The sequence below is a fragment of the Eublepharis macularius genome, chromosome 4 (assembly GCF_028583425.1).
Source record: "Eublepharis macularius isolate TG4126 chromosome 4, MPM_Emac_v1.0, whole genome shotgun sequence".
Taxonomy (NCBI): Eukaryota; Metazoa; Chordata; class Lepidosauria; order Squamata; family Eublepharidae; genus Eublepharis; species Eublepharis macularius.
Window position 1 is genome coordinate 88,313,931 of NC_072793.1, and position 229,271 is coordinate 88,543,201.

General features: G+C 41.8%; 4 protein-coding genes across 5 annotated transcripts; 3 read left to right on the top strand and 1 right to left on the bottom strand.

The window, feature by feature from the left end:
* Positions 1 to 2,376: 2,376 nt before the first annotated feature.
* On the bottom strand, positions 2,377 to 8,786 carry MED7 (mediator complex subunit 7). Its single transcript, XM_054977286.1, has 2 exons — positions 8,667 to 8,786; positions 2,377 to 4,267 (listed from the first exon to the last, which is right to left on the bottom strand). The coding sequence occupies exon 2, from the start codon at positions 4,244 to 4,246 to the stop codon at positions 3,551 to 3,553; it is 696 nt and encodes a 231-aa protein (XP_054833261.1). The 5' UTR covers positions 4,247 to 4,267; positions 8,667 to 8,786; the 3' UTR covers positions 2,377 to 3,550.
* A 2,145-nt stretch (positions 8,787 to 10,931) lies between these two features.
* ITK (IL2 inducible T cell kinase) lies at positions 10,932 to 67,228 on the top strand. 2 transcript variants are annotated; one of them, XR_008596913.1, is made up of 18 exons: positions 10,932 to 11,140; positions 27,834 to 27,938; positions 30,212 to 30,293; positions 31,893 to 32,018; positions 34,020 to 34,060; positions 38,861 to 39,012; positions 45,016 to 45,081; positions 45,995 to 46,049; positions 48,410 to 48,489; positions 52,502 to 52,638; positions 55,065 to 55,139; positions 56,447 to 56,618; positions 57,941 to 58,157; positions 58,821 to 58,885; positions 60,123 to 60,241; positions 61,476 to 61,633; positions 63,838 to 64,469; positions 65,384 to 67,228. XR_008596913.1 is itself a non-coding variant. In XM_054978411.1 (17 exons), exons 1-17 carry the CDS (start codon positions 11,003 to 11,005, stop codon positions 63,919 to 63,921), a joined length of 1,872 nt encoding a protein of 623 aa, XP_054834386.1. In that variant the 5' UTR covers positions 10,932 to 11,002; the 3' UTR covers positions 63,922 to 67,228. The 2 variants fall into 2 exon arrangements, 1 of the variants encoding a protein (XP_054834386.1); XM_054978411.1 differs by having other exon boundaries at positions 63,838 to 67,228.
* Positions 67,229 to 76,821: 9,593 nt separating this feature from the next.
* Positions 76,822 to 175,023, top strand: CYFIP2 (cytoplasmic FMR1 interacting protein 2). Its single transcript, XM_054978237.1, has 31 exons — positions 76,822 to 76,846; positions 108,343 to 108,483; positions 110,010 to 110,099; positions 110,242 to 110,319; positions 113,061 to 113,162; positions 113,883 to 114,064; positions 114,321 to 114,417; positions 115,257 to 115,385; positions 115,918 to 116,022; positions 123,616 to 123,707; positions 127,543 to 127,660; positions 128,799 to 128,918; positions 129,449 to 129,574; positions 137,324 to 137,490; positions 141,259 to 141,406; positions 142,956 to 143,109; positions 143,205 to 143,361; positions 143,774 to 143,870; positions 143,978 to 144,054; positions 145,210 to 145,318; positions 147,019 to 147,138; positions 148,280 to 148,479; positions 149,141 to 149,228; positions 154,536 to 154,679; positions 156,280 to 156,370; positions 158,221 to 158,351; positions 163,977 to 164,049; positions 164,448 to 164,542; positions 172,416 to 172,654; positions 173,107 to 173,254; positions 174,313 to 175,023. The coding sequence occupies exons 2-31, from the start codon at positions 108,367 to 108,369 to the stop codon at positions 174,478 to 174,480; spliced, it is 3,762 nt and encodes a 1,253-aa protein (XP_054834212.1). The 5' UTR covers positions 76,822 to 76,846; positions 108,343 to 108,366; the 3' UTR covers positions 174,481 to 175,023.
* Positions 175,024 to 187,956: 12,933 nt separating this feature from the next.
* Positions 187,957 to 225,631, top strand: NIPAL4 (NIPA like domain containing 4). The gene is made up of 6 exons (XM_054979029.1): positions 187,957 to 188,151; positions 208,804 to 209,052; positions 218,277 to 218,333; positions 219,547 to 219,637; positions 220,778 to 220,938; positions 221,525 to 225,631. Exons 1-6 carry the CDS (start codon positions 188,106 to 188,108, stop codon positions 222,127 to 222,129), a joined length of 1,209 nt encoding a protein of 402 aa, XP_054835004.1. The 5' UTR covers positions 187,957 to 188,105; the 3' UTR covers positions 222,130 to 225,631.
* Positions 225,632 to 229,271: the final 3,640 nt, after the last annotated feature.

Below are 229,271 nucleotides of genomic sequence, written 5' to 3' on the forward strand. Positions count from 1 at the left end.
AAATTTGAATACATACTCAGAGTTTGTTGATGGTTTAGTATGGTTGGCTTGTCAGTCAGTAATTTTTTCTAATATTTAGTTAGACTTTGCTTCACTTTGCATTTCCCTATTTTGCTGACAGTATTTTAAAAATGTGTCAAACTTGTGGCAAGGTATACTGGAGGATTTTTCAAGTAATTGCTGGAATTACATTTTCAGAAAGCACTAGTTACCTGGTAACAAAAAACTAATATGGGTAAAATTATCTCTGAATATGAAGCTGAATTTTTTAAAATTCCAAAGCTTTATTATGAGTACTAAAAACTTCTTTTGGGGCAATCATACATAAAATTTACACCCAATATAGATAATGTTGAGAAGATATTTAAAGATGATCAGATTTTTAAGCGCTAGCAAGAAAAAATATTTATTAGTGGGCAGATAACCTCTTAAGACTGAATACCATAAAATGTTCTAAGGACAAAGAAAAGAGAGGTTTCCCTCTTGACCACTGGCAAGGCAATACTAGTGATATTGGGAATCACATGGAAAAAATGTCTTGGGGGACAAGGACCTCAACAAGGAAGGGAATTGAGAGACATTAAGCAGAAAAGCTGGTAACACCTTTGATGATTTTGTTTCAAGTTAACACATATAATTCACACCAATGCCATTGGCAATGGCTCTCATTTTCACTAATTTTATTAATACCCTATTTTCATAAATGATGAATTAATAGTGCTAAATACTCTGTTGGTAATTGAGATTTGTTAACCAAGAGAAACTAAATTGGCAAACCTTTTTTTGTAACTTGGTAAAACAAGGAAGTGATAATCCATCCCATTAGTCTCAGTAAATAATAGGAAAAAAGCTAGCCAGCATTTGTTCACATGATAGTCTTACCACGCTCAGTGGACAGCACCACCCAAGCCTCTTCCTGCAGCAGAGCCCTGACACATTTTTATTAGTTTCACAGCTGCTTTTCAGACCTTGCTGCAGTCACATCCTCATAAAAACGGGAAACTGTGCATTGTTGATTTCAAGAAGAGAATGACATTTATATATTTGCTGACCCAACCATTTTTACCAGACAGAGGCAGATAAACATGCTACATAGGATATGTGCTGGAAAGTGACAAAAGCATGAGCAATGTTCCCCAATGTATTAAGAAAAGATGTCAGCAACATGTGAGGTGCCCCTCTTAACCCTTGCTTCTTGGTGAATGGCCAGCCAGGAAAGACACCTCAGCCTTATCAGCTGAGTGATGAAAATGTCATTATAGAGAGATGTGTATTTGAGATCTTGAAGGAACCAGCCATCTGGTACCTCCTGAAGAAGAACTGGACACTATTAACCTGGGCAATCAGGACAATATCTAATCTGCCTTTTTTGGACAATACCTATTTATTTATTTTTTTGGAATAGTGGTTGGACAGCTTCAGATGCTCTTGAATGAAGCACATATGAGCAGTCCACCGCTCTCCATGTGCGTTGAAGCTAGGCAGAAGAACTCAGGACACACAGAAGATTGGGGACTTGTAATTGTGGTGTGATGCATACCGTCCCGATGAAGTGGATTTTCCGCGAAACAAGATCTGAATCCGGAGCCTTGTAAGGCGGCGGAGAACCCGGTTTGTGGAACTCTGTTTCTGCATTTCACCCACCGCCTTTCCATCAGGCATCTTCCTTTGTGGATTGTAACACTGCCTCCCAACACGGATTGTTCTTTGGCACCTCACCATTTGGACCGGTTTGGTCCATTGCCTCAGTGAACTGAATCATTTAGCCTTTGAACATTTTGGAATCGACATATTGGACACTGAACTGGTGAGGGACGCGGTTTCCCTTTTGGATGAGTGTTTATTGTAATTATGTATATTGTACACCTTCAATACTGGATCTTTAGTGATTAAGAGGACTGTTGATTTATTAAATGTGACTGTATATTTGTTATACATACACAGCTCCTTGCTGATTTCTAGCCCTATACCCGCAGCTCTTTCTTACAAACATATGTATGCATGTACATGCTGGACATACACACATTCATTGTTACATGAGTGGAAAAGGTTATTTAGAAACATACTTTTTTTGTATAGCTTGATTAAATTATAGAAAAAAAATTAAAATTGTATTTTTAGCTATAAGATATCCTTATGGATATTTGCAAGATGTACAGAAACAAGAGTTATGCTTCATCTGGGATCTGTCTCACCTATTAAAGTTTCTAAGTGTAGCCAACACACTGTAAGAAAACTTACTATCAAATTTGAGTGAAAATACTTGGATTCTCTGTCATGAGTTGGCATCAAAAGAAAATGTACATCAACCTTAATGTTAAGTCAATAAAATGTATGAAAGAATCCCTAACTGCACAAGAATGGCAAGTTAGCAACTGAAGTTTGTAGAAATTTAATGCACTTATATTAACACAAAGCCTTTCCAATCAAACCCAGTTTTAAGCCTTTCATGTAAAAAACACATACATCATAGGTATAGCTGTCAAAAAGTGTTATGATCTTAAAGGATTTTTTTTAAAAAAATCTGCCTGGGCACAGGAAAATTAACAGTAGCAACTTCAGTAAAGCAACATTTCCATTAGATCACTGCTGACTCAAAAGCAAAACTATAACATTCCACTCACTTTTGTCTGGTTTTACTGCCAAATTCTGCCGTTAACAGTGCAACCCTATGTCATTTGCTAGTAAGCATAATGAAAGCAGTGGGCCTGGTCTGGAGTAACACTCCATAGGGTTGCATCATAAATGTATTAAGTCAATTTTCTTGTTCCCAAGGTAAGCAGTACAGCAGATGCTTCTTCACACAACAGGAGTGGGTTGATTATATGTAGATGGTCATCTTGTAAGAGGCCAAGCTAGATTGGTGTGAAAACACACTAAGCACTCAAGACAGATTTGCATCAAAATAGAATTAATTTTTAAATACCCTCCTGTCAACAACCAACCAATATTTAATTTATAAATAAACAGTTCAACATAAACACCAAAATCTTCATATGTGACTGAAGCACTGTTGCTGCCAGCTCATGTACCCAAATCCATAGAACACATACTTGGCTGCTCTATAACTGAAATTACAGATCCATTGCTGCAATTATGCATAAGTATATATATACAGATATAACTTCTGCAATATTGCAAGTCTGTTTTGACCTTGCTTAAAACAAAGAAACATCAGCTAAGTTCCAAATTCATTAAAGCACTTCCCACATGCATGAGTAAAATGAGCAACAATGAAAGCAGAGGAATGACCAGTGATGCTTCAGAACCACTGAACAATGGACACACCGCAATTTTTCCCCAGTAGAACAATAAGCAATTACACTTTTTCTTTTCTTTAAAGCCAAATTTTAAAAAAACAAAGCACATATTGAAAAGCTACAAAAACATCATTTGGGTTTATTGTCTCTTACAGACTGTGTTCCATGATTGCTTATTGCTATAAAAAGGCAGCATAGAAGGAAAAAAAATCAAAATCATTAGCATCAGTTTCAGTCTTACTCTCAAAGTCTTACTACAGTGACATAAAAGGAACATCAATCCCTACTTTTCATGTCATTTCATCAATAATCATGCACATGGAAGCATCTTTATCCAGAACCTGATCCTTCTTGATGCTGGAGCTTGCTCTCTGCTGCTCTTTCTGCCCAGTGCAACTGCTGTTGTTGTCCTCTGTGTCCATGGGTTCAGTTTTTATTCTCATCCCTCCATCTGAATGGGGCAGATCATCAGGTAAAGAGGCCAGGCAGTTCTGGATCATTTCACCAACACGCTCTAAATGTTTTTGGAATCTCTCTGCTGTCTCCAGACGCTGACGTTTTTGCACTTCCATCATGACTCTCAGTGTTTCTCTGGCTTGGTGAGGCCGATATTCATTTATCAGATGATGCACGTGAACAAACAGCAGTTTTAAGTCTTCCAGCTTCTCCTCCCGTTTTATATTGCCAGGGCTCCTTATCAATATATCCAAGAGGTCCAAGAAATTGACCAAGATAGACATGTTGAGTTTCCTCAGTTCCTTCTTATGGTCAAACTGCATGGGATGCAAACGGTCAATGCCTTGGCTTTCCAAGGGTCGAATAATGAGGTCATCACACTGGAACTGGTTCCCAAACATCATGTAGCTATCTTTAATAGGTGGAGGAGGCTTAGGGGCCACACCTTTCCGAATATTTTCATCTGTATATTCTTTAATATACTGCATTGGAGGAGGAGGAAGGGCACTCACTTGCTGAGGTTCACCCATTGTGGCAGATTGAAGTAGCAGCTGAACAAATAAACAGAATTTTAGTTTACAGCCCACATTAGCTAACATTATGACTTATTTGTTTAAAACACTCATTAAAACACTCATTTGAGAGGCTTTCCTCTCAAACAGGGCCCATATATTAAGACAGGTGCTATGCAGGGAAGATGTGGAAAACAGAACAAAATGTCTTTTTCTTTTAGATCTATGTGGCACAATGACTAATGCAAGCTCTGCACATCTTGGTCACCACAGTGCTCAGAAACCTCACCGTAGCTCCTGTAGTGTGTTTGAAAATTATTTTATTGCAGCATGTCTCAGTGATTTTTGCAAGAAGTACCAAACTAATTTTATCATTTGGAATCAGAGTATTATATTCACTTGTATGTCATAAAATAAATGTGCATGAAGTTCTTTCTATTGCTTGTTTATCCATCTTGTGTATATGTAAATTTTACACTATTCAGTAGATGAATTTATTTCCTAACCAACTGCTTTCTATGTTAGCTCCAATATTTAGTTAAAGAGGGTTTTTTAAAGAAGAAATGAACTTAAGAAAAGAAGATGATATTATTTTAAGGGTTAGCAAGGGGTTTTTTTTTGGTATGAGAACCAGCATTAACTCCATATTTATTTACATACTCCAATATTTGTCATAAAGTTAACAGATTTTTAAGCTGTGAAAAGTGGCTGCAAGAATTAAAAAATTTGATCATTCAGTTACAAAATCCTGAAGGCTGAAAAAGTAGCCTGATCCTAAAACCTCCTAGATCCAAAGAAAATTTGTCAGGGCCAGGATTTACACACACTTTTATCATCAATATTAGAAAGTTCATCTGAAGAACATTTTAATAGGAATAATGAGAGGCTATTCTCAGAAATTACTATTTGTGCCACCTAGTGTTAAAAGCCAAAAGCAATACTTACCTGAAAATGTTTAGATAAATGAAGTTATTGTCAGAAACTGTATATGAAAACCAAATTTGGTTAGGCATCATTGATTTCAAAATATCATATAGTTATATTTAACAGGTGGCAGAGTCTTCAACAGTATGTTTTCAAATGTTTACAGCAAAATTAAGAATTTCTCAGTAAAAACCCTGGGTTATTTTTCCAACAACACAGCTTCACCTCAATACATGATGCCATTCCAAACAATCTTCATCCTATTGCAGCACATATTGCTCCAAGCTGTAAGTACAAGAGCCTGTCTTCCACTGCTACACAGGAGAGAGTTTAAAAGCAAACACAGCACGTGTGCTCTCACTGTTCTGCGCTGACAGTTTAAAGAGAAAAATGTTGAGATGGTCATAAACAACAGGTGAATTGTAGAAATGAGCCTTTCCAGCCTTGGTAAGATTTTTATTCTCACCATGTGGCAAGATGAACCTTGTCTTTGCAAGTAAGCATTTGGCAGGAGGACAGGCAAGGATTTCCAAAGGCTCATGGGAACTGAGATTAACTCTGAATGGGATGGTATTGCCATATTTGTAAATTTAGGATTACTTGATTCTGTAGATCTCAGAATGACAGTGATTCATCCATCAGTCTAGCATGTATAATGCATATAACAGTAAGAACTGGAAGAAGGCAATATACAAAATTAAACCACCTTCGATTACCCAACCAAAAACCTAGTTTGGCAAGAACACAGCTTGGTCATTTGGACATTTCCTTTTATCTCAACAACAACAACAGTGAATATTTTTGTACAGTTGGTATTGCTTACACAGGAAGCTACTACATTCTGAAAAACAGGTATATCAACAATTTCCATATTCACAAAAATCACCAGTTTGGTTGTAGCATTATTGCCACAGAAAGCTATCTGATGACAGATTTGGACATCCTATTACATGCACAGCTTTTCCTTTGGCTAGGAAACAATTTTTTAACAGGGATGGGCAAAGGCACATTCAGTCAATATCATGCCTGAAACTTGGAATTGTTTTGTCTCCTGGGAATTCTTATGCCTGTTTGAACACAGTATGATGCCATGGCACTTTATATGTGAGGGTCAGACAAACCTGGGAGAAATTTCACAGCCTATTTCAATATAGACCTGCTTGACATCTGCAGTTGGCCCATCAGCTGATTTTGGAAGTGCTGTTTATAGGTGATCTATTTGCCTTTGAAATGGTGACACCTGCCCCAGGAAACAGCAAATCAGCACCAAACTAAATGTTACAGTGGTCACAGGTCCTACCCCTGGCCACAGATGCCATTTTATAGACAAATTTGGCCATTTAAAATGCCACAAGGGCCTGCTGTGGGCCCATGACCATGATATCATCCAATTTTGACCTTCAGAGAAGGTTCTTTAAACTACACAAAGCTGTTTTATTTCTTTGAGCTCTTTCTGACTAAATTATGTCTCCTTGGAAATTAACTTTGAATTTTGGAAAGAGTTATTTGCTGCTGGACTAGAGCTATGTGTGTTTTAGATGTGATTTTATGTTTCATTATTGTGTTTTACGGATTTTACACTGAAACCTGTTTTGAGCATAGTTGGAAGTAGAGAATATAGCTAAAAAAAAAAATGCCAGAGTCTGGGGTTGGGGTGGGAATCAGAATGTTACACAGGTTCCCCAGTAGCTGAATCCTTCAGTTCCAGTAAACACTGAAATTAAGGATGTCTTGACATCAACAGGCACTATGGATATGAATAGGTTACTAGATTAACAGTTTTAAGGAGAAAAAGAGAAAGCCAAAGACATGCCTAAGAAGAAGCCAGACAGAGAAAAGAATTGGAATGAGAACAGAAGAGATAAGAGTTGGTTCCATACTTTACTTTCCAAGAACTATTCCTGCTTTTACTCGTCTGTGTTTCTGGTAAACTGTGTATCTAACTCAGAATTCCAGTGTTTTGCAGATTATGGGTATGTGCTAACCTGCACTCAGTTCACATAGACCACTGGCCATGTATACTAGATCTTATCATTGCAAGGTATGACCTTTCACTGCACTCAAAAACATGCTCAATATCCCCACCACCACCACCCCATGGGGAGCCTCGTGGCGCAGAGTGGTAAGCTGCAGTACTGCAGCCCAAGCTCTGCTCACAACCTGAGTTCGATCCTGGCAGAAGCCAGGTTCAGACAGACAGCTCAAAACTGACTCAGCCTTCCATCCTTCCGAGGTCGGTAAAGTGAGTATCCAGTTTCCTGGGGGTAAAGTGTAGATTACTGGGGAAGGCAATGGCAAACCACCCCATGGCAAAAAGTCTGCCAAGAAAACGTTGTGATGTGACATCCCCCCATGGGTCAGTAATGACTTGGTGCTTGCACAGAGGACTACCTTTACCTTTTATGCCCCCCCGCCCGAACTCTAGCTGTGCCTGTTGCAGGAAAGAAACTACTAGCAGTGTGCTTCCAAAAAACGTTGTATGACTTTTCTGAACTTGTTATTGAAGATTCCTGGAAAGAAATAATTGAACTTTAAGAATATTGTTGGAAGAAATAACAGTGGAGAATTGACAAAATAGAAGAGAAGATCTGTACATATGCTGTTTGATCTCTAGTGGGATTGTTCTCCTCTGTTTTATTTTAACAACAACAACACAGTGAGGTGGATTAGGCAAAGAAAACACGACTAATTTAAGGTAAACCAGCAAGTTTCCAAGGAAGATTGGGGGTTCAAACCTGGGTAGCCAAGATCCTAGTCCAACACTGTAACCATTACACCAATCTGGTGTTAATCTCATTTTAAAGGCAACTAAGTAAATTGGCTCCACTACATTATTTAACTAATCCCTCTAACAGAAGAAATACTTCCATCTTGTGTGTCCAAAATATACTGAACCTTGACTCATGGAATGATTTGAGTTTGCTTCCCTCTCTGTTTTCCTTTGGAGCAGGGTCATTGGAAATACAAAAATGAGACATTATAAAATTATTGGAAGAAATACAAACAACCCTTCAATTCACAACTGGTTATCTAACCATTCCTGTGGAATTTAAAACCTGTGCCGTGTAAAATACAGGTGTTAATTATCTTAACAAAACCTGGGATTCCCCATTCATTATACGTGTTGACTATCTTAATATCGCTAGCGTTTGGGAGGGGGGGGGCCGGATTCAAAGTTCACATAACTGCGTGTCACCCTGCACGCTCTGCGTTTCATGGCTTTCCGACTATGCTATATATAAAATGCCTGCACAGCGAGAATCCACTTTTTGCATACGAAGAAGCAGGCTGTTAACTATGAAAGCTTATGCTGGAATAAGCTTTTTATTATTGTTTAAGGGACCATAAAACTCCTTAGAACTATAACAGCTTAACACAGCTACTGTTCTAGAATTACCGTTATAAGGTTTTAAAACCAAAAATATGAAAGGGAAGGAGAGGCTTCTTCTGCTTTTCGCTGAAGACCCGCACAAAGAACAGCAGACCCAAAAAACGAAACGGAAAACGCCCTCACCTGAACCCACGCACGGCTAACGCGACAGCGGCTTCCGCTCAGCGTCCAGCTCCTCTCCCCTGCTCGCTAGCCACCGGCACAGAGACACTTCCGGCGCCCCTCTCTAATCTCTCACCTCCCTATTGGCTTTGGGATCATAGAAAGCAAGCCGGAAGGAGAAGGAACAATCGACAGAGGAAACTCTGGCCCATGTCAGTTGCCTCTGATTGGTTGCTCTTGCTGCCAATCAGAGCCTCCGTAATATTCACTCACCTATCCTTTCTCTGGTCTCGTCTTTTCGCATCGCCTGCGCAAGAGAAAGAACACGCATGCGTATGTTTCTAAAGCTCAAGCTCACCCAACAACCTTCCAGGGCAGAGTGGATGTTCGAACCTGGGTTTTTCCAGGCCCTAGTCTGATATTAACCACTAACCACACTGGGACCTATAAATATTATTAGAGCAGAGCTTCTTCCAATTGTCCTACTCTCAGAAGTGCGCACATGCGCACACGCCTTCACATATGGTTATAACATCTGAAAGGTCTGTGTTTGAATATGTCTTCTGCTAACCGCCGAGTATATGTACTCCAACATGTAGATGCTTCTAATGTTGCAAAAGTGCGTGCATCAGATGGTTTTTTTGCAATTCTCTATTTGAAGAGAAATGGTTTTTTAGATGCAAATAAGGAAAAACAACCTTTGATGCAACCTTAAGGCAAGGAGACGGTGATTTACCCAAGGCCTCCCAAGTGAAGCCATGAATTTGATTTGAGATAGCTGTGGGATAAATCTAGATGCCATCTACAGGACAATATCATCTGTTATTAATATAAATAGTTGCTATAAGAAATTCAGACAGATACTACTGTCTTAGATTAAAAGTCCAGTAACAAAGTATAATTTATGTTATGCCTCCCTTACACTGTAGAGAGCAGCACTGATCCTGGTTTGAGAAGGATACTTCTGTTCTCTTTAGTTTATGAAATTGGTTTATGGAAGTAATTCGTATATGTTATGTATGCCTTATAGTTGTCATAAGATTCTGTACATTGGTGAAGATTAACACTGTAGGGAAGTGGTCCCAAAGATAGGCATAAGTAAAGGGATAGGAACTATAGACTTTACTTCTATGTACGTTCTGTTGCTGTAAGTATGATCGTATAGGATAGTTTTTGTTTAATATGCTTAAGCTCTGTTGCATTTCTTCAACTCTGTATTTGATTCCTGCCAGTTTTAAAGCTTTGCAAATTTGCACTTATATTGCCAATTACATTGTTTATTGAAATGTCTTTGAAAGTGACTGTACTGACTCCAACTGTGTAATCTGCCTTGTCTCAGTGAAAAATGTGGACAATAATAACATAAATAATTTTTAAAAATAAAGAGTCAAAGCAAAAGTTACTGAAATACTCAATTTTGGGGTTGATGATTTCCACATTTCAGCTAAACCATTTAAACTATTTAAAAATAAAGGAAAAAATAAATTTTTCAAATATAATTTGCAAAAGAAACAGTGACGTAATGAAAATGAATGACTTAACCTTTCTTAACCATATGCAGGAAGATGTATGATGTGTTGCCTAATTCCACACATGCTCACCCCCTCCCCCTAAATGTACATAGATAACAGTTATAAATCATGCCCATTGTTCTCTTTTGGATAATATCTTTTTTACAATGTACAATGGCCATCAGTTTCCTCAACCATCTGATTAGGGAATATTATTTGTCAATAAAACAAGATGTTCTTCACCAACATATGCTTACAATGATCAAAAAGAGGAAAATTGTTAAACAGATGTTAATATCTTAAAAACGAACTATATAGAGTGAGTGAAATTTTGAGTGCTTGAACACAAGACTTCTATCCCTACTGTCTTTGTAGTCATACCAGAGGTGTCTTATAAATGAAACAACAGGCTTTTTGTATTTATCTGTAAACAATGTGGAAACAGGATGTGGAAACACTTGTGTTTCTTTTTTCTGTATTTGTTAGGTAATGAATAACCAGATTCAATTGCTCCGCAGTTTTTTATTTCAAGAATGTCTCAAGACTATACATTAAGGATGCTTTTCCTTTTTTTCTTAGTTCATTTGCCATATATCATAATGTAGCATGCACTATTTAGATGTCAGTGTTTGAAAGGATGTGGTTACCGTTTTTGACATCAGAAAGGAAGCTGAACAACTCTGTCTGGATGACAGATGGAAAGATAAAGCACCTACGCTGCTTTTGAATCCATTTTTGTAAGATTCAACAGTCTTTTTGTTTTCACTTTCCTGAATACATATGTGATGGTCAGGTACCGGGGCAGGGGCCTTTCTGTCCTGGAATACTGTCATTACCTGCTGAACAATGAATAACTGCATTCTTCTTGAAGAAGAGCTGATCAAAAGGTCCCAGCAAAAGAGAAGGACCTCTCCTTCCAACTTTAAAGTACGATACTTTGTTTTAACCAAGTCAAGGCTGGCTTATTTTGAACATCGTCCTGGGGTATGTGTGCTGTGTCTTCCATATCTTTTGTATTTATACAACTCCTTACCAAAGAATTAAAATAGAAACCGAATGAACTTGACAAATCCTTTGAGATCAAGCTGAGTCCTGCTATTGGTTTTGGCAAAGGCAGGGATCAAACCTATTTACGTTTTTTAAGGAATGAATATGTTTCATTGATTTATCATCACAACAATCTTGTGTCATGGATTAGGCAAATGAGAGATAATTTCCTAATGCTACATTACTGTGTCAAAACTAGTAGAGGTATGCAAAATAATGTTTGTTTCTTTACAGGAAAACTGGTTCAAATCAGTCACATCTGAATCTTGCATATATTGCCCTCAGTTGTCTTTGGTTTATCAATGCCAAGAAAATAAGGCAATGTGAGATATTATGAGAATGGATGCTATACTTTGTTTGATGCATTTGTGTTTTTATGGATACTGACTAGATCATGTTTCCTTGCTTTTTGACCCCACTATCTACATTTTTCCTTCCTTGCCCAAGATTATATACCTACCGCCTGATGAAGTGGGAGCTAATCTATGAAGTAAATGTATTATCTTTAAGGTTTTCAGTAGTTTGGTAATCATGAGGATGATCTTTTAGAGAATGAGGACAAACAGAGAGCCTTATCAAAGCCTTTTGTATTTTGTGGCTTTGAACAAAAGAAAATTGAGCCAAGCCACACCGCAGATCACCTACTGCAGATAGACAATCACCCCATCCTTTGAGCACTGAAATAATCTGTTCCTTGAATCTCAGTCCGACAAAAATCTAATTTTCAAAAAGCCCTGTTGTTTTCAGGATTAGGATATCTTCCAAAATGAAGGATTCATCATGGTTTCTTGTCTTTTGCCAAATACCATAGTAGTGAAATGAGCTCATCCTTAGCAGGTGGGTCACAGCCGTGTGAGCTAATACTGGCTAGCATCTCTTTCCCTAAAGCAAAGTGCTGATCCCAGCTTTTCTCTGCCTTCTTATTTCTGGAGGTGCTTCTGAAGAGGCCCGGGGATAGCAGCTTTGTGTCTGCTGGGAGCACCCATTTAGAAGTAGTTGCCTCTGTTGTCAGAGGACATTTGGCTTGGAATAACACAACATTTTGTGATGGCAACCATGACACTTTTTTGCAGAATTCCAGAAGTACTCAGAGGCTCAACAAGGTTGGAGATCCGGCCATAAAGGGAATGGGTAAAAATCCCACACTTCTCTTTCTCATGTTTGAACTGGAGATTTAAAAGTGAATGAATGAATGAATGAATTTATTTGCAGTCAGATTTAAAAGTCTTTGACCATTTCCACATAGGTTGTCCAGCCCAAATTCAGTGTTGTTAAGCATGTGTTTTTTTCCCTGCTTTCCCACAGCATTGTAGTGCAGTCGTGCAACTCCAGGGGTTTCTCCAACTTATCACTGATCTTTCTCCAACCTGTTTTGCTCCAAAGTGTTGGGAAAGATCACAGCAAAGCCTGAGTGGCTGCTGTGTGGATAGGAAAATTCCTATGGTAACCATTTCCTCCCTTCCACTAAGGAATTATTTATTCATCTATTTATTTTAAAACACTAGAATGCATGAAACAGTTTTGCTGAATTCCCAGCTACCATTTTAAAAAAGTGAATTTCTAGCCCCTTCTTGTCTGGAGATATAAGAGGAAAGGCATATCTTCACAATGGAAGAGGCTAGAGACTTTTTTTAAAAAAAAATGAAAGCTGGGTGTTCAAAGAACCTGTTACATCTATTGTTAGAATATTATAATAATATTCTAATGCCAGTTTTCTAAAAACATTGCAAAAGCCCCACTGTTCCTTGGGGGTGAGAGTGGTACCTGCTGGGAACTGGGGCAGGGAAACTGCAGGGAAATCTGCCATGTGGAAGCCCCATTGCCACTGTGCTGTATCAGCAGTCATGACAGCAATGAGGAAACAACACATATAATGATGATGATGATGATGATGATGATGATGATTGTGACAACATTTGATTTATATACTGCCTTTAGGGCAACTTAACACTTTGTAAATGCGGTTTACAAAGTGTGTTATCATCTCACTTCAATCACCCTGTGAGGTGGGTGGGGCTGAAAGAGCTCTGAGAAGCTGTGACTGACCCAAGGTCACCCAGCTGACTTCAAGTGGAGGAGTGGGGAATCAAACCCAGTTCTCCAGATTAGAGTCCTGCCGCTTTTTGCCACTACAAACTACACCATACCCATGTGGAAACTCCCTGTCTTTCTGTTTTTTTCCCATGGACAATATAGCTAATTCAGCATATTATGCCAGCTTTTAATTTCTCAGTAACCATTTAACTCTTTTATTAATATTGGTTTTATTGAAGAATTTAAGGCATTAGAATAAAAGTGGATGACTGAGTAAAATTAATAAAATTAATGCATTCTTTTAAGATTGGTTGTATGTGGAGGGATCTGCGGGGGCGGGGGGGGTCATTTTCTGGCAGCCTCTACTAGCTTTCAGAGGCCCTCCTCCATTTACTCTTCACAACAATTTTGTAAACTAGGTTAAGCTAAAAAAGAATGGTTGGCCCAAAAATTACCCAGTGGGCTTCATGGCTGAGCAGGAGTTTGAACCCAAACCTCCTCAATCCTAATCTTCAACTCTAATGTGAGGTTAGATCTGTAAGTATCCTTAAATGGGATTTTTTTTCTGAAAGTGCAGGGGACAGTTCTAGCTATAAATCCTAATTAGGCTGAAAAAGCAGATATGGGTACATTTTCTTTTTACCAACACTGAATGCCCAGATTTTACTGAGGGGGTAATCTGATTGATTTTAAAAAGGCTTGAACTATGGAGGCATTTGTCCTTGCAGGAGAGCGTTCACTTATGAACAGGCTCTTGTTAAATTTGGTTAGACCACTGGCATATGAATCATTAGTGCACATATGTCAGTATCTGACATATATCAGATCAGTCTATTAGAAAAAATAGTTTTGTCTTTAGCAGTAATTTGCATGTTATAATAAGAAAACCTATTATAAGACACTGGTAGAATTATGTGAGGAGGCAAGCCTGAAAACACATATCTATTATGAACACTTAACTTCATGGTCAGACAGCTCCTAATTGTGCACTGTATAATGAATTTCAAAAGACACAGATCCTTATTGTTGTTAGATTTTCTGGGGTTCATTCTTCCCCTGATATATACACAAACCTTTCATTAACGTTAATGGCAGTTACGTACTGAAACTATAAGAGAATGAGCTTTCTGTGGCAGGGACAAAACTTACAGTTTTAAAAGCCACTGGGGGTGGGGAGCTTGCCTTTTAAAAGATTGTAGGCCTGCTAATACTGAACTTTGACAATACAATTCTCCTAAGACAACCTATTTTATTAGTATTTTTTCCTTTTAAAAAGAAGCTATATAAAGATAATACAATAATACAATTATATACAATAATATAAAGATAATACAATGCTTCAGTGGTGTGTTTTTAGGTGTCACAGTATTCCAAAGTTGTTCAGCCCTGAGTGGTGAGTGCTGTCTCTCCTATCCAGACTGGCATGGACGCACATTCAAATTATGGTCCACTGCAGCCACTGTACTTGAGAACAAAGATATTTCTGAGCTTCAGCCGCACCCAAAGCTTTTCTATAAGTCAGGCTTTTCCTTCGTTGTTAGAATCTTATTAGTGATTCCTTTGGTCCACCTAATGTTTCTATTGGTACTACTCTTTGAAGTGGCAACCACTGCCATAAAAATAGTATGTAAAAAGCATAAACAATAAAGACCATAACAAACAGTGCCGGTATTTAGAAACTTCACACAATTGTATCTTTGTAATTTGTAATTTGTTACTGCTGAAAGGAAAAACTATTAAAAGACCTTGTCTTGAGTAGAAAATAGATATTGGAAATGGGTAATCAAATAGCAGTGTCTTGTTTCAAGACACAGTAAAAATAAACCTACTAATTATAATTCGATTTCTGACAATTCTGCTGTCCTTAGCTTTTCATTTGCTTTAAACAGTTGTTGAAAAGGACTATATATGGGAAGAATGATGTGTATAACAGTCATTTTTGTGAAAAAATGCAAGGACAACATTGGAATGACAGACAAATATACCTGGGACAGAAAATAAAATTGGAGCAAATAGTCTGTTTGCTTTGGTTATGTTGAGAAATGATGAGTTTTTGCAAAGATAGCAAATTGGTATATGTTGATTTTATAGAATCCTGTAAATGTTGACTTATATTAAGAATTCATTGTGGACTACATTAAAAAACCTATTTAGCAAAGGTTTTCATTACTCAGACATGGTAAATGATCAGTCAGCTTGGATACAGGAATAAGACACAGAAATAATTTATATTTCTTTGATTATGTAATTTGATGGAATTCTCATAATGCTTGCCAAGATTCTAAGATCAGAAATAAAGTTTGTTTATGTAACTGTTGCCTTCTCTGCATATGCCCTCAATGCATTTCACAGCATTAAAATCATATCAAAATGTCATTTACAGTCACTAAAATAACGTCAAGAAGAAACTAAACCTGCAACAGTCAACTCAACCATGTTGTCTCTCTCTCCCTCTTTCTCTCACACACCCCATGCTACTTGCAGGGAATCCTTTTTTGGGATCACTATAAATGGGGAAATTTGCAAATCGTTACTGGGTTCTGCTGCATCTCAGTGGCAAAGCAATCAAATTTCTCTCAAAATGTAATGATGAATACAATTCCTGTCTTTCTTTCTGTCTATTTATCATCTATCCCTATTTTATTTTCGATGTAATATGTATGTAATAATATTTAATACTTAATATGTGTGTGTATAACTTAAGTATTCAGAGTGCTTTACATATATTAGGCTGCAGTAAACTGCTAAGGATATTTTCCTGGGAGTAAGCCCAACTGAATAGCATGCTTCTGAGTAGACCTGTTTAGGATTGGTCCCATGGTCTTACAACATCCTGTATGGTAATTCAGTATCATTATCGACATATTATATCAGAAACATGGAGAGACAGTAGCTTGCCTAAGGTCAACTTGTGAGTTCATGTCTGAGGTAATGTTTAGCTTCATGGACTTCCTGATTCATAATGCAGAGAGCAATCCTAAGCAATATGTCTACTCAGAATCCTAGTAAATTCTATTATGGAGCTTATTCTCAGTAGATTGTTCTTAGTATTGCACTGGTATTCCTTAGGAAGCAACCCTGAGCAAGTCTATAGAAAGTAAGTGTTCCATGTTATTCAAAGGGGGTTAATCCCAAGAAAGTGTATTTAGGATTGCAGCCTCAGCCACTAATCATTAGTCAGTAATTCAAATGATTATATATTCTAATGTAATTGTGTAATGTAATATAATGCAATTAGGTGACCAGGCCATGCCTGGCAACTAGCAGGAGAACAGGAACTGGGGGCATTGGGGGGCAGCTGCTGGCAACACCATGATGTCACTTCCAGGAAAACCCAGAAGTGATATCACACCTCTTTCAGAATCAGTGGAAACTCTGTGGTATCAGAATTGCCAGAAACTTTATGGCAATTCTGTCAATGACTGTCAGGCCAATGGACAATTTTAAAAATTATTTTTCACCTGTTGCTCAGAGCAGTGGTAGGAAATGGGAGTTGGAGGGTAAGACATCACCTGCCCTTAGGAGTGTCCTGGCAACCCTAACTGAAATAACTGTAATTGTGTATTTTTACAATGAGGATGTAAAAATATTTTGAAGCAAAACTAGAAATGCTCATAAGCGTGACTATAATAACAAAGGAAACAAAATATCACACATTTCTCTGTCCTTTACACCAAGTTCCTTCCATTAGCAGTGCTCAATTTTTAACTGTTTTTCACCTATCCTGTCTACCAATAAGATACTGTCTTTCCTTCACTGGGATCTGTATAGTCTGAGGAACACACATAGTTGTTGTGAACTTTGGTGCGCATAGATCAAGAAACATTTAGTGTGATTGTACTTGGACTATATAAAATGTCCAATGGTCTGTTCCCTGTGTGTAAATTTTGACTCATATTGCCCTCTGTAACAATAATAATTATTTTCTCCAGTTAATTCAGTTACCTAATTCAGTTTAATTGTATTTTAATATGTTGTTATCTGCCCTGAGCCCGCTTGCGGGGAGGGCGGAATACAAATGGGAAATAAATAAATAAATAAAAATACCTCTGGAGAGGCAAGAAAGGTAAGGGTGAGAGTGACGAGTTTTCTTCATTTGCATTTAGAAGTCTATAATCACTTAGGATCAGGCTTCCCAAAGTGTGAGGTAGGCTTCCCTGATGAAATTGTGAGGGACAATAGGTAATTCTCATTGGATTCTGAACACTAGTCTTTTTCAAGGGAAAATGTTTCACAAATAAATTAGGCAATTAGGTTTGCTCATCCATTTGAATGAATAATCCTTGAGAGAGATTAAGGTTTGAAAAGTATCAGGAATTAAATTTTTCTTCTACACAGTTGTAACTGTTACGTTTTCCCCTGCATTTTGTTTCATCTGTTGGATTCCTTTTGTTATTTTCAAGATGTGTCTTTCCCTCATACACATGCTCATGTACTCTTCCACCCAGTTTGTATATGTGAAGCTATCTTAGACCAAATGTTTCGCTTATCATCTTCCTGATTGGTGACGTGATCTGTGGTGTATTTGTCACATGCTGATGGTTGCCGATAATATGCATTGTGTGGTGAAAGGGTTTTTAAAAACTTTTCCATTATGATATGTTTGCCCCCCCCCATACCATGTCTCAAAGAGCAGACATTTCATATCCCAAGTGTCACTGTTAACTTTTTAAGGGAAATTGTTGAAGCTGTACCCAAAGCTGGCACTTTGAATAAGAACTATAGAGTACACCCCCAGAAAACTAAACATCCTCCATTCTTTCAGACAGTTTGGAATCAGAACACAATGCCCAAACAGGTACCTGAAGTCACTAAATACCTTGTTCAAAACGCCATGGGTCAAAAAGATAATGGCTGCTTCCACACATGTTGGATAATCCACTTTCAGTACTCTTTAGTGAACTTTTAGAACTGCTTTTCCATGTGTGGAACAAAAAATCCACTTCCAAAGGATTGCTAAAGTGAATTGAAAGTGCATTATTCAATGTGTGTGGAAATGGCCAATGTCAAATCATCACCGAATTCTTGAGATAGATTTTTGAGGTAGCTAGCTAGCAACACACCAAATGGTAACAGAAAATTTATTAACAAACAATTGTGCCATGTTAAAACAGAAATCTCCACTTGGTAAGTGTATAATGTTCAGACCAAGCCTTTAGCTTAGCCCTTCTCACATAAAGCTCCATAAAGTTCCCAGTTGCTCAGATTGGTTCCACTGAATTGTGTTTCCTTTCCAACTGTTTTCTATTAATCGTTTTTTACATTGCTTAATTTGTCAAAAACCCGAGTGGCAACCAGCTTGGGTTGGAGGCAGCTACTGCTGAGAGCAGGGGAACAAGCATCCTTCCACCACCCTTTTCTTTATAGCATATTTCCTCTTCAATGAGTTGACTAACATACCAGGGACCCTCTGTCACTTGTTTAGCATTCAGTTAGTATTGATTGCCAACCAACTAAAGTGCCATTTAGATGGCAGGAAGGGTGGATCACTGCATGGGTGGAATGTGACACAGCCAAGCCAGGTTATAATAGGGGGAAAGTTCATAAAAAAGCAGAGGAAAACAGATTGTGGAAATGCAGGTGCTCAGGAGAAGAGGCAGAAACGGGGGTAGGCTGTGAAGTTGATGTTAGTTCTGCGATGAAAAATAATTCCTGAACATGGAGCCCAGGCATAAAGTAACCCTTCAACCAGTGCTCCTACTTGTTCATGCTCAGTCTGAGTCCAGTGTTAATATGAATGTATGGTTCTAAAAAAGGTCATAAACACTTAGGGGTCACTGATTGAAATGTTGATCAGTAGTCTATTTCTGGCCATTGTTTCCCCCCTGTCCTTGTGTTCATTCATTGCCTTACATCAGAATATCAAATTAGGAAGAAAGAAGCTTAGGTTCAAATTAAATATTAGTCACACAGTTTATTAAGTAGCCTTGTGCTCATCATTTTTCTCAGACCAACCTGCTTTATAGGATTGTGAAAATAAAATGAGGAAGGAGGTGCCATGGGTGCTGCTTTGAGCTCTTTGTAGGATGGGTAAGATAAGCAGGAAGGGTTGTCAACAGGCCTGAAAAAGAAATTCTCTCTTTAATACTGGCTTAAAGTGTGGAAATGGACAGAAGAAGCTATTCGTTGCATATACCAATCGATCGGTACTCTGGATCTTTTCTTACAGGAGGATTAAAGCAGTTTTTGGGTAACTCAAATATGAAGCAAAATACACATTTGAATTATATGACTGCTTTTTCACTTTCTAGTGGAATATTAATTTAGCATTAATGTTATTTACCGCCATGCCTAAGGTTGCCAACAGCCTGAAGAAAATGTTTCCCTTTAATAGAAGCTTAATGTGATGTTATTTACCAGATGATATTATTTACCTTTGAACCATGAAAAGCTTCATCTGCCTATTTCCACACTAAGATTCTATTAAAGGCACAGGAATTTTTTTCACCAGGTTGCTGGCAACCCTACATGTTCACGGAGGTTAATAAGAGATGCACATGCTAAGGAAGAGAATGAAATTTAGAGTACACAGTGTATAGCACAATATAATAACAATAAATGTGTCATCATGATTACAGTTTTATACATAAAAAGGGTGAAGTATCAGCCAAGTTACTCATGCTTAGATGTGCTTTCATTGCAGTTGCAGTTGCTGTGTATATAATTCAGTTCTCATTGCAGGCTATGTATGCTTGCAACTTGCAGATGTGGTATGTTTTGTTTGGAGTTGGTTTATTGTTTTCACCAAGCTGTATTTCACAGAGCATGTGCACTGTGTGGGTGAAACCACTATGTGAGGGAGACCAAAAGCCCCTCCTGTGCTGTTGTAACTCCTCTTCTGCTCTGCACTGTTTGAAGTACAGCAGATGGTGGGGGAAAGGAGGGGTCAAGTTGTGAATGCAATTGCTGCCACTCTGTTTAGGTGCAAAGCTTACTGGATTCTGCCCAAGTTAGGTTTCCAAAACAAAGTTTAGGAGTAAGCACTATTGGTCAAGTGGGATTTACTTTTAAGCCCACACTAGGGCTGCAAATCTGGTGTTTTGCAGCCTGATCCCAATAATTGTGGCTTTAGTAAATTAATGTTTATCCTAATAGTGCATGTTGAGCCCTGAACAATGTAGTAAACCATAAACCAATCAACTGTTCCCGTTGGCATTGGGATGCCTCATTGCAACTCACAACCCCTTTATCTCAGATTATCAGTATAATGGCAAAAGCCACGGTAACTTGCATATTGTGCTTTTTGGATTGTCAAAACAGCATCTGTAAAGAGCATCTCAATCACTCATGTTTCCCACTGCTAAGATGGCTGCAGTTCAAAATATTTGGTAACATTCATGAGAAGGCAAAGCAATCCACAAAAATGATCAAAGCTGAACACTGAGTATAAAGGTTGTAATTGGTCTCAAGAAACACAGAGCGATTTCCTCTGTGTGTCCTAAAGTAACAGCAATTAAATTATTCAGTCCATATGAATCTCACCCTTCTTTTGAGGAGCTTTCCGTGGCATACATAGTTCTGTGCCCAGCACCAAAACAACCCTATGCAGTCTTGCTGTTTTTCTCAGTGAAATGCAGCAAGTCCTTAGCAGTGACAAATGGACAGCTGACCATATGCGCCTACAGAAATGCCATGAAAGTTATTGATGAGAATAATCGGAAATCTCATCAATGTGTGTAGATAACAGTCTTCAGTAGTCTCCCTCCCTCGTGCTGCTTGCCTGCATTTAAATTACCCAGCATTATTATCATTATTTACATTATTTATACCCCATATTTCTCCCCAATGAGGACTCAAAGCAGCTTACATCTTACACTGAACAAATTGAAAAACATATCTATATATATACTATATATATTCTTTTGTTATGTAACACGTTTATCCATCCTCCATCTCAAAAAAATCTTAAGCTTAAAACAACATCTCAGTGGCCTCTAATAATCAGAACTCATAATCATAATCAAATTTACAGGGCTACTTTGTCTTATTCATTTATTTATTTCCAGTTTTTATCTATTACAAGCGATGTAATTTTTCCATTTATCTTCAAATTCTTTAATCGCTCTTTTGTTTATATAATGCATCAGTTTTGCCATTACCACATATTCTGACATTTTATCTTTCCAGTTTTCCCTGGTTGGGCATTCTTCTTTCCATTTACTTGCCATTACTACTCTAGCTGCCATCAGCAGATATCTGAGTAATTCGTGTAGTAGGGGTGTGCACGGTGGCGGGGGGAATTGGGTTTCCCACTTTGGGTACACCCAAAGCGGGGAAAATGATCTATAATACCCCAAAAGCCAAAGCGGCAAGCTTTTTCGGCTTCTGGTATTTAAATCACTGTGGTATGCTCTGTAAAGATTCGGAGCATATTGAAGTGAGGCCCCCCACCCCTCACTTAGTTCCTCCATCCTTCCCCCCACTTAGTCTCCCTGTCCTCTCCACCCCCACCCCGTCCCACTTACCTGGCCGTGGAGCCAGGAAGAAGACCAGCTGGGTGGTGGGGAAGGCCGGGATCGGCACTTCTGCTGCTCGCGCTGCCTCCTCCGCCGCCACAGCGGCCAGCTGGGTGGCAGGGAAGGCCAGAGTTGGCACCTCCACGGCCCATGCTGCCACCTCCGCCGCTGCAGCGGCCAGCTGGGCAGTGGGGAAGGCCGGAACTGGCACCTCCGCAGCCCACACTGCCTCCTCTGCCACTACAGCAGCCAGCTGGGCAGTGGGGAAGGCACTTCCGCTGCCTGTGCCACCTCCTCTGCTGCCACAGTGGCCAGCTGGGCAGCGTGGAAGGCCACAACTGCCACCTCCCCTGCCCGCACCACCTCCTCCATCACCACCGGGAAGGCACAGGTAAGTGAGGTGGTAGAAAGGAGCCCTTTAAACTTCAACTGGCGGGGGAACTTCAACCGCGGGGGAATCCCCCCCACGGGCCAGTTGAAACCCAGGAAAGGCCCTGAAGCTTTCCAAAGTGACCCAAATCACTTTGGGAACCTTTGGTTCAGGGTTTCCAAATGTTTACAGATCTGGTCCAATTCGGGCATTTTTCCTGAATCAGATGCCTGAAGTGCACACTCCTATCATGTAGTATTCTGTCATCATTATCTGGTATTATTCCCAGCAGCATGGTCTCATGTTTCATAGCAAAATCAGTTTTTAAAATCTTCTGGATCTCAGCATGTATATCTTTCCAAAAAAAATTGAGTTTTTTTGCATGTCCACCACATATGGAAAAAAGTGTTTTCTGCTTCTTTACGTTTCCAGCATGTCCCTACATACTTCTTTCTCCATTTTTTCAATATCTTTTGGGAGGATATACCATCAAAAAAACATCTTATACCAATTTTCTCTCAATGTTTGATTTGACTTAATTTCAAACAACATCCCGTACTATAAATATCATTAAAATTTGTGCATGATCAAGTTCTAACCTTTCTCTATATAAGGAAAGAGATGTTCAGAGAAGGGCAGGCTATAAGGGAAGTAAACAGATAGCATATCCTAGCATATCTGTGTATGGACAGAGTGCATTGTGTCTCAAATGAGTGATTATATTCACTCCTAATACATCAGGGCTTTTAGAAGGAGAATCAAAACACAGTCAGAGGAGAGGGGATGAGCTTTTTTAAAGGGATGGTGTGAAGTGGTTTTCTATCTGATTCTCTTGAGGGTGTTACAATTCTATAGAATTGTTACATTCAGTCAGTTGACTTTTTGTTATTATGATGTTAGCTTTAGTATGGTGATTAGTGGTTATGTTATGAGTTGTGAGCATGAGTTCCAGAACAAATTTAATTTAAAATTATACTCTGCTTCACAATAAGTAAATTTGAAAGCACAGGAAGGGAAGAAAAAATAAATAAACAGGTCACAAGTTTAATTATAATGTATATAGACAGACACTACCAAACAGAGCTGGGTGTGTTTTGCTTCTGTTTGTCTGACCATTTTTTTTGGCTGGGAGAAAAATTCTTGAGGTTTACAACAAACCAATTTTTTACAAAATGACCCAGTTTAGAGTACAGGGAGAACTATCTTTAGCTTCCCAACTACTTTAAGGATAATATATGATTGGCAATGGCAAGTCCCTCCTCCCCGTCTTAAGGCTGTTTTTTAAACAAAAAAACTAGCACTGCCTTTTATAGTGTTCTTTCCAAATTAAAAAAAATAAGAATGAAAAATGAAGATAAACTTCATTTGGCTCAATTCTGAGCATTGTTATGTTTCCTAAAAGATGCATCAGGTGGGGTGATAATCTTCTCTACTGGCACTGTTTGGACCAGGAGCTGATATTTCTGTGCTAACATGCACATCTCAACAGCATCTTAACATGAATAGGTTGCAGAACAGCAGAGGGAAGGAAGACAAACCTCCTCATTGGAGGACTTTTAGAAGAGTTTTTATACCGTTTATCCCACCTTCAGGTTAAAATCCCATATCCTAGATTTCTTACTCAGGTCTTTTAAAAGTGGCACACAGAAATCAAGTTTAAGAAGCCATCAGGCACAAGAGTCTCACTACATGTATGCCTGAGGTCTATTTATCATAGGCATATATAATAAATATACTTATATAAGGTTGTTGTGTTTAGGGACCTTATATGTCCAAATTTACTTGTGGCTTGAGGCTTGATGATAATCTTGCATAATTTCTAAACAGTGGTGGATTAAAAGTTAAGAACCATTGTTCTCTTTCTCCCTAGGCAGTGAAACCTGTGTTTGAGTTGTACCACTTAGAGTGCAGATGGTGCTGATATAATTGAATAGTCCTAGGCCGTTTCCACACGGCTTACCTTCTTTCGGAAAACAGCGTCTTCATGCGTGAAGTCACGCGACAAGACGCTGTTATCGCGCGAGAAGATGCTGTTATCGCAGAAGACAGCGTCTTCTCGCGCGATTTCACGCAATAGCAGCGTCTTCTCGCGTGATTTCACTTGTGAAGATGCTGTTTTCCGAAAGAAGGTAAGCCATGTGGAAACGGCCCTAATTAAAATGAGAACTTGGCCTAAAGTAGATGTGTCACAGAGTTTTCATTTAGCAAGTAAGAGCCATTGAGGATATCATGTTTTAGCAATACAGAATGGGACCGTCGTGTGGGAGGAGGAGGGATGAAACAAAGTTCAAGCCAACACTTTGTTGATCTGCACAGCTTTCACAACTTGATTTGTTCTATTGACTGACCCTTGAAGGTGTCTTTCTGAACTGTTCCAACAGCCTGATGAGACCACCTGATAAGAAACAAGTAACAGGAACACAGTACAATGATCTATGGACTGTAATGAGTTTACATACATGTAATCATCAGATTGAGGCTGTGAAACTGGAATATATTTAACCAGGAAACAGAGTAGTGAAAGATATGTTTTGTACTGTGTTGTTTTTATATTGAAAATGGATAGAATGACATGTTTATTTCTATTATAACCATTAGTATACTGTGAATTTTGCACCTAGCACTTTCAGTAAGCACTTATAAACTAAGTTACATTTTTATTTGACGTTAGTCTTATTGCAGTGGGGTTTCCTTTTGAGATGAGGGTAAGGGGAGGAATGGGGGGAGAGACTAGTTCACAGGGGCTAAAATACCCGCTAAAGTGATTTTGGGAACTGTTGCACTGATTTTAAAGCAGTGAAATCTCCCTCACTACCATCACCACAATCCCACCATCTGGTCTGAGAGGAATGTCATCATGGTTGGGCTGACTGCACAATGGGAATTTAAGTTCATCATGCCCACTCCCAGCACATTTGGGCTTTGGAAGGGGTAGGTGAAACACGGCAGGTAAAGCAGATCCCCAAGTGAGAAGGAGAAAGGAGAAGAAACGTACAACAATAATGAGCAAAAGTTTACTGCTCACCTTGCAGCATAGGGAAGAACCACATCCATGCCTTGCAGCACAAGGGACAGCCTCAGCACATGGACAATAAAACTGTACCTGCCCCATTCAGGGGAGCACTCTATTGCTTGTGGAGGGGAGCTTCATCTTCTTGTCCTCTCAGGTGGGGAACAATGGAAATGGTAGCTCCAGCTACAGTCTGCCTGACCAGCCTATTCTCCACAGCCAAGCCTGAAAGTTTGGTTTCTTTATTTGCTCTTTTATTTTCTTACTTCCTTTCTATTTTAACCTTTGAGCTCCCCCCCTCCCCAATTCTGTCCCTTCGGATCTGCCTGTTTCTTGGAACTCTTAATTAGAAAATACCTTATGTCTATTTTTCTCTCAATTTATTTTCCCAACAGCAAACACAAATATCCAGTTCAAAACTGGACACAATCCAGTGGGGAACCTAGCTCTGACTCATTTAAAAAATGTCATGTCTAATTTGGCCTTTAGATTGTTTTGATTTTCTTAAAACACTAAAACCTCATGATGTTCCAAAGACATTGGATTGTGTATGTGGAGCTACAGTTAAGATTCTCTTCCAAAGCCCTGCTCTCTGCTCTTGCCTGCAGAGGTGTGACAGGTGGCAGCCAGAGTTTTTTCACTGGCACGTCTCCTAGGGAATGCCCTCCCCATTGAGGTTCACCTGGCACCTATCTTACTTTATTTTAGGCACCAGGACAAAATATCTTGGTTATCCAGGCTTTTAACTGAGAAGATCCATATTTTTTACTTGTTTTATGAGCTGCTTGTAGAACGGGATATTTTATGAATATCATTTTAAGCTGCTAAATGTTTGTCAAATGTTTGTCTTATGCTGTTTTTATGCCCTAGTTTGTTTTTAGTGGCTTGTTTGGTTTTGTTGTATTATTTTATTTTGTGAGCTTCTCCAAGCAGGCCTCTGGGGAAGCAACATGAACATTTTCCAAATAAATAAATACAAATATATTGGGGGAAATTCATGAAGGGTTAGTGTGGAGAAGTTTAGTGTGTTGGACTAAGACTTGGGAAGCTACAGTTCAAGTTTCCTGAAGCTCACAAGGTGACCTTGGGCCAATTACTCTCTCTCCATTTATTCTACTTGAACATGATAGTTGTGAAGAAAAAAATAAAAAGGGACTTCTGTGTATGTTTACAGCTGCCAACAAAAGGCTGGCAACCCCTGGGAGGTTTTGGAAATGCCGCATTTGGCATCACTTTTGGAAATGTAAACAGAAGTGATGTAATGCATTGCCAAGACACTCTAGGAATCCCTCAAACTCTATGGTAAAGCTATAAAGCAGGGCCCCCCAATGACCACATGTGCCAAAGCAGAAGTGCAGGTGGCTGAGGGGCATTGGGGTACTTACCTCCCCTGTGTGTGTTTCCCCACTTCCCCATCACACCAGAAAATGACGTCATTTTCTGGTGCAATGGAGGAGCCACAGGGTAAGCTGAAGCAGAACTCAGTAAAAACAACCCTTTGGAGGTGGTTTTCACAATCTTGGCTTCAGCGTGCCCTGTGGCTCTTCTGTTGTGTCAGAAAATAAGCTTGACAGAGAAGTCGCAGTATACTCTGATCCTAAAAAACACCTCTAAAGGGGCAGTTTTCACTGAGCTTGGCTTCAGCATACCCTGCAGCTCCTGCATGACAGGGGAGTGCAGGAGTGTGTGCATGAGGTGAGGTAAAGTGAGTAGAGTTGGGGGTCAGCAGGTGGGGACAGGGGTGGTGTCTAGTGGAGATTTGAGAGGGGGGACCTCAGCTAGAATATGGTGCCATAGAATTCACTTGCTGAAGCTGCCATTTCCTCCAGGGGAACAGATCTCTGTAGTCTAGGTATGAGTTATTTCTGAAGAACTCCAAGCCCCAGCTGGAGGCTGGTAATCTTAATCAGGTTGCAGGTGGTTACTATTATGATTGGAGTGCTCCTCTGTACATGACTCTGCTCATAGAAAATTGGATGTAGAAGGGATCTAGCCCATCCTTCCCTGACATGGTAGTTCTTAACATGCTAGAATTCAATCAAATGATCTCCTTCTGCTATCTGATGAGATACAGCCCATTTAGCTCCTCTTCTTCTGTTCGTGAACTATGCGTACTTAAGATATAAGATTTGTGTGGGTTAAGTGATGAGAAGCATCTCATTTCATCTTTAGAAGAACCAAAACAGGAAATGATTTTACCCCCAAGGAACAAAAACCATGTGCTGAGAAGCCTTGAAATGGAAGCACCAGACTAGAGAGCAGGCATTTATTCCTCTTGTCTTTCATTTCAATTCAAATACCTTTAATGGCATACAAAGATCTAAGACAGCAAACAAGTCACTATAAAATTACATAAAATATTTCAGAAGTCAATATATTTATACAAAACGTATATGAATCTTAATTGTCTTTCATACACATACATTTTTCTAATGGGCCCTACTTTTGTAATGGCGTTCAGGCTGATCCATTGATGCCTCATAAAGATCTACTGGAAGAAATGAGACTGTGGTACAGCTCAAGAAATAAACCCATTGCTTGTTTCCTTGGGAATTTCTTTCTCTTTATGCTGAAAAATCATACTCCATGTGTCATTTTCTAATAGCCAGTCTTGTAGTTTTGTATTATCGATGTGCGTTTCAGACAGCTAGGCATGACCAAGGACTGTTAATGTAATATCAACTGTAAAACAAGCACTGTCTATATAATTCTTTAACAAAACTGAATTTACTAACTAGGTACTTTTAAAAAATCTTCTAGAAAAAACGAACTCTAAAGGGCTCGGTTGAACTGTCCAAGATTAAATGTGTAGAAATTGTGAAAAGCGACATCATAATTCCATGTCACTATAAATATCCTTTCCAGGTAAGTAAAAGTGTGATAATAACAGCAAACTCCCTAAAGCATGGTAAAATATTATCTTTCCCCCCTAAAGCTATACTAATATGTTAAGCATTGAGAATCTACCATTTTTATCTCAAAACCAACATATTGTTTAGAACAACCGAAAGTAGATTTAGCCCTTTTGAGGTACACTATCAGCTCTTTCTAGACATAGTGGTCAAATTTGCATTTGAAGAATGCAACTTCGTAGAATTAAATGACAATACAGCCCGGGCAATTATTGTGCCATTTTATAGGAAATGTATGTAAAATGTCAGTGTTTTCTAAAAACAGAGACTAATCAATGTATCAGATTTTTAAAATCTTCCTCTTTGTATTTTTTTAGTCAAAATACAGTATTCCTTAATTGGGTTTTGAATGCCAGCAGTTTAAAGGGAAGTGTGATACTAGTGGGGTATGTGTGTTGGGGGTGGGGGTTAGGGTATGGTTATAAAAACAACCTTCTGGTTGGTTGTTGTGGGTTTTCCGGGCTGTATTGCCGTGGTCTTGGCATTGTAGTTCCTGACGTTTCGCCAGCAGCTGTGGCTGGCATCTTCAGAGGTGTAGCACCAAAAGACAGAGATCTCTCAGTGTCACAGGCACAGTGTCACTGTGACACTGAGAGATCTCTGTCTCTGTCTTGCCACCAACAACTAAATCAGCAGAAGGGAGGGGATTTAGAGGTTACTCTTAACTTCTTCCCACCCACTCTTTTTCTCTGCTACATTTCTCCCTCCACGATACTTTTTTACCAGCTTGGGTTCTGAATGATTGATGGCTAAGCATGGAAAGGTTGCCACTTCTGTTCACAATGACAGCAAACACAAGGTTGGAAATCCTGTGTTTGCTAACGAACATGAAATTCCTCTCCGAACTGATGCTGCTAACAGTATTACAGACCTGTAGGGTCAAACCACATGGAACAAAATACATTTGAATTGCACTCAAATTACATTCAGATACACTCGAATTACAAAATACACTTGAATTACCTGTGTAATTCGAGTGTATTTTGTCTCATGTGAGACCCATAGTCCTGCTTGTGATTAACTTCTTAATTTCATTTTAAAAATATCCTCCTTACCCTACCCTCACATTTGACAATATTATGAGGACTCATAATTTGTAGTAGATCTTGTGATGTCAAGTTCAATGGTTAATTGCATTGAACCACAACTGAATACATACCACACTTCCTGAGTCTTATAGCACAAAATTTTAGCACTCTGAGAATCTCAGTTGGCTTTCATTTTTAGGAATGCAAGTATCTAGATTTTTTTTTTGCGGGAGACTTTTTTGCAGAAATGAACTTGAAAATGTGTGGGTTATGCCAAAACAGCTACTGTGTATTGACACCAATCAATTGACTCCATCAAGAGGCCACTTATTCTGCTTAATAAAAGGAAGAAGACAGAAGCCCTGTTCACATGTTACAGTGATTCCCCTACATCTTGTGTGTGCGTACATCTGTTCATAAGAAAGAGCCAACATGCATTCACTTTACAAACAAAATCAGGGACCAGTGTATGGATAAATGTGTGGTTTCAGTCACATGTGCTGCTGTTCATGTATTGAATGTAACATGAGAATTACTTGAAGCACATATGAAGAAAAACACGTGTACAGTGTAACTTGTGAACAGGGCTACAGTGTGGTCATTTCTATTAGTATACCTGGCCCAACTGTTGCTTCATCAGCATCTATGCACTCTGGAGAAAAGGGAATGAGAAGCACCATCAATTGGCCCTCCCCACAAGCAAGCTCAGAGTGGGTTATAATAACATCAAATAATACACAATAAATACAATGTAAAATTACTACAAAAATATTACTCTAAAAAGATAAAACCCAGTAATTAGTGCCAAACATTCAATGGCTTCTATTAACAATTTAATTGTTAAATTGTTAAACAATTTGACAATATTCACTTGGTGTGTTTATTGCAAGCCACCATGTGCATTTTTTGAATAGAGACAGTTCCTAAATGCATAAATGAGCAGGATCCCCCACACCCTTGACAGTCAACGCTAGAGACTCTCGTCTCAGTCAGAACTCTAGTCTTTTCTCAAAGTCAGAAGGAACATTTCACTCATTTAAAACAAAAACTATACTCTATTTGCAAGATTTATTCTAGAAATGGAATTTAGGAGACTTTGGCAATTAATTGAACTACCATACATCAGAAAATCTAATTAGGTAATGATTATCTTTTATTTGGCTTGGGGTTTATTCTTAAACATGTTTCTCTCCCATAGATTTTTCATGACAACTATCTCTTGTATGTGTTTACGCCCAACCAAGAAAGTCGGGAGAGATGGGTGCTTACTTTGAAAGAAGGTAACTGATCATAGTGTAGTCCATTCACATCAATATGTTCCAAGATCAGTGGGGAAAAAAAACAAAGAGTCTTTTTGCACCTTAAAGGCTAATTAATCTATAAGCATAAGCTCTTATGAACCAAAGCCCTGATTTCAATCATACGATGGTGTTTAAAGCACTTCTGCCACTGTCTCGTATTCTTGGTGTGTGTATGAGGAAGTGCAGTTTGAAATGCATTTGTGTCTAGTTTTATAACTGATTGATAGCTGTGCTTGATGTAGATTTACAGTGCAATCTTAAATAGTTATATCTTTCTGAGCTTGTTGATCTCAATTTACAAAAAAGGCAGTAACACTAAACATACATTTTAAACTAATACCAACAATTTTCTATTAGAACTCTACAAATTTAGGTGTGGCTTTTAAAAACTTCTCTTACATATAATGAAAGATTCTCTTTCTTTTTGGTCACAGTTAATAAGCATAATATTTTCAAAGATAGGAAATTGTGCCACCACATCTGTGCTTCAGTTTTGTGAACCAGCTCAGGCAGTTTTTAAGCAAACACTATTGTATATAAATGTTTAGATCATGCCTTAGAATGCATTCAGTGATTTCCAAAACAAGTATGTAATTTCTGATTAGGGACAGTGGGTTGGATCCACAATATTTTCACTTGCAATTAGAGGCACAAGAAAAGGCTACAGTAGCTGCTTGCATAAAGTCATTGTATCCCCACTTGTCTTTCTATTTGTACAAGATCGTGTACAATCATTTTTGGCACTATAATAGGTGTTGCGCAAGATTTTGCATAAGCAAAACTGCACTAAGTCCATTCATGTTTCTACTTGCAACATTGTTAGATCCAACTTATTCTGTCTATTAGATATTTACTCTTGTTTTATGATTTCCAAGGACAGAGCAGTAGTTGGATCCTAACATAGAACAAATCATGCTGTAGAACCACAATACATAATATAGTTTCAGGTGGGTAGCTGTGTTGATCTGCAGCAGAACAAGATTCAAGTCCATTTGCACCTGAGAGACCAACTAGATTTGGTCTCTACGGTGCAACTGGACTCAAATGCATAATGAAATGTTAGATAGTGATGGTAAAATTCTGGACTGTGGATGAGAGATCATATATTTTAATGCTTTCCCTATATAAAGAACTTCATATACAAACAGGTGCGTTAGCAAGATAGAATTACTATAACCACCTTTTCATGCAGGGGGCTTTTGAAATGCTACCCTTTGAGTCTGTGATTGCACTCTAAGTAAAGTGCAGAATAGCTCTTCTATGTTAACTTTTTCAGTTAATATTTCTCTGAGGGACTGGGTTTAGCCATAGCTCAGCTCCAGAAGCCTCTAGAAACAACCCTATCTCTGTCTTGATGGGATAGACCAGGTACATCGTGCTTGGGGCAGATAAAGCTAAATTGAATTCATCCTGCTACTACGCTTTGCAGTTACAAATCATTAGCCATCAGTCAGTTTATACTGTTACTGTAATAATTTCTTTATTCATGACATGATCTTTAAAGATTGCTGGCTGGCACCATAAAGAAGATGCTGATGGTATTTGACTTAGTCTTAACTGTCTATCCTTCTGTTTCAGAAACTAAAAACAACAATTTGGTGACAAAATATCACCCAGATTTCTGGATAGATGGGAGATGGAGATGTTGTACTCAGAGTGACAAGTTGGCAACAGGCTGTATGGTATATGCTGCAGCCAGGAATGGTATGAAACTCATTCAAGAGTTTTCAACTCTTCTGAATCTGTACTAATTGGTGATTTAGCCCGTTGTGAGATGCTGTTAGGTTTTTGTCTTGAAAAATTTTATATGAGAATAAATAAATATTTTGACTGAAACTTGAGTTAAATTCTCAACATCAAAAATCAAAGCTTGTTTCAAAATCATTTGGCATATTTTTCCCCACACCCTCTTCTATATTTTCAAAATATTTTCCCCTGCATATACAGCTTGATATCTGTTTGTCTTTTTAAAAACGGAGATCACGTGGACCAAAACCAATATGTAATACCTTGCAGTTAGTGAGATGAAGCTGTATAATGACCCGTGTCATGCTGCATGTTCCAAAGTGAGGAGGGGGAGCAAACAAAGTAAAGGATCTTCCAGTATATATGAGGGTTGCTAACCAACTAGAAAACTACTGTCCAAAACTACAGGTAGTTTTGGAGTGTGTGGCACTAACTTTTTCTGGCTAAAATGCAAGCAGGACTGGTTTTCCTACCTTCAGGCTGTTTTTCATCCAGGTGTTTTGTTTAAATTTTGTTTTGTACATGTGTACTGTGAGCATACGTATGTATTGGATCTACACTACAGTAGAAGGATGCATGTCTGTGCATGGCATTGGTTCACACTCACAAAATCTGAGATGTTCACCGACAGCACCAGCAGTAGCTATTGAGAACAGTGGTGCAGTCCCCAAAGGAATGGCTGGCTCACTTCTTGGAGCACTAATGTTTGCACTGTACTCCACAGCTGGGTAAATGGCACCAGCATTGCACTAATATCAGGGTGTCAAGTGGGTTTGGTGGTAAAGAGGACAGAGCCATACTCACTGGATGACTGGAGTTCTCAGTGGAAAAGAGCATGAGATGAAGAAATAGAGCTGGGTATACAGACAGAGATAGCATGTAGCCAACAGAAGGCAGATCAGTGAGAGGCAGGCCTTGATCCATCCATTTTCTTTGCACATGATGAGCGAGAAAGTGAAAGACTATTTTTCTTTATAAGTGGAAGAATGAAAGGGAATGTTAGTGTATGGGTGATTATGTAATTTGAGCTGTATTCTCTGGATTTGGCTCACTTCCTTGAATGATCTGTTCTTCTGCATAGGTTTTGAAATCTCTCTCAAAGACTAACTGATTATTCTTGGAACCTGAGACTGTCAGTCTAAGTGCTGACTGTTATAAAATGAGTTTTCTAGATTGAATTCTAAAAAGTTAACTCCTTCATGATTTGTTGTACATCTGTATATTAAATATGTGATTCAAATGTGTAGTCTACTCATATACTTTAGTTAACCTGCCATGCATGCATTTTAGCTCTGTGTTTTAGACACTCTTGTAGACTGGATTATGATAGAGTGGATTACATCCTCCAATTGTCACAAGCCCTGTGTAGGAACTAGTTTGTCTTTCAGGTGTTAGTAGCTGTACTATGTGCCCTTCTACATAGAAGGAACATATCCTATATATTATCTTCCCAAGAACACTGTAGCAATAGTATTATCATTCCTATTTTAAAGAAAAGAAAATAGGTCCATAAAGGATGGAGGACCAGTTCCATATAATGGAAAAATGATTGAAATATTTGGAAATTGGAATGGTTGAATATGAGTTTCATAAAAAGAACATGCAAACTTATTTGGAATGGATCTAAATGAGCATTTGCTGTACAGGAGAGCTGATCACATGAAAAGCAGTTGTCTTTTTTCTCTGATTACGATCTTTCTCTCTTGTCTGCCTTTATCATGCTTTCATCCTATTTCCTCCAATATCTGGCCTGATGCAGAAGTATGATAACAGTTGGTTCACTGCATGACCAGAATCTACAGCAACCAGCTTTCACTGAGAACAGAGCCACCATGTGGTTACTTGGACCCACCTATATTTCCAGCCAAGTAATAACTGAAGCTGTAGAGCTCATTTCCCCCAAAGTTCTTTCTGCTTTGGCCCGGTCATGTGACCTTTTCTGCCTCTCATTTCTTTCAGTTGCCAAGAAACCTCTTCCTCCGACTCCAGAGGATAACCAGGTAAGCACAGGGAAATAGACATGTACAGAAATTAAAAATGAGAGGATTAAAGCTTGCCTGAAACTTCATGTCAGAATTTGCACGCAATATTGAAATGAACGCTTTCAAAGAGTTTGTGATTTAGTTTTCATTTTTATAATATTTTTGTTCAAATATTTGTGTAGATCCAAGGAACAAAAATATACTGTGACCTATTAGTTTCTTCATCTTTTTATGTGGTGATATCTTTTGACTGTTCAGAACACACTATGGGAAAATGTGGGAATAATCCTAGACTGAGGGCCAAGCTACACATGACAAATGACACTTGAACGGCAAGTGGATTGAGTGGAGGGCAAGTGAACAGGGAGAAATACACTTGCCATTCAAGTGTCATTCGTCATGTGTAGCTTGGCCCTCAGTCTTAATGCGTTACGCATTCTTTTCCCCCAAAGTTTTTAGTGCAGTTGTCCATAGAACATAAATGAATCAAATTATGCATTGACTTAAAGTATCTGTGGGTCTAGTTCATGGGCAGGACAATCCTGAGGTCTTCCACAGCAGAGGTGTCTGGCCATCAGCATTACTGTGGTGCTGCTAATCTGTTCCCTATGGATATTCTACATGGCTAAACAACAATGCATGGCTCCCCACCAGGCACAGACGGAATAGCAAGCTTGCTGGAGTCCATAGCAACCCTGGCAGCATCCACCAATCAGGCATTGGCAACCGATGATGGTCCTGTGAGTGGCATACACAGGCAGAGCCAATCACTGGCTGCTGATCTGGTCACCACTCCCATCCTCTGCCATCGGACAGAGATGAAAGGCCCCTCAACATCCCAACAGAGGCACATGGCCAAAGAGTCCCCCTTCCTAGCCCAGCCCAGAGGGGGACATCCAGTACTATGGCAGACAGGACACCTGCCCCTTCTTCCCTGACAAGGGCCCAAAGGACAGCTAAAGTACTGCCCAAGTGCAAAAATCCCCAGTTCAAGCCCCACACACACCCTACCCCCAGAAAAGTAAAGCTAGACAAAGATGCCTGCTTCAGACCCACAGCCCCTGACACCCAATACCAGTCCTGCAACCCCAGTGCCAGGAGGGGAGGTTCCAAAGAGACATGCCAGCACGTACCTCACAGCAGCCCTGGCAGCACCAGTAGCCACATGGAGTAAGGCGAGGAACATTGCATAGATAAGCCTGGCTCAGTGGAACTGGGATAATATGGCTGAGACTCCTGGTTTGGACTCCAGGCTGAGACTCCTGGTTTGAAAGGTGGGCAAAACCCCTGGGGCTGACCTTTTGCCCCTGCAAATGACAAAAGGGGGAACTGGACACCTAGGCCATTTCCACACTACTCACCTTCAATCAGAACGCTGCGGAACATTGTGAAATAAACACGGAAGATAGTGTTTTCTCGCTTGAGTTTTGTGCAACATCGTGCAAAACTTGCGCGAGAAAACGCTCTATCTTCCGGGTTTTGTTTGCAACGTTCTGCGGTGTTCCGATTGAAGGTGAGTAGTGTGGAAACAGCCATAGTCAATGGGCCACCCCATAGACCTATCATTTTGGCTCGGATGCCACTCCACAACTCCCCCTCAGCGATTCCCAAGGCAGTGGATCTCTTGCATTCTCTGTGGCTTCCCTGCCCATGCACTAACAGTTTGCGTGGCTTATCAGACACCAGCAGTGCTGTGGGAGAGTGTGGGACCCAGAGACATCCCCCCAAAGCTGCCATGCACTATTTCTGACCACCCAACAGCCCGTTCCCCATGTGAGCTGCACACAGCAGCCAGCAGAGTGCATACAGGGGAAGGGAGTAGGGACTTAAGTGTTGGGTCAGCCTCCAAGGTGCCACAGGACCTCTGCTGTGTTTTGCAGCAGAACAACACAGAAGTCCAGCAGCACCTCAAAAACCAACCACAGCCACTCCAGCATGGTCAACTCTGAGACAGAGCCCACTGTCTTGGAAATGGGAAGGGGCTCTGTAATGATTTTAAGTGTCTGTGTGTGTTTTTAAATTCTTGGTGTGGTACAGATGAAGTGTAGGGGTGAAAGAGAGGGATGAATGAGTGATATGATTGGTTGATGACTGAGAGTGTGGGCGAAGTGAATGCAGCTTTTAGTTACTGAGGGAGAGAAAAGATTCAGGGCAAGAGAGGTGAGCTGTGTGAAGCCTGAGAGCATCCATGTATTTTTGAGAGAAAGGCAACCTGTGTGGAAGCCTGAACTGTGTGTGTCTGTGAGACTATATATTCATTCTTTTTGAAGCAGGCAAACTGTGTGTGCGCCTGAGAGAGAAAGTCTATGTGTATTTGAGTTAGAGGTTGATATCTGAAGCAGGAAAACTGTGTGTGAAGCCTAAAAGAAGATCTGTATGACTGTATCTATGAAAAGAAACTTTGAGAACCAATAACACTCTTTAAAACAATCAAGCTTAAGAAATAATATGAAACCAATATGCTTCTTATAAAAAGAAAAGTTTACTTTGTTTTTTTTGTATCCCAGAGTATCTGTCATTCCTATATCTCATTCCTGTCCTCAGGGCCACATAGTACCATGAAGGAGTCTGACGTTTGGGCATGTTACTAAAGGGGAAATTTAAATAAAATATCTTGGAATATAATTCCTGGTGGCAGCAATCTATCCAGAGGGTGTAAGAGAAAGATTAAAGGCAAAATCTATCCAAGAGAAAAAAGGGTCGTAACAGGCCCTCTTAAGGGGAAGTTACAGATGGGAGGGAGGAGGTGGGGTATGGAATAGTGTGGTCTCACTCACTCATAAACAGAAACAGTTGTGGAAAACCCCAGACTTTATTAAACTACAAATCATGAAAGGGACTGATGAGTCAAGTTGCCAACCCCCTCTGTTCAGTATGGCACTTTCGCTTTGGATAGCTGCTGCCAGGCAATATGGGAAAGAGGTTGTGCCTTCCCCAGCACAGCATGCTTCTAAGTGAGGCAGATTCCCAGGTCCAACAGCTACCTGAGGCATGATGCTTTAGGAGACAGGCCGGAACCAGAGACTGAGCAGAGGGGCAGAAATAGTAATGGTGACGCTCCATGGTTTCCCTGTTGAATCACCACCTGCATGAAAGCAAAGTGCACAATGATGGCAAATGACACAGTTGCTATGCCAGCCACAGCCATGTCTGCAGTGCTCTGACGGGGTCCACAGTGCCCTCCAAATGACACTTAGCCATCCTGTGTGGAAGTGCTCAGCAACTGCAAATGAGTGATGTACTGTTCCTGGTGCTGCAGAGGATGAGTCCTAGGGTTGAGTGGCCACTTGATCCACTCAGTGCAGTGGAGCATCTCCCAGGCATCCCCACCCACCGATGCTCCATTCATCACCCAAGGAGGGAGTATATGTCAAGTGAGAGTGCTAACAGCTCAGTATGGGGCTGTAAGCATCACTATCCATCCATCAGAGGCAGCTCTCCAGGGTACACTTTCCCTCAAACCTGCCCCATTGTATGACATGGGCCGTAGTGGCTGGAGGGCCTGGGTCAAGAAGACGCCTCCCCCAACACACCAATGGGCTTGACTGTGGATGGCAGCATTGTGGGGGCAGCACCCAGCTTCATGCAAGGGAAACGGGGTGGGGGATGTGGATAGCAGGGTCAGGGCAGCTGAATTCCTGGCTCTTGCTTACCCCTTGCCTCCAGAGAAGAGGTATCTGTTAGAGGTCTGCAGTGAGACATGTTAGCCACACATTATAGACTTCACTGTTCCTCTGGGGTGTTCATGTGAAGTTCCTGCCCAGTATTTCTAAGTGCCCATTCTGTGCTGTTACTGCCACTGAAGTGCCATGCTCTCATTGTCTGCACGGCAGGGAGCTCTCAGACAAAGTGCTGTGCCATGCACCCTACTTTATGACTTATGTGGTATCCTGCTCAGGGTTTATGTTGAGTCCTGACTGTGTCCAAGGGAGGAGATTTGGCTGCTGCAGGGGTGGGAGCCAGTTGGATGCAGCTGTAGTCGGCATCCTGGGCTCTTGTGGGTCTTTGACGTGGGATCATGTGGGGGGGGGAGCAATTGGAATTTTGGTTTGCATGGGTACCTATGGTCTATGCTGCCTTTTTTGATGGCATAACTTTCCACCACAGTCTGGGGTGTTCCCAGGCTGGAGCAGTTTAAGGAACCAACTAACTCCAGTCACATCCCTGGGCCTTCCATTCCCACAGCAGCATGGGGACATGTGCTGGTGTCTTGCTGGTGGGCAGCCGTAGCTGGGCTGCACCAGCAAATGGGACCAGCATGGTATGTCAAGGTGCAACTCCAGCTTATACTGGTGTAAGTGCAAGATACACCAGAGTAATGGCTTGTTGGCTCCCTAAGCGCTCCCCCTACCATAGGATTGTACTGTTAAACTATATTATATGTACATGGGCAGGGACTGCCCTGTATTGTCCTACCATGTTTGTAATATGACATGTGGTGCAGGAAGTTGTATATTCAACTGTATGTGGGTATATCTAATCCCTACATACTTTCCAACTTAAGAAGGGGGGCAGTAGAAATCTGGAATTTTGTGCATGCAGGTGTACTAACTGCAGTTTATTTTGTTTAAATTATCATCATCACCGTCACCATCCAGTTTATTATTAGAACATACATAATTCTCCCCACTCCCATTTTATCTTAACACCACATCTAGGCTAGGCTGAAAGAGAGTGGCCTCAGGTCCCAGAGCAAGCATTATGATACAGTCAGGATATGCACTTAGGTCTCCCAGATCTTCCTCCAACACTCATGCTATTATATCTCACTGGCTCTGTTTAATGTGTCTGATTCAGTTTTTTTTAACTTTTATACAGAGATTACTTCTAAATACCAAGGAATCTTTAGTTATTGCTATTTATGACTACAGAGCTCAGAATCCCCAGGAACTGACATTACAATGTAATGAAGAATATTATATTATTGACAATTCTGAGGATCACTGGTGGTTGGTTCAGGATAAAAATGGGTAAGTAACTTTTAAAAAAAAATTACCCAATGTCTATGAATATCCACTCTGTTTTTAATTATGAACTCCATTAAAGTTAATAGATATATCAAAAGCCAGATGCTGGTATTTTCCCTCCAACTTAGTACTTATTTTGTTTTGCTGTACCTCTTTCAGAACCATATCTGGACTATGGTGCAATTTTTTTATTGAAGATAGTGCAGTATGGCCCATAATCCACTAGTTCAAATTATTTTACAGACAAATCTCAGCAATGAAGCTACATTTGAATGTAGAGATTGGAGTTTAAGCAAAATGAGAACCTCCTCGATAGCATGATGGAAAGATTTACATTTTCTGTATTAGCATTCATAGACCTGATTCATTTCTGCAGCTGAGACTACCAGAAGGAATTGTAAAATTATCAGTTAGCATGATCAGATATTATACTTACATCCACTTTATTGAGAATCAAGGTATACAGATGTAGAGCAAATGAAATTAAATTTTTAGAAGAAAAATGCAGAGGTTAGCCTGTTTTGACTGTAGCAACACAATGTCACAAAAATATTCTGATGCCTTAGAGATTTCAGTCAAGCTGAGGATCTTATTTGTCCCCCCCCCCCCCCCCCAGTCAGAATGAAGAGGCAGACAGAAGTGTTGGGATTAAAGGGCCGCTTTATTAATTTATAACAACATATTTGTCAACACGGCAAGGGCCTAACTAGTGGTACAGATCAGGCCCTGGGGTCACTCCTGGACCTCCGCCCTGACCTGTATGGGCAACCCCCAACAGCCCTGGGTGCGAGCCATCCATGGTATGGCTGGGGCCCAGCAGGCCTGGCTAAGTGGTTCACCCCCTTAAAGCTCCCCCACCTGGCTGTACAGCTGCAGGGGGGACGGAGTTGTCCAGGGGTTCCCAACCAGGGCATCTGACCTTGCGACTGGGCCGTACAGCAGCCAGCCGCTCCTGACAGACCCCACTCCCCACCAATAGGGATATGCCAAGGATGGTCACCAGCCCGCTCAATTTCCCAAACTCCTAACCTGCCAACGCTAAGGCCAAGCCTCTGCTTAGGCCATAGTGCCCCACAGGTGGCTTAAAGCCGCCAATCCCTTGCCACATCTCCTCCAAATGTTGTTACTTCCATCCCCTCAGCAGAGGTCAGCAATGCAGCCCAACTTTGCAGATGGTGGGAGAGGCACTCCCCATTTCACAAAACTATAAGCGGAGTCTAGGGCCTTCGCTTGGCCCATCAACCAATTCCAATCTCCTCGCACAACATGTGTGGGAGCCTAGGAAAAAAGCAAACTGGGGCCCAAGCTTCATGCACTTACCCAGCGGGGAAAGCTTGGGCCCAGCAACTACCACGTCCCGCCCAACAGGCAGGTAACATGTGCACCCAGGCAAACCGGCCATGGGCCCAAAACAAAACAAGTCCAAGCTTCTTGTACACACCCAGAGGGGAGGCTTTGGATCTCAGAGCACACACAGCACAAAATCTGATGCCTTAGATATTTCAGTCAAGCTGAGGATCTTTTGGGTATATAAGTGTCTCCATGTATGCACTGAACTTCCCACTTTTTCTCTCCAACTGTGTTCTGCATTGAAAAACATTCCTGCAGTTCCCATGAGTTTCCATGAGTTTCACAAGCAGGGCCGGCGCGCCCATGGAGGCCAGGTAGGCGGTGGCCTCGGGCGCGCGGCCACTGGAGGGGCGCTGGAGGGGGTGTTGGGGGCGGAGGCACGCGCAGCAAAGCTGGCATGACTGGGCTGCAGCTACTGCTGCAGCCAGCCCGTTGCTGCCGCCGCCGCCGCCACTCACCTCAGCTGGGCGCAGCCTCCGTGCACCGCTCGAGCAGCGGCTCGCGGCTTCTGCGCCCAGCTGGGGCGCACGGCGGCGGTGGTGGCATGGAGCTGGCTGGATGGCTGCAGCAGCAGCTGCAGCCAGCCACGGCAGCTCTGCAGCGCGCTCCTCTGCCCCCACACGCCCCAGCCAGTCGCAGAAGCCGCGAGCCGCTGCTGGGGCATCGTGCCAAGCAGCCTCCGTGCGGCACCCGCCCCAGCAGCAGCTCGGGGCTTCTGCACAGGGCCGGCGCGCTGCCGCCGCCACACGCCCCAGCCGGGCGCAGCCTCTGCGCACCGCCCCAGCAGCGGCTCGCAGCTTGTGCACCCAGCTGGGGTGCGCGGTGGCGGCGGAAGGACGGGGCTGGCTGGCTGCAGAAGCAGCTGCAGCCAGCCACGCCAGCTCCGCTGCGCGCTCCTCCGCCCCAGCCGAGCGCAGAAGCCGTGAGCTGCTGCTGGGGCGGCGCACAGAGCAACCTCCGCGCGCTGCTCCAGCAGCAGCTCGCAGCTTCTGCACTCGGCAGTCCTCCGTGCGCCGCCCAGCCCCGCTGCGGCACGTGATGACGTCTGCAATGACGTCATCACGCAGGCCGTGGCGGGCGCGCACATGCACGCCGCCGCGGGCGCCAAAACCTCTGGCACCGGCCCTGTTCACAAGTAATTTGTCAGGCAGAAGGCGATCACTCAAATCTAACTTGTGTGCTGAAGCAACTTACAGTCACTTGGATCAAAGCCAAAGATCATATCTTCATGGCCTCCTTCCCTTTGATATCCTCAAACTTCATAAGGACATTTCTTCACTCTAGCAAGGACCTTATTGAAAGATACTTTTTATGATATGCTTGAAAATATGCATCCTCACCAGAGCTGTCTGTTGTTATATGTAACTAGTTGCCTTGGAATACCCCAGGTTGATGGTGCCGGGGGATTTCAACGTCCACGTAAATGATGCCACCTCTATACAGGCTGTGGACCTGGTGTCAGCCATGGCAACACTGGGACTCTCCCAGTTTGTATTGGCACGCACACATGGAGCGGGCCACATGCTGGATTTGATCTTCGGGATGGGATTGGATATGGTTCTGGATAGGGTAGAGCTAGTGCCATGGTCGGACCACGCAGTTCTGAAGGCCCGGCTGGGCATGCCACTCCCCCCCTGCAAGGGCAGTGAGCAAACTTATGCTCGCCCGCGGAGACTTATGGACCCAATTGGTTTCCAGAATGCTCTGCAGGAACCGACCCTCCATGGTGGTTCATTAAATGAGCTAGTGGAGAGCTGGCAAGTCCAGCTCTCTGAGGCCATTGATGAAATCGCTCCCCGTTGTCCTCTTCGTTGCCGGGACCACCAGGCTCCTTGGTATATGGAGGAGCTACGGCGACAGAAGCGGGAACTAAGACAACTTGAGCGCATGTGGCGGCAATCTTGTGATGAGGAAGCAAGAACATCTTATAGGCTGTTTATGAGGTCTTATGAGATGGCAGTGAAAGCTGTGAAGAAGGAATATTATGCAGCTTCCATTGCATCAGCTAGCTCACGCCCAGCTAAATTATTTAATGTGGTTCGCTCATTGGTCTCCCAATTAGGTGGAGACCACCAAAACTCGAATTTGGAGATAAGCTGTGAGGCCTTTGTGAGCTATTTTGCTGACAAGATCTTGCTTCTCCTCCTCGATATACCAGCCACAGTTGATACGGTAAGTGAACTAGAGGCCCCTTGGCCATCCTCGGGACCCATATTAGATCATTTCAGCCCTCTTTTCGGGGAAGAGGTGGACAGGATCCTGCAGGTGGTACGGCCTACCACATGCCCCCCCTGGACCCGTGCCCATCATGGCTGGTAAAAGCCAGTGTTGACAGACTACGGGATTCCTTGGAGGCAATTATAAATCTATCCTTAAGCTCTGGTGTTTTTCCTAAGGCACTAAAGGAAGTTGTGGTACGGATCGCCGATTCCGCCGATCTGCTCAGTTACCGACTGGTTTCTAACCTCCCATTTTTGGGTAAGAGATTGAGCCGGCGGCGGAGAAGCAACTGCAGAGTTTCCTGAAGGAGACCTCGGCCCTAGACCCCTTCCAGTCCAGTTTCCGCCCAGGATATGGGGTCGAGACATTGCTGGTCGCCCGCACAGACAATCTTTGCAGACATCTGGATCAGGGTGGATCAGCACTGCTGATTTTATTGGATCTGTCAGCAGCGTTTGATACGGTCGATTACGAGCTTTTGACCCACTGCCTTGCCGATGTGAGGATACAGGGGACAGCACTGCAGTGGCTGGTCTCCTTTCTCCATGATCGGGACAGAGGGTGGTGCTTGAGAGAGAATATCGTCTCATAGGCCACTGGTATGTGGTGTGCCGCAGGGAGCGATACTCTCCCCACTACTATTTAATATCTATATGCACCCCTCACCCGGCTGGTGCGGAGTTTCAGGATTGGGTGTCACCAATATGCGGATGACATCCAGCTTTATCTGTTGTTGGACGGATGGCCTGGATCAACTCCAGATGTCCTGGAGCGTGTTTTCGAGGCTGTGGCTGGTTGGTTGAGACAAAGTCGGCTGAAATTGAATCCTACAAAGACGAAGATCCTGTACTTGAGTCGTGGGGGCATGGCTTTGGGACCCCAGCTTCCTACACTCGATGGGGCATTGCTTACACTGGCCCCGAGAGTTAGGATCCTGGGGGTAATTCTCAATTCCTCCTTGAAGATGGAGGATCAGATCACTGTGGTTGCCAGGTCTTCCTTTCATTATCTTCGGCAGGCCAGGCAACTCGCCCCCTATTTATCGCCCCGTGACTTGACTACAGTGGTCCAAGCAATGGTCACCTCTAGGTTGGACTACTGTAACGCACTCTACGCTGGGCTTCCCATGGACCTGATCCGGCGGTTACAGCTGGTACAGAATGCAGCGGCGCGTGTCATTGTTGGAGCACCGGTGTGGGAGCATATTATGCCGGTGCTACACCAGCTGCATTGGTTACCAGTGGAGCACTGAATCAGGTTCAAGGTTTTGGTGTTAACCTATAAACCTATGCGGACTGGGACCGACGTATCTACAGGACTGTCTCTCCCCATATGAGCCCCGGAGGACTCTTTGATCGGGTGGGAAACATCTTTTAAAGGTCCCTGGCCCTAGGGAGGCCCACCTGGCGTCAACCAGGGCCAGGACCTTTTCAGTCCTGGCCCCAGCTTGGTGGAATGCTCTGTCTCATGAGACAAGATTTGCTAGCATTTCTCTGGGCCTGTAAGACAGAGCTATTCCACCAGGCATATGGTTGATGCCATGCGGTGCCTGCCCCCCCCCCCCCCGTTGAGGGGGAGGGGGTTAAATCATATGCCCTCCTATGCAGATGCTGTTGTCCATACTTTATACTTCATATATTTGCTTTGGGAAGAACTGCTGTACGGAACACCGAATTTAAACTATGTGTTGCCTCTTTATTTATATGTATATATATGAAAATTTTTATATCTGCATAGTTGTCATTTTAATGATTAGATGTAGAGTTTTTAAAGTTTTTAGTGATATTTAATATGTTGAATTGTTGTTATCTGCCCTGAGCCCGCTGATGCTGGGAGGGCGGAATATAAATGTAATAAATTAAATTAAATTAAATTAAATTTGGTTAGTTCCTACCAGCCATTTATTTTGTGCAGTTAGGGGGCAGTCTTTACTGCCATACTTTTGTATCAATTTGCTCTACAAACAGGTGAAGGACCAGTGAAAAGTACACTCACTTATGGGAATGAAAGATGTTTTCATGCATTACATTCAAATGCGGGACAAAATATGTATTACATTAACTGAAATGGTACCAGGTAAAGCATCCATATGAGTTATATATAACCCAAGTTTTCAAAATGAGCATTAAAGATATATTTGGATACTATCCTAACTAGTATGTTTAGTATTTTAAGGTATGTTCAAGAGTAAATGGGTGTTTTTTATGCTGCAGAGCGGGATGGAGGAATAGTTCATCACCATCATTATTTTTTGCCAGTGCATCTCTTGATCTTCGGCTTTAAGTTAAAAGAATAGGCTATATCTGTAATCAATGTGAGGCACATATAGTGTGGCTACTTGTAGAGAAAGTATATTATAGATAATTTTTCCTGTGTCTTCTTTTGCTAGAAAATTATTGAGTTTTTAATAAACTAATATTAAAACATTTTATTTAGGCATGAAGGATATGTACCAAGCAGCTATGTAGTGGACAAATCACCAGAAAATCTACAAATATATGAGTAAGATTATTTTGTTTCTTTAATTGCTATACTACACCATGCAAGACTTAGTGCTTGATGTGGTATCACTGAAGAAAGTAGCTTTTTTCCAAGATCACCAAATGGAGGAGTAATTAGATTAAAGTTTTTAAGGAGAGGGGGGACAAATGAATAATTATGAATCTCATCAGGCCTATAGCCATACATTTTAGGGTTAGAGGGAATGAGAATACATTGGGGGTTTGGATTGCCAGGTCTGCTACCACCAAACGACAAGTCACAGGAGGTAGGACCTGATGATGTTATAGGTGGATCTCAGTATTGTCACAGCTGAGGCCTAGAGATGCCACACTGAAGTGTTAATGGCAGTATTTCCATACATCACTAGATAATATACAACTTGTTTCCTATGAATGCATGTGGTCACAGTCTTACAGTTTCCTTATAATGAATACCAGTTCTTTCACTTATGGTGCATCTTTTCTTGAAAATGAGCTCAATTTTTAAAATACATTTTTAAAATTGTTCCTTGAAATAAGAAATGGGTGACAAGCTTAGAATAAAAATTGGTGTGGTAACTCTTCAGGGATCAGATGGGAGAATGGGCTTTTTTAGTAGTTTTAGCCCTGTTTGTGGAATATCCTCCCCAGACAGATTCATGAAGCACCTGTGTTACTCTCATTTTGGCTTCAGGTTGTGTGTGTGCTAACTTTCTGATAATGTTTTTGTGACTGGCTTGTTTGAATAACGCTTAATCCTTGAGTCTGTTTTCATTTACTGTTTTATACTTGTTTGATTTCATTGTATGCTGCCTTGGAGACTTTTAAAAAGTACAAAAACAGGTAATTCGTTATTTGAAATAATAAATAAACCCCCAGTAAGCATAAAATTGAAACTAAAGCATCAAGCTCCAAGACTTTCCATATCATTGCAGGTGGTACAACAAGAATATCAGCCGAACCAGGGCTGAAGCACTACTCAGAGAGGAGGTAAGATGGCAGCCATCTTCTGGAATATTTGTGACTTTGGTTATTCTAAACATGAAGTTTAATGACACACCGTGCAATCCTAAGAAGACTTTCCTGGAAGTAAACCCCATTGAATTGATTGGAGGAAGATTTTGAGTAGGCTTGCTTAGATTTGCACTGGTACTGTAGGAATGGACTGATAATTGAAAAAGCTGCTATCAAAATTCAAGTTACCTGAATCTCCTGCTTGTTTCACTGATTTGTTATTTACCTCATTATAGTCCACCACAACACAAGTCATCAGAATTCCCATTCATCTTAACTGCATCTCTTTGTTCACTGGGATCTTGTTTGTGGCAGGAGAAGTATTTATTTATTTATTTATTTATTTATTTATTTATTAGAACACTGGTACCCTGACTTTCTATTTAAAAATAAATACTGAAAGCATCTTACAATATTGAAATCCAAATGAAGCAAATAACAATGGTTAAAACCTTTTAAAATATTCTGGATTTTTTAAAAAAAAGCTTCAGTTGCTATTGGAAAGCCTCTAAGGAGGAAAATGTCTATAATGCAAGGGAAACAAAGAGCAGTGGTGGTGGCTGCCAGGGTTTAATTTTTCCCCTGTGCTATTTCCTGGACAGAAATCTCTATCACCCTCCCAGATTCCAAATGACTATTAGCCCTGTTAGGAATTGTATTTTATCAATAATAATAGGTGCTTGGCTCATAATCACTTGGTGGGCTATTGTCTATACGGGAAACTATGTGATATGGAGCTAAATCTGGGCTGTGCTGCTTTCTGAGATCCAATTACATGGCTGCTTTCTCAGATTCAATTGCAGGTGCCTCTCCTGTACTTGAGCCCCATCCCTCCAGCTATTCTGGTAACTATCTGGTAGGATCATCTTGTATTAAGTTCTTAAAGCTTAGCTCCATGGTCACTCACAATGTCAATAAATTTGCCATTGCTTAGCCCCAGAATACAAGTCGTAGTTTAACTTTAATCAAAGTCCACACTGATTTTTCTTCACATTTTTTTTTTTGGAGTGCATGTGGTAACACTTTGTGGCAATTGCAAGTTATAATTAGTCAGCAGCAGTTATTATAGCATCAATGCCAAAGCATGATCAATCCTGTTCCAAGGTTTACCATGGCTTGCTCACTTGAGATACATATGCTAGTAAACATATTCATATGTTACGAAGTCCACATGGCAAATGCAAGAACTGTTGACTAGATATGCATTGAGAACTTAATTCCAGGTATGAGTAGCCATGATTTATATTGTGCACAGTGCACAAGAGCTGTGGTGTATAGGGGGAAAGCTCAAGCTCCCACCACATGTGCCAGAGTTCCAAATCCAGCTAATATGTGCCTAGGAATTAAATTCCTGGCATAAAACTCCCTGAATATGGTTGTCAAGAGAGATAATGAATGCTATCAACTGCAGTTGTAAATGCACAAAAACTTGAAATGCACCTTAAATTTCAAACATATTGGCAATATAATAATATAGGGGATCAACCTAAGGGGGAAAACTGACATTACAAGAGGGACAGGTTTGATTTTGAGTCTGGTATTTGAAAATATTTATACTTTTATAAATATATAAATAGTCAAATTGCTATTTCCAAATATTTAAAATATAGATATAATTTTGAGCCATCTATACAGAAGGTTATATTTGGTTCATACCTTTTCTGCTGTTTTTTGAACCCAGAGCCAGAGGCAGACTTCTGGGTAATTTCATTAATGTTTACCGTTGCTCTGGGCTGCATCATCTCCTACCGAAAACAAAGCTCAGCATTCTCCTGGCCAAAGGAAATCATACTTGCTTTGTTTAGTTATAACTTGATATTACAATTAAGTTTGAAATCAGTGGAAGCAAAATGAATTAAGGAATTAGAGTCATGGTAGATTTCAAATCTTCAAGGCCAGTGAGGTGTAAAGTGCTGGACTTGCACAACCTAAGTTTCAGTCCCCTGCTCTGTCATGGAGTTCACTGGGCCAGGAACTAACGCTTAACCTCAACTACCTCACAAGGTTGTTGAGAGGATTAAAACTGGGGGGGGGGGTGCGCCACATGAATTCTCTCCTCAGTTCCTGAGAGAAAAGTTGGGGTCCAGATGTGGGATCTACATGTAAGAATTCTCTACTTGACAAGGTCAGAGAAAAACGGAGTGTTTAATGCTTCTTTTTGAGATGAGCACCTCCTGACTTTCTTCATCTTTTTTTTAAAAAAAATGATATCTCATGGCTTCCTCTACAACATTCACCTAGTGGATATAAAGTGATTTAACTTTTTCATCTAAAAATGTTATTTGTAGAGAGAAAGCTATGCTATCCTTACAGATTCCTTTTCCTTTTGTTTTCAGGCTAAGGAAGGAGCATTCATGGTGAGAGACTCAAGGCACCCAGGCACATATACAGTCTCTGTCTTCACAAAAGCTCTGAGGTAACTGAGTCAGTTATTTGAAAATGTACATCCTAACAGGTTAATACAAAGTTTAAAAACATGACAAAACAACAAAAGTAACATACTGAGCAATGAAATACATGTATCTTAGACTGAATAAAATAAATGGATGAGCCTATACAATTTCTCATTTAATCAGCAAAATGAAACTCATTTTAACAACATTTTAAAAGACCACTATAGCCAAATATTTTGCAACAGATCGAGTTATTTCTAGATCAAAATCTGCTAATAATATACTACCCAGGACTGGAGATGGGCACGAACAGCAATATGAACAAAAAAAGCCACAAACAACCCAATCAGCTGTTCATGAACAAGCTGTTCGTGAGGCCCCATTCTAAACAAACAGGTGGTCGTTGCAAGCCTCATTCGTTGCTGTTCATTGCTGTTGGTCAAGCCAGACAGTCTGGCACCTGCTAGCAATTTCCTTGACAACTTAGGCAGGGATTGTCTGAACTCTGTCTGAACTTCTGCTATTGCCCTGGAAACCCCAATCTAAGCTCAATTTAGCTTGATAGGCAGGTCTTCCTTTCAAGTGTGGTGCTCCAAATTTGTTACAACAAGGAAGCAAAGACCAGGGGGGAGGAGGGCTCCCAGCTCTGGCTTTGCAGACAGTGGAGAGGGAGAGAGACAGCTGCTGTTGGCATTTTGATAGAGTGCATTGGAGCTTGAATTTTCTTTGTATGTGGTGGGATAGGGATCTACCCCTTCAAGTTCCAGGGCTGCTGCCAGGCTCTGGGCAAAGCTATTATTTATTATTGGTACCTTTCCTGCTGCCTGCTCAGGTAAGGTTTCTGGGAGTGGTGCAGTAGGGATCTTGACTTGGATGATGGCTGGAGGAGAGCCTGCTGGCTCCCACGAACAGCCAACCACAAATATGTTCATGAACAGGGCCATGTTCGTGGTTGTTTGTGAGTCCCTGTTCGTGGATGGCAACGAACAATGAACATCATGTTCTGGTTTTTTTTTCTGTTTGTGCCCATCTCTACCCAGGACTCAGCAGGAAGCTGATATTTAGACAGAATTGGGACAATCCAAAGAGCCCTGGAGATAGTCCATTTATTACAGTATAACAAAAGGTTATACCGTATTGTACTAGATTCACAGTCACAAAAGTGGTCTGAAAATGGGATTTTAGTGAATCGTCCTCTCAGTTCTGCTTTTGGCAGAACATTTAATCTGGCAAACATGAAAGCATGCCTATGACTAGGGCTTGTAAGGAATTTAAAATATGAGGGGAGGGTCATACGGGGAGGGATCTCTAATGCAAAAGTGGAGCATACATGCCTGGCCCGGATTAGTGTGCTGACACGGTCAAGGTCAATCACCCTCATTCTGATTAAGCTTCAGTGCTTCTTGATTGTCCATGTTCTCAAGAGTTATGGGGAAAGGCCCAGGAGCTCAAGCCACTATCTACACATCTCTCCCAAGCACTTCTAAAATTGTCTTCCTTCATAAAGTGTAGAAGCCCCCTTTGGGCATTGCGTACAGAAAAAAGTACCTTCAATTTCAGGTAAAATGCAGTAATCCAGGGTCTAGATTTGAATTAACACTGTACAAACTCTACTCTGAGTGCAGTTTCTGTGACAGAGCTAGGCACTCCTGCCATCCATCGCAGGAACTGAAGAACTGTATAATCCAGAGACTCAGAAACTCCTTTTATCCAAATGGCTACCCCAAACAAAACCTGAGGAACTGTTTTAGCATTAAAAGCTTTAATAGCTGCAGGTACAAACTGAACTCCTTTTAAATAAAACAGAATATTAAAAGAGCATTTGTATTGGTCCTCGCAATTTCAGTTGCTGAGCAAACATGGGCTTTCTAGGTGAGATTATGATTAAATGTTACTCCCAGATCTTTGAAATGAACCACTTGTTCTATTTTCCCTCCCTTAACAAGCCAAGTCCTCTGTCTGGAACAAGTCCTTTTTGAGAAAATCGTTATTTATCATAGATTTATCATAATTTACAGATAGTCCTCCCTCAATACAATAATCAATAAACTCAAATAATGCCTTATGAATATCAGCTTCTGATCTAGTTAGTAGCACCATGTCATCTGCATAAAGCAGGACAGGGGTTTCATGTCCAGCCAATATAGGTACATGAAGTGATAACTTTTGGAGGTAAAGAGTCATGTCGTTTACTTAATAGTTAAGAAGTAGAGGGGCTAAAAGATAGCCTTGTTTGACACCTTTGAATAGGGAAATAGGACCAGCCAGTTGGCCCTCTGGTCCACAGTGAATTTCTGCTGTTGGATTCTCATACAATTTAAAATTAACCAAAGTAGCCCTATTGTTATTTTAGCTAATTTAGCCCAAACGCGGCATCTTGGGACTGAATCAAAGGCAGCTCTAAGATCCATAAAAGCTGCATAGAAATGCCTTCCTGGACTTAATGCTACATAAGATTACACAAGATCCAAAATGCCATGAGCTGAGTTCTGCTCATAAAGCAAAAATTTATTAATTCCATACTGTTTTGTATCAACTGGTAGGTGGGTAGGTAGGTAGGTAGGTAGGTTGATGAGATCATGGTGGACCAGCTTGGACAGCAGGAACAGCTTTGGACAAAGCTTGAGGGATGCAGTGGTTTGAGGGGATTGATGGAAATCAGCTTCATGTCTTGCATGAATACCCTTCTGTTCACTGCAAACTTGGATCCAAACCATAGGAAGTTTCTTTGGTCAGCTCGAAAACATGCAGATGAATTGTGAAGTATGCATATACGTTATTATTTCTGTTCAACTCTCAGCATAAAAAATACGCCTGTTCTGAAAATCATTTTGATTATATTGGCCTGATGCAGCAATAAAACATTTAATGACATGAGAAATGTAGGAATGATTGAAGATCGGAGAGGGATATCAGTGGGAGACAAGGAAGGCACTCACATTCTTACGGCGTTCTGCTGAAGGCCTATTTTTACATTACTTCAGTGGCGTGGGAGCCACTGCAACAAGGCTCCTTGCCATGCCATTCTGGTAACAAAGGAGCCATGAGATAATTTGGTAACGGCTTCCCATACAGCTGTTGCTAGGGTCATGCTTGAAAGAAAAATTGTGTCTCCATTTTCACTTTAAAGATCCCATTTGTTTGGATTATTATACGTTTTAATTATACGTGTTTCATATTTCATTAGCTATTCCTTATTTTGTTTTTGCCATTCATTTCAGGTCTCCATTTATTTTAGTGGGAGACCAGTCAGTCTTCTCCTGCCTTTAACATTTCTGTTTTACATCCAAATGGCATGTAATTTTCAAGCATCCTGCTAGCACATCAGGCCATCAGACCTGCCCTTTTCCAGTAAGATACAACAAAGGAAGCTCATTTTAGACACAATTTTAAAAGGGGGGGGGTATAACCTATATACTTCCTATTTGTCAAATGTGCCTGTTGCCAAATGGAGAGTTTTCTTCCCTCTTTCTTGTATCTTTTCTGATGTGCCAGCCAATGTACTCAAAGCAAAATGCCTCAAATACATTGCTTTGTATTACAATGGAAAAACTACTGGGAAACAAAATAAATGAAGTTTTTCATTGGTTTCTCACTTGTTTTGATTTCCCCCCCCCCCATTCATTTCTGTTAAAAGAAAAAAATGAATGGGGCGCATCCCTAATTGTTTTATACAAGACTGATGTCCCCCTCACTGGAAACTGAACCTCTCATGCTGAGGTAAGGTGTGATGAAGAAGATGGAAGTTGAAGAGTACATCATGCTTTTGAAAAAATATCAAACCCATCTACTCTGAAGTGTATAATTCTAATGGTTTTATGTATTCTAATGGAAATAGCAGAAAGAAGTAAACTGGTTTTATTATGCTTGAGGCTGCAGAGACCATTAATGTTGCTTTATTGTCTTCAGAGGTATGATTTATGTCATAACTGCAGTGTGTGCCCCAAGTTTTGTTGTTGCTTGATCATTTGTTCCTCTGCCCTACTTTGAGCTTTAGTCATCTCTACACAAACTTGAAAGACTGTTATTTTTTAGCAATGAGAACAATCCAGTTATAAAGCATTATCACATCAAAGAGACATGTGACAGCCCCAAGAGGTACTACCTGGCAGAGAAGTATGTCTTTGACTCTATCCCGGAAATGATCAACTATCATCGTCACAATGCAGGAGGTAAGTAGAAGCAGTGGAGGGGGAGGGAGAAAGAGAGAGAGAGGAAACAAGTTTGAAATATTTCAAAGTTTCTTCGGAAAAGAAGTTTCTCAAAATAATCAATTCAAATTTATCTTTTAAACTTATTCAACTACTGTGAAAATAAACAGTGCTTTTTAAATGCTAAGAGAATCATCGAATGTAATCTGTAAAAGTTTAGCTGAATTTTATTATAGCAATCCAAAATAACACAAAATAATGATTGCAAGCTTTTAAGCTCCCTAAAACACTTAATTTAGCTGCATATTAAGTGCAACAACATCAACAAGATGGGGGTGAAGAGAAGAAATATGCTTTATGGCATATTAGAAATTTATCAAACCCTTCTTCAGCACTATTGATATCTATGAAGTTGGGAATCAGATAAAGAAGAAAATACATGGTAATCTTTACATTATGAGGGAAAATAATTTTAGGTGATGCACTAAATTGAATATAAACGCTCCATATAACTACGGCATAAATCTTACTACCTGAATATTCTGAGCAAAATCTCGTATGTTCTACTAGGAAGATTTTTCAAGGAAATTAACATGCTTCTTTTACATTTTTTACATCAACCGGGAAATTCAGTGGCCTCCTTTGGAATATATGAGTGGCAGCCCAGATATAACTGATATGTTGGTAATGGCAGCGTGACAACACAGTAGCCATCTTAATGAATGCTTAGGCACTGCAAACATGAGCAAGCTATAAAAATACCATAAGAGAAGTTACCCTCAGGAGTTAGCATAGTCCATAGTGTAATGAAACAAGAATAAGGAAGATAGGGTGTGCTTGGAACAACCCCCATGGAAACCCCAAGAATGGACTCATAACATCTGCTGAGGAATTTCAGTGTTCTGTCAGCTGAGAGTAAAGGAATCATGCAACTCCCCCCCCCCACACACACACACAAACTTTGCAAGCACAAGAGAAGAAAACTTCATGGAAGACATGGTCACTCATACAATCTACACTCCCTCCTTTGTCATCAAAAGCAATCTTTCAGAAAGGATTTTGCATTTTTTGCATTCTTTTGCATTTACAACTCTGCAATTGTAAATTGATCAAGTGGAAGGGTTTCAGCATATACAGAATAACACCAGAGTTGATAATGATCAATATCAAGATCTAGTATACTGTTCCCTGATATTTCAAAGCTGTTCAGATGTGATCCTTGTACTCTTAAGAATTTTATCAGGATATTACATCGTCTCTATATTACAGTGTTAAGGAACAGGAAGTTCTAAACCTCAAATCCCAGGTACACAGAACTATGTCTCGATTCAATTTCAGTGGCTTACCGGTCAGATTCTCCCTTTTTTCCTGCTCTTTTTCCTGCTGCATATCCAAATACCCCAACTTCTAATCTCAACCTGAATTAACTCAAGACATCCAATGGATACAGAAACATGCACTAAGTGTCCGTACTAAGTAGTTTCATTTACATGGCATATGGCTTGGCTGGTAGAAAGGAAACCCAGAAAGGAACAGTGGGTGTGCATCTGCTTTTCATGTGCCACCCTTCCTAGCTACGCCAGTCATCTTGATGCAGAGTACCACAATTTAAGACCCTTTGCTCCCCCATTCAGAGTGAAGAGACAGACACAAGACTTGGGTATAAATCTGGGCCATTTATTAACCAACATTAAATTTAATAATGGCAAGGGTATCACTAGTGATAGGTTTTCTAGTATTTGCCTTAGTAGCCATTTCTTTGCTTTTGTATGTAATTTTGACAAAACCTTGTGTTAGATCTTAAGAGGTTAGAGATTGGCATTTACCTCTGCACTGCCAATGGGAGATTGCAAGCCTGACTTCTCTTGTTGTTGTTTAGTGATTGTAGTAATCTGAACATTGATCATTGCTTTTCTTGCTATTCCATTGTATGTCTATCTCACTTTAATAAATCCTTTTCATGATCAAGTAAAGGAATCAGCTCACTGGTTGCTTTGAGGTGATGTTGATTCCTCACTAGATCAAGTTGTAACATGGGAGGGTTGAGAGATCTCCCTTCCTTCAGTAAGTAGTTCCTCCTCTGGCAACAAGGGACAGCACCCCCACAGGACACCAGTATAGGTAGGATGAAAGACCTGTCATATGTTCACCCTAGTGGTAGTGTTTGGTTTGCACTTCGAACGCTCTCAGAGGGATGCCTCTAGATGTCAGGGAAGAAACTTAGGTAGCCATTCAGGTAACAACTGATCTTCTGTTTTTGACACTAACAAAAATATGGCTAGTTATTTCAAATTACTGTGTGAAATGTTGTCCAAATCTGCCTCTATGCTCTTGTGTTCTTTTGGATCCTTCTATCATGTACTATGCCCCTTCCTAGTATTCCTTCTATCAGTTCTCCCTGGCACTTCTTTCCCTCATTCCATCTTTTATTTATCTTGATAATACAGGTCTTGTTACTCGTTTACGGTATGCTGTTTGCTCCTGGAGAGAAAAAGCCCCTGTCACTGCTGGTCTGAGTTATGGTAGGCAGTCTTGATTAGTTTGATCGAACTGTATTTGTTATTCAGTTGCATCTCATATGGAAAAATAAGTTAAATAGTCTAAGGGATTGTGGCAGGATCAAATTATTCCTTACATTGATTTGCCCCTATGGAGGTTCATGGTGTAGTCTTCTTAAAAATAAATTAATACTATTCTTAAGATTACAAAAGACAGAATCATAGAGCTGGAAGAGATCAAAAAACCCACACTAGCATCCAGTGATTCACAGGTCATTATATAAATTCATATCTTGTTTTGTGTTTATTTATTTATTTATTTTTGATTTTTATTCCGCTCTCCCCACATTTCCAGCAGGCTCAGGGCAGATTACAAAATACATAAAGGTTAAAATATATAAAACAGTTGTTATAATTAACAATTCTAAAAACATCCAATTTACAGTTAAAATACAATTATATATATCAACATAGCAGCACAGGATTCCACTGATCAAATTTAAAACAACTTCAGAGTACCTCTGCATTCAAGAGCTTTTTTTTTAAAATGGGGGTATTGGTGGTGGGGAGGGCCCAATCCCTCATCAACCGGCTGGGGGGCTCTGCCTAGCATTGCCCATATGCCTGGCGGAACAGCACCATCTTGCAGGCCCGGTGAAAGGATAACAAATCTTGCCGGGCCTTAGTCTCTTCAGACAGAGCGTTCTACCAGGCTGGGGCCAGGACTGAAAGTTGTTCCATAAACAACTTTAGAGACTGACAATGCAATCCCAAATGCAACCCCTTCTAAATCTATTAAAATCAATGGTCTTCAAAGGATACAACTCTGAATAGGATTAGACTGCAATAGTTGTTCTATAGTTATAGATTACTTGAACAAAGAAGTCATGATCCATATTATAAGTGAAGACAACTAGATAATCTTAGGAAAAATTTCCTTTCTGAACCATAAATAAGTCCTTTTGAAACCCAACACTGCTCCTTTAACCCACTCTAAAATATGAAGTAGTCTCAGTGAACTAACAGAAATCTAATCTCAAAACTTTTTATATTCCTTTTATATAAAAAGGATAACAACTGGAAAGTTTGAGATCTCTTAACGAGTATTATGCTAGGACCTTCAAATCCAAAGTGCTGAAATATTCTCTGAAGCTAACCACATTCTCATTAGTGATAAGGTTAAGTAACTAAATAAATAAAACCATTCAAGATCCTAAAAAGTCATTGTAACTATTGGTATATATAGATAAACCCACTATTGTACTCAAGATTTTTTTCCTTCTTAAAAGCAGTAATCAGGATTTAGAGTGTTTATCTGCTTCCTCTTCTAGGAAAATGGATGATAAACCCACAGGAACTGACTTTTGACCAGGAAATTGGTGTAGGCGAGTTTGGGGTAGTACATCTTGGCTTCTGGCTTCAGCAGATGAAGGTGGCCATAAAGACTATTCGTACAGGAGCAATGTCACAAGAGGACTTTATTGAAGAGGCCCAGGTCATGATGTAAGCAACACAAAACTCCACTAAGATGAACAACGTTGTATCATATCTTCAGAGAGCAATGCTGAGTGAACCTAATGATGCCTGACATTTAGGTACCATTATCTTGAGCATGGAGGTGTTCAGCTGTTATTTTGAATGTTGTGATTGATTGTTTTAGCTGGCTGAAAGTTACTGATTTCATACTGAAATGAAATACTTAGATTAGCTCTCAAACTTTTGCTCATGCTAAGAATCCAATGCGGCCCTTGATGCTAAAGAATACGGTGGAAATATTGTGACATAACTGGTACTCATTTAAATGAAAATATGTTAGCTGAAATCATAACTATATCATTTGTATAGCTACTACTAAGGCAAAATTCCATAAGCTAGACTATCTCATGCATGTTCCCACAGAGACACAGAGACGGCTAAGATACTATATTTTACTTGGTTAGATTTGCTACACAAGGATTTTTTTTCTACACAGAAATCATCTTCAGCCAAAGAAAAGTCCTGGATTAGATCCACTGGAAGAAATTCACACATGCAACTGGGGAGGCAGTTTTCACTGATTTTCCCCCTGCTGCAGCAGCTATTCAGATCTGCCCCCCATGCTACTCCTGGGGAGTCCCCCATCCCCCAGGAGTGGTATTTCAGGGGACATTTCAGACTGCAGCGGGAATGGGAGAGGATGAGGTCATGCTTTCAAGCACAGAATTTAGATACTTTCCAGTCCACTGTGTTGTAACATAACTATACTGAATGGGGTTAGCAAGTACTTCAAATAAATGTGAAGCAATATTTATTTATTTACATTATTTATAGTCTGCCTTTCTCACTGAGGCTTAAGGCAGATTGCATAGTATGAGTCAGTACAGTCAATTTCAAAGACATTTCAATAAACAATGTAATAAGATATATAAATGCAAATTTGCAAAGATGCATCAATCCCTAGTAGGAAAGAGTCTTACACTTGTTATTCAGTGTAAGACTGTATTGCGTTAGAAAAAAAAGATATTTTATAGCTGGTATTTGTTAGGGAATAGGTTAGGTTTAACCTATTTCTCCTGCTTTAGCTCTTGCTTTATGGACAATAGGGGGTAAGTCAGTGATGTTTTATTTATGTACCTAAAAAGTGAACAGTTGATTTTACATTTCAAGAGTTGTACAGAGAGAATGCAACTTGAAATGGCCTAGGAAATGACCTATCATCCCATACCTGCCTTGCTTCTTTCACATTTTTTTTACTCCTTCCTTAAGTTTCCTACTGAGTAAACCCATATTTTGGTTTATGAAAAGACTGTACAGGCCATCACTAATCCCTCCTTTTGTATTGGCAGGAAGCTGTCTCATCCCAAATTAGTCCAGCTTCATGGTGTGTGCATGCAACAAGATCCCATGTGCCTTGTGTTTGAGTACATGGAATATGGCTGTTTGAGTGATTACCTAAAGAGGCAACGTGGAAGCTTCTCAAAGGAAGACCTTTTGGGAATGTGCCAGGATGTATGTGAAGGAATGGCTTATCTGGAACAAGTGTCAATCATCCATAGAGATCTGGTATGCCTGGGTCTGTCTTGACTTATACTCAGTATATCTTAAAGAAGGAATAAAAGGAAATCATGACCCCCAGATAATCATTAATTTCTAACAATTAAAGCTGTACCAAGTATTTTTTCAATTTAAATTTTCAGCTCATAAGTAGTGTGATTTCAGAGTGGAGAATTTTTTCTCTTTGATTCTGAGAATATTCATATGTTTTCTATCTTATTTAGTACCATTGTTTCCCTTATTTACATCTGTTGTTTCAGCAACTTTTTTTTCTTCTGGTTAGTGCTTCGTTTTTCATCATACAAGGACAGTTACAGCCAATTGGGGAGCATATATTGTGTGGTGAATGAGATTTGGTTATGCGATTACATCAGTCAGGACAAACAAAGTCAGTTGACAGAAAGAGCAAAACTTTCTTGAATGAGCCACTTAGGAATCATGCAGTAAAAAGAACGATGTAACTACATGTCCACTCAGATTTGGTATGTGATAATCACTGAAAGCAAACAAAGCCAGATGATAGAGACAGCAGAGAGGGCAATGCAAATTTTCACAGGCATTTCTAAAAAAATTTCAGGATGTGTGTGTGCATGCACTTTTGGGTCCTGAAAAAATATTCCGGAAAGCTGGGCCCTATTAATTGATAATCTTCTTTTTCTCATGTTTTCATAGGCTGCTCGGAATTGTCTGGTAGGAGAATTCCATGTTGTCAAAATATCTGATTTTGGAATGTCACGGTAATTTGAACTTCATATGCATAACTAACCATTTACTCCACTGGCGAAATTCCATCAATGTTGATCCTCCTTTCAAGTGCATCTAACATCAAGCTTATTGTGGTGATAAATTCAACAGCTGGTCTGAAGTTCATATTATTGCTATAATTTCTTCTACTTCCTCCTTCTTCCTCTTTATGGATAAACAATAGCATAAGAGGTTGTGTGAGAAAGGCATCTATTTCCATACTTTACTCATTGATAGTTTATATTGTCATCTCTGGTTAAACAAGTTTTAGAAGTTTGGGTAGTATTACAAAAAAAAGAGAAAAGATGCATGCATGCAAGGACAATATTTAAATATGTGGACTTGCCACAGATAACGAAACTGCTGTTAATTCTTGAACAAGGGGACTGTAAACCACTGCCCACTGAGTCAAACAGTTCCCCCTGGGACTTTCTCAGGTCAGGAAAATGGCATGGATGGGAAAGCTGAAGCCTGTTTTCCAAGTACACCACAGTCATGATCTGAACCAGGCACCATATATTGAGAAACTGAGGTGAACCTGCATCTCACATCAGACCAGGGCTTTTTTTCAGGGGGAACGCGGGGGAACGGAGTTCCGGAACCTCTTGAAAATGGTCACATGGCTGGTGGCCCCACCCCCTGATCTCCAGACTGAGGGGAGTTGAGATTGCCCTCCGCGCCACAGAGTGTGGCGCGGAGGGCAATCTCAACTCCCCTCTGTCTGGAGATCAGGGGGTGGGGCCACCAGCCATGTGACCATTTTCTCTGAGGGCAACCCATTGACTTCCACCACCTCTTTTCCCAGAAAAAAAGCCCTGCATCAGACTGTTACATAGGACACAGAGTGGAGATTCTGGGCCCAACCAGTGTATTCAGTAATATGCAAAGAAGGACAATGGCTGACTTGATGGAGTATTAGAGAGAGTAGAAGGTACACTTTTCCAGGCAGGCTTATGGAAGAAATCTTGTTTCCTCCAGACAGAATTACTTGATTATTGTTTAACCGCAGCATGCTTTCTTGAGACAAGACATCATATTACTGTTATACCACTGCTAGTAATTCACACTGAGAGTCATCATGGCAGTGGTATAAAATTAATCCACTAGCTGAGATTCTGAGCAGTAAACTTCATACTTGCAGCGCTTGTGTAGAACACTGAGTTGCAGCCTTTGTATCATGACAAGAATTATTATGATGCTTGTGGCACTAAACATGATGGTTTGTTCCAGGTATGTCCTTGATGATCAGTATACAAGCTCCATGGGCACCAAATTTCCCGTCAAATGGTCAGCACCAGAGGTTTTCTCCTATAGTCGGTACAGCACCAAATCTGATGTCTGGGCATTTGGTAAGAACCTTTAAGCAGGAAATTGCCATTCATAGAATCATTTAGAATTCTTAATCTTGTATATCCTTTTCTAGCTCAGTTGCGAATCCTATCCAGGTAAGAAGGTTTAGCTGAATTCTACCTCTCTTCTACCATAAGAAGACTTTGATATCTATGAAAACTAATTCAGGGATGTAGATTATTTTAAATGTTTCATAAGGACTGGAGGACATTTGCTGACACCAGCACTGTCTGTGAGTCTTCATAGCATTGTTTGCATAAGAGGATTCCTCTGTCATGTCAAAGCTTCAGCTTCTGATGCTTTCCTCATTGCTACTCTCCACTCTTTTAATATTTTCTACTTGGCTATAAATCCTATTTGTGACCTAAAGAAAAACATCCTGGACATGTGAACTAGGTTGAATCTATTAGCAATAATCTCTAGGACAATTTAATAATTTAGTTTATTCTTTGATCATAGGAAAAATATTTCCTATGAATGCTTTTAAAGTGTATTACTTAAGAAGATGTTTCCTTGTCTGACAACCAGCACAGTTTAGCTGAATTGAACAGGAAATTGATTTACAGAAATGACAGCTATTTGCATTGCATTCAGCGGACTGTAATTAATATTTCTGTCAAAGAAAAATATTGGTTTGGGCAGAATCAAAATAAAACATTGCCATTTTGCTAGCTTATTTTGAATTGATCCCTAGTGGTTTCAAGTTTTGTCTCTAGTGTTATGAAACTATAAAACTTTGAATTGAAAAACCAGATTGTTTGCTTCAGTCTGTATTCAGCTCAGGAAGGCAGTGTTAAAACGTTTTGCCCAGGAACAACCCGATCTTGATTCCAATGAAGAAATAACAGTCAGGCTGAAATAATGCTTACCAAATAGTTAATCTCGTCGAACAAAGTGGAACTTATTTCTGAGTAAACATGCATAAAATCCAACTACATTACAAAAAGAGATTAAATTATTAAGATGAGATCATATATCAGTTATAAAGCTGGATACAAATATTTCCAGCTCTTGTGTAGCCACAGTAATAAGAAACATCACAATACATATCAGCAGAGGCAAACAGATAATCAGAGAGCTGGTAGGGATATTTGGATAAGAGAGCTCCTCTCATTTATTCTCATTGGGAAAATGATCTTAATGGTGTCTGAAGACAGCTATAAGGAAAAGATGGATTAGGAACTTTAACAATACCATGATGCTGCGCTAGAAATTATATTTTCTTTGTTTCAGGAGTGTTGATGTGGGAGGTGTTCAGTGAAGGCAAAGCACCTTATGAGAATCGGAGCAATGCTGAAGTAGTAGAAGAAATCAGTGCTGGTCTCCGCTTGTATAAACCCAGACAAGCCTCCAATACTGTTTACAAGCTCATGAGAAATTGCTGGAGTGAGGTCAGTGCTGTAACAGGTGCGGGTTAGCTCAGGCAAGGCAAGGACTCAGCAAGCTACCTCATAACAGAGGATCCAATACAGCCCTGGCCTTTACATGGGAAATGAAGAATAGAGAGCAAGTGAAATCCAAACTTAAAATGCCATTCAGTATTCTTTAAAAAAAATTAAGACTTAGAATGTTCCATTTGTCAGTTGTTCATTGTTTGCAAGATATGATTATCAGTAAAATTTAATTTTAAAGGATTTCAAAGAAAATGAATGTAATGCAAAAGATTAAGGAGCAGTTATATTTTACACAAGCCAATATTGTTGAGACCTGACCAACCCATGTACATCTGACACCAGGGATGCCCAAACTATAGCCTCCAAGCTGATGATGATCCATGAATCTTTTTTATCCAGCAAACGGAGATTTTTTTTAAAAAAAATGAGACCAGGGGCTGCTGAGGGCTTAAGAAAACTCCATACCTCTGACGGCATGCCTGGAAGTAAAGGTGGACATGACTGAATTTCTGTGAAGCCAACACCACTGTGCCTCAGACAACCATCTATAAAAGGGAGACTCTATCCCCCTTTACAGGTCCTAGAACATCTTCTCACATATGGTTCAATGCCAAGATGCTGTTCTCTCTCTGTAGAGCCAGTCTATAAGTCAAATTGATTTGGATGGCTGTAAAATTGTTCCCAGTCAATGGGAAAGATGAATACTGAAGATGAATTTATGCAATAATTATTGGTAGGAAATGTTAACCTAACTTTGGTCCATTCTTTGTCCACATTGAAGCTTTATTCTGAAAGTAATCCCGTATGTTCAGATTCATAGTTAACCGTGTTTTTTAAAAGAAATATTTTAAAATATATTTCAGGGCAGGATAGTGGCCTGTACCCTACTGTTCTGCTCAGCGCTCTGCTCACTCTCCAGCCTAAGGAGCCAACTTGAATGGCTCTTTCTCTGCAGAGGAGCCATAAATTGGAGAGAAATTCCTGAGCAAAATGGCAGGAAATATAACATGGGACCACTTTCAGAATAAAAGCTTCCCTGCAATTTTCTCATTCCATAGTTAATTTTCCTATCAAATCACTGGCTAGAAAGGAGAAAGCTCATTTGCTACCAGAGAAAGGAAAGAGGATAATTTGGCAATAGATCCAGAGGAGTTAGCCATGTTAGTACCAACATTGTCCATTTGCTCTGTACATTGGACAAACCAGCCAACCTCTGTGCAAAAGAATAAATGGACACAAATTTGATATTAAAAATGGCAACACCCAGAAACCAGTGGGCGAACACTTCAGTCTACCAGGACAAGGACTTAAAGGTCATCACAGTTCAGCAGAAACTTTTCAAAAACAAAATCCAACCAGAAGCTGCTGAATTGGAATTCATATGTAAATTTGACTCAGTTAGACTTGGATTGAAGAGACTATTAATGGTTATCTCATTAGCAGAAGTAACTGCCTTTCAGACATTCTATTCAGATTCAGCTATGGAGGGGAGGGGTCACACCCAGCCTGGATTGTGCACTCCACCTCTTTCATGACTTTTGCAACTGATCTACATTTACTCCCTCCCTCCCCTCACCACCTATATATATATATATATAGCCATACATAGCCACATAGCCATATATATATGGCCAGTTTCTCCATACCCTCCATGCATCTGACGAAGAGAACTGTGTTTCTTGAAAGCTTATGCTACAGTAAAGTTGGTTAGTCTTAAAGGTGCTACTGGACTCTTTATTATTTTGGCAATAGGAGACTGAAGGTCAAACTAGATAAGATTTCCCACCTTCTTTTAAAGATTAATTACATCATGCATAGCCCTGATATGGATTAGTGCTACACAGGGAAGGAGAGGAGGGTTTATTCTTTCCACCTGTGCACAATTTGCCTATTGGACCTTCCTCCCCACTCTTTTTCCTTTCAAGGCTAATAGGAGCACAGCAGGAGAAGTTTCAATTGGTAAAATGATGCAAAGGAGTAGTATCCCTTTCCCACCCTCGTGCAGCCTCAGTCTGAATCTCAGCATCTCATCTGCTTTGACCCTGATCTGACTATTTCACGTATGATCCCTATTGTTACACAACCAAGCCTGCAATATACTCTCTTTGTTTGTTTCAAGAGGTTTTCAGTATTGCTTTCTAATTGTTACTGGCCTTCACAAAGTAGTATTTAATGTGGCTTTTTCATATTTTCCCCTTCAGAAGCAAGATGACAGACCAACCTTCTCTACCCTGCTTTACCAGCTCAATGAAATCTCTGACTCTGATCTGCAGCCAATGTTTTGAAGGGCTTTTTAGCTCCTGAAACAGACAACATATGAAAAACATGCCTATTCTTATACATGTGCCAGCCAGATTTTTCCATCATAGAAATCTTCTGGGGACAACCAGCTTGGGACAGAAATTCTTACAGGAATTGCTCTCACTGCTGCAGATTGAGAAAATGGGTAGTGTCAATTGCTTTCAGGATTGTCTGAGAATTGGACAGACTAGTCAGTGAAGATCCCTGAGTCTTATTTTCCAGTGTTATTTTTCTATCATATCAGAATAATAATGCTTATGGTGAGGCAAATAGCCACTGTTTTACAAAGATAAAACCATTTATTTATTGAAAAGTGTTCCAGATGATGAGAAACTGACATACGACCTCCCCCCCTCCACACACACACACTGTTCAAAACTGTTTGAAGCTGAAAGGGAATATTCAACTAACATTTTTGCAGTAGATCTGAAACATGATCATTGTAAAAGGAAATTACACAAGTTATCATATAAGATGGGTCACAACAGCAGGAACAGCTGGGCCTAAGAACTGCATCTTGTGCTCTGAAAAGGTCAGGAATGGTCTGTCTTCTGTTAGTTCTCAAGTGTGATATCCATAGATGTGTCAATAAAAAAGAATTGCACTTGTATGAATGGTGGTGGTACAAACTTTTAAAAAGTGGATTTTAGACATAAAGAAAAAATCTTTAACTAAGTTTTAATTCTGACGTTTTATGTTGCCATTTGATGGCAATTACCTAAGTATTTATCATTTGGCTGAATATGTGCACTTCATAGACTTTAAAAGAAAAAAAATCATTAATCTAGAGTAGGATTCAAGCAAAATAATCATTATCTATGTAGAAATTAGATATCAAAAGGAAGATCTGGAAAATACACCCTCATTTAAAATTTTAACTCAATTTATTTTGTCTATTAAATATTATGCAGCCTCAATTTCCAAAGTAAAGAGAGTGTTACTGTAAAACATTAAGCAATGCAATTTTTGCTCTTTCTGAAACTTTTCTCTTTGCCTGAAATAACAAATTAGTATAATTTTTCCATCTCACTTCTCTTGTGAGATGTTTCTTTTCTTTTTCTTTTTTGTCAGCACATGCTCTAGCCCTTGCTTGTTGGTTCATTGTTGTTGTTCACATACCTTTCTGCATGTTGTGTGATGACACATCATGTTTCTCAAAGCCGGTCTTCCTAGCATCCTAAAGGGAGCCTGATCCTTGGATGGAAAGACACAGCAGGTTCAAGGGCAGAAGAATTTAGCTGATGTAAACATAAACTAACAACTAGAACTTAATGAAGATACTTTGGCCTATCTCATGTGCCTCTTGTGAGCTTGTTTGTAGGCAGCCAATTATTATTTATAAGAGCAGTCAATTATATTTATTTAATTTTTTTAAAAAAATGAAATTAAACAATTGAAATTGTTCGAAATTGAAATTGTTCGGGATTTTCTCTTCCTTGGCTCAAGCATCAACCAAAAAGGAGACTGCAATCAAGAAATCAGAAGAAGATGAGACTTGGAAGAGCAGCCCTGAGGGAACTAGAAAAGATCCTTAAAGATAAGGCTGTCTCTCTGGGGACCAAGATCAAGAAAATCCAAACTATGGTATTCCCCATAACTATGTATGGCTGTGAAAGTTGGACAATGAAGACAGCTGACAGGAAGAAAAATGAATCATTTGAAATATGGTGCTGGAGGAGAGTTTTGCAAAAAGACAAATAAGTGTTCTAGAGCCAATCAAGCCTGAATTCTCCCTAGAAGCTTAAATGACAAAACTGTGGCTATTGTATTTTGGTCACATCATAAGAAGACAAGACTCTCTGTAAAAGTCAATAATGCTGGGAAAAGTGGAAGGCAGTAGAAGAAGAGGAAGACCTAAAATGAGATGGATTGATTCAATAAAGGAAGCCATATCCTCCAGTTTGCAAGATCTGAGCAAGTCTGTTAGTGTCCTATGTTAGGACACTGGAGGTCTTTTATTCATAGGGTCTCCATAGGTCAGAGGTGACTTGACAGCACATAACACACACAATTTGTTATTACATAGTAATAAAGAGGTGGGGGCATATAACAGATTTTCAGCTTAATGTGCCAAAATATCTTGGTCTGGCTCTGTTCCTATTTGTTCATTCACAATGTCAAGTTATATTATGCATTACTTTTTGTCCCCTAAATCATGACTTGTTTTAATGCTGAGAGTTATAGCACTGCTCCAGAAAGCAATACTATATTTATAGTTGTAGGAGTTAAGAAAAATATTTATTGGTTACAGCTTGTTGCCCTGACCTGGATAGCCCAGGTGAGCCTAGTCAGATTTCAGAAGCTAAGCAGAGTCGGCCTTGGTTAGTAATTCGATGGGAGACCTCCAATGAAGACCAGGGTTGCAGAGGCGGGCAATGGCAAACCACCTCTGTTAGTCTCTTGTCATGAAAATCCTACCAGAGGTTGCCATAAGTCAGCTATGACTTGAGGGTGCTTTTCACCACAGCTTGTTGCACAGTAGCATTAGAAAATAGTACAGGCAGTAGATGTTCACATTCAGTAAAGTTTCTATCAACTTTCTGGATCATAATATGTTGGTGGTTAGGCTAATGCAACACATTTAAAACAAAAGCCATGACTTAGCATACCTTTTGTGCCTAAGCAGCCTTCTGTCCACTTTGCTGATGGAGTTGTCCATCCTCTAATTTATTCATGACCACCTATTCTTACATTTTGACTATTGACACCTGGATCAGAGCAAAATATCATACTAATTTAGAGATAATTTGCTATCAGGATAATCTTTGATACATTTTTGCATTTTGGGATATCTTAAACTTCTAGTGTCTCATTAGAAAATAATCATATGCCTCTAAGTGAGTTTTCCCAACTGAAAACCAAGGGTTTGGGGTTTGGGTTTTTTTTTTGGTAAAGTCATGTTTCTTGAGGAGCCACTGACTTTTAAAAAGGCTTACCAAGATTATTTTAAAAAATGATGTTGCCCATCCTCTTCTTGCTGTAATCGTGCTAGCCCATATTATAATAGAAAAACTTTTTGAGGGGGAGGAATAACCTGTTTTCTACTCTCCACAGTCTAGGATTGTTATCCGCTACTTTAATGTGAAAGCATGTTTATGATGTGGAAAAAGAAACTTCTTTATGCTAATGAATCTGAGTGGAATTTTCAGATTAAATGAATGTACTTATTCAGCCATGTACAATTGTTTATTTACACTAGTGTAAACTGTACATATTGAGTGAGATTAAATTATATATATTGAAGACCATGTATGTCAAAATGTGCTGTTGAAAAAAAATCTTGTTAATAAACCTGCCTTCTATCTGTTGGTTTCCCATCCCTTCATTCTCCTGTGTTCTGCATTCCTCTTTCTTGTTGTGCTTTTATTAGTTTCATAACACATGTTGGGAAAAAATCCTGTCTGGCAGGTTTGTTGGGAAGATGGGATGAGTGCTGACACTTTTCAGTGTAATCCTAAAAAGTGTTACTCTAGTCTAAGCCCATTGATTTCAACATGTCTTCCTTACTTATGACAATATTTCTTATACCAAGAACTTCAGTAAACTGAAAAAGCTCAACATCATTTCTATTAGTAAAAATGCCTGAATTTCCAATGGACCAGATTTTAGTCTATGTGAGATTCTGAAGTAAATGTTATTGAACTTTTTCTTATTTGTTTTTAAAGGGTTCTAAAATGCATTGTATGTTTAATGTTAAACTAAGGAAACAGAATGTATTCTCACTTGAAGTTAATAGGATTATTCATTTGCATAAAGATAAATATGTAAAGCTATTCAAGAAGATTAGTCTCTAGATTTAATTATCTTTCCCCTGGATTCTATAAATTTCTATAACACCTGATTCACAAGGCAAGGAACACCAAAATAGAGATTATATGAGTATTTCGCTGTATCCATAGAACTGTCATGTCTGAAGAGGTCAGGATAAAAAAATCACTTCAGCAAAACAGAAGTGATCCACCTTCCAAATACAAATATTTTTAAAATTTTGACTCATAAAACAGAAAACACATCACTAGGGGTGTGCAAGCCAAACTTTTTCGGCTTTCTTGTTTCGGCTTTACCCGAAACAAGAATCTATTTCGGATAATGCCGAAAGCCGAAATGGCTAGCCGTTTCGGCTTTCGGCTTTGTTTCGGCTTTGTTTCGGCTTTCGGCTTTCAGCTTTCGGCTTTTTTCAATGGGAAAATGCCTCCGTCTTCCCGGGCGCCTGGGGGGAGGCATTTTCCCACCGAATCATCCCAAAATTGGTGGGGACCTTCCTCTAACCCCTCTCTAACAAACCCCCAAGTTTCAGACTGATTGGACTTTGGGGGGCCATGTTATGGCCCCCCCAAACCAGGTCCCCCTATCCTCACCTAAGTAAGGGAAAATTGAGCGTCTTTTTAGCTTGCTGCTGCTAATCTTCTTCATTATTTCCTATGGGAAAAAATGAAGAGGCAGGCTTCCTTTGCCAGGGGTGGCATTTTGCATGCAAAATGCCCCCCAACCCTCTGGGGCCCTTCTCCCACCTCTACTCCCACCCCCCACCAAGGCTCAGCCTGCTCCCACTTGGGGGGGCCATTGCATGGCCTCCCCAAGTAGGTGCTCTTTTCTCCACCAATTCCACCTGGGGGAGGCTTGTCTTGCCAGGGGTGGCATTTTGCATGCAAAATGCCCCCCAACCCTCTGGGGCCCTTCTCCCACCCTTCCTCCCACCCCCCACCAAGGCTCAGCCTGCTCCCACTTGGGGGGGCATTTCATGGCCTCCCCAAGTAAGTGCTCTCAGCCCCCAAAGTCCACCCCTTACAGCCCCACACAAACCCAATCCCCCCCAGCTGCCACACACAGGCCCAAATCCCAACATTAGCCCCTCACAGACCCAAATCCACCCCCAGCAGCCCCACACCCACCATAACCCCAGGAACAGGCTGGCAAAGGCCAGCCCTCTCCCTTTGTTCCCTATGCTGGGAACTTCTAAACTCTCTTTCCCTGGGCAATTCTGCACAGCCCAGGGGTGCCACAATGGTGGGCACACTTCTGAGTGCCAGCTGGTCCCTGTGAAAGAGCACCTGAAGCTCAGACACCCTCCCTCAAATTCCCCCACCACCTACACAGATGGCTGGCCAGCCAGCCCCATTGTTCCCTATGATGGGAACCAACTGGCACAACAAAGAATAAAACATGAACAACACAAAATAAAGTTTTTTAAAAATTATTTTCTCCCTTTCAAAGTACAAGTAGGCAAAGCATTATGACACATTACACCAGCAGTCCCCCACACAGAAAAATAACACAACTCACTTAACATCAGAGAATCACAAAAGCACAATTCCTGTCAAAAACACTTTATTTCTTGAACAGCTTTAGGTTACACAGCAGGGGGGGGGGACACACCAAAGGGCATTCCACCTCACAAAAATAACACAACTCACTTAACATCAGAGAATCACAAAAGCACAATTCCTGTCAAAAACACTTTATTTCTTGAACAGCTTTAGGTTACACAGCAGGGGGGCACACCAAAGGGCATGGCAGCAGTATCTTACACAAAAATAACACAACTCACTTAACATCAGAGAATCACAAAAGCACAATTCCTGTCAAAAACACTTTATTTCTTGAACAGCTTTAGGTTACACAGCAGGGGGGCACACCAAAGGACATGGCAGCAGTATCTTACACAAAAATAACACAACTCACTTAACATCAGAGAATCACAAAAGCACAATTCCTGTCAAAAACACTTTATTTCTTGAACAGCTTTAGGTTACACAGCAGGGAGTCACACCAAAGGGCATGGCAGCAGTATCTTACACAAAAATAACACAACTCACTTAACATCAGAGAATCACAAAAGCACAATTCCTTTCAAAAACACTTTTATTTCTTGAACAGCTTTAGGTTACACAGTAGGAGGGCACAACAGGGCATGATAGCAATGTATTACACAAACTAATACAACCCACTTCACCGTTTTTGACAGCAATTGTGTTTGGGTGATTCTCTGATGTGAAGTGAGTTGTGTTATTTTTGTGTAGTACACTGCTTTTATGCCCTGTTGTGCCTTCCAACTGTGTAACCTAAAGCAGTTAAAGAAATAAAGTGCTTTTGACAGCAATTTTTTTGGGGGTGATTCTTTGATGTGAAGTGAGTTGTGTTATTTTTGTGTAAGATACTGCTGCCATGCCCTTTGGTGTGCCCCCCTGCTGTGTAACCTAAAGCTGTTCAAGAAATAAAGTGTTTTTGACAGGAATTGTGCTTTTGTGATTCTCTGATGTTAAGTGAGTTGTGTTATTTTTCTGTGTGGGGGACTGCTGGTGTAATGTGTCACAATGCTTTGCCTACTTGTACTTTGAAAGGGAGAAAATAATTTTTAAAAAACTTTATTTTGTGTTCTTCGTGTTTTATTCTTTGTTGTGCAGTTGGTTCCCATCATAGGGAACAATGGGGCTGGCTGGCCAGCCATCTGTGTAGGTGGTGGGGGAATTTGAGGGAGGGTGTCTGTGCTTCAGGTGCTCTTTCACAGGGACCAGCTGGCACTCAGAAGTGTGCCCACCATTGTGGCACCCCTGGGCTGTGCAGAATTGCCCAGGGAAGGAGAGTTTAGAAGTTCCCAGCATAGGGAACAAAGGGAGAGGGCTGGCCTTTGCCAGCCTGTTCCTGGGGTTATGGTGGGTGTGGGGCTGCTGGGGGTGGATTTGGGTCTGTGAGGGGCTAATGTTGGGATTTGGGCCTGTGTGTGGCAGCTGGGGGGGGGGATTGCGTTTGTGTGGGGCTGTAAGGGGTGGACTTTGGGGGCTGAGAGCACCTACTTGGGGAGGCCATGAAATGCCCCCCCCCAAGTGGGAGCAGGCTGAGCCTTGGTGGGGGGTGGGAGTAGAGGTGGGAGAAGGGCCCCAGAGGGTTGGGGGGCATTTTGCATGCAAAATGCCACCCCTGGCAAAGGAAGCCTGCCTCTTCATTTTTTCCCATAGGAAATAATGAAGAAGATTAGCAGCAGCAAGCTAAAAAGACGCTCAATTTTCCTTTACTTAGGTGAGGATAGGGGGACCTGGTTTGGGGGGCCATAACATGGCCCCCCAAAGTCCAATCGGTCTGAAACTTAGGAGGTTGTTAGAGAGGGGTTAGAGGAAGGTCCCCACCAATTTTGGGATGATTCGGTGGGAAAATGCCTCCCCCCAGGCGCCCGGGAAGACGGAGGCATTTTCCCATTTAAAAAATCTGAAACAACCCGAAAAACCCGAAACGTTTCAGGTTATTTTGTTTCTGATAACCCGAAACGTTTCGGCTTTCCCCGAAATGTTTCGGATAACCCGAAAAAAGCTGAAAGACATTTCTTTCGGCTTTCTTTCGGCATTCAGAAAGCCGAAATGCACATCCCTACACATCACCAGTGATCATCGGTGTTACAGAATGTAACAAGCAAGAGAACAAGGAAACACAAAGGGCAGTATGCCAGACCAGCTGCAGGACACGGAAGAACTTTTGTTGAACAATCTCCGCTCCTTCAAGCTAGAATTGTGCCATCTATTACAAGCAAAAGCTTGCAATTATTCTTGCAGCTAGTTGCACAGATCTACCACATAGTGTTCTGTCTGCTCTTTTTTTCCAGTGTACAGTGTTTGTATTACTAGGATTGTTCCCAATATTCTTATATTTTGAGAAGGTGCCTTTAGCCATTGTTTTTAAAAGTTGTGTAGGAATCCTAAATTGGTCCGCCTCTCCTGAATTCACCTGATTTATTTCCAACTTTCTTTGACAAATACTGTGAAGAACTTGGAAGTTCTCTTGCACTCTGTTCTGTCTTTGGAGACATATGTATGTGGAATAGTCTTTTGGTAATTACCGTTGGAGAATGCTGATCTAGCCACCCTGATCTACGTAACTTTAACTTTGACTATTGTAATATATTCTGTGTATGGCTGCCCTTGAAGATTATTCATAAACTGTAATTAGTGCAAAATGTGGCAATTTGGCGAACCTTCTGTTACCAGGGCAGGCTGCATGGGTCATATATCACATCTATTTTGCAATGTCTTCATTGGTTTGCTGTTGGTTCTAAGCCCAATTTAAAGTGCCCTTGGAGAACTTTGGGCTCACATACCTGAAGTACCATCTATTCCATGGCAAAATCGCTCAGCACAGCAACACCTCTGTGCTGGTGTGTTCTGTTCCCCTGCCCCCACTCCCATGGGCTTTCTGGAACAGCTTTCCAGAATAAATTAGGAAGGCCCAATTTCTTTTATTTGGTAAGTGTTGTAAGACAGAGCTTTAAAAGAGAGCCTTAGGAATCTCTTGATGGCTTTTATAGTCTGTTGGTTCTTAGAGGCAGGAACAGATGCTATTTATAAGGTTTTTCTGGCTGCTTTAATAGTTTGATGTTTTAAACTTTCTCTGATTTATGTGGGTTTTAGTCTGTTACCCACTTTTGGAAAAAAGGCAGGTTTATAAGTGTTTTGAATAAATAAATACATTCTTCACATTATACCATATGCATTTCTTGACAGCAGTTCCTCTCTCTCCATTACTGTGCATACTCATGCTTTGTGTGCTACTGGCACTAAAAATGGCTAAATAGTAATTAGCAGCAGTAGTGGTAATAGCAATATTGGGAATACTGATAGCCATATGTGTGACTAGTAAAATCATAATAAAAACAATATAGACCTGATTAAAAGTAATACTTGGCATGTTAAAGAAAACTTCTCTGTGTTAGGAATGCTACCTTTACCTATGGGAGACTCAGGCCATTTCCACACACGTTGAATAATGCACTTTCAATGCACTTTAGCAATCCTTTGGAAGTGGATTTTTTGTCCCACACGTGGAAAAACAGTTCCAAATGTTCACTAAAGAGTATTGAAAGTGGATTATCCAACGTGTGTGGAAGCAGCCCAGGGCCGTTTCCAGATGGCTGACTTGCACCCGGGACATCGCGCCACGTTTCGGATCGTGCTGGGGAAATGTTTTGCGATGTCGCGCAAAACTCGCTCGAGAAAACGCGATATTTCGCATTTTCCCCGGCACGATCCGAAACGTGGCGCTACGTCCCGGGTGCAGGTCAGCTGTCTGAAAATGGCCCATGTGTGGAACAAAAAATCCACTTCCAAAGGATTGCTAAAGTGCATTGAAAGTGCATTATTCATTGTGTGTGGAAATGGCCTCAGTCTGGCAATACATCTTGGTCATAAATTCCGAGCATGACATGCATGTGCATTTGCAATGTGGCTAAATATGTTGTCAATTTCATAGAACTTTGCCTAAGGCCATTTATTACCTCAGGAATGCAGTGGTGAATGGAACAGGGAACTCTCTTTAAACTCCAAATGACCTCAGATTCCCTATCCATGTCACCAGAGACTGTCAATCCATTATAAATCTCCAATGTTCTCTCCTTCAAAGAGAGCCAACCCAGGAAATGCTGCCCCCAGAACTTTTCACTGTTAAGGAAAGGGGAGGGATACATAACTATAAATTCTTCCTCCTTCCCACTTTAATCTTCCCTGTTGTTTGGAGAAAAAAGAAAGGCCCACTCAGTACAGTGTTTGCTCTAAATAAGAATCCTTGTACTTTTATGTATTATTGCTTCAGACCTGAGCAGATGAAAGGCTACCGTATACACACCAAATTTCCCTTATCACTTCCATGTAGGAAAATAAACATACCTTGTATACAGTGCAGTTTAGGTCCATGTATGTGCCTCATATATTGTTCCTGTATTGCTAGAATTGTTAGCTCTTTCTTGCAAATAGATGTTCACATGTACATGCAGGCTGTATGTGCATTCATTGTAACACGTTAACAGGTTAGTGTAGTAGTTCCCTATGATGTGGCTAAATGGGTCAGAATGAGAAGATGTATCATTTATAAGTGTTTAAGTACACAGACAGTGGGGCTCTATACTGTATAATACCCCAGATAATTTGTACTAATTCTTATCCTCTCTCTGTTACATCAATAAAATTCCCTTCAAAGCTACAATCATAGTTTCACTTATGAGTTCTTCTCTACATATGGAGCAGCAATCTACTACAATTATCTACATCCTATTTGCTTTAAATAACTAATCAATCAATCAACATTTATACCACACCTTTCTCTCCAACAGAACTGGAAATGTTTAGAATCAGTTTGATATAGTGGTTAAGAGCGCGGGACTCTAATCTGGAGAGCCGGGTTTGATTCCCCACTCCTCCACTTGAAGCCAGCTGGGTGACCTTGGGCTAGTCACAGTTCTCTGGAGCTCTCTCAGCCCCACCCACCTCACAGGGTGTTTTGTTGTGGGGATAATAGTAACATACTTTGTAAACCACTCTGAGTGGGCATTAAGTTGTCCTGAAGGGCGGCATATAAATAATAATAATAATAATAATAATAATAATAATAATAATAATAATAATAATAATATAGTTGGAAGGGACCTCCAGGGCCATCTAGTCCAACTCCCTCCACAATGCGGGAAATTCACAATTACCTCTCCCCACACCACCAGTGACCCTTACTCCTTGTCCAGAAGATGGCAAAACACTTCCAGGATCTCTTGCCAAACTGGCCTAGGGAAAATTGCTACCTGACTCCAAGATGGTGATTGGCATTACCCTGGGCATGTAAGAAGGGGCCATGAGAACTAAGCACTGATGTAACCCTTCCTGCCCTCCCTCTCATGATCTGCCTAGGTTCACAGAATCAGCATTGCTGTCCGATGGTCATCTAGCCTCTGTTTAAAAACCTCCAAAAAACGAAAGCCTACCACCTCTCGAGGAATCCTGTTCCACTGAGGGACCGCTCTAACTGTCAGGAATTTTTACCTAATGTTTAGCTGAACACTTTTTTGATTTAATTTCAACTTGTTGGTTCTGGTCCAACCTTCTGGGGCAGCAGAAAACAACTCTGCACTATCCTCTATATGACATCCCTTCCAATACTTGAAGATGGTTTATTATATCACCTCTCAGTTGTCTCCTCTCCTGGCTAAATATATCGAGTTCCTTTAACCTTTCCTCATAGGACTTGGTCTCCAGTTGCCTCACCATCTTCATTGCCTTCCTCTGGACACTTTCCAGCTTGTTTATATTCTTCTTAAATTGTGGTGCTCAAAACTGAACACAATACTCTACGTGAGGTCTAACTAGAGCAGGGTAAAGCAATACAGGGCGTTTTTCAGCTGGAACGCAGTGGAACAGAGTTCCGGAACCTCTTGAAAATGATCACATGGCTGGTGGCCTGGCCCCTGATGTCCAGACAGAGGGGAATTTAGATTGCCCTCCGCGCCACGGCAATCTAAACTCCCCTCTGTCTGGACATCAGGGGGCGGGGCCACCAGCCATGTGACCATTTTCTCCAAGCACAACCCACTGAGTTCCACCACCTCTTTTCCCAGGAAAAAAGCCCTGAAGCAATGCCATCACTTCACATGAACTGGACATTATGTTTCTGTTGCTATAGCCCAAAATCGCATTTGCCTTTTTAGCTACCACATCACACTGCTGACTCATGTTCAGTGTATGGTCTACTAAGATATCTTGATCCTTTTCACCCATACTCCTTACAAGACAAGTCTCCCCCAGCCTATAATTATGCATTTGATTTTTCCTCCGTAAATGCAGAACTTTGCATTTATCTCCGTTGAAATTCATTGTACTTGTTTTAGCCCAGTTTTCCAGCTTGTCAAAATCATACTGTATCCTCTCAAGATCATTCTGTTTAATATAATTTCGCTCTACTCCATTTTCTCCTCTCAACAACCCTGTGAAGTAGGTTAGGCTGAGAGCATATGACTGGCTCAAGGTCACACCTTGGTGACCCCATGATAGAGTGGGGATTTGAACCAGATAACTAGAGTTGCCAACCTCCAGGCAGTAGGGGGAGATCCCCTAGAATTACAACTGATCTCCAAGCCACAGAGATCAGTTCCCCTGGAGAATATGGCAGTTTTGGAAGGTGGACTCTGGCATTATACCCTGCTGAAGCCCCGCCCCCTTCCCAGACCCCACCATCTCCAGGCTCCATTCTCAACATCTCCAGGAATTTCCCAACCTGGAGCTGGCAACCGTACACAGATGTGATAACAAGTTTATTTTAAATAATTCAAAAGGTTTGTGGGTAACTTTGCTTAAGTCTCAGTGACTGAAAACATGATAAAATTGTATGTTTATGTCATAGTATTAAGAATGAAATGTTTACAAATACAAAAATGAAAATGCTTAATTTCTACCTCAGATTTCTGAGTTTTTTTCAAAACAATATTATACATATGTTTTAATGTGACATACAAAGTGAATACAGCCTTTTTTGTAATATTCAAGTTTATAATTTTATGGAGGAACGAATATTTACCCATTTTGCAGCTTGTGTGTGTATGGGGGAGGGGGGAATCAACCAATCTTACCCCATACAATATGTTCAAAAGTTTGTCCATTTTTAAAAAAAAAATAACCACAAATTCCATGCCGTCAATGGTAGCCTGTTTATTTTTATTATGAGGCCAAAAGATGAGACTAGTCTTTTTGACAACAGAAAGGAGTCGACTCAAATGTGTCCCTGTTGTCTGATTAACAGGTGCAGCTGTCTGAGGAAAAGGGAGTAGCTGCATGGGGAGAAGGGGGTGGGGGTGGGGGTCTGCTTCTCTCTCCAGTGGGCGGATGGCGGTGAGTTCAGCACAGAGCTCAGGAAGTGCACTGGCTGCAGCCATTTCCTGCTCTTTGTATATGTGTGTGTGTGTGTTTCTCTCTCTCTCTCTCTCTCTCTCTCTGTGACACAGATAGACCCAGGCAGTAGCAGGAGGGGGCGGAGGAGGCGGAGACTGCCGTGCGGTGGCGGCGGCGCGGCGGCAGCAGCGTTGCCTGAGCATCTCTTGCCTCCTTTCCTGCTGCTGCATCCCGCGCCCACTCGCAGAGGTTAGCAGCATCTTCGCACCCCCTCTACCAGGTACGAGGCTTCCCTGCTTTTCTTATAGAGGGGTCGTGGGAATCATTGGCAATCTCTTTGCTGCGTGGTTGGGAAGCCACCATAGAGCGCGACGGTGGTGGGGGCGGCGGGGGGGGCACCGCGATTGCGGCTCCAGAGATGTCGCCCGGCTCCATCGGCTGGGCGTAGGGCACGAGGCTGGACTCTAATGCCTGAAAAGGAGGGGGGTGCTAAAAAGGAGGGGGGCGCGAGTTCCACGGCCCCCTTTCCCTTAGCGACGGAAACTGGGACCTGCCCGTCGCCCCCGATTTATCCATTGCCTGGTTTACTCAGACTGGCCGATCTTGCGGCGGCGACTTGGAAGGGGGGGGGGGGGGCGGTATTGCTGTTTGTTTGATAGGAAGGGTCTAGGCAGTGCTGTTCTGGAGGATGCGAGTCTGGCTGCCTTCTAGGAGCGAAAAGTGACAGTTTTGCCAAAGGGTGGCTTAGCATGAGACTGCAAACCTCTGCCATGGCACGAACCGTTTTGCAACAGGCTTCTAGCCCGCGCCCTGGGGTTTGGGGTTAGTGTTGCTTGATGGTTTAAAATGATAATCCGAGATCCAGAAGGAGGATGCAAGCATTTTTTTCAAAAGCCATTTCAGGTGCTGCCATTTCTCTGAAAAGAAACTGGGCCCAGCTTCGTCCCGATGTACGATTTTACAAGAGATATCCCAGAATGCTTAGAGATACCTGCAATATTCAGGGCCTTCTTGTTTATTATAGTGCACCAAGCAACTAGCACGTGATCAGGCTTTACAAGTGGTCTCTGGGAAGAAATGTGATTATTACCTAGCATTCTGGATGAAATTTCTTTCTTTCCCAGCCAATATTATTTAATTAAGCAATGGTTTGGGGGGATAAAATCTTAGCTTGTCATCCTTTACACGGTTGATTAGAATTTGGTTATTATGCTGTTTTTTTGTTTTAGTTTTACGATAGTATCGTAGATGTGGTGTATAGGCACAAATAGATCTGGGTGTGGGGGAGGAGTAGGAAATAGTTTGGAATTATGTACCTGTAAACATTATATAAACTGAAAATAAAAAGATGATGCGGCACTAGAGGTGAAGAAATGTATAATAAACAGCCCAAATGGAAAAGAAAATATTTTGAGCTGGGGGGGAAACAGAAGTATTTGCAGAGTTTGAAATTATGGAATTGAATGTTATACTGCTGTAGAATTAGAGAACAATCCTAAACCGCTTAACTGTTAGACATACTAAAATACATAGTTTTGACTGATCAACAGTAAATAAAACTTGATTCTGCAGTTTTCCCCTCTTGATCTCCTTTGAACCAATTTCTACATTGCATCCTTGAGAGGATATTAAAGCACCACGATGCAACTGCATTTGTCCGAGTCAAATCTTTGAGTGTGATGAAAGTGAGTTAATTTCTGTTGCCAGATGACAGAATACGGGAGTGATCCTAAGCAAGTCTATTCAGAAGTAAGTTCCATTTCATTCAGTGGCACTTACTTCCATGAGAGTTTTCCTAGGATTGCAGACTAGGTTTTGTAGATAATTGTTGGGGAAATCAGAGGGAAGATCTGTGAAAATGAGAGTGGATGCATTTATGTGGAGTGTCTCTGGGCTTTTTAAAGTGTGTGTGAGATCCAGAACATACAAACACTTCAAATGAAAAAATAAATAAATAAAAATGTGAAGTTTAAAGAGGAAAAGGATTTTGCAGTTAGTGATATGGAAGGGGCCTCTGCACCATCTGTTGCTACATTTGTGGTAACTTGGAGCTGTGGGATTTCACATAGCAAGAACTCAAAGTAATTAGGTTGAGTTTAAGATTATTAAACCACCAAAGGTGAACTATGGCCTACAGGAAATGGCGAGAAAGGCATGGAAAGAAAGTTAGATGCTATTTATGGTCTGTTTTATTAGAAGGAAAAACCTTGTGCATATAGAGAATTTTTGGCTGATGGAATGCTGAACCTTTTTTTAAAAACATGACTTTTTTAAAAAACACAAACTTCTCACAATGGTTGTAAAAAACTAAAGAAATGGCTGAAGAAAGGTCCTTTACCAGGCAGCCACTAATCACTGTGATAAAAGGCTCTTTGAGTTAGTGCAGGAGTCCCCAACCTCTTTGAACCTGTGGACACTTGTGGAGTTCTGATACAGGGTAGAGGGTGCAGTTCAAAATGGCTGTCATAGGAAACAGAGACACTCACACAGAGAAAGCCAGAGTGCAGGGGAGAAGAGGGTTAATTTAAAAAATTCAATGGGGAAAAGGAGTGAAAGAGAGAGAAAAATAGCAGTGTGGTGGCTGCTGCTACTGAAACAATATTATTTGAATCTGCACAGGCAGTTGGATCTCTAATAGCCAGTCAGAAGCCCTGCTGGACAAGAATCCCACCCACTTTCTAAAATCACTTAGTGGGCAGAGGAAAGGTGTTGGCAGGCACCATGGCACCCATGGGTGCCACATTGGGGACCCCTGAGTTAGTGTGTGCATTTCTATGTATCCTAGGTTAACCTTTTCCTGGCAGTTCTGTTCCGCCTTTTGTTTGGTCTGTCCAGCTCTTAAAACAGGAGTTAAAAGCGTTCCTGATCCTCTGAATTGACTTACTTTTGCAGTAACAAAGAGAAATTGGATAAGCCATGGGACAAATGCAGAAGAAGTCCTTGGACTTCACATGGTGCTCTTTGTATCCCAGTCACCATTTTGCATGAAGTATCTTTGGGGAGGTTCAAATGGTGTTCTTTTGATTTAGGGCAAATTCACATTAATGCTGATTTGACACATGGTGTTGACCTGTATGTAGCATAGTGATGTGACTGTTGCACCCCCTCCCCTTATGCAGTGGAAGAGTTACTTACTAAGATGTGCCTAACTACTTAAGTAAAAGTTACACATGGCTGATTTTTAAACAGCCACCACACAGCAGATGTTCTGCTGCCCTGCCTCTTGTTGTGCCAAAATTTGAAGAATTGCATTGTAACATATTTATCATGCATTAGGTAAGTACAGGCAGAGAAATGGGGAGGGGTTTCCATTTCCCCTCTTACTTCCCCTACTCTTGCGCACCGATGCCTCTCCCGTCTCTTCCTGTTTGTCATCACCTTCCCCATCCTCCTGGTTGCTGCTCCCCCACCCCAGTTTCTGGAACGCATTGTCATCTTTATCTTCTTCTGTGCTCATTGCCACTTCCTTTTTTGTCTTGGCCTTGCTGCCCGCTCTGGGCCAAATAATGAGCTAGGTCTCAGTGCACATTGTGGTTGACAACCATACTCCACCTGTTTTCATCTTCCCCCCCCCCCCCTCCCACTTTATATTATGTGTACACAGACATCACTGTGAATTTATTTTTGGATTTTTTAATACCGTCAGATTATGTGTGTGTTTTCTTCTTCAAAGTTTTATGGATCCTCACATATTTACAGAACCCTCAACCATAGTCATGGGTAGCTCCGTTACATAGATTTTGTTACTTGAACAAGGGCCTTCCCTTCATAATTAGATATAGAGGGTCATATATGGATTGTTTGTTCCTGCTTGGATTTTGTTGGGAAACATGTCTCTTCTCCATTTCCGCACAGTATTGTGATGATTACATGTATTTCCTAGTTTATCCCTGGCTTTTCTGTGTGTTTTTTTCCAATAGCTGATTCACTCTAATCTTTTTGGTGAGATTGCAGCAAAATTGTGGTGGCTGCCATGTTGAGGGGGAATTGCTTATCCCACTGTTCTGCCATTGGCACCATATTCCCTGCTGTTGTCCCCAGTGGCCGTCATTTCTGCCCTAACACTGGAGGGCTATTTAAAGAAATGGATATCACTATATCGCTATAGTATTTTAACGTTATAACAATCTGTTCATAGAATCACAGGGTTGGAAGATACCTCTAGGGTCATCTAGTCCAACCCCCTGCACAATACAGGAAATTCACAACTACCCCTCCGACTGCCCCAGTGACCCCTGCTCCATGCCCAGAAGATGGCAAAATACCTCCAGCATTCCTAGCCAAACTGGCATGTGGAAAATTGCTACCAGACCCCCAAGGTGGCAATCAGCATTACCCTGGGCATGTAAGAATGCCACCAGAACTAAGCGCTGATGTAACTCATTCTGCCCTCTCCCTCATGATCTACCCAAGTTCACAGAATCAGCATTGCTGTCAGGTGGCCATCTAGCTTCTGCTTAAAAACCTCCAAAGAAGGAGAGCCCACCATCTCCTGAGGAAGCCTGTTCCACTGAGGGACCGCTCTGTCAGGGAATTCTTCCTAATGTTTAACCAAAAGCTCTTGATTTAATTTCAAGCCGTTGGTTCTGGTCCAACCTTCCGGGGCAGCAGAAAACAACTCTTCACCATCCTCTATATAAGAGCCCTTCGAATACTTGAAGATAGTTATCATATCACCTCTCAGTCATCTACTCTCCAGGCTGTCAAGATCATCCTGTATCTTTAATCTGTCTTCGACCATATTTGCTACCCCACCCAATTACGTATCATCTGCAAATGTAATAAGCATTCCCTCTATTCCTTCATCCAAATCATTTATAAAAATGTTGAACAGAACAGGTCCCAGGACTGATCCCTGAGGAACTCCACTTGTCATTCTTCTCCAAGAGGATGAAGAACCATTAACTAGCACTCTTTGAGTGCGATCTGTCAACCAGTTACAAATCCACCTAATAACAATATGATCAAAATCACATTTTACCAACTTGTCGACAAGGATATTATGTGGAACCTTATCAAAAGTCTTAATGAAATCGAGATAAACTACAGCATTCCCCTGATCCAGCAAGGTACTAATTTTCTCAAAAAAAGAGATGTTAGTCTGACATGACTTGTTCTTGAGAAACCCATGCTGGCTCTTAGCAAATCACTGCCATCCTTTCTAAATGCTCATGGATGGACTGATGATTTGTTCTAAGACTTTTCCAGGTATACATGTCAAGATGACGGGTCGGTAGTTACCTGGATCCTCCATTTTCTCTTTCTTGAAGATGGGGACAACAATTGCCTTCCTCCAATCTTCTGGTACCTTGCCTGATAGCTAAGAATTCTCAAAAAAGAATTTCTGAGAAGGCTCAGAAATTACATCTGCAAGTGCTTTTAGTACCGTTGGGTGCAGTTCATCTGGCTTTGAAGACTTAGTTCCATTTGAAGACATTAGGTGTTTACGTACTACTATATGCAGACGATGCCGACATTCTCTCCAGGACCCCAGTTGGGCTAAGAAGAGCTCTTCATAGTCTTGCTCTGTATTATGGCTCTCAACAGCTTGTGATTAATTATCACAAAACTAAGGTCATGTCCTTTGGTAAGCTCCCTAAACAAAGAATCTGGTCGATTAATGGCCAAAGGTTAGAACAAGTTTATTCTTTTAAATATCTGGGGATGGTTGTGCAAGCCTCCAGGTCCAGAACATCCCACTGTGATTATGTTGCGGATAAGGGAGAAAGGTCAGCTCTCATCATCATCAAGTTTCTCCGCACCAAGGGCAGCCATTTCTCACCAGCTGCCCTTAAGCTTTTTCAAGCAAAGACTCTCAACTACTATATGGGACCTTCCTAGGTCCACCTGTTTCCTGTTTTACCCCTCTCAAACACGTTCAGTCAACGTTTTTGAGAGCAGTCTTGCAAGTTCCCAGATGTATATCAAATTCTATGATTCTCCTGGAGACTGGGGTGCTAAAAGGTTGCTGCCAGAATATCACTTTCTTTGCTCTTTCTCTGGCTCAAAATAAATTCACATCTTCACAGCCTCCTTCCACTCATCCTGCTAGATGACTTTCGATCCAGCTGGCTTAAGGTTACCCAAGTGAGAATCGTGCAACTCAGATTCTCCTCTTCAGCCCTCCTTCAGATGGGTGGAGACTCAGCCAGATAAGCTTTGAGGCAGAGAGTCGAAGACACTGAACAGCAATCTGATATTTCAAGATTTCTCACATATATTGTAGCACCTCATAGATGATACCTTTCTATCCTGGCTACTTATTTATACATGCTGGAAAAAAACAACCAAAGAAGAGCTTTCACTCTGGCTAGATTTTCCGCTCTGCCATCTACAATCATCGAGGGCAGATATTGCAAGATCCCGTGGGCAGAGAGATTATGCCCATGTAATAGTGGTGAGACAGAGACGATGGACCATACGTTTTTCGCTGCCCTTTTTACAATGTAATCCGCGCTGTGCATATCCTTCCACTACTTGAACAGTCTACAGACATTTCTGATTTGGTCAACATAAATAGGCTTCTGTCTGACTAAAGTATAGAGACCACTTGGCCAAGTTTTGCTCCCAAGCAATCAAACTTCGTTCTTTTCACATCTTGTCAGACAATGTTGATGAAGAATTGATTGTAATATGTAACACGTCAACTCAGCCATACTTTGCAAACCGTTATCTACACTTGTATTGTCCGGATTTAAATGCTAGGCATACATTGGCCTTTTAGTTAGTACTGCACTAGTATGTTTTTAGTTTTGATTGGTCCTGGTGGACTTCTTTTAAGTTTGCACGTTTGTGTTTATTATGAAGTTATGTATCCATGTCTAGATTTGTTACACTCTTGCTATATTTTATATATGTTATATTCTGGTTGTTTTTTATCTCATTCCTCTCTGATTGCTGACTGGACTAAAGAAAGATTGATTGATCTACGTACTACCTCTATGCTGATCCTAGGCTGTAACTCCCTTCCCCCATCATGTGTTCTGTTATTGCCATGTTGAGCACTATTTCCCTTGCAGAAGACTGAGGAAAAGTAGGAATTGAGCAGTTCTGCCCTCTTTTCATCACCTGTTACAGTTGCATTTTCCTGTACCTGCAATGGACCTACCATATCCTTGCTCTTTTTCTTACTTTGATCATAAGCAAAGAACCCTTTTTTGTTGTTTTTAGCATCTCTTGCTAGCCTAAGCTCATACTGAGCTTTAGCTTTTCTAATACTGTCCCTACAAAGCATTGGTTATTTGTTTATATTCATCTTTGGTTATAAGGCCCTCCTTCCATTTCCTAAATGAGTCTTTTTTATTTATCAATTCATTCGAAAGCCGTTTATGAAGCCATGGTGGCTTCTTTAAGCGCCTCCCATTTTTCCTTCTCATAGGATTCATTTGTGATTGTGCTTTCAATATTTTGCTTTTAAGAAACTCCCACCCCTCTTGAACTCCCTTCTCCTTAAGTATTTCTGACCATGTGATTCTACCCAGTATAGCTTTCAGTTTGTTAAAATTTGCTTTCCTGAAGTCCAGCCTACATGTCTGCCTAGGTACAGCTTTTCCCTTCCCCAAGACTGTAAGGGCCAAGCTACACATGACGAATGACACTTGAACAGCAGGTGGATTGAGTGGAGGGCAAGTGAACAGGGAGAAATACACTTGCCGTTCAAGTGTCATTCGTCATGTGTAGCTTGGCCCTGAGTTCCAAAATTACATGGTCACTGCTACTACCCAGGGTGCCCACTACTTTCACCTCATCAACCAGTTCTTCCCCGTTGGTAAGTATCAAGTCCAAGATAGCAGAACCCCTTCTTTTCCTCTCTACTTTTTGAAAAATGAAGTTGTCAGCAAGACAAGTCAGGAATTTATTTGACCTTTCATTGTTGGCAGAGTTTAACTTCCAGCAGATATTTGGGTAACTGAAATCTACCATGGCCACTGTATTCTTTCTCTTTGTGAACTTAGTAATTTGTTCTAGCAGTTTCTCATCCAAGTCTTCTGCTTGGCTTGGTGGTCTATAGCAAACCCCCACCGTAGTATCACTATTATTTCTTACTCCTTTTATTTTTACCCAGAAACTCTGAACTGAATTTCCGTGTTCTGATACATGTATTTCCTCACAGGTATATACATCCTTTACATATAATGCTACTTCTCCCCCCTTCCTTACTTGTCTATCTCTTTTGAACAAGTTGTATCCCTCAATCCTAGTATTCCAATTGTGTCATTCCACCACCAAGGAGAATATTGTCACAGTCTCCTAGTTACCAACTACCTTTTTTAAAAAAGTAAATCTCTAGCCCTTTTTATTGCACAAGTATAAGATGCAGGATGGATGGGACATGGAAAATGTGCAGAAACGCACCATCTTGAAGCCTTGTTCTGCTGCACTGAATCACTAGCAGTGGCAATAGGGAAACTGCAGGAAATTGTCCCTGAGTGGATGACCCCCACAGTGATCTTTTAACTATAAAAATCATAATTCAAGCTTTGTGGACAATGATGTTCTAATAATTAATCACCATAGCAGATTATTATGGAACGTGGTTTCATTTTACAGGAAGTATGCTAACTATATAGCTGTTGTAACATAGTGGTTAAGTGGTTGGGCTGAGAATCAGCACTCTGTTGGCCATGAGCTCAGTAGGTGGCCTTCATTAAGCCACTTCTCTTAGCTCCAGCTCTTCAGCTGTATTGTGGAAATAATAATAACACTGAATTTGTTCACCACTCTGAGTGGGGCACTAATCTGTCTAGACGAGTAGTATATAAGCACAGTTATTATCTTTCAACAACCACATTTATTTGTAGAATAAACCTTTGTCGCCAGTCAAAACAACATATATTTCTAAAACATCTCTTGGATTGGGTCCCCTCCCTCTAGTTGTTCTTACTTTGAAACAGTTGGCAAAGCAATAATACCACAGTAAAAGGAATTTGAAAATGGTAGCATAGGTGTATATGGTAGGAATTAATTATATATATGTTAACTCTAAGGACCCTATTACATTTCCATTTTAACTTGGTTGTTTTCTGTTTTTGCTTTGACTCTGTGTAAAATGATATGGAAATGATGGTTTCAGATAGTATGTACATCCATTTTTGAACTGTATGTGAATTGCTATGGCCACTTCAAACAGTGCTGCTTTTTTAGTGGTGTTCAACAGGTTTTTTAATGGTTTGAACTTCAGTGCTATAGCATCAATACACTAATATGGTGATATTATACATGCGATACAATGGTCATTGCTGTAGCTCTACAGCAACAATCACTGTCCATTTAAAAGGGGGAGGGGAGAACATGCTGGATATGGGTGGGAAAATAAAAAGTGCCGCAAACCTTTCAAACTGTGAACTGCAGTGAACAAGAAGTACACAACACACTTGCAAATGGGAGAAAGCTCTTTTTTTAAAAGAAGGCTCAACCCCACACTACAGAGGAGACACAAGCTGCTTTGTGTGAGAAGATTTTACAAATCTATAAGCAACTAGCGGCCAAACCGGTTGTGTCTGAAATCCACTAGTAGCCAGCAGCCAAAATGGTTTGGAAAGGTTGTGTGAAAATAGCCTAAGACAGTTAAATGACTGACTAGCAAGAGATAAAATATTAGTAGGAAAGCTGCTTTAGGCAGCTCTCTGTGATCCCTGAAAACCCTTTCCTGTGAGCTAGGAACACTTTTCAGCAAAAGTCACCATGACACAGGGCTTGTAGTAAGGAGGGGGAATTGGCCAAAATCATCTCCACCTTTCTCTAGAGGAGTAGCTACTGGTGGAAGGATTTTAGATTCAGTTTATAAGTCCCAATATGGAAATTTTTGTTCGAATTACATCTTAGCTTATGGGCAAAATAAGAACCAGCAAATTCCCATTAGCTAGCAGCCTTAAGAACTACATAATGAATGAATTGTGTAGAGACAGCTTTGTTGTGTAGAGGTAGCCAGCCATTAGACACCCCTAAAGGAACTCCATTTCTATCAAGGGACTCTGCTGCATGAGGAGGGAACAAACTTGATGGTTGTATAGAAGTGCTTTCATGCTGGAATGGTACAACAGGGAAATAGTCCTCTAAAGCTTTTAAAAAAATATTCAGCTACTAAATAACAAAATTTGAGTCCAGTGGCATCTTAGAGATCAACAAGATTTTCAGGGTATAAACTTTCAAGTGTCAAAGCTCCCTTCTTCAGATTTTATCTGAGGTACATAGTGTCAGGGCTTGCCGCGGCTGCCGCTGGGCGTGGCACTGGGCGGTCTGCTCCTGACGTCACAGGGGGGCCAGGGACTCTGCAGGACCCTGCTCTGTGGAAGGAGGGGCGGTATACCTCACCCAGACTCCCTCTCAGTCCACTCGCTGGCCTGCTCAACCTGGCCTGCTTACCCTCTGCGTCCTCCTTCATCTCCTCCTTCCAGAACTCTCCTCCAAGCCTCCACCCTTGCATTCTACTGCTCTCACTCCACATCATCACTCCTCACTCACACCCACCACCCCAGAGCTCTTCCCAGCCACCCTTTATAGGGTTTCCTCTCTCTGCCCCGCCCTCCTTCTAGGCTTGTTCCTTCTCCTGACCGGGCCCAGCTGTGCGTCCCTCCAGGTGTTTCCCCCCAACCACTAATCCCTCCTGGGCTCCTTTGCTTTGCTGGCAGGGTGGGGTTGAGTGCAAGCCATCCCCAGCTGAGGGCTCCTTGGCCTTGCTCACGAGGAGCTGCCCCAGCCAGCCTCTGTGCTATTGAGCTTGCCTGGCCTTGCTCACGAGGAGCTGCCCCAGCCAGCCTCCGTGCTATTGGGCTTGCCTGGCCTTGCTCATGAGGTGCTGCCTTAGCCAGCTTCTGCGCTGCCAGCTCAGCAATGCTGGGCGGGGCTACCCATCTCCTCCCCCAGAATGCCTGTGGCAGCCCCCCCTGGAGAGGCTTGGCTTCTAGCAACTCCTGAGCCAGGCTGCTGTCTTCTAGCCATGGTGTGGCTCTGGGCTGTAGAGGCTGCTTCCTCTCCCTGCCAGGTAAGGGCTCTGCTTGGGTTGCTGCTGCTGCTGCTGCTGCTGCTGGTCCCACATTCCCCCTGCTGTGGCCCTTTCCCTCTGGCCTGCTTAGCCCCCTTTCTTCCCCCTGGAAGGTGGGACTGGCTGGTCTCTCCTTGCCCCCTCCACCCCTCTGAGGTTCTGGCCTTTTACCCCTTCCCCCTGGAGTAGGTAGGTTCTGGCCCTGGTTGCCGGCTTGGGGGGTGGGGTTGCTGCCACCCTTTTGTCCCCTGCTGTTCCCTCTTGTCAAGTCTGGGGGCTGGGGCTCAGACCCCGGACACACCCCCCCCCTTAGCCTGGACGTTGGCTCGGAGGGGCCCGGCTCGAAGAGGCGGGACATGAAATCCGCATCCAGGTGGTTGGCCCCCCGGCGGTACACTACGGAGAATTGGAATGGCAGAAGGGAAAGGTACCACCGCAGGATGCGGGGGTTGTGCTCCTTCATCCTGTGCATCCACTGGAGTGGCGCATGATCCGTCATTAGCGTGAACGGGTTGTTGGCTAGGTAATACCGTAGTGCTCCCATGGCCCATTTGATGGCGAGGGCTTCCCGTTCTACGGTGGCATACTTCTGCTCCGCGGGCTGGAGCTTGCGGCTTATGAACAGGATGGGTACCTTTATTCCTTCTTGCTCCTGCATTAGGACTGCCCCAAGGCCTGAGGCCGACGCATCGGTTGCCAATATGAAAGGCCGCTCAAAGTCCGGGTTCCACAGCTTTGTTGTGTCGGACAGGGCGGTGCGCAGGTCAGTGAAGGCAGCCACCTGTTCCGGGGTCCAGCTGAGACGATTGGGGCTGCCCTTCTTCAGACAGTCAGTCAGGGGGGCTGAGCGGGCCGCAAAATGTGGGATGAAGCGCCCATAATACCCCATGAGCCCCAGAAACCGCCTGAGCTGCCGCTTGGTTTGTGGTTGGGGCACGTCTGCGATGGAGGCCACCTTTTCAGGTGGCGGCCGGACCTGCCCTCCCCCTATCACAAAGCCCAGGTACCTGAGTTCCTGGAACCCCAAGTGGCTTTTCTTGGGATTGGCCTTCAGACCCGCTTTCTGTAGTGCCTTGAGGACCCTTTCCAGGTGCCGTAGGTGGGTGGGCCAGTCAGGGCTGAAGATGACAATGTCATCGATATAGGCCATCGCGAAGTCCCGACAGTCCCCCAGGACTTGGTCCACCAACCGCTGGAAGGTAGCTGCCGCCCCGTGGAGGCCGAAGGGCATGCGGCGGAACTGGAAGAGGCCCCGGGGGGTGGCAAAGGCGGTTTTCTCCCTATCCTCAGGGCGCACTGGTACCTGCCAATACCCCTTCGTCAGGTCGAGGGCCGACAGGTACCGGGCTGGCCCCAGCTGCCCGACCAGGACGTCCGCCCTGGGCATGGGGTAGGCATCGAACTTGGCCACTTTGTTCAGTTCCCGGTAGTCGATGCAGAAGCGGGTCGTCCCATCCGGCTTCGGCACCAACACTATAGGGCTGCGCCACTCACTCTGGGAGGGTTCAATGACCCCCATGCGCAGCATCTCCTCCGTCTCCTGGTTCACTGCCTCCCACTGCTTCCGGGGAATGGGGCGCCAGGTCGACCGGGCAGACTGCCCCGGCTGGGTTGGGATGGCATGGTGCACTAATTTTGTAACCCCGGGGCGTCTTGAAAAGACCCCGGGCACTCGCTTCCACAGGTCCTGCAGCTGGGCCTTTTGGGCAGGGTCGAGCTGAGGGTCCACCTGTGGTTCCTCGAACTCTGGGGCCTCGGCAGTCCATGGCAGCTCACTGTCAGGAAGCTCCAGGGGGTCCTCAGCCAGCCGGCACTCCTGGCTGTCCCGCTCATACCACCTCTTCAGCAGGTTCACGTGGAGCGTCTTCCTCTGACGTCGACGAGGCCCACACTGGACCTCATAGGTTGTGGGCCCTAATACTTTTGTCACCACATAGGGGCCTCGCCAGGGGTCCCCCTCCTCCCTGGGGAAAACTGTGCGGTGGACGAGGACCTTCTCCCCTAGCTGGAAGGTTCTCTGTCGCGTACCCCGGTCGTACGCAGCCTTCTGTTGTGTCTGGGCATGGGCCAGCTGTCGGCCTGCTTCCGCTTGAAACTGCTGCACCCGCTCGCGGAGTTGGCTCACATACTCCTGGACTGGGGGAGCTGGGGGGCTGGCTTGGGGACCCCATTGCTCCACCAGGCGGGAGAGCATTCCCCGTGGCTTCCGCCCGTACAGCAGTTCAAATGGGCTAAAGCCAGTGGAGGCCTGGGGGGTCTCTCGGAGGGCAAACATCAGGGGATCGATATACAGGTCCCACTGGTGAGGTTTGTCATGCGTCATCTTTTTCAGGGCCTCCTTAACCGTCTGATTCAGGCGCTCTGCCAATCCATCTGTTTGGGGGTGGTAGGCAGAGGTGAACACCTGCCGGATCCCCAAGTTCTGACAGAGCTGACGCATGGCCTTTGCTCGGAAGGGCCCTCCCCGGTCCGTCAAGATTTCGCTGGGCAGCCCCACCATCGCGAACAGCTTGGACAGCGCCTGGACCACCCCCGGGGTCTGCATAGTTTTTAAAGGAATGACCTCTGGGAAACGTGTGGCATAGTCCACGATCACCAGGGCAAAACGGTATCCCCGGGGTGTGCGCGGCAGTGGGCCGATGAAGTCCATCGCTATCCGCTGGAAGGGCACCCCCATCACTGGCAGCGGGGAAAGAGGGGCCTTTGGCGGGCGTCTCGCTGCCACCCTCTGGCAGGTGGGGCAGGAGCGGCAGTGTGCCTTCACGTCTGCGTTCACTGAGGGCCAGAAGAAACGCTCGAGGATCTTCCTCAGGGTCTTGTGGTGCCCCAGATGCCCGGCCCATGCATGCTCATGGGCCGTGCGGAGGACTTCGGCCCGGTAGGCTGCTGGCACCAATAGCTGGCGGACCTCCCCCTGGCCATTTGGGGCGCGAGCTATGCGAACCCAAACCCCTCCTTGCTTCTCGATGCGAGGGAGCCGTTGGGCCCTCCGCTCGTCCCGCACCTGCTCCTCCTCCCGAGCTGCTGTCTCTCGTAAGTGCTGCAAGGACTCATCTGCCCCTTGGGCATCGTGGAATGGGCGGTCTGCCGGGGGTCCAGCTGGGTCTTCAGACCATGGTTCTGCCCCTGGTCTGACAGAGGGACCCTCGTCTGGGTCGGCGGCCTCCTTCACTTGCAGAACTGGGGCGACTCGTGGGCCTGCCAACCCCCCTGCTGCCTCTCTGAGCAGCCTGTAGAACTCCGGGGCATCTCTTCCCAGCAGCATTGGGTGGGGTAAGTGGGCTACCTTGACGACCTCTATGCGGCGGATCGCCCCCAGGTATTCCACCATCACCCAGACCGCAGGATACGGCAGGGTGCGGCCCATCACATCCGTCACCGGGATCCAGCGGTGCACTGGGGTGGCAGCTGGGACGAGTTGGGTGTGGATCACCGAGACTGCACTCCCTGAGTCCAACAGGGCCTGCAGGCTCTGCCGGCCTATCCTCACGGTGGCGCACAGACTCTGTACCCTCTTGCCAGCTGGCGGGTTAATTTCCCAAGCCAACGAACATACCACGGGCGAGGAGGCTGTGGGGGCGCAGGCTTGCATCCGCTGCTCTACGGCTTGCATTAGCTCTGCCTGAGCTGTTTGGAAGGCCGCCTCCAGCTTCCCCCGTATCCTGTCCAAGCGTTCCTCCAGCCACAGTCTGAGGTCTGCTGGGGCGTCGGCGTCGGGATACATCCCTTCGACTGGCGCCTGCGTCGGAACGACTTTCCCCGTACGGGCCACCAACTTGTCAGGGCTTGCCGCGGCTGCCGCTGGGCGTGGCACTGGGCGGTCTGCTCCTGATGTCACAGGGGGGCCAGGGACTCTGCAGGACCCTGCTCTGTGGAAGGAGGGGCGGTATACCTCACCCAGACTCCCTCTCAGTCCACTCGCTGGCTTGCTCAACCTGGCCTGCTTACCCTCTGCGTCCTCCTTCATCTCCTCCTTCCAGAACTCTCCTCCAAGCCTCCACCCTTGCATTCTACTGCTCTCACTCCACATCATCACTACTCACTCACACCCACCACCCCAGAGCTCTTCCCAGCCACCCTTTATAGGGTTTCCTCTCTCTGCCCCGCCCTCCTTCTAGGCTTGTTCCTTCTCCTGACCGGGCCCAGCTGTGCGTCCCTCCAGGTGTTTCCCCCCAACCACTAATCCCTCCTGGGCTCCTTTGCTTTGCTGGCAGGGTGGGGTTGAGTGCAAGCCATCCCCAGCTGAGGGCTCCTTGGCCTTGCTCACGAGGAGCTGCCCCAGCCAGCCTCTGTGCTATTGAGCTTGCCTGGCCTTGCTCACGAGGAGCTGCCCCAGCCAGCCTCCGTGCTATTGGGCTTGCCTGGCCTTGCTCATGAGGTGCTGCCTTAGCCAGCTTCTGCGCTGCCAGCTCAGCAATGCTGGGCGGGGCTACCCATCTCCTCCCCCAGAATGCCTGTGGCAGCCCCCCCTGGAGAGGCTTGGCTTCTAGCAACTCCTGAGCCAGGCTGCTGTCTTCTAGCCATGGTGTGGCTCTGGGCTGTAGAGGCTGCTTCCTCTCCCTGCCAGGTAAGGGCTCTGCTTGGGTTGCTGCTGCTGCTGCTGCTGCTGCTGGTCCCACATTCCCCCTGCTGTGGCCCTTTCCCTCTGGCCTGCTTAGCCCCCTTTCTTCCCCCTGGAAGGTGGGACTGGCTGGTCTCTCCTTGCCCCCTCCACCCCTCTGAGGTTCTGGCCTTTTACCCCTTCCCCCTGGAGTAGGTAGGTTCTGGCCCTGGTTGCCGGCTTGGGGGGTGGGGTTGCTGCCACCCTTTTGTCCCCTGCTGTTCCCTCTTGTCAAGTCTGGGGGCTGGGGCTCAGACCCCGGACACATAGCACTACATTGTGGTCTGAATTGTTTACAATAGATGTGGTAGGCTAGTATATGTATAAATCATGCAGATTTGCTTATGCTTGCTGTTCAGCATGGTTTTTCTTATTCTTGCTAATCACAGCTCTCCCAAGAGTCCTGCCCCTGATCATTCAAAAGCCTACTTAATACTCTAGTATTTGAGATTCAACAGGCGTTGCCCTAACAGTGTGAGGTCTGGTTTGGGGGTGGGGGGGTTGCATAAGAACTAGCAGTGAATACCATATTTTTACAAGAAGCACATATATTGAAGATGAGAATTTTAAGTTCCTACATAAAATGAATTCAGGAACATTGCAGTAAATTGTGTTAAGAAAAGTAAAGTAGCTATCTGCATAAATAAAATAATTAATTTTGAAATAGCCTATGTTAGCTGGGAGATACTCGATATCAAAATGTTCCTTGGAAAATGCAGTTAACCTTGGTCAGTATTTATGCACCTAGAAGGCATTCTTTAGCATATCCATTCAGAATCATACTCGGGGCTGTTTAATGGAACTCTCTCCCAGGGAAGTGTTCTTAAAACTGCACTCACTGCCAGCATAGCCATTTACTCCTTTTTAAATATGGAACTGCTGTGCTGTTGATCCCTAAAGCAGCAACATACTTATAAAAACAGTAGCACAGACCAAATATATTATTCAAATTCACTAAAAAGCCAAGTATTTTCAGACAGTGTAATATGGTTCTAGCACATCACTAGTTTTCTGAGAAAGGTTCTGATTTAGGTTAGTTTTGTGAAGTCTGGAAACACTTAAATACTCTTCTCTTGCTGGAGTGAGAAAAAGAAAGGATTGCATGAAAAATCATTTAAAACACACACACACACACACACACACACACACACAATTGTTTGGAGATACTGTTTTCTTTGCTTCATAGTTTAATTGAAGACAGATTATTTCCCATACGAAGGTAAAGCCTCTCCTTTTGCAGAAGTCCTCTTTCTAAGTTGGCTTGTAGACACCTCTGGTCTACTCTAGAAACATACTGAGCATCTGTTTGGTGTTGCAGCATATTACAAGGATGGCAATGCAGGAAGTGTTGCACCTATACATAAACCACAAAGAGTCCTGTTGATTTCTTTTTGTGCTGTTTTCTTACATTTTGGAGCGCTTGTTTCCATGAACCCTGCCCAATTCTGGCTTGGGAGACGCAGATGGCCTGTGCTAGTTAAATACCCCAAGCTGACCTTTTGATCACTGACCCAGTGACCTCATTGCTGTATCACTGAAAAAGAAGAACTCTATTTAGCTTGAGCTGATTGTGAGAATGATGGTGGCATTATCAGGCAGATATCTTGGCTCACATGGGAACGCTTGATAAATCTAGGGTGCTAGAGATGTGATATTTCCAGACATTTTTAAATGATGGGGGAGATTGAAATGTATGTGATGTTTTTGTTTATCATCCTTAAACTTATTTTATTACTTTACTGGAGGACTATAAACTGCTATACCATATATATAACATGAATCTTAGTTTTTCTGTCTGAAGGGTAGTAAAAAGAAAAATTGAAAATCTAGTTAAACTTTATAAATTTTGTATTCTTTGATAATATATATAAATACCATATACATAATAGCATATTAAATTTAGACAAAATGAGTCCTATTTAAACTGTAAACATATCCCTGGAAAAATTGTATGTGTGTATAGAATATACAGGAAGTAGTGTCTAATGCTGTAGATTGTCTAAAATAAAAAAAAACTCCAAACTGTACATCTTGGATAAGTGAAATTTTGTGTTATAAAAATTTCAGTCATTCTAAAAGAGATAATATTTTATAGGAGTTCAGTGCACTCCAAAATTTCAATCCCCGCCCCCCCCCCCCCATGGCAAAACTGAAAAGGTCCTCCAAAAATGGCAAGTAGGGTTTTTTTTACTGATTTTTATTTGGTTTTTTTATGGACCTTCATGTCTAATCTATCTATACATATAAAGACAAGTGTCCTGACTGACTGATCAACAACAAGCCCAAACCCCTGGACCTAGAAGTGTGAAATTTGGGGAGGACGTTCCTTTTGTGGTGTAGAGGCTCACTAAGAATGGATTTTAAGAAATTCACCCCCTAAGGGAAATCTCCCAGAATTACAACTGATCTCCAGGTGACAGATCAGTTCCCCTGGAGAAAATAGCTGCTTTGGAGAGTGGACTCCAGAATGGCATTATACCATTCTGAGGCCCCTTCCCAAACCCCACTCTATCCTAGCTCTGCCCCCCAAATCTCTAGGAATTTCTCAACCTGGACCAGGCAACCCTACTGTGAGGCCTGCCTGCTTTTACCCCCCTCTCTCTGATGGGTCAGCTGTGAAATTCTGTGTTCTGAGGTAAAAACCAAGTCAAGGAATTGAAGAAAGACAGTACAAGACTTCTGAATATGGATTTTATCTAAAACTCAGTATGGCAACTGAGTTATTAAATGTTAATGGGGAGATGGGGTCATTTCAATGTAAACCTCTCACATGAACCTGCCGAAGTGCCCACCACACCATCACTCCGTCAGTCCAACTCCACCTCACACTTCTCACAGCCATCACTTCTTAATGCTCCCAAGAAGCCTCCTGGCAGACGTCGTGCAAGATACACCAACGCTAAAAGGAGGAACCAACTTAGAGATACAGCAAATAATATGCACATCGTACTCCTGTGGTGCACTGAGCAGCAGTGGCCAAGTACCAGCAAGATCACCGCAGGGTGTACAGAGTGGCAGAGTAGAGAGACACTCACTTCCATGGAAGGTCAAGGCATGGCCTATGATCCTTCGCTACCTTCAAGCTGCCTCTTAACCTCATCCATGCAGAAACATCCCTGTTCAGCATGTCAAAACAAAGCAACATGGCCCAAGTGCTGCAGAACTGTAAGCTCATTGTTTGGGATGAGAGCACCATGATGCACAAGGGGTGTTTTGAGGCACTGAGCATAACCCTAAAAGACGTCAGGGGCAACAAGAGAGTGATGGGGGAAGTCACTGTGCTGCTGGCTGGAGACTTCTGGCAGACTCTGCCAGGAGTCCCAAGGGGAACTTGAGTTGACGAGGTTACTGTGTGTGTCAAGGCATCATATCTGTGGCCCCTCATCAGGAAACTCACTAAGAAAGAACATGAGGGCCCACCTGAGAGGCGAGGGGTCTGCTGGAGAATTCTCTGAACTCCTACTAAAAATAGGTGATGGAGAGTATCTCAAGTCCAAGGGTCAAAAAATCAAAAAATGTTACATACTCATAAATATTGTAACTGGATTTAAAGTAGTTAAATACCGTAGCAAAGCACGGGAATCAAGCTAGTTGTTTTATAAAAATCATGAATTGCTCTGATATGTTGGGGGGAAAGCACATTGCCTTTTCCTCAGGACTTTTACAGTTAAAGATTTACAAGATGTAATAGAAGGGGGTTAAGAATGGCTGTAGGCAAAGGTTGCCAATTTTAAACCTGAAATGGATTCTTTTTTCTTTTAAGAGCAGCTTCAGATAGAAGTTCAGCCAGTAAGATTCTTCCTATCAAAGAAAACAGCATCCCAAGCAGTCTGAAGCAACAAGAGCTACTTCTCAAATTCTCATTGCTATGAAGTTGTTAAAATACACACAAGTCTCCTTCATTTCAAGGGCTGGCAGCCTTTTTCCTCCTGAACACATGCAGCATTTAGAGGGCTGTGTGTGTGTGTTCTGTGCATTCATTGGTTTGCTGTGCAAGCACAAAATGAAATTTGCTATTTAGGATGCAAGTTGCAATGGAGAGTTTGTAGCTTTAATTTACAAATAGCAAGTGTTATGACTGTAGAGATAAAAGTTGGGAATGCAAATATATCAGTCCCCAGAACCCAAGAGCATTGACAGGGAGTTAGAGAGACAGAGCTGGATTTCATGGAATGTGTGGTGATTGAAAAGCTCAAACCGTGCTAGTTTTCAATGGGTGTTTGTAATGACTGAAGTGGGTGCATTTCTCCCCCCCCCAAAAAAAAACACCAAGCAAAGTGCACAGGCTTCCAGTGCAGGATAAACTTGCACTTCTCATCATAGCAGGAGGAAAGTTTGTCTTGGGATGCGGCACAGTAGTGTACAAAACAGGAAAAATGAATCACTTGTGCTTTAAATTCCCCTGCGTTGCATAACACCTGCAAATACTTAAGGTGAGGGAATGGCACCTGACTTGCCTACACATTTGTTCTCTGCCACCAGATTTTCCCTCTGCTTTCCTTTTCCTATCTAACGTTGCAGTCCTACACATGCTTATTAAGGAGATTCCTATTGAAGTCAGTAATGCTTATTTCTTTAGCAAACACATTGGCGTGGGCTACATGATATGTATGTCATTGTCTTCCACCCAGTTCCTTATTTCCTTTCCTTTCAAACAAACAAATTGACTTGAACATCTATCACTGTAAGTTATATTTGTTGTAGCCACAGATTTCTTTCCCCTCTGCTTATAAAAACTACATATGTACAGTACTTAAAGGGCATTCTTGTAACAAAAAGCTGCTAGACAAAAGTATGGAGTTTTGGTACTCCATAGGGGGGTTGTGGGGGGAGTAGTGCAGGTGGGGCTCTCATCTTGCACATGTCCACAGTGCTCACGAGCTCCAGAGTGTTCCTTATCATGCCAGAAATGACGTCATTCCCAGTGACGGATCATGTCAGGGTCAAATTGTCCCCCAAATACTAAATGACAACATTTCTGGCATGATGTGAGGGTGTGCTACAGCACACGGAAGCATGCTTCGCCACCCACTGCTGCATTCCTGCACCTCCTCCCTGCCAGCCAGGTGGGAGGTGGCAGGAGGCAGAGGGGCTAGCAAGCCTATGTATCCCTCATCCTGCACTATTTCTCTTTCCTTCCTTCTGGCAGCTCCTGTATCCTTTCCCTGCTACCTTCTGTGCTTCCCACCCACCCACCAACCTACCTTTTATCTGCCCCCATATTCAGCTATATATATATTTGTTTTACTTTCTATAGACCTTGCCTTTGTCTCCAATGGGGACCTAAAGCAGCTTACATCATTCTTCTTTCCTCCATTTTATCCTCACAACACCCCTGTGAGGTAGGTTAGACTGAGAATGTGTAACTGCCTAAGATCACACAGAACGAGGATTTGAACCTGGGTCTTCCAGCTCTTAGTCTAAAACTCTTAACCACTAGACCACACTGGATTTTGTGATGAAGGGCTGTTGTTGAACGGTAGTAAGAAGCCAGGCCTGGGTAAGTCATGCAAGTTGTATGGTAGCAAGTCACCTAGTGTTTCCTGCCAGGCCTGGCCCCAGCCATTCCCCTTCCAAGGCCAAAACAGCCCTGGAATGGACCTTGCCCCTTCCCTCTGCCTTTTACTTTCAGAAAACAAGGCTTGAAGGCTGGCAATACTCTTATGGTTGAGGTGGATCCTTTAGAAGTTTTCCTTTTTATCCCGTGACTGTATCACCACACGCTTCTGGTGCAGTGCTCCAAAGACCATATAATCTAAATTAGCATCCCCATATGACAGAGATGTAAATGAATAAAACAAGGTAATAGTATTGTAGAGCTTTAGTCAGCATAGTAGTAGAATGGCACAGGAGGATCTGGGAGATAAGATTCACACTCCCACTTTGCCCTGAAGATTTCTAGATGTCCTCTGACTAGTTACGCTCTCTCTCTCTGCCTAACCTAACTTACAAGGTTGTTGTGTGGATAAAATGAAGGAAGAAAGGACTAAGATGCTTGGAGGAAGGGTAGGAAAAATGTATGGAGTTGTAGTTCAACTACTGCTATGTGAATTGCTAAATGAAAAAAAAGAAGTTGCCTGTGTTTGCTTAGGTGATCAGTTTCTAGCAACAGATAGCTAATATAGTTTAATTATTCCAGTTGAACTTTAGTGCTTTTGTGTATTACAGAAATGGTTGTGGCTTTTATGGACTGTGAGTTTGTTTTTAGTTATAATTGTTACTTCTTAAGACTGTAATTTATGATTGTAAGCAAAAAGGTAGAATTGGGACATACAATTTCAGAATCAACCAACCAATCAATCAATCAACAAACCAAGCAGAATACAGTCCATCAAACATTTTGCATTTTCAATATATGGGGGGAGGACACAAAAGCAAACACCTGCAGTACATGATTGGACTGTGTTCATCTTGATTACAAGTGATGCAGGACTGCTGTAGGATGTGTGTATCTCCAGTGGGCCTAGTGCTTGAAAGAAAGAATACAAATAGAGTGGTGGACCTCTACATTGATACTGAAAAAGGAGGATAGCATGGTGCTCAGAAAATGTTCCTGCTTTTTCTTTTTACCTTGTGCAGTTTAGAAGGCTAATACCCATCTAACAGGAACTCTCCAGAGTTTCAGAGGATATAATCACAAATTCCACGAAATTGTGTAAGATAGCCTAAAAACAAGCTAAAAATGAGTTGCTGGGTAGGGGTCAGCATGGAGTATTGGTAGTGGAAGAAGATGCCTGACTTTTTCCCTATCTGACAATTCTCTTCTCCAAATTCTCTTCTCCAAACCAACAGCAGCTTTTCTTCATACAGGATTCCGCATGTTTGCCCTTGGGGAAAAAAAAACACTTGGAACCTCTTAGGGGATTATATGGAGTGAATAAGTGCCATGTGGGGAAAGTTCCTGTTCTATTGCTCCAAATGGACTTCTCCCGAGCTGGGATTTCCTTGAAAACAAATTTAAAAAATCCAATTATTACATTCATTTGCATGTAATGTGCTGTCAGTCTCTTAGGCATGGTCTCCCCCCCCCCCCTCCATAATGTTAACTGAGAATCTGAAGCCTTCTGTATGCAAAGTATTTGTTCATCTACGGTCTTCCTGTGCAGTCCCACATGGGACTGCGCACGCGCAGGCCTGCCGATACCGGAGATTTTAATAGCTAAAAACCACCAGGGGGCACTCCCGCCTCCCAGCGCGCATGCGCGGCCGCTTTCCCGCCGAAACGGCTCCTAGGAGGCGGAGCGCCCCTCACATACCCTCAGTTTCTCTTTCGCCGCTGATCGTTGAGGTTTACAGCTTTCTTCGTTCGCGATGTCTGAGAAGGCCTTGTTTAAGCGTTGCGAGACCTGCAATCGTAAGATGACAAGGTCGGATGGTCATTCCGTTTGCTTATATTGCCTTGGAGAAACACACAACACTCAGGTGTGCAAGCATTGCCGCGCGTTTACCTCCAAGGCCAGGGCGGAACGGGCGGATTGTTTGCATGCCTTCCTCTGGCAGCGTGCGATGTCGGTCGAGGACCCTCCACCGAAGTCTTCGTCTGCTCCGTCTGCATCCTCTCGTCCTCCTGTGGCGTCGGGTTCCAAGACTCCTCGTTCACAACCGTCTCCGAGTTGCTCGGAGTCGAGGCCCGAGAGGATCCCTTCGGGTCGGAGTTTGTCGGAACCGACCGCTTCGGTTCCGAGACATTTGGCAAGTCGACCTCCTTCGATCTCGTCAGCTGTCCAGGCTTCACCTGTCCATGGAGCCCGTAGAAGTTCGACCCCGTCGGTTCCGAGGTCGACTCCTCCGACTCATACAACCTCTACGGTTCCGACGACTTCGGATCCCTCTGTAAAGTCGAAGACCGTTCCTGAAAAGAAGAAGAAAAAGCATAAGCATTCCAGTAAGCATGATAAGGCAGTGTTGGAAGGTTTACTCACCTCTCCCCCGTCGGTTCCGATCGACTCCACTCCTGTCCAAGTGGAGCAGCAGGCAGAAGTGGGTGATCGTCCGCAGTCCAAGACTCCTCCGGACCGGGAGGCTCAGGAGGACGACGTCATACTCCTCGAGAAGCCTCTTACACCTTCGGGTCGGACCCGATCGGCCTCCTACGAATCGGGCTCGGTTCGTTCAGTTTGGAGTTGACAGAGTCGGTCTACCCGTCGCTCTAGCTGTCGGAGCCCGCCGCGGTCCTACCGGAGCCGATCCAGGGAGAGTCGACGTCGAGATGAACCTGCTCCTCGTTACTTTAGTAGGGAGAGTTCATACTACTCTGACCGGCATTATAGAGGTGCTTCGTTGTCTCCCTCGTTTCGAGTCGGTTCCGATGTTGGATATGACCCGTCCCGTCTCCTGTCGGATCGGGTTTCTCCGCGGCCCCGTGCCCGCTACAGTGTTTCTCCTTTGTCGGAGTCACCTGAAAGGGAAATTGGGCCATCTGATGAGGCTTCGCCCACTGATGATTTTCGGGCCTATAACGAGTTGCTCCAAAGAATGGCGAAAGCCTTGGACCTTGAAGTCACTTCCACTGAATCTAAATTTACTGATAAGATATTGCAACATATCTATTCGGGATCTACTCCCTCGATTGCCTTTCCCCTTATAGAGGGGTTTGCTGATCTTTGGAAGAAGCTGCAGTCTCGACCTGCGTCTGCTACGGCCACTAACCGGGAGGTGGAGAGCTTGTACAGAATCAAAGATGATGCTCATCCGTTCCTGGCTGTTCACCCTCCTCCATCCTCACTTGTCACTGAGGAGATGCAAGCTCGGCCTCGCCAGGGCTCTCTGTCGGCTCCAACTGACAAGGATAGTAGAAAGATCGATGCCTTGGGCAGGAAGTTGTATACTTCAGCTACGTTTGGCATCAAAGTGGCGAATTATGCCGCGATGATGGCGGCCTACCAACTGTTCTTATGGAAGAAGGTGGCGTCTTTTCTTCCTAAGATTCCCGAAGACCAGCGCACCTTGCTTCGGGTCATTCAGGAGGAGGCTGTCCGCCTATCCAGACACCAGATCAATGTTGGGCGAAGTATGGCTGACACCGCATCTAGATCGCTCCTCTCCTCGGTGGTACTGCGCAGGTACGCCTGGCTTCGCACGACCGCCCTACCAGTGGAGACGAGGAACAGGGTTGAGGACCTGCCGTTCGAGGGCACCACCCTGTTCTCAGAGAAAACTGACAAGTTCCTCTCTAAGAAGAGGACCGACCGTCTGACGGCCCGCTCGTATGGGGTTCTACACCAGCCGTCGCAGCAGTCTTCTCGCCCATACTATCGTTCCTTCCAGCGTGGCAGACAACACCGCTATCAGCCCTATCAAGGGTATGCTTACCAGCCGCGCAGGAGCTACCAGAGCCCACAATCTGCCTTTCCCTGACGGAGGCAGGGCCAACGTCCCAAGCCTGGTTCCCAACAGCATCAGGCCAAGGACCAGGACCAATTGCATAAGCAATTCTGACAATCACAGGGACCTGACCCCATATTTGGGGACAGGCTTAATGCTTTCTTGGGTGCGTGGTGTTCAATTTGTTCCGATGTTTGGGTTTTGTCTATTATCCAGTTTGGTTATAAAGTTGAATTTCTTGGTTTACCTTACCTACGTCTCCCTGTGTTTTCTTCTGACCCCCCTCGTTCAGAGATCCTTGGGGAGCTCTCAGCCCTATTGCAGAAAGGGGCTATAGAGGAGGTTTCGGTTGCTTCAGCTGGTTTGGGATTCTATTCCAACCTGTTTCTAGTGGAGAAGAAAGATGGTGGGCTTCGGCCTATCCTGGATCTCAGGGGATTGAATAAATTTATACGAATTCGTAAATTCAAAATGGTTACTTTACAAATGGTTTTAACTTTGTTTCCCCGACAGTCTTGGTTTGCAGTCCTGGATCTGAAGGATGCGTACTTTCATATTTCAATTTTCCCTGAGCACAGAAAGTTTTTACGTTTTGTCTATGGTCACCGTGTTTTTCAATACAATGTTTTGCCCTTTGGGTTGGCCACTGCTCCTAGAGTGTTCACTAAGTGTGTGGCAGTGGTGGTGGCTCATTTACGCCTCCAGGGCTGCCAAATCTTTCCGTATCTGGATGACTGGCTCTTGGTTGGTGATTCTGCTGAATCTGTATCTAATCAGGTGTCTCTCACTTTAAATTTATGTTTACGCCTGGGTCTTTTTGTTAATCAGAAGAAATCCAAGTTGACCCCTGTGCGCTCCATCCAATTTATTGGAGTAATTTTGGATGGTATTAGAGATGCAGGCTTCTTACCTCCAGAGCGTGCTTCAAAAATCAAGAGGCTTATTTCGACCCTTCAGAGGTGTCATTTCCAATCTGTTCACTTTATCCAAACCCTTTTGAGTTGCATGGCTTCTACTACAGCAGTGGTTCCACTGGCCAGGTTATTTATGCGACCCTTCCAATTGTGGTTCAATTCAGTGTTCTCACCGGCCCGTGATTCTCAAAATAGGAGACTTTCCGTCCCTAGGGGGGTGGTGTCCTCCCTGGAGTGGTGGCTGGATGATGCTAATTTATTTAAAGGGGTGGAGTTTGGTTTTCAACAAACTCATCTGTCAGTTACTTCGGATGCTTCCCTTTTCGGTTGGGGGGCTCACTGTGCTGGCTTTTATGCCCATGGGTTATGGTCTGAGTCTGAACGTGAGGAACATATTAATATTCTTGAGTTACGGGCAATTTTATATGCATTGGTCTCCTTTTCAGATGTCGTGCGGAACAAGTCCGTTCAAGTCCTGACAGACAACACGACGGCAATGTTTTACATCAACAAGCAAGGTGGCACGGCGTCTGTGGCTCTCTGCACAGAGGCGATGAGACTCTGGAAGTGGGCCATAGATCATGCTGTGTGGCTGCATGCAGTTCACATCCCGGGGGTACAGAATTCCATGGCGGACCACCTGAGCAGACTCCACAGGGAAAACTACGAGTGGTCCCTCCAGGACAAGTATCTCGCCCCTATCTTCTCGGAATGGGGGACTCCAGAGTTGGACCTCTTTGCGACAGTGGAAAATCGCAAGGTCCTAGCTTATTGTTCCAGAGGAGGAGTAGGCCCAGAATCAAGTGGGGACGCATTTCAATTAAGTTGGTCAGGTCCCCTGTGTTATGCCTTTCCTCCGTTCCCGCTTCTGGCACGGGTCCTCAGCAAGGTCCAGAGAGACAGGGCGTCCGTCATCCTGGTGACCCCGTATTGGCCGAGACAACCCTGGTTTCACTCCCTTCTGAGTCTGCAGACTCAGTCAATCCGTCTCCCGGTGGTTCCCGATCTCCTGACCTGCGGGGGGGTTCTTCACCACGACATCAGGAGACTCAAACTCACAGCGTGGTTGATCAGGCCGGGGCTGCCTTCTCCGAGGCTGTGACTAATGTTCTCTTAAATGCTAGACGTTTGTCTACCAGGCAGTCTTATGCCCTTAAGTGGGACAAATTTTCTGTGTGGTGTAGTCGCAGGAGTTTGGATCCTTTTGAGTCCACCCTTTCTGATATTTTGGAATTTTTGTGGGAGGTGAAACAGGAGGGTTTGGCCAACTCCTCAGTCAAGGTTTATCTGGCAGCCATCTCTGCTTTTCACCCTCCGGTGGATAGGAAATCTGTTTTTTCCCACTATTCTGCTAAATTGTTTTTACGGGGGTTGAATAATTTGTTTCCCCCTGTGCGGGCTTTGGTCCCTCAGTGGTCATTGCCCCTGGTTCTGACTCATTTGATGTCTAAGCCTTTTGAACCCTTGGCTTCCTGTCCACTCCGTTTTTTGTCCATGAAAGTGGCCTTTTTGGTTGCGGCTACTTCAGCCAGGAGGGTTGGGGAGCTAGCGGCGTTATCCTGCGAGCCCCCTTATTTGAAATTCCACCCGGAGAAGGTCGTTCTTCGTACAAAGGTCGAATTTTTGCCTAAAGTGGTATCCCATTTTCATTTGTCTCAAGAATTGGTTCTACCGGTTTTCTTTCCAACTCCGGCTTCTGAGGCAGAGACGGCCCTTCATTCTTTGGATGTTCGAAGGGCCATTCTATTTTATTTGGATAGGGTGAAACCGTTTAGGATTGACTCTAATTTATTTGTTTGTTTTGCTGGACAGAATAAGGGTAAACAGGCCTCGTCTCAGACTATCTCTAGATGGGTGGTCCAGGCTATACTGACTTGTTATTCTGCTGCTAACTTACCTTGTCCTTTGGAAGTGCATGCCCACTCCACCAGGTCCCAGGCGTCGTCAGTGGCTCTCTTCAGGGGTGTTCCACTCCAAGACATCTGCAGAGCGGCGACGTGGGCCTCGGCGGATACTTTTGTGAAGCATTATGCGCTGGACATCCTAGATAGAAAGGAGACAGTGGTGGGCACAGCTGTTCTGCACTCCATCTTTGAGTGATGCCTTGGCGTCACCTCCACTCAGGTATTTAGCTTTGGAATCTTCCCATGTGGGACTGCACAGGAAGACCGTAGATGAAAAACAGGTTTTACTTACCATAACTGTTGTTCATCTAGGTCTTCCGTGCAGGCACACATGCCCTCCCTCCTTCCCCGCTAACTCTCTTGGTACTTACCTTGCAGGGGGCGGCGAAAGAGGAACTGAGGGTATGTGAGGGGCGCTCCTCCTCCTTGGAGCCGTTTTGGCGGGAAAGCGGCCGCGCATGCGCGCTGGGAGGCGGGAGCGCCCCCTGGTGGTTTTTAGCTATTAAAATCTCCGGTATCGGCAGGCCCATGTGTGCCTGCACGGAAGACCTAGATGAACAACAGTTATGGTAAGTAAAACCTGTTTTTCTGCCAGTATTACTGCAGCCCCAAATAGTTTTTTAAGTCTTCTTTGAAGTAGAGCATCACTTTTATGTAAGGATTCATTTTTTCTTAGGAAACGTGGAATGGTACTCCATCCACCCTCTCCTGTTGTTCCCTTTTTTCTAAAATTATATCAGTGTGAGTTCATCTAATAGAGAAGGGGCAAAAGGAGGATAGATTATGGCTGAACTGCTGGTTCTTGCCTTCAGAAGATAATAGGGCTTAACTAGATAAGACACTGGGAGACCCACAATAAGATCTTCTCAGCATTTTAAAAATAGAAATAGCAGAGGTGCATTGGTACTCCAGTCTGTGAGTGCCACACCCACTGTTGTGTGGGTCCTTCTACCTCACATCACTTAAAACATGGTGGTTTTAAATGGAATCAATTTACACATTCATCTGAGTTGTCCAATGATGAAAAAGCAAGAGGTGAACCAGCCCCGTTCTCATGCAGTGAACAGAAACTCTGAAGAGTTGAATTGTGGTATATGATCCCCTAATACAGTATTGTAGTTAGATAAACAGGTTTGCTTCAGTACATCTGAAGGAATATTATTACAATGCATGTTCTCACAGTAGAACCCCTCCTACCTCTGTGACTGCTAACAGGACAATGAAATTCAAGCTCTGAGACTCTGGCTAAGTGTAGATTTCAGATTAAATACTTTAAAATGAAACTGTTTGGCCCCATATGTCATTCTTCTAGAAATCTCTCCTTATAAGTCACTCTGGTCATGAAGCCTAGGCAGGCAGCTGCTTTGCCATGACAGCTTCTTATCACACGTATCATAAGAACATTTTCAAAATTACCTCATCTGTTTGTTGTGTCCATCTGTTGTCTCTTTTGTATTTAGATTATAACCTCATTGGATCAAAGCATCTCACCAAATGGAGCAGTTATCTGGGAGCCACTGAAGCACAATTCAGGCGTTCATATATGGATCTGTACAGATTTTTTTTTTTTAAAAAAAAGAACTGATAACATTTCCATACTAAACAATGATGCTTCTGGGAATTTTTTAAAAATTTGACTCAGGAGAGTTCAGGGTATGTTGCTTGCTCTCAAAATGCTTATTGTGCTGTGATGACTTAAAGTCACAGCTTTTATAGATTCTGAAATAATATTTTCCAGTAATATAAACTTCTGTAAGCAATGGCTCCCAGGCTCACCTGCAGGGCCAGTTTGCGGGCGATGCAGGGGAAGTGTGCGGGGAGATGGCAGGGCGGCCGCCCTGTAGTGAGGGGCAGGGGAATGACCAGGGGTGCATGCCCAGGACATCTGGTACAAGCCCCTGATCTGGAGGCCTGCTTCCACCCCTCAGCACTTGGCCCGTGGCGGCATCCTGCCCAACCCTCCCTTTCGTCACAACTTTGGAGTTAGTAGGCTGCGGATTGACATTGGTCACCGATCCGTTTTGGGGGAAACAGGGCCTTCATGCTCAGTTTCCTTATTATGGGGATCCCCATAAGGGATCTGGGGAGTGAGAAATGGCCTGTGCATGCCCAGTCTGGCTCAGTCCACCTCACTCCCAGGTGGCAGGGGATGTTTCACACAGGGGTGTATACCCATGTGGCATCCCACTGGCTGTCATCCCATGGTTCCCCCCCCCCCTCAGCAGGGGTCTGAGGTGGTGTGTGGGTCATTGGCTTGGCAGGCAGGTCAGCTGATGCTCGGATCCGTGCCCTATATGCGCCTTCGCTCCCTGACCTGTAATCTTAATAAAGTTGTGGCCTTCTTTACCTCCAGCGCTGTGTCTGTGTGTTTTTGTCGCTTTCCCCCCTCCCCGCTCTCCTCCCCCACTTAACATTAGTCTGCAATGTATCAACAGTGTACAAAATGTTAATACCAATAAAAGAAAAAGAGTAGATGTTTCCATTAGATTAATGTCTTGAGCAATAAATACACATGTATTTGCTGCACGATGCTCATACACTGTCCCTCAAGGCTTAGTTTTCCTTTGCAGAAATAACTGCATTACTCCACCATTGAGAACACCTGTTAAGAATTTTTTTCTTTTCTGACAATGACTATACAGAATCTCTGCAAGAATGTGCCTGATGGATCTGTCAGAGGAATTATCAGAGGAAGATCTATTAAAGGAGAAAATGTTTTCATAGTAGGAAAGGAGGAGTGTAATTCTGTTGCAGACTGCCCCTACACAAACATACTTGTAGAGGCACATGATTTTAAGTCCCAGAATGCTAACCATTATGAGTTGGATTCAATCAGCTTTTCCCTCAGTCTCATCCAATTTACTACACCTGTGATCCCCAGCATAGCCTTTTTGGGTGGTCAAAGGAGATCAATTGATTGGATCCAACCATATAATTAACTGAATCATGAGCATTCTCCATATAGTTTTAGCCAGTATGGAAGCCAAGATACAGATTGAGAGATTATATGTTGGCATGCAGATTACAGTGATTTCAGGTGTTATTTTATATGTGAGGTACTCACAAACTTTAGATTGAGGATTGTATCTCTCATTTTGCCTCTTTGTGCCTTTTTAGTATAGACACATCATACACCTGTCAGCCACGTTACTATACCGCTGCCTTGTTCTGATACCATCTGACAGAGCTAGATCCTGCTGATACCAGTGGGGTTGATTTTCAAGTAGCTGTGAATCTGATTGCAGCAACAGACTGTAGTATACTCTGCAGTTAAAACAAGAGGTGCCATTTTTGACAGTTGTGATCAGTTGGAGGCTGAGCCTTGGATCTCCTGGCATGTGTCTGACATGAGCAGCTGCCAAACAGCTTTGCAACTGCACAGTAGCTGTGGCAGTGGAGATTCAGCCCCTCTGCCTTGTGGCTGCTTTTGCATCTGCACAATAGGTGAAATCAACTTTACCTCAGGGTCCTGGATGTTGTCAGTTAGTTAAATGAGGCATAATGGGGGTGGGAGGCTGTGAGTCCCTTAAAGTTGTATGAAAATGTTTATGCTTTAAATAACATCATTAACATGGACTTTAAATGGACACAAAATGGTAAAACTTAGTTTTAAATGCAGTGTTTATCACTAGCTGACTGGCTGGTTTTCTCATTATTTAAATTATTTTTTACCATGTGGTGCAGAGCAACAACAGATCTGTGTGAGGAGAGAGCCTGGATGGTCATCAGGTTGTGTGAGATACACATGCATGAACTGCTGCCAATTGCACTACACTGTACTGTTCATATACATAGAATGTAGCCCACTAAACAAGCTTGAATTGCCCATGAATTGCTGAAGTGCTCAGCGAAACATCAGTTTCCTGCTCACAACCAAGAAGTAGAACTGTGGCAAGTGTTCTAACATCTCTCGTTATACCATGCTTTGGTTAAATTGATTTTAATGGAGGCTTACACAAACACGTCGCTCTATTTTTGCTTTCATGATTTTGAACCCCAAAAATGTCTTGGATTCATTTTTTACCATAATTTGGATTTCTTTTGGTTCAGCAATAAGACTGAAAGCCCAGAGCCATGACGACTCATGTCACGCTGGAAGATGCTCTGTCCAATGTGGACCTGCTGGAGGAGCTTCCATTACCTGACCAGCAGCCATGCATCGAGCCACCTCCTTCATCGATAATGTACCAGGTAAGCAGCAGCTCCTCAAACATTTTGTCCCAAGCAAAGAACTATACAACTCATTTATGCAGTTCCTAATATTTTGATGACAAAAATATATTGTTATTAGGAGAAGATGCCGGGCTGTAAGCAAGAACTAAAGAGCAAAGCATAGAAGGATCCAAGTGGAGGATAGAGATTACTGTGGCATTATGAAATACTCTGGTCAGACTCTGATGAGTAGTAAATGGATATAGTCAATTTGTAGAAACCATTGTGTCAGTATGAAAGTAGTATTTAAAAACACAGAAGAAAATTAGGCAGTCCATTGAAAGTACCATAACTCTATGTTACCAACTTCTATCTAAAGAGGTGTGTTGTGCACTAAGACACACTGTGATCGTCTGTATGACATGTTTTTTTCCACAAGAGCATGCATAAGAACCAGATGTTGTGCTCCTTGTGCTGTGTATATAATTGCAACGGAGCAACAAGCTAAGGGGTTGAAAAGGAAAAAAAGAAAATATAAGAGAGTAGAGATGGGCACGAAATGAACCACGGAACAAAATTCCGTACGGAATGGCTGGTTCGTTTGCAGTGAAACACACAGTCTGTGAGACCACATTTTTATGGAACAAATGAATTTTTCCAGCCGTTCTGTGGCTGGTTCGGAGTTTCACAGACCCCATCGGCTGAACCCAGCGCGGGGTCTGTGAAACTGATAACTCGGGCAGCAGGAGAAAGGGGCTGTCAGTTTCACAGACCCCACGCTGGGTTCAGCCAATAGGCTGAAACCGATGCAGCGTTTGTGAAACTGATAGCCCCATTCTCCTGCTGCCCGGGCAGCGGAAGAAAGGGGCTGTCTGTTTCAAACACCCCGCACTGGCTTCAGCAGCCGGTGTGTGACAGTTGAAATGCCACGAACCACGAACAATTCCCGAACTGGGAAAAGGTTGGAAGTTCGTGGCTCATGGAATGCTACGGACCACAAATCACGTGGTTCGTTTTTTTTTTGGTTCGTGCCCATGTCTAGTAGGGAGTCATCGCTGTAGCATATATTCTTTCTGTTTTGTCTGGTTAGACAGTGCCAGATGATTGGGTTGCAGTGAGGCTTATACAATGTAGTATTCCAATCTTTAATATAATTTTCAGTATTTTTATTCGTTATACTTTTTTCTCCCCTTAAACCCATGAGCAAAATTTTAATAGAAGGTGAGCATAGAGGAAAACAATGGAACTTTTCCCTATATGATTTCCATTCTGAGATTAATTAGTCATCTTTCTAACCTGGGAACTGTAAAAAGTATGAATGGGCATTTCCAGAGTGTTAGCATCAGCCACTGTATTATGTATCATTTCTTAAAACCTCTTTTCTTGGCTCCTGTTCTTGGCTAATTACTTCAGAAGATAGTAGGCAGTTCCAGTGACAACACACTGAATGTAATTATTTAAGTTATCAAATAACAATTGGGGCCACCATGTATATAACATTTGTGAAGTTGTTCACATTTTAACTGTAAATAGTATTAACCCTTTTCTCTTGGTTTTGCTCCCAGGCTAACTTTGACACCAATTTTGAAGACAGAAATGCCTTTGTGACTGGCATTGCCAGATATATTGAACAAGCTACAGTGCACTCGAGCATGGTAAGTGTGGTAGGTGATAGGCAGCTGCTTCCAGAGGAGGGGACTCAGGGTAGGATTTGTTGAATTATAACTGAACTGTAGTTTGTTTTCTCTGAAAATCGGTGCTGCCATTGTGCCATAATATGTTTTTTCTGTGTTTCAGAATGAAATGCTGGAGGAAGGACATGAATATGCAGTGATGCTTTATACCTGGAGAAGCTGTTCTAGGGCAATTCCACAGGTAAAGTATACCTTCCCTACTTGGGTAAAATGCCATCTAGTAAGAAATAAATAGGAGGATGGGAGAGAGATCAAGCTGCAGTCTTGAAGTAGGGACTCCCAATAGGTTCTGGGAAATTGCACAGGCTTCCTCTTCCCTCACTTTCAAATTCTGCATGGAATAGTTATTGACAGGGATCCTGTGCCTGTGAAACTCGATATTGGCTGGGAGGGGAAGGCATGTGTTATGGGTAAGGAGTTCATAAGCTTTCCTTCCCTAAAAAAAATCTGTACCTACTCTTAGGATGTCTAATGTAGTTAAGTTACCCATAGTAACTATGAGACTGCAAAGCCACTGTGGTGCAATGATCGAGGAGACCCAAGTTTCCAATCCCTGTTTCTCCACGGAGCTCACTGGATGTTCTTGGAACAGCCGCTCTCTTTTAACCTCTTCTTCCTCACAGCATTGCTGTCAGGATTAGATGATGAGAAAACAGTGTGTACCACTTCGAACTCCTTGGAGAAAGGGTGAAGTAAAATGTTCTGGCATTTAAGGAGCATACTTTTGTCAAAATATAATCATGCTATTGCATTCAACATTGCTAAAGCTTCCTCTGGGGTACTGTGACTAGTTTTTGACACTAGACTGTTAAGAGGGACATGAACAAGCAAAGATGATAAAATTTTGCTATGTAATTTATATTTACACTTTTAAAATTTATTTTATTTTACTTCATTTAAACATGCCTTTCTCCTCAATGGGGACCCCAAAGTGGCTTACATCATTCTCTTCTCCATTTTTTTATCACCACAATGCTATTAGGTAGGTTAAGCTGAGAATATGACTAGCCCAAGGTCACCCAGCAAGCTTTCATGGCTGAGCTGGGAATTGAACCTGGGTCATCCAGATCCTAGGCCATCACTCTAGCCACTACATAGAAAATTTGGTATGTCTGACCTAAAAAAAATGAAGATTATAGCATTGTTTAAGTGATGCCATTAAATTCATGAGAAAAAGTCACAAATGAAAGTTTTTCTTTTATCTTTGCTGGTATTAAGTATTTTGTACACTGTTGATATAACATAGAAGCTCATCCTGATTCTGTAAAAAGTTGTGATTAAGCTGAGGCAGATAGAAGTACACTAAATTGTTGTAATCTCTCTGACAGTAAGTTTGGCAGTGAAACCATTTTTATAGAGAAGCTGTGGAACCTTCATTTGTGGAAAGATGAGTGTGTATCACTTTTCCTAAGCATTCACAGCTCTTCACATTCTTGATGGCAATAATTCTTAGATGATCCCAGGATGGAAAGCAATGTTACAGCTGGAGGATTGAGAGATAGTGGTTTACCTAAAACATCCAGTGAGTTCATGAATCAGGGATTTCCCAGCTCCCTCTGTATGGCAGCTTTGCAGCAGATGGTCCCCAAATTCTCTTCTACTGTCTTTCTTCTGATGAAGCATAGTATTGAGTCCATTGTAATCTTTCTAATTCTCCCTCTATATAGTCTTATTGAGTCCTGCTATCTGTCTTAGTTTGAGCTCAAATCTTCCTTCTTCCTTGACCTTTGCTGCTTTAATTATCCTCTCTAAATTAATTAAACTCTCTAAACAATTTTGTGTATAGGTTTTGCCTCACCTACAGTGCAGTCCTATATTATTTCAGTCATGGAATACTCTGTGTAGGATTGCACTGTTATTAGCAGGTTCCAAATCCTGATTGCTTACCATGTGTCTGTTTTGAATTACTATCGTATTTTTCCCAGAGTGAATGCAATATGACTGTGATCTCAAAGGTTTTTTTTGCAAAGCTCTGGAAGCTATAATCCAACAAGTAATGCTAAAATGCAGTTCTGCTTATGGCCAAACTAGATGTTTTTTGTTAATAAGTTGTCATAACAGCTACTGCTTGGGCCATTTTAGGTTGGGCCTCCTTCTTTGCCAGAGTCCTGATCTCAGTTTGGCCTCTCTGGTGCTTGGAAATTACTTCCTAGCAGCTGCTCTCTGACTGAAGGGAAGGAGAGTCTGATTGGGGGAACCCTGACCTTTTGATGTGCTCTAGTTTCTTCCTTTGATCACCACAGCATGCTTCAGGCAAAATTTAATGGAAACCAAGTACAATTCTGCCGAAATATAGTGGTGAAAGGAATGACTCAGGAGATGAACTTTTTCTTGTGCATGTGTAGGTTTGTTTTTCCATCTAACAGGCATGTATGTTACATTTCAATTCTCCCTTTTTGGAATCTTCAAAGAGGATTTAGGTGTATGGAATAGAATTTGTATAGCACATCAGAAAAGTCATCCATTCATCAACTGTTTAATATATACAAAGCAGCAGAAAGTACACAGTTTTCAAATATCTTATCTGTATTAGTTTTGGGATTGTTTTATCTTTCTTTAAAAGAAAGGGATTAGAAATAACGGATCGTTTTTACTATTCTTTTGTTCATCATTATACTTTGATCCAAATTTATGAATAGCGGTGCTTTGAATTTGAAAGAAAAGCTTTGATAATTTTTTTAAGTATAGTTCTTTAAAAAATGAAAACAAAACATGAATGAATAAAAATATAGTGTTCTTGTACTCAAACTAGGAAAAAATAAGCAAAACTATAATAGATATATTTACTAGTTGTATTCAGTACTTCTTGAAGATAACCATAAAATTTTCTGGCCCTGTTCTTTATTTTGATAATTTTGAAACAAAACCCCCCAATGTATGACTATTGGGACTCATAATTTAAAAAGTGGTGTTGTCTTTCAGGTGAAGTGTAATGAACAGCCAAACAGGGTTGAAATTTATGAGAAGACTGTGGAAGTCTTGGAACCAGAGGTCACAAAGCTCATGAAGTTCATGTATTTTCAGGTAGACAAGCTTCCTGTTCCCTATGCCTCAGCATGATCCTGGTTGCCCACCATTGTGAGCAAATTTGATATTGGGAGTCAAGTTGAAAATACCTTTAGTAATGTGCAATAAGGCTAAAGTAGACATAACTTGTACCCATAAATTTTGCTCTGTGATACAGGGACGGGGCAATTTTTATCAGGAAAATGGCATGGGTTAAATTACCTCTCCCCTTCTCAATAGCGTCTGGTCAAATCCTGTTCCTCTTGTTTCTATAGGAGGTGGCTTAAAAATGTAGGAGATACAGTTATGAACTTTCCACCATCCTATTGCATTGCTGCCTTAGTCCTCTTTATCTCAGTCTTCTTGTAATGTCCCAACCATGAATGCTGCTGTCCTATATTTTGGGATATTTGGCATTATTCTTACTTATTTAAAGTTTTGCCCAAATTCTTATTTGATTTCAATCGAAAGAGGTGGGAGAAAGCACACATGATAGTCAGTGCTGGCTGAGTTCTCCCCTTCCATCCAGCTTTCATTTAAGTCAGCAAATGCTCAGACTGACGTGAGTGACTTTTCTTTCTCTGTCCAAACAAGAACCCAAAGAAAGGAAGAAAGAGGCCTGTTATGGCCATGAAAGCCTAATCATAACTCAAAAATTTTCGGCAACTGTTTGGTGAATCCTTTGCCATCTGCCATCACCCCCAACTCCCAAATTACTGGGGGGGTTTTGTCTTTCAGCGAAAGGCTATTGAACGATTCTGTAGTGAGGTAAAGCGCTTGTGCCATGCAGAGAGAAGGAAAGACTTTGTTTCAGAAGCATATCTGCTAACACTGGGGAAGTTCATCAACATGTTTGCTGTCCTGGATGAACTGAAGAACATGAAATGCAGTGTCAAAAATGACCACTCGGCCTACAAAAGGTGAGATTGATAAGTGCCAGTGAATCTTTAGTTTTGCTGTTATGAGGACACTTTGAATAATGGCCTGTGTGCTTATTGGAGTCCCTAAGAACAATAGTGGAACAGTGTTTTCTGAATCCATATTCTCTCAAAACCTATTGACAATAAAATAAAGATAATAAACTGATACTAAATTTATGGTATAGGCTCCTTTTACTGGACTGTATTATCTAACCCTATACTAACCTAGAGATTTAAAACTTCTGTTGTCTTTCAGAGCAGCCCAGTTTTTGAGGAAAATGGCTGACCCCCAGTCCATTCAAGAATCACAGAACCTTTCAATGTTCCTAGCAAATCACAACAGAATCACACAGGTAGGGATCTTGTTTTTCTCTTTACTGTATCTTGCATTTTGTACTCAATAACATTGATACGAATTTGCTTTGCTCTGAGATACAAATAATAATGTCTGCTTTTTAGGACCCGGACTATTTTTTTCGCTCATCATTAATGTATTTAGCAATCCAAATTAAAGAACTGTAATGCTACTGAAATATAAGCTGACCTGTCTGGCTGCTATCACAGTGAAGCCTCCTATCACAGCTCAAGGGGTTCACTGAATCCTTGCCTGTAGCTCTGGCAAAAAAAGGGGATAGGAAATAAACCACCTCTCTTCTTTCTGTGTGTTTGCAAAGAGGGGCTTCACATTGAGAATTTTGTTTGGAAACCTAATTGGGTTGGGTTAAGGTGGGAATTGTGTATGGAGGGGCTTGGGTGACAGGAGTGTGTGTGGTGTGGATACATGAGAATAATTGCAGAGGGTGGAGTGCCGAGTGGACTGCACTGTGTGCACTCCCACTTTTGGAGAACACCAGCTGTTACTGAGCATGACTGTTTATGAATAACTTGGTGCACTGAAGCAGGTGTTCCTGGCATGCTCTACTTAATGTTCACAATACTAATGGGTAAGCTAGACTAGGAACAACATTTTCACACAGCAACAGAATTTTCCATTTTTACATCAGGTCTTCAACTTTGAGGGAAGATATTTCTGTGCAACAAGTGAGTTAACTTTGCATGTACTGATTATCTGAAAAGGTTTTAAGCAACTCATTTAAATTAACTTTGGCTTATAAACAAATTTAACAGTCTCTGGAACTTTTCGTTTATTGGTTTTGTTATAATTTGAAAGTATTGAGTGTCTTTTTTTCAGTGCTTGCATCAGCAGCTAGAAGTTATCCCTGGTTATGAAGAACTGTTGGCTGATATCGTCAACATCTGTGTGGATTACTATGAAAACAAGATGTACTTGACCCCCAGTGAGAAGCACATGCTCTTAAAGGTAGTTTCTACAAAGACCCCTATCCTCAAAGATATGTCCTTGCCCTTTCTCATTGTGATTTCTCTTTTTAGAATTAATGCGTTCATAGCTGTTTTTTCTCTAGTTTTTTTCTTGCACTTTTCCTTCTCTCCTCTGCATGGTACTGGACTTCTCTATAAAGAGGCAAGAAAATTAACAATTTTATATTCCCCACGCAAATCTAGCTTTGAGAAATAGGGATGGGTTGGCTGGGGAATAGCCTGACCTTACAAATAAATATCTGTATTTTTATATGGAAATAAAACATGTCATCTGAGACTCCCAAAGAAGATCCATGTCCATCCAAGAGAAGCAAGGAAATGACATCATCATCATAAGTAAATGGTAGAAATGTTAGCCTTACATTCCTTTTTGTACTCCTTTTAGGATCATGACATAGGTGACAATTTAAGGAACAAAATTGTCAAGGCTAAGTGAGTAAAAGTTTCAGCATATTGATGTATCCCCTCTGTACTTTTTGCTGGTTTCATTCTTTGTTTCATTTTTATTTTAGGTGATGGGTTTTGGTCTATATCTGATGGATGGAAATGTCAGTAACATTTATAAACTAGATGCCAAGAAGAGAATCAACCTCAGTAAAATTGATAAATTCTTCAAGGTCAGTGTTTGAAGTTCCTTCAATTTAGGATGATTTCCAGAAGCGTTTGTGACCCTGTGCTTGGTTATCTATCTAGGGATAAAGTTAACACAGTGTATGAAGAATCAGTGATCTGGAATCAAAGACATAATGGAAATATTCAGGGTCTGATACTGCAGTAGGCAGAAGAGCTGTGTGTATGACTGAGAAGATGACGTAATTTACATGTTGGGCTGGTCTTGCTTAAACTAGTTTCACCTCTTTATAGGACCACCGTTTGTATGTGTCATGTTTCTTTGAGCAAAATGTCACTAATGTCTGTTTGCAGCCTTTCTGGATGCTTGTGTTCCACTTTTGCAGCAAGACTACAATATAAGTTGGCTCCACCTGAAACAGAGCTGTTACATTGCAGAGGTTGCAGTTAGACCATGATAGATCTTTCTCTGGATCGCACCCGGTTTTGTGCAAACTGTGATCTGACATACTGAATACTCATTGCCTAACTGAGTGGAAAATGCTACTTTTTCATTATTGGCAATGCCATGTATACATTTAGGAACTAATTTGGTAACGTCATCATAACATACTACACAATTGAAAATAATTGTAGACTTATCCTTTAAAAGCATTTTAATATCATGCTAACACCATGCTGAAAATAAAATTATAGGATCATATAGGGGTAAAATTAGAGGGATCATAAAAGAAGGAACTAGAAGACAAGACATCCATAAAGTTCAATTTCTTTATGAATGTCCAGTGCAATTTAGATCACAATGTGTGTCACAAGTAGATGGCAGACTCACTACAGAGAGGAACATGAAGAACAGTTCTTTACATGGCATAAGCAAGTGAGTTAAGCCATATGGTGCAAGAAAAGGGAATGATGAAAAACTGCCAGGGTTCAAATCTACTTCTAGTCTGCCTATAGTCAGAGTCACTGATTTGAGATCTCTGCCTCCATTGACTGTCTGCAGGTTATAGTTAGGGACTTAAAGGAGATGGCCTCATTCCCCATACACGTGGGCGGGGGAGAAACTTTCTTCCTGACCTCTTAACAGCTCAGGCTCTAGGATTAATTTGTAAATACCAGTGGTGCCAATACTGGCATGTATCCAACTATCCACAGACTTCATAAAGCAGGTCTTGCTCCCTTCTGCCTTCTGCTGCAGCCAGCTGAGCCTATTGGGGTATATTGCTTACTTTGATTTTTGGTGGTGAAGTCCTTGTGCAACTATAGGAGCTATTTCTATGTTAACTCACTACCTTCTTCTGGGGCTCAGAGCATAAATGTATTTGTAAAAACGCTTCATTGTGCTTCCATTGCCCCTGGTACCCTCCCCCAGAACTGGTTGTTCCTTTTTAGGTACCACTTTCTCCCACTTGTAACATTCTAGATGTCTAGACCTTCCATCAGTTATACACTGGTAAGCTGTAATGATTTTATTAGGTCTTAAATATGTTTATATGTAAGACTATGATCGGGGTAACTTTCAAATGATCAAATGGAACGAAGATAAGGAGTGACTGCAACAAATAACAATGTCCTTTTGATATTCATTGTGTGAAGCTGATATTTGTCAGGTGCAAATATAAGTTAACTTTCTACAGTTCTTTTTTCTTTTACTAATGATTCTCTTGTATTAACCTGTTATGGCCCCATTCATTTCTGTCTCTATCCAACTGCATCCCTAAGGCAGTATAAAGAGTTTTAAAAACATGGTTAAAAAGGTAAGTGTATAGTATAAAACATAACATATGCCACTGTAATTCCGGTCATTATAAGTCAGTTGAAACGATAATATCTTGCAGCTTCAGAAATAGCTAACTGAAACAATGATATCTTGCAGATTCAGACAAATATATTGCATTGGCATGCAGTAGAAATAGCACTGCCACTTCCAAATACTGAAAGGGGTCCTGAATCTTTGTTACATAGAAGGGAAAGTTTGCAGGTACCACTTTTCCCATTATAGTATGAGAAAGAAAACTGAAGCCATATCTGGTGTAAACTCCTCCAGTGCACTCTGGAAGTCACAATACACAAGCCATTGGATATGCACCACAGCTTCCAGGAATCTTTTAAGTAGTGGGCATACAGGGATTGGAGAAGGCATTTAACCCTTTCACTGCTGCACTATTTAATCATTCCTATAACCACCCTAATCTGTTTTAGCCCCTTTAAGAAAAAAAGCTCGGCAAATGTTTTTCCTTTAAAGGGCTAATAATAGTGGACCTTATTTTAAAGTCAGGACCTGCCAGACTCTACTTTTAGGTTTGTAGGTTGCCCAAGAAGATAATAGGTTGCTTGAGGTTATAGTGGTTTAACAAGGTTTAACAAAATGTTTATAAGCAGCGTGGAAGTTACACAACAATGAAGACCGAGCCAAGACAGGCCTACTCTGTCCTTCTTCTGAAGATTGGGGATACCTGGCATTCCTCTTGAGGTGTCATTCTGTGGGGCCAATTGCTGGTCACGTATCTACACAGTTCCCAAACAACCAGTGAGCTCCAGAGACCTTGAGGTTTGCTTAACTGTTTAAAAGTTGCTGCTGCCTAGTTGCAATCAAGTCACAGCACTTGTCTGTGTGATGCTTACCTGCAGTCAGGCTGTCTTCAGCTATGTACTAACTGGCTGGGAAATTATCAGTGCAGACCTGAAGCCTATGATACAGTGAAAGAGATCAAATGGAGGGAATTCATATGGTTTTGTAAAGATTCGCTGTCTCCTTGCCATACAGTGGTCTTCTGCATGTAAACCTACTACAGATAGATGGGTGAAGGGGTTTCAATGAATGGATCTGTGAGGGGCTGGAAGGACTAAGACCCACTGTACTCCCCACATGGCCCCAATACATATCTCAATACATATCAGACTCTAATGAGCTTTAAATAACTAACAGATTTGGCATCTCTGTCATGTCTGTTTTGATCCTCACATTATTTCTTGTGCCAGTACCAGAAGAAAAAAAGCTACCCTTTGATATAGATTAGGGATACATTTCCCTTTGATACCCACTAGTGCCAGCAAGAGAAATGTGGGGAAGTATTGGAGGAAAAGACCTGGTGTGCTGGTGTGAGCATATTGTTGGCAACATCAGCATGTTGTTGGCAACCTCATGACATTGCGGGCAAAGGTGCCCCCTGACACCATGCAAGTCCTCCCTTCGGTTGCCCGGCCTGACAAATCTAGCCATTGATAGCAGTGCCTAGGCCTCCTGTTTTTATTCTGTCTGTGACATTAGACAGAATTTTCCCAAACGCAAGAAATTAATTGCATTATGAATACTTATGATTTATTTATTAATAGCAATTGTATTCTACTTCTTCATAAAAATGCTTGAGGCAGTTTACAACAAAATTTCATAAATCATAAAATCAATAAACAGTGATAAAACTAACAAAATCTATAGCTTTGAGCTTCACTTAAGTAAAAAAGCTACTTAATATCTAGTTATCCTCACATACTAGCAATAGACAATTTCCCTTTGTCCAGTGGCTGCTTCCACATGGCGATGGACTCTTATTGTTGATGTGAGTGCAGAGACATTTGCAGTGGCCATGGTACTTCCACATGTGGATTTTCTCTCAACTATCTGCTCCTGTCCGTCTCAGTGGCCATTCCTCCTCTTCCCTGTTGTGTCACCAGAGAGCTTGTTCTGAGGTTGTTTTTAAAAATGGTAATTGACATATCACTGTAATGTTATAATGCTATAGTAATGTGCCAATTATCAACTACAACTCTGATTCTGGAGTCGGGGGTACATAGCCACCATAGGGGGCTGGGACAGGGAAAATGATGCTTTTATGGATGGGACTGGGAAAGATCTGGGCTTTCCTGTTTACATAGCTTCTAACTTAGCTTTGCTGTGATGTTTCAACAAAAATTGCGGTAAAACAGATTTTAGAAAGATCACAGAAAAGCCAGAAGGTGCATAAATCCATTATGGAACCTGGAAAAAGATCCATTTCACAATCACAGCCAGGCTGGATCAAACACATAATTTAGAAGTAACTTGCAGTGCAAAAGCTACTAAGGTGCAGTTCACATATGCATCAGAAGCCTTTTTCAAGTTCATACTTGGCTGCTTTCATAGAGGAAGTAATGTGTAGCAGAGGTAAACCCATGATCAAAGTAGGCCCCAATGGACAGCTCTTGCCCTCAAGTGCAGCCAAATGAGATTCCTAGGACTCTAGGATTCCTAGAGAATTCAGTTGCACTGCCAGGTGGGTGCACCATCTTGTAAGCTCTTTCTTTCTGTTTCTAATTAAGAAAACCCTTTTCCACTATGAACTGTAACCTAAGAGCTATTGTTTTTACCTTCATTATATCCCTTCACCGATATTCCATCTGTTGCTGTTCAGATGTGATCATATACAGCTTCATTTACCAGCTGGAGGAAGTACCCTGATCTGTTAGTAAAAATAGCTTCTGTTTCTCAGTCTATTTTAACTAATAACAACAGAGTCCACCTGTAAGGCCTTCAATAACGAAGGAGACAACTTTTACTTGGTAAACCTTCTGGTTCAGCTATCCTGCAAAACTATTTTGACTTGATTGTATGAAAAGATGTCATTATCGCTAGCAGAACTTTTGCTTCAAGTAAATACATCCATGAATGTAAGTCAGTCAAGTAATCAGCTATTCAGTTGATAAGTGCCATCCACACACTTGCTCAAATGCAATATTCAGTTGAATTTGTAAGTGGATAACTTGAATTGCTGCTATATGCCAATAAAGGCTACCTTGACTTGACTTGACTATTCAGTTGAATCAACTGATGGTTTTGCATCTGGAAAATTAAACGTTTCATGGTTTGTGCAGTACTCTTTCTGGTATTGTTTTGGTTTGCATTTTTTTAAAATCAAGAGTTGCTGTGAGACTCTTAATTTTGTATTGATGTTACAAAACAGATTTAACAGTCTTTGCTGAACTCTGCTGGGATATGTGCTCCTATTCTTCACCTTCCTGTCTGTGTGTAATGTGGGAAGGTGGCCCTGAGACATTTTCCCATAGACTTCCTTAGAGTCCCGACAGTCCTGACACATTAGTAGCTTTGCTGCTCCTTCATTACTCTCATCTGGGCTTTTGTCTTCTGTTGTAGTACTGGAACCTGAAATTCATTCACTTCAGAGAGTTTACCTCTCTATCTTGTCATTTCTTCACAACTCCTATGCTTACCCTTTCTATTTGAATGCTGTAAAATTCTAGTTTTCCACACCTACCTTTGCTAGACATTTGAACAGGACAATAGCTCTTCATTCTACTTACTGCATCCTGATTAATTGGCAGAGTCCTCCAATTGGCCAAAATTTAGCCTCCTCCATAGTGTGTCATTTTTTTTCCCTCAGGCAGTGGAGGACACCCACTGATGCTTGAATCCTCTAGTCCACCTGACAAGCTAGACTTGTAGGGGGTGTCAGACTTCCACATCACCTTCTCATTTTTGTCCTGCTTCCATCCGCTAAGTGTTCTCAGTGCCCTCCTGATCAGTGCCCTCCTGATCAGTCAGAATCTGAATTAAAATGAACTATCTGGGAAGGAGATGAGTTTCTCAGATTGTTCCTCCAATAGATTATTTCTGCAAGAGGGTGTTTCTGGTTTGGCACCCAGAGTTATTAAAACGTATTAGAACTGACCCCTCCACCATCCCCTGAGGGAAAAAAATGCAGTTTCAGGAATGACTCTATAGTCCTGTCTTTCTCAGCCTTTTTTCCATGGAGAACTTCCTGAATTAATTTTTCAAATCCCAAAGATCCCCTACCTATGAAAATGTTTACAGGCCAGGAAAAGTTGGTAGCAGGGAGCGAAATCAGTTACTACTCAATTATTTCTATTGTCAATGGTCTATAACTGTACAAAATGAACCTGGACACAATACAACTAAATATAACCTTGGAGTGGAGTGTAGAGTTCCCTCAAGTCATAGCTGACTTACAGTGATCCTGCTGGGGTTTTCAGGGCAAGAGACTAACAGTGGTGGTTTGCCATTGCCTGCCATTGCAACCCTGGTCTTAGTTGGAGGTCTTCCATTCAATTACTAACCAAGGCCAACCCTGAGATCTGATGAGATCAGGCTCACCTGGGCTATTTTTTCTGCAGAGGATTTTTCATGGTATTTCAATTTTTAAATTTATTTATTCCACAATTTCTCATGGAATTCCTGATGATGTCCTGCAGAACCCCAGAATTCTGTGGAACTCTGTTTGGGAAATACTGCTGTAGTCTTTTCAAGATCTAGACCATGAGTATCCATCAGGGAATTTTGAGAAAGTAGTGGAAAATAAATGAGCTTTACCCAGCTCAGAGAAAAGCATATCTGTCACTATGTTTTTCCTATGTGTCGTCCTAGTGGGTGTTCTAGTAGCTGCTGTTTGTAGGTTTGTTCCTAAGGATGGGGTGGTGATGAATAATTAGCCAGATTCTGGAATAGATCCACATGTTGCGGAAGACCATTCTGTCATTGCTTCTTTCTTGTGGGTCACTGGAACCTTTTGATCATCATGGCTTCTCTACATTCTAATGCCTATGACCAATCACTAGTCACTGGTTAAATATCTTGATTTGATGTCAGAAGGTTGGTGAAACTGACATGCCTCTAATCTAAAACTGACATTGGCACAACCTTAAGTTGTAAGATGGTTGTGAATTGAAAAAATGGGGAAAGTAGTCAGTAATAATCCTTCTGTGCTATGCTCCATAACCAAGTACAGAACTCTAGTCAGATTCAAGTGGAATTTTATTTTCTTAAAAGCTTTCCATCTGCCTGCTTTTCATGATCAAAGGGCTCTGTCTGGAGCTGATCTTTTGTTAATAACTTTAGGCAATTGTGTTATTATCATGGTCATAAAAAACACTGTGGTCATTGCTGGGTGCCGGAAAGCAGGAACCAGCACGTTAAAGAGATGCTTCCTGTTGTGGGGGTTTAGACCTAGTGTTTCTGGTTTGGTATGACAATACTTTTTCTTTTATGTTCATCTTACTAGTCTGTGTGTGACAGGATGCTCCACCTTGTGTGTTTGTGTGTGATTGGAAATTTATACAGAGAACTTATCACTCACAAGCACATTTAGGTGGGTATTCTCATGCACATAAATGTACCATTTTTAGATACAATCTTAGGCAGAGTTACTCCAATCTAAACCCTTTATAATCAGCAAGCTTTGACTGGCATAAGTTTGCATAGGAATGCACTGTTAAATATCTTACTAAGTCATTATATACTGGTGTTTCATTGTTATTATTCCCCAGAACATAGTGGCATTTTCCTGTAAACTCTTGAGAAATCCTTACCACTTAAAAATTCTAGTTAAAAGGAATCTTGTGGTGATTTTATTTATATTTTTAAAATATAAACCCACTTTTCTCATGAGCTTCTCGGGATTTTACCATATCAAAAATTAATGTGTGAATCTGGCTCAAGACACAATAGTAACCCACGCCACACTACTCTTGTTACATTTACCCAGTTTGTTCTGAAAACTTGCAACACTCTTTGGGGAGATTGTCCGGGGCTTTGATTTCTCCCTTTTTTGCTGATCTCATGTATTATTCTGTCAGACCAAAAGGGAACCTCTGCCTCATTTAAACCATCTTCTGTTTTTTTCTTCCAGCAGCTGCAGGTGGTTCCTTTATTCGGCGATATGCAGATAGAACTGGCCAGATACATTAAGACCAGTGCTCACTATGAGGAGAACAAATCCAAGTGAGTGCCTGCCATAATGTCTCTTGGCTTTGGTGTGTCCTGGTCAAGAGAGGAAGTTGCCAAGATGCTTGCAACTCTCCTACTCTCGTGTGTGAGGTCTTTGCATGGGTGCCTGTGAGTGTATGTCTATAGATTTATGTTCCTGGGCATGACTCCATATGGATGAATGCTTAAATGTGGGATGTGTGTGAATTTATTCTTCACCCTCTCTGTCTTGTACCTGGAATGACAGTGGTCAAACAGAATTAGTTGTTGCCAAAATCCATTGAAACAGGTAAACCGACCACTGCACAAGAATGAACTCCCCCCCTCTCTCACACTCACAAAACAATCCCAGTGAAGTAGGATGAGGCTAACATACCACTTCTGATTATGTCTCTGTGCAGACCACTACAGAGGGTTTTTTTTCTTTTTGTGAACCACCCTGTTGCCTTGGGAATTGCATGTTCTGCACCCATATTCCTCTTGTAGTGGTTTGCCCTTATATGTGGCCCACACCTCAGACATCCAGGACAGGCTATGGCCTTGAGGAGGGGGAGTCTGCCATCTTCGTTGAACTTGCCTCAGGATCATTCTGAAAGGCAGCCCTATAGAAGAGAACATGACAACTGACTGCTTCTGAGGTTACTCTTTCAGGTACAGAAACTGAATCCTCCTCCTTGCCAATCAATGCAAGATACTCCCTTCCTGTCTCAGAAGGGCATTCAGAGGTGCCAGAGCTTTGTCCTTTGAAGACCTGGGAACAAAGCCTTTGGCTCAGGGATGCTCTGGCTGTCATTGGAGCAATATTTGAACTCCCTGTGAGCTTGTCCTGGTCCTGCAGACCCCGTCTTTTAATTCTGGCCTCCTGTTGTCTGTTTTCTGTTGCCTGCTGCCTAAGGCCCTAAGTGCTTGCTTTATCCAGCTGTTTGCACACTTTACCTTAGTTGCTTAGGACTTCATCCCGTCATTCTCTAGGCCTCTGTAGGTACACTGATAAAAATGCTTTTCTTGCCCCAAGCAAAAAAACAGTTTTGACCTCCATTCTCACTATCTTGCATGCTGTTTCAAGATTCTGCCCTAATGTTTTGCCTAGACTGAGTTCTGTGTTATTACACAACTCCTCCTCCCCTACACCATAGTCCCAACCAGAATTTGGCTCTTGCAGCTCTGCTAAACAGAGCTCCCATGAGGAACTTAAAGCAGACATATGGTGACCATGTGACAAACATCATGTTAAGTTTGGCCCTAAAAGTAGTTAATTAATGTATATATGTGAAAGAATACCAGATTGGCTATGGGTGTTCATGATTATGAGAGTGTGGCTGGATAGTAAGTGTGTGTATATGGATCAATCGAATGTGTCTGAGAACAAAAGTATGTGTTTAAAAGTATACGTGTGAGCATATACTGTGAATATATTGTTGCATGTCCACTGTCTGTTCTTGTATGCTTTTCTGCTTGGTGGTTATGAGTGCAGGTATGAATGCCCATGCTGTGAATGTGAATGAAGTGTGCCTGCTCTGGGTAGTTTTTATCCACATTTTTCAGTAGAGGGTACAAAATGCTCCAGAGCATGGACACAGCGGTTTTTCTCTCTGTCTGATACCAAGGGAGATAGTTGGGAGACAGCACTATAACGTAGGAATTTTCAAACAATTTTATAAGGGGCACAGCAGAGGAAATATAGTACCAAACCAGAGCTCAGGCCCACTGTTTCTTTTAGAGTCTCTTTCAAATGGCTTAATGATATGGATTCAGATCATATGAAATGAATTTGGAAATGGATGTTGAGTACCATAGTGTAGGCAAATTAACATGGCTTTATGACCCTCATTGTCAGTTACTGTGAAAACCGTTTTTTGAAATTCTGTCAGGCTTATTTTGCACAAGCAAAAGAAATCATGCACAGCCTCTTGAAATGGAACTGCATGAAACAGTCTCCTCACGGTTGTGTTTCAAAGACCCTCCATGTGATCTATTACATATGTGACTCAAGCTTGTCTGGCTTTATTAACAAAAAGCCTGCAGAAAAGTACATTGCGAAGACTAGTTCAGTATTACTCTGGTATCATCTAAGTTAAAAATACTAGCTGTATTAAAATTAGGTCCACATTTCTCAGATGGTATATATTTGATAATATTCTCTACTTCCATTACACTACACAAGCTCATGTTGTGTTCCTATAATTTTTGTGAAGTTTTAGTAAATACACGCCAACTATGTGGAACACATTTCCTGGTACATCTTAGATTTAAATCAAGAAAAGACCCCAGGAATTCAAAAGCTACCAAATAATTACTTATATGTAATTACCATTACAAAAATCTATATTTCACTATAAACTTGGTAAAAAAAACCCAACCAGTGTTCTTTGGATTTGTATTTATCTGGTATTATGACTCTTGGAATGGGTCTGCCTGATAAATTATTTCCCTCACCAGCATGAATGTGCAGTTCTTTACTCATCATCCTAACCTTTCCCACATACTGCCAAACTCTGTTGGATCCTAACCTAACCCAAGGTAAATTCATAGAATTTATGCAAGCTGTCTAACAATGTGTTTGTTTAATCCCGTTTCTGATATCTCCAATTACATCCAAATGGTCAAACTGTGAAATATATCTTCTTAATATTTTTCTTATACTAACAGTTCCTTTCTCATTCAGTTTCCAACCAGAGCAGCGTGACCCTTGGGGCTCTCTCCTTCCCTGGAGAAAAAGATTTCATATACTAAATGGTTTCCATGAGTTTTCCTGTGTTCCTGCACTTTCACACCTTTCTCTTTATTTTCCTCTCCCTTACACATTTCTCCATTGTGCTGAGATGCAATTAACTCTGTTTTTCTTGCATGGTGTTTTAATTCCGCATTATGGACTAGATTATATGTGGCAGGCAGCAAGGTATCTGATCATCCATGTTAACCTGCCGATTCCTTTGGGAGAAGCAGGACACTGAAAGGGTAAGAGTGAAGTGCTGGGATTTGGGGACATCTAAAGATAAAACTGGACATGATTGTCCTCTGTCAATATGATTAACAGAACTGCATCTACCACAGTGATACCAAGGTGATGTAGTTTTGTGTCCTACAGGATAAAAAATACTGTGTTGGGTCTACATATTGCTGATGACCCAAAATAAACTGCAGATTTTGAATTATGAAGTGCCATTTTGGCAAATAGTCCTAAGACTACCATGAGCTGAAGTTAGGTAAAATATGTCAAACAAGTTTTATATAATCACTTCAGTTGTTGAATCTGAGTAATTCAAAACTGTGGAAGAAAAAGTGAATGGTTCTTAGTTTTATTTACAGACATGCTATTTATACCTCTCCTGCAAATTACTCAATTCAGTTTTCATCACGGGTGATCTTTGTTTGTTGGTTCTGAGCTAATATCCCAGAGCTGACAAATACTAAAGAGACCTTTCCCCCTACTTTTGTTCCGATTATACCTTCTTTATACAACAGCTATTGGTGACCAATCTTCCAGCTCCTTCAAGCATTTACGAAATTGATCGTACACAGTTTGTTTCCAAAGCCATAATAAATGTCTAGTTTCACCTCAGGCTACAAAATAAGCGCAAACTCATTGAAATTAATTTATTAAGTCTGGGTAGCAACATGAAAGTACAAAAGGATCCTCCTCTGTTCATATTTAACATTATGTCATGCAGAGGCACACTCACTAGCACAGTTTGACAGATGTTCATGTCTGTGTTGAAGCAAGCTAAGCCATACTGGGTATAATGATGTATTTGTAAAGTAATGAAGCAAAAATGTCTCAAGTGCTAACTGTTGCTTTACAGTGTTACTCACCCACCCACCCACCTAAAGGCATTGATTTTCTGCCCAGGTGGACATGTACTCAGAGCAGCATCAGTCCCCAGTATAACATCTGTGAGCAGATGGTACAGATCCGAGATGACCACATTCGTTTTATCTCAGAACTTGCTCGTTACAGTAACAGTGAGGTAAGTTTAGACTATCCAGAGAGTAAAGCAGGGCCCACTACAGTTTTAAGGATAAAAAAGGCAATGCTAAATACGGATTTGAGTAAATAGATTGTCCAGGAATTCAGTGGGTAACGGGACAAAGTTTCCTCACTCTCCATTTTTATACTTGCTTTTGTGAGATAAATAACAGAAGTGGCTTGATTAGAGAGCATGAACGAGTTTTTCTTTTAGTGTAGTATTCTTTCTTTCTTTCTTTCTTTCTTTCTTTCTTTCTTTCTTTCTTTCTTTCTTTCTTTCTTTCTTTCTTTCTTTCTTTCTTTCTTTCTTTCTTTCTTTCTTTCTTTCTTTCTTTCTTTCTTTCTTTCTTTCTCAAAACCATGCCTGTATTAGATTCAGAATCTCTGAAAACATCACACTTTTGTCTTTCTGTTCTGTTATGGCTTTGATTCTATGTCACCTTGATTAACACAGGTCAAATTGGATGTGATAGCAGCACATTTCGGGCACTAGAAAGTGGGGTATGACCACTAGTCTAAAAGGGAATGGACGCAGGGGTGATATTCAGCAGAAAAGCTGTGAGAAGATGTGTTTTTTTCCTTTTTGAAAACAGTTCGCTCCAGCCACTGTTCTTCTGATAGGCTTAATTCCCCAGCTTGGAAAAAAGCAATTTAGGAAACAGTTTGGTGGGGAGAGGATAGAGGCCGGGAAAGGTTTCAGTACCTGCTCCTATTCCATCTATTATCCATGACATTTCACCATTATATCCATTCCACAGTAAGTTGTGTTCTAAAACATGAGTCTGAAGCATTCACATCTAGTTGGACCCTGCACTGTTCTTCTTCCTGGTCTTACTGTTTTCCAAGCCCTTATTTCTGTTTTGCATTCTATCTATTGATTAAAAAGTCCTTAAGATGCTGCAAGAGCCTTTTATTTCAATTCTACCATGTCTCAGCTGTTCTGGCTTCTCTTCTTTTTAGTCATTGCATTCACTTTGCATTTCTTTAATTCACAAGTGTTTACATTATCTTGCTCCTATTTATCCTTCAGTTTATTTATCTCAGTAATGGAAGTGGCATTTGACAAAATACGTTTGTTAAGATACTCAGCTACCACAGTATGGAATACCTTAGCCTGATAGTTGTCTGATATCCTCCAGGTTGTGACTGGCTCGGGGTTGGACAGTCAGAAGTCAGATGAAGAATACAGGGAGCTTTTTGACCTGGCTTTACGAGGATTACAACTTCTGTCCAAGTGGAGTGCGCATGTCATGGAAGTGGTAAGTTCATGTTAGACACACTCAGCCATATTTGGTGCACGTAGCCTGTGTGACCATAATCAAAGAATATTTTATTGAGAAATTCATGTGTAAATATTAATAACCAGGCTGCAGAGCCTATTATTATGATGTTATTGTTATATCAGTAATATATTTGTTTGGTACTTTTTATTTATTTATTTATTTGATTTTATACCACTTCTCTTCAGTTAAAAGCTCAGTGTAGTTCCCATTGGGAAAAAGGTGAAGACTGAGATAAAAAGCAGAAGAAAACATGTATTCATTCCAGTTTCACATTCTTAGGTGTAGTTTATGTGAAGGGTTTCCAAGGCATTGTGTCAAAGCCTTGAGGGCAAAGGAAGATTTTGAACGGGGATTTGAAGGAAGTGAAATGAGTGTCATAAAGAGAGCAGAGAGACCTGATGGAGGAATGATGTGATCTTGAAATGATTCCAATTTTTTTCTAAAATAATAAACTGGTGCCTGGATTATTTTGTACTTCTGTTCATGCTTTTGTTTTCTTCATTCAGTATTCATGGAAGCTGGTCCATCCCACTGATAAGTTCTGTAACAAAGATTGCCCAGGCACAGCTGAAGAGTACGAGAGAGCCACACGGTACAATTACACCAGTGAGGAAAAGTTTGCTTTTGTTGAGGTGGGTGGTTACACTGATTTTTTAAAGCAGGAAGTGTATATTTAAAAGGGTGATTGAAGAAATGGTCTTTGAGGTTCAGGAAATCTGGGGTAAAATGTGGCTTTTCTCTTCTTGTGTCTGTTGACCCACAAACTTATAAAGTAATTTTGGTCTCTAGGGGCTTAAATATTACAAAACAACTGAACTGTACTAGTGTTTTTTTCATATAGTGTCTCTGAATATAGTTCTTGTTCCCAGTTATATATCAAGCTCTGTATGGAGTACAAAGAAGAAGGTTTCCTACAATATCAGATTCTGAGGAGATGGAGAATGCGCATACCAGTGTTCTAAATCTAATTAGGTAAAGATATCATGTCCCTCTTTTGTCAGAACTGTGGCTAGATAAAATCCTTACTCCAGTCTGCCTTCTGCAATTAGACAAAAGTCCATTGTTTCCAAAAAGCATTTAATGAAGAAAAAGATTATTATAGTCCACTGGCCTGAATGCAATATCCAGGTTGGTACATATGCATTGTTACCAATGCCAGGCAAAGCAAGAGATACATATTAAATATCATAGCTGACCCATCCTCCCCCCACAGTTCTCAAAATATTCCCTTTGAAGCTGCAAAAGCGAAAGCTTCCCCAAGGCCGGTTCTTGGTGGAACGTCGGTAGCCAAAACAATGCTGGTCTGAGAGATAGCTGCCTGGGAACCTCTGCACCTGGGGAAGAAAGCACTGAACACTGAAAGGATTAAATATGGAGTCGGTTAAGCATAAGTATACAAAAGAGCATTCTGATCCTGACATTCTGCCCCCCCTAAGAAACCCCTCCCCGGTTTATGTGGATAGCGAGAGTGGAACGCTTTCACCAGCCTAGGGGCATGGACATGTACAGCACTGACCCATTCATCAAACCCAGAATCAAAGTCCTTCCACCTAATTAGGTAAAACAGCTGGTTTCGTTTAAGTTTAGAGTCCAGTATTTGTTGTACTTCGTAGTGGGTCTGGTCATCGATTAACGTTGGAATAGGGGGGCCTTTGATGTGCCACTGGTTATCTGTTGGAGCCTTTTTTAGGAGGCTGACATGGAAAGTATCATGCACGTAGCGTAGGTTCTTTGGCAAATCTAAAGCAACAGTCACTTTGTTGATTACTTTACGCACTGGGAAAGGTCCTAAAAACTTTAAAGCTAGTTTCCTGCTGGTTTGAGATAATTTTAGGTTTTTTGTAGACAGGTAGACAAGATCGCCAGGTTGTAAATCCCATTCCGCCGCACGGTGGCGGTCTGCGTATTTCTTGTAGTCCTGTTTGGCTTTGTCGAGGTGTTTTTTTATTAGAGTCCATTGTTGAGCTGCTTCCCCCCACCACTCGGTGACGTCCTGAGAAGCTGTAGTTGGAGGGGGGAGCGCTTCAAACGGGAACGGCTTGAAGTGGAAGCCATAAACTACTTTGAAAGGAGTTTCTCCGGTAGACGCGTGTACACTGTTATTATAGGAGAACTCTGCTAGCGGGAGCAAATCAACCCAATTGTCTTGTTGGAAGCTGATGTAGCATCTTAGAAATTGTTCTAATATCTGGTTAGTTTTTTCGGATTGTCCGTCTGTTTCTGGGTGATGGCTTGAACTAAGCCCTTGTTCAATTCCCAGTAGTTGCAAAAGCTCCCGCCAGAAGTTGGCAACGAATTGCCCGCCGCGATCCGAAATCACCTTGGATGGAAAAGAATGTATTTTCACAATGTTTTTCATAAAAATATCAGCCAGTTTTCTAGCAGAGGGAATGGTGGTGCACGGTATAAAATGTGCTTGCTTGGAAAACAAATCGACTATGACCAAAATACAATTATGTCCCTTAGAGGGAGGTAGATCAGTAATAAAGTCCATAGAAATAATCTCCCATGGTCGACTTGGCGTTTCTAAGGGTTGCAAAAGCCCCGGAGGTTTGCCCTTTCGGGATTTGGTGCTGAGACAGATGGGACAAGAGGCTACGTATTGGGAAATGTCCTTGCGCATGCCTGGCCACCAAAATTGGCGTTGCACCAAGTGGAGCGTTTTTAAGTAACCGTAGTGTCCCGCTGTGGGGGCATCGTGACATCGTTGTAAAACATCCTTTCTCAGACATTTAGGCACATAAAAACGGTCTCCCCAAAGCCATTCCCCCGTGGCGGATTGTTGCAGTTTGTCTTTGGGCGCCTCCCCCCCCTCCTCCACCTCGGCTTTCAGCTTTTCTCTCCACCCCTGATCGGGTGACGGGGAGGGCTTAGCGCGGCTGCGCGTAGTCATCACACCCCCTAATTGCGTAGGCGAAAACACCGTGTCAACTGTCTCCTCCCTTTTGCTTTTATGTTGGGGCATGCGTGATAGAGCGTCAGCGAGGAAGTTAGTTTTGCCTGGTAGGAAGTTTAAGGTAAAATTGAACTTCGAGAAAAATTCCGCCCACCGCAATTGCTTGGCGTTTAGTCTGCGAGGGCTGCGCAGGGCCTCTAAATTTTTGTGATCCGTCCAGACTTCAAACGGATGTCGGGCGCCTTCTAGCCAATGTCTCCAATTTGTGAGCGCCGCTTTAACAGCGAAGGCTTCCTTTTCCCAGACATTCCAGTTTCTTTCTGCCTCAGAAAACTTTCTAGAGAGGAAGGCGCAAGGTTTAAGATTTCCGTCCTCTCCTCGCTGCAATAATACACCCCCAATTGCCATATCGCTGGCATCGACCTGTACTATGAAGGGGCGGTTTTCATCGGGGTGTTGTAGGACGGGTTCTGAGACAAATTGTTCTTTTAACTGATTGAATGCTGCCTCGCATTCGGGTGTCCATGAGAGCTTCGCCCCAGGTTTTTTTGCGTGCTCCCCCTTGTCTTTCGTTTTTAACAGTTCAGTTAAGGGGAGCGTGGTCTGGGCGAAATTAGCAATGAATTCTCTATAGAAATTGGCAAACCCTAGAAACGACTGCAATTCTTTTCTGGTGGAGGGGACTTGCCAATTTAATACAGCTTGTATTTTCTCTTGGTCCATTTTCAAGCCCTCTGACGATATACAATAGCCCAGATAAGTGAGTTTTGTTTTGTGGAACTCACATTTTGAAAGTTTAATAGGCAGTTTGTTATTCATGAGTGTAGTTAGCACCTTTTGTACAAGTTCCACATGTTCCTCCTCCGTTTGTGAGTAAATCAACACATCATCAAGATACACCACTACCCCCTGGTACAGAAATTCATGTAGGACTTCATTGATCATGGACATGAAAACCGACGGGGCGCCAGTCAAGCCGAAAGGCATTACTAAGTATTCATATTGTCCGAGTGGGGTATTAAACGCGGTTTTCCATTCATCCCCTTCTCGGATACGAACATGAAAGTAAGCATCTTTCAAATCCAATTTAGTAAAGATCTTACCTTGGGCCACGACGTTGAGTAGATCTTTGATGAGTGGAATGGGGTAGGCGTTGCTAGCGGACACAGCGTTTAGTCCCCGAAAATCAGTACACAGTCTCAAGCCCCCATCCTTCTTTTTCACGAACAAAACTGGGGCTGCATGGGGACTATTAGCTGGGCGGATGAACCCCCTTTGCAAATTGAGATCAATGAACTTCCGAAGTTCATCTCTTTCGTTGGGGCTCATAGGGTATAACCGACCCTTCGGCAGTGAGGCCCCTGGTAAAATCTCCACAGCACAGTCTGTCCTCCTATGCGGAGGGAGCGTATTGGCCTCTTCTTCTGTGAAGGCTTTAGTGAATGCCCTATATTGTTTAGGTATTTGGTTAATTTCTTCTTGGGTGAGTAGAGCTGAATCAGACATAGTGGGATTTCTTCCCCAGTTTTGATCCCAACGGTGATTTTTGCAAGATTCATGGGTGAAAGTAATACTCCCTTCTGCCCAATCAATGTGGGGGTTGTGATCACACAACCATCGGCTTCCCAGTATCAGGGGATATTTAGCTGTGGCACTAATGACAAAGGATCTGACTTCCCAATGTGATCCCATGCCGGTTATGATCGGAGCAGTCTCTGTGGTAACCGGATTCATGTTAGTGCCATCCATTTGTTCAAAAATGACAGGTATATCCAAATCTTTCACTGGGAGTACTAGTCCATTAACTAAGGCAGGCGCAATAATGTCTCTAGAGCAGCCCGAATCAATAAGCGCTTGCACACGGATGTGCATCTTCTTGTCAGCATTTACTAACGTTACAGGAATGAACAGTATGGACCCCGGGGGTCGGTTTAACACCGGACCAGACTTACGTGTGATCTGCCGTTTGGGTCCTTTTACGACAGATCCATTTCGTTTCCCGACTCCGGGCTCTCGGGATTTCCTTCCCCGATCAGGGCTGTTTGATCGTTCTCGGTGATCTCCTCCAACTCCAGTCCTCTATCTGGGAAACTTTTTCTTGGAGCTCCCCTACTCCTCGGGGCAGCTCTCGGTACCGGAGAAGGGCGCGGTAGCGCCGGGCTGGTTAAGGGAGCTGGGCGTCGTAATTGGAGCGGAGGTCTTTGAACAGGCCGATATGGGCATTGCGCTGCGAAATGGCCACCCTGGCCGCACTGTAAGCACAATCCCTGTTGCCATCTAGCATCTCGCGCTCCACGGGTGGCATACCCAGTTCCCCTGCTCCCTCTCAGAGACAAAGGTGTGGAGGAGCGTCTTTGGCTCGGGGGTTGCTGATGTTGTTCCGCTAGGCGAACTTCCAGGAGTCGATTTTCAACTTCGCAAGTCAACTGTATCCATCCTAACAGTGTAGGCGGATTGTCTTGCATGAGCGCTCGGTCTAGTAATTTTGGATTCAATCCTTGTTTATACAAGATGATCTTGGTGGACTCCTCGCACCTCGGGCATTTGGCAGCGAGCTGTCGGAATTGTGTGGCATAGTCTCTAGCCGACATGCTGCCTTGTCTAATTGCTTGCAACTCCGTTCTAGCCCGAGTTTCCTCCAAGGGATCTTCATATTGTGCCCGAATGGCATCCACTAACCCTTGGAGAGTTTCTAACTCGGGGGCCCCCACATTATATAGTCCCACGTACCAGTCAGCAGCTTTACCTTGGAGACGCGATCCCAGATGCTCTATCTGACTGGCTTCGCTTCCAAACAGGTGTCCCCAACGATTAAAAAATTGCACCACTTGTACCAGGAAAAATCCCAATTTGGAAGGGTCTCCATCAAAAGTAGCGTCCAGTTTGACCCATCCCATGGGTAAATCCTGTCTGGGGGTTTGATCTGGCATGGGATAAACGTCCATTGGCCCCAGTTGCAGCGGGGGTTGGCGCGGGTGGGAATACGGTTGAGGTTGGGGGGCCGGTTGCCTTGGCGTCGGCTGCGGGTGCAGAGGTTGTAGGGGCGGAGGGGCCACCGGCCCCGTTAGCGGTATCGACCCCGGAGACGGCAGGGGTCCCCTCGATGTCGGCTGGCGCGGCGTCGGTCGGGTTGGCGCTGGTCGGGTGGGGCGAGGTCCCCTCGGCGAGGTCTGCGTTCCTTGAACCACCCGCGGCGTAATTGGTTGACTTGCTTGGGTTGTCGGTGGGTAAACTATAGGGGAAGTCGGCCCGCGTGGTTGTGCCGGCAAAGTTCCTGGAACCACCGTCGGTGTGGTGGGCTGAGTCGCTTGGGTGGTTGGTGGAGGAATTATAGGGGAAGCCGGTATGCGCGGCGGTTCTTCCTCCTCCTTCTCCGTCTCCTCGCTGCTGCTGGTATCAGTGGTTGCAGGCTGGTCTGGGTACCGGTCGTCCGGACACGGTTCACCACCTTCTCCCGTCAAGAGGGATCCCCCTCCAGTGGCCCCAATCTCCTCACCCGTTTCCGACGGTTGCTGCGGCCATATCTGGTCTTGCAAGTTAGCCAGACTCTGGCTAATGCCAGACAGGCCCGTTGGCGGGGCCCTGTCTCTGTCTCCCGCCACTAAAACTGAAAGCAGATGTACAGCGTTGGCTAGACTCTCTTCCATATTCTGTAGTCTGTTCTCCAACCTCTGTACTCTGTCTGTGGACTGCTGCGGATCCTCCGTATCCCCAGTAGTTGGAGGGGTTATCGGGTGGTCCGTGCTCAGCGTCTGCTGCCATGGCAGGGGTGCTTCCACCCCTTGTTCCTCCTGCGACCGCGCAGCAAGTACACCTTTGGTTAATCCAGTGATTGCTGAAATCCCAGAATCAATGGCAATGGTTCTACTCTGGAGCTGTGCCCATTGGTGCTCTCCGACATCTGGTTCCCCCGCTCTCGGGGTGACTTCGGCATAGTCCCAGCTCAGAGCACTTCGTTGGGAAGTATCCCCTTCCGTTCGCTCGGCCGTCCGGTTCCAGAACAGCCATGGACGGCCCTCAGCTTGCTCCGGTATAGATCCCAGGCTACGCCGGCTATCCAACTGTATTTGGGTAAACATCGCGCTGATCCTCCGCTCTCTCGTCTCTCTGGGCCGGGCGCCCCACTGCGTCGGGGTCGGCACGCTGAACAATGGAACGGCTGATGCGCTGGGCCTCGTTCTCTCCGTACTGGGAGCGAGGGTAAAAATGGTTGTAACCGTAGATCCTTGTCTCCTTGGCACAACTTGAGAAGATTCCGAGCCTCGGGGACCGGGAGAGACATACGGATCGAACAAAGGGTCCCGGGGCGGGACAGCTTTGGAGTCCGTTTGATCCGGTTGAGGCATTGGAAAGATGATTGGTAACAAAATGTCAGAACTGTGGCTAGATAAAATCCTTACTCCAGTCTGCCTTCTGCAATTAGACAAAAGTCCATTGTTTCCAAAAAGCATTTAATGAAGAAAAAGATTATTATAGTCCACTGGCCTGAATGCAATATCCAGGTTGGTACATATGCATTGTTACCAATGCCAGGCAAAGCAAGAGATACATATTAAATATCATAGCTGACCCATCCTCCCCCCACAGTTCTCAAAATATTCCCTTTGAAGCTGCAAAAGCGAAAGCTTCCCCAAGGCCGGTTCTTGGTGGAACGTCGGTAGCCAAAACAATGCTGGTCTGAGAGATAGCTGCCTGGGAACCTCTGCACCTGGGGAAGAAAGCACTGAACACTGAAAGGATTAAATATGGAGTCGGTTAAGCATAAGTATACAAAAGAGCATTCTGATCCTGACATCTTTCTCCACAATATCTCCTTCCAAAATGAAACTTGGGCTTCAGAAATTTAACATCTCTCTGGCTTATCTTGGAGCTCCATAGAACTATCAACTTAGTTCTATGAGTCCAAGAAAAGTTTTAGCCTTATTTTTCTTGAAAACAATCTTATGTCATATGGAAGAGTACTCCTGAAACTGTAAGTGTTTCAGAAGTTGTTTATGATATAGCACTGGGATTCAAAGGGAAAAAAGTAAAAGTACCAGTAGGCCAGCCATAAAATCTTAAAATAAGCCTAAGGAGCAGTCTATCTGTAAAGAAAAATCAAAAGATAAAGTAACCTTGTTTATCTAAAGTTCTGATACGGGTCATGTTGGATGGTTGATAAATTCATACAGTCAGAAATATCCATTGGAACCTCATAAGAAATCATGACTTTTAATTAACAAAATAGGTATGAGAATATTCTTATATACTTTGTATGTATCATTTTTCAACATAAACTTTTTCTGTGTTTTCATATTCTGAGCATACAGGGAAAGATTTACCAAATAATTTTGAAATGGTCAAATGTTTAACATTCTCTTCCTTAGCATAGAATTTCGTTTTGCTGACAAGTCTTAATTTCCTGAAAGGAAATTGATGGTGCACACTTTCTTCCTTACAACAAGATGTAGAAAAGAAGTGATCCTTTTTGTTTTTATTTATTCAGGTGATAGCGATGATAAAAGGCTTGCAAGTGCTCATGGGCCGCATGGAGAGTGTCTTCAACCAAGCCATTAGGAATACTATTTATGCAGCGCTGCAGGATTTTGCTCAGGTGACACTAAGAGAGCCATTAAGGCAAGCTGTCAGGAAGAAGAAGAATGTCCTAATCAGGTGAGACGGGCTCTCCTAAAACTTTGTTGTGCATTCTGGGGGGAGCTCTAGATATTATGGTGAACACTGGGCTGCTGGTAAAAATGATGGAGCTGTGATATGCATTTATCCATTCAGAAGCTCTTGTTAGGAGCCATAGGTAAGTGTACATGCTTTGCATGCAGGTTCAGTCTGTGGCATCTCCAATTAAAAGGTAGTGGGGCCTCTGCTGAAACAATTTCTGGAGTGTTGCTGCCAGTTGAAGTATAAAACTAGTTGTAGTATAAAACAGTGAGTTAGATGGGCCAGAGGACTGACTCGGTGTGAAATGTCTTTATAAGTGTGTGGTCCTTCAAATTCCTTCTAGATAAAAAGAACATCCCTGGTAGCATTCACATTGCTGTGATATTGTAGCACTGATGGGGAACCTGCCCGCCCCCTCCCTCTGATTGTCTTTCATACACTAAAAACAAACAAATCACCTCTCCCCTGCCCCCCAAAATACGCAGACACCACTCCCTGATTGCAAGAAGAGGGAGATGGGCAAACAATCAGGGGAAAGGCTTTTTAGACAGAATTAATAGGCAATAGAAAGCCTATACCCCGATCATCATTTCTTAATGGGATTTGTTGTTTATACTGCCTCCTAATTCAGTTAATAAAAACTATAAATCCTATAATCCCTGGTAGGAGAGTGGCTGGGAGCATGGCGTAAAGAGCCAATGTAGAGGTTAGAGTATCAGGCTAGGATCTTGGGGACCCAGGCACAAGTCCCCTCTCTGCCATGGAAATTTGCTGGGTGACCCTAGGCCAGTCAGACACTTTCAGCCTAACCTACCTCACAGGGTTTTTGTGATGGGGAAATGGAGGAGAGGAGAATGCTCTAAGCTGCTTTGTGTGCCCATTGGGGAGAACAGTGGTATATAAATGAAGTAAGTAAGTAAATAAATAAATAAATAAATAAATAAATTGGATTTCCAGTTTAGAAGTCTTACAATGGGCTTTTTTGTGTCTAATGAGCCCTCCTCCATTACTGTTTACTCCTCTTCTCTATACAGACATGAGCTTTTGTTGCTTGGAAAGTGTGGACTGAAAGGGAGAGGCAAACTCTGGTCAGGCAGCAATTCAAAGGAGTCTGGCCCCAGCTTGAAATGGGGTGAGGATGAAAATTCGAAAATTTGGGGAGTTTGCATTGTGAGCCCCTTTAGACCACAAGTCTAAATTTGGGAATAAACTGTTTAATCTGATGAGATAGGAGGCAAGTGAAACATTGACTATATTGTCGCTGTTTTGTTTTGCACTTAGGACCAAGCCATCTGTCTCATATCCATGCAAATACTCAGTGGAAATTGTAAGCTATTAGCTCTATATGTGGGTGGAAAGCAGGAGTCCAGATAAGAGCTCAGAGCAGCTTGCATGTGGCTCCCAAGTAGACTTCTGTCTTTCAGAATATTTGTCAGTCTTTACAAATTTTCTGTTCCTAGCATGTTTGAAGTTCTTTTCAAGGACCTTACACTTAATGTTCTTTTTTAGTTTCTTCATGGCTGCCCATTCAAGTCTCAGTTTCCTTCTGATTTCTTAAGTCTCCTTTTTGGGTTGATAATTGAACCAAAGAATAACAAATCCTTAACCATTTCAATTTCTTCATTGTTACTCTTAAAGTTATGTAGTAGTCATTACTTTGTAGTCATTGACATCAAGAAGACTCCAGTAGTTGTTACTTTGGTCTTCTTGATGTTCATCTGTAATCCTGCTTTGGCACTTTCTCCTTTAATCTTCATCAGTAGTTGTTTCAAGTCTTTACTGTTTTCTGCCATTCATGTGGTGTCATCTGTATTTTTCAGATTGTCAATGTTTCTTCCATTAGTTTTCACTCCGCCATCTAAATCTAATCCATGTTCTGCATATTTGTTGAACAGATAGGGAGATTATATACATCCTTGTCTGTCATCTTTGCCAATTGGAAACCATTCTGTTTCCTCATATTTTGTCCTAACAGTATCCTTTTGTCCTGAGTATAGGTTGTGCATCAAAACAATCAGATATCGTGGCACACCCATTTCTTTTAAAACCATCAATAGTTTTTCATGATCTGCAAAGTCAAAACTTTGCAGTAATCTATAAAACACAAAATGATTTCCTTCTGAAATTCTCTGCTCCAGTAACCAATGTAAATTTGCATAATGATCTCTAGCGCATCTGCCTTTTCTGAAATCAGCTTGAACATTAGGCATTTCTCATTCCAAATATGGTGAGGATCTTGTTGTAAAGTTTTGAACATCACTGTACTTGCATGGGAAATTAATGCAATGATCCAATAGTTGATGCAGTCTTTGATACCTCCTTTTTTCAGAATTGGAGTGTAGATTATTTCCAGTCTGTGGGCCATTATTTTGTTTTCCATATTCATTGGCTGTTGTGTTAAGATGAAATGGATTATCTTGATCCTTTTCATTTGCGATTCATAACAGGTTTAGGGATAGAGACTGCTCTGGTTTCCCTAGTTGATGACTTTCACTGGTGTGTCTCCTAGATTTTTTCTTGACATGCAATAATATTACCTATGGATTCTTCCTAGGATGTCTTGCAGAAATAGATATAGGAGACTCCTTGGCAGTGATTGCAGTCCTAGGCCTTTCCCCACATCTTAAAAATCACATGACACTCACGGATCACTGGCGGCTTCATGGTGCAATTTCTGATGTCATAGCACCATGAAAACAGAATCATCACTGCTTGACATCAGAAATCGCTCCATGAAGCTGCCAGTGTTCTGTGAGTGTCGTGAGATTTTTAAGACGTGGGGAAACAGTCCTTCTTTGGAGGGTAGATTCTATAAGGTGTTTCTAGAAGACTGTTGATCCTCTTCAACAGCAGAAGTCCACAGAGTTACTCAGGATTAAGTTTTGTTTTCCATGCTGTTTATCATCTATGTATAATTGGTAGGAAAAGTCATCTGGAGATTTAGAGTGTGATGTCATTAGTGTGCTAACAATAGTGTGCTAACAATACTAGTAATTTGATCCCGGAAAGGTAGCTGAGCAAGTGAGGCTCAGCCCAGATAAGATGGTGATGATGAGTGTGGTGTTTCTCTTACACTGAAAACTGTAGTTTATTTTGCTGTTTGCTTGTCTGTTGGTTAGAGTGAGCAGGAAGCAGCGTATTGTACCCACATGGATTGCCTGTAAGTTTGGGGCAAAAGTTAAGATGCTGGTTTTGATCTTTAAAGACATAAATAATCTGGTTGCATAGTACCTTTAGGAATATCTTTTCCTATATAAAAAAACCCCTGTGCAAGCTGAGATAGTGAGACCCTGCTTTAAATTCCATCACATGTGGATGCAAAATTGGCATCCACTGGCAGTCTCCCTGACATCATGGAACAGATCCACCAGAAGCTGGTGTTACCTTCTCACTCTTTTGCTTCAGGAAGAGGCAGGTAAAGTCCCTGTTATTCTGCCAAGCTTTTGGAAGTGGTACCTAGTTAAACTATTTGTTGAAATATAATGCTGTTTTAACAAAGGCTTAAGAATGTTCTTATGATACTTCTGTACCTTGTTAAGTTATTGTAGTTTGTTAAGTTTTTATAGGTTTGAATTCTGTAAATCTTTCCCCCCCCTAATTTTAAGTGACTTTAAAACTTTTCTTGGCTAAAAACAGTACATAAATACCACAGACACAGACAGACAGACAGTCCATGGCGTCTCAGGGAATGTCATTGCAAATTAGGAGTTTGAATCAAATCTTTCCAGCCCAAGTGATTTAAGATGCTTTCTTTCATATTTCCAGTGTCCTTCAGGCTATTAGAAAGACCATTTGTGATTGGGAAGGCGGCCGTGAGCCTCCAAATGACCCATGTCTGAGGGGAGAGAAGGACCCCAAAGGTGGCTTTGACATCAAGGTCCCACGGCGAGCAGTAGGGCCATCCAGCACGCAGGTATGAAGCTACCTTGTGGTATACGTAGGTACAATTTCATCTCTTAGAACAGTTTTGTTCTGTTATGGCCTTCTCTGTCATGCTATTTTGACTGGCAGGTCACTGCAGTTTACAGTTTGTTCATAAAAGCCTGATACAAAGAGCCTTTTTCTGCAGTTGTAGACTACTTACCCACATCACATTCAAGGATGCTCTCTGCTATAGCCAAATGATATTCAGTACATATTGAGTACAGACAGTACCTATCTCATCATGACTACTGAATGTAGTAAGACCTTTCCTTCCCTCAACAAACAGGTGACCAGCATTGCCAGAGGTGGCAGCACTAAACATCTGTGCAAGGAAGTCGTTCTGGAGCACTAGGTGTACTGGATGTTGTTTTATCCTCAGCAGTTCTTTGTGAATAGAGGATCAGATCCAATGTTCCATATGTCATTCACAAGATCTTTAATGCTATCAGGATTGTGACTATTACCTGGAAGTAAATTCCACTGAAATCCAGTATATTAGCATGGTGGAGCAATTGCCAAGGTACCTTGCTGGGCACTGTCCCACGCAGTTAGAACGCAGTGACTCTTGACCACCTCTGATATGAATCCTAGATTCTCTTACACTACCACATAAATTTTTTTGCTTTTATCCAACAATATCTAATTCTCAACATGACCCCTTCTGAGGATAGTTAAAGCCAGCGATTGGAGCCATGAACAAAGAAGACAGGTCTTTCTGCAAACCTGAGAAAAATCTCAGGTATGCAGAAAAATCTGAAATATCATAATCATCATCGAAGCAATGCCTGTAACTTGTAGTGGCCATTGGGGGGGCGGAGTTGCTAGGCAGCCACAAAAGCACTGCCAGCCTTCGAGCCTTGGTTTTTGTCAATAAAAGGTAGGACTAGGGGGCAGGGGCCTTTCTGGGGCTACTTAGAGAGAGGATTCATTGGAGCCAGGCCTTACAGCAACCATCAGGCAACTTGATACCACGAGACCTGCAAGACTTATCCAGGCCCAGCTGCTTACTGCGTTTAACAGCACGCCTCCCCATGAAAGCCAGTGTTGTATAGTGGTTAGAGTTTCAGACTAGGATCTGGGAGACTCGGGATCAAATCTCTACTCCTGCCATGGAAACTCATTGAGTGACCTTGGGCCAGTCATGCACGCCTAGCCTAATCTGTCTCACAGGTTTTTGTGGGGATAGAATGAAGGATGTAAGTTGCTCTCTCCCATTGGGGAGAAAGGTGAGTTATAAATGAAGTAAAACATAAATTTAGCTGACCAAAAGGGGCAAATAAAAAGTAGATTGGCTGGTGGGTAGGAAGCAGAGCAGAGAAAGGGGTGAGGAGGATATGGGGGCTGCCAGGAGGACAAAAGGAAATAGTGTGGAGTGGGGTATCCTGGGAAAAATGAGATGTCCACCACAAGTCCTTTTTGTTCCTCCACTTGTAAGTGTATAAATACAAATGAATGTAGTCTTGCACCTATAGTCATGACCTTTAAGAGATGCTTCATTTTGGAACATTATAATGAGAAAAGTGGGCATCTTCTTACAGCTTTATATGGTAAGAACCATGCTGGAGTCCCTCATTGCAGACAAGAGTGGCTCGAAGAAGACTCTCAGGAGCAGCCTGGATGGGCCAATTGTTCTGGCCATTGAAGAGTTCCACAAGCAATCCTTTTTCTTCACTCATCTTCTCAACATTAGTGGTAAGTAGTAGTGATGGGGTAACACAGTATGTCATGCTGAATAAGCAGTGAATCTTTCTTCCTCCTGATGCTGAGTATATATTGTCTGTTTTCAGAAGCCCTTCAACAGTGTTGTGACTTATCCCAGCTTTGGTTCCGAGAATTTTTTCTGGAATTGACCATGGGCCGTCGAATTCAGTTTCCCATTGAGATGTCTATGCCTTGGATTCTAACAGATCACATCCTGGAAACCAAAGAGCCTTCCATGATGGAGTAAGAAGTCAAATATAATGAAAAGTGTATTATGAAATGAACGGGCACGAGTATTTTGAGAATAGCAGTTTGCAGAGATTTGGTTTTATTTGCAATCAGAGTTCTAGTATATGTGAGGAAATGTGACCAATCCAAAGTACTTGCTGCTTAATGAGAGAAATTATTTTCATTTGTGGCAGAAGGACCAATTGGGCTATCATAAGTGAGCTTTAAGTCTGGCTTTTAATGGCAGTTCAGAAGTTTTCCCTGTCATGGGGGAAATGGTATTGAAAGAAGGGGTTAAACCCCCGCCCCCTGGTGGTGTGACCCTGACCGAAATGATCCTCTGCCCCCTAATATTCCCTCTAAATTGCAGGGAATGTTGAGCTGTCAGTGATGTTTGTAGTGAAGTTCCCTGTTTCCTTAATTGCAGGTATGTGCTCTACCCATTGGACCTGTACAATGACAGCGCTTATTATGCTTTGACCAAGTTTAAGAAGCAGTTTCTCTATGATGAAATTGAAGCTGAAGTGAGTTTCTTTTTTTTCTATCAATAACTGCTTTAAGATTTTCACAAAGCAATTATTCACTTGCATATTTGTTCTAAAGTCTGCTTATTTCACGTGTCTTCTCTCAGGTGAACTTGTGTTTTGATCAGTTTGTGTACAAACTGGCAGATCAGATCTTTGCTTACTATAAAGCAATGGCTGGCAGGTATGAGGCTTATGTTGATTTCTGTTGTAATTTTTACAAGGAGCAATTTAGTATCTCGCTGGAAGATCTTATGTCTTGTGCAAGTAATCAAACCATCAAATAATCAGAGCTAGAGAGAGAGAGAAGAAGATAGCGCAGATTCAGAAATGACTGCTGTGATCAAGTGTGAGAGATCATTTCCCAAAATAATAACATTGTAAATTTATATTTATCGATTCTCAGTTTGCAGCCAGGTTGGCTCTCAAAGCAACTCACAGGAATGAAGACAGTACAGATTACAATTAAAATTTAATAAAATGTTCACTCTGCTACCTCCTCTCTCTCTGACGGTCTCAGCAGTGGCTGAGAGAGAGGAGGATCTCAGATATTAATTTGGGGCCTAATTGGAAAGGTTTCCAAAACAATCCATATTTGAAGGAAAATCTGTAAAGGGGTAGCACAACGTTTTTTAAGCTTGACTTAACTTGCAGTGGGTTGGATTGAGGCTAAATTTTCCATTCACATAAGCTACTTCATTCTCCCTCCTTTCATTGCAGCCCATTGATTTCCATGAAATTCCCCTCCAGGGGACAGGAGATGCCCGAAATCAGAGATCTTCAGCAGGAAAAATGGGTGGCAATTACCCCTCCCCTTCCATTAACAGAAAATTTAGTCTGCATCCAACTCATTGGGTAGAACGAATACCTTCTATTGACTGCAATTATCTTTGAAAGTACTGGATGCCATCACCTGGCTAAATTGTGAAGTCTAAACTCAATATTCTGTGCCAGAAAAAAACTTACTTGTGCCAGAAAAACTAAGCTTCTCTATCAGGAAAAGGCCAGATACTGTATTCAGAGAGGCCCACGCAATTTTCTATGCGCTAAATCACCATAGTCAAATTAGGCAATACCTACATTAGATGAATTTGTATAGCCTATTTTGTATAGCCCAAGTACTTGCTGTGCATGAGTCTCCTACTCAGCACACTAGATAGGTGATCCATCAGTTGCTGGATCTCCTGTAGCAGATTTCATGAGCTAGAATTCAAAGCATAGAAAGCAGAGAGGGAAAAAGATTAGCTTGGTCAATCAACAGGCTTCTACCATGTAGATGTGAATCTTGACTACCAGGAGGCATTTGAGTAAATGTATTGACATTATTTTCTAATCCCAGTGTTTTATTGGATAAACGTTTCCGGGCTGAATGTAAGAATTATGGAGTGATTATCCCTTACCCACCATCCAACCGTTATGAGACATTGCTCAAACAGAGACACGTTCAGGTAAAACTTGGCTAATTTCAGTAGGGTACCCAGTATTTATATGGCATGCCAGATCAGTTGATTCTATGGCTCCAATATAGTCAGTTTTCTGTTTCCCTGGTGAAATGATGGGTATTAGCAGAATGAACTGATGGCTCATGTTATAAAATGGTATACTGTCATTGAAATTTATTTCTCCATTGAAATTAACGTGGCAGCCTATATGGATAGGCACTCTGTGTGTGTATTGGAGTGCTTGTATGGCTTTTCGTCAGAAAAACACACTTTAAAATATAGACAACCAGGACTTTTTTCTGGAGAAAGTGGTGGGGAAAATTCTCACCCAGGGCAACTCCCAGGAGGCGGTAGCATGCCTCTCAATACATAAGTGTGCACAGGTCCCGGGACTGCATGATGATGTCACTTCCAGGAAGTGACGTCATCATGCAGGTGTGGCCGCCTCGGGAGTGATGCTATGCTCCATGGTTTTTTTTTTCCAATTTGGCCCAGAACAGGCCGCTCCGCCATGGTGGAGCACTTCCCTGCCCAGCAGTGGCCAGATCTGGGCCATTTTGGGCCCACATTGGGCCCAAAACAGCCCAGAACAGCCTGGAACATGCTGTTGCCACACAAGAGAGCACTCCCCCGCAGGGCAGCAGCCCAAACCTGGCCGTTTAGGGCCCAATCTGGGCCATTCTACTCCAAAATTGGTCCAAAATGGTCCAGAAATGGCCCGGATCGGCCTGGAATGTGCAGTTGCAACATGGGAGAAGACTCCCTTGCTCCCATAATCGGCCCAAAATGGCCTAGATCGGGGCTGAAATGGCCTGGATCGGGTTGCTGCCAGGTGGGAGAACCCTCCCCCGCCATACACTGGCCCGATCCAGGCCATTTTGGCCCCGATCCAGGCCATTTCGGCCCCGATCCAGGCTGTTTTGGGCTCTTAATAGGCCCCAAACAGCGAAAACAGCACTGAAACTACCTGGATCGGAGCTGAAACGGCATGAAATGGCACAAACAGCCTGGATCAGGGCTGAAGCGGCCTGGATCGGGTTGCTGCCATGCACTGGCCCAATCTCAGCCATTTTGGCCCCGATCCGGGCCGTTTCAGCCTTGATCTCGGCCGTTTTGGGCCCTAAATGGGCCCAAAGCGGCCAAAACGGCCTGGATTGGGCCAAAACGGTTTCTATTGGGTCGTTGCTGGGTGGGGAAACTCTCCCTGGCCCAGCACCGGTCCGATATTGGCCGTTTCTGCTCCGATCCAGGCCATTTTGGCACCATTTTGTGTCATGGTATTTTTAAAATAATCTATTTTGGCCATTTTGGGCCCAGATCAGGCCCCAAACAGCCTTGATCGGGCTACTGCTGGGAGGGGAGGATTCCCCCACCTGGCAATCTTGGCCATCTCAGCCTCGATCCGGGCCCAAAATGGCCAAAAATACCCATGTGACACCAGTCATATGGGTATTTTAATGAGCTGCCGGAACACCATTCTAGTACGTTCCGGCTCAAAAAAAGCCCTGTAGGCAACTATACACAAGTGAATGACTAAGCCATGAGAATTTTGTATAACAATTGCCCAGTTAATTTTGGACTTGCTACCTAAAGAAAACTAACTTGCGTTCTGAAAACTTTTTCTCTTTATGTTTTGTTCTGAATTGTGGACATTTAAAAAAAAAATTCTGTTTTCAATGGCTGCCTGCATTTTGCTTTTTCCACAGCTTCTGGGTAGGTCAATTGACCTAAACAGGCTTATTACCCAACGTATCTCAGCTGCAATGTACAAATCACTAGACCAGGCCATTAGTCGCTTTGAGAGCGAGGACCTCACATCCATTGTGGTAAGTGAAGAGGAAAATTAGATGACCAGAACTGCTCCCAACTGCTTGGATACCACATCTCTTAACTATCTGTATTTGGTTTCTACCTAATTGTATACAAGATAAGTTATTGTGTTCCTAATTACTATAAAATCCATTCTGTTTGTGTACCTGTTGATAATTCTGTACACATCTATTGGCAGTGAACATTAGGAAGCTGTCCACATTCACCATGCTATATCTTGATTATGCAGAGATTACCAATATTTCCTTGTGATTATTGTCAGTCTCCACACTATGGGGATTCTTTGTGACATATAGTTTCTTGACTCTCTTTTCCCTGAAGTAGGCACAAAGGATTACTCATTATATTAGGAAAACTTTCAGATAGCTCTGCCACAAAATAATTGCAGTTTAGAGCTACTCTAGTATAGTGACTAACAATATATTCCTAAGTAGGCCACACATTTTAAAATCCATTTGATTCAATGGACTTTAAAAAGTGTAAATTTGTTTAGGATTACATTTTAACTGATTGTCTTGTGAAAGGTTAGGCTGTAGTTTGAAATCCCCCAAATATTGGCTTTGACATGATCTCACTAGAGGCTGTCTAAGACAAGGCACTATCTCCCCACCCCACTCCTCACACGACCCATAGAAAGAGTTATAAGGGTTACTGTCACTGAGATAAATGCATGTGTACACTTCAAAGTGCTGTATAAATGTTAAGATACAGAGTTGGATCTAATATTTTACTTCATCACAGTAGAAGAGAAACATTAGTTCCAATACTAATTTGTTAAGTAAATGTGTAACTTTTATCTTTATTCTTCTGTATTTGTTCAAATTAGAGCTGATTATGGAATGGTTACACATTGTGTTTCAATCAACAACTTCTTAGAGAAGTGTCTAGAGTCAAGCAGTGTAGAAATTCCATTTTCTAACTTGTTAATATTCTGATGTAAATGGTGACGTTCTGGAAACACTGTGCTTTGAGAGAGACCTATTATTTTTACCCTTCATAGTTTCCTAGACTTTAGAGCAAAAAGAATTTGCAAATTCAACCTCCGCTGTATTTCATGTCCTTTCTGATATAATGAGACCTTTCTGTTGTGATTCTGATAATACAATGTCTTCTTGATGCTACTTTCTCTGGGAGCAGGAGCTTGAGTGGCTTTTGGAGATAAACCGCCTGACACATAGACTGCTGTGCAAGCACATGACCTTGGATAGTTTTGATGCCATGTTCCGGGAAGCCAATCACAATGTCTCTGCTCCTTATGGGCGCATCACCCTGCATGTCTTCTGGGAGCTAAACTTTGACTTTTTACCGAATTACTGCTACAACGGATCGACTAACAGGTGAAAAAGGAATGCCAATGTCTGGTTTGAATGCTCAGAATAGGTCACTAGTGCCACATGGCCTTGTACATTGTTATTGCTTAAACTGAATGAAATCTGAATGAATTAGATAACTAATTTCATACACCGCGTTTTAGATACATCAGACATGTATCTTGAATTAGTCAAGTTTTGTGCAGAAGCAATTTTAGATTTTTTAAAATACACAATTGTAATAGAATTGGTAATAAACATGAAACTCACTATTGTTATATTGAGTTTATTGAAGATGTTGGCTGCAATCCTAAGAACACATTCCTAGGAGTAAGCACCATTAAATAAAATGGAACTTTCCTCTGATTAGATCTGTTGTGGATTGTTCCCATTGTGAATAAACAATACAGCTTTACTCAGTATACTTTCTGAAGTGCATGCAGTTATAAGAATAGCTGGTGTTAACAGCTATAAATATTCACTTTTGACAGGTGAAAGGCGTTTTATTAAACTTTATGGTTGGAAACAATCAAAATACTTAGAATATTAGTAAAATTAAGGAAAAAGGGATTTGACCAGCTCTTTGATTTAACAAGGACTTCAGAGTTTTATTCAAAACTTGGCACAAGTGCTCCAAAAAGAAAAAAGTTGTTGTTAATCCATTTTCTTCTCATTTTTGCACACTCAGGTTTGTACGGACAGCAATTCCATTCACACAAGAACCTCAGAGAGACAAACCAGCCAATGTCCAACCATACTATCTTTATGGATCTAAGGTGAGTTAAGCAACATATTTACTATTCACCACCTAATTTGGAAGGCATTTTTTTAAAAAATTAGAATATATGGTGAGACCATACTTCATGCATGCCTGGAAGAAAAAAGATCTATTCTCACAACTGGAGAAAAATCAAAAAGAGTCCAGTAGCACCTTTAAGACTAACCAATTTTATTGTAGCATAAGCTTTCGAGAATCAAGTTCTCGAGAAAGAAATCTCTCTGTGTGTGATGTTGCACAATAAATGGCAATATCACCAAGCAGACAAAGTCTCTCGATGTCCCTAATATCAAGTGTGAGGCAACAGCTGCAAAATCCCTTTATAATGATATCAAGGTGAAATAAAACCCCTTGTCATCTTGAATATTCTTTGTAAATTCACTGAATTCTGTTTTGAACGGGGCAGAGGAAAAAATAGATTAACTTCTGACTACAAAATCCAGAACTGAATATATTTAATCTTGGTTCTATTTGATATATAATATGGAATACAGCCTAATTCATACTTGCATGGCAGTGCTGAATATACTGAAAACTCAAGTATGGTATCTAATAATCCTGTACTTTGCTAACTTCCGTGATCACCTCAAAATGAAATTGTTTGAATTTTCCACACAATCTCTAGATACCCAGAGAGTAAGTAGTGAATCTTTTTCCTTTAAATGAAGTTCCATGAAAGTTTGGTTCTTCAAAATGTTGCAAGAATAGAATAAAAATTTATTTAGACAGTTGGTGGAACGAACAAATTAATGGTTGTTGTGGGTTTTCCGGGCTGTATTGCCGTGGTCTTGGCATTGTAGTTCCTGACGTTTTGCCAGCAGCTGTGGCTGGCATCTTCAGAGGTGTAGCACCAAAAGACAGAGATCTCTCTTTTGGTGCTACACCTCTGAAGATGCCAGCCACAGCTTCTGGCGAAACGTCAGGAACTACAATGCCAAGACCACGGCAATACAGCCCGGAAAACCCACAACAACCATTGTTCTCCGGCCGTGAAAGCCTTCGACAATACATCGAACAAATGAATGTTTTTACGTTATAGGATTTTGTGCTAAACAAAATAAAAGATTTTATATATGTTCAGCATGTTGACCGATTTATTGTTTGCAATGCATGAAAAGGTACCTTGATGTGAATTTTGCTCTGTATGTCAATTGAGAGTCAGTACAGTCTACAGATTAATCCTGCTTGGATGATACCATTTGAAAATGTATAATATGTAACATTTACTAGAGTAATCACCTGTATTTTACTCCCACATCTTCTGGCACAGGTATTGAGACTCTTAGAAACACTTGAAACTACCTAATACTGAGTAAGACCATTGGTCAATTTATTTCATCCGTGTCGACTCTTATTAGCTAAGGCTGACTCTTCAGGGTTTAAACAGAGCAAGATAGGAAGCTGAGGAAACGTGTCACTATCAACCATCTCTTCATAGTGCGCATGTTGGTGCAGATAGCGTGCAAATGCACTATTCTAATGTTTGTGCATTATTTGGTAATGGTTTTCTGGGCAAAGGTGGTGACTGGATCATGAGATGATAGCACTGAGATCCTTTTAATCGAGATGCCAGGAACTGAATCTGGAATATCCTGCATGCAAAGCACGTGCTCTGTTAGTGAACCGTAACCCTTTCCTTCTTTTCTTATATAATGTGAAGGATTGACATGTAAACACTTCACATTATGCACAACTATAGTATATTAAGGTGCTGTTTGCAGCAGCTTCCACATGGGGGCCATAGTGAATTAATAGATGTGTCATTAATACCTTTCCAGTCTATACAACAATAAATTTTGCATAGCTCAAAAAGCTCACATATTCTTCTATCAGTAAATGCTCATTCACCGAAAGATACAAATTTACCCGTTTGTTATGTTTTGTTTTCTGTTCTTTGAAAAAAATGTTAATGCTGATTTCTGTGTATTGGATTAGAGTGAATTTGAATGTGAACGAGTGAGTTCTATCCTGTCTAAATACAAACTAGAATTGAATCTTGGCAAGGGGAAAAATGAAGATGCATCTTAAAACAATGCTTTGTTTAGCCAGATTAGTAGTAAATATACATTTGTTCCCTACATTAGATTCAGAAAAATCTTTTATTTCTGTACCAGCTTTTAGATAGTAGTCATCATCACTATATGGTTAGTACATCAAGTAATTAACTTTGACAAGCAAATGAAGCATGATCATCATGAAACATCTGAAGCTATGCAAGTAGCACTGCAGAGACGAAAAAAGAATATATCTCCCCCCAGCTTCAGTTTCCCAGTTATTTTATCTCCTGCTGGGGTAAGATGGCCCTTTGCTCATTACTGCTCTTGTATGGAGAAAAGCAGTGAGGGGACATGTATGGGCTCTTCTTTGTGAGAAAGACGGGGGGGGGCTTAAACCAAAAGAATGAATTAAGAACCTAGAAGGTTAAATGAATCCAAATTAAAGGGCCCAGTATTAAAATTGCTGACTATGTGACATAAATATATATCAACTATTTATTACAAAATAGTTTAAAAACAATTACAGGCCCCAATATAGCCTCATTTCAGATTAAAATCCCATACAAAGACCTTATGTGACCCTGACGAAACATGTTTCAGCCTTATGGGGGGAAGTAGACTCTCACTGGCAGGTTTGTTAAGTGTTGTTAACCCGGATACCAGACATGGGTGTCTGTGTGTGTCTGTCCCTGAGCCAGGTAGGAACGACAGGATCCTGCTGGGAATCCTTGATATATACTATGAAGAATCAGGCTTGCCTTGGCCAGAATTTGTAATAAAGTATAGGCCTACCATGGCCAGAGTTGAAATGCATTATGGGTAAACATTGTTAATGAGTGAGGAAACTTACAGAGATATGATGTTCCCAGCCCAGGTGAAAGTTTGAGACCATTATAGGTGGGAGTCCCAGGGAGCCAGTGCCAAAGCATTCCATCCGATTAGCTTATCTAAGCCCAGTTTCAGTTCTCAAATGAAGCTAATATGTGCTCAGAGCAGTGAGTGTCATCCTCACACGTCATTGCAGAGCCCTCATTGGTCCATGAGATCTCTCCATGTTGTCAGACAACTTGGAATAAACTGGAGAAGTTCAGTTATGCCTTTGTCTTGAGTCAGGAGTCCAATCTCAATTCCTGTCCATCGGCCATTGTGTCTTGCAACTGTGCTTTGAGACCTGGAATCTGTAAAGCAGAAATCTGTGTTACCTTTACAAGTTATCAACATACTTATGTTTAAGTGTTAAGTTATTAAGCTTTTATTGTTTTAACTATCCTTTTTGTGCGCTGTCTACAAATTAGTTTTTTATTCGCCTTTTTAATAAATATATATTTTACAACTGTGTGATGTTTCATTGGTTTGTAGTTTCAATCTGAATCAGTGCCTAGGCCAACTTTGGCCCTGTGCTACCTTTGTAACTTTCTGGGTGGAACTCGGCTTTGGTGTCTCCCAGGCATAGCCCAGTAAGCTTAAATCTTACTTCCCCAGCCTCTGAGCTAGGACAGTAGTAGGGATTGGGGGGCAGCAACCAAGGCTGGAAGCAGGTTATTCTCTGAGAAAGCTCTCTCTGAACCAGCAAACCCTTTGTGTTTCCCCTGTCCTTGATACATACAAACAAAGGAAATGTGACTTGTTTGTGCCTTCTGTATTTGTACAAATCATTAATGTCCATAATTATTTTTAAAGGTGCATTTTATTTTTCCCCATAGTTTTTTTAAACTTCTTTTACAGGTGTGTCCTCCACTGCTGCACCTCATGAATAGAGTCCAGGCATTTCCAAACTAGTATTTCTGCTACTATTACTTCTTTTTAAATTGTATCATCATTTGAAGTACCTTTCCTCCCTCACTTGGAGGCATAGCTTCCTCTTAGCAGGACTATATCCCTGCAGCAAAGTTACGTTCTCCCAGTTACATTTGCATAAACATCACACTACTGCTGCTGAAGCAAGGCTGGGTGTTGTTATTACCAGCAGCTAGGCAGAGCATGCATATTACTCTCATTTTGCCCATCAGCTACTGGGCTCAGTTTAAAGTACTGGCTCTCACTTCCAAACCCCTTCATATCCCGAGACCCTCATATCTGCAGGACCTCTTCTCCCCTGGGCTCTGCCACTACAGCTTTTCTCATCGGAACAGGGCTTTCTTCAGGTGTCACCTTGCAAATGGGGAAGATTAACAACTGGCTATTAATGTGCATTCTCTGTAGTGGCCCCCCAACTTATACAATGGGCTGCTTGAAAAGGTTAGGAGGGCTCCCATTCTCCCGGCTTTCCACAAACTATATAAAACTGAATTACTCAGGAGGAGTTTTTGCACAAGTAAAATGGTCATATTAGAACAGAATGGTCAAGATGATGCTTTAAAAAAGGAAAGGGGACTGTGGACTATACTGCTTTGTATGGTATGTATTATCTGCTACTGTATGTATTATCCTAATATGACATTTCTGCATTGTTTAACATCATATTGATACTTACAATTTATATTCTGCTGTGATTCAGCTTTGTGCTCGCTTTCAGATTTCCACAATCCTAATCCTTGCATTTACATACCCTATTACATTGTTTATTGAAATCCACCTTGAGTCTTATTGAGAAAGACAGACTATAAATAACATAAATACATAAATCAAATAAATGTTCCATCTTGTTGCTTGCATTGATTTATACTGTGTAATCAACCTTCAGTGCAATCCTAAACAGAGTTACTCCAGTCTAAGACAATTGAAATCAATGGTCTTAGACTGGAGTAACTTTACTTAGGTTTGCTCTGTTTGAGTCTCAGTGGGAAAGGAGGACTAAATAAATAAAAGTGAGAGATTTTTTGTATGCAATCCAAAGACTGGAGTGCAAGAAAAGAAAGAAAGAAAGAAAGAAAGAAAGAAAGAAAGAAAGAAAGAAAGAAAGAAAGAAAGAAAGAAAGAAAGAAAGAAAGAAAGAAAGAAAGAAAGAAAGAAAGAAAGAAAGAAAGAAAGAAAGTCCTCAGTGACAGAGCAGGGGAGCTCTGTCATAAGCAGTACAGTATTCTTCACTCTGTTGTGCATCGTGCCAGTGCAGTTGCTAGAGTGCTAGACTTGGATGAGAGACAAATTCATACCCCATTCAATCATAAAACTGGATGACATTTGGAAATTCATTGAGCCAACCTGCCTCACAGGCTAGTTATGCAGATAAAATGACTGTCATATTGAGCTTTTTGGATGGGCCAGGTAAATTTTAGATAGATAGACATGGCCATATAAATTATCTGATGCTCAAGTGATCTTTGAATAGATTATTATGTTATTAACCAGCTTTTTTCATTTCCCCCCAGCCACTCAATATTGCATATAGCCATATCTATAGCTCCTACCGGAACTTTGTGGGGCCTCCTCATTTCAAAACGATCTGCCGTCTTCTTGGATACCAAGGGATAGCTGTGGTGATGGAAGAATTGCTGAAGATTGTCAAGAGCCTGGTAATGGTGAAATCTGAAGCAAAATGCTAAAATGGATGCAAAATTCAGAACACAACTAAATAAATCTGTAGCTGAAACTTTTTTTTTATAAGTGTATCTTATTTTAGGACATTTATTTAGAATATAGTTTTTAAAGTGATTGAAATTTAGGATTCCTTTATCAGTTATATCTATATTTATTATCAAATTCTGGCAAAGAATCTTAATTGAAAATTTTGGACTCTGGTGAAATAGTCCATTCTTTATTCTGGTGATACTCTGCACATGAAAGTAAATATAAGCAACAAGAATTTGGAATGTATTTCCACCTCATGAAGTCATATCAGTTTTATATGAATTTAAAAGCCATGGCTTCTCTCAAAGAATCTTGGGGTTTGTTGTTTAGTGAGGATGCGTAGAATTATCGTTGAGAGATCCCTGGCTCCTTCCTACAGAACTGTAGTGGCCTGAGGCAAGGGAGTTATTGTTTAATGCATTTATGTCTGTAGTATAGATATGCAACATATTTTCTAAGATCCTGTGGGTTAGTTCAGGATTCCCAATCATTATTTAGTGTAGAAGCCTATAGCTTTCCTGAAGTTTCTTAGGCCAGATTGAAATTGATTTGAGGTGGAACCAAGAATGAGCTCTGCAAATTCTGATGTCTTCCAAGGTACGCCAAGTTAGATCTATATCTGAGTGCTGAATGTGTAGTTTCAGCTCAGCCCTATGAGCCATGGCAAAGTACATCCACCCAGGGAAATTAAGAAAAATATTTCTATATATTGAGGCAAAAAGCTCAAAGGTTTATACAGTAGGTGTGCTCAACAATTTTCATAAATATTGTGCATTCATACGTACAAAACATTCATAAGTACATTAATACAAAATTCAACAGTCAAAGTCAAACTAGAGACTGCATGCCCTATTCCAAATCCTTTTAAGAACAGGGAAGGTGCTCCAGGTCCAAGGAGAGGAGAAGGTAAGTATTATTCAGTGATATTTTCAGTACTGTATCTGTCTGCTGAAATCAGGGCCCGGCAGGACCTGCTGTCTTTTCTCCGAGCCCTCAAGACAAAGTAGTTCTGCCTGGCATATGGCTGAGGCTGGGCCTTCACCGGCCTGGAAAAAAGGGGTGTATAAAACCCTCCCTGTGAAGGCTGTCCACCATCCTGTTTTAAATGTTTTTAATTAACATGAATTTTAATTGTATTTTTAATACGTTGTTATCCGCCCTGAGCCTGCTCACGGGGCGGGCGGAATACAAATTTGAAATAAATAAAAAAATTAAAAAATGACCACTTTTGAAAAGGGATTGAAAATGTGCATTAAAGCATGGTTGGAAGATGTGTGCTTTTCAAAGTAAAAAAAAAAGTTTAAAAATCTCACTAGACATCTACAAGTAGCTGTTTGCTGTTTGCACATGCCTGCAAAGCTTAGCATGTTTTCAGAAACAAGGCCTTAGAGTTGGGGGAAGTTCAGGGGCCACCATTAATGTGGACTGATTATCAAGGCCAACCAAAATTTGTGGTCTGCTGACCTCTTCGTAAAACTAAACAAGTTTTCAGTTTATATAAGGCTCACTTGTAGTGCTGATTGTATTTTCCATTGCTTCTAATAGTTACAAGGGACCATCCTTCAGTATGTGAAAACTTTGATAGAGGTTATGCCAAAAATATGCCGGCTGCCAAGACACGAATATGGATCTCCAGGTTGGTACTTGGACTGCATTAGATTTTTCTAAATAACTCTTTTATCATGGGTGCCTTATTTATGGAAGCCAGCATAAATGACACGAGATATGTTGGGTTGGTGCTAATTTTGTTCCTTTTCCTGGATTTTGTGTGGGCCAATATGGCTGCTTACAACTTTTGTATCTTTATTTATGACATTTCTCCAAGTTACTCAGGGTTGCTAAAATGGTCTCATCCTTACAGTCCCCATGAAATGAGTTAGCCTACAAAATAGTGACTCGACTAAGGCTATCCAGTGAGTTTCATGGCTGAGCAGGGTTTTGAACTCTGTCTAGTTCAGGTCCAACACACTGTCCAGTACACAAAAACCTGGCATTGTTTATGTAGGAGTTTCTGGGTACTTGCGCACTAACGAATGGAGCCTTCTGAGGAAGTGATAGGGGGAAGGCACCAGTGGCATGCCACCAAGGGAACATGTAGACAGCCTAGCTAACTTGCTATTGAATCCAGTGCAGGCTAAGACCAATCTGTAAAGGTTGGGTTCAGTGAATAACAAGTCAGCAGTGAGGGGGGATGTGAACTACAGCAGTTCAGCCACTGCATAATTCTTTGCAATGGTAGGGAGTTGTTGAGGGAACAGGCTCTTCTGCAAAGTACACATTCTAGGCTTTCTAGAAACATACTTGTTTTGATTGGTCTTTGCAGAGCAGTATTAATTATTTACTCCCTCTCTCCCCCTGACAGCCATTATAATTGCTGATTGATTTGGCCCACTGTTTTATATTTGCTTGATTATTAGTTGTTAATTATTTGATTGTGCTATCTTATTTTTATTATTTATTTATGTTACTTATAATCCACCTTTCTCACTGAGACTCAAGGCATATTACTCAGTAAGTGACAGTACAGCCCATGTCAAAGATGCATGTTGTCTGAAGAAGGGAGGTCTGACTCTGGAAAGCTTACACTCTGAAAATTTTGTTGGTCTCTAAGTTGCCACTGGACTCAAATCCTGCTGATTGCAGACCAGCATGGCTACCCACCTAAACTATCTTCAGTACACATGTAACAGGGTATATACATGCAAATTTGCAAAGGTTTTAAATCAGCAGAAATCCAGTACAGAACTGAAGAAATAATGAAACAGAGCATAAGTAATTCTTAGATTGACATATTAAACAACATAGGATCTACCCAGTAAGATCATACTTATAGCAATAGTAGTAAAGTGTAAAGTCACTCCCTATCCCTTTATGGATGTATCTCATTGAGACAGCTTCCTTATATTATAGCCCTCCTATCTGAGTAAAAAAGCCCTCTTGAATAATTCAGTTTTGCATAGTTTGCAGAAACCCCGGAGATTGGGAGCTTTCCTAAACTAGACCATTCCGTAAAGTGGGGGCCGCAACAGAGAATGCACACGCACAGGCAGCTGTCTTGTGAGCTGAAAGAAAAATAGAGAAAAACTAACCAACAAACTGCAATCTGGTTTGGAAGTTTTATCATTGTATATAGGGAGTAGCAGAGGTGGGTCAATGCAGAGCAATTTCATTCTACATCATTACTGTCTAGAGCAGTAACACCCCACCAGTATAATGCAGATACATGCACAGAGTGGGATCTGATGGTTTTCTTACACTAAATCTTTCATTGGAGGAGTACTCCTGACATTGGAGGAAGGATGACTTCTTCTATGGTAAAATTCCCCATATAGTGGAAGGGTACATTTTGGGATGAAATGTTTGGAGAGAGCATAAGTCAACGACTGAGGATCATAGCTAGTTCCAAAGGCATCACCAATATACTCTTCATGTCTATCATCATTCTTTCCTATCATATCCTCCTCTTTCTTCCTTATTTCTTTTAAGGAATCCTGGAGTTTTTCCATCACCAGCTGAAAGACATAATTGAATATGCAGAGCTAAAGACTGATGTGTTCCAGAGTCTGAGGGAAGTGGGTAACGCCATTCTTTTCTGCCTTCTCATAGAGCAGGCCTTGGTGAGTTAAAATGAATTCCTTTGAATATCGGTAAACTTTAAACTATTCTAGGTGACTGAATAAGTCAGATAAGACTCCCAGTTCAATAAGGTATTCATATAGTGGTAATCTTGTAGTACCATTTAAATGTGTACATTGACAGGGATTTAGTGTCAGCTGTAAAGCTATACATAGGGGATAACTTGCTGAAATCATAATCTAAAAATTGCTGCATGTTGGAAGAACATTAATTTGAAAGTAGTTTGGATTTTATGAATTTTGATTAGAAATCTAAACTGATCATCATGTTTGCTTGTGGGTAGACATGTGTTGTGTACAGATAGCATGAACTCCTAGCCATGCCATTCTGTGGTCAGGCTGGGAGATTTGGAGCTCATTTGCAGTGGTTTTTATGCAGGATATGTGTGCATCCTATCGAGAGCCAGTCTTTGCAGTCCAAGTATAGCCTTAACTTGATCCCTGGCTGATCCTTTGCATGTCTCTACATATTCCCAGGTCAGGTATAGTAACAATAGTGAGCACAGACTGTGTTATTTACATGACGTTGGAACCTGCAAAAGCAGCACCTGATTTTTCAAGGTATCTATTCTGTCCAACTTCCTGCCTTTCTTATTTAGCCTATGGATAACCAACCCAGCATATGAGAAGTAGGATGTACTCATAAGTGTCTAGTGTAGTCCTTTTGGTAGCTGCTACCTTCCAGTAAGACAAAATAGATGTTTGCTTAGGATTCTTGGAAGTATCACAGTTCTCTTGAGTAATGCTTTCTCCCATTATGAATATGTTGGTCCTTCTGATCTGCAACCTGTGCTTGAATGTGCACGACATCTTCTTTTCCTTATTGTGGGACGTTTAATGTGCTTAATTGCTTCTCATAGTAATGATACATCATTAGAGAGTTTAATATTAGATTACCATAGGAACAAGAACAGGAATGACAACTTGGAGGTAAGATCAATCACTTCCACACTGTGAAAAAAACATATGAGCCTGTGGTAGTCTGAAAGGTATAGGCAGCAGAATCCATGTCTTTTGTGTAATAATCTTATCCTCTCTGAGTTCTAAGTTTTTCAGTAAGGTTTTTGATTCTGCATGAAAATAATACATTTCTTTGGACTTTGTGGGATTCCTTTGGACTTTCTGGAGGCTTTAACTTATATAGGATGTATGCTATATAGTTACCAGATATAATTGCTCTGTGGGTTGATTTGTTAAACACAGGCTCAGAGACCAAAACTTGTCTTTTGTTTAAAGAGAGAATATTTTGAAATAAGCTTATTTTTTCCTCCTTAACTTCACTGCCCCAAAATAACTATTATTCTGCATCAAAATTTCACAGAACAAGTTGGATTTTAGCAGAAAAAAATGTATTCCCAGTAGGCTGGCCATTAATAAAGACCTTTTGAATTCATGATTTCCTGAACATCATAATGTCATTTGTTTTATGCTTTATTTAAACAAATTCTTCTTCAAAGTCATGGTAATGTATGAATTTACTAATGCAGGAATTTACCATACAAGCGGAGCTGCACGCATCAGTGAGCTTAGAAGAGTGTGACTGCTTAGGAGTGCACAACCAGTTAGATATTCAGAATGTGCTATGGGGCACAGTTGGTCCTGAAGCTGCCATGTAATAAAACCCAAGGTATATGTTGGCAAACAAGGCTTTGTCATTGTTCCCTATGGAAGGCGAGACCTGTGCACTAATGGAATTATAGCTATAGTCATAGCTACAATAAAAATAACAACAGTAATAGTAGTAACATTTTTTAAGTACTGTAACAGCTAGATGCTGTATTAGCCTTCAATTAAACCTTCCACTCTGCGTTTGACATTCTAGCGGTAAGATGAGATTGGACCAATATGCCTCAAATATTCCAGCATGTTTCTTAGAAAGTAAAAGGCAGTTATATCCCTATAGACTATTAACTACTTGTAAGTAATAAAATGGGAGCTGAAATCTGTGATTTAACTCACTATCTTGTAAAGTTGCTTTTGTAAAAGACCAGCAGTACAAATTACTCTAATCTAAGCCTGTTGATTTCAGTTGGCTTAGCTGGAGTAACTTTGCATAGGATTTGAACTATCAGACTTGGATCAGGGACCATGTACATCGTGTCGACACTATAAAACATAGCTGGAGATTGGGAAACTGGTCACAGCATTCTAAATGCATCCTAGAACAGAGAGATACTGACACCTCCTTTTGCAGTGTTTTGCCTCTTTGCATGCAGCCTGCAGCCATCATGGTTTCCTTTGTTGCTGTTCTGCCCTGTAGACTCATGCAGAATTTGCTGCCAACCATTACTCAAGTCTCCTCCGGCATTCTTGCTTCCCAGATCTTGCCTCTTTGTGTGTCTGCGGTTTGGATTAACTTGATCAACTGTGTGTTTTCAAGCTGCTTCTCATTCTCTGATTCCTCTTTAGGCCTCTTCTAGCCCCATCCTGATCATGATTTCTTGGGAGTTAAAGTGGGGGGAGGGGCGGCTACAGGGTCATTCACACCAAGAGGTAGTATTGTGAGACCATGAATTAATGGCAGGGAAGTTGTCAGGCTACAATGTACATCAATGAGTCTTGATTCCAATTAAGTGTTTGAAAGTGGGCATTTAAATTCCATGTACCTTTGTGTGGTCCACAAGCTATACCCTTCAGAGCTCTCTTTTATGAATCTTGGAAGGGGGGGGGTCTCCAAACTATATTTATCTAATGGAGGCAACACCAAAGTTTCACTCACTTTGAAGGCATGGACTAGTTCTGCACCAGCCACTTTCTCTCTAGATGTGCCCAACAAACATACCTGGGACCATTTCTCTGTTCCTTGTGCTGGGTGGGGTCCCTGATTAGGATTGCTTTGTACTGTGAGAAACATTGGCTTCCTGTACGTTTGCCATTTCAAACAGTAAACTCGAGCATCAGACATTGAGTAAATCTATTTGAGAAGTCACCCAGCCTGCCATTTTGTTATTTTTTTTTTAATCAATGCATTTGTCCCTCATTGTCCTTCATTATTCCTGTGCTGATCTTGGTGCATATGAACTGCAAATGTGCAAAGATTAGCACAGCAACAAACAAAGGCTCAATAATGGGCACCCTGAGAAGAAATTAAAAGTAACAGGGAGAAGCTACAGAAAACCATTTAGCACATGATCACTGCTTGTAAACTTAAGTCTCTGTGTGTGCACCCATATAGGAAACCAGTTGTTTATAAAGTTTAGGTCAATTTTACCCTGCTTCTTTACCTCAGATGCTACAGTAATTGGTTTTATTTATGTGGTGTTCCATTTCATCCAGGGTGTGAGCTTCAGGTGCAAAGCCATGCCTGGTCAGTACCTTCAGATCAAGTTCCAGCAGAAATATAGCAGATTCAGGTTCAGGGGATGTTACACACTAAGGAATAACATATGTTATAGACTTTTTTGTTTTTAGACTGCAGCCACAGGGGTTGCATTTTAAAGAGGTACAGGTAAGTTCCCCCAGTGGAGTTAAAAGCAATTTTCAGTGGAAAAATCTCTCTTTACATCACAGTCCCACAGTGCATTCTGTAGAAGAAGAAAAGGTCTATAAAATGAATGATAGAACTACATGAAACTTGTAGTTCTGCCTTCTGGCTCTGCAGAATTGGGATACTTTCCAGGGGGAGTCATAAATGAAAGCAGATATGAATCCCAAAGCTTAAGGAATCAAAATACATAATATTCTGGGAGATCTGCATTTATATCATTTTAAAGCTGAATTGCAGCATTGTCTCACCTATCATATCCCTTCTTGTGCTGCTATTTAGCCCTCGAAAGGAAAAAGATGGGCATGTAGGCTGACAGTACCGAGAGATGCTCTGACTGTAGACAGTTCACTCCAAAGGTGAGGCATGACCAGGCCTCCTATCTATGCTCCTATACGGCAGCATTATGGGAGAAAGCTCTGCCTGGCTCTGTTTCTGAAAGCCATCCTAGCACACAAACCTCTCCTGACTCCTAAAAGAGAGCCATGCTCTTTGTCAGTTCGAAGACTGGTTATGACATCTTTGGGTCCATCTTTGGCTCCAGCCAAGACCTTGTCTTCAGTTCTGGCTATCCCCAGGCGCAACACCTCAGAGCCGTCTCCTAAGAAAGCATACCATAAGTATAACCATCATGATAAAGCAGATGGTTTGGTGTAGTGGTTAAGAGCGCAGGACTCTAATCTGGAGAGCCGGGTTTGATTCCCCACTCCTCCACTTGAAGCCAGCTGGGTGACCTTGGGCTAGTCACAGTTCTCTGGAGCTCTCTCAGCCCCACCCACCTCACAGAGTGTTTTGTTATGGGGATATGACATACTTTGTAAACCGCTCTGAGTGGGCATTAAGTTGCCCTGAAGGGCAGTATATAAATCGAATGTTGTTGTTGTTGTTGTTGTTGTTGTTGTTGTTGTTATTATTATTAACCTGACCAAGCCATCTTTGGCTCCAGTGCCTTCTCAACCCCAGGATACAACCCAGATTGGACATCCCTTGATGCTGTAAAGGAGGTCATACTGGTTTCAAAGATGCCTTTGCAAAAACAACACTCCCCCATGTTGATGCAGCTTATGTCAGAGGGCAAGCACCTTGAACCTAAGCCAACAATATCAGTTCAGCCGTTTTGTCCACCTTTCATATCTGACAGTCCTTCAGCAGGACTTGGATTGACTGCTTATGAATACAGGTCTCTTTCAGGGTCCCTATATCAAGATCCTTATCATTACACGCACACAACACAAACACACACACACTTCCAAAGGATAGTCATTTGGAAAATTACAACTCTGAAATTCTCCAATTTGAGTGGTATTACCTTTATGCATTATAATACTGATTAATTTTATGAAGCAATGCATTTTTAGAAATGGGTTTCTCTGCAGAAAAATATGGTAATGAATGATTTCCCTCCCTTCATCATTGAACAGGGACCCAGAGAGAGCACTGTCTTGAGTGGTGGTGGGTGCCCTAATTCAGACTCAGAACATTGTGAATAGCCCCTCCCATGTTAGATCCTAGTTGCACATCTTCCTCTTCAGGGAGTCCCACTAGAATCCAATCCTAGTAGAATCAGGGGCTATGAGACATCTTGCCCATAGTTTAAGGCTGGAATCTTAAGAGTTACCAATAGAGGAGTCTGGGGACCAAGTCATAATACTGTCTTTCCATATGCACCAAGATAAGTTTACAAGCAGTGAATATATAGCAGATGGTTGTCTGTAACCACCCAATTAACTGGTGCAGACACTCCCTTATAAGGAGCTTGTGCTAACAGTGAATGGCACTTGTTGGAATCATGACAGAATGCCACACCACTCAGCACCAAGGTTTGGACAGCTGATTGAACAAGCCTTGCTTTAGACTCTGTAACTGGATAAGCTAAAGAACCACTTGCAAAGCTCCAGATTTTTCAGAAAACAAATTACCTTGTATAGGATGGTATAAATTGTTACTTTGGAGTCTCTTGGCATTTTCTTCCAGTTCTGTTATTTATGCAAATTGGGCTGTATCTGATTAACCCCTCTCGAGGCAAATGAATCCACCTACTTTCCCCCAGACCTTCAGACCGCTGAAGAACCAATCCCTTAGGGAATTTTTAACACCTTTTATCTTTCTTCCTCCTGCCTCAGTCCCAGGAAGAAGTGTGTGATTTGCTGCATGCTGCTCCCTTCCAAAATATTTTGCCCAGGGTCTACATCAAAGGTAAGGAGTGAAGAGGTGAACAGATACGTCATTATTCCCAAAGCTGTGCAATGCCTATGAAGTTCCATATATATACATTCTTGATTAGTAGGTTCCAAAGCAAACCCCTTAGGTCTAAAGACTAAAACCCCTAGCCAGCCACGGAACAATCCATGTGAAAGGTAAAATTTGACAACTCTATCAACAAAAGCAAGGCATTTATTTTTAAAACAAGGACCTTTTACAAGTGTGCTGGTGTTGTGGCTGTAATCACAGTTCCTTCTTCACAATGCATTACTTCGTTTTTGTTCTGTCTCATTGGTCCCAGAGTTGGAGGATGGTTGGGTGGTGACTCTGAAATGCTAGACGTTTTTTTTGTTTTTGCTTTCTCATATCACTGTTTGCTGCTCGCTTAACAGAAGGAGAACGCTTGGAGGTGCGCATGAAGCGTCTCGAAGCCAAATATGCCCCACTTCACCTGGTTCCCTTAATAGAGAGGCTGGGAACACCTCAGGTAAGGATGACATTAAAACCCACACATTAGGTGGATTACCCAAAATTGCTATCAGCTGCATCCCCCAGGTTGGTCCCTGAGGTTCAGAAAGTTTTTCCAGCTGTTACGTGGGTTGCAGTCCTACATTTTGTAGTTTATCTACGTATATATCACTATGACCAAGAAGAGTTAGATTGTCTTCAGTGAGTTTCTGTATGTTGTTTGTGAGCATTCACATCCTCTTATGTTAAGATGGGTAGCTGTGTTAGTCTATCTGTAGCAGTAGAAAAGAGCAAAGAGTCCAGTAGCACCTGTAAGACTAAAATTTATGGTAGGGTATAAGCTTTCGTGAGCCACAGTTCACTTCTTCAGCTCACTTCACTTCAGAAAGCTCATACCCCACCTCACATTTGTAGTCTTTTAGGTGATACTGGACTCTTGCTCTTTTCTACCCCTTTACATAGTTCACCGTCAATTCTAAGAACAAAGGGAATCGGTTTGTTCTTAATTGCTGCAATTTGCAGTTCTTTCTCTCTAATAGTGGGAATGTTGGCAATTTTGTTTGAACAAAACTAAGGTGTTTTTACTAAAATATATAAATACACCAAATAGTATAACGGGTGACAACATTATGAATGAAGCACATTAGATTCTTAAAGCAATAAAATAAATTTAGGCTCAATAAGAACGTATTGCATGTATTTCAGTTTTCCGCAACATTTCAAATGAAAAAAAGCCCTGTTTTCCCCCTTTGTCTTTAAAATTTCTTGACATGCTACATCTCTAGTGGCAATAACTGCATGAATCAGATACATCATGCTGTGAATTTCCCCTCCTCCTAACATAATAGGCAGCCCAGTTTAGGATTTGATCTACACATGCAGCATAAGATGAAATAAGATGATAAAGGGAACAAGTGGTTCAATGAGCTGTACCATTTCAGTCTGCTGGCAAGGCGTTACATTTTTCAAAGTTCTCCTATGTTAATATTTCCTTCTATGTAGAAAATTAGCACTGCATAAAAAAGCTAGGCTAGAAAATCTACCTTAGATGTGTCATTATTTACAGGGAGCTTTTACACGGAGAAGCATTAAAATGTCCCTCCAGCCGCAGACTGAAGTGAGACAGCCCATTTCACCACTTCAATTGACTGCATCCATTGGTTAGATTTCAGATACTTACTTACTTAATGTCATTTATATTCCACCTTTCTCACTGAGACTCGAGGTGGATTATATAGTGTGAGATTAGTACAATCAGCAGCAAGGACAAGGGCAGGCATTTCCATACAATGTCAAGAACATTTCCATAAACAATGTCATGGGGTAAATGAATACAAGTTCACAAAGACATAGCATTAGCAGGGATCCAATACAGAGTTGAAGAATTGCTGAAACAGAACATAAGCAATTCTAGGACTTACCATGAAGCACAGGTAGTATTTAGGAGTACATATTTAAAGCAACAGATAATATGTAAGGCAACATAATGGTGAAGTCTATGATTCTTTACTCATTAGCGAAACATCTGGGACCCCTTTCTTACAATACTGCCCTCTTACCTGAGAAAAAAGCCTTTTTGAATAATTTAGTATTGCATAGTTTGCGGAAAGCCAGGAGCATGGGGGCTCTCCTGACCTCCTCAGGTAGGTCGTTCCATAGGGTAGGGGCCACCACAGAGAAAGCCCATGTACGGGCTACTGTTGATTTTGCCCATGTACAGGCTGGCACCTGCAAGAGACCCTGTTCAGATGAAAGAAGCTGCTGTGGAGGGACATAGGGAGGGAGGTGGTCCCATAGGTATGCTGGACCAAGGCTGTGAAGAGCTTTGTATGTAATAACTAATACCTTGAACTGAGCATGGTAACTGATAGGTAGCCAATGGAGTGACTGTAGGATGGGAGTGATGTTCAAGCTCCTGCTCGCTCCTGATAATAGTTGAGACGCAGCATTTTGCACTAATTGGAGCCTCCTAGTTAACTTAGATGGGAGACCAATGTATTATGCATTACAATTGTCAAGTTTTGATGTTACCATAGCATGGATCCACATGGCCAGATCAGCTGTGTCAAGATAAGAAGCCATTTTCCAGGCTAGAGTGAGATTGTAGTAAGCATTTTTTGCAACTGGATTGTTTTTCTAGTAGTAGCGCTGGATCCAGTATAACCCCTGGGTCTTAACTGAGTCTGCAAGGGTCAAACGAACTCCTTCGAAAGTGGGGAGTTTTTCAAAATCTCTGACTTGACAACAAGCGTCACTTCAGTCTTGTCTGGGTTCATTTTTAATTTGTTATTTTTCAGCCATTTCACTACGGCTGTCAGGCAGCAATCTGAGATTTCTACTGCATCCTATGGTGACCTGGAAAGTGAGATATAGAGTTGGGTATCATCTGCATATTGATGACATCCAACTCATAGCTACAAATGAGTTCACGTAAAGGTTTTAAGTAGTGGTTGAATAACATGGGAGATAAGATTGCACCCTGCAGAACCTCACAAGATAGTTCCCATTCTGGAGATAGCTGATATCTGATGGCAACCCTTTGAGTCCGTTCCATGAGAAATGATTTAAATCAGTCCAAGGCACATCCTTTGATGCCCACTTCTGTTTCTAAACACCTCAACAGGATGGCATGGTCTACTGTGTCAAAGGCTGCAGACAGATCCCGGAGGAGCAATGAGTAGAGGTGGGCACGAATCACAATACGAAGCAAAAAACCGCACAAACCAGGCCAATTTGTAGTTTGTGGAAACATGGTTCGTGGGACTGTGTTTTCCATGAACTCCACAACCTTGGGGGCCCAGTTCGTGAGGGTTGTCAGCAGTTTGTAAAGCCAGACAGGCTGGCATCACTGGCCCTGTGTGAAACTGACAGCCCTGTTCTCCTGCCACTCAGGCAGCAGGAGAACAGGGCTGTCAGTTTCACAGACCCTGTGCTGGGTTCAGCCGATGGGATGAAGCCGGTGTGGGGTGAGTGAAGCTGACCGCCCCTTTCTTCTACCGCCCGAATGACGAGAAGTCATTTCACAGACCCCGTGCTGGGTTCAGCCGTTGGGCTGAAGCCGGCACGGGTGAGTGAAGCTGACAGCCCCGTTCTCCTGCCGACGGGGCTGTCAGCTTCACACACTCTGCACCGGCTTCAGCTGATGGGCTGAAGCCAGCTTGGGGTGTGTGATAGTGACAGCCACGTTCTCCTGCCACTGCGAGCTGCAGGAGAAGGGGTCTGTCTGTTTCAAACGCCCAGCGCCGGCTTCAGTAGTCAGCGCTGGGCATTTGAAATTCCACAAACCAGGAACCATGAACTGATTTGTGAACTGGGAATAGTTTGTGGATTTCGTGGTTCCTGGTTCATGGAAATGCGATGAACCACGAATCACGTGATTCTTTTTTTTTCCGGTTCATGCCCATGTCTAATAAGGAGTCATGGCCTTTGTCTATACTCAAATGGAGATCATCCACTAACACTACTAGTGCTGTCTCTGTCCCATGCCCTGGTATGAATCCAGACTGGAAAGAGTCTAGAGTGCTAGAGTTTTCCAAGAAGATCTGGAGTTGTTCAGCTACTGCTCTCTCAATCACTTTGCCCAGAAAAGGCAGATTAGAGACCGGACGATAACTGGCCGCATCAGTTTTGTCTAGAGAAGGTTTTTAAATTAACAGACGGATAACTTCCTGTTTGAGTGGCTGGGGGAAGGTGCCCTGAGTTATCGATTGATTTACAATAGACCAGTGGTTCACTTGTGTGATCTTTACTTGATTTTAACAGCCCAGATGGGCAAGGATCAAGTGCACAAGTAGTGGCTTTCATAGATGCTAGGATCCAGTTAAGGTCTGTCATTGTAATTTGTTCAAAGCAGTCCAAATATAGGCCCAAAAGTGTATTAAGCATTTCTTCTCTCTTGTTTGTATTGCAGCTAATATCTAGATCGGAGCGTATTCGAGCTATTTTATCAGCGAAAAACTTAGCAAAGGCCTCGCAGCTAAATGTCTATTCTTGAGTCTAAAGGTTCAGATTTAGGGGTTAGAAGATACCATCATGTATATTGTATCATAATGTATATTGGGACCCATTCTATATGTTTCATTGCAGTGAACCAGTGTTTGCTATGAAGTGTACGTAGATGTCAAGCAGTGACAAAGTCTGGCTCTCTGAATATGGGTTATGTGCAATACATGTGTTTTCAGAAACCCTGTGGGTGTATTTGCACTTTATATTTTTGATGAACACTTAACTGTATTATACCTAATCATGGGAAGTGAAACATGTGAAGTGGCCCCAAGTGATCATCAGGTTGGGGGAAATGAGCTCATATAACGGGGATTCAGGAATGCTACTTTTGAAAAATACCACCCCATCTTTAAGAAAGGGGGGGAAATCCCCAGCTAGAGCTGAAGTGACATGGGAGGTCTGTCTGTCTTTCTTCTGCTGCCTATAGCTTGGCTCATTTGCATGAGTCATCTCCAGCTATTTCCTCTGCAAGCCTTTTCCTACAACACACCTGCTGTCTGCTTGCTGTGTCAATTTTCATTCACAACACATCTAAAACAGAGGACTAGTACTATTTCATTTCAGAGAGAGAGGGTTCTGGTATAGGGAGAGTGAATGTGTTGTGTTGTCATTGTTGTCTCTTATCATGAGAGCTGACTAGAAAGGAATTACGAGCAAGTGAAATTTCATAAGGAGTTGTGATTGTTTATTGAAGCTGCAGTTCTGCAGCTATTTGCATGCACGTACGCCTAACTTCAAGGAAAATAAACTTGTATAACTGGGATGCAGAACTACTACTTTTAAAGAGAACCATCATGCCTTAAAGGATCTAATTCAGAAGAGCATTTAAAAATATTCTAAATGAGGCTGTCTCTGATTCAGAAAGCATTTTATACACTATTTAGCATTATGTGTATGTTTAGGGTGTACACACATAACTTTATTTAAGTGCTGTTCTCAAGTGCTTTTCTGAAAAGAATGTAGTCTTGGGCAAAATGTATTTGGGATTAAATCTTATCACTTAAAGTTAGCCTTACACACAAAAACAAAATATATATAATAAATGAGGTTATGTTTATGCTGATGGAAGAATACATAAGTGGTTGAATCAGATGCAGTACCTAATTATTAATGAGCAACCCTAGGCATGCATACATGCTCCACTTTTCATTTGTTCATAGGGCCAAGAGTCTTGTAGCTTGTAGCTGTATAGCAGTTTACTCCTGATTAATAGAAATAATTACTTGCTCTGGACCAGCTGTTAATCTTAGTGTTGCCAACTGCCTAAGGAAAAAAATGTCCTGTCCTTTTAATAGAGGCTTAATTAAAAGCCATAACAGACTTAGAAAGGTGTAGTTCTGCTTACCATAGCACAGTTAATGTGTAGAAAAGGTCAGCTGAAACTTTTTATGGCATGGAGGTAAATCACATCCCATTAAGCCTCTGTTAAATGGACAGCAATTTTTTTCTCTCCTCAATCCTAGTTAATATTGGGCATCACACTCATATTGAGAAGATAGGAATATCCTAGGGTAATCGTTCTGCTTGAGAGCCATGCTTCACCAGTAAGGGGCAAGGTGTGAAGTGCAGGCATATGTACCTTTAGCACCCAGGAATATATGTCACAGAGAGCCACAGAACAGGTTTTTACATTTTACGTGTTTACTGTGAGGAACACTAGTGTTACACAAGTTAAAATACAGGTCTGTTTAAACTGTATAGGTATGATTTAATGCTTCTATCACTAAACTTAATCATTAGAAAAGAGAAGTCATCTATGAAACCAGGGTTCAAGTTTGTTGTTAAGCTTAGCAAATACCTGCTATTCAGAAAAATCTACCATTTGTAAAGCTTATGGGCAGTAATTTCATTTTCTTCCCTTTGCATGTTCTTTCAGTTGAATATTACTTCCTCTCTTCTCCAAAACAATGACCTTGTAACTATATCTTAGATAACTATGGTTAAAACTGCTAATCTCAATATTTACTGACTGAAACAGGTTTTGAATCAAGGAAGCCAGGTGCTATTGCTGAGCCTGGTCTTCATAATTTTCTAAGAACTTCTGGAGAGCGTTTTTACTGCATAATGACAGAGTTACTGGAGAAGGCCTGCCAGGGAAAAGAGGAGGCTAGAAACCACTAATTGACATCTTATTCAGATTAAAGGAAACATTGTAAGGTTTAACTATGAGAAAGAAAATTAAAGGATCATCGGCTGAGTATGCCTGTTCCCTTCAGGCAGGCTGAACTCCTGGCTCGATATGATTACTTGATTTTCTGGATTAATCTATTATTGTGAAAATATTTAGAAATACCAAATAATTGTTCCTTAATGAATAACATCTAGCTAAATTGTCAAGATCCCGTTTGAATGCTATTGTTATAAAATCCTGCTACCTGATCTGATTCATAGTTAGGAGTAATTTCTAGACTTCGATGGGTTTCATTCTCAAAAGTGGATATAGAATTTCAGCCTAAAATATATACCAGTATTTCAGTGCAAGAAGGTATATAGCATAGAACCAAAAATATTAAATTCATAAATAGTTTCTTTTATGAAACTTACCTGCATGTATTGTCTTACTTCTGGGAAAAGGTTCTCCAAAGTGGCTTTTTAAAAATATCTTCCATTTTTATTATTCAATTGATCAGTCCACATAGATAGCTAAGGCTGAAACAATTTCACATGCCATACTAGGCTTGCACCTTTAGCTTGCCACTAGGGAATGAAGTATGAATCCTTCATGGGAATGTTAGCATTCTGATCATAATTACATACATAGCTGCTGTAGCACAAAAAGTGGCACACACTGATTTTGCTGCTATGCCATCCTGTTGCAAAGCAAATTTCAAATCCATCTTGCTGTGTTCTCTGTTAGTTGCATTCTAAAAAGTAACTGGTATATGTTGGATATGCTAAAGTGACATAGCTCTAGGATGGCTGAAAGGCCTCTTTAATTGTCCCCAGTTCTGCCCCCATTTCATCTTGCTATTCTGCTGCTCATTTCTGTGCTGCATATTTGTATTTTGTGTTAGTATTCTCTATCCAATAAGAGCATGCCGTTTATGAGTGCAATTCTGCAGGCAATGGCAACCTTCATTCATTTCCATATGTTGCCTTCTTGCCTTGTTTATATTACAAAATGTGGATTACAAAACTAAGATAGGAGCACATTTCCAGCTACTCCTTTAAATAAGGCAGCAGTAGTACAAAAACATGCTAAAATTGCCAAAACAAGGACTAAAATGCATACAAAAATGCCACTAGAACATGCAGTGCTTTTATCATGTCTCTATCTTCTATATGATTTTAAGGTCTTTGTAAAACTTTACAGTCCCACTTATACTTCTGCATTTCATTATGTATCTTAAATAGTCCCAAACCGTAGCTCCCACATGGGTGTGGATATTCAGATTATAGTAGTTAGCATTTAACTAGCTTCTGTTAACAAATAGGCATGTAAAAGAAATTATGCTGTATAAAACTACACAACATGGTAGGTCAGCCTTCATTACAAGTCCTGCAACTCCTATGCAAACCAGTACCTAGCATTCAGGAGATAAGTCAGCCAAAACAAAACAATGTGCAGGAAATCTTGAAGATAAAAAGATACTGATAGAGAAGCAAATTTCAGCTTCCCTGTTCCAATCTGTGATTGCTTTTCTCAATGATATCCTTAAAGTAATGACTATTTCAGTGGGTATTTTGGACAATTCCACCTTCATAACTGAAACAGCAAGCCAGCTGAATGCTCTCGGGCACAAAGTTTAGTTGAATTTTTATAGAGGGCAATGTAAACTCATACCTGAAATATATTACCAGGAGCAAAAGACAGTGGGGGAAAGGTGGGCATGAAGATGAAAGAAAAAGTGACCTCTTAACTCTGTTTTTATTGTTGGACTTCTCAGCAAATAGCCATAGCTCGTGAAGGAGATTTGCTGACCAAGGAGCGGTTGTGTTGTGGCCTGTCCATGTTTGAAGTTATTCTGACCCGCATTCGGAGCTACCTCCAGGACCCCATCTGGCGTGGCCCTCCCCCAACCAATGGCGTCATGCACGTTGATGAGTGTGTTGAGTTCCACCGACTCTGGAGTGCCATGCAGTTTGTCTACTGCATTCCTGTGGGAACAAATGAATTCACTGCTGAGTGAGTAGGCCTGCTGTGCAGTGGGGTACAAAGCATTGAATTCTGATTACTGAATTCTCTTCCCCTTCCCTCAAGCATTTAGAGTTATAGCAGATCTACAAATACCACTTTACTTGGGTTTTGATTTTATGTAGGTAAACATGGGCCATTTTACTAGTAAGAGTACTGTTTCTATTGCCAGTCCTGTATTTTGCTGTTGAATCAGAAGTAGGATCCAGGATTCACTAGGTGGAGTCAAGTGGGTCTGAATGACTCTAGTCTGTTTGGACTAAGTGCACGGGTTGGTTCCAGTGGCTTTGGTAATACCACGTTCTGTGTTTAAGTCAGCTGCACATATTTGTTATAACTTGATGATAGAATCAAGCATTCTGGAATCAGAGAACAAGCAGCTATACCGTATCTTATGTGCCAGTTTTCTCTAAATAATTTTGCTATGTTTTCTTTTCCACTAGGCAATGTTTTGGTGATGGTTTGAACTGGGCTGGCTGTTCAGTCATAGTTCTCTTGGGACAACAGCGCCGCTTTGATCTCTTTGACTTCTGTTACCACCTGTTAAAAGTGCAGAGGCAGGATGGGAAGGATGAAATCATAAAAAATGTGGTAAGTTGGGAGCGCTGGAAGTAAATGGAAATAGTTATATTTTCATTTTCTGGATTTTTGTCATTTGAGGCATGTGGATCATGCAAAGGACTTAGGGGCAGACAGGAGGAACCAGCCAGCTGGCAGGATAGTGAATGGTGATTCCCATGCAGTCAGACAGTAAGATTGTGCCACACATGGAGCTTCTATAGGAATATGGCTGCTTGGAATTTTTATTAGATCTCTGGGTAAAACCGTGGCCAACGAATCTCTTGAAGTTTAGCATACTGGCAAGGCAGTCCAGCCATATGCAAACTGTTCTGGCCATCAAATCAGTTTGGGATGTATTGGGAGAGCTTAGTGGAAGAAGCAGCCAAGGAGTGAGGCGGGAAAATGAAAAGGTTTGGGTAAGAAAGAAATATCTCCACATTGCTCTGAGATTGAGGGAAAGGGAAATAATCAATCCTCAGTAGCTTGGGAAATAAAAAGAGGCAGGACTTGGGAGTGCAGTTCTAAGCAGAGTTCCACTTTTCTAAGTCCACTGAAGCCAGTGGGTTTTGAAGGGTGTTAATTCTGTTTAGGCTTGTACTGCAAGTCACCTGTCTGCAAGCCTTGGTCATATCAGGAAAAGACAGGCATTCTGTGACTCAGCAGGTACCAAACTGCCTGAGCTTCCAGTCAGTTTTGCAAGGTGTAGGAATGCCTAGTGCTTTGCCTATGTGTTTGATCTTCTCATTTGTCAAGTAATAGTGATGTTCTCAAGCTCACATGTGGACTGTTGTTATAATTGTGCTGTGATTATATTTGCCTTGCTAATTGAACACACAGGCGTTAAAAAGTAGATTAAAAATGCCAGGCTTCTTTCTCAGCATATTCTCGCATCTGGCAGTCTGATAAATGATATATAGCGAGTCATTGTATGAGATGGTGATGGATTCATTTCTGCCTGTGAGAAGCTGGAAGGGACTGTGCTCTGCATTCATCCCTGCAGCTGTTTTCTTGGCTTCTTTCAGCACCAAGCTAGCTATAGAATGAGATCAGTCATTTCATCTCACTTTTCCTTGCTTGTCTTTTCATAGCCACTTAAGAAAATGGCTGACAGGATCCGGAAATACCAGATTCTGAACAATGAGATTTTTGCCATCCTGAACAAGTACATGAAGTCAGTGGAAACAGATAGCTCTACAGTTGAGCATGTGCGTTGTTTCCAGCCTCCTATTCACCAGTCCTTGGCCACCACCTGTTAGGTAGCCGGTGAGGGAAAGGTGATGACAGGATCATTATCTCTCCATTTGAAATTGGTGAAGGAGGAGAGACTAGACTACAGTGAAAGTCTGGAAGAGAAAACTGGAAGAACACAGATCTGGCAACTGCGCAGACTTGGATGTACCAAATATACAAGGATGGATTTCCTTAGAAGGCCCTGTTTGAATGCATGTATCCTTCTGGTTGGTTTTACCCATACTTTTGATATTATTGTGAAAAGGAGCATGAAGTGTTTTTTCTCCTGTGGTATTTATTTTTGTGGTGGCCCACAGCCACCGAAACCAAGCACAAAACTCCATGGTCATTAGTCATTATTCCAGGTTCCAGGTAAAGCAGCCAGTGATTCAAAGCGTTGCAAGACTTCCATTCAGGGCTCAAAAGGCAAAGACAGAATTACAGCTTGTTATAAACTGTCAATTTCATGACAGGTCTCTGTTGTATCAGCTATAATGGCTTTTGAGTGGCAGGTTAAGAAGATCTAATTGTTTGATTCAGTCAAAGAAAGTCATGCCCCTTTAGAATCTGAATAGCATATTACTATTCATTTAGAATTAGTGGTATTGCCATTGGCATGTTTCCTTCTGCTATTTTAGAATAATTTATTTGTGGTAAATTCAGATAAACTGTGGAATATTGACAAAAAAAATCTCACAAATATTGCTTTGAATGTCTTTGTTTTGGTACAGTCCAAGATCTTGCACAAATGTATGTTAATCTGAGCAAATGTGTGTCTTTCGGGATTTAGCATTTTAGACAGCCAGGAAAAGAAAGAGGCAGAGAGCCTCACATTCCAGACTCTTGATGATATCATGAGATCAGCGGATTGTAAGTTCTTAAAAAAATTCACTGTCAGTCAATTTGGAATGTGTTCAGTAGAATAATAAGAGTACTGGTCTGTGTTTCAGGAAAGTATACATTTCTTCTTTGTTTCATAACAGGCAGCAGCTTCCATTAATATATGCAGTTCCCCTCATTCAGGGGATTCCAACAAAAGTTAAAGTTAATTAACTCCTTGTCAGAGTGAAAAACATAAGAAGAGTCCTGCTGGTTTGGACCAGGGATCCATCTAGTCCAGCTAATCAGCTGTCCTGAAGGGTCAACAAACAGAGCACAGAGGCCAAGACCTTCCCGTTACTGCCTCCTAGTGCTAGTATTCAGACAAAGGGAGCCTTGACTCATAAAAGCTTATACCCTGAGAATCTTTTTTGTCTTTCAGATGCCTCTGCACTTGAATTTTGCTGTTCTCGTGCAGACCAACATGGCTACTCACCTTAAACTATCTTCATTGAGTAAAAGAAGTATTTAATTTAGTCTGTCCTGAATCAGTTGCCCATCAACTTCATTTGATGTCTCCTAAGTGCTAGTGTTATGGGAAAGTAAGAAAAGTTCTGTCTCTCCATTTTTTCTACTCCATGCATAATTTTATAAACCATGTCCCCTTTATTCATCTCTTTTCTAAACTGAAAAGTCCCCAGACTCTTCAGCCTTTCCTCATAGGAAAGGTGGTCCAGCCCCCTTATCATCTTGGTTGTCTTCTTCTGTACTTTGTCCAGATATGCATTACCTTGTTTGCGATGTGGCACCCAAAACTGCACACAGTATTCCAGATGAGGCCACACCATAGCTCTATACAGGGACATTGCAGTATTGGCCAGTTTATTTTCATTTCATTTCCTAATTATTCCTAGGATGGAGTTTCCTGTTACACTTGCCTACATTGAGGTTCATTTGCCATGTTGCTGCCCACTTACCCAGTTTAGAAAGATCCTCCCAGAATTCTTCATAAACTGCTGTGGTTTTCACTATACAGAATAATTTAATATTATCCACCAACTATATTGCTCACTCCCAATTCCATTTATGAACAAGTTAACCAGCACCTATCCCCAAACCAGTCCTTGTGGAACCCCACTGTTCACTGTCATCCATTTTGAGAACTGGAAAGCCTTTGCCTGGAAAGCCTTAGAAATGTTTCCCCCATAGTGGCAGCTTCTTCAGGGACCCATAGAATTTGACCCCAGGATCCAATCTTTCTGAAATTTGAGATGGGGGAGACTTTTATGGACAGGAAGGAGTAGGTTCCCTGAAAATTTGGAGGATTTTGCTTGAAACATAACCCCACCCCCATGATAGTTTTCTGGATTTCAGGGGTACTGTTCTTTTTGGTATCCCTGAAAGCTAGATCCAGATCACCCAATTTTTGGGGGGAGGACGGAGGACTGCACACCCTTAATGCTGTCTTACAGCACCAGATCATCTTGCAATGTTTTCATCCTGCTCCTCAGTCTTATTGTGGCCAAAGCAGATTGCCAGATTTTTAGAATTCAGATATTTTGGTCTGTCTCTCACCATGAGATTGCAAGTGTTTGGGTCATCACTGTACAACAATAGGTCTTTGGAGCCAAACTAGAAGCAGTTGGGGTTTTTTCTGGGAGAATATGAGGTAGAAACATTTTTTTTGTCCTTGATCAGATACAGATACAGAACATTCTTTATCAAGTAATGGGAGTACCATAAATTATTAGCATGAGGTATATCTCCATTGACAAATACCTTTGTTCCTTTAGCAGCTTGTATCAGTTTCCCCAGTAACTGATAGCTATCCTCCCACAGAACTTGGTAAACATATTTGTCAGCTATGATTACTTAGGCATATTTGTTGCACTTTGTAATACAGACTAAAAGCAAATGTCAGAAAAGTCATATGAAGACTTGACTTTGTAAGGAACATTAAACAAAGGAGCTCAGAATGTGAAGGGGAAAGGATTGTCATCTATTAAGACCCATCCTAAGTTGCTGTTAGAACAACTCAAATGGCACAAGTTGTTTATGGGGAGTATGTATTGCTGATGTAGTTTGACTTTATTATCCTTATTCATCCTAGTATTCCTTCAAATGCACAAAACTGTACCCAAATTAGACAAGCCTGCTGATACTCATTTATTCTTCTTACTCTCACATTTATAAAATAAAATCAACATTTCAATATTGTTGGTAAATTAATCACCCGATGAAGATACCACAGGTGAAAATGATCAGTTCTCTTTGAGAACTTCTAAGATTCAAAAGCAAGTATTATAAGATCAACTGCTGTATGTTACATTTTACATCTCATGATTTGTAGCAGAGTCAACTGGAGGATCATAATTTTAATAACCATCTTCAAATCTATGAAATTCATTTGTGGAGGTTTGCTCACATATTGCTTTTTTACAATAATGCACAGGGGTTCCTGTTTACTCCCTGGAGAGATAAATATAATTTGTGGCAAAAATGACTGGGTTAACCTCAGGGTAATAATTTTAGTCACTGTGTGGTAAAAGCTCAGGGAAAATTAATGTATTTCCTTGCATCAATGTCTTATTATACCAGCCATTTTTTCTCTGCAAATTTTTAATTCCTTGCAGTACATCCCCCTGGCCTTTATCAGACATTCTTCACATGATAGTTCCGGTTACTTTTTGTTGTGGGCTACATAATGAAGTTCCTGTCAAAGAATTAGTTGAAGAAAATCATGTTTCTGCCATGCCAAAAACCTGTTAAGACCTAAATCAGTAATTCCCAAACTGTGCCGTGAACATTTGTGCCCATTGAAAACATGGCTTATGTATCATGAGAAGTACATCAATTAAATAACTGAAGACTTTGATGAACCCAAACTATCTACCTACCCTCCATATGGTCTCTATGATTCACTGCCCTGAATTGTGAGCTGTAATTATAGTGTGTTTCTGCAACAGGTATGACTGGATGATTGCTTCACTACCAGTTCAGATAGCAGTTCTCAGAAGAATAATGCCCAGAAGTGACCCATGCAGAACCATAGGGAGGCAAAACTTAGCTGAGGCCAGGTGGTTATCAGTCATATACAATGTATGCAAATATACAGCTTTGAAGGAGTAAGGACAAAGTGAACCTCCAATTTTACTGAGGCTATACATTTTTTTTCTCCCAAGGGTGGGAAAGCAGTTGGGAGAGTATAGCAAATGAGCAAATAAGAGTAAGCAAAGCAGTCTTCTCTTCACCCCAACACTGGGTCACTATGATCACTCTTCCACTCTTGATTGTACTTTGGCTCTAAGTACCACCAATGTGAAGGAAACCACAGAGATACGTACCACAATGTAAGAAATCCTAGAGTAGAAGTATAAGGATAAACCAGGCCAGAGAGCAAACAAATTTCTGCGGATGTGATAATGAACTGCCAGGGTCTTTTCCAGTTTATAGACAGTCCACTGTCACTTTACGTTAACTGAATTGGCCTAAAGGAAGAGCAAACTCTGTGCACTTCAACCATGTTTCTTTTCCTAACAGCACTTGTCAGGAGTATGAATGGTCATACTAATTCCTGTCCTCTTATGTATTATTCTGGATTTATTGATATTTGTCTATTTGAGAATATGAGCAAGGTGTTGTTTTAAAAAAATTAAAGAAAACTTTGCATAATACTGTCAAATGTACCATATTTGTATGAAGAATTGTCCAGGACTTTTGTACAATGAATTTACATTTATTTATGGTGCAGTATATTTCCAGTAGTGATCAACTATGGTGTTTGAATTCTTGATTCATATGTGCTATGCAGCTGAAAATGATATATATTGTTTTGTATTTTTTTGTTCCTACATCCTTGGTCAACAGAAGTTTTGTTTTTCATTTTCATTCAAAATGCATCTGTAATGATTAAAACACCTTGTGAATATTGAAATAATGACCTGTATTGCAGCATCCAATGTGTACAGCTAAGCTGGGATGAATCCTGTCAACAAGGGGAAAATAAAAGTTGGGTCATAAATGGTATAGTCTACAAGACTGTGAATGAAAGCTGAAGAAGCCCCCATATTCCACGTGTACGGTTTGTGATAAGCCCCAAATTAACCTGAGTCAAAGCTATTAGGAACTTACTGGTGTTGAGTTCCTAAAGTTAGATTTGGGGATTCAGACTTCCTCAGCTGCTGCTTCCTATATTGTGTAAATTGTTTACCACAGTTACCACTAACATGACTTTAATTCACAATGTTTGTTTTTTTTTAAATGATGGTGAGAACACTGAGGATGTAGCATAGCATATTCCAAGAAGGGAAGCCACAAAGCAAGTTTACAAAAATGCGCACATTCCACACAATTTGGAGCTCCAACACAGCTTACAGAAACAAACATAAACATCATCAGGTGATAAATTAATTGTACAACAATGTTGTATAGAAGTAAGTTACATAATAACAATAGCACCAACAACAGTCATCAGTAGAAGCACAGTAAAATAAAGTATTTTATATAAAATCTTGTTGGAGCAAGAAAGCACCCACTTTTCCCCAAAGTGAAGGTAGAAGTCATCTGGGGGATTCCAAAACTGGGGCGCCAAAACAGGAAGTTGCTTCTTAGGACCTTTACACATTTATTGGCAAGATAAGTGGAGAAGGGTGTTAGTAGACACGGAAAAAGGAGGAACAACTTCCTCATAAGGAAAAAAAGCACTTTAAGATGTACTGATTGTGTCCATGCCCACCACAAGGACTTTCTGTCAGGCATGTGCTGCATGCTTCTCACTGCTCGGAACTCAATTCCCAGGCATGCAGAATCCTGTTTTCAGATTGGGACCACATCACATGGTGAAAGGGTGCTTTAGACTGCTTCCCACCTACCCCCTTGTGCCATTTTTCCTGACCTGAAGCAACCATGGTGGAGGGGTTGCAGTATTTGTCCTATTGGAGGATATGCATGAGCTAATGGGGTAAATGTAGGTTTCCTCAAAAGGGCAAACAGTGCCCACCAAGAAAATGGCATGGGACTTAAAGAGGATCCTCTTTCTCCATGCCATAGTTCCAATCTAATCATGCCCCCCACACACACGCCCCTCTCCTGTAGCAGATATCTGATTGAAAGTCCTTGTAGTGGACCTGGACAAAACTTAATGAGTTGTAGTTTGGCCTCATTGAAAATTCAGTTTTCATCTCCCTTCTTTTCAGTTTCACAGAATCATAGGTCCAAAAGGATGTATACCTTCCTGATTCCTCCTCCTGACCTGAGGAGAATTCCCTATTAATATGAAAACAAAGTATATGTTAGGGCATGACGAGATGTTACAGCATCTGTGGTTCTGACCCATTAACTCTGCGGCCATTGTACAGCTGAAGATGGGCTGTTTAAAATGGCAAAAAGGCCTTGTCAAGCATTGAAACGGTGGTTCCAGCGCTTGAAAAGGGGCAAGGGGGAAGAGAAGAGTGCTTGCTCTGCTGCACTGCAGGCCCAATCAGAATCAGATTCCTAGCATTTTTAAATGGTCCAAGTTCAGCTGTAAAAAGCATCACCCACAAGTTAGACCTGTGAATGCTGTTATGTCTAGTTGTGCCCTTAGTAGCTGAAAATCAAGTGTACACTAAAGCCTGATTTCAGTATTTTAAAAAACAGTTCTCAGTTCAATAAATAAATGTACTGAAATCAATGGGTTAAAGTCCACCTAACAGTTGGGTTGTGGACTAATTCTTCCAGTCACATACTTGGTCTCAAATATATGACTTTTTGGATCAGATCAAAGGGCTATCCAACATAGATGCTGCCATGCTATGTCTTATGTCCTCCCCACCTCCCCATTTTCTCCTTTATTAGTTGATACAAATTACATGTCAAAGAGATAAAAACCACAAGTGTTTACAAAAGCAAGGGGAAAGAAGATAACTAGTTGCATTTTTGTGAACACGTTTAGAGTTCTTCTGATTAAAACTACTACACTGTTTAAGAGAGTTGTATCAGCATCTAAATATTCCAGCAAATCTAGATAAATACTGTCTTTGAAAGAAAAGAAAATCCAGTTTCAACACTGTCGGGTTGTATTTCTAGCACTAAATGAACAGCAAATGAAAAAACACTATTTCGTATTTGGCTTTGGCTTTTAATAGTGCTTTGTTACCTACCAATTTGTTACTATGTGGCCACTCCTACTTTGGTAAAATTGCCCTATGTTACACCCTTTTGAAACTCACGAGGCATCTTACCCAGTCAGTTAGGGTTCTGTTTTCCCCTTTCCTAACATCTGGGGTTGTTTCATAACAGTTGCAGTCTATATATTCTCTTTCTCATGCAAAGGAGTGCAGCAATTTCAAAGAAAGAGTGAGCCTCTCTTTTTCAGGAAATACTTTGGTTTGTAGGCCTACAGGGATTGGTGTAGCAACAGGAAATACTATATTAGCAACTAAAGATACATCGGTCTGAACTGCATCAAACTGCTTTCTACTGCCTAATGTTTACATTGACCATCTACACAACATTCCAGGCAGACTGTTATTTGGCTACAAGTAGGGATGCATGAATACATATTTCTTTGTTTACTTATATATTTTCATGTATGATTAGGAAGACCTTTTTTATTCTGTTTATTTTGGGGAGCAAGTTTCACATTTGGGTTCAAGGTAGGGGGCCACCTTACAGGCTAGTCTGAGTTGTGAAAAGGCCTTTTTTGCAGCTGCTTTTACTAGCTTCTCTTGCTGCAGTGCTGGATGTAGTATAACCCTTGGGCACTTAACTGAGTCAGCCAAGGTCAACTGAACCCTATCAATGACCAGAAGCACAATATCCTTCAAGATAACTGCTTTTCCAACCAGCATAAAGTCCATCTTGTTTGGGTTCAATTTCAATTTGTTTGTTTTCAGCCAACTGACGACCGCTGGCAAGCAGTGAGTATCTCTACTGCATCACCAGGGGATTTGGATAAGGAGATACAGAGTTGGGTATTATCTGCATTTTGATGGCATCTGATTCTATAGCTACAAATGAGTTCTAAAGGATTTACATAAAGATTGAATAACATGGGGGATAAGATTGCATCCTATGGAACCCAGCAAGACAATTCCCACATGGAAGATAATAGCAACCGTCTCCAATAGCAACCTTCTCTTGAGTCCATTCCATGAGGAACGATTTGAACCAGTTCATCCCCTGATACCTATTTCTGCCTCCAAATGCCTCAACAAGATGGCATGATCTACTGTGTATATAGCCCATCTAGAAAAGCCCACTTCATATCTTGAAGCAAGTATACACTAGGAAAAATATTTTTCTCCCTGAAACAGTAATGGCCTCCAGTTACATCAACAGTGGTTTCCAGACCACTGTCGAGAAGCATGCAGTGGACACGCCACCTTAAGTGCTATATGTTTGGCACCCTTAGTTACGCTGTTAGTTTTTTATACAGCCAAGGAACATACCAGAAAGCAGTATCCAATAGTGTTAACCTACACTCCAGATTCTTGCAGTTATCTCAGCCTCACAGCACAGAGCTTGTAAACTAGTATTTCAAGTGTGGCTGCATTGCTAAGAGTCCAGCAAGAAGTTTCATTGGGAATGTAAAAATAAAAAATCTGTAAAAAATAAGGTTATAGTTAGGACAGTCAAATATCTTTTGTTTGGGTTTAACAGTATCTGTCAACAGCAAATAAATTCCCTTTCTGTTTGAAACGAAAATGGGTATTTATTTTATTTCAATTTCTTGAACGAACAAATTGTTTAAACCCATAAATGACAGATAGTCCAGGCAGACAACCTAATATGACCAGAGAATATGAAAAACACTCATGCTACCTTTTCCTTCTAGCCACGTAGACTCTGAATAGTTACAATCTGCTTCCATCAGAAGGCGAGGAACATAGACTCACTCCTGTCACAGCTAGCAAACTCCTACCTAGGGTTGCCAGTTCCCTCCTGCCAACCAGTGGGAGATTAATGTTGTCAGAGGGAGGCATCCCTTCGCTGGTGACATAATGATATCATCAGCAATATGCTGACATCACCGGTGATGCGCACGTCCCCAGATACCTGGAAGTGACCTCAGCATGCTGTTAGGAACACTATGGCATTTGGGCAAAACTCTATGAGAGTCCCTAACATCCCCTGACGACGTACTGACATCACTTCTGGCTGCATGGGGAAGAATGTCAGTGTGTCAGTACATTGCAAATCCCCCTAGTGCCCCACCATTTTCTCCCTGCCAGCTAGCTAAGCTAGTGGCAGGGGATCCTGCCTTTGCCCTTGATCAATGGAATGGCAGGAGCAAAATGGGAGTCTCGGTCACCCCCAAATGCTCCATTCCCCAGTATAACTAGAGAACAACAAAACAATGGCACTTCCCGTACTGTAACAGTAAAACTAAAGAGAACCCTCACGGGAAGGAACAACAATTACAAATTAATAAACAACTCTATTATAAGTGCCCAAAGGGCCATATGTATTTCTTATATAAATCAATCAGTGAAATGACCAAATACAATTTATACAATGACTCTTCCTTAAACTTAAAAAATACAAAGGTCCAAACAAAATGTGTTCTGTGTCTTCTTTAAATAAAGTAGCATTCATGCACAGCTATGTCCACACATGGTAAGGGAATCCACGGCTGCACACCCAATCTGGGGCCGGCTGAAAAGCTCAGATTTCGTATAGAATCTTCCTCAGGGGCATGGCCAAACGCTGCAAAACAAACATCTTACATACTATACCATAAGCAATTTTACATGACATCCAATTTATACAAATTCATCATAATATACAATTGTCAGCAGATATCAACAACAAACCTGTGTGGTAGACCCTTAAACACTGTATCAATTATTCACTCCCGGACCTGAGCAGCTGTATCTTCTTTTAGCAGGGCGGCTGTGTCTTCTAAAGCACGCCATTGCAATAAGTAAGGAACGTTTATATTGAGCTACCCCCAATGGCTTGACTTTGTCTTAAAGGGACACTCAAACTACACATCAAAGGAAACAACTCAAAGTAATCAGTATTAAGCCCTAATGGTTATAAAGTTCTCAACAGGCTTCCTTCTGCAGTAAATTACTCTGTTTATTGCCCTGTGTAACACAAAGAACTACTACACGAGAGTCAGTCTCCAAGTGCTGCTAACTCTGAAATGCTGGATAAGAGGAACCTCTAAGACTGCCATGCCCGTCATTTTATAAAGTATACAAAGCTGTGCGCTCCGGGCAGGAGAAGTTATGCCACACACAAATTGGTTCTCTTTCCAAGTCTGCAGTTTTTTTAGTATGATATACTCATAAGTGTCAATCCAATGGTCATTAATAGGTGGATAAAATTGTGAGCATCCCTTTAATCATTTGGATAATGTTTAAACTGAACCAAAAGCCTCTGTAGGTCTATCCTTAAAAAACGCACACAGTTTAATCTAAAGATCTATATCATGTCCTTGGGATAAAGCCCAGTCCTTGATGGAGAACTGAGCCCTCTACAGGGCTGAGGGGGCAGGAAAGTAAATTAAATATCAAGGTTTCATTCGGCCCCTCTTAAAGGTTCTTTTATTGCCTCTCTCTAAAAGGGACAACCCTCTCTTGTTAGAAAAAATAGTTCTGCTACGTAAATTCCTACTACTGGGGCCCTCGTCCCCAGAGCTGTCAGAGGCTGCCGAAGTTTCTAAATCAGAAAAGGAGCTCACTGGGTCAGCCCAAGTAATTTTCCTCTGGGTGCCTCTACTACCCTTAGACTGGTCCCACCAAAAATAAACACGATTATTGGCATAATCTAATGTGTCCCTTTTGAATTTCTGGATCTTAACCTCCTTTATCCTCACTTCAAATTGTTTAACTTGTTTTTCTATCTCACTAATCCGACTCTCATATTCCACTGAAGGGAGAAGAGTCTTTAGGGACTCAGTTAACGTCTGAATCTCCTCCAAAAGGGTGGCACTTTCCTTTTTGCATCTCCTAATTACCAGCAGCATAAGGTCAAAGCTGCATTTGTTCAGAATTGAAGCCCAGTCAGACTTAAAAGAATCATCCTCCCCAAACATACCTGGGGGTTTCTGTATACGGAGCCCTCGCGGAATGCGTTGGGCAGTATAGTAATCATAAAGAGTAGCAGCATGCAAATCAAACTTAGTCATTTTAGACTTCAAGAATTTGAGCATATCCCACTCATCCTTAGGGGCAGCCTTAGTTCCTGTCATTATAGAGGTCATTCCTGAAAGAATTTGGTCCTGTTCTTCTGCCGAAAAGGCTAGCACATTTTTAAAAGATGCCATAATAACTAGAGAACAACAAAACAATGGCACTTCCCGTACTGTAACAGTAAAACTAAAGAGAACCCTCACGGGAAGGAACAACAATTACAAATTAATAAACAACTCTATTATAAGTGCCCAAAGGGCCATATGTATTTCTTATATATTCTTTGGGCATCTGGAAGGACTTGATTATACCTTCTATCAGAAAAGATCTAATTATAATATTACTCAATGCAGCTAAAACATCACTGGCATCACACTGGAAGTCAAAGTCAATCCCTACAATTAACACCTGGTATAACAAAGTTTGGGACTTCCTACTGATGGAAAAAATAACTGAGAAGCTATATCTTCAAGCCAACCCAACAAGAAATACAAATTTTTATGCAAAATGGGAAACTTTTTTTTAGATTTTCTAGCTAAAAACGAACTTTTACTAACAAAATTGAGATTTCAAGAAGTTATGGAACTGGAAAAGTGGGGTTTCTGGTAAACATAACTATTGGGAAAGAAGGTTACTGTTATAAAGGTATGTTTCTCATTTCATGATTGGATGAAAGTTTAAAATTATATATATTGATAAGATTATCTCTGTATTATGATTTGGTTGAGATTTAAGTATTTAAGATTGTTATTATTACAGTTTGTATGTTACAAGTTAATAAAATAAATTTTTTAAAAAAATGATCCACCACATAGCATTCTTTTGATAGCAAATACAATACAGATTGTGACAATTTTTACACATAATGACATGTAAATAAAATCTGTTGTCTAAATATCTGCTGTTTATGTCTAATATGTTGTTCTTACTGCAATTTTGTGCATACATGTCTGAAACTCCCTTCCATACATGAATTTGTACATTTTTTAAAAAAGGTGCATACATGGGAGTGTATACTTGACAAATCTTTCATGATTATATAGCATACACTAATGGTCCTTCTAATGCAAGTTTCTTTGCTTTGTATAATTAAGGTGTAAGTCACAACACTACAGGATGTTATGATAACTCCATAAACCTCCTGTTTGCAACAGCTGTGTTTGTTTTTAAATAATGGTCAAATCTTCTGGTGTACGAAAACTTGTTCTCCCTTTATATTCCAGAGCTGATCCATACAAGTCATAACATTGTGTGTACGGCCATCACATTACACTGTATGCTTGTGACCATGCATGAAGGTGGAGCTTTTAGACATTCTAAACTGTATAAATACCAAGCCTCTTTGAACTATATTCATACATTACATGGCATAGATTTCTGGACTTCTAGATGTTTTTTCTTCTCACTATCACTCTAATAATTCAAAAATCTTTCCGTGCCAGAAGATCTCTCACATGTCATTTCATTCCCTCTCTTGCACATTTGTTGCACATTTTTCTGTAATATGCATATCTGCCTTTCAGAACAGTGTTCTATTCTCAGGGTTTTATGTAATATTAAATGTGCGTGATCGTAGAGCCACTCACAGAGCTTTTTTTCAGCTGGAACGCGGTGGAATGCAGTTCCGGAACCTCCTGAAAATGGTCACATAGCTGGTGGCGCCACCCCCTGATCTCCAGACAGAGGGGAGTTTACATCACAATCTCAACTCCCCTCTGTCTGGAGATCAGGGGGCAGGGCCATCAGCCACTTTACCATTTTCTCCAAGGGCAACCCGCTGAGTTCCACCACCTTTTCCCCCAGAAAAAAAGCTCTGTCCACTCATACTATCTCAATAGGATATATTGCAGCGGAAGAAGAAAAGTAGGCAACTTCAAAATATCAGGCTTTTTTTGCCCAAGTACATCCTTTCCTTAGTTTCCCCCCAAAGTCATGGATGGTCAGGCAGATAATTAAATGATAGACGGGGGAGATAACACTTCTTATGCGAACGTGCATGTATGATAACCTCAATAACATGGACCTAAATGATTACCAAACAAGGTGTTTTTATATAACTATTGGCTGACTGACATATTTTCTCACTTATTTGTTTTTGTACCATTAGCTTCCTAACAGCATGCAGTGACAACCGATCAGTAGGTGAGGGGGGCGGAAACAGAACTCTAATTTGGCTGAGAATGTGGCGCCAAGGAAAGACTTCCACACTAAGTAGTAGGGGAACTAGTCCTTTAAACTGAGAGGTGCATCAAATACGGCTTTCGGGGTTGTCGCAGGGATAATTCTTGCAGCAGGGGCAAGGAAGGGAAAGGCGGGCTTTCCAATGCGCAGGCCCCTCCGCATGTATACTCTAGGCAGCCTCGTTGCTTGGCTCCTGCTGCGATAAAGGTGTTGGGCGAGCTAAAGGTGCGCTGAGCCAGGTAGAGAAACGAGGAGGAAGAACTCGGAGTGACGTAGCCGGCTGCTGCAGGTGCAGGTGCGGGCCCAGTCTCGCCAGGAGCAACTTTCCAGCTCACCACAGGTTGGGGCTCGGCTCGGGCTTCTTTCCCTCGCTGACCGAGGAGGAGCAGAAGTGCAGCAGCGGAGCAGCGAACGGCGGGCGCCCGGGCGGCACGCACCCCCTCCTCCCCTCCCTCTGACAGCAGCCTGGCCTGGGCATCGGCTGCCCGGGGATGCGCTGACCTCGCTCGAGCCTTGGCAGGAGCAAGCACATGGAGAGACCGCAGCCTTTCTGGGTGAACAGCAGCTGCGCCAACGGTAAGTTTGGGGCTGGAGTTGAGGCAGTTGGAGGGGGACGCGCTTCGCGCCTCTCCCTTGGGCCGGGTGGGGGGAGACTTCCATCCCTTTCCTCACGGCTCGGAATGAGCCCAGACTTGAAACAGACAAGAGCGGGTATGGGGTGGGAGGCGCTCGGTCTTTTCCCCACGCCAACCTGCTTTTGTTGGGAGACCTGCTGCGCTTTTTAGGGCGATCCGAAATGGCTGATGCCGTACGAGAGAGAACGGCGTTGGCTTGGCGCCGTGTGAGAAACACGACCGGCCGTTTTGCGAAAAGGGCGTCCAGAAGCCGGCGATTCCGACCTGGCTTCTCAAATTGTGCCTTGCCTTTCCCCCGCAGCATGACCGCGTCCCGAAGAGTGATTGTGCAAAAGTTTCGTACCAAGACGCAGCTCGTTTTGCAAGCGCGCTTTGTTGCTGATCTAGTTTGCCACCTCGTTGTCAGATCCAGAAAGCAAGGAGTGGGTGACTCGTGGATTTGGGGCAGGGCATCTGTAAATGCTCGAATTATGCCGGAAACAGTGATTGTGAGAAACAGGGCTCGATTGAGTGTTATATTTCGTGAAGGAGTGTGAGTGCGGCAGAGACTCCTAGGTTTGATTGCCAACCTCCAGCTACGGCCTGGAGTTCTCTCAGAATTACAACTGATCTCCAGGCTACAGAGATCGGCTCCCCTGTCTGGAGGAAATGGCAGCTTTGGACTCTATGGGTTCAAATGCCTGCTGAGCACCCTCCTCTCCAAACATTCTGCCCTCTGCAAGCTCCACCTCCAAATCTCCAGGAATTTCCTAAGCCAGAGTTGACCAATCCAAGTGTGTACCTACTTTGTTGTCTATCCAATATTGTCAAGCTCTCTTGGAATGTAGGGCGGTTTTGTATTTGATTTCCTTCCTTTTTTATACCCCAATCTTTCCACCCAGTGGTGACCCAAAGCAACTTACCCTGCTCTTCTCTCCTTCATTTGATCTTCACAACAACTCTGTGAGGTAGATTAGGCTGAGAGTGTGTGACTGGCTCAAGGTCGCCCAGCAGGCTTCTATGCCAGGTTGGGATGTGAACCTGGGTCTCTCAGATCCTAGACTGATGCTCTAAGCACCACACCACTAGATGTGCATGGGTGTTGTTTTGTTTCTTTCATTTTTGTTATTAATTCTGAAAGGGGCTGTTTCCTTTTTGGGTTGTTTTAGATGGTTTGTTGTGTTATTGCCTCTTTTGTTATTGTTTCATTTTCATAATTGTATTTAGTTATTTTGTTTCCTGTTGGTTTCAAGGGAAGATACCCCATAGCCGTTCTCTTCATGGTTTTCCAACCAAATTGGACAGAACTGAGGGGGATTGTAGTGTTCCCTAAACACACCCACACTACTAGATTTCAGATAGATAGAATAAAGCATCCCTCCCATCTTTCAATGAAAGATGTCCATGTTTAACATTAAAGTCTGTGGGAGAATGGATAGGAAAGATTCCAAACAATAACCCAGACAGCACTGAGCTTAAAGAAAAATAGCACAAGGAAGAGACAGACTGGCAGGGAAGGGGGATTTGGTGGCACAAGGAATGTAAAGCATCTGGCCAGGCAGGCAGCAGCAGGAGGACTTTGAGGTAGACTTGCTTGGAGGAGATATAAGGTTTGAAGAGCAGCAGACAAGCAGGGAAGCACCACCTGCAAGGGAAAATATGGCAGAGCAGGGGATGAAGTCCCACCTCATATCCTGCAGAACTCAAATACCTCACACATGTTATGTAATCCTAATCGCCAAAGCTTACTGTCAATCAAGAAAGCCCAGAGCCTGTCTCCCTCCTCCCCCAAAGGAACATTTTACATTCTGTATGCCCTTACTAGGAAAATGCTGCCTGCCTTGCAAAAGTGGACCCAATAGAGGAAGAGATGGCAACAACAAAAGAAACCAGAACAAAACTCAATAAAAATTATGTGGGTTTTTTTCCATTATAGGTTATTTAAATGGGGAATATGTTTCATTCTCATGTTTATTACAATAATTAGGAAACATCCCATTTTTGCATTTATTGTAATTAATAACAAAATAAACACACAAGTTTAAATAAGGGTATAGAATTCACTTTTATAATTTCCATGAAGAGACTTATAAGAGCCATTGAAAAGGAGTGATTCTGTCCAACAGAGTCGTCAGATGCAGCTGCCTTGCTTATAAAACAGTCTTCTTTACAGAAATTATTCTGTTTCTTGCTGTGATGGGGAATGTATTTGCTCCTTAGCAAGGTCTCTTGTTAGTCACCAGAACACACCAGGGTGAGGTCAAGAAGCCAGTGGAAGGTGATGAAGGCAGGAGAATGAGAACTTGTTCCAAGAGTCAGATTGCAGGTATTGTTGCTCCAAAACAAAATCCCAAACAAAAGCCATGTAATACTTTTTATTATTATTCCAGTATGGAGATTAATAAGACAATCTATGTGCTGCTGTTTATATGGAAACAAAAATGTTCCCTTATATACTTTTCAAAGGACATAATGGGTGCTTGCTGTTCATGACTGAATTCCATAGGTATAACCTTTATTTTAGAATCAAAGAGTCTCATTGCACCCCAAAACTGGCAGATCTGTTTTTTTTTCATGGCCTACAGCCTATGGAATGAACTCTAAGCTTTGCAAGCACATGCTGCAATAAATTGTTCATCTTGCAAGCACCACAGGATGCTTTGTCCTTTTCACTTTTATAGGTGGTTCTTCTAGAAGCGTTCCTTGGAGCTTATTTTTGAAAGTACTTAAAGTTGGGCAGCCTAGGGAACTACCATAACCTCATAAAATAAGTGAATGTTTCTCCGTTAACATCTGTGGTTAGACCAAGTTCAGGCTGCTTCAGTTAAACAACACTACTTCCTACAGCTGACAGTACACAGAGGAATGGTGTGGCTAGTACAGTTGCTTTAATTTCAGGTAATACTCACTGTTAAGTAAATAACAACTGGGCATCTACAACAACAATGATTAAACTTCCTCTTCTACACTTTGCCAATGTAGCTAAAAAACTTTACTGCCAGATTAGAAAGGTACACTGTGCCTTGCCAGCTTGGTTTTCTTAATCATTTGTTTGCATAATTGAATTTGTACATACCTGAATGAACACAATACAATTTGCCTAAAATTGGTGGTGGCGAAACCTTGTGAAGATTGTACAGACAAGACAGTCTGTTGATAATAAAGGACAGGTTTTGCTCCTGCTAAGAAATAAGTACAATAGGAAAATTAACAAGATGTAGAATGGCATAAATATATTTAAAATGAAGACCAAAACCCCTTTAATAACAGGTGGGACATCAGCTTACATCAGCACAGTCAGCATCCATGAGTAGCCCTTTATGCCACATATGGAGCTGGTGTCCAAACTAGCTGTTCAGTTTCAAAGAAACTAAAGAAGTTAACTCAGCTCAGATCCAAAAAATTTGGCTTAGCGTGTTGTGAATCTCAAGTTCAGACACATTCCAGTAAGGAAAGAAAAAACAGATACAAAGATGGAAGAGTAGAACTTTTTTCAGGGTCTTAGTATTTCAATTCTTTCTTATACATTCAGTTTTTTCTCTCTTATATATAATACAACTATTCCTGTCAAGGTGCTGAAGTATAACAAAGTCAAGTCTCCCAACTTTCCAGGAGGCTTCTTTGCAGGGTGGCAGGGCATTGGGCAAGGCGGCCACTATGCTGGCTCGGCCTGATTGGCTCCCAGCGGCCTTCATGGCCAGCTGGGAACCGATAGGCATGGACTGCTTAGCCGGCCAATCGGAGGTGGACTAGCTGTGGGAGGGCATAAAGAGAGGAGCCAGCTGGGCCTGCAGACCATGTGCTGTTGCCTGCGATTGGCAGGTGATTGGCCTCATGCGATGACATCACTTCCCAGAAGTGATGTCATTGCAACAGCACAGGGCCTGCTCATGTGATAAAAATCCAGGGAAGAAGAAAAAAGTAAGTGCTGCCCCCCGCCTGCTGCCAGGAGGGTAAGGGCACCTGGCAACCCTCCTTCCCACTGACTGCCTTCCTGTAGTTTCCTCCTCAGCAGGCGGGCTGAGGAGATGTGGCATCATCAGATGGCAAATGGGTGAGCCAATGCTTGGATCTGACTCCCATGAGGCATCAATGCTCTTTAAAGCTGATTCAATGAAGTTGTGGCCTTTTAAACTCCATGTGATGTCTCCGTATCTGCTGTTGCCATACCCTTCACCTTCCATCCTTCGAGCTGTCCCCACAATGTGTTCTGAGTGCAAAGAGGCAAGCAAACATGAATAATTTACTGTCTATAGTTCCTCTGTAGCTTGAGGAGGTTTAGGTTTTTGGATCAGGCTATCTATAGTTCCTAATGTGGGCCATCACTCTTCATAACTGATATCTATAAATTCTGCTTGAAAAATAATCTCAGGTTAACACAATCAGTCAGAGAGGGGGATGAGATTTGTTCATTTACTCTCGACTGCCATGTCTTATATTACTCAGAATTCACTGTTTGAATTCAGCTGTTGTGTATCTTATATAAGTCACATGATGGTATCATCTGAAGGCTGCCATTTCTTCTACACTGGAGTAAGTCCAATGAAAACTGGGAGGAATTGTCAGTAAGCATGTTTTAGTTCATGCTGTAAATCATATTTTCTAATTAAGCTCCAGACTTCCATTCCCTCCTATCCTTTAAAAAAGCAATATTTTTAATGTGACTCAAACCTGTTCTAACATTCGTTTTAGTATTTATATGTAAATATGGCTTCTAAAAGAAAAAAAAACCATAAACATTACATCCAAATCAAGTTACCAAACTATAAATTGCATTTTAAAGGCTAATAAAAATAAGACAGAACATTGTACAATGAAAGAGCAATAAATAAGCCTGAAAAGGCAGAGCAGAAATGTAATTCAACTGTTGATAGCTTTGGTGAATTGAATTGATTGATCCTGGCACCTGAATGATAAAATATTGATGTCTCACAGATCTCCCAGGAGAAAATATTTCAAACATGGGCTTCCACTACTGAAAAGGTCCTCTTAGCGGCTGCCATCTACCCAGCTTCAGGAAGCACCCAAAGAAGGTCTTCTGAAGAAGCTTGTAGAGGTTAGACAGACTGATAAAGAGAAAGGCAGTCTTTCAAATATCCTTCTTGCTATGTTGAGGATCAAGTCAAAGCTATCACCTTGAACTGTTCTTGAAAACAACAGGTAGCAAGTGCAAATCTTTCAGGATGTGTGAGGTATATTCAGCATGGTGCATCTGAGCTAGTAACCTAAGATGTTATGTTCTGAACCAATTAAAGATTCCAAACAGTCTTCAAGTGTAGCCCACGAGCAAGACATTACAGTCAATTAAACTGGATGTTCCAAGAGGAGGGTTGAATTGCAAAAGGCTTTGAAATGTGGTGCTTTTCTTTTAATTTCTTTTTACAAAATGTGGCAGAACCAGCATTAATTAAATGATGTTAAATCTAACTGGCTTCTCCGATCGCTCCTCTTCTTTCTTTTTACAGGATCGTTGCTTTTGAGGATGTTTTATTGTCAATCTTTGAGGAAGAAAAGAGCTACATGACATTAGGGCATTGTGTGTACAATGGAGCTAAGAATTCACCATTTGTTTGCAGGCTCACAAAGACTAGTCTGTATCAGGCAAAGTGCCAGTATCAGAATACCACGCCATATTAACATTACCATAGTTACAGTGCGGTAGCAGTTTATTTATTTTTTTGTGATGACTGGATCTGATCTTCTTTCCCCAGTACATCTCCTTTCTTGCTTTCTCATTTCAAATTTAAATAACTGTAGTATGTATGTACCATTTCTGTTGGCTCTAGGTTGCCAATATCTTTTTTTCTGGCAGAGCTTCCATGGCTTTAAGAGTTGCATAATAGACAAATTTCATCAAGTAAAGCTTTCTCCAGCACTGCATCTCTGTCTGGAGAAGATTGAGCTGTTCGGATTTCTGTGCAATTGTTAAAGACAAGAAGGCAATGGTTAACATGTCAGGACAGGATCTGGGATAGCCGGGTTCATGTTGCTGTAAAGTTCACTGGTGATCTGGAGTCAGTAGCTCACTTTCACCTTGTCTTACTTCACAAGGTTGTTCTGAGGATAAAATAGAAAAGGAAGAACCAGATAAGCTGCCCTGAATTCCCTGGAGTACATATAAATGTACTTCTTAATTGTATCTGGGTGACAGTTCAGGGAAAATGGCTGTCATGTAGTCAGGAACAGGAAAATCCAAACATTCCCACTAACACAGCAACTATCCGGTCTTTGCTGAGAAGATTCCCAAAACTTCACAGCAAAGCAGAGTTTGTAAGATAGAAGAAAAGGGGGAAGAACCCGGGAGATGCACAAATGCAACAGAATACTGTGGTGAAGTGGGAACCTCCCACCCCTGCTTCCTAACAGCATTCAGCCACATGGAAACTGCCATAATAAAACATGAACACCAGTGTTTTTAGCATTTGGTCGATATTTATTATGGCTAGCTAGCCCAGAATGATAAGCAGCACGAGAGTATTCTCCTTAGCCTCACAAATAAATCATTCAGAAAAAGGAGACATCATTCAAAAGTCCATTAAAATTAAAACTCAATTCAAAACTATAATTGTAATATTGTGAGAAGGCAGAGTATGCCTTTGTACTGGAAAGGTAGACTAACATTTGAGGGATCAGCTCATGTAATTCTATCTGTCCGTCCATCTGATATTTACCCCGCCCTCCCCTCAAGCAGGCTCAGAGCAGGTCACAACATCATAACAATACTACAGTAATATATAGAGTAACACTAAAAAACTATAAAATGCAGTATAAAACAGGAAAATCCAAAGGAACTTCCAAAATGCAGCTTTCATACCAGTAACTTCAGACGTAGTTACTGTGGACAGGTATGGCAGATCTAATTAAATCAAAGCAGCAGAAGCGGAGCAGAGCAGGCAAGAGACCAGCAGGATAATTCACCAGCTCCTCAACCACAGTCATAGGCCTGGTAACACATCTCCATTTTACAGGCCTGGCAGAACTGTAATAGGTCCCACAGGGCCCAGGTTTCAACTGGGAGTGTTCCACCAGGCCCTTGCCAGAGCCAAAAAGGCTCTGGCCCTGGTTGAGGCCAGGCAAGCATCCTTGAGGCCAGGGATCCCCAGCAAATGTTGGTCTGCTGAGAGTGATGCCCTCCGGGGAACATACACAGAAAGATGGTCCCATAGATATGCAAGTCTCAAGGCATCCTTGAGGCCAGGGGTCCCCAGCAAATGTTGGTCTGCTGAGAGTGATGCCCTCCGGGGAACATACACAGAAAGATGGTCCCATAGATATGCAAGTCTCAGTCCGCTAAGGGCTTTAAAGGTTAACACCAACACTTTGAAGTTGACTTGGAATTCAACTGGGAGCCAGTGTAGCTGGTGCAGCACAGGTCAAATATGCATCATGAACGGGTCCCCATAAGGACCCATGCCGCCACATTCTGGACCAGTTACAGTTTCCAGGTCAGTTTCAAGGGTAGCCCTGTATAGAATGAGTTACAGTGGTCTAATCTGGAGGTGATTGTTGCATGGATCACTGTAGATAGGTCATGGGCAGAGAAGTAGGGAGCAAGCTGCCTAACCTGATGAAGATAGAAAAACGCAGATCTGACAACTGACAAGACCTGGGCCTCCATGGATAAGGAAGCATCCAATATCACACCCAGGCTCCTCATCATTGATGCAGGTGTCAAACGTCTGAGGCTGGGAGCCAGATTCCCAAAATCAACAACTCCGGGCCCAGAAACAGGACCTCTGTCTTCATAGGGTTCAGCTTCAGTTGACTCTGTTTCATCCACACAGTCACAGCATCCAAAGCCCTGGCTAGAACTTCTGGTGTGGCATCCAGCAAGCTGTCTATCAACAGATAGAACTGGGTGTCATTAACGTACTGATGACAACCCAGTCCAAAGCTTCGGGCCAACTGGGCAAGGGGACACACATAGATTTGTCTTGTATTTGTCTTGTATTTAATGTAAGATTTTATTGGAGTATAGAGTTTTTGGAACAAAATTTATTTCAGTATTTTACTGGAATATAAAATATTAATAGACATAAAATGGATTTAGTTCATTTCAATATAGAAAGAATCATCTGTGGCATGTAGCACCTTTTATCAGCTCCAGTTGATTTGTATGCTGGGGTCATTCCTCAAAAAGTGCAATCTGGCCACAGGGAACCATCCAAATTAGATTACTGCAGTGCACACTATATGAGGTTCCCTTTGAAAATGATTTAGAAATGTCAATTGGTCCCAAATGTGCCAGCCGGGATACTGTCAGGGGTTGGTTACAGTATCACCCCTATGTTGAAAGATCTAGATTGGTTACCCAGCAGTTTTTATGCACAATTCAAAGTACCTGGAAGTGTTACCTTCAGGGGCCTAAATGGCTTGGGACCAGGGTATTTGAAGAACTATCTCCTTCCATGCTGTCCAGCACTTCAGTTGAGTTGCCTCTTAAGTCCTGCTCTCTGTGCCCCTGTCTTCAGGGGTGAGATGAGTGGTGACTAGAGAGAGGGCATTTTCTGTGATGGCATTTCACTTCTGAAATGACCTCCCTTGAGGCTCTTCTGGCATTTACTTTACTTTTTTTTTAGGCACCTGGCCAAAACACATCAGAAGGTAAGCAGAGCCTTGGTTAGTCATTGGGTGGGAGACCTCCAACAAAGACCAGAGTTGCAAAGGCAGGAAATGGCAAACCACTGCAGTTATTCTCTTGCCATGAAAACTCCACCAGGGGTTGCCATGTCAGCTATGACTTGATGGCACTCTACCACCACCAAGGTTGAAAATGAAAAACATTTAAATGGTTAAAGATTTTCTATTCCTTGGCTCAGTCATCAACCAAAAGGGAGACTGAAACCCAGAAATCAGAATATTGAGACTTGGAAGGGCAGCCATGAAGGGACTAGAAATGAACCTTGAGGATAAGGATGTGTTGCTGGGGACCAAGATTAAGATAATTCATTATTATATATGGGTGTGAAAGTTGGACTATGAAGAAAGCTGGGGAAGAAAATTGATTCATTTGAAATGTGGTGCTGGAGGAGAGTTTTATGGATACTGTGGATGGCCAAAAAGACAAATCTAGATCACATCAAGCCTGAATTGTCCCTAGAAGCGAAAATGATGGAACTGAGGCTATTGTACTTTGGTCACATCATGAAAAGACAATAAGGCTAGGAAAGGTGGAAGGCAGTAGGAAAAGAGGAAGACCCAAAATGAGGTGGCTTGACTCAATAAAAGAAGCCATGACCTTCAGTTTGCAAGATCTTAGCAAGGCTGTTAATAGTAGGATATTTGGATATTAATTCATAGGGTTGCCATTAGTTGGAAGCAACTTGATGGCACATAACACAGACGTCTGCAGAAAATCCTGCTCAGATGAATGCAGCTGTCATGGGGGAGCATAGAGGGAGAGGTGATCACACGGATATGAGGGACCAAGACCATGAAGGGCTCTGTATGTGATAGCCCTTGAGCCTATGGAGTGACCGTAGAGTGAAAGTAATACGCATGCTCTGTCCAGCTCCAAGTAATGTGAGCCACAGCATTCTGCTCTAACTGCAGCCTCTATTTTGATTTTGAGGGGACACCAATGTACAGTGCAATATATTAGTCAAGTCTTGATGTTACTGTGGTATGGATATAGGGGGCCATCTTCAAGGCTACACTGCGTAGGAAGAAAGCATTTTTTTCACAGCTGCATTAACTTGCTTCTCCAGCAGTAATGTGGGATTTAGTATAATCCCCAAGGATCTTAACTGAGTTTGCAAGGGTCAGCTGAACTCCTTCAGAAGTGAGGAGCAAAATGTCCTGTAGAATGTTATGAATAAAAAAGAGTAATTATACTTGAAATTCATCAAGCTCCCACACAAGCTTTTTCAGTTAGGGCTGCCCATTTTTTTTTCTTTTAAAGCTGTATCTTCAGTAGCAGCTTAAGTTCCTTTCAGGGAACTTTGTGCTCAGTATAACTCACTTTGTAGAGCTGAGAAATGGTTTGTACAAAATGCAACAGTGCCCTTTTCTCCCCACCCCCACCCCCCAGTGCTGAAGGCCAGGGCCCAACTCACTCATGCACTATACATGGGGATCCATGCCTTCAAGTTTAGTGGCCACTGTTTGCCCTCAGAAATTCTTATCCATGCCTCACCCGTTCTTATCTGTGATGTGAGGTTTCTTATGTTCTGCATCTTGGCTACCACCTTTTCCATATTAACCACTACATAGGTGTTTTAAAGAGCCTACAACATTGACTTGCCTGGAGTGAGCTGTAGTGTTGGTAGAGTAGGTGTGTCTGGAGTGTGGGAACTACAGAGACTCAGCAGTTTCCCAGCCCACACTGGCCAACACACCTTAGATGCAGATTGCAGATACTGATTTATTTTTAACTGATGAAAGGTGATTCGTACCTGTGTTTGGTCTTGTTAAAAATAGATTACAAGTTTCATCTTGCAAAGCAGAGTCATTGTGTGAGAGAGAATTCCTGTTGGGAAGCCAGTTTGTAGAAGCAAAATAAAACCGGAGACGAGTGAACAGGTACTTCACCAAAGACTACTAAGTAAATTTAGCAGGGATTAAAGGGTGGGTCTTTCATGGATTAAAAAGTGGTTACAGGACAGGAAGCAGAGAGTAGGAATAAATGGGCGGTTCTTGTAATGGAGGGAAGTGAAAATTGGACTCATGCAAGGATCAGGGCTGCAATTTAATTTGTTCTTAAATGGTCTGGATTTGGGGAGTGAGCAGTATAGTGGCCAATTTTGCAGTTTAATCCAGATGGTGAAAACCAAGGCATATTGTGAAGAGCTCCCAGAAGATCTCTCTGCATGGGGTGAATGGGTACTACCATAACTGAATTCAATGTATGTGTACTTTGGAACAAAGAAATCCTAATGTAATGTCTAGATCTATTGTGTAGCCTTGTTTGGAACACTGTGTACAGTTCTATTTATTTATTTATTTATGTCATTTATAGTCCGCCTTTCTCACTGAGACTCAAAACAGATTACACAGTATGAGATTAGTACAATCAGTAACAAGTACATTTCAATACAGTATCAAGGACATTTCCATAAACAATACCATAGGATAAATAGATACAGGTTTAAAAGACATAGTATTTAGCAAGAATCCAATACAGAGTAGAAAAATACTGAAGCAGAACATAATCAATTCTAGGACCGACATTAGACAACATGGAGCACTGGTGGTACATAGGAGTACATATTTAAAGCAGCAGATAATATGTAAGGCAATATAGTGATGGAGTCTATGGTCCCTAACTCATTAGTGAACCATCTGAGACCCCATCCCTACAATACAGCCCTCCAATTTGAGTAAAAAACCTTTTTGAATAGTTCGGTTTTGCACCGTTTATGAAAAGCCAGGAGAGTGGGGGCTCTTCTGACTTCCTCAGGCAGGTCATTCCACAGGATAGGGGCCACCACAGAGAAAGCCCTTGTACGGGCTGCTGCTGACTTCACCCGTGTGCAGCCTGGCACCTGCAGGAGACAATGTTCAGATGAGCAAAGCTGCCATAGAGGAACATAGGGAAGGAGGCAGTCCCATAGGTATGCTGGACCAAAGCTGTGAAGAACTTTGTATGTAACTAATACCTTGAACGGAGCACGGTAACTGATGGGTACCCAGTGGAGCAACTGTAGGATGAGAGTGATGTTCATGCTCCTGCTAGTGCTGTCTCTGTCCCATGCCCTGGTCTGAAACCTGACTGGAAAGGGTCCAGAGCTCTAGAGCTTTCCAAGAATGTCTGGAGTTGGTCAAAATAAAAAAAAGTCCAGTAGCACCTTTAAGACTAACCAATTTTATTGTAGCATAAGCTTTCGAGAATCACAGTTCTCTTCGTCAGATGCATGGAGGGCAGAAAGAAACTGGTCAAATATAGAGGAGGAGAGGGGAGGGGAGGAGAGGAGGAGAGAGGGGATGTAAACAACTCCTTTGATAAGGAAATGCAAACAGCTCCTTTTGATGTGGGGATCAGTTTGCTTGTGTAAAGGTTCAAAGGAGTTTGCTGTGTTAGTCTGTAGTAGCAAAATCAAAAAGAGTCCAGAAGCACCAGCAGCACTCTTTTTGATTTTGCTACTACAGACTAACACGGCAAACTCCTTTGAACCTTTACACAAGCAAACTGATCCCCACATCAAAAAGAGCTGTTTGCATTTCCATATCAAAGGAGTTGTTTACATCCCCTCTCTCCTCCTCCCCTCCCCTCTCCTCCTCTATATTTGACCAGTTTCTTTCTGCCCTCCATGCATCTGACGAAGAGAACTGTGATTCTCGAAAGCTTATGCTACAATAAAATTGGTTAGTCTTAAAGGTGCTGCTGGACTTTTTTTGATTTTGCTACTACAGACTAACATGGCTAACTCCTCTGGAGTTGGTCAGCAACCGCTCTCTCAATCACTTTGCCCAGAAAGGGCAGATTAGAGACTGAGCAATAGTTGGCCACATCATTTTTGTCTAGGGATGGTTTTTGAAGTAGTGAATGAATAACCACCTGTTGGAGCTGCCAGGGAAAGCTGCCCTGAGTTAGTGATTAACTTTTTCCTTCAGCAGATGATGGTTTGACCATGGTTCAGGCCAAACCTCCAATGTTGAAACAAGGTTTTCTCTTAAAGGCTCAGTGCAAAATATTAAGTCTAAGGTGTGACCTCTTTCATGAGTAGGGCCTGTCACAATTTGTAACAGATTCTCTTTACAGAGGCGTGATCTGGGGGAGCCCAGTGACGCCTGGTGTGGGCTTTCGGGGACCACAGTTCTCTTTGTCAGATGCAACTGGCAGGGAGAGCTGTGGTTACCGAAGGCTTATACTACATAGGAATTGGACACCTTCACTGCTACAAACTGACTGCACACCAAAAGGAGATGTTTACATTTCCAAGCAAAGGAATGTTTTGATTGCCTCTATGCTAATTGCATTCTGCCTTCTTGTGATTTATGACCCCTCCCTTTTCTCTCTCTTTCCCCCTCCTCTTCTGTATCTGCCCAGTTTTGATCAGGCATCTGATGAAGAGAACTTGATTCTCGAAAGCTTATGCTATAATAAAATTGGTTAGTCTTAAAGGTGCTACTGGACTCTTTTTGATTTTACAGCTTGTACTGGAGATCTACGGAAGTTGAAGGACACACAGAGAATAATAGCAACCCCTCCTCCCCAGCTACTTTAGTGAGGTTGGTGTAGGACCACATAGCCAGGGGGAGTTAGTTGGGACAGACACACCTTGACATTTTCCTGCAGCCATATCTCTGTTAGGCAAGCCACATTGATTTTCTCTTCCTGCAACATCCCAGCAATGCATGCAACCTTGTTCCTAACAGATCTTGTATTGCATAGGATTAGTGTAGCAGGGTTGGTGGTAGTGGTGGAAGTGGCCCCATTGTCAGCAGGTGGAATGCTAGAGAGGTTGGATAACCAGCAAGCATTATTGCTTGATGCTGGGCATTTTCGTAAGTCCTGCTCCTGTATGTATCAGCTCCCAACTGCACTAGTTGTCATATCTTTAAAATGATGCTGCAGAACTGAAAAAGTATAGAAGAGGGCAATCAAGATGATTTAAGGGGTTGGAGGATCTTTCCTATGAGAAAAGGCAAAAAGTCTGGGACTTTTCAGTATAGAAAAAAAGCCACCGAAGAGGAGACTTGATAGAGGTTTATAAAATTATGCAAGTGGGGGAGAAAGTGGATAAAGAATTTTTTTTCTCCCTGTCATATTATACTAGAACTCAAGGATATACAATGAAGTTGATAGGAAATAGAGTCAGAGATGGGCACGAACAGGAAAAAAACTGAACACGATGTTCGTTGTTTGTTGCCATCCATGAACAGGGATTCACGAACATCGACGGACATGACATGTTCACGAACATGTTTGTAGTTGGAGGTTCGTGGGCCCCCTTGGGACTTTGCTGAACTTGAGCCAGGGAAAGGAGAGTTCATGGGTCTCCTCCTTTCATGTTATTTTCTCTTCACAGTGGCAAAAACTGGACTGTCTGCTGGAAGCTGCTTTGAGAGATTGGACCCTGGGAAAGCCATGGTCCATAGGTCCCTCCATTTCCTGTCATTTTCTTTTCACAGTGGAAAAAACTGGACTGTCTGCTGGAAGCTACTTTGAGGGGTTACAAGCCAGAAGGAAAGCCAGAAGAAGTTCAGACAGAGTTCAGACAGCCAGTGCCTATGTTGGCAGGGGAATTGATTGAAAGGCGCCAGACCGTCTGGCTTTACGAATGGCTGATGAATGCCACAAAGAGGGCTTGGAATGAACACATGTTCGCCAGGAACGGGGCCTCACGAACAGCTTGCTCACAAACAGCAGATTGGGCCGTTTGTGGCTTTTTTTTGTTCGTATTGCTGTTTGTGCCCATCTCTAAGTCAGAGCAGCCAACAAGCAATTAAATTGTGGAATTTACTGCTAATGGATGCAGTGATGGCCTTTAGCATGGATAGGGGATCAGACAGATACATGGGGGATAGATCCATCAGGGCTACTAGCCACGATGCCTAAAGGGAACCTTTGCATTCAGAGGCAGTAAACCTCTGAATACCAGTGCAAAGAGACATCATCAGGGCAAGGGCTTGGCCATTACGTCCCGTTTGTTGGTCCTCAAGGGCAGCTGTTTGGCCACTGTGTGAAACAAGATGCTGGATTAGATGGTTGATTGGTCTGATTCAGCAGAGCTCCTTTTACGTTTTTACATTCAGTGGCACCTCAAAGACTAACAAAATTTATTCCATCATAAGTTTTTATGAATCAGATCTCACTTCCTCAGGTCCAATGAGCACATGAAAGCTTATACTGCAATAGATTTTGTCAGTGTTTGAGGTGCTACTGGCCCCTTGTTTTGTGTGTGAGAGTTTCAATTCCTTCTGTAAAAATTTAGGTACGTTTTATTCCATCTGTATATGGATTATTTTGTTTGATTAACTTCCTCATAAAGTCCAAGCAACTTTTCTAGCAGCATTTGGTAAACTATCAGCATCGAGGGCTTTTTAAAAGCCTGATTGTAAGTCTCAAAATGTAATTTTGCCCTACTGCCTTTGCATATGCTGATTTGTGTTGCGATATGGGTCATCATGATTGTGGTTCTGGGGAATGGTAACTTACCCACCTTTCTCATTTTCCCACTTAGAAAGGCTCTCCTGGGTCACTTTAGGCTGTTGTAAGAAGGAAAAAACATATGGCTACCCATACTGTGCCTGTTTTCCCTAGCAAGGGGAGGTATTTTCAATCAGCAAAACAACACTAGATGCAGGAAAGATTATACCCCTCCCCATCTCCTGCACTTTGACCTAAATCCATATGCTTCTCTAATGGCTCTTTAGGGCCAAATAACATCTGGAATTTCACTCATGGAAATCCAGCATATTGTGTGGTTGCCCCTCAGTGGAAATGCAAGGAAACTCATGCATTATGTAATATTCCTTATCAAACCATTAAACTTGGGAGTTCATTAAATTATTTCTAACTGTACCTCAGTCAAGCTCTCCCTGTTTTATGGCTTGTAATGTTAGTGAGGAAATATTTCTAATGCAGCCCAAGTATATGAGATTTTGAAAAATATCACTTTTAATATGATTATTAAAGCACTTTTTAACATCTATGTTTATCCAGAATTCCCGTATTACCTGTTTGTATAATTCTAATGCAAAGATTCTAAAACTGGGTACAATCCCTTTATCTCATTGCCCTCACCATAACACTTTGGGGGGGATTTCTATGCATTCTAGCCACTTAACATGGGAGAAGCCAAATTAAGTGTGCCACAACAAAATCCCTGCAAAATAAAGGTACAAAACCAAACTGAATGCAATAAACACAAAAAAATTAATTTTATTATATAGGATCTCGTTGTTATCAATTTGATTTCATATGGTAATCATCCATCTACCAACATACTAGTAAATCCAAAGAAAGCTATCAAATAAACTGAAATAAAGGAATCAAAATACATTTAGCAATTTTTATTTGTTTGATTTATTTGAAAACAGTGGCTTTCAAGACTGGTTACGTTCTAATTTTTTTTTTATAAGAATTTTTATTAGGTGAGAATATTAATATACAACTTCAAATAACATCTCGTTATCCTTTTCCCCCACCCTTTCCCTCCCCCCCTTTTTCAGGACTTCCAACAGCTTTCCAACCCTATATCCTAATCTATTCCCAATCTGTCCCCTTTTTCTGTAACTCCTTATCTCATGTTTACTTACTCTTTTATTCAACTAAGCCCTATCTATTAACTTCAAAAATATTGTTATAAACTTAAAATCTATTATCTATTACTTTATATTAGCTCCACATATATTTAAATTTAAACTAACAGTCAGATAAAATATCTACTTTAGTAATTCTAACAATATCTGTTAACTCTAAGTCCACTTACATTTGGGCTAACAATTAGCTAACACTTCACTTCATATGGTAAAGACTCTATCTCTTCTAATAACAAATCCATTCTAATAATTTTCAAATTGCCATAGTTCCCCCTTTACGTCCCACTTCTTTTCTAAATATGTTCTCAATCTTCCCCAGTCCATAAAAAATTCCGCGGAATTTTGATATCTCAGCTTCCTTGTCGTTTTGTCCATTTCCGCCATGTACAGCAATTTATGCATCCAATCTTCAATAGTTGGTATTTCTTGCACCTTCCATTTTTGCGCATATAAAAGTCTTGCTGCCGTCGTCATATAAAATAATAATGTTCGTTATTGAGTAGGAACCGGAACTGTTCTACTAATTTAATTGGTTTTTTTTATTGAATTGTATGTTTGTATATAGATTGTACTGAAGATACTCTATTGCATAGAGTTTTTTATATAATAAAATTAATGTTTCATGTTGTCAAGCTCTGGTGCCTCTCACAACCTACCCTCTTTTGCATGTACTTCTTCTGAAGAGATAGACAGAAGGTAAATATCTGGTAAATATCTGGTAAATATCTTCTGTAAAGCTAGCATTTTTTCATACTCTCTTTCCAAGGCTAGTCCAGTCTTAGCAGATTTTGGCTGCTAAGCAGGGTCAGCCCCGGTTAATACTCGGATGGGAGACCAGCAAGGAAGTCCAGGGTCATTATGCACAAGTTGACAATGGAAAACCACCTCTGACCATATATTGCCTTGAAAACCCTATCAAGTCACCATAAGTCAGCTGCCTCTTGTTTTTATTTTTTTATTTATAGGCTGCCTTTCTCACTGAGTCTCAAGGTAGATCACATAGTGTAGGTCAAAACAATCTACAAAATAGGACATGCAATAAACAATGCAATAGCATTTGGATTGTAGCAGTCTGAAATAGTTAAAATATATATAGTTACACGACATGTTAAACGATGCAGAAATTACATAGTAGGATAATACTTACAGCAATATAAACAGTATTCTAGTCCACGGTCTGTTTTCATTTATTAAAGCATACTTCCTGAACCATTCTGTTACAAAAAAAATCCCTATTAGCTGTGTAGAAATGCCTTCATTTGGAAGGCCCTTCCATAAAATGAGGGACACAATAGAGATTGCATGTGTACAGGCAGTTATTGATCTTGCCCATTTGCAAAATGCCAGAAGAGTGGGAATCTTTGTGACCCCATCAGGCAGGCCCTTCCCATGAAGTGGGGGCTACATCAGAGAATGCTCATGTATAGGCATTAGTTGATCTTGTCCATTTGCAGGGTGGCATTTTACAAAAAGGCCCTGTTCAGATGAGTGAAGTTGTCATGGTAGAGCATGGGAGAGAGACAGTTTTGCAGATATGAGGGTCCAAGGCCATGTAGGGCTTTGTATATCATGACTTGGGCCCAATGGAGTGACTGTAGAATAGGGCTAATATATATGCTTTACTTAGCTTCTCATAATAACTAAGCTCTGGCATTCTGCATTAATTGCAGTCTCTGAGTTATCTTTTAAGAGAGACGTATGTAGAGTGCATCACAGTAGTATAGTCTTGATGTTACCATGCAGTGGATCCAGGTGGCCAGGTTGGCTAAATCAAGGTAAAGGGCCATCTTCAGGCTAAACTTGAGATGGTAGAAAGTAGTTTTTGCAACTTCATTAACTTGTTTCTCCAGCAGTAATGCTGGATCCAATATAACCCCTAAGCTTTTGACCAAGTCATCAAGGGTCAGCTGAACCCCATCAAAGATGGGAAGCACATTGTCCTTTAAGATCTGTCTTCCCAGACAGCATTACTTCTGTCTTGTGAGGATTTAGTTTCAGTGTGTTCAGTCTTAGCCATTTAATTACAGCTGATAGGCAGGGATTGTCCTAACGGGTTTATATAGAGGAAGAATAGAACAGAGGACAGGGCTGTTCTCTATAGAACCCCATAGGACAGATCCCATACTGATAACAATTGGTTTCCAGTGGCAATCCTTTGCGCCTGGTCTGTAAGGAATGATTTGAACCAGTCATCTCCTTGATAGCTACTTCTGTCTCCAAATGCCTCAACAAGGTGGCATAGTCCACTGTATCAGAGGCTGAAGATAAGTCCAGGAGGAATAACAAAGAAGCATGGCCTTTGTCTATGTTCAGATAGAAGTCATCGACTCAAGCCACCAGAGCTGTCTCTGTCCCATAATCTGACCTGAAGCCAGACTGAAAAGGGTTTAGATCAGATGAGTTATCTAAGAAGACATCCAAAACTGCTCTCTCAAGCACTTTATCCCAAGTGGGCAGATTAGAGACTGGGTGATACCATATTTCTGTAGGGATGATTTTTAAAGTAGTAGATGGATAACTTCTTCTTTGAGTGGCCGAGGGAAGGTACTCCAAGTTAGTGATTGATTTATGAGCTACCAAGGGCTCGTTGATGTGGTCTTTGCATGATTTTAGCAGCCAGGATGGGCAGGAGTCCAGGTCACAAGTAGTTGCCTTCACAGATCCTAGGATCCTGTCATCATCTATCACAGTAATTGCGTAAAAATATTCCATAAATAGGCCAGATGATGTATTATACATTTCTTCTGTTTGACCTATGTTACAACCAGTATCCAAATCAACACATATTTGTAATATTATACCAGCAGAAAATTTTGGAAAAGTATCATGGCTAATTGTTCCTGAATCATTAAAGGCTCAGATTAAGGAGTCAACAGATGCTAAAATACCTTAAACAACTGGGATGTTTGCAAGCTAGCTGATGCAGTGGTAGCTGAGAACTAACATTAATGGGCTCTATACCCTGTCAGATTCAGGGCAAGTTTTCTACCGGTGTCATTCTAGAAGTCTGCTGGCTTTCTTCAGGTAATCCAGCTCCATGGTAAACCAAGGAGCTGGGTTCTGCCCCAAAGGTGGAAGAGGTTTACAAGGGGTAACCATGTTAATAGCTTCAAGGAGCATGCCATTCCAAGCTGCTACCATGGCCTCAACAGAGCTTGTGTTGGAAATCCTAAAAAAACCCAGATTGTTCTGGAATCCAGTAGGGTGGACCATTTGTGGGCGGACCATTTTAATCAGGCTCCCTTCCCTGTGGGGTGTTGAAGAGTCAGTGCTATAATGTTCTTTTCTCTCCTGAACTGTGGTGTGTTTTGTTTTATTTTACAGGTAATTTGTACCATTGTGGTCAGCTGTCAAGGAAACCTTGCCATAGTTGTCATTCTTTTTTTCTGACAATTGTTCTGTCCATAGCAGTTGTAAGTTGGTCAGAAACTAAGCACATTTATCTTTCTCAACTTGCCATACTTCATGCTAGGAAAAGTTTCTCTGGTTGGATTTGTGGCCACCTGTGTAGCAGAACCTTTATTTCAAACAGAATTGCAACCCTAATATTCATTCATACTCTCTGCCAGGCTGATAAGGGTTGCCATCTCTTGTGCTAATTGAGCTTCTTGTGTCTTGATGATGAGATGTAAATGCAAATTCTGATTGCTTGACCAGAATTTCTCATTGCATAGCTGTAAAAAGTGCTGATAGGAAAGGTGGTAGCAACCTGAAGATTATGCATTGATTCTGTTATCTGCCTTGGCTTTTAATCTGCCTTGAGATAATTTCTGTATTGAAAAATTAGATGTGAATTAATAAAATGGATCTGCAAACGTTTTGAATCGGACTGTTCCTGTGGCATTTGTGGTCAGATCAATTACAGATCCTTTTTTCTGGCAGCGCTCCTGTCAGCAAGTCAGCAGGTAAAGTTATTCCTCAAGAAAGTGATGAGAAAAGCTTTACCTATTGCGTTCAAGTCACAGAAACTCTTCTTTATCGAAAGGTAATGCAGATTCTAGCTATACATTTGTTAAGGTGAAGATTGTTCCACAGTGTGTCCTTAAACTATGCCATCAATCGCTTGCTCATACACACACACACACACACACACAGAGTAAAATTTGTTTGCACATTTAAACCAAGAAAACAGTTTCATTTAAAACCTCCTGGTACTAATTTAGAACAGAAGGCAGAAGTAAGAAATAATGTGGGTACCATTTTTTCACATGCCTAGCGACAGTTTAAAACACGGAATGTTTATTCTTATGTTTATGAAGAAATTCTTTACATTGTAAGATATAGAAATCACAAGGAAGGGGGAAAAAATAACGATGCCTTGAGAGATGGTCAGCTAGACAGAGGCACAGAAATGATTATTCATTAAAGTCTTCATTTCTCCCCCTACCCCTTCTTCTTATGTTCCTAGGTTCTTTGTTGACCCTGACTTGCCTGTCTTGGCAGGCAGTCTGTCAGGTCATTGGGAATGTCAGCTCAACAATCTCACCTCATGAAAATCATACCTTGGATTCTGACTGGATGGTGCAGGTAGAAAACAAATATGGTTTCTACATTGGCTTGGCCCTGGCCATATTCTCCAGCTTTCTCATTGGCAGCAGTGTTATCCTCAAGAAGAAAGGACTGCTACGGTTAGTGGAGAAAGGAGGCACCAGAGCAGGTATGATTTAGTTGCTTGCAGAGGCAGCAATAGAAAATGTTGCCTGTATGAACTATAGTGCTAGCCAAATAGTGGAAGTCTGGCTTTGAGCCTTTTAAATGTTCAGTGGCCTGTTCCTACATTATTCACATTAAACAGGGCAATCCCTGTTTTCCATCAAGCATACATGCCACAGGTAACTGATAATCTTGATGTGTGTGCCTGCATGGTATTTGTCACATTCACATTTCATATTTTCAGATGTAGCCATACAATATTTATGCTTTACACCTAAATATATAATGGCTGAAAAAACCTGAAGGTCACAGGTAGAGACCCCATCTTTTGAAGTTTTATTAATACAGCCTGGATGCTGTTCAAGAGGTCTGGAGGAATTACTTGGTGACCTCTATAAGTCTTTCATCCCATACTTTCAGCATTAGGGAGCAGTGGGTGATGGGTCTGGGGAACAGTGGGAAGGAATCAATTGGGTACATTAACCTTTGTGGGAAATAAGGTGTTTTCTTGAGATCTGGCAACCCTGCATATAAAAGTTGCTCCCCTGGAGAGAGTTCAGTGACAGGCTTCAAGTGATGTATGAGTGTGTGAGGAAGGGTTGACCATGATCTGTTTCTGTCTGCGAGGAAGAGCTTGCATACTAGATACTCAAGCACAATCAAAGAGGTAAACGCTGTACTTCTTTGGAAGTAGTACTGGTCCGAAAGGGTGTTTGTGCTGTTGGAAATAGTCACTTTCATTTAAAAGCAAAGATCTATCACACACCTCAACGCTTATATTCAATTACGAGTTTGATATAACTCAGAAATATAAGTTAACCAACTGATCCTCTTCTTTTGTCTGCTCATTATTATATCATGCTATCATATAATCATAACTCCACTGAGAGCCAGCTGGATTGAGGTTTTGACTGCCAGCTTCCTGCTTACCATAATTGTGTTCCCTGTTTGTGCCCCTATAGTTTGCGCAATGAAAGATAGAATCTACAAGCAAGCCTTCTGTTTATGCTAATACTTGCTGCAATGAGAAACGTATCTTCCATGTTGAAACATAAGTGTACAGTAATGAGAATATTATAATACATGCATAAAATTTAGAGGAAATCTGTGAACTCTGAGACTTCTTCCAAAGTCTTGCAGAATATATTCTCTTCATGAAACTCACAATAGCTTGCATTCAACCATCCTTGCACAGAAGGCACACCGAACATTCCTGCATTCCTTTCCATTTGTGCAGCTCCTTCCAACTCCCCAAAAGATTGTTCCTTGAAGGTGAAGGAATAGCTGTGTAGAATGGGAGGCAAGAGTGGAGAGGGACAAGAACATGAAATTTCTTCTTCCCCCTTAGTGGAGTTGTGCTTGAGGAAGAGGAAGGAAGAGTTTTTTCACTCTGTTGTCCTTCCTCAGTTTAGTTCCCTGCCCACACAGCTATTCCTCCACACAGGCCCCACAAGCCTAATCTTTCCAGGGATCAGAAAGGGCTGCAAGAACAGAGAACAATGCTGTGCACAGATGACTACGTATATTGTAAATAGGGTTGCGTGACTCTAGCAGTTCCATGTAGGGCTGCCAGGCTTTTCGCTATGGTGGGGGTCCTCTAACCAGCAGTCCTAGTTGCCCACTGCCACTATGAGCAGCAGCAAGGGGATGGGGAATGATGTCATCTGCACTTGTCTGGTTGTGGGAAGGTTAGGGTAGGGATAGGGGGGCTGTCATGTTGTCTATGCCACTATGTCACTTCCAAGGAAAACCCAGAAGTGATGTAGGCTAGCTCTAGGAATCAATGGAAACTCTGTGGTAAAATCTCTCATATGCTTGCTCAGTATTGCATGTCTCCAACATGTGTGGACTAACTCCAGTGGAAAGCTTTGTGTCTGAGATTACAGGTGATATGAAATCTCGATCCACAGTTCATTCACACATGCTGTAGCCAAGTGGTAGAACATACATGTGTGAATCAGCTAAGCACTACAGTCCTGTGTAGGACTGTGTGATATGACTCCTTATTTAGCCATGCCCTGACCTGGATAGCCCAGGTGAGCCTGATCTCATCAGATCTCAGAAGCTTTCCTGGCAAGAGACCTCCAACGAAGACCAAGGTTGCAGAGGCAGGCAATGGCAAACCACCTCTGTTAGTCTCTTGCCAGAAAAACCCTGCCAGGGGTCACCATAAGTCAGCTATGACTTGAGGACACTCTCCACCACCACCATATCTAGCCATAGAAGAATCATTGCAACCCAGGCTATACTACCTGAACTTGTGTGGGTGATGTGGTTCTTTGGGACAAGTTTGTTGCATGTTCTCTCTATCTGCTCATCTAATCTCTCCATCTAGGCATTTGTCGTCATTGTGCCTTGGTGCCTCCCTTTTTCTTGCATTTTAAGATTCTTTTGAGTTAGGCAAGGAGAGGTAGTATTTCTTGCTCTGCCAGTATAATTGTAATCCAAAACGTTTTCTGCTTACAATAAAAATTTTAGAACTGCATCAGGATTTTTATGTGTAACAGATAGTATTACTCAGTGTTCCCTGTTTCCAAAGTTTTCATCATCCTTATTTTCAGGGCTTTTTTGAGCCAGAATGCCCCAGAATGGTGTCCTGACAGCTCTTTAAAATACCCACATAACTGGTGTCACGTGGGTATTTTTAAACGGGTCTATTTTGGCCATTTTGGGCCTAGATAGGGCCCAAAACAGCCTGTATCAGGCTGCTGCTGGGTGGGGGAGGGTTCCCCCGCCTGGCACCGGCCCGATACTGGCCATTTCAGCCCCAATCCGGGCTGCTTTGGGCCCTAAATAGGCTCAAAATGGCTGAAACAGTGCAGAAACAGCCTGGATTGGGGCCAAAATGGCCAGGATTGGGCCGGTGCCAGATAGGGGAGGGTTCCCTCACCCGGCAGTGACCTGATCCAGGTTGTTTTGGCCCTGATCCATTTAGGGCCCAAAATGGCCCAGATTGGGACTGAAATCACCAGGATAGGGCTGGTGCCAGGCCAGGGAGTGTTCCACCGCCCAGCAGTGACCTGATCTAGGCCGTTTTGGTGATATTTTGGTGATATTTTGGTGATATTTTGGTGATATTTTGGTTCCTTCCGGGCCCCAAACGGCCTGGATCAAGGCCGAAATGGCCTGGGTGGGGGAGGATTCTCACATCTGACAGTAGCCCATTCCAGGCCCTTTAGGCTCTGATCCGGGCTGTTTTGGACATTTAGGGCCCAAAATGGCCCGCATAGGGGCCGAAATGGCCAGGATCAGGCCGGTGCCAGGTGGGAGAGGGTTCCCCCAGGGCAGCAGCCTGTTACAGGCTGATTGGACACAATCCGGGCCATTTCGGTGCCGTTTTAGACCCAAAACGGCCTGGATTGAGGCCAAAACGGCCCAGATTGGGGCTGAAACAGCCAGAATTGGGCCAGTGCTGGGTGGGGGAGGGTTCCCTTTCCTGGCAGTGGCCTGTTCCAGGCTGGTTCAGCGCTGATCTGAGTCATTTCAGGGCCATTCTGGCCATTTTGGGACCCTCCCCCCAGTAGCAGCCCAATCCTGGTCATTTCGGCCCCCTATCCAGGCCATTTAGGGCCTGAATTGAGCCCAAAATGGCTGAAATGGGCCCCAAACATCCAGGATTGAGCTCAAAATGGCTAAGATTGGGTCTCTGCCGAGTGGGGGAACACTCCTCCGCCCAGTAGCGGCCCAATCTTGGCCATTTTAAGCCCTCTTTGGCCATTTTGGGCCCAATTCAGGCCCCAAATGGCCAGGATTGGGCCCCAAATGGTCAGGATCAGGCCACTGCCCAGTGGGGGAGTGCTCTCTTCTGTGGCAGCAACCCGTTCTGGGCTGATCCTGGCCTTTTCTGGTCCATTTTGGCCCTATTTGAGCCGAGAACAGCCCAGATTGGGCCCTAAACAGCCAGGTTCGGGCTGCTGCCCTGCAGGGGAGTGCTCTCCCATGTGGCAACAGCCTGTTACATGCTGATCCAGGCCATTTTTGCCCCTTTTGGCCCAATTTGGGCCCAAAATGGCTCAGATCTGGCTACTGCCGGGCGGGGGAGTGCTCCTCTATGGCAAAGTGGCTGGTTCTGAGCCTAATTGGAACCCCCTGCCCCCCATGGAGCACAAGAGAGCTCCCGGGGTGGCAATGCCTGCATGATGATGTCATGTCCCAGAAGTGACATCATCATGCACTCCCGGAAGCGCGCACGCGTTGTGTGCGCACGCTGTGTGCGCTCTTGTATTGAGAGGCACACCACCTCCTCCCAGAAGTCGCTCCGGGTGAGATTTCCCCCACCTCTTTCTCCAGAAAAAAAGCCCTGCTTATTTGTCAAATTGTTAAGAATAATAACAGAAAATCTATTCCTAAAACAATGACATTTTTGTAATAACAAAAGCCTTGTCATGCAGTAATAAACAAATGATCCATTAGCTGCCAGTTATTGAGTCAGCAATCAGTCCATTAATATGACTCAGCAAATATATACAGTCACCTAGTTTAGGTGTACTTTATTTACAAAAAATAACACGGTATTGCTAAACAAGTATTACTAAATACATTAGTAATCTATCAACAGATATAAGCAGCCTCAGAAACAACACCGATTGCTTCAGAATCACCAATGGTCTTGTGCCAATTTGCTAATGGCAACATCTATGCTATAAATGACTTAAATAACTAGCTGATCATTTCTGAGGCTGGGGAGTCCATAGGAAGAAAAATTGCATTCAGTCATTGCCACAGGCTTCACAATGACCCTGTACAGTATATGCTCCTTTGCAAGAATTGAATTATTTCACTTTCAGTGGTAAAAGCCAAGTAAACTTTGATTCCTATTGAGATAATATAGTAGCAATTGTTTGCTTACCGCTATAAGGGACACAGTGAACGATTTTGGCTCATTGACATGTGAGTTCATATTATATTTATACATCTGTTGTATTAGGCAGTAACTTTTTAGTACAGCTTTCAAACAATTTATTAACTAAAGTGTCATCCTCTTCCTTTTGAATAGATTGATTAATCAATTAAAACTAACTGCGTGATTACCAAAATTCCAGTACAGGTGCCCTTTGCCAGATAATGAAGGAAGGATAAGATTATTCATAGTTTAATTTATAAAACTCAGTTATTTATCAGACTACTGCTTGTTATTTCCTGGCTATTTTCCCCAAGTTCAGTGCAATTGGGAAACAGTCCACCCCTCCCCCACCACAGCATCATACACTTCCTGGGGCTTCCCTGGCTTTTCTTTGATCTTTCTCAAATCTGCTTTGCTACAGAGTTTTGGGAAAGACTGCAGTAAAGCTTGGATTGCTCCCATGTGGGTGGGAAAGCAGCCATTTCCATTCCCTGCCTGTGGGGGCTTTTTGTTTTAAATTGGCAATTAACTGTTGTTATATAATGATATAACATTATATAACAATCTGTGTATCAGTTTCTCTGAACTCACAGCTTTCATTTTTTAAAAAAAGTTTGTAGCCCCTTTCATAGAATCATAGGGTGAGAAGGGACCTCTAGGGTCATCTATTCCAATTCCCTGCACAATGCAAGGAATTCACAACTATCTCCCCTCCCCACACCCCCTGTGACCCCTGCTCCATGCCCAGAAGATGGCAAAACACCATCAGCCAAACTGGCTTGGGGGAAATTGCTACCTGACCCGAAGGTGGTGACTGGTGTTACCCTGGGCATGTAAGAATGGGCCATGAGAACTAAGCACTGAGGTAATCTTTCCCGCCCTCCCTCTCATGATCTGCCTAGGTTCACCGAATCAGCACTGCTGTCAGATGGCCATCCATCCTCTGCTTAAAGCCTTCAAAGAACGAGAGACCACCATCTCCTGAGGAAGCCTGTTCCACTGAGGGACCTCTCTGTCAGGTCCCTCAGTGTATAGGTCCCTTCTTCATGTATAGCCAAAAACTCTTTTGATTTAATTTCAACCTCTTGGTTCTGGTCCGACCTTCTGTGGCAGCGGAAAAAAACTCCGCACCATCCTCTATATGACAGCCCTTCAAGTATCTGAAGATGGTTATCATATCACCTCTCAGTCATTTCCTCTCCAGGCTAAACATACTGAACTCCTTCAACTTTTCCTCATAGGACTTTGTCTCCAGATCCCTCACCATCTTTGTTACCCTCCTCTGGAAATGTTTCAGCTTGTCTATATCCTTCTGAAATTGTGGTGCCCAAAACTGAACACAATACTCTAGGTGTTAGATCCAGAGGAGTTAGCCGTGTTAGTCTGTAGTAGCAAAATCAAAAAGAGTCCAGTAGCACCTTTAAGACTAACCAATTTTATTATAGCATAAGCTTTCGAGAATCAAGTTCTCTTCGTCAGATGCCTGATCAAAACTGGGCAGATACAGAAGAGGAGGGGGAAAGAGAGAGAAAAAAGGGGAGGGGGCATAAATCACAAGAAGGCAGAATGCAATTAGCATGGAGGCTATCAAAACATTCCTTTGCTTGGAAATGTAAACATTTCCTTTTGGTGTGCAGTCAGTTTGTAGCAGTGAAGGTATCCAATTCCTATGTAGTATAAGCCTTCGATGACCACAGCTCTCCCTGCCAGCTGCATCTGACAAAGAGTTGTCCCCGAAAGCCCACACCAGGCGTCACTGGGCTCCCCCAGATCACGCCTCTGTAAAGAGAATCTGTTACCTGTGGTAATGTGATAACCATTCATAGTCTCTATTCAGTCCCCGCTTGACAGAGTCAAATTTGCATATGAATTCCAATTCAGCAGCCTCCCGTTGGATTTTGTTTTTGAAAGGTTTCTGTTGAACCACAGCGACCTTTAAGTCTTTGGTGGAATGTCCTGGTAGATTGAAGTGTTCTCCCACTGGTTTCTGGACGTTTCCATTTCTAATGTCAGATTTGTGTCCATTTATTCTTTTGCGTAGAGGTTGGCTGGTTTGTCCAATGTACAGAGCAGAGGGACATTGTTGGCACATGAGGGCATATATCAGGTTGGAGGATGAGCAGCTGTAAGAGCCAGAGACAGTGTAGTTGATGCCATTGGGTCCTGTAATTGTATTCCCTGGGTAGATATAGGGGCAGAGCTGGCATCTGGGTCTGTTGCAGGGCTTGGTACCTGTGCTGGTGACTCTAGGTGTATATATCTTCATTGTGAAGATACACAATGAAAGGCATACACTTGTAATGAAAGAGCTGGAAATTCAGTGACACAAATTGTCATAAAGTTATATGAATATAACAATATTCAATAGCTGATTTTTTTTAAAAAAATTGAAAAGTCCCCTTTCGCCTGGAGAAGGAGGGATGACTAATGCTAAGGAATTGAAGCAAGAAAATTGTGGAGAAACCTGCCGTGTAGAAGACCCGTTGCTGCTGCAATGTATCAGCACAGTCGCAACAGGAACAGGAAAACCACACAAGCCTGTCCCTGTGTGGAAACTACCCTATTACTGCAACACAGAGAAAAGAATAAACAAGTGTGTCTTAACCATGCCCATCAAAATATAGGCTAGCCTGTTAATCTATTAAATCTTTACTAAATTAATTTATTAACTAAACCAATTACCTGAAAAATGTGAAGCAACCCTTATTTGCCAATCAGCCTATTGTTTCTGAGGTCTGGTATATCTTGAATCCCCGTTTTCACAGCAGCAGCAGCCACATTATGGCTATTCTGTACTGTACAATGGAGGGAGTCTGTTCCTTACTGAATCCTTTGCCTCCAGCAGCAGGAGGCAGATTGTTGCTCTCAGGAGAATGCAACAATGTCTGCTGCTGCAGATAAGAAAAAACATTTCTAGCAACATTTTAAATTCACCTATAATAATAGCGCTTATATACCGCTCTTCTAAACAGATTAGTGCTTCACCCAAAGTGGTGAACAAGTTAGTGTGGTTATTATCCCCACAATACAGCTGGGAAGCTGGGGCTGAGAGGAGTGGCTTACCCAAGGCTACCTACTGAGCTCATGGCAGTAGTGGGAGTCAAACCAGTAGAGTGCTGATTCACAGCCGAACCACTTAACCACTGTGCTACAGCAGCTATATTGAAATGGTCAACCTTTTATATTTATTTTAATTATTTAAAGCATTTATTAGTTGCCTTTTCTCCAAAGGTGCTCCAGGCAGCTTACAAAGTAATATACCTAGATATATCAACAAACGACAGTTAAAAACAGAGTTAATATTGTTAAAACAGAGTTGAAATCCAGCCCGTGTTCCAAAAGCTGTTGTCTTCAGCTGCCTCCTGAAGCTAGAGAGTAAGGGGACCAGGTGCACCTCCCAGGGGAGATTGTTCCACAGAAAAGGCCCCCTCCCATGTATTGACCAACCAAGCATCTTTATACACTGTGCAAAGGTACATTTTCCCAGTGTTTCAGCACTGCTAGGCCATCATTTGTCCTAGTCAGAGGATAGGTAACGCCACATGTGAATCAGAGGATCCATTGAAGCTGAAATTCAGGAGATGTATAAAGAACTTGTTTATTATCTCTGTTGCTTTCTGTTCCATTCATATACATTTTCACTGTGGAATGATGACTCTATTCTGTATGAATAATTTTGAGTACCGAGTTATAAGTATTCAGGATTTATCAGTCTGATGTGTTATATCATTTAACCCACAAAGCTCTCATTTCCTGATTGTGAAAAAAAATGCTTGCTATTTCTATGGTAGAATCTCTGTGACTCAGTTGTGAAGCACATGCTTTGCCTTTGGAAGACCCACGTTTTAATCCCTGACAGATCCTTTCTTTATTTGAGATGCTAGAATGCCAGTTCCAGGTGGAGCAGATAGATGAACCAATGATCTGATCCAATGTAAGAAAAATTTGTTTGTATTCATTTAGCAGATTCATACAGATAGTGACTAGGAGCTAGAATGACAATTTCTTTTTCATTTTTGGAGGGCTGCTTATAATGTAATGCTACAAAAGCTGACATGCAGTTCAGTCCTAAACCCTTCAAAGTCCACTGAAGTCAGTGGGCTTAGAAGGATGTAACTCTATGGACTTCCCTGTCAGTCAGGTAATTCTTCATTTTCATCATGGGAAGGAATTTAAAAACTGTTGTGTCTATACTGCAGTGCCTACCCAGCTAGTAAATACTTTTGTGATAGCTCACAACTGTTATTGGCTGCAAATAAGGTTTCACTTGCAGGTCATATTTCTTGATTCTTTTCAACCATTCACTTAGCTTATTTGTTCTTTTTGTTTTTCTTTGATTTTTAGTTGTCTCTAAGCATGTGTTTCATCTGCTGATATTTTCTTAGGGGATGGAGGTCATGGATACCTAAAGGACTGGCTGTGGTGGGCTGGTTTGGTCACCAGTAAGTATGATTATTCGCTGTATCCTGAATTTTTACCTGCTAAAATGTTGAAGATAAATAAAGATTTGATCCCTTTCAGTTTCCTGGTGAGCTAAAGGAAACATCATATGTTATAGCAGGGGTCCCCAATGTAGTTGGTACATGTGGGCACAATTGTCCCTGCCAACATCTTTTCTGGTGCCCGCCAAGTGTTTTTAGAAAGTGGGTGGAGCCAGGTGGGGCTTTTGCAAAGCATGGTTTCTGATTGGCCATTGGAGTATTGATCATTTGTGCAGATTTTTAAAAACATTACTTCGGTAGAAACTTTTTCCACAGCACAAGGTGTGTGTCTGAAGGTCAGCTATAGCAGCTGTTTTGTGATTGGCTCCATCTCCTGCAGCAGCCATTTTATGGCCGCGGTATTGTTGCTGCACCCACCACACTATCAGAATTCCAAATGTGCCTCCAGGTTCAAAAAGGTTGGGGGCCCATGTGTTACAGCTGTACATATGGAGACTATTGACGAGCCCTTCTAAATGGTAACATTCTTTACAGAGTCTGTGATATGTGAAATAGGATTGCCAACTCCTGCTTGGGAAATTGGGAGTGGGGGGGGGGGCGAGGGTAGAGGGGTTTGGAGAAGGGAGGGACCTCAGTGGGTTATGATGCCATAGGGTCCACCCTCCAAAGCAACCATTTTCTCCAGGGGAACTGATCTCTGTGGTCTGGAGATCAGTTGTAATTCCTGGAGACTGGCAACCCAAACTTGAAATTTGCTTTCTGTGGTGAATGGAAAGAGTCCTGGAAAACAACGCCATTGCAGTGCCACAGGAAGCCAGTTTTCTGTAGTTTCTCTGTGAGGACTGTAATGACTGAAGCATTCCTTTAAAGAGCATTTACCTCAGCAGAGATCAAAGACAGTGATGTGCCAAGACATCACTGTCTGACTTGTGTACCTCTCTGATTTAGATTCAGAGATCCAGTTCAGGAAAGTTTGTAAGTTGGTTTTCTGTTTGGAGCTCATTTGTTCCTACCTGCTATATAACTGTACAAAGATCATACAGAGAATCATGGTCATGCAACCATAACTGTTGGTCATGGTCACTGGGTTTCAATTCTCTTTAAAAATGGATTAACTTAATGCTACAAAATGCAAACAAAGTAAGCACATAAATTTGAACAAGAATAGTATATGAATTGTAATTCTATGTTTATCATTTATCTATTTGCTCAGTGGGTGGAGGAGAAGCTGCCAACTTTGCTGCATACGCCTTTGCACCTGCAACCATTGTTACTCCTCTCGGAGCACTGAGTGTGCTTATAAGGTGATTTCCTGCCCTTTCTATCTGCTCCTCCAAGATTTATTCTGGGCCTGAAAGACTCCAGGGCCGATTCCAGACGGTCCTCCCCATCGCGAAACGTCGCGCGTCGTCGTGCAGAAAACGGGAAATATCACGTTTTCTGCGCGATGACGTGCGACGTTTCGCGATGGGGAGGGCCATCTGGAATCGGCCCAGGTTGTACTAATGTGGTATTTGATACAGAGAGAAAAATAATTTGGTAATATTCTCCTGCTATACAGAAAGTCAGATATTAGCAATGAGCTGTGCATTTTTCTCATACCACTGATTGACTCTTGATAGTGGTTTATACTGTGTGACTTGCAATCTAACATTAATTTTTTTCTACATTCCTTCACTTTCAATTAGCAGTAGATCTCTTCATTAAATTGCAGTAGTTCATTTTACTTGCATTTATTTGGGTGTTGAAACCTCCAAGAAGACACAGTGTCAGTCATATGGTTGATATTTATTTTATTTCAAATTTCTATTCCGCCCTCCCTGTGAGTGGGCTCAGGGCGGATAACAACATATTAAAATACAATAAAAAATCATCTACATTAAAACAGTGTATTAATACAGATTTAAAACAGGATAGTTGACAGCCTTCACAGGGACGGTTAAGATTTTATACACCCCTTTTTTAAGGCTGGCGGAGGCCCATTCTCAGCCATATGCCTGGCGGAACAACTCTGTCTTGCAGGCCCGGCAAAAGGATAGTAGATCCTGCCGGGCCCTGATTTCAGCAGATAGAGCATTTCACCAGGTGGGAGCCAGGACCGAAAAGGCCCTGGCTCTAGTCGAGGCTAGGCAGGCTTTCTTGGGGCCAGGGACCACCAACAGCTGTTTGTCCCCTTATCGGAGTGTCCTCCGGGGAATATATGGGGAGAGATGGTCCCATAGATACTCTGGTCCCAATCCGCACAAGGTCTTATAGGTTAATCCCAGAACCTTGAAATCAACTGGGGGTATCCAACTACTGAGTATACCACTGAAATCTTCTTTCTCCCCCCTCCCCCTCAAAAGGAGTTTCCAAAGTTTTATAGTTCTGTTATCATTGACAGATCTATCATTTGCCATCTTCTCTAAGCAATTGTTTTGGCATCTCTTTTCTGTTCCACACAGTTCCATTTTGTCTTCATATCTGCTTGGAGAGCGGCTCAATCTGCTGGGGAAACTAGGTTGCATGCTGAGCATTGTGGGCAGTACAGTACTTGTGATTCATGCTCCTGAGGAAGAGGAAGTTACCACTTTGAATGAGATGTTCTCTAAACTGAAAGAGCCGGGTAAGTACCAAGCAAGATAGCAATGATTAAAAGTGTCACAGTTCAGCTGAAAATATAATATGCTTGAGGCCCAGTTGAAATGTGATGGCTGTAGTGTTGAGGATGTCAAAAACTGCTGCTAGATTTTAAGCGTGGCTACTATCACATCTGTAAACACTGATAGGTTTAGCACTGTCATGTGGAATGTCTTCACTCTTCCTGAGGGATACAGCCCCTTGAAAAAGCTGTTGAGCCCCTTATCAAACTCCTTTTCGAAATCATAGCACTTTGGGGATTTTGTGTGAGGGAGCAGCTTCTGACAATTTATTGGAAAAATGCAATCACAGGAACAGAGTGTGCACGTGTGGCCCTCTTTGGACCCCACCTGTAGAAAATGTGTGTTTCCCCCCCCCCGTCCTCTTGGCAGACATAGTTCACATAGTTCCATTCCTTGGGTAGAATGAAGACATTTTCTTTTCCTGCTGATTTATTTAAGGCTTTACATTATTGTGTATTGCCATCTTGCTCCAGTCAATGTACTCCATTCCATTACCAAACGCAAATTTCATTTTGTATTTTATTTCATGTCATTTTTTTTCCTTTGCAGGTTTCCTTGTTTATGCTGGCATTCTCTTGGTGATCTGCCTAATTCTGATTTTCTTTGTGGCACCCCGTTATGGCCAAACCAATATTCTGATCTACCTCACCATCTGTTCTGTGATTGGAGCATTCTCAGTATCGTCAGTCAAAGGGCTGGGTATTGCCATCAAGGGGTTTTTTGCTCACCGTCCTGTTTTGCAAAATCCATTGACCTGGATCCTCATCATCACATTGGTAGCCTCTATCACTACCCAAATCAACTACCTCAATAAGGCTCTGGACATTTTCAACACCTCCATGGTTTTCCCCATCTACTATGTGCTATTTACCACCATAGTCATCACCACTTCAGTTATTCTCTTTAAAGAATGGGTCATGATGTCTGTACTGGACATTATTGGGACAATATGTGGATTCCTCACCATTATTTTAGGAGTGTTTTTACTTCATGCCTTCAAAGATGTGGATCTCAGTTTAAGGACCCTACCACAAATACTTCAGAATACTGACCAGACCCCGGTAATCAAGGATGACAAGAATATCCTGATAGAACTTGATAATTCTGGCACCACAGTTGACAGCAAACCCAAAGTATTCATGATATATAGCTGAAACCCAAAATAACAAATTCTGTAGCTTCAGAGACTTGGACCAGACTGTATGTGGCTAAGCCTGAACATTCAAGTTTGCATTAAATGAAGCTTGACCATATATATCTTATGAAAAATACATCTTCTTTGAACACGATGAATAAGCTCCTCCACCAATCTTTTTTTGCTTAGTGATCCCTTTGGTCTTTTAGATTTTGGCATTCCACTGCACATTCTTCTCTCTGTATAGAATTGTAATGGATGACATTATTATGCCTTGTTTCAAGCCAACAGGAAGATCTTCACTGGTAATTTGAAGAAATCCGGTTTCTTGCCCAATGGCTGAAGTTGCTGCTATACTCCTGTACAAGACATCTAAAAAATATGCAGCTCAGTGTCACCTCAAGTGTGTAACAGCAGAATAGTCAGAAGAAATTTCCTCTGACATTATCTTTAGTGTGCCTAAGAGCATGAAGAAAAAATGTTTTGCACGCAACCTCTGGACTCTATTAGACCAAAGAGAGTATTGCATTTTGAAGTTTCTGATGCCTCAAAAACACTGAAAGTGTTACAGAAAATATATGGTGGTACTTATTCTGAAAAGCTATGTCAGAGAGATACTGTGCTAAAATTGACATAGAAGCTTTATGTTATTTCCTGGAAGTTCTTGATATGAGGAAGAATTCACTTGTGTGACCCTCTGTTCTCTGTAGTGGTACAATCCCAATGGGACTAGACCATAAGTATGCTTCTTTGTAGATTTTACAAGATAGTATCTTGTATGTATCCCGTTTACATCCACATCAAGTCCCTTTGGGTTTCCACCACTCTAAATAGTATTTGCTAAAATTGCTGGTCTTAGCACATTAATGATGTCATTCAGTACTGCTGATTCATAATGCAGCCTCAGTTTTTCAGTACCCAGGAATAGTAGGTTAATTTTGATAGTGTTTTGATTTCTTGGCCCACAATGTCTATGCAATAACAACCTGGGGGAAAATATGCAAAATCAGAAGATATCCTATATCCACAAGTACACTTTTGATAAGACAAAATATTCTTTGTAGTTCTATTAAGTTGGCAAATAGATTTTATGCCTGACAAATTGGCATGATGGTTTTACAGCTCTGCTCAAGGATGAACATAAACATCTGTTTACCATGTGGCAGGTTACTGCAAGGCATAGAGATGCATGGCAGTGTCCTGCAGTGTAGAATTTTGCCATGTTCTCACTTTTCTAATTAACAACAGACAACATGGTAAAATTCTTCTTATGGTATATTCAGATGCTAAAGCCCAATGTTTCCCTTGTCTCGTGGTTGAATGCCTACTGCTGGAAGATACTGCTTGGGCATCATACATCTGGTGCCCAAGTGGCATCTTTCCCATGATGTTTACCCCTTGACATCTTATCAGCAGACAACATTTGAGGATATCTTTTAAAATCAGAACATGCACTCCTCCTATGTTACCTCGAGGCAATGAAATGACGAATGGTGCTGCTGCATCTCATACACTGTCAAAGTAGTGCAAAAACTGCTGTTTGTAGGTCACGTGCCTCAACTGTATACAAAGAAAACAATGGTGCCCCTCAGTTTTGTTTGGAAAACTATGCTCTGCTTCATTTAAATGGAGTAGCTCAATATGCAAGAGAAGGGAGGGTGGGATATAAATTGAATAAAACAAACAAACAAAAACGGAGCCTGTTCTCAGTAAGGTTTGTAACTTGGAACCGTGTGTATTTATTTTCAGGTGCCTTCTGTAAGAAGAAGAGTGAGTACAAGGGAAGAATTATGCTCCCTAATGTTAAAGAACTGTGTTTTCTCTCTGTGTTTGTGACATCCCGGATATGACCATAATGATGTAAGCTGGGATTAAGGCTGTTCAAACTTCTGGTGTTTAGAGTGTGATGACAAGCGAATGAGATAGGCCTCCCAGGAATGCTTATCATCTTTCCTTGGTCAATGAAAGTGTTTTCTTAGCCTAGATGACCAAGATGTTATAAAAATAGTATGTAATTTAATTGATTGTGGGAATCCACCTAAGGTCTACAAAGCTGATTTACAAGCAAGACTTTTAAAAATCATGAGACTGTTGAGCCATGTATGAGATTTTTTTCCTTTGATTGTGATTTCTAGATTAGCATTTTTCAGACAACAACATGGAGATATTTTTTTGTAAGTTTCTGTTTCTTAAACCCAAAGTTACCAAAGTTGGTAGACAGAACATTCACAAAACTAGCTGACACCCTGAACTTCTGGAGCAACAGCAAACTAAATTGTTTGAGTGCAGGCTCCCAGTTAACAGAGGAGACTGTTCATGTTCCTGTGACACCAGCAGTTAATCCACAGCCCCAAGGTGCTATTGTGGTAGCAGAGAACGGCATGGGGGCTTTTGAAAATAACTGTGCTTCCATCTAGTTCAACTTGTCAGAAAGCTGCATTGGAAAAGAACTGCATTAAAAGGAGATGGGATAGTGTTTTGTGATGTAACTGCTCTTCTGCCTTCCACATAATGCTGATTTTTCTGTTGCTGTGCAAGCAGAAGCCCTGCCAAGTGCTGTCCGTCTTCTCAGATTATGATACCCCCCCTCGTCCTTTTAGACGATCCTTTTTAAAAAATCCATAAAGCAACCTTTGGCACATGCAGGTGACCCTGGCTGTTACAGTGTTTATGCCAAATTATTCCCGCTCTTTGTCCCAGTTTCTCTGTGTGTAACCCTCTACTTGGCACTTATCACCATTTCCAGTGGAAAAGGTAATTCTAATGTCCGATAACTTTGAAATTTATAATATGTATATTTGAAATTAGTCACGCTGATGCATTTCTAGATACTACTGAGACCTTTGGAAGTCCTATATTAAAATGATACTGGAAGCCTACTTAGGGATGCTTAGACCTGATGACCCAATTGAGCAAGCCATTTTCTGAGGTCTTACTACTGGCATGTGGGACTAATTCATTGATTTAGATCACTGATACACTGTATTTGAGCTCCCACAGCTGCCTACAGAATTCTGGTTCTCATTCTCTGCTCTGCTTCAGGTTGTAAGTATGAAGGTATATTTTTGTCAAGGTGAGGTTAGACCTTTATGAAAAATTAAAATATATGCACATTCTGTACGATTATCATAGCAGTTAGGAACTTTAGAATGCATGCCATCTTCATTGGGTTGGATAAAGGAGAGGGGGGGCCTTAATTGTGGACCAACTATTATTAGAGAACATGTAAGTTCCCAGCTCACTGGAGAGAGCATCTTCTAAAACACTGCAGTCAAAAGTGCAGTTTGTTGTGCAAAAGAAAAAAAAAGGGGGGGGGGAGCCTGAAGCTACAAGATCAAGGCAATGTGGCTACATTGCCCACAAAATCTTTTAAAATTCTTGGGGTCTTTGTTGCTTATGAATGTGTTTGACAATTAAATAAGATCATTGTAGCTTTGTAAATAGTTTTGATGTACAACTGGGATTTGTCCTCAAGTCTGATCATATGACATTTCAACACTGTTTATTTGTACTTGGAGAGAGAGAATAAACCTTTTTAATATAAACTCTTCAAAGGGGGGTGGAATCTGCTTTGGTTACTCTTCATTTGTTGCTTTGAATTGCTCTGTATAATGTGTGCTTTCCAATCCCATCAGCAGCAAGGAACAGCTAGGACTACAGTGCTCTCTGCTGGCACTGCGAAATAACTGTTGAGATTTGGCTTCCTGTATTTAGAGAAAACATTTGCAAGAGAGTCATAGATCTGCCTAAGCAGTACCTTGCTTTTCGCCCCACCTAGGACAATTTTAACATGTGTTGATTGAGATAGGTTGAGAGAGCTAAATCTTCCGCAATCTGGCCTCACCTTTCAGTTGAGAGAAGCTTTCATTTTGCTATTCCCACTGCTTTTAAACAAATCAACCCCTCATTCCCAAACTGTATGCCAAAGCACATACGGAACTACTAGTATATTGGGATAATTCTATGAGCCCTAAATAAACAGCCATTCGGCTTCTCTCTATCATTCTCTGCTCTAAGCCTTGCCTCTGCTAGGAATAGCTACCTTTGCCATGCCTCCATTGGGTACTGACCAGATCACTCCACCACTTCCATGCATAAATGCAAGAGATTTATCTATTGTTGGAAGAGGCTGCATATTACATATCATCATGATTTGCTACTCCTTCCAACAAGCAAGCATACCTAGATTTATGCAGAAACACAAGGGTTGGAAGTTGCTCCTTACCTTTTGCACTCTCTTAAAGTGAACCCTTCAGGGCATAAAGCATGTCTTTTATTTTAGTTCAGAAAAAATGTCCCTCGACTATCAGAAATGTGACAAATGTGTACATGATTCTCAAACCCTCTGTAGATTAGTTCAGAAACAAAACCATCCACCACCCATTTAATGATCTGACCACAAAATTTATTAAATATAAACTAGGCAAAAGGCACAATGAACAGCATTATTCAAGTATTTGCATAGATGCACTGAGATCATACTGTAAACCTATCAGACATAAAATATGACACATGATACATAGGGTCTCCCAAAATAATAAACACAAAAATCACTATTTTTCTCTCTCAACCCATTCTGATAACATCCACATGAAAATACAAAATCATTTATGGTTTACTTTACTTATTAGAGATAAGGTTGTCAAGTCTGAGAGAAGCTGCATATAAGGAAGAAGTTTGGCAGTTCTGGTTTCCTTCCATCATGTGTAGCAGGGATTTAAGAACTCTCTTCTTCTTTCCATCTTGCATAGTATAGAGGCCTTGATAATCACACTGTACTAGCAGCCAGGCAGTATTGAGGAGTGGGAAGGTAGACACTAATCTTTTTGTTCTGCAGCATTTAAAGACATCCCAGTTGAGTGTTGGCAACCCTATTACTAACTGGTCAGCTCTAAAGGTTTTCTTTTGAATTCTATCCAGATGTTTTTTGAAATATGCTGAGGTGGCTTTAGTAAGACCAATAACAAGACTCAACATTTAGATGGAGGACTGAATTCAAATCAGAAATGGCTTGTTGTATCTCCCCATCTCCCTGTTCAGGATTATTGATCTTACTGCCCTGATACAGCCCAAGACTTAAGCTGAATGGGTAGAGACCAACTACAATGGCTACTGAATTTACTGGAGAATACATACTTTCCATATTGGAGGAAATGGCTGGTGTTAAAATTAAAAATGACTACAAAATACTTGAGGGTTGTCAGATTTTAAGCAAGTTCTCTATGAGACTTTGGAACAAGTATTGGACCTGATAGGACATTAAGACCACAGAGAGAGAATTTGCAATGCTCAGAACAACCTACCAGTGTTTAGATATTCAGTAAATATAAACTACTTGCATGGTAAGATGAAAGGAATGAAGGTACAGTATTAAGGTTGTTGTTTTGCCAGAACTGGATGCATGTGAATTAGTCACCAAGGACTTTTGGTTATCCACTTGAACTTCATACTTTTGAAATATAATTGGGTACAACTGTGCTGTAATTCCTATCTCCAATCTTAACAGCAGAGCCAAGCCTAAAATGAAACTGTGGGCTTTTAAAGATAATAATGCACATAAAATCTATGTATATTACAGCCCAGAAATCTAAACTAGGTGCATTAACAGTACTTAGGTAGATGTTGTATATATTCCTGTCCATTGTAGTTACAATTTCCTGACTACTAAAGTTCAGAAATGAAGCATCTCCTCTTTATTTGTAGCACCAACATATTCCAAAGAAAACAGGAAAATCACAGTGCAAACATAACACTCCAAAGACTTTAAAACCTGAGATAATATACTTAAAGCCTCAGATCAGTAATAATGTTGCAGCTGCATAATTGGAACCCCCAGGTTGCTTAAAGTGCATAAAGGACAGCTTGCACCATGGTGTCCAGTTACAGGAAATTCAGATTTAAATCAGCTGCCTATTAGTCAAAGCACCATGAATTAAACTTCCAATTAAGCCAACAGAGCTACATAGAGATAGCTAACTAGTTTGTTGATTAGGTACCCACGTGTGACATGACATGTGCAGCCCAGAAGGGAAGCATAATGCTTATGAACATTTGTTGAATGAGGTGATACACAAAATATCATAGTAACAGGATAACAATCCATAGTTTCCCTCTCTATTATGGCTGCTGTTTGCTTGTAGTACCTTTTCTAGGGGCTTATTCACATCATAGATTTACCATAGCTAATTGCTTTAACACCAGCACTAAAATCAGAAATATTCAAACAATTTCAAATCATACTGAAGAGTGATAAAGAATTATATCCAACTAAATAATTCTAAATTAAACCTAAGGTATTCAATCCTGTGTACCAGTTTATAAAACCAAGATACCTTCTGAAGTTTGATCATGCTACATGTACATTTTGAATCAAAGTTATGACCCACAGAGTGAATTATTCTGGGATAAAATCAATAAACTTTCTGTGTGAACCAGCCCATTCTAATGAAAGACAAATACACAAAATCTAAACTGAGCATGTATTATATAAACAAGACAATTTGTTTTTTAAAAATTTGATAGTTAAATGCAAACCTATGAAAACTTGAAAGGATCTTGCTAAAATGTGGTTGATTTGACAAAGTATTTGCTTCTTTCTAAAACCAGTTATTTGGAGCACAGGTACTTTTTCCTCTTGAATGATTTTCTAACTTAGAATCTGAAAACAGTGGCTGCTCCACACATGACTTTTTAAAAATGAAGATAAGGGGAAAGCATGCCTAAGCTATTGTGAAGTATGGCATAACAGTACATGGATGGGATCAAGTCCTCCAGGTAAAGGAAAGTTTGCACCTCTCACCACAGATTCTGGTTTACTAACTTCTTTCTACTTGGAACTTAGATCAGAGAAGAAAAAATGTCATCTATAAAGCATCAGTCAATAGAATTTGTGATGGAGTGATCCCCCTCCTCCCACTATTTCTAATGAAGCTTACTCCTCAATGACCATGTGCCAGAGTGGGTCACAGAGGAAGCACTGGAATGGCAAGGGTTGGAACAACGGAACACCAATGTCAGGGGACCAAAAATGCCAGGGCTACAGCGATCACTGTGGGAATAAAATGCTACTGCACACAAAATACTTCCAGCATTCCATGGACCTAAGTTGATTTTAGAGAACTCTGGAAGCCAAGTGCAAAGTAAAGAGTGAAGCATTATACT

Bases quoted from the DNA above. Each gene is read 5' to 3' on its own strand.
- ITK (XM_054978411.1), top strand. From the start codon at position 11,003: ATGAATAACTGCATTCTTCTTGAAGAAGAGCTGATCAAAAGGTCCCAG. The intron at 30,294-31,892 runs GTAACTGATCAT...CTTCTGTTTCAG, and splicing joins GGTGCTTACTTTGAAAGAAG to AAACTAAAAACAACAATTTG. The intron at 45,082-45,994 runs GTAAGATTATTT...ATATCATTGCAG, and splicing joins GAAAATCTACAAATATATGA to GTGGTACAACAAGAATATCA.
- CYFIP2 (XM_054978237.1), top strand. From the start codon at position 108,367: ATGACGACTCATGTCACGCTGGAAGATGCTCTGTCCAATGTGGACCTG. The intron at 115,386-115,917 runs GTAGTTTCTACA...TTTTTATTTTAG, and splicing joins AGAAGCACATGCTCTTAAAG to GTGATGGGTTTTGGTCTATA. The intron at 137,491-141,258 runs GTGAGACGGGCT...TCATATTTCCAG, and splicing joins AAGAAGAATGTCCTAATCAG to TGTCCTTCAGGCTATTAGAA.
- NIPAL4 (XM_054979029.1), top strand. From the start codon at position 188,106: ATGGAGAGACCGCAGCCTTTCTGGGTGAACAGCAGCTGCGCCAACG. The intron at 209,053-218,276 runs GTATGATTTAGT...ATATTTTCTTAG, and splicing joins GAAAGGAGGCACCAGAGCAG to GGGATGGAGGTCATGGATAC. The intron at 220,939-221,524 runs GTAAGTACCAAG...TTTCCTTTGCAG, and splicing joins CTCTAAACTGAAAGAGCCGG to GTTTCCTTGTTTATGCTGGC.
- MED7 (XM_054977286.1), bottom strand. From the start codon at position 4,246: ATGGGTGAACCTCAGCAAGTGAGTGCCCTTCCTCCTCCTCCAATGCAG.